The sequence below is a fragment of the Scyliorhinus torazame genome, chromosome 4 (assembly GCF_047496885.1).
Source record: "Scyliorhinus torazame isolate Kashiwa2021f chromosome 4, sScyTor2.1, whole genome shotgun sequence".
NCBI lineage: Eukaryota > Metazoa > Chordata > Chondrichthyes > Carcharhiniformes > Scyliorhinidae > Scyliorhinus > Scyliorhinus torazame.
Genome location: NC_092710.1, coordinates 314,414,938 through 314,703,295, shown reverse-complemented (window position 1 = coordinate 314,703,295; position 288,358 = coordinate 314,414,938). Strand labels below are relative to the sequence as shown.

At 46.9% G+C, this 288,358-nt stretch overlaps 3 protein-coding genes across 12 annotated transcripts; 1 reads left to right on the top strand and 2 right to left on the bottom strand.

Moving 5' to 3' along the window:
• Positions 1-10,815: 10,815 nt before the first annotated feature.
• On the bottom strand, positions 10,816-72,434 carry ttl (tubulin tyrosine ligase). The gene is made up of 7 exons (XM_072500112.1): positions 72,118-72,434; positions 66,276-66,354; positions 62,189-62,421; positions 58,727-58,862; positions 39,241-39,510; positions 23,644-23,787; positions 10,816-11,610 (listed from the first exon to the last, which is right to left on the bottom strand). Exons 1-7 carry the CDS (start codon positions 72,272-72,274, stop codon positions 11,490-11,492), a joined length of 1,140 nt encoding a protein of 379 aa, XP_072356213.1. The 5' UTR covers positions 72,275-72,434; the 3' UTR covers positions 10,816-11,489.
• A 23,311-nt stretch (positions 72,435-95,745) lies between these two features.
• Positions 95,746-203,567, bottom strand: zc3h6 (zinc finger CCCH-type containing 6). Of its 3 annotated transcripts, none has more exons than XM_072500100.1 (12): positions 203,086-203,567; positions 159,154-159,343; positions 158,875-158,991; positions 149,557-149,815; positions 147,692-147,822; positions 142,553-142,684; positions 141,468-141,579; positions 129,353-129,462; positions 128,206-128,546; positions 125,516-126,081; positions 124,227-124,469; positions 95,746-98,374 (listed from the first exon to the last, which is right to left on the bottom strand). In XM_072500100.1, exons 1-12 carry the CDS (start codon positions 203,178-203,180, stop codon positions 96,876-96,878), a joined length of 3,795 nt encoding a protein of 1,264 aa, XP_072356201.1. In that variant the 5' UTR covers positions 203,181-203,567; the 3' UTR covers positions 95,746-96,875. The 3 variants fall into 3 exon arrangements, with proteins under 3 accessions (XP_072356201.1, XP_072356202.1, XP_072356203.1); XM_072500101.1 differs by having other exon boundaries at positions 142,553-142,681; XM_072500102.1 differs by lacking the exon at positions 203,086-203,567 and adding an exon at positions 175,437-175,495.
• On the top strand, positions 199,200-238,954 carry LOC140411085 (ADP-ribose glycohydrolase OARD1-like). 8 transcript variants are annotated; one of them, XM_072500105.1, is made up of 6 exons: positions 199,200-199,244; positions 230,215-230,289; positions 231,384-231,537; positions 235,354-235,412; positions 236,086-236,198; positions 238,276-238,954. In XM_072500105.1, the coding sequence occupies exons 1-6, from the start codon at positions 199,215-199,217 to the stop codon at positions 238,376-238,378; spliced, it is 534 nt and encodes a 177-aa protein (XP_072356206.1). In that variant the 5' UTR covers positions 199,200-199,214; the 3' UTR covers positions 238,379-238,954. The 8 variants fall into 8 exon arrangements, with proteins under 8 accessions (XP_072356206.1, XP_072356205.1, XP_072356210.1 ...); XM_072500104.1 differs by having other exon boundaries at positions 231,381-231,537; XM_072500109.1 differs by lacking the exon at positions 199,200-199,244 and adding an exon at positions 203,744-203,910.
• Positions 238,955-288,358: the final 49,404 nt, after the last annotated feature.

The following is a 288,358-nucleotide window of genomic DNA, read 5'->3' as shown; positions in this document are numbered from 1 at the left end:
GGGTTTCCTCCAGGTGCCGGACTCCGGTTTCCTCCCAAAAATCCCGAAAAACATGCTGTTAGGTGAATTGGACATTCTGAATTCTCCCTCCGTGTACCCGAACAGGTGCCGGAATGTGGTGACTAGGGGCTTTTCACAGTAACTAAATTATGGTGTTAATGTAAGCCTACTTGTGACACTAATAATGATTATTATTATATGGGCGGCACGGTTAGGATTATTATTATGATTATTAATTCGAATTCATCTCTAATGCATCTCAATCTGCGAAGATCTCTCAGTCAGTGACTTTCACTCGTTGGTTTTCTGGCAATGTTAGTAACATTTGTATAAATTTCACAGTACAGACAAATTGTATTACTACGATTCAATTATATAATGCAACAAATCCTCATTTCTTCTATTATCATGGTGCATCTGACAGCTCCCTCTCCCATTTGGAAAACTGTTCATTTTTGACCATCATGTTACTAAGATTATTTACACACATTAGAAATGACACATAAAAGAGCAACAAGACTGTCTACCAGCCTAAAAGGGTTAAGCTATGAAGCTACATTAGACAAGTTTAAACTTTATATTTTAAAAGAAGGCAGCTAAGAGCAATTATCATCAAATGTGGAAAACACATTAAATTATGCCAAGTGGGTACAAAGACATAAGCGGGTTCTATTCCCATACCATTTTACCCAAAAGGCGCCAGAATGTGGTGACTAGGGGCTTTTCACAGTATTTTCATACTTGACAATAAAAATTTATTATAATTAAATCGGGGTTACTTTAGTACAGGTTTCAGGGAAAACCTTCTTACTCAATGGAAAAATTGTAAATAATCTATCAAAGTAAAAGAGACAAAACATTGGTGTTATTTAAAACACAATTAAATATCATGTTGGGAAATTTACACTAGAAGTGCAGACAAAATGACTGTTTCCTATTTTATTGTAAAAGTCATAAAGTTTAAGATATAAACAGATTGTACACTATCACCTGATCCCACATTACAGCAAAATATTTGCTTTATGCCCTCACCAGAGGTCCACTCACCATTGAGTCTCTGTCAATTAGAACCACAAACTCTGGCCATCAAAAAAGCCTGAGGGCCGACGTAGTCTTTCTTCAAGAAACCAACTTAAGACAGAGGGACCAACTGAGGGTAAGGAAAGGCTGGGTGAGATAGGCATACCAATCATGCTTCGACCCAAGGGCGAGGGGGGTTGCCATACTGTTATAACCTGCCTGCGTACCACTGGCTGGGGACTAATAGCAATCCCACAATCCTTAGGGAGTATGAAGTTCCCCAATGAGGGGACGGAGAAATAATGTGCAGGTCCCTGCATAAATGACATTGGCCAGTGTGGGCCCAGCTAGGGAGTGGAGTGAGCAGCTCGGGAGTGGAGTGAGCAGCAAGGGAGTAACTGTGAGTGTGTCATCGTCGTTCTATTCTACAACTCATGCTGGATTCATCATGGCCCTCACAAAACATACTATTTAACATAAGGATAGCCTTCACAGCGCCGAACGTGGTGATGACCCGAAAGAGAATGGCCTAGCACGACAAAACCTTCTATTCTACTACTGAGGGTGCTGGGGTGGCTGGGAGAGCCATAGGCGGAATGGGTATAGATGGAGGAGACCTCCTGTATTGGAATGTCGCTGCTGGGAACTGACCACTGGCACCACACCACTCCCATTCCCATTCCCCCAGCCAAGTATCTGGTGAGCCCTGTGGTGGTAGCTATATTAAGCACCTGGAGCCAGCTCAGACACCACTTAAAACTCAGAGACATGTCTGTTGCAGCCCCCATCTGCAGAAACAATAGGTTCATCCCCACAAAAATAGACCCCACTTACAAAACCTGGAGAAAGAGCGAAGGGGTGCTGACAGGAAGGAACCTTTACAGAGATGGTAGAGTAGCAGCCCCAGGGAGCTATCAGAGAAGCTCCAGCTCCTCAATTAAAAATGAGCTGCAGTACCTGCAACTACAAGGCTCCTCCGCAAGGAGGCCGCAACGTATACCCAGCTACCCAGAGACGTCTTACTGGACAGACTGTTAGCGGAGGACGAATTAGGTGACGATAAATGCGCAGACATATATGGACAGCTGTTAGAGAAGGTAAGGACCCCACTAGAGGAGAGAAGAGATAGGCTTCTCGACAATAAAAATTTATTATAATTAAATCGGGGTTACTTTAGTACAGGTTTCAGGGAAAACCTTCTTACTCAATGCAAAAAACGGCGCAAATCCCACTTGCGTCACGTCATAAAAATGGGCCGATAGTCTGCGGCCCGAAATGGGCTAGCAGCGACGTAACGGGATTCGCGCTTGCGCAGTGGTTCACGCCGTGCAGCGTCATACGCGCTGCACGGCGTGACGGCTCATAAGGCCGCGCAGCTCCCCCCCACCCGACCGGAACAGCCGACCGCAACACCCGACTTGATGGCTGGCCGTCGCTCAGCCCCGAGGTTCGAGTCACGCGATGTGGAGGCGTTCCTGGACGCGGTGGAGCAGAGGAGGGACGCCATGTATCCCGGGCACGGCCGCAGAGTTGCCCCACGCCACAGCCGGCGTCTGTGGAGGGAGGTGGCAGAGGCCGTCACTGCTGTGGCCCTAACACCACGGACAGGCACCCAGTGCCACAAGAAGGTGAACGACCTCGTCAGAGCAGGCAGGGTGAGCCTCCCCCATATCCCCCCTCCCCATATCCCCCATATCCCCCCTCCCCCATATCCCCCCTCCCCCCATCTCCCCCCTCCCCCATCCCCCATATCCCCCCTCCCCCATATCCCCCCCTCCCCCATATCCCCCCTCCCCCATATCCCCCCCTCCCCCATATCCCCCCCTCCCCCATATCCCCCCCACCCCCATATCCCCCATCCCCCATATCCCCCCCTCCCCCATATCCACCCTCCCCCATATCCCCCATATCCCCCCTCCCCCATATCCCCCCTCCCCCATATCCCCCCTCCCCCATATCCCCCCTCCCCCATATCCCCCCTCATCCCCCCTCCCCCATATCCCCCCTCCCCAATATACCCCCTCCCCCATATCCCCCCTCCCCATATCCACCCTCCCCCATATCCCCCATATCCCCCCTCCCCCATATCCCCCTCCCCCATATCCCCCCTCCCCCATATCCCCCCTCCCCCATATCCCCCCTCATCCCCCCTCCCCCATATCCCCCCTCCCCCATATCCCCCCTCCCCCATATACCCCCTCCCCCATATACCCCCTCCCCCATATCCCCCCTCCCCATATCCACCCTCCCCATATCCACCCTCCCCCATATCCCCCCTCCTCCATATCCCCCCTCCCCCATATCCCCCCTCCCCCATATCCCCCCCTCCCCCATATCCCCCCCTCCCCCATATCCCCCCCTCCCCCATATCCCCCCTCCCCATATCCCCCTCCCCCATACCCCCCTCCCCCATATCCCCCTCCCCATATCCCCCCTCCCCCATATCCCCCCTCCCCCATATCCCCCCCTCCCCCATATCCCCCATATCCCCCCTCCCCCATATCCCCCCTCCCCCATATCCCCAAGTGAATCCAGCCCTAACCTTAACCTCTGCAATGCACGCGCAACCGATGGCGTGCATTCATATACCTGCCTAACACTGTTGCCTTTTACCCCTGCCACCACCCCCCCCCCCCCCCCCCCCACTGGAGAAGCGCGCACACAACAATAGGGAGCATGTGAGGACTGGAGGAGGGCCCGCTGATGAGAGGCCACTGACCGTACACGAGGAAAGGGCCCTGGAACTGGCTGGCGGACCCGAGGACCGGGAGGTTGCTGATGCAGTGGTCGGGGCCCCACGAGCAAGTGAGCCACCAACAGCCCGTCCCCATATCCCCCCTCCCCTATATCCCCCTCCCCCGTATCACCTGATCACTGCCTGATGTCTAACCATGCATGCTTCATTGTGTATCGCAGGACCAAACGTCCAGGCACCCATCCCCGCAGATGCAGACCGCCCGCAGGATGCCCCTCGGAGACCACAGGAGACGGAGAGACCCGCACCCTCCAGCATGCGACGCCCGCAGGATGCCCCTCGGAGACCACAGGAGACGGAGAGACCCGCACCCTCCAGCATGCGACGCCCGCAGGATGCCCCTCGGAGACCACGGGAGACGGAGAGACCCGCACCCTCCAGCATGCGACGCCCGCAGGATGCCCCTCGGAGACCACGGGAGACGGAGAGACCCGGACCCTCCAGCATGCGACGCCCGCAGGATGCCCCTCGCACACCACGGGAGACGGAGAGACCCGGACCCTCCAGCATGCGACGCCCGCAGGATGCCCCTCGCACACCACGGGAGACGGAGAGACCTGGAGCAACAGGGAGACGACACCCCCATCACGTGCGGGAGCGACCACCCAGCGATGAGGGGGGCAGCCACAGGCCCCAGTCACATCCGAGCCAGGACACCCCTACCCGGGACACCACTACCCAGGACACCCCTACCCGGGACAGCACTACCCGGGACAGCACTACCCGGGACAGCACTACCCGGGACAGCACTACCCGGGACAGCACTACCCGGGACAGCACTACCCAGGACACCCCTACCCAGGAAGACGAAATACCGGACAGTGACTCAGAGTGGATGGGTGGAGACGAACCCCCACCCCAAAGTGCCATGGACTCAGAGTGGGACAAGAGCACGACACAACGCCACTGCTGTCACCAACACCCTCCACCATCGCAGAAACACTCACCACGGTTGGGCACTTTAGTGATGAGGCGTCTGGTACACTCACTGGTGCGCACAACACAGCCGTCCCGGTACAGCAGGTGGAGGTAAGAGCAGCAGAGGGACCGGGCGGTCGGAGGGCAGCCCAGGCCAAGCGAACATCTGCCGCCCAGATGGATCCCGGGTTCCTGCAGTTACCACACCCACACATAGATCCGATGCAACCACCGACACGGAGACGAGCGAATAGGGTGACGGGTGGCTTGCGGCGGCTGCGGTCGCAGGTGGAGGAGTCCACCTGCGTCCAGGAGCTGGGAGTGGTCCCGGTCATGCGTGCCACCCAGGCTGACACCGCACGGGTGGCGTCCGCGGTGGAGGCAATGGGTGCGACGGTGTCAGACATGGGGAACGGTTTGCGAGGCCTGGGGCCTTCCGTGCAGGCGGCGTCTGTGGCCCAGGAAATGGCTGCCCTCTCACAGGAGGCCATGAGCCAGTGCCAGCGCCAGATGGCAGAGGCGCTCAACGCCATAGCCCAGTCTCAGCAGGCCATGGCCCAGTCTCAGCAGGCCATGGCCCAGTCTCAGCAGGCCATAGCCCAGTCTCTGCAGGCCATGGCCCAGTCTCTGCAGGCCATGGCCCAGTCTCAGCAGGCCATCGCTGAGGGCATCGGCGCCAGTGGCCATGTGCGAGCTGGCGTCGCACTGTCGCAGACAGGGTTCGACAACCCCCTGGGCTCCATGGCTGCAAACCTGCAGACCCCTGTCGATACCAGCACGGGCCTCCAGGACTGGCAGCGCCAGATGTCGGGGGCGCGTCGGATGGCCAGTCCGTTCGCATCCCCCACCCATGTAGAGGCCTGGGGGCCATCGGGCACCCCGAGGGAGGAGGAGGTGGTGTGGTCCGTCCCGGCTCCCTCTGTAGGGGAGGTCCCGGTACACCGCGACACCTCGGACTCCCCCCCTTCCGTCCCAGGTGCATCGGGTGGGCAACGGGCAGGACAGGCTGGCAGCTCGCCATCCCAGTCGCCCGGGCCGCAGCCTGTCCCATCTAGGCCAGGACGCCCCAGGAAACGGCCGCCAAAGGGATCCAGTGTCAGAGGGCAGGAATCACAGGAGTCCACCTCCAGTTCTGCTGTACCGTCTGGGGAACCACGTAGACGTAGTCAAAGGGCCCGTAAGGCCAAACAATTAGACACTGAGTAAGTTGGCACGGGTGCAGGGCACAGATGAGTTTTAGGGGCTAGGGCACGTGCATGAACTCCTTTGGTTATTAAAGTCAATGTTACACCTACCAAAGCTGCCTTTGTGCTCTGTCCAAAGTGTGCGGGCGTGTCATGTACGTTGAGCGCAAGTGTGTGTGTGACGGGTGGTCTTACCTCAGCCCCAGGTGAGTCTGCCCCCTTCCCCCTGGGCCGCCATCAACATCCCCCGGGCAGAGGACGGGACCGTGCGCTGCAGTGTCACAGCCGCATGCAGGGATGGTCCGGGTGGATGGTGGTACTGTGGCCATGGGTCAGACATAGTCCAACGATGTAGAGCCAGGAGCTCATCGGTTGTCATCATCCTCCATGGCCTGCGATAGACACGCGTCCACCCGCAACTGGGTGAGCCCGGCCGTTGTGCCGCCGGTGGATCGGCAATTGGGGGTGGGGGGGTGGTGTGCATGCGGGTGGGGTGTGTGGGGTTGGGGAGGGGGGTGAGGGTGCTGGGTGGGTGGATGGGTGGGGGGTGTGGGTGGTCGGCTGTTGTCATGGTGTGCGGTCTGTGGCCATACTACCCGATTCCCACGCCCATCTAGTCAGTGAAGCGGGCGTCTATCAGTCTGTCCCGTGCCCGCTGGGCCAGCCGGTAACGGTGGACAGCCACCCGCCTGTGTCTACCCCGTCTGCCCTGACCATTGCCCCCATCCCCCTCATCTGGGGAGGACTGGGCCTCTTCCTGCTGCTCCTCCACTCCGCCCTCCTCTGCCTGCGGCACATCGCCCCTCTGCTGGGCTATGTTGTGCAGGACGCAGCACACCACAATGATGCGGCCGACCCTATCTGACCGATACTGGAGGGCGCCCCCAGAGAGGTCCAGGCACCTGAAACGCATCTTCAGCACGCCAAAGCACCTCTCGATCACTCCCCTTGTCGCTACATGGGCATCATTGTAGCGGTTCTCCGCCTCATTGCGTGGCCTCCGTATAGGCGTCATCAGCCACGATCGCAATGGGTAGCCCCTGTCGCCCAGCAACCAGCCCCTCAGCCGGGGATGGCGTCCCTCGTACATGCCGGGGATGGATGACCGCGACAACACGAATGAGTCGTGTACACTGCCTGGGTGATGGGCGCAGACGTGCAGGATCATCATGCGGTGGTCGCAGACCACCTGTACGTTCATTGAATAGGTCCCCTTCCTATTAGTGAACACGGCCCTGTTCTCTGCAGGTGGCCGCACGGCGACGTGCATCCCATCGATCGCGCCCTGGACCATGGGCAACCCGGCAACGGCAGAGAAGCCCACGGCCCGGGCATCTTGGCTGGCCCGGTCCACGGGGAAGCGGATGTAGCGGTGCGCCATGGCATAAAGGGCATCTGTCACTGCCCGGATGCACCGATGTCTGCGATATGCCGGACAGGTCCCCACTCGGTGCCTGGAATCACCCCGTTGCATAAAAGTTCAGGGCCACCGTAACCTTGACGGACACGGGGAGAGGGTGTCCCCCGCCAGTGCCACGCGGTGACAGGTGTGCCAGCAGGTGGCAGATGTGTGCCACGGTTTCCCGGCTCATCCGGAGTCTCCTCCTGCATTCCCGGTCCGTGAGGTCCTGGTATGACTGCCGGGGCCGGTACACACGGGGCGCCCTCGGGTGCCTCCGTTGCCGTGGGGCCGCGACGTCCTCCTCCCCCTCCTCGTCCTGTCGGTCAGGTGTCCCTCCAGCCTGGGCGGCTGCCGCCTGCCCCTCTGCGGCAGCCTGCGCCGCCTCTCTGGCACGCTCCTCCTCCTCCTCCTCCTCATCCAGGGCAACATAGACATGAGCGGCTGCCACCACGGCTGGATGGTCTGAAAACATGACGGCCTGGTGGGGGGGAGGGGAACGACGACATGTCATCATTGCCCATATCCCCTCCTCCCCCCAGCCAGGTGGCATGGACCGCATGGGTCCAACTGTTGGAGGCTGGCACCTGGCCAGGTGGACCAACTCATTTGCCCTCCCATCACCCACCCCGGCACGGACGCCCTCCCCAACCTCCACCCCAGCACGGACCCCCCCCCAACCTCCACCCCGGCACGGACCCCCTCCCCAACCTCCACCCCGGCACGGACCCCCCCCCCCCCCCCCAACCTCCACCCCGGCACGGACCCCCCCCCCCCAACCTCCACCCCGGCACGGACCCCCTCCCCAACCTCCACCCCGGCATGGAACCCCCCCCAACCTCCACCCCGGCACGGAACCCCAACCTCCACCCCGGCACGGACCCCCCCCCCAACCTCCACCCCGGCACGGACCCCCCCCAACCCCCAACCTCCACCCCGGCACGGACCCCCTCCCCAACCTCCACCCCGGCACGGACCCCCCCCCAACCTCCAACCCGGCACGGACCCCCTCCCCTCCCCTCCCCAACCTCCACCCCAGCACGGACCCCCCCCCCCCCAACCTCCACCCCGGCACGGACCCCCCCCCCCCCCCAACCTCCACCCCAGCACGGACCCCCTCCCGGCACTCCCCCGGAGCCCAGCCTACTCTAACCACCCCCCCCCCCCCCCCGCCGCGCACACACACACAAGCCGAGACACACCTCTCCTCACGCAATCAGTCTGCGGCCACGCCATTTCCTGCCCAGAGCCAACCCCCCAGGCCGTCACTCACCTCCTCGCTGGTCGGCGTGAGCCTGGCGCACCGGGTCACGCCGATGAAAAGGAGGTTTGATTGACGTCGACGTGAACGGTCATCACGTCGACGGGACTTCGGCCCATCCGGAAGGGAGAATATCGGCAGGCCGAAAATCGGCTGCCTTGCGCAGACCCGTGACATTCTCCGCGGTAGCGGCGCCATTAACGCCCCGCCGACTTTTCTCCCTTCGGAGACTTCGGCGGGGGCGGGGGCGGGATTCACGGTGGCCAACGGCCATTCTCCGACCCGGCGGGGGGGTCGGAGAATGACGCCAATGCTGTTAGGTATTTTCGACATTGTAAATTCTCCCTCCGTGTACACGAACAGGCATCAGAACGTGGCAACTCTGGATTTTTCACATTGCAGTCTTAATATAAGCCTACTTGTGACAATAAAGATTATATTATTAATTGTCTAATTTTGTTTCTCTATTTCATTTTAATGTTGTAACATTTGTCACCTCGTAACCCACAATAAAATCGAGCTCAAGGTTATGAAAGTACACAAGGCCAGGGTGACTAAGCTCTCAAGAGGTTACTTTCCAAGCATAATTAAAAATCGACACAGTAGAGATTCGGAAATGAAAACAAGATGATTGGTAATTCTGTTTATTCCTCATGATATTGTTTTGAAGTTAGATACCAAGAAACATGCACTAATAGCAACATGTTATCACAATAATCTGTCTATGATGAGTGTGACATAGGATAACACTTTACAGTGCATTTCATAGAGAATATTCTCGGGGAAAGATCTCAATTGGAACAGCACTCCAGAACTACCCTGGAGTAACAACCAGGTTGTTCCTGACAGACAGTAACATGCCTTCATCCTCAGTAATGAACCGGATTTTACTCATGAAAAGGAAATAGAACCATAAATACTAGAACAAAAAAAAAATTTGACCTATAAAAATAATCATGGACACAATAAAATAACAACAACCTGGACACAGACAGTCAACTTTGCTGAGAAAAGAGGGCGACAGGGTGGCACAGTGGTTAGCACTGCTGCCTCACGGCACTGTATGGCCTCGGGTTCGATCCCGGCCCTGGGTCACTGTCCGTGTGTAGTTTGCACATTCTCCCTGTGTCTGCGTGGGTCTCAACCCCCAACCCAAATATGGTTTCCGGTTTCCTCCCACAGTCCAAAGATCTGCAGGTTAGGTGGATTGGCCTTAGTGTCCAAAATTGCCCTTAGTGTTGGGTGGGGTTACTGGGTTATGGGGATAGGGTGGAGGTGTTGAGCTTGGGTAGGGTGCTCTTTCCAAGAGCTGGTGCAGACTCAATGGGCCGAATGGCCTCCTTCTGCACTGTAAATTCTATGATAATCTATGATTGATCTAGGACAAAGGTTCGGCACAACATCGTGGGCCGAAGGGCCTGTTCTGTGCTGTATTTTTCTATGTCCTATGTGCAAGTTAGGTGGATTGGCCACGTTAAATTGCGACAAAAAATAATTGGGTACTCCAAACTTATTTATTTTTTAAATTTAGGGTGCCCAATTCATTTTTTTCAGTTAAGGAGTAATTTAGCATGGCCAATCCACCTAACCAGCACATCTTTGGGTTGTGGGTTCGAAACCCACGCAAACAGTGGGTTTGTGGAGAATGTGCAAACTCCACACGGACAGTGACCCAGAGCCGGGATCGAACCCGTGACCTGGGTGCCGTCAGGCAACAGTGCTATTCACTGTGCCACCGTGCTGCCGAGAACTCTAAATTTATGTTAAAAAAACTTTGCAGGGAAAAAATGTTTGAAAACCATACATATGAAATATCAAAATTATTTTCCTAACTTACTGAACAAAAGAACAATTAGTTTCAGAGAAGTGGTCAGTTTCCGTGATGTACTGATATAATCTGTGAATCAGGACAAAATGCATTTAGTGCATGCTACTATTTTCCAATTTATGCCACATCAATCCTCGTCAGCTGTATGCACGCTTTTATAGGATGCAAACAGAATAAACTAAAAGTTAACAGTGCATTTTATTCTGTAGTGATCCCAACACAAATGGCAACCAAAGAAAGGCAGTAAAGGAGAGAAAGGATTCTTCCCCCTTCATAAAAATTTGCATCTTTAAAATATCATTCCTTCCCACCCTTGCCCTGCAATTTCTCTCAGAGGATTGAGTCTTTGCCATATAATAAAAACAATATGCAGAATCCTTTGCTTTCTTCACGTCCACATTAGCCGCATTTCAAAGATCAAAGAGGAGCACTGAATATACAGATGATCTGAATGAAAGCTGTGCATGACAACTTTCGTCCATGGTTTCTGAGCGCTGAGTATTCATGATTGGGAAATGCACTACTGTACTTGTTCTGAGATGTAGATTAAAGAGTTGGTTTGGGCCTTACTGTGTCACAGTGATATCCAACTCTATGCACCATTATGTGTGATATTAGCAGAATGCAGCACATTATGGAAGATGTCAACACATTTTATGTGTAGTAAAATGTCAGCATTCAAGTTGAAGTATTATCGAGTACTTCTAAGAGCTCAGAATAGCACTTCTAAATCGCGTAATCCACAAACAGATTTTGTCAATGCATGACCCCTGCTAATTGTAATAAACAGCACATTTTTGGAGCATTCCTGCAGTTTGAAGCAGCATGTACCAGTTTACAGCAGCTCCCATTGTCATGCTTTGATTGCAATTTTCGAACAAGAATTTCAAAGCTGTACACCTGGTAAATTGCTGATTTATACAAGTGACCAAAGGTATCTAATAATTCCACAACTTTCATAATTATTGTTCATCATGAATGCGACGGTCTCCTTGACGTCTGAGGGCTATGTGTTGAGGTTATATGCATGATTCACAGCGCTCAGTTGATACTGATACATATAACTTGTCAGATTGTGAACTGAAATGGAGATGGGAAGAGGAGGAGGAGAACACAAGACTCCGTTAACTTCCCAATTTGATGAAGACAGACTGTTGGCTCGGTTTCTGTGGTAAGTCACTTAACGGAAAGACGGAGGAAATGGCTACATCCACAATTCCTTGACAAAGTTCAGCGTAGAGCCTCCTGAAAACAGCAAGAAATGTTTTAATGTAAAACCTTTGCGCAACCTCTGTTCAATTCTGGTCGCCACACTACCAGAAGGATGTGGAGGCTTTAGAGAGGGTGCAGAAGAGATTTACCAGAATGTTGCCTGGTATGGAGGGCATAAGCTATGAGGAGCGATTGAATAAACTCGGTTTGTTCTCACTGGAACGAAGGAGGTTGAGGGGCGACCTGATAGAGGTATACAAAATTATGAGGGGCATAGACAGAGTGGATAGTCAGAGGCTTTTCCCCAGGGTAGAGGGGTCAATTACTAGGGGGCATAGGTTTAAGGTGAGAGGGGCAAGGTTTAGAGTAGATGTACGAGGCAAGTTTTTTACGCAGAGGGTAGTGGGTGCCTGGAACTCACTACCGGAGGAGGTAGTGGAAGCAGGGACGATAGGGACATTTAAGGAGCATCTTGACAAATATATGAATAGGATAGGAATAGAAGGATACGGACCCAGGAAGTGTAGAAGATTGTAGTTTAGTCGGGCAGTATGGTCGGCACGGGCTTGGAGGGCCTGTTCCTGTGCTGTACATTTCTTTGTTAACCAAATTCCAGTTACTGAAGCAAAAGCGAAATACTGCAAATGCAGGAAATATGAAATAAACTCAGAAATCGTTGGAAATACTCAACAGGTTAGGCAGCATCTGTGGAGAGGGAAACAGAATCATAAACCTGAAACATTGGGCGGGATTCTCCGGCCGCGTCCGCCCGGCGATTGGAGAATCCCGCCCAAGGTCAATGGAGTTCTAAGTGGCTCGCCTGTGGCGTTCCCGCGGTGGGCGGAGCGGGGGAATCCAGCCCATTAATTCTGTTTCTCACTCCACAGATGCTGCATTACTGAATATTTCCAATATTTTCTCCAGTTACTTAAAAGGTTAATCTATCCAAACGATGCTTGTTGTACTTGAAGTAGTTTAGATCAGATACGTAGTTGCAATTCTTTATAGTTGCTCTTGTAGAATTGCAAAGATTATATAAGCATCAAGAAACGCACACAAACGACCTCCCTCATTAGTGCAGGTGCCATCATACTGCAATGTCGATATGAGACTGTTCTAGATACTGTGATAAAAGGGTGGCAGTATCACTCAGGTTGATCAGATTCACTCAAGCGACAGCTGCAAAACAGCCTATAGCAGGCAATCTCACAATACTTGGCCTTCACAGTGTGTGTACTGGAACTCTAGATCTAATCTGAATTTCCATTTGTAGAAGGTCCACTGGCCTCTTAAGAACTTGTTTGAATATCGTGTGAAAACCATGACTCTCAAGGTGGCTAGATGTAGCTTCGCTCCAAAACCTATCCAGCCAGGAAAGAAAACTTTGTGCGTCTATCCTGTTTCACTATCTTCGTTGGATTCTTACTGGCCACAATACACGGAGAATTGAAGTTAGGGTTGACTTTTTAAGCTACATTACAACAGTGGATACACTTCGAAAAATGCTTTATTGGTTGTAAAGCACTTTGGGCTTCTTGAGAGAATAAAAGGCGCTATGTGGTACAAGTTCTTTCTTTCTACATCAAATAAACTTAACTGTCTGGCTGTATTCAAAACTCAGGATGAGGCAGAGATGAGTAGTTCAGTACATCTATAAACGATGCTGTATATCGGAGGGAGATATTCGCCCATCAGTAGCCTTTCGGAGATCATACATGGTTTGATTTCTGACATCATGCTTGGGTTGGAACCCATCTAACTGATTATTCAGAACATATGGCACAAGTCAATCAGTCAACTTAATTCAGACAATCCATGTAACTGACAATGTGAAAATCTGTCCCTGTAGTTGAGTAAATTATTAGATTTTAAAAAAAATCTCAGTACATCTACAAAAGATTCTAAATAGTACATCTGAGGCTGATTCACTCCAATTAGCAGTCAGTATGGGTGCACAAAGTTAACCGTGGGACTTTATAATATGAGAAGTGTTTCAAGAATCAATTTTTTGTTGGAAGATTCTTGCTGCAGGGACCTGCACTCTGCAGGCAAAACGGATATGTCCAGAAATTGCCCCTTCTTTTGAATAAAGCATGGGCGACAATAACTCCCTGCTGCGTTCGCCATGGCAATGTCTCGACAAATCAGAGCCACTTTGCCAATTAATCAGCACTCCTTTCCTTATGCAGTATAAATTGCTACTCCTATTGAAATTTGGCATTCCTGGGGCTGTTCGGAGGAGTGCGAGATGAAGCTTCAACAGCATATCTCTTTTTCAGCAATAATATATTATATGCCCAGATGACCATAGGCTGCTCTCTCCTTTGAGGGGGGGGGAGCTGACTGGTGGCGATTTAACCCGAGGATCACCACACCTCAGACGAGGGGAAAAGTTGGGAAGATGGGCCTTCATCGGTGGGCGGCACGGTAGCACAGTGGTTAGCACTGTTGCTTCACAGAGGCAGGGATCCGGCTTTAGTTCTCCGTGTCAGCGTGGGTTTCCTCCAGGTGCTCCGGTTTCCTCCCACAATCCCGTAAGACGCGCTTGTCAGGTGAATTGGACATTCTGAATTCTCCCTCAGTTTACACGAACAGGCACCGTGGTGAGTGCGGTGACTGGGGATTTTCACAATAACTTCATTGCAGTGTTAATGTAAACCTACTTGTGTCACTAATAAAGATTTATTATGATTATAAATAAAGATTATTAACCTCAGCCGATATGGTAATTGACCCCGCACTGCTGGCCTCGCTCTGCATCACAAAACCAGAATACACTGACAAAGGGTTTCTGTTTGAATTCCCAGCCTCACTACATTTATCTAGAAATTAGGAAGGTAAAGGTTCACTCCCAATTGTAAGTCCACGTCAATTGTAAGTACCAAATTCATTTTTTCCAATTAAGGGGCAATTTAGTGTGGCCAATCCACCTACCCTGCACATCTTTGGGTTGTGGGGGCGAAACCCATGTAATTACGGGGCGAATGTGCAACTCCACACGGACAGTGACCCAGAGCCGGGATCGAACCTGGGACCTCGGCAGCATGAGGCAGCAAACTTGTTAAGTCCACTTGTGGGAATGGACAATATTGAAATCAGCGACACCACCCAGTGTCATCAACGCACAAATGTTCCCAGTTTCTATTCCTCACCGGCTGAAACTGATGTCCAATTTCAACAACCCTATTGATAAAACTGATGTTTAAATATCAAAGAAAACGGCGATACAAAATTTAGCATCTTTAATGGGATATATTTCGGACACATTAAGAACTCAGTTTTCAACAACCGGTGGCAGCATGTAGGAGGAGGCTGTGCACTAGGTAGCTTCTGTCTTTGATTTTTAACCCTTTTTGCTCGGTTGCCAGCATTTCTTGGTGGATAAATTCTACACATATGAAAGTAGGGGGAGCCTATTGTTGAAGAATATCAAAAGAGGCTGGAACTAAGAAGTCTGCAAGCTTAAATTCTCCAACTGACTCGAAGTTTCACGTGGTCCCTCAGCAGGGACGATGGCGGCGATGGTTCCAGCACCTGCGGCCACCCCGATCACGACAGGCATGCTAACTGGGGTGCCGGCTACTGAATTGACAAGTATTTTGAGGGGCAATGGAGAGTGACGTTAGGGCGGCATGGTGCCATAATGGTTAGCACTGCTGCCTCGCGGTGCCGAGGACCCGGGTTCGATCCCAGCTCTGGGTCATTGTCCGTGTGGAATTTGCACATTCTCCACATGTCTGTGTGGGTGTCATGCGAAAGCGCCTTTAAGAACTGGATGTTTAGGCAATGTGCCTTTAAGAAAACAGTGATGTGATAGAGTGGATGGAGCCCAGTTCAGGTCAGCCATTTTGCAGGTTTTTTGTTGCAGTTTAAAAAGCAGTGTGTGTGGCTGTGTGTTTCCAGAAAGCTGCAAGTTTTGCAGTTTAGTTTTGCATTTGGAGAAAGCAGGTTGTGTGTGTCTGTGTGTGTCCAGAGAACTGCAGGAAAAAAACAAGGTACTGGAGCTAATATATCTCTGCCATTCTACAGAAAGTATATATATCTTTTAACCTGATGTGATTCTGTTTAAAGGTGCTAAGTCTCTTGGAAGTTTGAAGGAACATTTTAAGGAGTTATTTACTGTTGCAATATTTTCTGAGTTATCTTTGAAGTAAGGTGTGTTAAGAGATCCAATGTTTATTTAAGATGTTAAGTTGAGTTCATGGAATAAACAGTGTTTTGTGTTTAAAGCCCACCTGTCCATAATTGTAATCCCACCTGGAGAAAAAGCTGTGTGCTCGGAAAAGCAACAAATACATTAAAGGGAGAGGTTGGTTGAACTCCATGATACATTTTGGGGTTCTGAAAACACCTCGCCCATAACAGTGGGTCTCACCCCCACAACCCAAAAGATATCTAGGGTAGGTGAATTTGGCACGCTAAATTGACCCTTAATTGGAAGGGGTACTGTAAATTTATTTTGAAAAAACTGGAGATTGACGTTTGAAACCCTCCATAAAACGATTTGAGGTGGCGCTAGGCCTGTTCGAGAAAAGTTGGACAGAACTTTGGAAGCTGTGAATGAGCTTGGTGAGGTGTTGAAGGGGGTGGAGACAGTTCTGTTGAGGCACAATGACCAAATTGCCTGGCTGGAGGCCTAGATCCTGTTGGTGGCAGAGAAAATAAGAGTCTGAGGGCAACAGTGAACGACCTGGAGAATCGGTCGATGAGGCAAAACCTCAGAGTCGTGGAGTTTCCAAAGGGGGGACAGAATCCTACTGAATATGTCTCACAAATGTTTGGTAAGATGATGGGGGTGGATAGACTGGCATCCCCTTCAGATCTGGACAGGGCCCATTGAACACTCCAGCAGGAACCTCAAGCGAATGAGCCACCACGAACAGTTATCGTTAGATTCCAGTAGAAGGAATGGGTCCTGAAATGGGCCAAGGAGATCCGTGATTCCAGGTGGGAACCTCGTTAGGATCTGTCAAGATGTTGGAGTGGAGCTTGCGAGAATGCGGGTGGCCTTCAATAAGGCAAAAGGAGCATTGTACAAAAGTGGAGTGCAGTTTGGAGTGGTGTACCCAGCGAGGCTACAAGTTACCTTCGAGCCAAAGGACTACTACTTCGGAGGAGGCGGAGGCCTTTGTTACAAAGCATGGACTGTGATCAAATGAAATGGGCTCTGTGGGGACTTTTATGGTTGTTGAGAGGAAGGGGTTTTGGGGATATTTTGTACATATTTATTACTTCTTTGTTCTTGGGATGGGATAGGAGTGTTTTGCATAAGTTGTATGGTGGGGACTGGGGGAGGGGTTAACTGTTCTGAGGGGTATTGTCTTTGGTAGGATTTTTGGAAATATATGACTCCCGGTGAGATTTAGATCTTTGTCGGGGTGTTAAATTTTGTTTTATGTTTTGCAGTTGAGACGATTAGAGGTATTTCTTATTTTCAGCCCTGGGTGGGGGCTACCTCGCTAGTAGTAAATTCTTAGCAAGCAAACAGGAGCGAGATGGGGAAGGGGGATGGGCTGTGGCCTGTTGGACCGGTTTTTCGTGGTTAAATGAGCCTAGCATTTTTATTTTGTTCGGGGTTGGTTAGGAGGGGGCCTTGTTCTTTGGTTAGTAACCAATATTTACATTTGGGTGGTGGTGGGGGTTAGTTTTCTGAGGTGACGATGGTGGGAGGGTGGGTTTGGCAGCCATTTTTGGTGGGCTTTGGGCCTACATGCTTTGGGTAGGTGATTGATAATCCCTCATGGTGGGAATGCCTGTGAGGGGGTGGGTGTTGGGAGGCCCATGATTCAGTTGGTTACTGGAACGGAAAGGATTGGGGGACCCAGTAAAAAGGTTGAGAGTTTTCCCTCACCTAAAGAATCTGAGGGCTGATGTGGTGTTTTTGCAGGAGACTCATTTGAGGTGAGGAACCAGACCAGACTACGGAAGGGGTGGGTGAGCCAGGTCTTTCACTCGGGCTTCAACAGTAGGGCCCGGGGTGGGGCAATTTTAATCAATAAACAGGATTTTTTTTTCGGCAGACAAGATAGTGGTGGACCCTTATGGTAGGTACATGATGGCCACGAGTCTTTGGCAGGTATGTTGGTGGCACTGATTAATGTATATGCTCTGAATTGGGACGATCCAGCATTTATTAGGGAGCTGTTGACTTCCATTTCGGATTTGTATACACACCAATTGATTTTTGGTGTGATTTAAATTGTGTACTTGATCCAAAGTTTGATCGTTCTTGGCTAAAGTCTATGGCTCTGTCAGGGGTGGTGAAGACCCTGTTACCATTTAAGGGACAGATGGGGGAGGGGGAACAGATCTGTGCCAGTCTATTGACCCGGGGGGAGGGTAAAGAATTCTCGGTCTTTTCCCCAGTCCACTAGGTTTATTCCAGGTCAACATTTTTCTGTGGGTAGGTTTCCTCTTCATTGGGTGACGAGGGCAGAGTAATCAACCATTGTCACCTCGGGCAGAGTATACAGCCATTGTCATTCTGGGCAGAGTATTCAGCCATTGTCACCTTGGGCAGAGTATTCTGCCATTGTCACCTCGGGCAGAGTATTCGGCCATTGTCATCTCGGGCAGAGTATTCGGCCATTGTCACCTCGGACAGAATATTCGGCCATTGTCATCTCGGGCAGAGTATTCAGCCATTGTCATCTCGGGCATAATATTCGGCCATTGTCATCTCGTGCAGAGTATTCGACCATTGTCATCTCGGGCAGGGTATTCGGCCATTGTCATCTCGGGCAGAGTATTCGGCCATTGTCATCTCGGGCAGAGTATTCGGCCATTGTCATCTCGGGCAGAGTATTCGGCCATTGTCATCTCGGGCAGAGTATTCGGCCATTGTCATCTCGGGCAGAGTATTCAGCCATTGTCATCTCGGGCATAATATTCGGCCATTGTCATCTCGGGCAGAGTATTCGACCATTGTCATCTCGGGCAGAGTATTCGGCCATTGTCATCTCGGACAGAACATTCGGCCACTGTCATCTCGGACAGAGTATTCGGTCATTGTCATCTCGGGCAGAGTATTAGGCCATTGTCATCTCAGGCAGCGTATTCGACCATTGTCATCTCAGGCAGAGTATTCGGCCAATGTCATCTTGGATCACGCCCTCGCATCTGGTGGATTTGGTTTTGGAGTCGGGCCCTGTTCAGCGCCAATTGTGGAGGTTAGATGTAGGGTTATTGGCGGATATGGGGTTCTGTGGATGCGTGTCTAAGGCCATTGAGGAATATGTAGAATTTAACAGGAAAGAGTCGGTCTCATCCTCCACGCTTTGGAAAGCCTTGAAAGCGGTTATTAGAGGAGAGATCATTTCACATAAGATGCATAAGGATAAGGAGGCAAGGGTGAAACGGCAGAGATTGGTGGATGGTATTTTGGAGGTGGACTGCAAGTATTCGTGTGTTCCTACCCCAGAGCTCCTGGCGAGCAGAACAAAGCTGCAGACACAGTTCGATCTGTTGTCCTTGGGAAATGAGTGAGCTAGTTGCAGCGGGGACGTGGGGGTCTTTTAGGAGTATGGGGAGAAGGATAACAGTCTGTTAGAGAGGTTGTCTGAGGCGGCAGGCAACCTCCTGGGAGATTATTCAGGTTAGCCACTCGATTAGCAGTTTGGTTAACGCTGCATTTGAGGCTTTTTACAATAATCTTTACAGGTTGGAGCCCTCGTTGGGGGACTTGAACATGTCGATATTTTTAGACAGATTGGAGTTTATGGTGGTGGGGAACGAGAGATGGGAGGTCCCGTTAGGCCCTGATGAGATTTTGATAGGTATTGGGCGGATACAAACAGCTAATGCTCCTGGGCCTGATGGTTTCCTGTGGAATTCTATAAGATGCTTGCGGATCAGTTGGTCCCGTTGCTGGTAGATATGTTTAATGATTCTTCGTCCTGGGATCCCTGCCTGCTACACTCTCGTAGGCTTGTATTTCACTTCTGTTGAAGAAGGATAAGTATCCCACGAAGTGTGGGTCATACCGGCCTGTTTCACTATTAAATGTGGATGCCAAGTGTTGGCGGTAAGGTTGGAGCCCTGGGGTGATTGTGGAGGATCAGACAGGTTTGGTTAAGGCCTGGCAATACCGGTGAATATACAGAGCCTGTTGAATGTTGTTCTTTCCCCGTCTGTTGGGCCCGAGCCAGAGGGGATTGTATCTTTGGATGCCAAGGAAGCAATTGATAGGGTGGAGTGGAGATATCCTTTTGGGCAGCACGGTAGCACAGTGTTTGCACTGTGGCTTCACAGCGCCAGACACAGGATTGATTCCTAGCTTGGGTCACTGTATGTGCGGAGTCTGCACGTTCTCCCTGTGTCTGCGTGGGTTTCCTCCGGGTGCTCCGGTTTCCTCCCACAAGTCCCGAAAGTTTTGCTGTTAGGTGAATTGGACATTCTAAATTCTCCCTCTGTGTACCCGAACAGGCGCCAGAATGTGGCGACTAGGGGATTTTCACAGTGACTTCATTGCAGTGTTAATATAAGCCTACTTGAGACAATAAAGATTATTATTGAAGTTCTAGAGAGGTTCGGTCGAGGGCCAAAATTGATTTTGTGGGACGGCACGGTGGTGCAGCGGTTAGTATTGCTGCCTCACGGCGCTGAGGACCCGGGTTTGATCCCGGCTCTGGGTTACTGTCAGTGTGGAGTTTGCACATTCTCCCCATGTCTGCGTGGGTTTCCCCCACAACCCAAAGATGCGCAGGGTAGGTGGTTTGGCCTCGCTAACATTAATTGGAAAAAAAATGAATTGGGAACTGTAGATTTTTTTATTTTTTTTTATTGATTTTGTGGGTACCGTTATTGTACAGGGCCCCTTCAGCTAGTGTTCGCACCAACGCCTTTAGCTTGGGGTACTTTCATTCAAATATGAGGACAAGACATGGGTGTCCAATGTCCCCCCTCCTATTTGTGTTAGCGATTAAATGCTTAGCTACTGCTTTGAGGGCTTTGGTAAGCAGAGAAACACAGCGTGTCCCTATATGCTAATGATTTACTGTCCTATGTTATGGACCTGGTCCTCACTATAGGTGAAATAATGGAGCTTTGGTTCTTTTCCGTGATAGAAATTAATATAAAAGAGAGTACTTTCAGGTTAATCTCCCAGAGCCAACTTGAGGATGCTGCCTTTTCTCCTGGCCAGCTCTAGCTTCAGGTATTTGGGTATCCAGATGGCCCACAATTGGGCCTGGCTCCATAAATTGAATTACACAAATCTGGTTTAGCACAGTGAGCTAAACAGCTGGCTTGTAATGCAGAACAATGCCAGCAGCGCGGGTTCAATCCCAGACCAGCCTCCCCGAATAGGCGCCAGAATGTGGCGACTAGGGGCTTTTAACAGTAACTTCATTGAAGCCTACTTGTGACAATAGCGATTATTATTATATTATGGTATTATGGTGAGCAAGGTTAAATCCAATTTGCAAAACTGGGATAACCTTCTCCCATCCTTGGTGGGTAGAGTCCAGTCTATTAAAATGAATATTCTCCCACGGTTTTTGCTTCTTTTTCAATATCTTCCTGTTTTTATTCCAAACTCTTTTTTTTTTTTTAAAAAGAAGGTTAATAGGGTGATCCCATCCTTTATATGGGCAAACAAGACCAGTGGATTCACAAGGCAGTTCTTCAAAGGGAGACGGTCGGGGAGCATAGCATTGCCGAACTTGCTTTTTCATTATTGCGCGGCCAATGCTGAGACGGTACTGGGGTGGTGTAGAGACCCGGGTTCCATATGGGAACAGATGGAGGTGAGGTCATGTAGGGAATCTAGTCGTAGTTCACTGGTGATGATCTTGCTTTCTCCGGCTAGGTAGACCTCCAACCCGTTGGTCGTGTCCATTTTAAAGATATGGGGCGAGATTCTCTGACCCCCCGCCGGGTCGGAGAATCGCCGGGGGCTGGCGTGAATCCCGCCCCCGCTGGTTGCCGAATTCTCCGGCACCGGATGTTCGGCGGGGACGGGAATCGCGCCGCGCCGGTTGGCGGGCCCCCCCCCCCCCCCGCCCCGCGATTCTCCGGCCCGGATGGGCCGAAGTCCCGCCGCTAAAATGCCTGTCCCGCCGGCGTAGATTAAACCACCTACCTTACCGGCGGGACAAGGCGGCGCGGGCGGGCTCCAGGGTCCTGGAGGGGGGGCGTGGGGCGATCTGGCCCCGGGGGGGTGCCCCCACGGTGGCCTGGCCCGCGATCGGGGCCCACCGATCCGCGGGCGGGCCTGTGCCATGGGGGCACTCTTTCCCTTCCACCTTCGCCACAGTCTCCACCATGGCGGAGGCGGAAGAGACTCCCTCCACTGCGCATGTGCGGGAATGCTGTCAGCGGCCGCTAACGCTCCCGTGCATGCGCCGCCCGGAGATGTCATTTCCGTGCCAGCTGGCGGGGCACCAAAGGCCTTTTCCGCCAGCTGGCGGGGCGGAAATTCGTCCGGCGCGGGCCTAGCCCTTTAAGGTTGGGGCTCGGCCCCCCAAGATGCAGAGCAGTCCGCACCTTTGGGGCGACGCGATGCCTGACTGATTTGCGCCGTTTTGGGCGCCAGTCGGCGGACATCGCGCCGATACCGGAGAATTTCGCCCCTGGAGACAATTCAGGCAGCACTTTAAGCTTGGATTTGTATCGAGGATGGCACCTATTTGTGCCAATCATCTATTTGAGCCATCAAGACTGGATGCTACGTTTGGGGTGTGGGGAGGGAAAGGGTTTGCGAGATTTGGGGATTTGTTTGTGGAGTGACTGTTTGCCAGTTTGGAGGAATTGTCGGTGAAAGTTGGGATTTCGGGGCTGAACTCCTTCAGGTACCTCCAGAAAAGGAATGTTGTACAAGGGGCCTTCCTGACATTTCACGAGGCACTGCAGACATCCCTGATGGAGAGCATCCTTTCCCTAGCGGGGTCGGAGGAGGTTTCCACGTCGGGTATTTATGGGCGGATTCTGTCGGAGGATTTGGACTTGGTGGACAAGGTGGAGGCGAACTGGGAGAGGCCGTTGGGACCTATAGTGGATGATGAGATGTGGAGTGAGTCCCTTCATAAGGTGAACTCCCATTTCTTCATGTGCGTGGCTGGGTCTTGTCCAGTTTAAGGTGGTGCCTGACCAAAGTTAAGATCAGTGACTTCTTTCCGGAGTGTCCCGGAGGGGCTGGCCAACCCCACGCACATGTTCTGGACATATCTCAAACTGGTAAGCTTTTGGGTCTCCTTGTTTAGCTCCCTGTCAGTGATTCTGAATATTGATCTGGAACCTTGTCCTCGGTGGCCATATTTGGGATATCAGACTTGCGGGGCTGCAAGCAGGGATGAAGGCAGATGTCCTCACTGTCACCTCGTTGATTGCCCAGAGGCGAGTTCTGCTGGGGTGGAGGCCCTCTACTCCACCCAGCGCCTCAATATGGTTAGGTGACTAAATTAATTCTTGTACCGGGAGAAAGTCAAGTACACTGTTAGGAAGTCGGTTGAGAGATTCTCGCAGAGATGGCAGCCATTCATTGCCCGCTTTAAGGAATTGGTCACGGTCAGTTGCTGGGGCATGGGGGTCAGTTTTGGATTTGCTTTTTTTCCCTCTCTCTTTGTTTTGTGGATGAGGTGTGTACGGTTGGTTGGGTTTTTGTTATGTTAGTTTTGTGTAACATCTGCTGTGGGGAATGTGGGTTTGGTTATAAAATTTATGGTAAATGGAAAATCTTTAATAAAAATATATATTTTTAAAAAGAACTCATTTTCCAAAACACACTTAGCCAAAGATTACACAGGGTCCACAGCACGAAAACAGACCAGGAGGTCCCAACTTGTCCATGATTTGCACACCAAGCTTCCTCCTCCCCTTATTAGCATAATCTTTAATTGGTCGGAATTACAGCATGTCATCTATCTTGCGAAATGTTCTATAAAGTGAATCCACATTTATAAGACTATTCAGAGTAATCTAGAAAATCTAAATTATTCAAACGCTTGATGCTGAAACACTTAGAAAGACAATAAACCAGGCCAAGGTATTTAATAAAAGGTTGCATAAAACACCATTCAAGCAGCGAAGTGACTATGGGAAAGCTTACTTAGCAAATCTATAACTTACTGAGCACAGGCTGGAGCTCCATTCACTTCAATTAGCCAGACTTTGAGATCTTCATCAACCATAAAGTCAAACCCAAACAGTTGAAAGCTATGGTATGGGAGCAGCTTAGTGCCAATTGCAGGCTCTATGCACATAAGGCAGCTTCTAAAGACAAATAAAGACAAGAATGATAGGAATTAACAAGATTTACCAAGACCAAGAGAAAATGGAAACCAGAAAACAGGCACAAGTTTTTAAAACACACACACATTTCGCATTTAAGTTTCCCAGGGGATCATGGGCGGCACTGCTGTCTCTCAGTGGCAGGGACCCGATTCAATTCTGACCTCAGGTGACTGTGTGGAGTTTGCACATTCTCCCGGTGTCTCTCCTCCGGATGCTCCGCTTTCCTCCCACAAACCAAATTGTGCAGATTAGATGAATTGGCCATGCTACGTTGCTCCTTAGTGTCCAACGGTTAGGTTGGGTTACAGGGATCGGGTATGGATTGGGTCCGGGTAGGGTGCTCTTTCGGAGGGTCAGTGCAGATCCTATGGGCCGAAAGGCCTCTTTCTCCACTGTAGGGATGCAATGATAATTTCATCATGGTGTTAGGCAAGTTCTCATCAACAACCAGGGTTTCCAATCCTCCAGATTGACCCGAAATTGAAAATTGATCTCCTGCTGCAAGCAACCCTGGAGAAACATCACAGCGGCAGTAAAATGACATTTTTATTCATTTCTTTGAACACTTGAATTTATCAGATGTAAAAATATTGGAAATGGAGGAAAAAAAGTTTGACGAACTGCCAAGACTAATTCAGCTGAATAATAAAGTTTGTTCCTCTTCCAATTGGCATGGGAAGACAGTGCCTCTAGGGACTGGAACATTAGCAGAAGCTTGAGGAGGGGGTCGTTCACACCAGGGACATGTGATGAAACATCAAAGAGTACCACAAACTGGAGTTGGCAAACCTACCCAGGCCACTGGTGGAGGAAGTTACCAAGCACATTAGTGGTAAGTTGTTCATAACAGGGAGAGTAGACAAACAGTAACATAGTCAATGTAATTTATCTTGATTTTCAAAAGGTCTTGAATAAGGTGTCCCATAATAGACTATTGAATAAGGTAACATAAGAACATAAGAACTAGGAACAGGAGTAGGCCATCTGGCCCCTCGAGCCTGCTCCGCCATTCAATGAGATCATGGCTGATCTTTGTGGACGCAGCTCCACTCTCCAGCCCGTACACCATATCCCCGAATCCCTTTATTCTTTAGAAAGGTATCTATCTTTTTCTTTAAAATGTTTAAAGAAGGAGCCTCAACTGCTTCACTGGGCAAGGAATTCCAGAGATTCACAACCCTTTGGGTGAAGAAGTTCCTCCTAAACTCGGTCCTAAATCTACTTCCCCTTATTTTGAGGTTATGCCCCCTAGTTCTGCTTTCCCCGACCAGTGGAAACAACCTGCCCGCATCTATCCTATCTATTCCCTTCATAATTTTATATGTTTCAATAAGATCCCCCCCGCATCCTTCTAAACTCCAATGAGTACAGTCCCAGTCTACTCAACCTCTCGTCATAATCTAATCCCCTCAACTCTGGGATCAACCTAGTGAATCTCCTCTGCACTCCCTCCAGTGCCAATATGTCCTTTCTCAGGTAAGGAGACCAAAACTGAACACAATTCTCCAGATGTGGCCTCACCAACACCTTATACAATTGGAGCATAACCTCACTAGTCTTGAACTCCATCCCTCGATTAGCTTTCTTAATCACCTGTTGCACCTGCACACCAACTTTTTGCGATTCGTGCACCAGCACACCCAGGTCCCTCTGCACAGCAGCATGTTTTAACATCTTACCGTTTAAATAATAATCCATTCTGCTGTTATTCCTCCCAAAATGGATAGCCTCACACTTGGCAACAAAGGTCAGACAATATGGAATCAGGGGACAAGTAGAATGGTTTGCTGATTTCAAGGCAGAAAGCAGAGAGTGGGAATAAAGGGTAGTTATTCAGAGTGGCAGAAGGTGGGAAATGGTGCTCCATGTGGATCAGTGCTGTCCAAAATTTACATCAATGATTTGGATGCGAATCAAAAACACAATGACCAGAACTTCCCGCTGTTCACGATGGCGGGATCTTCCAGTCCTTCTAGCGGCACATCTCCGCCACGGGTGCCCCAATTGCGAAGGGGTGCACTGAATGAAAAACCCCATTGACTAACGGTGGGCCCAGAACCTCCTGCTGGCAGTCAATGGCAGGCTGCCTCACGCTGTCATGAAACACAGGGCGGGTTGCCCAAATCCTGCCTAATTTCTCAGTTTGCAGATGACACCAAATTGGGAGGGATAGTCAATACTGAGGAGGACTGCAACAAATGACAAGAGGACTTGCAGAATGAGCAAATAATTGGCAGATCAAGGGTAACAGATGAGTGTGAGGTTGTGCATTTTAATTGAAAGAATAGAGAGATGACTTTAACTTGGAAGGTGCAAGTCAAGTGGGGTAGAGAGGAACAAAAGGATTTCAGAGTACATATCACTCAAAGTTGTGTCACAGGTTAGCAAGGTCATGAAAAAGCAGACCAACTACTCGATTTTACAACTGCAGGAATAGAATTTCAAAGTATAAAAAGTAGAATTGAAAAGAAAAACTCACATTGAACCTTGGTTAGGCCAGATTCTAGTCACCATATTATAAAAAAATAGAGGCACTGGAGAGGATGTGGAGAAGATTTACAAGGAAGGTACCAGAAAGGTGTAGATACACATCAGGAATGGATTGACAGGCTGGATCATTTTTCTCTTGAATAAAAGTGGCTGATTGGTGACCTGATATAACTCTTCAAAATTATGAATGGTTTTAACAGATTGGACAGGAAGAGAATGTTTCCTCTTGAGGGAAAGGATATAACTAGCGTCCAAAGACATGCAGGTTAGGTGGATTGGCCATGATAAATTGCCCTTAGTGACCAAAAAGGTTAGGATGGGTTAGGGTGGAAGTGAGGGCTTAAGTGGGTCGGTGCAGACTCGATGGGCCGAATGGCCTCCTTCTGCACTGTATGTTCTATGAGCTGTTCTATGAGGCCATGAAAATAGGACAGGGAACGCAGAAGAGGCTTTAAATAGAGCGTTAAGAATGTGGAACTTGCCACCATAGGGAGTGTTTGATGGGAACAGTACAGATTCATTTAAGAGAAAACTAGACAAGCAAATGAGGAAGAAGGGAACGGGTAGTTACAATGGTAAATTTAGATGAGAAAAGATGTGAGGAGGATAAAGTGGAGCATAAATACCAACTTAGGTTGGGTGGGTAATGTGGCCTATTTCTGTGCTGTATATCCTCTGTAATAAAATGGCTCATACCACATGAATTTAATCTCTTGCAAATCTCATGGAAACCCTCTCCTCCATCAAATACACAGGACAAAAGGCTTGGGGAATAAAACAAAAACCTACAATTAGCAAGTGCGATGAAAATCAAAGCGAAATGTATACTAATCAAGCCCTCCCAGAACTCTAGAATCTAAATATTACGAAAATCATGTTATCTGGTCTTGTTTAGACAATACCAATTGAAAACCTACCCTGCACATCTTTGGGTTGTGAGGTTGAGACTCACGCAGACACGGGGAGAAAGTGCAAACTCCACACAGACAGTGACCCGGGACCAGGATCGAACCCGGGTTACAGGCGCCGTAAGCTAGCAGTGCTAACCACTGCGCCACCGTGCTGCCCCCCTGACTGACAATCTGAAACAAAAACAGAAAATACTGGACAATCTCAGCAGGTCTGACAGCATCTGTGGAGACAGAAGGGAACTAGTGTGAGAGTCTGAATGACTCTTTGTCAAAGTTGGAGAGAGCAATCTTAAATTGGTTGTCAGTTGGAGAGAGCAATCTTAAATTGGTTGTCAGTGTAATTTTTAACACACTGAAGATTATTTAGCAAATGTTGTCCAATTGCAGAATGACTTCCAATGTTGGACACTGTGTTTTCAGTTCTGCATGACAAGGCTGGTTGGGTACGGTCTGTACCTTGCCCGTTGCAAACAGCAGAAGGACCATGCTACTTGATACAATCCACCAGTCTTGGGGGTGTATGGCCTACATATCTAGCATCACACTGGCACTGAATTTCAGATCCCACAATACTCATTCGTATGACAGGCAGAACATCTTTCTGGCTTGATGGCAGCATCACGTTAGTGGCAAATACCACTCGTGGTGATACTGCATAGCAGCAGCGTGAACATTTGTGCAAGCTAGCTGTTTGACTGCAGTAGACTGAAAATGGTGGATGGGTGGAAAATATCCCTCTCTCAAAAGATCAACCATGCAAACAGGTGTTAAGATGACCCAACAGTTCTGAGTTAAGATGGCTCCATAATTACAGGAAAGTAACGGTCAAAAAAAACACATTTGTTTTGTTCCACTTCCCTATCTAATTTCCTATTTCTAAGACGTGGAACTATGCTGGAAGTAGATCCATAAGAATCTCTATCCAGTGCCCACGCCAAATGATCTCTCTTCACACCTCACCCTGGACACCCCTGAACACTCCATTCACTCCATTCAGGTAAGGAGACCAAAACTGAACACAATGTAGTTGTGTAGTCAGCTGAATCTGCCTTCACCAAGCAAACACCAGCAAGAGTCAGTGACTAATGACGAGGAACAAAGAACAAAAAAAAGTACAGCACAGGATCAGGCCTTCGGCCTTTCAAGCCCGTGCCGACCATGCTGCCCGTCTAAACTAAAATCTTCGAGACTTCCGGGTGCGGCGATGACCAGCTGAGTCGCACGTTTCAGCAGCTCCCGGTGAAACGGACTTTTGGGCTCTTGATAGGAGCCCCAACGGCAATTGTGACGGCTAAAAACACTGTGCGGTAAACCAGAAGGGAATCCCCCCTGGATACGGATGAAAAAAGGAGAAAGTGGCCGGATTGCAGTGGATCCTTTAGAACAACGGCAAGGAAGGCAAGCAAAAACCAAGATGGCGTCAGAAGGTGGCAGTTTAACATGGGGCCCTGAACAACAAGAGTTCTTGAAATGCTGTGTGGAAGAGCTCAAAAAGGAAATGAAGAAAGAGCTGTTGGCCCCGATACTACAGGCGATCGAAGGGCTAAAGGAGGAACAAAAGACCCAGGAGCGGGAGCTTCGGGTCGTGAAGGCAAAGGCAGCCGAGAATGAGGACGACATACAGGGCCTGGTGGTGAAGACGGAGACGCATGAGGCACATCAGAAACGATGTGTGGAAAGGTTGGAGGCACTGGAGAACAACGCAAGGAGGAACAACCTGAGGATTCTTGGTCTTCCTGAAGGTGCGGAGGGAGCGGACGTCGGGGCATATGTGAGCACGATGCTGCACTCGTTAATGGGAGCGAAGGCCCCGGCGGGTCCATTGGAGGTGGAGGGAGCATACCGAGTGATGGCGCGAGGACCGAGAGCAGGAGAAATTCCCAGAGCCATAGTGGTGAGATTCCTCCGTTTTAAGGATAGAGAAATGGTCTTTAGATGGGCAAAGAAAACTCGGAGCAGTAAATGGGAGAACGCGGTGATCCGCGTTTATCAAGACTGGAGTGTGGAGGTGGCGAGAAGGAGGGCGAGCTTTAATCGGGCCAAGGCGGAGCTTCATAAAAAGAAGATAAAATTTGGAATGCTGCAACCGGCAAGACTGTGGGTCACATATCGAGGGAGGCACCACTACTTTGAGACGGCGGATGAAGCGTGGACTTTTATTGTGGAAGAAAAACTGGAATGGGCGGCTTATTAAAAAGAACGTTTGAACAAAGTGGTGGGGCGAATGTGGGGGACGAAGAGGGGGGTTAAAAAGGGGGGAAAGAGGAGTTTTATGTACTAATCCTGCGATGTGGTAACTTTTCTCTCTTCCACAGGTGGTGATGGGGGGAGGAGGGGAGGTGGAGGAGATGGGGCGTTGGCCATTGGGGGCGGGGCCAAGGGAGAAGCGCGGGCTTGGTTCCCGCGCTATGATAATCATGGCGGGAATAGAGAAGCAGGAAGGAGGGGGCGTCGCACGGTGCGAGCCGAGGTCACGGGGGGAAGCCGAGGTCGGCCAGAGTTTGCTGACTTCTGGGAGCAACATGAGGGGAGTAATTACGCTAGCGGGGGATCTAGCGGGGGGGGGGGGGGGGGTGTGGGAGGGGGGAATTACTGGGTTGCTGCTGCTGGGGAGAGGGGGGAGCTGGTATGGGAGGGGATGGGCGGGGGGGCACCGCCTGGGGGAGATACAGCTGCGTGGGAACCGGTTGAGGAGCTGGAAAAAGGGGATGGCTAATCGACAAGCGGGGGGGGGGGGGGGGGGGTAGGAAGCCCCCCAACCTGGCTGATCACGTGGAACGTGAGAGGGCTGAACGGGCCGATAAAGAGGGCACGGGCACTCGCACACCTTGAGAAACTTAAGGCAGATGTGGTTATGTTACAGGAAACGCACCTGAAACTGATAGACCAGGTTAGGCTACGCAAAGGATGGGTGGGGCAGGTGTTCCATTCGGGGCTAGATGCGAAAAACAGGGGGGTGGCTATATTAGTGGGGAAGCGGGTAATGTTCGAGGCAAAGACTATAGTGGCGGATAACGGGGGCAGATATGTGATGGTGAGTGGCAAACTACAGGGGGAGACGGTGGTTTTGGTAAACGTATATGCCCCGAACTGGGATGATGCCAATTTTATGAGGCGGATGCTAGGACGCATTCCGGACCTAGAGATGGGAAAGCTGATAATGGGGGGAGATTTTAACACGGTGTTGGAACCAGGGCTGGATAGGTCGAAGTCCAGGACTGGAAGGAGGCCGGCAGCAGCCAAGGTACTTAAAGATTTTATGGAGCAGATGGGAGGTGTAGATCCGTGGAGATTTTGCAGACCTAGGAGTAAGGAGTTCTCGTTTTTCTCCTATGTCCATAAAGTCTACTCGCGAATAGACTTTTTTGTGCTGGGAAGGGCGTTGATCCCGAAGGTGAGGGGAACGGAGTATACAGCTATAGCCATTTCGGATCACGCTCCACACTGTGTAGACTTGGAGATAGGGGAGGAAACAGGAGGGCGCCCACCCTGGAGAATGGACATGGGACTAATGGCAGATGAGGGGGTGTGTCGAAGGGTGAGGGGGGGGCATTGAAAAGTACTTGGAACTCAATGATAATGGGGAGGTCCAGGTGGGAGTGGTCTGGTAGGTGTAGAAGGCGGTGATTAGAGGGGAGCTGATATCAATAAGGGCACATAAAGGGAAGCAGGAGAGTAAGGAACGGGAGCGGTTGCTGCAAGAACATTTGAGGGTGGACAGACAATATGCGGAAGCACCGGAGGAGGGACTGTACAGGGAAAGGCAAAGGCTACATGTAGAATTTGACTTGCTGACTACGGGCACTGCAGAGGCACAATGGAGGAAGGCACAGGGTGTACAGTACGAATATGGGGAGAAGGCGAGCAGGTTGCTGGCACACCAACTGAGGAAAAGGGGAGCAGCGAGGGAAATAGGGGGAGTGAGGGATGAGGAAGGAGAGATGGAGTGGGGAGTGGAGAGAGTGAATGGAGTGTTCAAGACATTTTATAAAAAATTATATGAAGCTCAACCCCCGGATGGGAGGGAGAGAATGATGGGCTTCTTGGATCGGCTGGAATTTCCCAAGGTGGAAGAGCAGGAAAGGGTGGGACTGGGAGCACAGATCGAGGTAGAAGAAGTGGTGAAAGGAATTAGGAGCATGCAGGCGGGAAAGGCCCCGGGACCGGATGGATTCCCAGTCGTATTCTATAGAAAATATGTGGACTTGCTCGCCCCGGTATTGACGAGGACCTTTAATGAGGCAAAGGAAAGGGGACAACTGTCTGAAGCAGACTATGTCTGAAGCAACGATATCGCTTCTCTTAAAGAAGGAAAAGGACCCGCTACAATGCGGGTCCTATAGACCTATTTCCCTCCTAAATGTAGATGCCAAGATCCTGGCCAAGGTAATGGCAATGAGAATAGAGGAATATGTCCCGGGGGTGGTCCACGAGGACCAAACTGGGTTTGTGAAGGGGAGACAGCTGAACACGAATATACACAGGCTGTTAGGGGTAATGATGATGGCCCCACCAGAGGGGGAAACGGAGATAGTAGTGGCGATGGATGCCGAGAAAGCATTTGATAGAGTGGAGTGGGATTATTTGTGGGAGGTGTTGAGGAGATTTGGTTTTGGAGAGGGGTATGTTAGATGGGTGCAGCTGTTGTATAGGGCCCCGATGGCGAGCGTGGTCACGAATGGACGGGGATCTGCATATTTTCGGCTCCATAGAGGGATAAGGCAGGGATGCCCTCTGTCCCCATTATTGTTTGCACTGGCGATTGAGCCCCTGGCGATAGCGTTGAGGGGTTCCAAGAAGTGGAGGGGAGTACTTAGAGGAGGAGAAGAACACCGGGTATCTTTGTATGCAGATGATTTGCTACTATACGTGGCAGACCCGGCGGAGGGGATGCCAGAAATAATGCGGATACTTGGGGAGTTTGGGGATTTTTCAGGGTATAAATTGAACATGGGGAAAAGTGAGTTGTTTGTGGTGCATCCAGGGGAGCAGAGTAGAGAAATAGAGGACCTACCGTTGAGGAAGGTAACAAGGGACTTTCGTTACCTGGGGATCCAGATAGCCAAGAATTGGGGCACATTGCATAGGTTAAATTTAACGCGGTTGGTGGAACAAATGGAGGAGGATTTCAAGAGATGGGATATGGTATCCCTGTCACTGGCAGGGAGGGTGCAGGCGGTTAAGATGGTGGTCCTCCCGAGATTCCTCTTTGTGTTTCAGTGCCTCCCAGTGGTGATCACGAAGGCTTTTTTAAAAAAGGATTGAAAAGAGCATCATGGGTTTTGTGTGGGCCGGGAAGACCCCGAGAGTGAGGAAGGGATTCTTACAGCGTAGCAGGGATAGGGGGGGGGCTGGCACTACCGAGCCTAAGTGAGTATTATTGGGCCGCTAATATTTCAATGGTGAGTAAGTGGATGGGAGAGGAGGAGGGAGCGGCGTGGAAGAGATTAGAGAGGGCGTCCTGTCGGGGGACTAGCCTACAGGCTATGGTGACAGCCCCATTGCCGTTCTCACCGAGGAACTACACCACAAGCCCGGTGGTGGTGGCTACACTGAAGATTTGGGGACAGTGGAGATGGCATAGGGGAAAGACTGGAGCCTTGGGGGGGGTCCCCGATAAGAAACAACCATAGGTTTGCCCCGGGGGGAATGGATGGGGGATATGGAATGTGGCAAAGAGCAGGAATAACGCAACTGAAAGATCTGTTTGTGGATGGGAAGTTCGCGAGTCTGGGAGCGCTGACCGAGAAATATGGGTTGCCCCAAGGGAATGCATTCAGGTATATGCAACTGAGGGCTTTTGCGAGGCAACAGGTGAGGCAATTCCCGCAGCTCCCGACACAAGAGGTGCAGGACAGAGTGATCTCAAAGACATGGGTGGGGGATGGTAAGGTGTCAGATATAACAAAGAACAAAGAACAAAGAAATGTACAGCACAGGAACAGGCCCTTCGGCCCTCCAAGCCCGTGCCGACCATACTGCCCGACTAAACTACAATCTTCTACACTTCCTGGGTCCGTATCCTTCTATTCCCATCCTATTCATATATTTGTCAAGATGCCCCTTAAATGTCCCTATCGTCCCTGCCTCCACTACCTCCTCCGGTAGTGAGTTCCAGGCACCCACTACCCTCTGCGTAAAAAACTTGCCTCGTACATCTACTCTAAACTTTGCCCCTCTCACCTTAAACCTATGCCCCCTAGTAATTGACCCCTCTACCCTGGGGAAAAGCCTCTGACTATCCACTCTGTCTATGCCCCTCATAATTTTGTATACCTCTATCAGGTCGCCCCTCAACCTCCTTCGTTCCAGTGAGAACAAACCGAGTTTATTCAATCGCTCCTCATAGCTTATGCCCTCCATACCAGGCAACATTCTGGTAAATCTCTTCTGCACCCTCTCTAAAGCCTCCACATCCTTCTGGTAGTGTGGCGACCAGAATTGAACACTATACTCCAAGTGTGGCCTAACTAAGGTTCTATACAGCTGCAACATGACTTGCCAATTCTTATACTCAATGCCCCGGCCAATGAAGGCAAGCATGCCGTATGCCTTCTTGACTACCTTCTCCACCTGTGTAGCCCCTTTCAGTGATCTGTGGACCTGTACTCCTAGATCTCTTTGACTTTCAATACTCTTGAGGGTTCTACCATTCACTGTATATTCCCTACCTGCATTAGCCCTTCCAAAATGCATTACCTCACATTTGTCCAGGTTAAACTCCATCTGCCATCTCTCCGCCCAAGTCTCCAGACAATCTAAATCCTGCTGTATCCTCAGACAGTCCTCATCGCTATCCGCAATTCCACCAACCTTTGTGTCGTCTGCAAACTTACTAATCAGACCAGTTACATTTTCCTCCAAATCATTTATATATACTACAAAGAGCAAAGGTCCCAGCACTGATCCCTGTGGAACACCACTGGTCACAGCCCTCCAATTAGAAAAGCATCCCTCCATTGCTACCCTCTGCCTTCTATGGCCTAGCCAGTTCTGTATCCACCTTGCCAGTTCACCCCTGATCCCGTGTGACTTCACCTTTTGTACTAGTCTACCATGAGGGACCTTGTCAAAGGCCTTACTGAAGTCCATATAGACAACATCTACTGCCCTACCTGCATCAATCATCTTAGTGACCTCCTCGAAAAACTCGATCAAGTTAGTGAGACACGACCTCCCCTTCACAAAACCGTGCTGCCTCTCACTAATACGTCCATTTGCTTCCAAATGGGAGTAGATCCTGTCTCGAAGAATTCTCTCCAGTAATTTCCCTACCACTGAAGTAAGGCTCACCGGCCTGTAGTTCCCGGGATTATCCCTGCCACCCTTCTTAAACAGAGGAACAACATTGGCTATTCTCCAGTCCTCCGGGACATCCCCTGAAGACAGCGAGGATCCAAAGATTTCTGTCAAGGCCTCAGCAATTTCCTCTCCAGCCTCCTTCAGTATTCTGGGGTAGATCCCATCCGGCCCTGGGGACTTATCTACCTTAATATTTTTTAAGACACCCAACACCTCGTCTTTTTGGATCACAATGTGACCCAGGCTATCTACACCCCCTTCTCCAGACTCAACATCTACCAATTCCTTCTCTTTGGTGAATACTGATGCAAAGTATTCATTTAGTACCTCGCCCATTTCCTCTGGCTCCACACATAGATTCCCTTGCCTATCCTTCAGTGGGCCAACCCTTTCCCTGGCTACCCTCTTGCTTTTTATGTAAGTGTAAAAAGCCTTGGGATTTTCCTTAACCCTATTTGCCAATGACTTTTCATGACCCCTTCTAGCCCTCCTGACTCCCTGCTTAAGTTCCTTCCTACTTTCCTTATATGCCACACAGGCTTCGTCTGTTCCCAGCCTTTTAGCCCTGACAAATGCCTCCTTTTTCTTTTTGACGAGGCCTACAATATCATTCGTCATCCAAGGTTCCCGAAAATTGCCGTATTTGTCTTTCTTCCTCACAGGAACATGCCTGTCCTGTATTCCTATCAACTGACACTTGAAAGCCTCCCACATGTCAGATGTTGATTTGCCCTCAAATATAGGGAAATGAGGGACGAAGGGGAGACTATGGTAGATGAACTAAAAGGGAAATGGGAAGAAGAGCTGGGGGAGGAGATCGAGGAGCGGCTGTGGGCAGATGCCCTAAGCAGGGTAAACTCGTCGTCCTCGTATGCCAGGCTAAGCCTGATTCAGTTTAAGGTATTACACAGGGCGCATATGACTGGAGCACGGCTCAGTAAATTTTTTGGGGTGGAGGATAGGTGTGCGAGGTGCTCGAGAAGCTCAGCGAATCATACCCATATGTTTTGGTCATGCCCGGCACTACAGGGGTTTTGGATGGGGGTGACAAAGGTGCTTTCAAAAGTAGTGGGGGTCCGGGTCGAACCAAGCTGGGGGTTGACTATATTTGGGGTTGCACAAGAGCCGGGAGTGCAGGAGGCGAGAGAGGCCGATGTTTTGGCCTTTGCGTCCCTAGTAGCCCAGCGCAGGATATTGTTAATGTGGAAAGAAGCCAAGCCCCCGGGGGTGGAGACCTGGATAAATGACATGGCAGGGTTTATAAAGCTAGAGCAGATTAAGTTCGTTCTAAGGGGGTCGGCTCAAGGGTTCACCAGGCGGTGGCAACCGTTCGTCGAATACCTCGCAGAAAGATAGATGGAATGGGAAAAAGGCAGCAGCAGCAGCCCAGGATAGGTCATTGTTATTTGTGTTGTTATAATATTGTGTAAAGGATGCAGAATGTACTGTGTTGGTTGACCAAAAACTTTCAATAAAATATTTATTAAAAAAATAAAATAAACTAAAATCTTCTACACTTTCTGGGTCCGTATCCCTCTATTCCCATCCTATTCATGTATTTGTCAAGATGTCCCTTAAATGTCACTATCGTCCCTGCTTCCACCACCTCCTCCGGCAGTGCGTTCCAGACACCCACTACCCTCTGTGTAAAAAAACTTGCCTCGTACATCTCCTCTAAACCTTGCCCCTCGCACCTTAAACCTATGCCCCCTAGTAATTGACCCCTCTACCCTGGGGAAAAGCCTCTGACTATCCACTCTGTCTATGCCCCTCATAATTTTGTAGACCTCTATCAGGTCACCCCTCAACCTCCGTCATTCCAGTGAGAACAAACCGAGTTTATTCAACCGCTCCTCATAGCTAATGCCCTCCATGCCAGGCAACATCCTGGTAAATCTCTTCTGCACCCTCTCTAAAGCCTCCACATCCTTCTGGTAGTGTGGCGACCAGAATTGAACACTATACTCCAAGTGTGGCCTAACTAAGGTTCTATACAGCTGCAACATGACTTGCCAATTCTTATACTCAATGCCCCGGCCAACGAAGGCAAGCATGCCGTATGCCTTCTTTACTACCTTCTCCACCTGTGTTGCCCCTTTCAGTGACCTGTGGACCTGTACTCCTAGATCTCTTTAACTTTCAATACTCTTGAGGGTTCTACCATTCACTGTATATTCCCTACCTGCATTAGACCTTCCAAAATGCATTACCTCACATTTGTCCGGATTAAACTCCATCTGCCATCTTTCCGCCCAAGTCTCCAATCTAAATCCTGCTGTATCCTCTGACAGTCCTCATCACTATCCGCAATTCCACCAACCTTTGTGTCGTCTGCAAACTTACTAATCAGACCAGTTACATTTTCCTCCAAATCATTCATATAGACTATGAACAGCAAAGGTCCCAGCACTGATCCCTGCGGAACACCACTGGTCACAGCCCTACAATTAGAAAAGCACCCTTCCATTGCTACTCTCTGCCTTCTATGACCTAGCCAGTTCTGTATCTACCTTACCAGCTCACCCCTGATCCCGTGTGACTTCACCTTTTGTACCAGTCTACCATGCGGGACCTTGTCAAAGGCCTTACTGAAGTCCATATAAACAACATCCACTGCCCTACCTGCATCAATCATCTTTGTGACCTCTTCGAAAAACTCTATCAAGTTAGTGAGACATGACCTCCCCTTCACAAAACCATGCTGCCTCTCACTAATACATCCATTTGCTTCCAAATGGGAGTAGATCCTGTCTCGAAGAATTCTCTCCAGTAATCACACCCATTTCTCCCCTTCCAAGTCCAGATTACATCTGGCATGCTGCAGGGAATTGACGGTACAGTACAAGAGCGAAAGAGAAAATGCTGGAAAATCTCAGCAGGTCTGGCAGCATCTGTAGGGAGAGAAAAGAGCTAATGTTTTGGGTTATCGGACTCGAAACGTTAGCTCTTTTCTCCCCCTACAGGTGTTGCCAGGCCTGCTGAGACTTTCCAGCATTTTCTCTTTCGTTTCAGATTCCAGCATCTGCAGTAACTTGCTTTTGTACAGTACAAGAGTTCCTTCTTTGAGATTTACAAAAATGTGACAGTTTTCAAAGCAATAATGTATTACATTTATTTATTGGAAACGGTTTTCTAACAAAATTGAACTTGATCAGCCATGATCAAAATGAATGGCGGAGCAGGCTCAAAGGGCAGAATGGCCTCCTCCTGCTTCTATTCTATTTTCTATGTAAAATAAATTGACTGCTATTTCCAATAGATAGGAAATAAATTGATATTATTTAGTGAGTTATTAGCTAGTAAGTCAAATGATTGACAAATTCTTGGGAAGTGCTGTATATGATGAAAGATCTATCATGTCCAAAATTCATCAATGGCTGAGTAACAAACTCACCAAGATTCCTTAGACAGCACCTTCCAAACCCACAACCTCTACCATCTAGAAGGACAAGAGCAGCAGATACCTGGGAACCCCACCACCTGAAGATTCCCCTCCAAGCCACTCACCACCCTGCGTTGGAAATATATCGCTGTTCCTTCACTGTTGCTGGGACAAAATCCTGGAACTCCCTCCTTAAAGCACGGTGGGTGTACCTACACCTGAAGGACTGCAGCGGTTCAAGAAGGCAACTCACCACCACCTTCTGAAGGGCAACTAGGAATGGGCAATAAAGGCTGGCCTTAGGCAGGATGGTGGCGTAGTGAGTAGCACCACTGCCTCACGGCACCGAGGTCCCAGGTTCGATCCCGGCTCTGGGTCACTATCCGTGTGGAGTTTGCCTATTTTTTTTTTTTTTTTACATAGAATTTACAGAGCAGAAGGAGGCCATTCGGCCCATCGAGTCTGCACCAGCTCTTGGAAAGAGCACCCTACCCAAGTCCACACCTCCACCCTATCCCCATAACCCAGTAACCCCACCCAGCACGAAGGGCAATTTTGGACACTAAGGGCAATTTAACACGGCCAATCCACCTAACCTGCACATCTTTGGACTGTGGGAGGAAACCGGAGCACCCGGAGGAAACCCACGCAGACACGGGGAGAACATGCAAACACCGCACAGACAGTGACCCAGCGGAGAATCAAACCTGGGACCCTGGAGCTGTGAAGCAATTGTGCTAACCACCATGCTACCGTGCCGCCCCGTGTTTGTGTGGGTTTCGCTCCCACAACCCAAAGATGTGCAGGGTAGGTGAATTGGCCACGCTAAATTGCCCCTTAATTGGAAAAATGAATTGGGTACTCTAAATTTACTTTAAAAAATAAATAAATGCTGGCCATTGTAGAGCTACTCACTGCATTCAATACTGGGGGCCAGCAGCCATTGGCATGGTTTAAAATGAATGAATGAAGCTCCGCTTATAAACATTTACAAACTTCTCCAGTATATCAGTGCCTGGTGTGATGGGGGTGTACTCACAGGAACCTGCAAATATGCAACCAGTTGCAAAACAGAAAAAGCAACTCCCCCCTCACAACATCCTCCGAGTTCTGGAACTCATGGCAAGACAAATTGCAAATCTGTGAACAGTTAACAACCCAACACTCTCAATATCATCCAGCAGCCGCAAGCAGCCTTACCCTCAGCAGACATGGGCCTCGGTCTCCAGACCTACTGCCAGGGGCATGTATTGGTCATTAATTTAAATGAAAAGATTGCCAATGAAACAATAACGAGCCCAAATAAGGTCTGATTAATGCTGAAAGTCAGCAAGGTTCAAACTGCACCTTATGATTTGCTTGATTTGTGGCAAAACACTGTTTTCCAAGTTAACACTGTGAGTGTTCATTAAATACTGATTGAATTCTTCAAAGAACATTTCGTTGCCTTCTTCATATTTCCCATAATTCTTGGAGTATTCTTTCTGAATGCAATGATTTGTCAGGTGACTGGTTTTGTCTTGAAAATCAGTGCTATCGTATGGATCGGAGGAAGTTCGCAACACACCTTCCTTGTAGAGGTAGATGTTATACTGATGGTCAAGAAGTACCCAGCTTCTGGAAGTACAAGGGAAAAAAACACACTGTAAGGATTTGTTATATCAGAACAGAGGCATGTAACGACATATGAACCACTTCCAGTCTATGGTAGTAATTTCAATCTGTTGCCAATTTACCATCTCTCCAGTAAGAAGGCATTTATGTAGTACTTTTCATGAACTAATCACAAAAGCAGCCAATTAAATACTTAAAAGTGTCATAATGCAGCAACCAATTTTTATACACAGCAAGGTCCCAATGAGATAATGGGCGGGGTGAATCCCGGGAGAACCCCAAATTGGGCTCCGTGCCTCTCGGATCACGAGTCACCCAACTCACTCCGCCTTACACCATCTTACTCTCGCCCAATGAGCCACTAGACTTATTTAAATACCCGGGCGCCACAGAGTCAATGGCCGCGCCTGCGAGACCTTGCAAGGGGCAGCACGGTAGCATAGTGGTTAGCACTGTTGCTTCACAGAGCCAGGGTCCCAGGTTCGATTCCCAGCTTGGGTCACTGCCTGTGTGGAGTCTGCACGTTCTCCTTGTGTCTGCAACAAACCGGGTGCTCTGGTTTCCTCCCAGAGGAACAGGGCCTGGCAGATGGAATTCAATGTTGCCAAGTGTGAGGCTATCCATTTTGGGAGGAATAACAGCAGAATGGATTATTATTTAAACTGTAAGATGTTAAAACATGCTGCTGTGCAGAGGGACCTGGGTGTGCTGGTGCACGAGTCGCAAAAAGTTGGTGTGCAGGTGCAACAGGTGATTAAGAAGGCTAATCGAGTTTTGTCTTTCATTGCTAGAGGGATGGAGTTCAAGACTAGGGAGGTTATGCTGCAATTCTATAAGGTGTTGGTGAGGCCACATCTGGAGTATTGTGTTCAGTTTTGGTCTCCTTACCTGAGAAAGGACATATTGGCACTGGAGGGAGTGCAGAGGAGATTCACTAGGTTTGATCCCAGAGTTGAGGGGATTAGATTATGACGAGAGGTTGAGTAGACTGGGACTGTACTCATTGGAGTTTAGAAGGATGTGGGGGGATCTTATTGAAACATATAAAATTATGAAGGGAATAGATAGGATTAATGCGGGCAGGTTGTTTCCACTGGTCGGGGAAAGCAGAACTAGGGGGCATAGCCTCAAAATAAGGGGAAGTAGATTTAGGACCGAGTTTAGGAGGAACCTGTTCACCCAAAGGGTTGTGAATCTCTGGAATTCCTTGCCCAGTGAAGCAGTTGAGGCTCCTTCTTTAAACGTTTTTAAGAAAAAGACAGATACCTTTCTAAAGAATAAAGGGATTCGGGGATATGGTGTACGGGCCGGAGAGTGGAGCAGAGTCCACAAAGATCAGCCATGATCTCATTGAATGGCGGAGCAGGCTCGAGGGGCCAGATGGCCTACTCCTGTTCCTAGTTCTTATGTAATTCTCCAAAGACGTGCTGTTAGGTAATTTGGACATTCTGAATTCTCCCTCTGTGTACCCGAACAGGCGCCGGAATGTGGCGACTCGGGGCTTTTCACAGTAACTTCATTGCAGTGTTAATGTAAGCCTACTTGTGACAATAAAGATTATAAAACCCATCTAATTAAGGGCGCCATTTAGTACTGGTCGATACAAATGTGGACCAGGCGTATCAGCCAATTGGAGGGGGGAGGGAGGTGGGATTCCGAGGAGCCTTGACAAGTGCCGTTGAATAGCGAGGTGATTCTCGGCTCTGCAGCCGCCGAGAATCACTCTGCCAAATGCACCCAAAAATGGCCTTAAACTTTTGTCCGCTGAATCAGATAATCTGTTTTAGTGATGTTGGTTGAGGATAGATATTAGCCAGGACACCGTAGAGAACTCAACTGCTCGTCTCAGAATAGTGTCATTGGATGATGTGATGTCCACCTGAGGGGGCAAATGGGGCTAAGGGATTGCTGCACTATCAGGATGCTTTCTCATTCGAAAGACAGCCCCTCTAAGACAGTGCAGCACTCAGTACTGCACTGAAGTGCCAGTCTAGATTATCCAAGCTCAAGTTTCTAGAGTGGGACGTCAACCGACAAATGGAGAGAGCGCTCCAACTGAACCATGAATGAGGGAAGGCCATAACTTCCACTAAAGTACAGGTCAACAGGTACCAACAGCCTCTAGCAGCCAATCTCCACACGCAAGTTTTTCAACTGCAGGCAAAATGCAGGTTGTGCCAAAGACCAATCACCATCTCACGTGATGCACACTTTTCCAATGTCACTTCACTGTAAGCCTGGCCAATATTTCTCCTTCGTGATCTGAATTACTGAAGTTCATTAGATAACATTGGACAGGATTAGTTTATTCTGTTTAGGCTAGGTATCAAACATTACCACGCCTATTACTGATGTCCAAGATCAGTTAACTAAGAGCAGAGCAGTGCAGCCCGGGGCGCAGTGGTTAGCACTGCTGGCTCACGGCGCCGAGGTCCCAGGTTCGATCCCGGCTCTGGGTCACTTTCCGTGTGGAGTTTGCACATTCTCCCAGTGTTTCCACCCAAAAGATGTGCAGGGTAGGTGGATTGGCTATGCTAAATTGTCCCTTAATTGGAAAAAATGAATTGGGTACTAATTTTTATTTTATTTCAAACTAAGAGCAGCAAGCGGGCCTGGGACTTCCCTGGGCTGTGTGTGGTAGGAATTCACATCAGGTGAATATCTAAAAGATAGATTTAGTTTAGCCCTTTGTCAGCTTTTAAATGAAAAGACTGCACAAGCCGATATTCCGTTAATCATGCAATCACAGAAATAAATAAATGTGTGCACGCTTTAAAATAAATATTCAATAATTGAACTAGCAACCATAATAAACATGTAATTTGATGTGGAGCCTAATCGTTCATTTGAATCATTTAAAATATTTTAATTTTATATATATATACTCTGTTCTCTATCTATAGAATCCATACAGTGCAGAAAGAGGCCATTCGGCCCATCAAGACAGCACCGACCACTCAAAAGGGCACCCTACCTAAGCCCATTCCTCCCCACCCTACCTCTATAACCCCACCAAATTACATGTTTGAACATTAATGGGTAATTTAGCATGGCCAAACCACCTAACCTGCACATTTCCCAACTCTGGGAGGACACTAGAGCACCTGGAGGAAACCCATGCAGTCACAGGGGCAACGTGCAAACTCCACACCGACAGTCACCCAAGGCCGGAGTCAAACCGGGCCGGGCGGGGCGAGGCCGCAGTGCCGGGCGGGGCGAGGCCGCAGTGCCGGGCGGGGCGAGGCCGCAGTGCCGGGCGGGGCGAGGCCGCAGTGCCGGGCGGGGCGAGGCCGCAGTGCCGGGCGGGGCGAGGCCGAAGTGCCGGGCGGGGCGAGGCCGCAGTGCCGGGCGGGGCGAGGCCGCAGTGCCGGGCGGGGCGAGGCCGCAGTGCCGGGCGGGGCGAGGCCGCAGTGCCGGGCGGGGCGAGGCCGCAGTGCCGGGCGGGGCGAGGCCGCAGTGCCGGGCGGGGCGAGGCCGCAGTGCCGGGCGGGGCGAGGCCGCAGTGCCGGGCGGGGCGAGGCCGCAGTGCCGGGCGGGGCGAGGCCGCAGTGCCGGGCGGGGCGAGGCCGCAGTGCCGGGCGGGGCGAGGCCGCAGTGCCGGGCGGGGCGAGGCCGCAGTGCCGGGCGGGGCGAGGCCGCAGTGCCGGGCGGGGCGAGGCCGCAGTGCCGGGCGGGGCGAGGCCGCAGTGCCGGGCGGGGCGAGGCCGCAGTGCCGGGCGGGGCGAGGCCGCAGTGCCGGGCGGGGCGAGGCCGCAGTGCCGGGCGGGGCGAGGCCGCAGTGCCGGGCGGGGCGAGGCCGCAGTGCCGGGCGGGGTGAGGCAGCGGTGCTGGGCGGGGTGAGGCAGCGGTGCTGGGCGGGGTGAGGCAGCGGTGCTGGGCGGGGTGAGGCAGCGGTGCTGGGCGTGGAGGCAGCGGTGCCGGGCGGGGTGAGGCAGCGGTGCCGGGCGGGGTGAGGCAGCGGTGCTGGGCGGGGTGAGGCAGCAGTGCTGGGCGGGGTGAGGCAGCAGTGCCGGGCGGGGCGAGGCCGCAGTGCCGGGCGGGGCGAGGCCGCAGTGCCGGGCGGGGCGAGGCCGCAGTGCCGGGCGGGGCGAGGACGCAGTGCCGGGCGGGGCGAGGCCGCAGTGCCGGGCGGGGCGAGGCCGCAGTGCCGGGCGGGGCGAGGCAGCAGTGCCGGGCGGGGCGAGGCAGCAGTGCCGGGCGGGGTGAGGCAGCAGTGCCGGGCGGGGTGAGGCAGCAGTGCCGGGCGGGGTGAGGCAGCAGTGCCGGGCGGGGTGAGGCAGCAGTGCCGGGCGGGGTGAGGCAGCAGTGCCGGGCGGGGTGAGGCAGCAGTGCTGGGCGGGGTGAGGCAGCAGTGCTGAGCGGGGTGAGGCAGCGGTGCTGGGCGTGGAGGCAGCGGTGCTGGGCGGGGTGAGGCAGCAGTGCTGGGCGTGGAGGCAGCAGTGCTGGGCGGGGTGAGGCAGCAGTGCCGGGCGGGGCGAGGCCGCAGTGCCGGGCGGGGCGAGGCCGCAGTGCCGGGCGGGGCGAGGCCGCAGTGCCGGGCGGGGCGAGGCCGCAGTGCCGGGCGGGGTGAGGCAGCGGTGCCGGGCGGGGTGAGGCAGCGGTGCTGGGCGGGGTGAGGCAGCGGTGCTGGGCGGGGTGAGGCAGCGGTGCTGGGCGTGGAGGCAGCGGTGCCGGGCGGGGTGAGGCAGCGGTGCTGGGCGGGGTGAGGCAGCGGTGCCGGGCGGGGTGAGGCAGCAGTGCCGGGCGGGGTGAGGCAGCAGTGCTGGGCGGGGTGAGGCCGCAGTGCCGGGCGGGGCGAGGCCGCAGTGCCGGGCGGGGCGAGGCCGCAGTGCCGGGCGGGGCGAGGACGCAGTGCCGGGCGGGGCGAGGACGCAGTGCCGGGCGGGGCGAGGACGCAGTGCCGGGCGGGGCGAGGACGCAGTGCCGGGCGGGGCGAGGACGCAGTGCCGGGCGGGGCGAGGCCGCAGTGCCGGGCGGGGCGAGGCCGCAGTGCCGGGCGGGGCGAGGCCGCAGTGCCGGGCGGGGCGAGGCAGCAGTGCCGGGCGGGGCGAGGCAGCAGTGCCGGGCGGGGTGAGGCAGCAGTGCCGGGCGGGGTGAGGCAGCAGTGCCGGGCGGGGTGAGGCAGCAGTGCCGGGCGGGGTGAGGCAGCAGTGCCGGGCGGGGTGAGGCAGCAGTGCTGGGCGGGGTGAGGCAGCAGTGCTGAGCGGGGTGAGGCAGCGGTGCTGGGCGTGGAGGCAGCGGTGCTGGGCGGGGTGAGGCAGCAGTGCTGGGCGTGGAGGCAGCAGTGCTGGGCGGGGTGAGGCAGCAGTGCCGGGCGGGGCGAGGCCGCAGTGCCGGGCGGGGTGAGGCAGCAGTGCTGGACGTGGTGAGGCAGCGGTGCCGGGTGGGGTGAGGCAGCAGTGCTGGGCGGGGTGAGGCAGCAGTGCTGGGCGGGGTGAGGCAGCAGTGCTGGGCGGGGTGAGGCAGCAGTGCTGGGCGGGGTGAGGCAGCAGTGCTGGGCGGGGTGAGGCAGCAGTGCTGGGCGGGGTGAGGCAGCAGTGCTGGGCGGGGTGAGGCAGCAGTGCTGGGCGGGGTGAGGCAGCAGTGCTGGGCGGGGTGAGGCAGCAGTGCTGGGCGGGGTGAGGCAGCAGTGCTGGGCGGGGTGAGGCAGCAGTGCTGGGCGGGGTGAGGCAGCAGTGCTGGGCGGGGTGAGGCAGCAGTGCTGGGCGGGGTGAGGCAGCAGTGCTGGGCGGGGTGAGGCAGCAGTGCTGGGCGGGGTGAGGCAGCAGTGCTGGGCGGGGTGAGGCAGCAGTGCTGGGCGGGGTGAGGCAGCAGTGCTGGGCGGGGTGAGGCAGCAGTGCCGGGCGGGGTGAGGCAGCAGTGCTGGGCGGGGTGAGGCAGCAGTGCTGAGCGGGGTGAGGCAGCGGTGCTGGGCGTGGAGGCAGCGGTGCTGGGCGGGGTGAGGCAGCAGTGCTGGGCGTGGAGGCAGCAGTGCTGGGCGGGGTGAGGCAGCAGTGCCGGGCGGGGCGAGGCCGCAGTGCCGGGCGGGGTGAGGCAGCAGTGCTGGACGTGGTGAGGCAGCGGTGCCGGGTGGGGTGAGGCAGCAGTGCTGGGCGGGGTGAGGCAGCAGTGCTGGGCGGGGTGAGGCAGCAGTGCTGGGCGGGGTGAGGCAGCAGTGCTGGGCGGGGTGAGGCAGCAGTGCTGGGCGGGGTGAGGCAGCAGTGCTGGGCGGGGTGAGGCAGCAGTGCTGGGCGGGGTGAGGCAGCAGTGCTGGGCGGGGTGAGGCAGCAGTGCTGGGCGGGGTGAGGCAGCAGTGCTGGGCGGGGTGAGGCAGCAGTGCTGGGCGGGGTGAGGCAGCAGTGCTGGGCGGGGTGAGGCAGCAGTGCTGGGCGGGGTGAGGCAGCAGTGCTGGGCGGGGTGAGGCAGCAGTGCTGGGCGGGGTGAGGCAGCAGTGCTGGGCGGGGTGAGGCAGCAGTGCTGAATCATAGAATCATAGAAGTTTACAGCATGGAAACAGGCCCTTCGGCCCAACCAGTCCATGCCGCCCAGTTTTTTACCATTAAGCTAGTCCCAGTTGCCCGCACTTGGCCCATAACCCTCTATACCCATCTTACCCATGTAACCATCTAAATGCTTTTTGAAAGACACAATTGTACCCGCTTCTACTACTACCTCTGGCAGCCCATTCCAGACACTCACTACCCTCTGAGTGAAGAAATTGCCCCTCTGGGCCCTTCTGAATCTCTCCCCTCTCACCTTAAACCTATGCCCTCTAGTTTTAGACTCCCCTACCTTTGGGAAAAGATGTTGACTATCTACCTTATCTATGCCCCTCATTATTTTATAGACCTCTATAAGATCACCCCTAAGCCTCCTACGCTCCAAGGAAAAAAGTCCCAGTCTATCCAGCCTCTCCTTATAACTCAAACCATCAAGTCCCGGCAACATCCTAGTAAATCTTTTCTGCACTCTTTCTAGTTTAATAATATCCTTTCTATAATAGGGTGACCAGAACTGCACACAGTATTCCAAGTGTGGCCGTACCAATGTCTTGTACAACTTCAACAAGACGTCCCAACTCCTATATTCAATGTTCTGACCAATGAAACCAAGCATGCCGAATGCCTTCTTCACCACCCTGTCCACCTGCGACTCCACCTTCAAGGAGCTATGAACCTGTACTCCTAGATCTCTTTGTTCTATAACTCTCCCCAACGCCATACCATTAACTGAGTAGGTCCTGGCCTAATTCGATCTGCCAAAATGCATCACCTCACATTTATCTAAATTAAACTCCATCTGCCATTCGTCGGCCCACTGGCCTAATTGATCAAGATCCCGTTGCAATCCTAGATAACCTTCTTCACTATCCACTGTGCCACCAATCTTGGTGTCATCTGCAAACTTACTAACCATGCCTCCTAAATTCTCATCCAAATCATTAATATAAATCACAAATAACAGTGGACCCAGCACCGATCCCTGAGGCACACCACTGGTCACAGGCCTCCAGTTTGAAAAACAACCCTCTACAACCACCCTCTGCCTTCTGTCGTCCAGCCAATTTTGAATCCAATTGGCAACCTCACCCTGGATCCCGTGAGCTTTAACCTTCTGTAACAACCTACCATGCGGTACCTTGTCAAAGGCTTTGCTAAAGTCCATGTAGACAACGTCTACTGCACTACCCTCATCTACCTTCTTGGTCACTCCCTCAAAAAACTCAATCAAATTTGTGAGACATGATTTTCCACGCACAAAGCCATGCTGACTGCCCCGAATCAGTCCTTGCCTCTCTAAATGCTTGTAGATCCTGTCTCTCAGAATACCTTCTAGCAACTTACCTACTACAGACGTTAGGCTCACCGGTCTGTAGTTCCCAGGCTTTTCCCTGCTGCCCTTCTTAAACAAGGGCACAACATTCGCCACTCTCCAATCTTCAGGCACCTCACCTGTGGCTGCCGATGATTCAAATATCTCGGTTAGGGGACCCGCAATTTCCTCCCTAGCCTCCCACAACATCCTGGGATACATTTCATCAGGTCCCGGGGATTTATCGACCTTGATGCGCTTTAAGACTTCCAGCACCTCCTCCTCTGTAATATGCACACTTCTCAAGACATCACTATTTATTTCCCTTAGTTTCCTAACATCCATGCCTTTCTCCACCGTGAATACCGATGAGAAATATTCATTCAGGATCTCACCCAACTCTTGTGGCTCTGCACATAGATGCCCTTGTTGATCCTTAAGAGGCCCTACTCTGTCCCTAGTTACTCTTTTCCCCTTTATGTATCTGTAGAATCTCTTTGGATTCTCCCTTGCATTATTTGCCAAAGCAATTTCATGTCCCCTTTTTGCCCTCCTGATTTCCCTCTTAACTCTATTTCGACAATCTCTATACTCTTCAAGGGATCTACTTGATCCCAGTTGCTTATGTACGTCATATGCCTCCTTCTTCTTTTTGACCAGAGTCTCAATATCTCGAGTCATCCAGGGTTCCCTACTTCTACCAGCCTTGCCCTTCACTCTAAAGGGAATGTGCTTACCCTGCACCCTGGTTAACACATTTTTAAAAGCCTCCCATTTACCAGCCGTCCCTTTGTCTGCCAATAGTCTCCCCCAATCTACCTCTGCAAGTTCCTGTCTGATACCATCAAAATTGGCCTTGCCCCAATTAAGAATTTTAACTCTTGGGCCAGACCTATCATTCTCCATAGCTATCTTAAAACTAATGGAATTATGGTCACTTGTCCCAAAGTGATCCCTCACTAGCACTTCTATCACTTGCCCTTCCTTATTTCCCAAGACGAGGTCAAGTTTTGCCCCCTCTCTAGTCGGTCCATCCACATACTGAATGAGAAATTCCTCCTGAATACACTCAACGAATTGCCCTCCATCCAAGCCCCTAATGCTATGGCTGTCCCAGTCAATGTTGGGAAAGTTAAAGTCCCCTACTACTACCACCCTATTATTCTTGCAGCTATCTGTAATCTCCTTACATATTTGCTCCTCAATTTCCCGCTGACTATTTGGGGGCCTGTAGTACAGTCCTACCAAGGTGATCTCTCCCTTCTTATTTTTCAGTTCCACCCATATAGACTCAGTGGGCGAACCCTCGGATATATCCCCTCTAAGTACTGCCGTGATGTTCTCCCTAATCAAAAACGCCACTCCCCCTCCTCTCTTACCTCCTGTTCTATCCTTTCTATAGCATCTGTACCCCGGAACATTGAGCTGCCAGTCCTGCCCCTCCCTTAGCCATGTTTCAGTCATAGCTATAATATCCCAGTCCCATGTGCCCGTCCATGCCCTGAGTTCATCCGCTTTGCCCGTCAGGCCCCTTGCATTGAAATAAATGCAGTTTAATGTAGACCTTCCTTGCTCTCTGCCCTGCTTTCTCTGGTCATGCTTTACACACTCTCCCTTCCTGCCTTTTGTTTCTGTCCCCACTGACTTCCTACATCGGTTCCCATCCCCCTGGCACATTAGTTTAAACCCTCCCCAACTGCACTAGCAAACACCCCCCCCCCGAGAACATTGGTTCCGGTCCCACCCAGATGCAGACCGTCCGATTTGTACAGGTCCCACCTCCCCCAGAATCGGTCCCAATGTCCCAGGAATTTGAAACCCTCCCTCTTGCACCATCTCTCAAGCCACGTATTCATCCTAGCTATCCTGTCATTCCTACTCTGACTATCACGTGGCACTGGTAGCAATCCTGAGATTACTACCTTTGAGGTCCTACTTTTTAGTTTAACTCCTAACTCCCTAAATTCAGCTTGTAGGACCTCATCCCGTTTTTTACCTATATCGTTGGTGCCTATATGCACCACGACAGCTGGCTGTTCACCCTCCCCCTCCAGAATGCCCTGTAGCCGCTCCGAGACATCCTTGACCCTTGCACCAGGGAGGCAACATACCAACCTGGATTCTCGTTTGCGTCCGCAGAAACGCCTGTCTATTCCCCTTACAATTGAATCCCCTATCACTATAGCTCTGCCACTCTTTTTCCCGCCCTTCTGTGCAGCAGAGCCAGCCACGGTGCCATGAACCTGGCTGCTGCCACCTTCCCCTGGTGAGCCATCTCCCCCAACAGTTTCCAAAACGGTAAATCTGTTTTGGAGGGAGATGACCGCAGGGGATCCCTGCACTGCCTTCCTACTCTTCCTCTGTCTGTTGGTCAGCAGCGGTGCTGGGCGGGGTGAGGCAGCGGTGCTGGGCGGGGTGAGGCAGCGGTGCTGGGCGGGGTGAGGCAGCGGTGCTGGGCGGGGTGAGGCAGCGGTGCTGGGCGGGGTGAGGCAGCGGTGCTGGGCGGGGTGAGGCAGCGGTGCTGGGCGGGGTGAGGCAGCGGTGCTGGGCGGGGTGAGGCAGCGGTGCTGGGCGGGGTGAGGCAGCGGTGCTGGGCGGGGTGAGGCAGCGGTGCTGGGCGGGGTGAGGCAGCGGTGCTGGGCGGGGTGAGGCAGCGGTGCTGGGCGGGGTGAGGCAGCGGTGCTGGGCGGGGTGAGGCAGCGGTGCTGGGCGGGGTGAGGCAGCGGTGCTGGGCGGGGTGAGGCAGCGGTGCTGGGCGGGGTGAGGCAGCGGTGCTGGGCGGGGTGAGGCAGCGGTGCTGGGCGGGGTGAGGCAGCGGTGCTGGGCGGGGTGAGGCAGCGGTGCTGGGCGGGGTGAGGCAGCGGTGCTGGGCGGGGTGAGGCAGCGGTGCTGGGCGGGGTGAGGCAGCGGTGCTGGGCGGGGTGAGGCAGCGGTGCTGGGCGGGGTGAGGCAGCGGTGCTGGGCGGGGTGAGGCAGCGGTGCTGGGCGGGGTGAGGCAGCGGTGCTGGGCGGGGTGAGGCAGCGGTGCTGGGCGGGGTGAGGCAGCGGTGCTGGGCGGGGTGAGGCAGCGGTGCTGGGCGGGGTGAGGCAGCGGTGCTGGGCGGGGTGAGGCAGCGGTGCTGGGCGGGGTGAGGCAGCGGTGCTGGGCGGGGTGAGGCAGCGGTGCTGGGCGGGGTGAGGCAGCGGTGCTGGGCGGGGTGAGGCAGCAGTGCTGGGCGGGGTGAGGCAGCAGTGCTGGGCGGGGTGAGGCAGCAGTGCTGGGCGGGGTGAGGCAGCAGTGCTGGGCGGGGTGAGGCAGCAGTGCTGGGCGGGGTGAGGCAGCAGTGCTGGGCGGGGTGAGGCAGCAGTGCTGGGCGGGGTGAGGCAGCAGTGCTGGGCGGGGTGAGGCAGCAGTGCTGGGCGGGGTGAGGCAGCAGTGCTGGGCGGGGTGAGGCAGCAGTGCTGGGCGGGGTGAGGCAGCAGTGCTGGGCTGGGTGAGGCAGCAGTGCTGGGCGGGGTGAGGCAGCAGTGCTGGGCGGGGTGAGGCAGCAGTGCTGGGCGGGGTGAGGCAGCAGTGCTGGGCGGTGTGAGGCAGCAGTGCTGGGCGGTGTGAGGCAGCAGTGCTGGGCGGGGTGAGGCAGCAGTGCTGGGCGGGGTGAGGCAGCAGTGCTGGGCGGGGTGAGGCAGCAGTGCTGGGCGGGGTGAGGCAGCAGTGCTGGGCGGGGTGAGGCAGCAGTGCTGGGCGGGGTGAGGCAGCAGTGCTGGGCGGGGTGAGGCAGCAGTGCTGGGCGGGGTGAGGCAGCAGTGCTGGGCGGGGTGAGGCAGCAGTGCTGGGCGGGGTGAGGCAGCAGTGCTAGGCGGGGTGAGGCAGCAGTGCTAGGCGGGGTGAGGCAGCAGTGCTGGGCGGGGTGAGGCAGCGGTGCTGGGCGGGGTGAGAAAGAGGTGCTAGGTGCAATGCCACCATGCCGCCCATCCTTCTTTAAGATCTTTCCTAATACCCATCTCTTTGGCCAAACTTTGAGTCACTCCTCCTTATCTCTCCTTTGCATTTGCATCAATGTTTGTCTGACAACATGGAAAAAAATTCAAAATGCAAGAGGCATTGCCTGAAGGACTCATCCACTTCAGTAGTGTTAATTTGAAAGCCTCTACATATTCTGCATTTGTATTCTTTCTTTTTGGCTACTGGCTCGGGCCCCAAACCGCTAATAATGTCATTCAAATCTTAGAATATCAATATTTAAATAACAGTAAATGCTATAAAAACTCAGCAGGTCTGGCAGCATCTGTGGAGAGAGAAACAGAGTTAACATTTCAAGTCCAATATGACTTCTTCTGAAGTCATACGGACTTGAAACATTAATTCTGCTTCTGTTTCCACAGATGCTGCCAGACCAGTTTTTAAAGCATTTTCTAGTTTTTATTTCAGATTTCTAGCACCTGCAGTATTTTGCTTTAATACCATGACCGCATATTGTTTTGCTCTGCAGATTTTTGTGTAGCTATACCTACAAGCACATCAACCATGCCCTTCATCCAACTGCTTTCCATTTAGAGATGGAGGTTAACCTCCAATTCCTCCCACCTCGGTCATGTTCATCTACTTCCTGATCACTCGAGATAATCTTCCACCTTTACTCTTTCCACATGCCAGACTATCGCATGTTATGCCATTTAGCTGCTGTTGTATAAAGAGTCAAAAGTTCTGCTCCTTCTCACAAAGAGCTTTATTTTCCTTTAACACAACTCTGTACTAAACTCCATCGTCACATCACATGCCCCAAAAGCCACCTGAAGCTTCTTTACATATCAGTGTCAATTATTGGATACTTAACATAAATGAGACATTTAATTGGAATGTCTCTTAACCCATTCCTTAACAGTCTCCCCTTCCTTGGAGAAAAAAAATAATTTGGTGAAAACAAAATTACAAGAAACTCAAAAACGCACAAACTTCCCCCTTCCTTTTTTTTCAGTTTTGGAAGGAAAAAAAAACAATGTCACAGAAACATTAACAATATCTAAAAGTTTCTGTGAACTAGCCCCTCTCTTCGTAAAACAGTTGGACAATTGACAGCTCCTGTCAACCCATTTAATTTTTGCTACCTCCCCTCTGTCCAACATCTGCTTCAAACTTGCGATGTCCATCCTTAGCCTTTTCTCATTGATACTTTTTGTAGAGTGCACATTTTCCCACAGCGATGTACTGTCAATGTGACACTCAATGGGTATGTTACCCAAATCCCCTAATCCCAAAATTTCTGTCAATATCGGAGATATATAAAATACCATATCCACCACCTCTACAAGGCTTAATGTCTCAGCAGCCAAAGTGCTTTTGACCACTCTCCTTATTTTCTTTGTTTTCCACAGAAGAAGGCAACATTTACCATTGTTTCCCAAAAGGAAAATTATAAAACCTCCTGCGCTTGAAACCCCATCACATAAATTTGCATAGGACGCATCACTATTAACTATGAGTTTCATTTGCCTCAGGTCACCTAAAACCGGGAACCTCAAAACACACTCCTGCATTTTTAGTTTGACCAACGCTTTATTTGCTCTTAGTATTTTTTCCACTTTGGGGTCATTCATTTTTGTACTCAACTCTAAGACATCAAAACTAACATCCGGTCTAGTCTGTCTACCTAACCAATGCAGTTGCCCAATTAAACTTCGCAGTTGCTCTTTTTCCATCTTTGAAACCACTGCGTCTTTTTCTGAAACCCGACCATGACTAATTGCTATTGGACTGATGCTCTCCAAATACGATTGCTGACATAAAGCTGCCCTAACAGTCTGTCCAATTTCCAGTCCAATATATTTAAATACACCGGAAGCCTGACTTTCAACCCTGAATTCTTTCCTCAAACCAGAGATTACAATAACTTTGAAATCACTAGTCCCACCCCACAAAACATCATCGACATGCATCATAAAGATGCCAGAAAGATTTCCTTTGTAGTGCTAGTAAAACATTGTCGGATCTGCTTTCAACTTGCAACAGCCCAACTTTAACAAAACTGACCTTACCGAAAAAAAACAGACTCTAGACGCATCATTTAACCCATATGCACATTTTTTCAACTTCCAGAGTGCCCCTTCTGTGTTAGCTGCCTCTTTAGGAGGACGGAGAAAAATGTCTCTCTGAAGCTGATGCCCCTGCAAAAAGGCAGCTTTTATATCTATAGATTTGCATTCCCATGCCTTTGTGGCTAATAGAACCAAGAAGATTTTTAAAACAACCTTTCCTGCCGTATGTAAATCTACCCTTAAATCCTGACTTCTAAGTTTTCTTCAAATCCCCTTGCCACAAGCCTGGCCTTTGCCTTATAACTTCCATCCGGAAGAACCTTTTCCGTGCAAATCCGTCTGTGGGATAGAGCTCTTTGTCCCCTATCCGGTACTTCTGTGTATACCCCAAATTCACTCCAACTATGCAGTTCTTGCTGTTTGGCACCTTTGATAACTTTTTCATCTAATTTATTGGAAGCCACCAAAATCTCACGTGCATGTGGGCATCTACTCCAAGTAGTATTTATAGTCTTATTCATGTTCCGAGACCTTGATAAACTACGTCCCCTATCTCGCTTGGTATCTCGTTCTTTACTGCTACTGCTTGATCTTTCCCTTCTACTGTGGGATGTCCTTTCAATAGATCTCGACCTTTTACTGTGAACCTGTTCACTATGCGATGTATTATCTGAACTGGCACTGTGTTTCTGTGCCCTCCATTTTTGAACGTCATGTTCCCAATCCATTGTCTTGACACCCTCCCCTGAATGCTGTACATTCAACCAACGTTTATACTTTCCAGTGGCCTTCCCTGCTCTACTAATAACAGTTGCATCCTTCCATTGGATAGACCCTTCAGGCAGGTATGTTACTTTTGTACCAACTTTTGGCAGTTGTCCTTTTGGAAAAATGGCCTGTTCTAATTCATCTGAAGTATTGTGTTCCTCTACAGAAACCCTGTCTATATCAGTTAACTGGTCCTCATAGTTCTGTAACACGTGCGTACCAGATGACTCTGGTTCCTCGTCATGTCTGTCTGCTCGGTCTAAATTTGAAAATCTGTACCCATTATCCTTCATGAATGTACCCCAACAGTTTGATTGTCATGTTGCAAAATAATTGTTTTGCCATCTATACCTATGATCTTCCCTGGGTCTTTCCATTCATTAAAATTGTCTCTTATAGTATACTATGTCTCCTTGCTGAAAAACGGTATTTGATGGCCGTACATTATGCCTTAAAGCTCTGTGAATTCTTTCAGAGACTTCTGCTTCCAAAAAAGCTTTTCTACTGCTATGTAATGCATTTAAATGCTCAGCAAAGGCAGAGCTAATTGTAGTCCCTTCCCAAGCTGGAGGTTGGTCATCCAAAATGCACAGAATTTTAGGATTTCTACCAAACACTAATTGATAGGGACTATAGCCCCCAACCATCTGCAATGAATTCTTTGCATGTACCGCCCACGCTAAAGATGAATTTAACTTGCAGTTTGGTCTATCTACCAAAATTTTCCAGAGCATGTCATCTTTTACAGCATGGTTTCTTTCACAGACACCATTACTAAATGGGCTTTCCACAGCCGTATTCGTAACTGTGATATTCGCATTTTCACACATATCCCTAAACTCATCATTAGCAAATTCTCCCCCATTGTCCGTAAGGAATTTTGCCGGTGGGTCCATTCCTGTCTCTATCCATTTTTCCATGATTTGATCCAGAATTACTCTCTTTCCTTTACTTCGTACAATAGTAGATGACTAAATCTGGTTGCTAAATCTACAAAATGCAAAATAAATATATTGTTAGCTTTAGCCCAGATCTTAAGGTCCATGGCCACAATGTCATTAAAATCCCTGGCCAAAGGTAGGGTTACTATCGGTCGTGATGGCGTCCTTCTGTACTTCCTACAAACTTCACAGCGGTCACTAACCTGTTCTATTAGTTTAGTATAGTCGTCATCCCTTACCCCTGCATCCTTTAATAAATTTTTCAGCCTCCGAGGAGACGGATGCGCAAATTGCCTATGCAGTTTTAATACAACAAGCTTTTTAATCAGCAAAAGTCCCATTTCCAACTGCCATTAACACATCCTTACCGACTACAGCTGAAATATTATTTGTCAGTAATAGAATACAATAGTGTCCCGACTGTGTAAATTGTAAGTCCACCGTCTTTCCAAAAACTGTTGCCTTATCCTGTCAGTAGTGTATCTTCCATAGTCTGCTTTATTGCTGACTGACCCATTTGGATCATCAGAGCCATAGGAATCGAATGTTTCTCCAGACACTTTTTTTAAGGCTTCGGTCATCTGATCGAATAAGGTATCCTTATCCGCAAACTTAACTCCTGTCAAAACCAGGAGCCTATCCATGTTGCTCAATCTAGCACAGTCCAGTAATTTAAATGCCAACAGACTGTGGAAATTCCAGGATTATATAGTCTTCAATGGAGATATCCTCTGTTTTCCAGAATCTATCAAAATCTGACCCGCCTTCATACGCACTTAACAAGTCATCTTTCTTGTAAATCTTATCCATATATTGTAATAGAGTCTCCAGACCTTCTTCTGAGTCTAACTCTTCAATTCCAGCTCAGAAAACACTTTGCTTCGGATTTTACTCTCATAAGGTAGAGAAAGAGCCAATGCCATACCTTGTTTCCTCTTTCCCAAGGCAGTTACCTTAATCCACATAACAACTGCACTTCTCCATTGGTCGTACGATCCCCTTTCAGAAAATAAGGGAGCATGGTCATATCCGGTCATCTTTATCCTAGGTTCAACCATATTTATACTTTTTGTTCTCTCTCACTCCTTGGTTGGGTCTGGAAAAGTTGTATCTTTCAACCCTTCACATTTGCACAGCAACGTCCTCTGCTACCACTGTTATGCCGTTTATTGCTGTTGTATAAAGAGTCAAAAGTTGTGCTCCTTCTCACAAACACCTTTATTTTCCTTTAACACAACTCTGTACAAAACTCTATCATCGCAGCACATGCCCTTAAGGCCACCTGGAGCTTCTTTACATATCTGTGTCAATTATTGGATACTTAACATAAATGAGACATTTAATTGGAATGTCTCTTAACCCATTCCTTAACGTCGCAGGACCAAAGTCTTGGGGAGCCCAGTTGTCCAGACTGCTGGAAGGTGCAAGGATTCCTCTTCCTCCAGAGGATGGCAGACAGGGAACAGCCATATGTGATACATAGAATATAGAACATACACAGCAGAAGGAGGCCGTTTGGCCCATCGAGTCTGCACCGACCCACTTAAGCCCTCACTCCCACCCCATCCCCCTAACCCAATAACTCCTCCTAACCTTTTTTTTGGTCACCAAGGGCAATTTATCATGGCTAATCCACCCAACCTGCACGTCTTTGGACTGTGGGAGGAAACCGGAGCACCCGGAGGAAACCCACGCAGACACGGGGAGAACGTGCAGACTCCGCACAGACAGTGACTTAATCGAACCTGGGACCCTGGCACTGTGAAGCCACAATGCTATCCACTTGTGCTACCGTGCTGCCCGATGTAGCTCTAATCCTGTCTTTCACAAATCCATAAATGATGTAGCTCTAATCTTGTCTTTCCATAAATCAGTCATCACATGAACATACAGCTCTAGTAGCTTCTCAGAAATACTTGGCTACAAATATTACTCATCGCCCCTTTGAAAATGTAATCGCAACTTCAAAAAGACTCACTGCCAATTTACATTTCTAGGTTTTTGTTATTCAAATGACTCACGTCAATTGAAGGAATAGCTTAAAAGTGTCTGTGTATATGGAGAGCATAAACTTGGGAGACTCACGCTCTCTCTTTGAAGTCAAGGTTCATGTTGGGAGTTCATGAATATCAAACACACATCACTTGGTATGACGGTGTTGCAGCACTGTTATACTGTTTGATGAGGATGCTACATAAAATTAAACAATGCCTTGTTATGGTTGTGTATGTCTTTCGTAAATTCACTTTAACCAGAGTGAACACACGATCAGTACCGTCTCTTTAAAACTCAAACAATTTGCTTGCAACCCAGCAGAATCATAATGAGACTGAGCTTTGATCCTGTATCTGGTTGAGGCCTTTCGACTGATATGCTAAGTGTTGAACCCAGCTGCTGGCAGTTGTGTTCCAGAAATAAAGTTTTTTTTTTCTTGATGGCAGTACGTTAAACAGCATTGCTTGTTACCATAATGCACACAAATACCACATGTCAAAATAATCAGTTACATCGGGTGCCATGATGAATGCACTGATCAAAGGAAAATGTACAATTTACAAATGGGAAGGTGTCTGCTGTTAGAGAGAGATCCCAGTGCAGGATCATGGGAGGCTGACCGTTAAAAGAATCGGAAAAGCTGTACTAGAGGGATTCTTAAAATAAGCAAAATACTGCGGATGCTGGAGTCTGAAACAAACAGAGAATTCTGGCAAAACTCAGCAGGTTCTGGCAGCATCTGTATTTACAGAATTTGCAGTGCATTCGGCCCATCGAGTCTGCACCAGCCCTTGGAAAGGGCACCCCACCTACGCCCATACCTCCACCTTATCCCCATAACCCTGTAACCCCAACTGACCTTTTTGGACAGTGATAAGTCTTACAACACCAGGTTAAAGTCCAACAGGTTTGTTTGAAGTCACTAGCTTTCTGAGCGCAGCTCCTTCCTCAGGTGAAACAAAGGAGCTGTGCTCCGAAAACTTGTGACTCCAAACAAACCTGTTGGGCTTTAACCTGGTGCTGCAAGACTTCTTACTGTGCCCACCCCAGTCCAACACCGGCATCTCCACATCATGACAACCGTTTTAGACACTAAGGAAAATTTAGCATGGCCAATCCACTTAACCTGCATATCTTTGGACTGTGGGAGGAAACCGGAGCATCCAGAGGAAATCGGGAGACTGTGTTCTCTCTCTCAAGAGGAATCCTTGATGGACGGCATGTGGCTTAACCAAACAGTTTTTCAAGTTTGAGAGAGCGGGACTCTTAAAAGGATTCCTTGATCCCTCATGTACTTTGCCGTAAAGAAAAAATTAGGACTGAATATTGCACAATCCAAAATTGTCTAATCGTCGTCTTGTTTTATACAATTTACCATATGTGGTGGAATTCCATTTAAAAAGGTGGCTGAAAATTCTGTAAGTATTTTACTGTAAGTAGGATAACAACAAACTCTGGAGCATGTTACATATCACAGGACAAGGTCTGTCCATGAGAACTGTTACAAAACATTGAAAAGAGAAAAAGGTGCTGGAAAACATCACATATTAGGATTGAAGGAGGATAACTTTCACAATAGTGTGACTTCTGATCACAATCTATTATGATACAGGAAGGTCGTCCCTCCCCTCTTATTTCAACATGCAGAGTCACAGCAATGGGAAGGAAGACATGAACAAAAGAATTCAGGAACCAGAGACTGACCCCTTTACCTGATGTCAAATTTGCGATGTCCTGGCTCTAACAGTAAAGGTCTCTCGAGGTATTTCTGAATCACATGAACTTGACCTTGATTATCTATGTAATCCATCAATTCATTGGCATCAGAGGAAATAAAAATTCCAGTACCTGAAAAGACACAGCAATGTATAACTTCAAGTACAAACACATACTGGGTGCAGAGTTAGAATTTCTACCAGGTAACCAAAGAAATTATAGTTATTTAGGCCCTTTATTATGCCCTTGGGAACTTCCGAAACACTTCAAATCCGAAATAACTAAGAATATAGTTACCGATGACATGACATGAGACTTGTGCACACAGTCACAAGAGTTTTGCAGTTTAATGTCTCATCTGGTGGTGCTTCTAACAATGAAGCACTCCATCAGTAATGCACACTGTGGTATCAGTCTAGATTATATATATTGAAATCTGAGATGGTCCATAACTACATTGAGTATACGAGTGTAAGCAAACAGCAGGGTGCATTACATCCCTTTTAAAGACAGCCAGAAACGGGGCAAGAACAAATCTTCTACTACTTTACATGCATCTTCTCAAAAGGCCAAAGATGAAGAGCAAGATAGTTCAATGGAACACCCCTAAAATTGAAACAACACAGCACCAAATCATTCAACGATAGCCCAACTCAAAAATCCTGCAGTTAAAATAGAAAACAAAGCCCCAATGGCTCAACAGGTAACCACAGCATCAGTATTAGCACTGAGCTGTACAAGGCAGAAGGTTTCAGTCTGATGCAATTAGCTGATTTCACCTACATTTAGTCTTGCTGCCACATGGAAATATAGGCCAGGTTCTTATTCATGAACACTAATAAGGGACTTCTACTCATTAGTGCGCTGGTATGAATGTTCAACAACATTTATAAAACATCTCTCATAGAAATTCCAAAGCAGTTGGAGGTCAGACATAAAGAGGACGATGTGGAAATGATGAAGGATATTGGGCAAGTTAGATTTTACAAAGTTTTGTATAGACAAAGACATGATGAGGGGTGCGATTCCAGACATTGAGGGTAATTGACCACTAATAAAATAGAGCAGGGAGAGGAGAATGGAGAGTAGACATTGATTGGGAGGCTAGAGCATTCAAACAGACTGGCATGGTGGCTAGCACTGCTGCCTCACAGCACCAGGGACCTCGGTTTGATTCCGACCTCGGGTGACTGACTGTATGGAGTTTGCTCGTTTTCCGTGTGTCTGCGTGGGTTTCATCTGGGTGCTCCGGTTTCCGCACATAGTCCAAAGATGTGCAGGTTAGGTGGATTCGCCATTCTAAATTGTCTCATTGTGTCCAAAGATTAAGTGGGATTACAGGGATATGGAAGGGGATTGGGTCCAGGTACGGTGCTCTTCCAATAGGTCAGATCAGACTCGATGGGCCGAATGGCCACATTCTGCACTGTAGGGATTCTGTGATACCACCTGCTGGCCAGCCCCTCTCTTTCAGGATGCTTCTCCCATAGTCCTTTAAATGCAGAGTAAACCTCTCACTGCTTTTGCCAAAACCATTTGCCTTGTCCCCCTCAAACAGCAATTTTTCAACTATCCTTACGCCTTCACCACTTGTTTGCCAAATTATAGATGTTAGCCATGAGCTTACATCTACCAGGAACTGAATGGAGATTGCTCAAAACCACATTATGGTTTGAACGTCTCACAGGTGGCACAGTGGTTAGCACTGCTGCCTCACGGCGCCGAGGATCCAGGTTCGATCCCGGACCCAGGTCACTGTCCGTGTGGAGTTTGCACATTCTCCCCGTGGCTGCGTGGGTCTTACCCCCATAATTCAAAGATGTGCAGTGTAGGTGGATTGGCTACGCTGAATTGCCCCTTAAAATTGGAAAATAAATAATTGGGTACTTTAAATTTTAATAAAATGGTTTGAACGTCTTACAGTCTGCCAACGGTAATGTGGATTTCATCTTATTGGCTCAACTGATTTAAGACTCTGCATAGTCTCGGGGCAGCACGGTAGCATAGTGGTTAGCACAATTGCTTCACAGCTCCAGGGTCCCAGGTTCTATTCCGGCTTAGGTCACTGTCCGTGCGGAGTCTGCACATCCTCCCCGTGTGTGCGTGGGTTTCCTCCGGGTGCTCCGGTTTCCACAGCCCAAAGATGTGCAGGTTAGGTGGATTGGCCATGATAAATTGCCCTTAGTGTCCAAAATTGTCCTTAGTGTTGGGTGGGGTTACTGGGTTATGGGGATAGGGTGGAGGTGTTGACCTTGGGTAGGGTGCTCTTTCCAAGAGCCGGTGCAGACTCGATGGGCTGAATGGCCTCCTTCTGCACTTTAAATTCTATGATTCTATGATAGTCACCAAGCTCTGGCGATTAAAAATCCATGATTATTATTCCAAGCTAGATCATTTCTATGGTTTTACTAATGAATGCACCAGAATTAATTTAAATAGCTAATGATTCAAATGAATAGATAAATAAGCCATTCTCTTGTGGAGCACTAGCGTAAACACGATGGTCACAGCATTCAAGGAGAGGCAGAGAAGGGAATGAGGCTATATTTGAAAGTCAGGGAGAATCCAAAAATGCTGGGAATGTGACAGGTCATATTATCAATCTTTTCACCCCTTTTCCTGGCTGGCAGCTGGCCACATTGAACAGTTCCCTGGAGGCCAGAATGGAAAGCCACCGCAAGGGGTTAATGAGCTCCCCCAAAAAAGAAAACATCACAAGTTGCCGAGTAGCGAGCCTGACCGGTAATCAAGACTAAGGAATATTGAGGTTGTGGGGGTGAGGGCTCTCTTTTGTGGGTGAGGTTGATTATGGCAGGAGATTTCTTGAGGGAACACAGAAAGCACATGCTCCTCCAGAACCACAAGCAATGCTATCAGAAGCACTTACCTGTGGTGGGTTTGGAATATTTGTAGGTATAACACACAAGTATCAAACATACTGGGGCGGCATGGTGGCACAGCGGTTAGCATTGCTGCCTCATAGCACCAGGCACCTGGGTTCAATTCCAGCCTTGGGTGGCTGTCTGTGCGGAGTTTGCACTTTCTCCCCATGTCCGCTTGGGTTCTCTCTGGGTGCTCCGGTTTCCTTCCACAGTTTAAAGATGTGCAGGTTAGGTGGATTGGCCTTGCTAAATTGCTGCTTAGTGACCAAAGTCCCGAAAGACGTTCTTGTCAGGTCAACTGAATATTCTGAATTCTCCCTCTGTGTACGCGAACAGGCGCCGGAGTGTGGTGACTAGGGGATTTTCACAGTGACTTCATTGCAGTGTTAATGCAAGCCTGCTTGTGACACTAATAAAGATTATTAATATTACAGATGTGCAGGCTTAGTAGGGTTATGAGGTTACGGGGACCGGGCGAGGGGGTGGTCTGGATAGGGTGTGTTTTCAGAGGGTAGGTGCAGGCTCGATGGGCTGAATGGCCTCCTGCTGCACTGTAAGCGTTCTATGGTCCTATACCTTTGGCACCTGCGGAGGATTTGGCTATCCACACGTTGCTTTCTCCATTTCCTTGTCTCTTGTGGTAGGATGCCAGGAATGCTTCCCGATCATCTGTCCTCACATTATTTCTTTGTGCTTTGATGCCATTCTTCACAGGTATCACCGTGGTTTGGAGACCGATGGGATAGATCACATACGATTCTGGAAACCAGGTGCATGATTCCATCAGTTCTGGGATTGTCTTGATGAGTCTAATTTAGAAAAAGTAAGTTGTTTCATTGAAAAAGTGAACCATGAAAATACACAAACTTCACTTTAGACAGATTTTCAATAAATCCTAATGTAGTACTAAAGCAATATTCACTGAATATCAATCAGAGCAGGAATATAGTCTTCCCTCACCTACTGACATGCTGAGCAACTGTAGCACTCTTATAGTTGTTCCAGCAACTCAGGAGAAATCAGCATCCTTTACTATCTATATGGTCGAGGTAACATTTGATAGTCCACGGAAGAATATCATGTGAGGGTGGTCAAAGAGTAAAAAATTATTTCAGCAAGAACAGTGAAGGCTCGATGTTTCTTAATCCTTACAATCAGTTTCCGCCCAGCACAGAACTGAAATGACTCCTACCATAGTCACAAATGGCATGCTATGTGGACAGCACGGTGGCGCAGTGGTTAGCACTGCTGCCTCACAGCACCAAGGTCCCAGGTTCGATCGCGACTCTGGGTCACTGTCCATGTGGAGTTTGTACATTCTCCCCGTGGGTTTCACCCCCACAACCCAAAGATGCGCAGAATAAGTGGATTGGCCACTCTAAATTGCCCCTTAATTGGAAAAAATGAATTGGGCACTCTAAATTTAAAAAAAAACAAATGGCATGCTATGTGACTGCGGCAATAGCAAAATATCCCCCCTTGTCCTTCTCAACCGGCTTGCAGCATTTGACGCTATTGACACCATTCTCCACTGTCATCCAGCTAGGTAGGGCTCATTCACCTGGTTCCATTCCTACCCAATCGGAGACAGAGAATCGCCTGCAATGATTTCTCTTCCTGCTCCTCTGCCATCTCCCAAGGATCTATCCTGGCTTCCTATTTCTCATCTACATCCTCCTCTTTGGCAACATCAGCTAAAAGCACAATTTCAGTTTTCACATAAATGCCAAAACACCCAGCTCAACCTCAGCACCACCTCTCTCGACACCTCCACTGTTGCTAAATTATCAGATGCTTGTATGGCATCCAGTATTGGCTGAGCAGGAATTTCCTCCAATCAAATATTGGGAATGCTGAAGCCATTGTCTTTAACCCCCTGCTCCAAACCTATTTCCCAGCTAGTGACTCCATCCCTTACACTGACAATAATCGGAGATTGTTTGCAACCTTGGGAACACATCGGATCCGGAGGTGAACGTCCAAACACTGATCCACACCATCTCTATTACTGCCCATCTCCTGCTCAGTAATATCGCCTGGCTACACCCATGCCTCAGCTTTATTTGTTGCCAAAATCTTACCTTTCTTTTCCTTAGACTTGACTATTCTGATGCACTCCAGGCTGGTCTCATAATTCCTAATTCCATAAACTTAAGCTCATCCAAAACTTTGCTTCCTGTGTTCTTACTCACATCAAGTCTCGTTCCCTTCACCGGGTCGGCTCACGTACGATGGAGCAACACCTTTATTTTAAAAGAATTCTTATCCATCGTTTTCAAAACTCTCCATGACCTGGCCTCTCCCTTTACATAGAACATAGAACATAGAACAATACAGCGCAGTACAGGCCCTTCGGCCCACGATGTTGCACCGAAACAAAAGCCACCTAACCTACACTATGCCATTATCATCCATATGTTTATCCAATAAACTTTTAAATGCCCCCAATGTTGGCGAGTTCACTACTGTAGCAGGTAGGGCATTCCACGGCCTCACTACTCTTTGCGTAAAGAACCTACCTCTGACCTCTGTCCTATATCTATTACCCCTCAGTTTAAAGTTATGTCCCCTCGTGCCAGCCATATCCATCCGCGGGAGAAGGCTCTCACTGTCCACCCTATCCAACCCCCTGATCATTTTGTATGCCTCTATTAAGTCTCCTCTTAACCTTCTTCTCTCCAACGAAAACAACCTCAAGTCCGTCAGCCTTTCCTCATAAGATTTTCCCTCCATACCAGGCAACATCCTGGTAAATCTCCTCTGCACCCGCTCCAAAGCCTCCACGTCCTTCCTATAATGCGGTGACCAGAACTGTACGCAATACTCCAAATGCGGCCGGACCAGAGTTCTGTACAGCTGCAACATGACTTCCCGACTCCGGAACTCAATCCCTCTACCAATAAAGGCCAACACTCCATAGGCCTTCTTCACAACCCTATCAACCTGGGTGGCAACTTTCAGGGATCTATGTACATGGACACCTAGATCCCTCTGCTCATCCACACTTTCAAGAACTTTACCATTAGCCAAATATTCCGCATTCCTGTTATTCCTTCCAAAGTGAATCACCTCACACTTCTCTACATTAAACTCCATTTGCCACCTCTCAGCCCAGCTCTGCAGCTTATCTATATCCCTCTGTAACCTGCTACATCCTTCCACACTATCGACAACACCACCGACTTTAGTATCGTCTGCAAATTTACTCACCCACCCTTCTGCGCCTTCCTCTAGGTCATTGATAAAAATGACAAACAGCAACGGCCCCAGAACAGATCCTTGTGGTACTCCACTTGTGACTTCTCTGTCTTCTCCTCCAGCCCCACAACACACCATGATATTGGCGCTCATCTAATTATGGTCTCTTTCTTGAGCATCCTTCATTTTAACTGCTCCACCATCAGCCTTCAGCTACCAAGGCGTCAAAAGCACAGAAATTCCTTTGTTGAACCTTTCCTGAGGCACGGTGGCACAGTAGTTGGCACTGCTGCCTCACAGCCTCAGGGACATGGGTTCAATTCTGGCCGAGTGGCTGTCTATGTGGAGTTTGCACTTTCTCTCCGTGCCTGCGTGGGTTTCCTCCAGGTGCTCTGGCTTTCCCCCACAGTCCAAACATGTGCAGGTTAGGTGGATTGGTCATGCTAAATTGCACATTGTGTCCAAGGATGTGTGTGTAGGTTAGGTGTGGTTACGGGGATAGGGGTGGGGAGTGGGCTTAGATGGGGTTCTCTTTCTGACTCGATGGCTGAATGGTCTCCTTCTGCACTGTCAGAATTGTACTCTTCACTTACTTTTTCTCTTTAAACACTGTTTATAACCTTCCTCTTTGACCTAGGTTGTGGTCACCTGTTCTAATGATCTCCATTGGTCAGTCTTTAACTTTGATCTTAAAGTTCCTGTTAAGCCGCTTGAGACGTTTTATTACACTAAGGGCACTACATAAATAAGTTGTTGTTAAATTACTGGCCAGATTTCATCCTGCACAAGATCACATTGCAGACGGTTTGCAAGAGCTGAACAAGGCAAAGGAACCACAGTCAGCTCATTACAGACTTTCAAATACCTTTTGCTGACAACTACAGTCGCATTCGTAATCAGTCCAACAACCTCTCTGGCTGGTGAAAAGCTTTGTAAACAGCAAAAGATGTTCCTCTTGTTCAGACCACTTTCTGTACAATGCAACTCGTGTTGTACAATGTGCAACATCAACTTAGTAAAACGAATGCTTCTAGGTCAGCCACATGCATCAAATTACATCTGTGTTAGAGCCAGACTGGAGTTACAAAATCACTCATTGTGAAGATGAGTAACTTGCAAACCTCAATATTGGAGCAAATATAAGAAATCTTTTAAATTGATGATAAGCGTTTCTAAAATACTATACACACTGGGGTGGTCACCATTAGCTGCTGTTACTACCCCTTCATAGTGCTTACTAACTTTGAGGCTGTACACAACACAATCAAAGAGTTTAAGGGGAAACGAGAATTAACAATGTGGACAAACTATTTCCCTAGTGTGCTCATCCCTCAGCTCTTGGAATGAAAAGTTTAAAAATGTGCGCTTTTTATTTAAGAAAATGAAAATGTTTCCCAAGCCTCCTCTAATTTTGCCCACAGTGCAGTAGGCTGGGCCTGTAAATTTAAATAAGTAATGTACTTACTTGACTAATGAAGCCTTGCGGCACAGTTTGTCAGCACCCCTATAATAGTTCACAAGCTGTGCAAGTCCTGGTTCATGACCTGTAAACAACCAGAAGTGCTATTATTAGAATGTGCATTGTTGAACTTGGCACTGTACAAAATTTATAACTCACAATTATTTAAAGGGAGCACTTTGTACCTATATGCTGTTCAGTGTAGAGCACATGTCTTGGTGTGGTATTAAACCATTAAAGCTAGGTAGATTATCTTCAGATTTTCAGAAGACACCAAGTTGGGTGGGAGGGTGAGCTGAGGAGGGTGCAGAGATTCTTCAGCGTGATTTGGATAAGTTGAGTGAGTGGGCAAATGAATGGCAGGTGCAATAATAATCTTTATTATTGTCATAAGTAGGCTTACATTAACACTGCAATGAAGTTACTGTGAAAAGCCCCTCGTCACCACATTCCGCCGTCTGTTCGGGTAAACTGTGGGAGAATTCAGAATGTCCAATTCGCCTAACAAGGACGTCTTTCGCGACTTGTGGGAGGAAACTGGAGCATCCGAAGGAAACCCACACAGACGGGGGAAGGACGTGCAGACTCCGCACAGACAGTGTCCCAAGCCGGGAATCGAACTTGGGACTCTGGCGCTGTGAAGCAACAGTTCTAACCACTGCGCTTTCGTGCAGCCCATATAATTTGTATAAATGAGAGGTTATCCATTTCGGTAGCAAAAATGGAGAGGCAGACCAAATGGCCATAAATTAGGAGAGTGCAACAAGACCTGGGTGTCCTCGTACACCAGTCACTAAAGGTAAGCATGCAGATACAGCAGGTGGTAAAGAAGGCAAATGGTATGTTAACCTTCATAGCCATCAAGAGGATTCGAGTAGTGGTATAATCCCGACAGTGCAGAAGGCCATTCGGCCCATCAAGTCTGTACCGACCTTCCGAAGGAGCACGCCACTGCCGTAATCCCAATTAACCGTTGGACACTAAAGGTCAATTTAGCGTGGCAAATCCACCTAACCTGCAAGCCTTTAGACTGTGGGAGGAAACCGGAGCACCCGGAGGAAACCCACGCAGACATGGGGAGAATATGCAAACTCCACACAGTCATCCAAGCTCGGAATCAAATCCGGGTCCCAGGCACTGTGAGGCAACAGTGCTATCCCCTGTACTACCATGCCACCCATATAGGAGCAGGGATGTCTTGCTGCAATTTTACAGGGTCTTGAGGAGGCCACACCTGGAATATTGTGTGCAGTTTTGGTCTCCTTCTTTGTGGGGGAGGGGGGGATCTCATAGGAACCTATAAAATTCTAACAGAATTAGACAGGGTAGATGCAAGAAGGTTGTTCCCAATGGCGGGGGTGTCCAGAACCAGGGGCCACACTCGAGGATACGGGGTAAACCATTTAGGACAGAGGTCGGGCAGCACAGTGGCACAGCAGTTGGCACTGCTGCCTCACGGCAATGACGTCCCGGATTCGATCATGGCTCTGGGTCACTGTCGGTGTGGAGTTTGCACATTCTCCCCATGTTTTGCGTGGGTTTTGCCCCCACAACCTAGGGTTCGTGGATAGGCCACACTAAATTGTCCCTTAATTGGAAAAAATGAAGAGGGTACTCTAAATTTATTTTTTAAAAAGGAGATGAGGAGAAATTTCTTCACCCAGAGTGGTGAGCTATGGAATTTGTGACCACAGGAAGCAGCGGAGGCTAAAACATTGTATGTTTTCAAGAAGCAGTTAGATTTTTTTCACTTTTTTAATAATAATCATTATTGTCGCAAGTAGGCTTACATTAACACTGCAATGAAGTTACTGTGAAAATCACCTAGTCACAAAAGGGATCAAAGGATATAGAGGGAAAGGTGGGATTCGGCTACTGAGTTGGATGATCAGCCATGATCATAATGAATGCAGAACATGCTCGAAGGGCCGAGTGGCCTTCTCCTGCTCCTATTTTCTATTACAAGTTCCAAATCGCTTCCCGGTCTTCTGACTAGATCAAGTGAGAGATCAGGTGTAATCCTGCTCTTGTCAGCTTGGATCTTGTATGTCTCTCTTGAAGGGACCATGAATTGGATTCAATTTGAATTGCTTTTTGGAGCAAGCAAGGTTGATTAAGGGCTTGCCCCTTCCACTATGTGCATTGGTCGGGTAACTGAGAAAAATAATAATTTATCCTAAAAAGTTCCATTCCAGTTCTCAGCTGAGTTTCCTAAATTCAGCCCGAGCACCAATGGAAGTACTATAAATACAAGTGGTGGTGGTGTTTTGAGGGGGGGGGGGGTGTTGTGTAGACGAGGGCAGACACGTAAACCTTTTAGCTACACTGCTAGTACTGAAAACTGAGAAAGTTAATGGAATGAGAGTTCTTAAAAGAAAATTGTACAGTGAAATAAATATCTCTGTAAATAAAAAATCTCTGTAAATATCGTGCTTTTCACAACCTGAGGTCGTCTCAAAGTGCTTCACAGCCAATGAAGCATTTTTGGCAATACTGTCACTGATGCAATGTAGGAAGCTCAATAACCACATTGTATACAGCAAGGTTTCATGAACAGTAACGTGATATGACCCAATGATTTTTTTATTCTTTCACACGGTATGGGCGTTCCTGGTTCAGCCAGCATTTAGCTATGCGGAGAGGCTGAATAGACTCAGACTTTTTTCATTTGAGGGGAGACAGTTTATATAGTTTATATGGTGCATGGAGTGAATGGACAGACACTCTTTCCCAAGGTGGAGGGGTCAGTCACCAGGGGGCATAGGTTTAAGATCCGTGGGGCAAAGTTTAGAGGAGATGCGCGAGGCACGTTTTTTTTTTTTTTTTACACAGAGAAATGGGAGTGCCTAGAATGCGTTGCCAGGGGAAGTCGTGGAAGCAGATACATTAACGGCGTTCAAAAGGCATCTCGACAAATACATGGATAGGATGGGTATGGAGGGATATGGCACTAGGAAGTGCTGAGGGTTTTGGCCAAGAGTAGTACCATGGCCTGTATACTTGGAGGGCCGAAGGGCCTGTTCTTGTGCTGTATTGTTCTTGGTTGGTTCTTTCTTGTCCACCTCTAATTGCCCTTGAGAAGGTGGTGATGAGCCACCTTGAACTGCTACAGTCCATGTGGTGTAGGTACACCCACAGTGCTGTTAGGGAGGGAGTTCCAAGGTTTTGACTCTGACAGCAAATGAAGTGTTGTTAGTAATGTCGGTACAGGGATAAATATTGGTCTGGAGACAGGGGAGAACTCCCTCCTCCTTCGTGCCCTCAGATTTCTACATCTCGCTGGACATGCAGACAGAGCCTCGATTTAACATCCTCCTTATCTGTGTTATATTTTATGAACTCATTCACACATATATAATGTGATTGTACTTCGGAATTTCGAAAATCAGTGTACTTTACTGACTTTAATAACAAGTTATTATTAATCAAATGGCTAGAAACACATTGCACTGATTTCTAAATATCCCAGGTAAGCATATAATTATTGAAACTAACATTCACATGAATACTAGATTCTACAGAGGGTTACTGTGTGTGCACGAAGTTTCAGGAGAGATGATCAAGAAAAGGCCAGCAAGCTTGGAATCCTTATGCTTATGTGCCATACCTTACATACATACAAAAACGATGGTAATTGCGAAGACATCTTTAGTAAAAGGTGCAACTGTCCCACGTGATTTTATTTTTGCACAAGAGAGAATATTTGAAGCAAGTAATTCCAGTTTACATGTGCAGGATCCATCAAGTTGACAATACGGTGGCACAGAGGTTAACACTGCTGCCTCACAGTGCCAATTCCTGTCTTGGGTGGAGTTTGCAGGGTTGCCCCGTGTCTGTGTGGGCTTTCTCCGGGTGGTCCATTTTCCTCCCAGTCCAAAAACGATAAATTGCCCCTTAGTACCCAGGAATATGCAGGTTGCTGAAATGGGGCATAAATTGCCCCTTAGTACCCAGGGATATGCAGGTTGCGGGAATGGGGCAGGGAATTAGACCTAGGTATGGTCCTTTTCAAAGGGTTGGTGCAGACTCGATGGGCCAAATGGCCTCCTTCTGCACTGTAAGGATTCTATGGAAGCTGGTATTGTTTTAAGTTCCTATTAAAATGATCACGTACATGTCAACTGCTCCTTTCTAAACCTCCAGGAAATTCAGTAATAGCTCGAGCAGCTGATCCATTCCTAGATTTCTGTCAGTGCTGCATGAGTCAACTGTTAGGAAGGGCAGTCAATGTAACCTCATCCTTCCAGTTCATTTTTCTTTCTCTGGATAAGCAATATTCTTCTCTCCGTCCCTCACCCACCTCCCTTCAACAACAGTCAGGATCAGAAATTTTCTATGAGAGTACTCAGCGGATGAAAATCCAAATTCCAACATTCCTCTTGGAGTGTAATGCAACATCAGCTTGCTGCCCCACCTAGTAGAGTAAAATGGGACTCTTCCAGCATTATGCCTTACAACTCACTAATCACAAACAGAGGGTCTGATGTCATCAAGTCTGTGAAATGCAACGGCACTAAAATAACATATTCATGGTAAAATGCGAGCCAGTCCTGACCCAGCACCTTGACATACTGCAATGCACACAATGCAATATTCAAACATCTGCAACCATCAATTTACATTCAACAGGGTAAGTAAGAGGTTATTGAAGCTCCCTACAACAACAAAATTCAAATAACTTTCACAAATAGACCCCTCCCAATGTTTCAGCACTTCCTATATGAAAGTGTATGGTCTGCATCTTGTACCTGCTGGTACTGTCTGTGTTTAATTTTACAGTGCAAGTACTAATTTTCATTGTGATGGGCGCACGTTCACCTGTCCTTTCCTTCAGATGTAAACTGACATTCCCAGCTTTAACTTGTCATTCTTCACAACCACGTTAACAATACTTACTTGACTGCACAATCCATAATCAGAATCCAACAGCTTGTGAAGCTGAACCTCTTAAACCCATTGGTAAGCCTAGGAGAGAGATCTGGTTGATGTATAGGGAGGGGGAAGCAAAACTAAGCAGCACTCCTATCTTCTATCAAATACTAATAGTAACGTTGCTTACAGTGATCTGAAGATACAACATATGGACCTGGAAGAGGATGATGCTACCAATTGCACCCGTCATTTAGTTTGCAGACATTCACTGAAGATCTTGCATGTGGAGATGGCACTGGAGTGTAACTGTCACTTGTTCAACTCTAGCCCCAGTGAAAAGGTGCAAAAATGGCAACAAAAAAAAGGCAAATAGCATACAAGCAATATTAGAAGTGTTTTTACATAAACATTGAAGGAAAAATGTTGCTTGAAATCAGTGTGTTTCTGGGTAGTCACGGTGAAGAAGCAAAAGTTCAGAGACATCACTGCATAACTTGCAACAGGGATGGAGAGTGAAGAAAAATCATGAAACTTTAAAATTGCTTCAAGTTATTTAAAGCCGTGACAAGAAATCTGACTATTCCATTTTCCTCCAAGTTAAAATTAATAAAATATTTTACCAGAGGATTTCGAAAAAAATATTCTCGAGTCAAATAATTGAATAGGCGAAAGTGCTTGGCCGAGTCCAACCGATTTGGTGCATTGAAGGTTTAAACCCCCCGAGTTATGTTTAATGCATCAGGAGAGGCTGGGTAAACATTAAAGGCCATCTCCCGGAGATGCGCTGGAGATGATAGCAGGACACCGCCCAGATCTGCAGTGCAAACCTGCAATGGGTCTGTGGAGATGACAGATCACAACTCTCTCCCCAGGGGGAAAAAAAGGCACGCTCAGTTTTTCTTATTTAAAAAAAAGAGCAAATCATCTCCAAACGTGCAGATTCCCCCCACCCCCCACCCCAGCGAGCAGGTCTTACCGAGGGTGCCGAAAGGCAGCTTGTTCCTCTCCCCCAGCATCAGGTTGAACCTGGGGTTGTCCCGCTTGAGTCTTCGCCATTGTCCCGTGGAGATCAGCACTTTGCCCACTTCGGCGTAGATGGAGCTGTTCCGATCCCGCACCACGAACGTGTACATAATGGAACCGGGAAGGGAGCCGGCACCACCCAGCCAGCACCACCCAGCCAGCCGCACCCACTCTCTCACTGGGCACTAACCCCACTCACCACCAACGACCTAGCCTCCCACATGGAGCCTTACCCACCCACTCCCCGGTGGCAGCGGCTGGCTCTCCCAGTCCCACGCACTCCCTTTGCCACCATTCCCCCCCTCCGCGACACTGATGGCCCGAGCTGTGTGTGCGGGGGGAGAGCGCAGAGGACCGGCTCCGGCGGAGCGGCTCACACACGGGCTGGTTTGGCTGGAGCGGTGGGAGGAGCAGCGCGACTCCTCCCGGCTCTCCGGGGGCGGGTCTTCTCTTTGCTCTGTTGACTCCTCTTTGTTTGCTGAGCCGCGGCCTCCTGTCAGCGGCAGCGGGCCGACCTTCACGTTTCGCTGCCTATGACTGAGCCCATTTCTTGAACGCGGCAGTGGCCTAGCTTGACCTGACCACACTTCGTTCAGGTCAATGCTGTTGCTTCTTCTCCGCCTCCAAACTTCAACTTCATGCTCCTCGCAACAGCTGACGCTTCCGATCTAAATAAGTGGAAGAGCGACGACGGGACAACAGTGCGCATGCGTCGCCCACCTAGGGCCTTCTGGGAACTGTAGTGAATGGGGGATGGAGTGGAGGGGAGGGGGGATGGAGGGGAGGGGGGATGGAGGGGGGATGGAGGGGAGGGGGGATGGAGTGGAGGGGAGGGGGGATGGAGGGGAGGGGGGATGGAGGGGAGGGGGGATGGAGGGGAGGGGGGATGGAGTGGAGGGGGGATGGAGTGGAGGGGAGGGGGGATGGAGGGGAGGGGGAATGGGGGATGGAGTGGAGGGGAGGGGGAATGGGGGATGGAGTGGAATGGGGGAGGGGGGATGGAGTGGAATGGGGGAGGGGGGATTGGGGGATGGAGTGGAATGGGGAATGGGGGATGGGGGGATATGGGGATGATATGGGGATGGGATGGGGGATATGGGGATGGGGGGGGATGGGGGATATGGGGATGGGGGGGATATGGGGATGGGGGGGGGATATGGGGATGGGGGGGGGATATGGGGATGGGGGGGGGATATGGGGATGGGGGGGGCATGTTCTCCACTTCCTGAAGTCGATGACAATCTCCTTTGTTTTGTTGACATTGAGGGAGAGATTATTGTCATCGCACCAGTTCACCAGATTCTCCATCTCATTCCTGTACTCTGTCTCATCATTGTTTGAAATCCGACCCACTACGGTGGTGTTATCAGCAAATTTGAAAATCGAGTTGGAGGGGAATTTGGCCACACAAGCATAGGTGTGCAAGGAGTATAGTGGAATGGAGCGAGGGGCTGAGGACACAGCCTTGTGGGGCACCGGTGTTGAGGATGATCGTGGAGGAGGTGTTGCTGCCTATCCTTACTGATTGTGGCCTGTGGGTTAGAAAGTTCAGGATCCAGTCGCAGAGGGAGGAGCTGAGGACAAGGCCACGGAGTTTTGAGATGGGTTTCGTAGGAATGATGGTGTTGAAGGCTGAGCTGTAGTCGATAAATAGAAGTCTGACATAGGTGTCTTTGTTATCTAGAAACAGGGCCATGGACACGGCGTCTGCTGTGGACCTGTTGCGGCAGTAGGCGAACTGTAGTGGATCAAGGCAATCCAGGAGGCCGGAGTTGATTCATCCCATGACTAACCTTTCGAAGCACTTCATGATGATGGATGCCAGAGGCACCGGACGATAGTCATTAAGGCCCGCTGCTTGGCTTTTTTTTGGTACAGGGATGATGGTCGTCTTCTTGAAGCAGATAGGGACCTCAGATTATTGTAAAGAGAAGTTGAAGATGTCTGCGAATACCCCCGCCAGCTGATCCGCACAAGACCTGAGTGCTCCGTCCAGGTACCCCATCCAGACCCGTGGCTTTCCGTGGGTTGACCTTCGAGAAGGCTGCTCTGACGCCTGCAATGGTGATCTCCGATACAAGTTCATCTGGGTGGAGGGCTTGCTCTTGCTGACCTCTTGTTCAAAGCGTGTATAGAATGCGTTGAGCTCATCAGGGAGGGGTGCATTGGAGCCGGTGATTTTACATGCCTTCATCTTGTAGCCCGTTATGTCTTGCAGACCTTGCCATAGTCAGCAGGGGTCCGTGTGGCTAGCCTGGGACTCGCGCTTTGTCCGGTACTGTCTTTTGGCATCTTTGCTGTATCTCCTTAGATCATATCTGGCTTTCTTGTATTGGTCAGGGTCGCCTGACTTGAACGCCTCAGACTAGACTTCAGCAAGCAGTGGATATCCCTGTTCATCCAGGGTTTCCGGTTGGGAAACACGCGGATTTGCTTCTTTGGTACACCTATGGAGGGAGGGGAGTGGGAGGGAAGGGAGTGGAATGGAGGGAGGGGAGTGGAATGGAGGGAGGGAGGGAGGGGGTGGAATGGAGGGAGGGAGGGAGGGGGTGGAATGGAGGGAGGGAGGGGGTGGAATGGAGGGAGGGAGGGGGTGGAATGGAGGGAGGGAAGGGAGAGAAATGGAGGGAGGGAAGAGGTGGAATGGAGGGAGGGAAGGGAGTGTGGTGGAATGGAGGGAGGGAGGTGGGTGGGAGGGGAGTGGAATGGAGGGAGTGAGGGTGAAATGGAGGGAGGGATTGAATGGAGGGAGGGAGGGGGTGGAATGGAGGGAGGGGGTTGAATGGAGGGAGGGAGGGGGTGGAATGGAGGGAGGGGAGTGGAATGGAGGGAGGGGATGGAATGGAGGGAGGGAAGGGGTGGAATGGAGGGAGGGAAGGGGTGGAATGGAGGGAGGGAAGGGGTGGAATGGAGAGAGGGAAGGGGTGGAATGGAGGGAGGGAAGGGAGTGGGGTGGAATGGAGGGAGGGAGTAGGCTGGAATGGAGGGAGGGGGTGGGAGGGAAGGGAGTGGAATGGACGGAGGGGAGTGGAATGGAGGGAGGGAGGGGGTGGAATGGAGGGAGGGAGGGGTTGGAATGGAGGGAGGGGGTGGAATGGAGGGACTGGAATGGAGGGAGGGTAGTGGGAGTGAGGGTGGGTGGAATGGAAGGAGGGAGGCGGTTGGGAGGAAGGGAGGGGGCTGGAATGGAGGGAGGCAGAAATTTAAACATCGGTGGATTGAGAACAAAGTTAATGATTCAGGTCTGTGACCTTTTTCACCATGAACCATGCTTTTGCCAAGCTTCAGAGAAATTGGAATTGTGGCAGATGCTTATTTCATGCCCCAGAGGAAATTATATAGGATTTCCAGCTGGTGCAATATAAATGCAAATTGTGGTTTAATGAAAATACTGCAGAAATTGGTTCTGGAAACATTGGTAAAGTTGTCAATCCCCCAAGAGTGTCCTAAAGTCTTCTGGCAGTAAAGGTTTACCTCTAAGAGCTGCCACCATTGCTGTGTAGTAGTCCGGCAGAAAAGTCACAACGACATTAAACAGTTTGTGTGTTTTAGTGAAGATTGTAACAAGGACCTCTTACTCTCCAATAACACAGAAGCAACATTCTCTGGATGCCAGAAATCTGAAATAAGTATCAGGAAATGCTGGAAATACCCAGCAGGTCAGTATCAGCTGGAAATACTCATCATCTGTGCTGGGAGAAAGATAATTAATATGTGGACTTTAGCGGAGTCATGGAGGCTCTGTGGGCCTTGAAAAATAACAGACTGGAGTCAAAGGTACTTGCCTAATTTCTGACAAATTCCACTTTTACCAGTAGAGGGTGGCGCATGACTCACGCAGGAGGGAAACCCAAACTCAAAAGGACCATTTGAATTCAGTGCTAAGTTCAACTGTACCCCATTTTCACTGTAGCAAGGGCCTTAACCCGCTTAACCTGGGGTTTGTAAATTCACAGTTTGGTTGACAGCTCCAACAGGTTATTTTAAAAAATATATATTTTATTAAATTTTTCAAACACAATTTTTCCGTTTTTACAAATCAACATAAAAATAATACAATAACTAGTAAATAACATTATTTAAATTATATAGTGAACTAACAAAATGACAAAAAAAGAAAATAGTGCTCCCCCCCCCCCCCCCCTCCCCCCGGGTTGCTGCTGCTGTCACTTTAGGGCAGCACGGTAGCATTGTGGATAGCACAATTGCTTCACAGCTCCAGGGTCCCAGGTTCGATTCCGGCTTGGGTCACTGTCTGTGCGGAGTCTGCACATCCTCCCCGTGTGTGCGTGGGTTTCCTCCGAGTGCTCCGGTTTCCTCCCACAGTCCAAAGATGTGCAGGTTAGGTGGATTGGCCATGATAAATTGTCCTTAGTGTCCAAAATTGCCCTTAGTGTTGGGTAGGGTTACTGGGTTATGGGGATAGGGTGGAGGTGTTGAACTTGGGTAGGGTGCTCTTTCAAAGAGCCGGTGCAGACTCGATGGGCCGAATGGCCTCCTTCTGCACTGTAAATTCTATGATCTATCTACCCTTAATGTTCCGCGAGATAGTCAAGGAACGGTTGCCACCGCCTGGAGAACCCCGAGCCGATCCTCTCAACGCAAATTTTATTCGTTCCAGTTTTATGAACCCTGCCATGTCGTTTATCCAGGCCTCCACGCCGGGGGGTTTCGCTTCCTTCCACATGAGTAAACTCCTACGCCGGGCTACTAGGGACACAAAGGCCAGAATGTTGGCCTCTTTCGCCTCCTGCACTCCCGGCTCTTCCGCTACCCCAAATATCGCTAACCCCCAGCCTGGCTTGACCCGGACCTTCACCGCCTTTGAAATCACCCTTGCCACTCCCCTCCAGTACTCATCCAATGCCGGACACGACCAGAGCATGTGTGTGTGGTTCGCTGGGCTTCCCGAGCACCTCCCACACCTGTCCTCCATTCCGAAGAACCTGCTCAGTCTTGCTCCCGTCATATGTGCTCTGTGTAGAACCTTAAATTGAATCAGGCTAAGCCTGGCACACGAAGACGAGGAATTCACCCTGCTTAGGGCATCAGCCCATAGCCCCTCCTCAATCTCCTCCCCCAGCTCTTCTTCCCATTTTCCCTTCAGCTTCTCTATCATCGCCTCCCCCTCGTCTCTCATCTCCTGATATATTTTGGACACTTTGCCCTCCCCAACCCATACCCCGGAAATCACTCTATCTTGGATCCCCTGTGTCGGGAGCAGCGGAAATTCCCTCATCTGTTGCCTCGTAAACGCCCTCACTTGCGTATATCTGAAGATATTCCCCGGGGGCAACTCATATTTTTCCTCCAGCGCTCCCAGACTTGCAAACGTCCCGTCTATAAACAGGTCCCTCAGTTTCCTAATTCCTACTCGTTGCCAACTCTGGAACCCCCCCCGTCCATCCTTCCTGGGACAAACCGGTGGTTATTCCTAATCGGGGACCACACCGAGGCACCCGTCACCCCCCCGAGTCGCCTCCACTGCCCCCAGATCCTCAAGGTTGCCACCGCCACTGGGTTTGTGGTATACCTTTTCGGGGAGAACGGCAGCGGCGCCATCATCAGCGTCTTTAGGCTCGTTCCTTTACAGGACGCCATCTCCAGCCCCTTCCACGCCGCCCCCTCTCCCTCCCTCATCCACTTACAAACCATCGCCACATTGGCGGCCCAGTAGTAGTCGTTCACGCTCGGCAGCGCCAGTCCCCCTCTATCCCTACTGCGCTGCAGGAACCCCCACTTTACCCTCGGGGTCTTCCCTGCCCACACAAAGCTCATAATACTCCTGTCTATTTTTTTGAAAAAGGCCTTTGTGATCAGAATGGGGAGACACTGAAATACGAAAAGAAACCTCGGGAGGACCATCATTTTTACCGCCTGCACTCTGCCCGCCAATGTGAGTGGCAACATATCCCACCTCTTGAAGTCCTCTTCCATCTGCTCCAGCAGTCGCGTCAGATTAAGTCTGTAGAGTTCCCCAGTTCCTGGCTACCTGGATCCCCAGATATCAGAAGCTCCTTTCCACTCTCCTTAACGGCAGAGCGTCTATTCCTCTTCCCTGGTCCCCGGGGTGTATTACAAAAAGCTCGCTCTTCCCCATATTTAGCCTGTATCCCGAGAAATCTCCAAACTCCCTCAGTATCTGCATAACCTCTGGCATCCCCTCTACCGGGTCTGCAACATATAGCAGTAAGTCATCAGAGTAGAGCGACACTCGATGCTCCTCTCCCCCTCTAACCACCCCCCTCCACTTCTTAGAGTCCCTCAACGCTATGGCCAGTGGTTCAATTGCCAACGCGAACAGTAACGGGGACAGGGGACACCCCTGTCTTGTTCCCCTGTGTAGCCGAAAATATCCCGATCTTTGCCGGTTTGTGACTACACTTGCCACTGGGGCCCCATATAGGAGTCTGACCCATCTAACAAACCCCTCCCTGAACCCAAACCTCCTCAGCACCTCCCACAAATAGTCCCACTCCACCCTATCGAATGTCTTCTCCGCATCCATCGCCGCCACTATCTCTGTCTCCCCCTCCGGTGGGGGTGTCATCATCTCCCCCAGCAGCCGTCGAATATTAACATTCAGTTGTCTCCCCTTTACAAACCCTGTCTGGTCTTCATGCACCACCCCCGGGACGCAATCCTCTATCCTTGTTGCCAGCAGTTTGGCGTCTACATTTAGGAGTGAGATAGGCCTGTATGGCCCGCATTGCAGCGGATCTTTATCCCGCTTCAGAATTAATGATATCGTCGCCTCCGACATTGTCGGGGGTAGTATTCCCTGGCCTCGTTAAAGGTTCTCGCCAGCAGCGGGGCCAACAGGTCCACATATTTCCTGTAGAATTCCACCGGAAACCCATCTGGTCCCGGGGCCTTCCCTGCCTGCATGTTCCCCAGTCCCTTAGTCACCTCATCCACCTTGATTGGCGCCCCCAGACCTGCCACCTCCTGCTCCTCCACCCTCGGGAACCTTAGTTGGTCCAGAAAATGTAGCATTCCCTCTTTTCCCCCGGGGGGTTGGGACTGATATAGCCTCTCATAAAAGGCCTTGAACACCTCATTTACCTTCCCTGCTCTCTGCTCCATAGTTCCCGTTTCGTCCCTAACTCCCCCAATCTCTCTCGCCGCTATCCTCTTACGAAGTTGGTGGGCCAGCAGCCGGCTCGCCTTTTCCCCATACTCATATCTCATCCCCTGTGCCTTCCTCCACTGTGCCTCTGCCTTTCCTGTGGTCAGCAGGTCAAACTCCGTCTGAAGTCTTCGCCTTTCTCTATATAGTCCTTCGTCTGGGGCCTCCGCATATCTTTTATCCACCCTCAAAATCTCCCCCACTAATCTCTCCCTTTCTTTGCCCTCTTGTTTCTCCTTGTGGGCTCTAATGGATATCAGCTCTCCTCTAACCACCGCCTTCAGCGCTTCCCATACTACCCCCACCTGAACCTCACCATCGTCATTGACCTCCAGGTATCTCTCAATGCACCCCCGCACCCTTCCACAGACCCCCTCATCCGCCAGTAGTCCCACATCCAGTCGCCAGAGTGGGCGCTGCTCCCTCTCCTAGTTCCAGATCTACCCAATGCGGGGCGTGGTCTGAAACGGCTATGGCCGAATACTCCGTTCCTGCCACCTTCGAGATCAGTGCCCTACTCATAACAAAGAAGTATATTCGGGAATATACCTTGTGGACGTGGGAGAAAAAGGAGAACTCTTTAGCCAAAGGCCTGTCAAATCTCCACGGATCCACTCCCCCCATTTGTTCCATAAATCCCCTAAGCACCTTAGCCGCTGCCGGCCTTCTCCTGGTCCTGGATCTAGACCGGTCTAGCCCTGGATCCAGCACAGTGTTGTAGTCCCCCACCCATTACCAAGCTTCCCACCTCCAGGTCAGGGATACGGCCCAGCATCCGCTTCATGAATCCCGCGTCATCCCAGTTCGGGGCATATACATTCACCAGCACGACCGCCTCTCCCTGCAATCTACCACTCACCATCACATATCTGCCCCCGTTATCCACCACTATGTTCTTAGCCTCGAACAATACCCGTTTCCCCACGAGTATCGCCATCCCCCTGTTTTTCGCGTCCAACCCTGAGTGGAACACCTGTCCCACCCATCCTTTTCTTAACCTAACCTGATCCGCCATCTTCAGGTGCGTCTCCTGGAGCATGACTATGTCCGCCTTCAGTCTCTTTAAGTGCGCGAACACCCGGGCCCTCTTAATCGGCACATTTAGACCTCTCACATTCCACGTGATCAGTCGGATTGGGGGGCCGCTCGCCCCCCCCCCCCCCTCCAACTAGCCATCCCCTTTTCTGGGCCATCTCCCCGTCCAGGTCCCGCGCACCCATCTGTCCCCCAGGCGGCGCCTTCCCGTCCCGACCACCTCTTCTCTTGCCAGCTCCACCTTGCACTCAGCAGCAGCAACCCAGTTAGTCGTCCGTCCATCCCCCCACTAGATCACCCTCTAGCATGGTTACTCCCCTCATAATGCTTCCAAAAGTCAGCTAACTCTAGCTGACCCCGGCTTCCCCCGTTCTCTCTTTGACCTCCCTGCGTGTGGGGCTCTCTTCCTTCCTGCGCCTATCTTCCCGCCATCATCTCCATAGCGCGGGGGGAAAAAAAACGTGCTTTCCTATTGGCCCCACCCCCTGTGGCACAGCTCCCTCATTCCCCCTCTCTGTCCCTTTTTCCCCACCGGCGCCCACATTTCTTCGTGTCCCCCCATCAGGGGGAGAAAAATTCCCCATCCAACATTGCTGTATAATAAACCTTCCCTTTCCCCACTTTACATTCTGTACCACCACCTCGTTACTTCCCCCCCAACATCAAACTCTCAGATCTAGTCCAGTTTCTCTTCTTGAATGAAGGTCCATGCCTCATCTGCTGTTTCGAAGTAGTAGTGCTTGCCCTGATGCGTGACCCACAATCGCGCCGGCTGCAGCATCCCAAATTTTATTTTCTTTCTGTGAAGCACCGCCTTGGCCCGATTAAAGCTCGCCCTCCTTCTCGTCACCTCCGCACTCCAGTCCTGATACACTCGTATCATCGCATTCTCCCACTTGCTACTCCGTACCTTCTTGGCCCAGCTCAGGACCGCCTCTCTGTCCATGAAGCGGTGGAATCTCACCACTATCGCCCTTGGTATTTCACCCGCCTTTGGTCTTCTCACAAGGAACCGGTGCGCTCCTTCCACCTCCAGGGGGCCCATTTGGGGCCTCAGCTCCCATTAGCGTATGGAGCATCGTGCTCACATAAGCCCCAACATCAGCTCCCTCTGCTCCTTCGGGGAGACCTAAAATCCGTAGGTTCTTCCTCCTCGAGCTGTTCTCCAGGGCTTCCAGCCTTTCTATGCACCTCTTATGTAACGCCTCATGCGTCTCCGTTTTTACCACCAGGCCCTGCATCTCATCCTCATTCTCGGCAGCCTTTGCCTTCACTCCACGGAGCTCTATCGCCTGGACCTTTTGTGTTTCCTTCAGTCCCTCGATTGCCAATAGCATCGGCGCCAGCACCTCTTTCTTTAGTTCCTCCACACATCGTCGGAGGAATTCCTGCTGATCCAGGCCCCATGCAGTCTGGGCTCCATCCGCCGCCATCTTGCTTCTCCCTTCTCTTCTCTGCCGCTGCTCCAAAGGATCCTTCGCAATCTGGCCACTACCACTGGTCCTTTCCCTACACACGCGGGGGGGATCTTCCTTCGTCACCCCACACTGGGCTTGATCTAAAAAAAATTCCGTTGGGGCTCTCGAAAAGAGCCCAAAAGTCCGTTAGAACGGGAGCTGCTGAAACGTGCGGCTCAGCAGTGCATCGCCGCAACCGGAAGCCACTCCAACAGTTTATTAATTGGCTTAGCTGTCTTTGATGTGACGTTATGAAGGCAAATTGTTTTGATATATGATTAAGTACTTGAGGGTTTTTTACATGTTTTAAATGGGCTCTCATGAATGGGTTTGTTTTTCTAACATGAAGAAAGTTGTAGATATTTAGAACTTTACATTTTATCGCAACATAGAACATTACAGCGCAGTACAGGCCCTTCGGCCCTCGATGTTGCGCCGACCTGTGAAACCACTCTAAAGCCCATCTACACTATTCCCTTATCGTCCATATGTCTATCCAATGACCATTTGAATGCCCTTAGTGTTGGCGAGTCCACTACTGTTGCAGGCAGGGCATTCCACGCCCTTAGTACTCTCTGAGTAAAGAACCTACCTCTGACATCTGTCCTATATCTATCTCCCCTCAATTTTAAGCTATGTCCCCTCGTGCTAGACATCACCATCCGAGGAAAAAGGCTCTAACTGTCCACCCTATCCAATCCTCTGATCATCTTGTATGCCTCAATTAAGTCACCTCTTAACTTTCTTCTCTCTAACGAAAACAGCCTCAAGTCCCTCAGCCTTTCCTCATAAGATCTTCCCTCCATACCAGGCAACATTCTGGTAAATCTCCTCTGCACCCTTTCCAATGCTTCCACATCCTTCCTATAATGCGGAGACCAGAATTGCACGCAATACTCCAAATGTGGCCGCACCGGAGTTTTGTACAGCTGCAACATGACCTCATGGCTCCGAAACTCAATCCCTCTACCAATAAAAGCTAACACACCGTACGCCTTCTTAACAACCCTCTCAACCTAGGTGGCAACTTTCAGGGATCTATGTACATGGACACCGAGATCTCTCTGCTCATCCACACTGCCAAGAATCTTACCATTAGCCCAGTACTCTGTCTTCCTGTTATTCCTTCCAAAATGAATCACCTCACACTTTTCTGCATTAAACTCCATTTGCCACTTCTCAGCCCAGCGCTGCAGATTATCTATGTCCCTCTGTAACTTGTAACATCCTTCCGCACTGTCCACAACTCCACCGACTGTAGTGTCATCTGCAAATTTACTCACCCATCCTATGCCCTCCTCCAGGTCATTTATAAAAATGACAAACAGCAGTGGCCCCAAAACAGATCCTTGTGGTACACCACTAGTAACTGGACTCCAGTCTGAACATTTCCCATCAACCACCGCCCTTTGTCTTCCAGCTAGCCAATTTCTGATCGAAACTGCTAAATCGCCCTGAATCCCATGCCTCCGTATTTTCTGCAGTCACCTACCGTGGGGAAACTTATCAAACACTTTACTGAAATCTACATGGTTCCTGAGATCTGCCTATAGTGGATACTGGCTGAGCTGGTATGAAATGTGCAAGGGAAACGGGTGATGGATGGGGGAGCATGAGGTGTCATGGATAGGGTGTGAGATTGAGGGCTTAATATTGACCAAAACAACTGGGATGATGACCCAGAGAACCATGGTGAGCCTTTTAAACCTTCAGCACTCAGCGGCCCCCTTGGCCGTCTCCAATCTATGTCTGTCAGAAGGCTGGTGCGCCAAGGTGGGAAATTTCTTGACCCCAGCCACAGGGGGGGGGGGGGGGGGCAACAGAGAATCCTGTGACAGACAGGGTGGAAGATACAAGAGATGACATAAGAGAACCTATGGTGGAGGGAATGCATATTTCAACAGTGAATGGGGAGATCAAGCTGACTGCTTTGTCCTAAACAGGATACAAACTCATTTTCTATATGGTAAAAGTTAAAAAGAACTGATTGTGACCTCTGAACTTGAAGGTCAGAGAGTACAAAAATGTCCCATGACAGCAGAAACACTGTTGAGTAATTTATATAAAAACTGATAGATATGTAATACAAAGATCAACTGGATACAGAATAAACACCAAAAGAATATAAGACTGATCCTGTATGGAAACAGATTGAGCTATGAATAAATATATTGTCCATAAAAGTCAGTCAAGTGCACCTCACAGATGTATGATATATTAAATACTAACTGGTATGATACAGTACAAAAACAGAAAATACTGGACAAGCACAGCAGGTCTGACAGCATCTGTGAAGAGAGAAGTGAACCAATGTTTCAAGTCTGGATGACTCTTTGTCAAGGCTGGCGTGAACTGGAAATGGGGTCAGTTTTATACTGTTGCGGGGGGGGGGGGGGGGGGGGGGAACGTGCACCGGTGGGGCTGGATAGGGGACCAGCCTGCACTGAGGACCCGGTTCCATCCCGGAACCCGGGTCACTGTGGGGATTTGCACATTCTTCCCGTGTCTGCTTGGGTTTCACCCCCACAACCCAAGATGTGCAGGTTAGGTGGACTGGCTACACTAAATTGCACCTTAATTGGAAAAAAATAATTGGATGCTCTTTAAAAAAAAAAGTTCTAAATGGCTAGGGGGCCAGTGACAGGTGGAGATTGGCCTCAATGCCAGCAAAATGAAAGAACTGGTCCGAGGTTTCAATTCCCGGCTTGGGTCACTGTCTGTGCAGAGTCTACGTGGGTTTCCTCCGGGTGCTCCAGTTTCCTCCCACAAGTCCCGAAAGACGTGCTGTTAGATGAATTGGAAATTCTGAATTCTCCTTCAGTGTACCCGAACAGGCACCATAGTGTGGCGACTAGGGGATTTTTTCACAGTAACTTCATTGCAGTGTTAATGTAAGCCTACTTGTGACAATAATAAAGATTATTATTATTGACTTCATAAAGCAATGTACTGTACACACCCCTGTCTGCATCAACGGGGCTGAGGTGGAGATTGTTGACAGCTTCAAATTCCTAGGTGTGCACATCACCAACAATCTGTCCTGGTCCACCCACGTCGATGCTATGACCAAAAAAGCACAACAGCGCCTATATTTCCTCAGGAGATACAAAAGTCTGAGAACACACACAATCACATTCAAAAACAGCTTCTTCCCTGCTGTTACTAAACTCCTAAACGTCCCTCTTATGGACTGATCTGATTAATACTACAATCCTGTGTGCTTCACCCGATGCCGATCTATGTATTTTACATTATGTAACTTGTGGTGCCCAATTACGTATTTTCGCTTCATGTACTAAATGATCTGTTTGAGCTGCACACAGAGAAATACTTTTCACTGTACCTCGGTACACATGACACGAAACAAATCCAATCTAAATCCAAAGATGACATGGACAGAAAGTAACCATGATGTGGAGACACTCCCGGAGGTGGGCACAGTAAGACGTCTCACAATACCAGGTTAAAGTCCAACAGATTTATTTGAAATCACAAGCTTTCGGAGTGCTGCTCCTTCATCAGGTGAAGTGGAGGCAGGTTCACAATCACAGCATATATTAGAGACATGATTGCAAGAAAATTTACAGATTGGAATGTGAAGAATGGTTGGATTGTGGGTCTTTACAGGTAAACAATTTTTTACAGGAACAGACAGTGAGTGAAGTTAGTGATAATCGCAGGTAATCGAGGTGTGAAATGTCTCAAGCCAGTACAGTTAGTAGGATTCTGCAAACCCGGGCAGTATGGTGGGGGTTACATGTAACGTGACATGAACCCGAGAACCTGGTTGAGGCTGGCCTCATGCGTGAGGAACTTGGTTTCTACTCGGCGGTTCTGTGTTGTCAACTGTCTTAAAAGCTGCCTTGGAGAATGTTTACCTGAAGATCGGAGGCTGAATGTCCTTGACTGCTGAAGTGATTCCCCCACTGGAAGGGAACTTTCCTGCCTGGCAATTGTCGTGTGGTGTCTGTTCATTCATTGTCGTAGCATCTACATGGCCTCGCCGATGTACCATGCCTCGGGCCATCCTTTCCTGCAGCGTATGAGGTAGACAACGTTGGCCGAGTCGTATGAATATGTACCGTATACCTGGTGGGTGATGTTCTCACCTGTGATCCGGCATGTCTTGGAGAGGACAGTTAGTAGGATTCTGCAAACCCGGGCAGGGTTGTGTGGTGTAGTGGTCGCTGTTCTCCTGAAGGCTAGGAAGTTTGCTGTGAACAATGGTCTGTTTGAGGTCAGGTGGTTGTTTGAGGCAAGTATTGGAGGTGTGGGGATGGTCATGGTGAGATGTTATTCGTCATCGATGACATGTTGAAGGCTTAGAAGAAAATGTCATAGTTGCTCTGCTCCGTGGAAGTACTGGACAACGAAGGGTACTATGTCGGTCGTGTCCCGTGTTCATCTTCTGAGGAAATCGGTGTTTTTTGCTGTGGCGCGTCAGAACTGTTGATCGGTGAGTCGAGGGTCATATCCCGTTCTTACAAGCTGTCTTTCAGTGTCTGTCATGGTCCTCCTCATCCGAGCAGATCCTGTGGAAATAGAGGGCTTGTCCGTAAGGGATGACTTGTTTAATGTCTTTGGGGTGTAATCTCATAGCCCGGTATATCCCTCACACCACCATTTTCACCAAGCCAGGGGATCAACCCATTTCAATACACTGTGCAGGAGAGCATGCCAAGAGCAGCACCAGGCCTACCTGAACATTACATGTCAACCTGGTGAAGCTACAACATAGGACTACTTGCATGCCAAATGGCATTAGCAGCAAGTGATAGACAGAGCTAAACAATTCCACAACCAATGGATCAGATCTAAGCTCTGTAGTCTTGCCACATCCAGACGTGAAAGGTGGTGGACAATTAAACAACTCACTGGTGGAGGAGGCTCCACAGTTATCCCCAACCTCAATGATGGAGAAGCCCAGCACATATGAGCAAAAGACATGGCTAAGGCATTCGCAACAATCTTCAGCCAGAAGTGCCGCATGGTTAATCCATCCCGGCCTCAAGATGTCCCCAACATCACAAGTCTTCAGCCAATTTAAATCACTCCACGCGATATCAAGAAACAACTGAAGGCACTGGATACTGCAAAGGCTCTGGGCCCTGACAATATTCCAGCAATAGACCTAAAGATTTGTGCTCCAGAACTTGCTGCACCCCTGGCCAAGCTTTTCCAGTACAGCTACAACACTGTCATCTACCCAGCAATGTGGAAAATTGCCTATGGATGTCCTGTACTCAAAAGGCAGGACAAATCCAACCCAAATTTTGCCCCATCAGTCTACAATAAAGTGATGGAAAAGGTCATCTACATGCTATCAAGTGGCACTTACTCAGCAAAAACCTTCTCAAGGACGCTCAGTTTTGGGTTCCGTCAGGGTCACTCAACTCCTGACCTCATTACAGCCTTGGTTCAAATATGGGCAAAAGAGCTGTACTCCAGAAGTGAGGCGAGAGTGACTGCCCTTGACACCAATGCATAATTTGACTGACTAGAATCAAGGAGCCCTAGCTAAACTGGAGTCAATGGGAATCAAAGGGAATATTCTCCGGCAGTTGGAGTCATACCTGGCACAAAGGAAGATGGTTGGAGGTCCATCATTTCAATTCCAGGACATCACTGCAGGAGTTCCTCAGGGTAATTTCCAAGAAGCAACCATCTTCAGCGGCTTCATCAATTATCTTTCTTCCATCATAAAGTAGGAGTGGGGATGTTCGCTGATATTTGCACAATGTTCAGCACCATTCACGCCTCAGATAATGAAGCAGTCCACGTCCAAATGCAGCAAGACCGGACTGCAGTTACCACAGTGCATCTTGTAGATGGTACAGATGGCTGCCACTCTTCATTGCTGGAGGATTTGAATGTTTGTGGAAAGGGGAGCAATCAATTGGGCTGATTTTTCCTGGGTGACGTGGAGCTTCTTGAGTGTTGTTGGAGCTGCACTCATCCAGGCAAGTAGAGAGTATTCCATTACATTCCTGACTTGTGCCTTGTAGATGGTGGACAGCCTTTGGGGGGGGGGGGGGGGGTCGTCAGGAGTTGAGTTACTCACCGTAGGATTCCTAGTCTGTGATCTGCCCTGGTAGCCACAGTATTAATATGGCTAGTCCAGTTCAGTTTTTGATCAATGGTAATCCCCAGAATTGGGGGAGATTCAGTGATGGTAATGCCATTGAATGTCAAGAGACGGTGGTTAGATCCTCTCTTGTAGTAGATGGTTATTGCCTGGCACTTGTGTGGCGCAAATGCAACTTGCTACTTTTTTGAGCTGAAGAGGATGAATTCAAGAAATGCTGTACTTGATATGGAATTATAGCTTGGACCACTAAACAGATCATCACAAATTGCATGATGATTCAAATCCAACTATACAATATGTAAGAGCCCGTCTTGTTTATCTCCTTTTTTCCCCATTTCTTTAATTATTTTGGCTTGTGGACCCAGAATTGTGACGTGCCCTTAACCAGAAGACTCAAAGTTGAAACAACCTGCTTGCCAGGACACTGTGTTCCCAGGTTTTGTGTTTGAGAGAGAAGCCAGATTCTTTGGCACTGGGTGGATCTTAGGAACCGGTTCAATTGGTAAACTGGCAGCCGGTAGTTGACCAGGGATAGTGACAATGGTCAGTGATTGATTCCTGTGTGATGCTTTCTGAGAGAACTTAGCAGAGGTGTTTAGGTCTTGGAAGTGAAAGGATATCTCTCTCCTGCTTGAAGTGAAAGAGCTGCTCTATTGTTCTGAAAGCAGCGAGTTGCCTGGCACATCCTTTGTTGTGAATCTGAAATGATCCTGAGTCTGCAGAGAAGGCAGACAACCTTGCCAGAGGAAACCATCTTGAGCCTAGAAGGTAGAAGTTGGATTGGATTGGATTTGATTTGTTTATTGCCACGTGTACCGAGGTACAGTGAAAAGTATTTTCTGCGAGCAGCTCAACAGATCATTAAGTACATGAGAAGAAAAGGGAATAAAAGAAAATACATAATAGGGCAACACAACATGTACAATGTAACTACAAAAGCACTGGCATCGGATGAAGCATACAGGGTGTAGTGTTAATGAAATCAGTCCATAAGAGGGTCATTTAGGAGTCTGGTGACAGTGGGGAAGAAGCTATTTTTGAGTCTGTTCGTGCGTGTTCTCAGACTTCTGTATCTCCTGCCCGATGGAAGAAGTTGGAAGAGTAAGCCGGGTGGGAGGGATCTTTGATTATACTGCCCGCTTTCCCCAGGCAGCGGGAGGTGTAGATGGAGTCAATGGATGGGAGGCAGGTTTGTGTGATGGACTGGGCGGTGTCCACGACTCTCTGAAGTTTCTTGCGGTCCTGGGCCGAGCAGTTGCCATACCAGGCTGTGATGCAGCCCGATAGGATGCTTTCTATGGTGCATCTGTAAAAGTTGGTAAGATTCAATGTGGACATGCCCCATTTCCTTAGTTTCCTGAGGAAGTATAGGCGCTCTTGTGCTTTCTTGGTGGTAGCATCGACGTGGGTGGACCAGGACAAATTTTTGGAGATGTGCACCCCTAGGAATTTGAAACTAGTACCAAAGTACCCAACCGAAAGCCTGAACTTCAGAAAGAAATTAACTGGAAGTCATCCCAGTGCATCAAAGATCCTTATCGTTTTATTTTTATTAATATTTTCTTCCCCTTTCCTCTCTGTGTTGTTTATCCAGAGAGTAGGGCAATTTAGGAGGGGGGGGGGGGGGGGGGTGTTGGGAAAGGGGTAGTATTCAGTTACATTTTCTGTCTGTTTAATTATAATACTGCACACAATAAAAGGTTACTTGTGTTAAAATTACAAATCTGGTAATTAGTTTATTGGGCACAACCAAGGACATCAGCACAGTGGCATCGTGGTTAGCACTGCTGCCTCATGGCACCGAGAACCCGGGTTCGATCCTGGCCCCGGGTCAATGTCCGTGTGGAGTTTGCACATTCTCTCCATGTCTGCATGGGTCTCACCCCCACAACCCAAAGATGTGCAGAGTAGGCGGATTGGCTATGCTAAATTGCCCCTTAATTAAAAAACAAATTGGGTACTCTAAATGTATAAAACAAAAGAAGGACCTCAGGTATTTTAAATAAAATCTAATTTCACCTGTGTTGCGACTCCGGGTCAAGTGGGGCTGGAATTGACCGTGTTCTAGCCCAGGGTGTTGTGACTAATATGACAGAAATAATGCAATAAATTGACAGCAACTGTCTGCTCTTTTGCAAACATTAACTTGTTTGTGATTTTTTAAAAATTTTAAACATTTACCAACACTGAACTACATCTGCCAGACCCTTGCCCACTCACTTAAACTATCTATATCCCTCTGCAGATTTTCAGTGTCCTCTGCACACTTTACTCTGCCACTCATCTTAGTGTCATCTGCGAATTGTGCCACATTACACTTGGTCCCCAACTCCAAATCATCTTTATAAATTGTAAACAATTACGGCCCAGCACTAGCCAGCGATCGCCAACCAGAAAAACACCTATACTAATACATTATCCAAAACGGCACACACCTTGACCTTATGCAGCAGCCTTTTGTGCAGCACCTTGTTAAATGCATTCTGGAAATTCAGATATACCACATCCACTGGTTCCCCATTGTCCACCACGCTCATAATGTCCTCAAAAAATTCCAGTAAATTAGTTAAACATTTATTTTGGGTTTTTTAAAATTTAGAGTACCCAACTCATTTTTTCCAAATTAGTTAAACATGACCTGCCTTTCATGAACCTATGCTTTGTCTGCCCAATGGGACAATTCCTATCCAGATATCTTGCTATTTCTTCCTTTATGATAGATTCAATCATTTTCCCCACTACAGAAGTTAAGCGAACTGGCCTATAGCCTTTTGTCTATCCCCTTTTTTAAACAGTAGCGTCACAATTGCTGTTTACCAATCTGCTGGAACCACCCCCGAGTCCAGCGAATTTTGGTAAATTACCACAAGCGCATTTGCTCTGTCCTCCACCATCTCTTTTAGTACTCTGGGATGCATTCCATCAGGGACAGGGGACTTTAGCCCCATTAGCTTGCCCAACACTACCTCCTTAGTGATAATGATCGTTTCCAGGTCCTCACCTGCCATAGCCTCCTTACTGTCAATTATTGGCATGTTATTTGTGTCTTCCACTCTGAAGACACAAAATACCTGTTCAATGCCTCGGCCATTTCCTCATTTCCCATTATTAAATCCCCTCTTCGCACCCTCTAAAGGACCTATGTTTACCGTAGCCACTTATTTTCATTTTATATATTTGTAGAAATTTTTCCAATTCGCCTACCCTGCACATCTTTTTGGTTGTGTGGGTGAGATCCAAGCGGACACGGGGAGAATGTGCAAACTCCACGTGAACAGTGACCAAGGGTCAGGATCGAACCCGGTCCTCAGCGGTGTGAGGCAATAGTGCTAACCACTGCACCACCGATCACTTCATGGGATGAAATGAAGAATTAAATGTAACTAGGGACTAGGACAGCTTTGAGAGAGGATGAGTTGGTACTGCTGGGCAGGCAAATGCAATGTTAGCATTCATTTTATATGGATATACTTCTGAGGTTGTACAAGGCCCTGGTCAGACTCCATTTGGAGCATTGTGTGCAGTTTTGGGCCATGTATGACCGTCACAAATATCTTCGCTACTGAGTGACAATTAAACAAATCCACATCTCCTTATTAATCAAGATCCTATCTATCTTAAAGACACTCAGTGACTGGCCTTAGAAAGGGTCCAGAGGAGGTTTACAAGAATGATCCATGGAATGAAGAGCTCGTCATAGGAGGGGTGGTTGAGGATTCTGGGTCTGTGCTCGGAGTTGAGAAGAATGAGGGGGTATCTTATTGGAACTTGCAGGAAACGGAGAGGCCTAGATAGAGTGGATGTGGAGAGGATGTTTCCACTAGTAGGAAACTAGAACCAGAGGCCACAGCCTCAGACTAAAGGAACAACCCTTTAAAACTGAGATGAGGAGGAATTTTTTCATCCAGAGGGTGGTGAATTTGTGGAACTCATTGTCACAGAAGGCTGTGGAAGCCAAGTCACTGAGTGTCTTTAAAACAGAGATAGATAGGTTCTTGATTAATAAGGAGATTTGGATTTGTTTTATTGTCACAAGTACTGAAGTACAGTAAAAAGTATTGTTCTGCGTACAGTCAAGACAGATTATTCCATACATGAAAAAACATAGGGCATACATAGCATGGGCATCGAGTGTAGCATACAGGAGTGCAGTACTACTCAGTAGCAAAGATGTTTACGGGGATCCTTCAGGTGTCTGGTAACAGTGGGGAAGAAGCTGTTTTTGAACTTGTTAGTGTGTTCTCAAGACTTTTCTATCACCTGCCCGATGGAAGAAGTTGGAAGAGTGAATACCCAGGGCAAGAGAGGTCTTTGATTATGCTGCCCGCTTTCCCAAGGCAGTGGGAGGTGTAAACAGAGTCAATGGATGGGAGGCAGGTTCATGTGATGGACTGGGCTGTGCTCACAACTCTCTGTAGTTTCTTACTGTCTTGGGGTGAGCAGTTGCCTTACCAGACTGTGATGCAGCCAGATAGGATGCTTTCTATGGTGCATCTGTATAAATTGGTAAGAGTCAATGTGCATCAGGGGTTATGGGGAGAAGGCAGGAGAATGGGGATGAGAAACATATCAGCCATGATTTCCGGGTTTGATCCCGGCTCTGGGTCACTGTCTGTGTGCATTTTGCACATTCTCCCAGTGTTTGAGTGGGTATCACCCACAACCTAAAAAGATGTGCAAGGTAGGTGAATTGGCCATGCTAAAGTGCCCCTTAATTGGGAAAAAAATAAGTACTAAACATTTATTTTAAAATTGCCATGATTAAATGGAAGAGTAGACTCAATGGGCCAAATAGCTTTATTCTGCTATGTCTTAGGTTAGCAAGAATGGGAAAGCATATTTTTAAAAAGATTAGCAAATGTTGGCAATTCTTGAGGCTTTTGGGGGTCCTTTACCAGGTACATAAAGTTAACATGTAGATAAAGCGATTAGACATGACATGCAAAAATAAGTTATGCAATTATATAGGGCTTTGATATGGCAACATGTTAAGGACTGTGCATAGTTTTAGTCTACTTACCCAAGGAAAGATACAATTCCCTCAGAACATAGCGTCACAATATTAAGCATTTAAATGAGCACTAGAAACACCATAGCAGACAAGGCTACGGACCAAGTGCTGGTAAATTGGATTTGAATATAGGTGCTTCATGGCTGGCACGGACATGCCAGGCCCAATGGCATCTTTTTCTGCTGTAGAGGGTGCAAAAAGGTTTAGTCTGTTTCCTGAGAGAAAATGGTTTATGTTCTCAGAAGTGATTTCAACAGAAATTTTTGGAGGGGTTAACAGGACAGATGCTGAAAGGTTGTTTCGCTTGGTTGTGGCATCCAGAACTAAAGTCATAGGAAAACAGTCTGAAGATACTTTAAGACTGAAATGAAAAGAAACTTCACTAAGATTGTGAATCTTTGGAATTCTGAATCCTAGAGGGTTGTGCATGCTCAAAGACTACATTCAAGACCGTGATTGATTTTTTGGCGGTTTGAGGGAATCAATGACTTTTCACCAATTCACTCTTGGGTCAGGAGTGTCGTTGGTAAGACTAGTAATTATTGCCTATCCCTAACTGTCCTTAACAAGGTGGCAGTGAGCTACCTTCTCAAAGCACTGCAGTCCATGCAGTCTTGGTATAATCTGTGTTTTTATCTGTAGCAATTCTCTACAATGGAGTAGCTTGCTCACCCAATTCAGCAGACAGTTAAGAGTCAACCACATTCTGTGGATCTGGAGTCGTGTGTAGGCCAGATTGAATCAAGTTGGCAGGTTTTCTCATTAGTGGAAAATTAAGGCGTTAGTGAAGCAGATAGGTTTTTACAGCAATCAAGATCATTTCCACGATTATTACTGAGACTAGATTTCCTTTTAAAGTTCCAGATTTAATTATTTGAATTTAAATGTCTTCAGTGCTGTAGTGGGATTCGAACACATGGTGGCAGCTGAATTATTAGTTATTGTTCCCTGATGAGGAAAGTGCAGTGTCTTTAGTTTAGCTATGATCGAATTGAATTGCATAACAGGTTGAAATTGAAATTCAGGTCGGCACAGTGACGCAGTGGTTAGCGCTGCTGCCTCACAGCACCGAGGTCCCAGGTTCCATCCCAGCCCTGGGTCACTGTCAGTGTGGAGTTTGCACATTCTCCCCGTGTTTGCGTGGGTTTCGCCCACACAACCCAAAGATGTGCAGGTAGGTGGATTAGCTACGGTAAATTGCCCCTTAATTGGGAAAAAAATAATTGGGTACTCAAAATTTATTTTTTTTAAAAGAAATTGAAATTATTAGCATGCAGGTCAGTGACTAGATATATGGTTGTTCAGATCATTAAACGGTATTTTAAAGCAAATTCTAGAGAAACTTGTGGAGAATTTAGGCAGCCCTTCATCTTTTATCCCCAGATCTAAAGGCAGGAACTTGAATGGTTTCTTCACTGTATCTCTATGGGAACCCTGCTCCCACCTGAAAAATATTCCTCACGCACAATTGATTCTTTTCTCTATCAGATTTGTCCCAACCCTATTTTCCTGAATGAATCAATGCACTCATGCAAATCTAGCAGGAATCAATTAACAACAATCAAGAACTTCCACAGCCAACTTCCTGCATTTCTAGGCCATCAGTGATGCTTCTGCCATACCAGAAGATACTGTCTCAGCAAAAACTGATGGTTAGGTAGAAGTTCTTAAAATGTTTGTCTCTTCTATTGGACTGAACCTGTAACTAGCTGTCATTCACGGTGTTCAGGACATAAAATATCTGATACAAAAACAAAACACTGTGGATGTGGGAAATCTTAAATGCAAATAGAAAATGCTGGAAAAATTCAAAACTATTACTCTCATAGAATTTAGTGCAAAAGTAGGCCATTGGGCCCATCGAGTCTGCACCGGCCCATGGAAAGATCACCCTATCTAAGCCCACATATCCACCCTATCCCCGTAACCCAGTAACCCCATCTAATCTTTTTAGACACCAAGGGCAATTTATCATGGCCAATCCACCTAACCTGCACATCTTTGGACTGTGGGAGGAAACCAGAGCACCCGGAGGAAGCCTACGCAGACACAGGGAAAACGTGCAGACTCCGCACAGACAGTGACCCAAGCCGGGAATCGAACCTGGAACCTTAGAGCTGTGAAGCAACTGTGCTAGCCACTGTGCTACAGTGCCACCCATACAGAAAATAAATACAAAATAGAAAATATCCAAACCGGTCTGATTTTCCAGATGAACAGTTTACATACTTAATACAAGATGCACATACAATTGTGTATACATTTTAATCAAAGTAATTTAAAACACATTTAGAGTGCAATACCTAAATTCAGTTAATCTGCAAAACAAACCCAACTGAACCCAACTTTTCTCCTGTGAGCTTAACCTCTGCATGGAGGGGTGAATATAGAATTACCACTGTGCATCAGTGTTCACAAGAATTAGATCAGCTCTTGCAATGATGCCAAAATGTTTTAAAGTTTTTAGGCATTAGGTAAATATAAACAAGTGTTTCATTCACACAACTATAAGCAAATTCTGCCCAAAACTGCAAAAGGTGTTAAAAACTAAATGCAATGCTAAAATGATCTGTGCTTGCTGGATTCTAAATCTAAAGTAGTTCAATTTGCATTTTAGTTGTTAAATGTTTCATCATTGCAGAATGTCACAAATGCGTGATTAGTTGGTTTGTGTAAGCCTGTATTTGACTTTGTTTACAGAAGCATAATGCAATCTTTATTACTCAATTCAGTGTCACAATCAGTTTCCTGAAGATGATTAATCTAATTTTCTTTGCATATCATATACTTTTCCATTCTAATGAAGTATTTTAATCTTAATGTTCATGTAGAAACCCCACGTTAAAATGACTGCAGTCAAGTTGAAGTTTTAAATGCAGGATTTTACAAGTAACTAAAAATTACAGCATACATATAAAATATACATTAAAAGAGTTTAATACATTTGTACAAAAAGCTTTTACATTAGGTCTTCTTTATAAAGCTAACTCTCAGTAGCTCACTATGAAAATACGGTGTCGTACGTAAAGAACAAGTTCAGAAACTTTTATTAATGCACAATAATCCACCACTAGCTCCTTGTATTAAATGGATAAGCAGTTGTTCACTAGATTTTAGACTTATTCTAGACTAAACAGAAAGGTTTTCACAATAAATGCTTTATACATTGTGTACATTGATCTTCAGTAAGTCATGTCATGATTCTGGTTGATTTGCCAATTCAAAAATAGATAATCAGCTGTTACATTTGCTAAACAAAAAAAACATAATTTTTGAAGTACATTAATGAATTGTACAGTGCAATATCTATGGACAGTGTCTAACTGCAAATGGTTCCACACTTGATTACAACAAAATATTAAAGGAACTAATTTAAAACAAAACTGCAGTGCATGCATGACAGGATCTATTAACAAGAAACTCAAAAACTGGTTAGGACCATGACTTTAAGTATACATTGGAGTGATATTATTGAAACTGTACAATATAAAAGTGGCAGTCATTTTTCTTTTTAAGATTAGCTCTCACAACAAAAAGTAGTTACTTGAAAGTACTAAAAACAATATACAGTTTTTCAGTGTACTACTTCAATAATACATAATCACACAATACCCAAGCAGGAAATAACTTAGAATGCGATTCAGCAATTTCAGTACACGGAAAAACAATTACTTCACCGGGAAGAAAGTTTAAATGTGGTCACAGGTATATTCTCTCTATACATATATATATATATATATATATATATTTATATATATATATATTCTATTACCATAAAAAAATTGTCATTCAAAATGTAGTTCTTACATACTCAGACCAAAAGAAAATTAGTCATACAGTCCGCATGTGCCACTGCATGCATTTCTTTGAACAGTTAAACAGACTGTACACAGTAAAAATAAATAAACCACTGCCAACAAGCCAAATAAGTTAAAGAACCAGGACAAGCTACAATATACAGACCGAATACCAGTCTTTCAATGAGTGGATGCTAACAGAAAGGTGATGCTGTTGGATCAAAAGTCTTGAACATTTCTTTCAGTGGTTTTTTATCCTTTTTACTGTTTAAATCTTCTTCGTCCACTTGACTAGGAGGTCCAGAATGTTTAGTTTGTCTCGGGTCACTGTACTGTGGTCTGATTAGTCCAGCTAAAGCCTGAATAGGTAGATTATGTACTGCAGGTGCAGAAGTAGCAGCTGCCTGGGATGCTTCAGGCTTTAACTGTGGTCTGTAACTGTCTGACTTTTCTGCACCAAGGTCAATTGTATTCTCTGTACTACTATCTTCTTGCACCAATGAAGATTTATATGTTAGTGATGAGTCACTTAGAACATTTTCTGACTTTGTGGGATTTTTTGGTACAAGAAGTTTCTTTACTTGCTCTCCTTCCCGAGAGGAATCTGCTTGCGTAGTTAATACAGACGTCACTAAGCTTTGTGAAGTCTGGGTCCGTGGGTCATAGAGACTGATGCCACTGAGCAATGTGCTGGGGGATCCAAGTCCAATGCCACTTGCAGACAGTTTGGGAGCATATGGGGGGAGTGTCTGATCCATCTTAACAGTCACTCCTGACACTGGTGTAGAACCACTACTGACTTTTGCTAAGCGAGGATCTGCTCGTGTAATGTGGGACTCTCTTAAAGTGGTATCTGTGCTGCTGCTTTTCTGCAATCTAGGATTTGATGACTTTTGCAATCGTGGGTCTATAGGTCGGTCAGAAGAAACTCTTGAATCTACATTCTTTTCTGTTTTTACTGCGCTATTCTCCTTAGATCGCAAAGATAACCGTGGATCAATCTGACGAGGGTCACTTATAATACTCAGGGCTCTATTCAGGCGTTGATTAGCTATTAATGGAGGAAGAGGCAAATTTATTGAAGAAACTGGGTCTGGCTTTGGCAATGGCAGTGGAAGGAGGTCCTCAGGGGTCCAAACAACAAGTTTTGCAAAGTGTGGTTTAGAGAGGGTGATGTCCATCTTGATGTGGCTGAACTGCTTAAGCTGACAGCGTGGATCCCGTAAGGTCACACCAGGTATTGTATCTAAAGGTATTATGGCTGGTTTCTCCCTCAGTTCTCTTTCTGTCTCTTCATCATCATCCAATCCTTGTTGCTTATTGTTTGGGATAGGATGAGGATCATGTTTAGGGCTTTCACTAACAGAAAGGCCTACACTGGCATTCTCATGTACCTTCATCTTTCTGGGATCTCTTGCTAATCTTGGATCAGCAGAGACTATTTCTGAAGGTTTTTTGACATCTCCAGCTGTACCTTGTCGTAAGTCAGTTCTTAATCGAAGATCTGAAGGTTTGTTTTCAGGGGGTTTTTCTTTCACAAGTCTGGGGTCCATGTATGAATAAGATGTCTGTTCGGTTATCGGAGGCTGCTGGTTCTTCATGGTTTCACTTTGTTTCTTAAGAGTTTTCAGTATTGATTTTACACTGCTCCCATCTTCCTCTTCATCACTTGAATACCAATTTACAGTCTCATCTGAAAATATTAACAGAAGAGTTAAATTTAAATACTGATTTTAAGCAGCATCACCACAATGTAAATAACGTTTTCCCTTCCAGTACTATATATCAGACACTGGAGGACAACTTATGCCCAAGGACTTCACCAATGCTGCTTTAAATAAATTTAGTAAGAGTAACACCAGCATGATACTAGCAGTATTAAATTCTCAAATTTAGTCACAAATGCTGTTGCCATGCTAGTGGAATCAAAATGAAGGATTCTAGTAAAGTTAAGGCAGCATTAATCCAGTTACTACTGTGTTGAACTGCATAATAAAGTAGTCACATCACTCAGCATTGAGAAAATTATTAGCACAAACGGTGGTCAAAATTGAGGGTGACCTGAATAGTGCTTCTTAATAGTTTATAAATAATGAAGAAAAATATTCCTTATGGATTCAAACTTTGCCACTAAAGGCAAAGAATAAGTATAAAACTTTGGTGCACAGAAGACATACATACTGATTGTGCTGAGCACTTCTATGCGCAGTTCTAAATGACCGCACAGATTATTACAAACACCCCATTGCACAAAATGAGATCAAGTTCACCTTTTAACTAAAATTGTAGTTTAAGGGCAGCACGGTGGCAGAGTGGTTAGCACTGCTGCCTCACGGGCACCGAAGTCCCAGGTTCGATCCTGGCTCTGGGTCACTGTCCGTGTGGAGTTTGCACCTTCTCTCTGTGTTTGTGTGGGTTCCGCCCCTACAACCAAAGATGTGCAGGGTAGGTGGATTGGCCATGCTAAATTGGCCCTTAATTGGAAAAAAAAAGAATTGGGCACTCTAAATTTTTTTTTTCAAATTGTAGTTTAAAATGAATTGAAAGGGTAAAAGGTTAGATGTGGGTGGCATGGAGGTATAGTGGTTAGCACTGCTGCCTCTTAGTGCCAGGGACCCTGGTTCAATTCCAGCCTCGGGTGACTGTCTGTGTGGATTTGCACGTTCGCTCTGTGGGTTTCCTCCAGGTGCTCCAGTTCCCTCCCACAGTCCAAAGATGTGCAGGTTAGGTGGATTGGCTATGCTAAAATTGTCCCTTGGTGTCCAAATATGTACACATTAGGTGGACTGGCCATGATCAATTTGCAGGGTTACAGGGGAGTTGGCCTAGGTAGATTTCTCTTTTGGAAAGTCGGTGCAGACCCGATGGGCTGAATGGCCTCCTTCTGCACAGCAGAAATTCGATGGATTCTATTATATCAAGTTAGTGTTAACAGATCATAACCATTACATTACTACATTATTAAATCCTACACCGGGCAGTTTCCATTGTCCCAATTTTACTCATTACTTTGTATCAATATGCGCCATTCAATTTTGCTCTTCAACTAGTGCAGTTTCAAGCTCTGGCCACTATGTGGCACCATGAAGCAAGCTGTTGTAGTCTCATCCAAATCTTGTAAGAATTCACTGAATTAGAGAATTCACAACCTAGAAACAGACCATTTGGGTCCTCTGCATGCTCTTCCATTCCTTCTTTAACTCCCCCATAAAAGCAATTTGTTGCCACTCCTCTAAAATGATAGCATGTTCCTCATTCTAACCACTCCCCCTTAATTAATCATTGCACTTATGAGCAATAGATTCATGGTCCTCAGCTTTGTCCCCCCCACCTCAGTGAGAGCATCTTTTCTATGTCTAAATAGAACAATACAGGAGGATGCCCGGTGGTGATATGTAGGTGGAGGTTGCACGTTGGTTAGCTCCCGTAAGAGTTCTCGTTTTAAAAAAAATCCTTCTCACTCAGTTTTGGGGGGAATTTTTAAGTGAGCCGTCTTCAATAAAGTTGTAGGTATTGAAGGATGTTAACCCCGCCCTCTAGTAAAATGCGGAGTTCGGTGGGAGGAAGGATGGTGGGAGCAAGCTCGCTGGACAGAGCTGTACCCATTACGGTGGATACGCTGGCCGAGGTGATGACGGTGGAGTTAGAACCACAGTTCGCTAAGCATGGGAAGGAGATGATGGGAATGCTCAAACAGCCGGTGGAAGATACACTGGCTCTAAGGAGGCGCTTGAAAAGACGTCGGAGACGGTGCGGGAGCATGGTGAGGTGTTGGAAGGGGGTGGAGGAGGCATTGTCGCTGCACAACAACCAGCTCTTCTCATTGAAGAGGAGCTGCTGAAGGTGGCTGACAGCCACAGGTCACAGCAGCAGAAACTTCAGATCGTGGGCCTGCCTAAGGGGCTGGAAGGCCCAAGGTCGACGGTGTACTTTAGGGATGCTCGCCAAGTGGCTGGGGGAGGAGAACGCTTCCCTCATTGAGCTGGATAGGTCCAGCAGTCGCTCTGGCCAAAGTCAAAAGCGAATGATCTATCAAGAGCTGTGATAGTCTGTTTTTACAGCTATCAGATGAAGGGAAGTTCCTGAAATGGCCAAGCAGAATCGGGAGGCAAGGTGGGAATATACCCGGTATATACCTGGACGTCATGGTGGAGCTGGCAAGACAACGGGCAGCCTTTGGCAGGGCGAAGGCGGCGCTTTATAAGAGTAATGTGCGGTTCGGGGTGGTCTACACGGCGAAGTTGAGTCATGCATAACTCTAGGGACTAATACTTTGAGACGACGGAGGAGGTGGAGGCGTTTGTGAGGGTGGAAGGATTGGGACTGAAATGAGTTTGGATTTTGTTTTCTTATGTTGCAGTTGAGAGGGGTTGGTTTGTAGAGAGTGGGATGTGTTGTTTTTGAGGGGGAGGGGAAGTTTCTTTCCCCTTTTCCTTGGGGTTTATCATATTTGGCTGGTTTAGAAGGGCTGCGCGTGGAGGGTTTTGTTTTGGTTTTTGTACTAGGCATGTGGGGGAGGGGGCTCTGGCGGGGGCCACCTCGCTAGAAAACGTAAATCGGCTGGTGAATCGGTATGAGGTGGGGGTGGGGCCGTGGCTGTCTGAGTCAATGTGGGCAGGATTTGACGGGCCTGGGAGGTGTGAATGGGGAGGGGCGTTGGGGAGTGTGCAAAGAGGAGCGGTTGGAGGATTTCTGGGAAGGGGTAACCAGCTGATGGCGAGTAGGGGTAGGGCTTGGTCCCACTTGTGGTGCGGGGCCGGGTCACATTGTCATGGGCGATGGGGGAAAGAGACCCCCAGTCCGATTGGTAAGATGGAACGCGTGGGGGTTGGGTGAAGTCTTTTCGCATTTAAAGAGCTTGATAACCACCAATGTGGTGCTGTTGCAGGAGACCCATCTGAGGGTTAAGGATCAGGTAAAGCTTCGGATGAGCCAGGTGTTTCACTCGGGCTTTGATAGCAGGACCAGGGAAGTGGTGATACTGATGGATAGGAGAGTTAGGCTTCAGATGGAGAAGGTAGTGGCAGATACGTTATAGTAATGGGTGCTTTGGGGGGAGGGGGGGGGGGGGGGGGGAAGAGGTTGGTGGTGTTGGTTAGCGTATGTGCCCCGAAGTGGGATGATGTAGGGTTTATGAATAGGATGTTGGCGGCCACACATCAGTTAATTTTAGATGGGGATTTAAATATAGTGTTGCATCCAAAAATGGATAGATCTAAGCTGACTTGGGGGAGCAAAAGTGTTGGAAGCATTCATGAAGGAGATGGTGGAGTGGATCTGTGACAGTTCTGCCATCTAGACGGCAGAGTGTATTCCTTTTTTTTGCCAGTGCATTAGAGGATTGATTTCTTTATTAAGGGATTGTTGTCGGGGTGACGGAAGCAGAGTACTCGACGATCATTATTTCAGATCACGCTCCGCACCTGGTGGATGTGGTCTTGGAGAAGGGCCTGTACAGAGGTCAGCGAGGAGGATGGATATGGGCTGCATGTGAATCCAGGTTTTTGGGTGAGGATGGCAAAGGTGATTGATGATTATGTAGTGTTTAATAAAAATGGGGAGGTCTTGTCAATGGTGGTATGGGAGGTGTTGAAGGTGGTGTTAAGGGGTGAGATCATCTCATAATGTGCAGGTCAATAGGTAGACAACATTTCGGAAGTTGATGGGAAGTATGTGGAAGATCCCACTCTGGAATTTTTGGCCAGTAGAAAGGAACTGCAGATGCAGTTTGACCTTTTGTCCACAGGGAAAGTGGTACGCCAGTTGAGGCAGGCAAATGGTGTGGTGTATGGGTGCAGGGAGGAGGGCAGTCACCTGCTGGTGGGACAGTTCCGCCGGTAGGCAGCCTCCCGGGAGATTGTTCAGATCCAGGTTAGATAGATAGAAAAATACAGCACAGAACAGGCCCTTCGGCCCACGATGTTGTGCCGAACCTTTGTCCTAGATTAATCATAGATTATCATTGAATTTACAGTGCAGGAGGCCATTCGGCCGATTGAGTCTGCACCGGCTCTTGGAAAGAGCACCCTACCCATAGTCAACACCTCCACCCAACACTAAGGGCAATTTTGGACACCAAGGGCAATTTATCATGGCCAATCCACCTAACCTGCACATCTTTGGACTGTGGGAAGAAACCGGAGCACCCGGAGGAAACCCACGCAGACACAGGGAGGATGTGCAGACTCCACACAGACAGTGACCCAAGCCGGAATCGAACCTGGGACCCTGGAGCTGTGAAGCAATTGTGCTATCCACAATGCTACCGTGCTGCCCTTAAGAACAAATAAATCTACACTATATCATTTTACCATAATCCATCTACCTATCCAATAGCTGCTTGAAGGTCCCTAATGTTTCCGACTCAACTACTTCCACAGGCAGTGCATTCCATGCCCCCACTACTCTCTGGGTAAAGAACCTACCTCTGACATCCCCCTATATCTTCCACCATTCACCTTAAATTTATGTCTCCTTGTAATGGTTTGTTCCACCCGGGGAAAAAGTCTCTGACTGTCGACTCTATCTATTCCCCTGATCATCTTATAAACCTCTATCAAGTCGCCCCTCATCCTTCTCCGTTCTAATAAGAAAAGGCCTAGCACCCTCAACCTTTCCTCGTAAGACCTACTCTCCATTCCAGGCAACATCCTGGTAAATCTCCTTTGCACCTTTTCCAAAGCTTCCACATCCTTCCGAAAATGAGGCGACCAGAACTGTACACAGTACTCCAAATGTGGCCTGACCAAAGTTTTGTACAGCTGCATCATCACCTCTCGGCTCTTAAATTCAATCCCTCTGTTAATGAACGCTAGCACACCATAGGCCTTCTTTACAGCTCTATCCACTTGAGTGGCAACTTTCAAAGATGTATGAACATAGACCCCAAGATCTCTCTGTTCCTCTACATTGCCAAGAACTCTACCGTTAACCCTGTATTCCGCATTCATATTTGTCCTTCCAAAATGGACAACCTCACACTTTTCAGGGTTAAACTCCATCTGCCACTTCTCAGCCCAGCTCTGCATCCTATCTATGTCTCTTTGCAGCCGACAACAGCCCTCCTCACTACCCACAACTCCACCAATCTGCGTATCATCTGCAAATTTACTGACCCACCCTTCAACTCTCTCATCCAAGTCATTAATGAAAATCACAAACAGCAGAGGAGCCAGAACTGATCCCTGCGGTACGCCACTGGTAACTGGGATCCAGGCTGAATATTTGCCATCTACCACCACTCTCTGACTTCTATCGGTTAGCCAGTTCGTTATCCAACTGGCCAAATTTCCCACTATCCCATGCCTCCTTACTTTCTGCAGAAGTCTACCATGGGGAACCTTATCAAATACCTTACTAAAATCTATGTACACTACATCCACTGCTTTACCTTCATCCACATGCTTGGTCACCTCCTCAGAGAATTCAATAAGACTTGTAAGGCAAGACCTACCCCTCACAAATCCGTGCTGACTATCCCCAATCAAGCAGTGTCTTTCCAGATGCTCAGAAATCCTATCCTTCAGTACCCTTTCCATTACTTTGCCTACCATCGAAGTAAGACTAACTGGCCTGTAATTCCCAGGGTTATCCCTAGTCCCTTTTTTGAACAGGGGCACGACATTCGCCACTCTCCAATCCCCTGGTACCACCCCTGTTGACAGTGAGAACGAAAAGATCATTGCCAACGGCTCTGCAATTTCATCTCTTGCTTCCCATAGAATCCTTGGATATATCCCGTCAGGCCCGGGGTACTTGTCTATCCTCAAGTTTTTCAAAATGCCCAACAAATCTTCCTTCCTAACAAGTATTTCCTCGAGCTTACCAGTCTGTTTCACACTGTCCTCTCCAACAATATGGCCCCTCTCATTTGTAAATACAGAAGAAAAGTACTCGTTCAAGACCTCTCCTATCTCTTCAGACTCCATACACAATCTCCCGTTACTGTCCTTGATCGGACCTACCCTCGCTCTAGTCATTCTCATATTTCTCACATATGTGTAAAAGGCCTTGGGGTTTTCCTTGATCCTACCCGCCAAAGATTGTTCATGCCCTCTCTTAGCTCTCCTAATCCCTTTCTTCAGTTCCCTCCTGGCTATCTTGTATCCCTCCAACGCCCTGTCTGAACCTTGTTTCCTCAGCCTTACACAAGTCTCCTTTTTCCTCTTAACAAGGCATTCAACCTCTCTTGTCAACCATGGTTCCCTCGCTCGACCATCTCTTCCCTGCCTGACAAGGACATACATATCAAGGACACGTAGTCCTTGTTCCTTGAACAAGTTCCACATTTCACTTGTGTCCTTCCCTGACAGCCTATGTTCCCAACTTATGCACTTCAATTCTTGTCTGACATCGTATTTACCCTTCCCCCAATTGTAAACCTTGCCCTGTTGCACGCACCTATCCCTCTCCATTTCACTTACTAAAGTGAAAGTCACAGAATTGTGGTAACTATCTCCAAAATGCTCCCCCACTAACAATTCTATCACTTGCCCTGGTTCATTACCAAGTACTAAATCCAATATTGGGGTGATGAGGCTCGTGACGGCACCAGAGCAGGTGAATAGGGTATGTGAGGAATTTTATAAGAGGTTGTATCGGAGCCCCGGGAGACAAATCGGATATGAGGGAGTTTTTGGAGGGGCTGGAGGAGCCTGTGGGGATCGAGGAGGTTCGGACAGTGATAGGGAAAATGCAAATGGGTGGAATTTTATAAGACGTTTTCGGACAGTCTGGTACCACTGATGGAGATGGTAGAGGACGTGGTAGCTTTCAGAGAGGCATCTATTTTGCTTTTGTTAAAAATAGATAAGAATCCAGTGACGTGTGGGTCTTATTAGTCAACATCCCTGTTAATAATCCTAATACAAACAAAGAACAAAGAAAAGTACAGCACAGGAACAGGCCCTTCGGCCCTCCAAGCCAGTGTCGACCATGTTGCCCGACTAAACTACAATCTTCTACACTTCCTGGGTTCGTATCCCTCTATTCCCATCCTATTCATGTATTTGTCAAGATGCCCCTTAAATGTCACTATCGTCCCTGCTTCCACCACCTCCTCCGGTAGCGGGTTCCAGGCACCCACTACCCTCTGCGTAAAAAACTTGCCTCGTACATCTACTCTAAACCTTGCCCCTCGCACCTTAAACCTATGCCCCCTAGTAATTGACCCCTCTACCCTGGGGAAAAGCCTCTGACTATCCACTCTGTCTATGCCCCTCATAATTTTGTAGACCTCTATCAGGTCGCCCCTCAACCTCCATCATTCCAATGAGAACAAACCAAGTTTATTCAACCTCTCCTCATAGCTAATGCCTTCCATGCCAGGCAACATTCTGTTAAATCTCTTCTACACCCTCTCTAAAGCCTCCACATCCTTCTGGTAGTGTGGCGACCAGAATTGAACACTATACTCCAAATGTGGCCTAACTAAGGTTCTATACAGCTGCAACATGACTTGCCAATTCTTATACTCAATGCCCCAGCCAATGAAGGCAAGCATGCCATATGCCTTCTTGACTACCTTCTCCACCTGTGTTGCCCCTTTCAGTGACCTGTGGACCTGTACACCAAGATCTCTCTGACTTTCAATACTCTTGAGGGTTCTACCATTCACTGTATATTCCCAACCTGCATTAGACCTTCCAAAATGCATTACCTCACATTTGTCCGGATTAAACTCCATCTGCCATCTCTCCGCCCAAGTCTCCAAACAATCTAAATCCTGCTGTATCCTCTGACAGTCCTCATCGCTATCCGCAATTCCACCAACCTTTGTGTCGTCTGCAAACTTACTAATCAGACCAGTTACATTTTGCTCCAAATAATTTAGATATACTACAAACAGCAAAGGTCCCAGCACTGATCCCTGCGGAACACCACTAGTCACAGCTCTCCAATTAGAAAAGCATCCTTCCATTGCTACTCTCTGCCTTCTATGACCTAGCCAGTTCTGATTCCACCTTGCCAGCTCACCCCTGATCCCGTGTGACTTCACCTTTTGTACTAGTCTACCATGAGGGACCTTGTCAAAGGCCTTACTGAAGTCCATATAGACAACATCCACTGACCTACCTGCATCAATCATCTTTGTGACCTCTTCGAAAAACTCTATCAAGTTACATAGAACATAGAACAATACAGCGCAGTACAGGCCCTTCGGCCCACGATGTTGCATCGAAACAAAAGCCATCTAACCTACACTATGCCATTATCATCCATATGTTTATCCAATAAACTTTTAAATGCCCTCAATGTTGGCGAGTTCACTACTGTAGCAGGTAGGGCATTCCACGGCCTCACTACTCTTTGCGTAAAGAACCTACCTCTGACCTATATCTATTACCCCTCAGTTTAAAGTTATGTCCCCTCGTGCCAGCCATATCCATCCGCGGGAGAAGGCTCTCACTGTCCACCCTATCCAACCCCCTGATCATTTTGTATGCCTCTATTAAGTCTCCTCTTAACCTTCTTCTCTCCAACGAAAACAACCTCAAGTCCATCAGCCTTTCCTCATAAGATTTTCCCTCCATACCAGGCAACATCCTGGTAAATCTCCTCTGCACCCGCTCCAAAGCCTCCACGTCCTTCCTATAAATGCGGTGACCAGAACTGTATGCAATACTCCAAATGCGGCCGTACCAGAGTTCTGTACAGCTGCAACATGACCTCCCGACTCCGGAACTCAATCCCTCTACCAATAAAGGCCAACACTCCATAGGCCTTCTTCACAACCCTATCAACCTGGGTGGAAACTTTCAGGGATCTATGTACATGGACACCTAGATCCCTCTGCTCATCCACACTTTCAAGAACTTTACCATTAGCCAAATATTCCGCATTCCTGTTATTCCTTCCAAAGTGAATCACCTCACACTTCTCTACATTAAACTCCATTTGCCACCTCTCAGCCCAGCTCTGCAGCTTATCTATATCCCTCTGTAACCTGCTACATCCTTCCACACTATCGACAACACCACCGACTTTAGTATCGTCTGCAAATTTACTCACCCACCCTTCTGCGCCTTCCTCTAGGTCATTGATAAAAATGACAAACAGCAACGGCCCCAGAACAGATCCTTGTGGTACTCCACTTGTGACTGTACTCCATTCTGAACATTTCCCATCAACCACCACCCTCTGTCTTCTTTCAGCTAGCCAATTTCTGATCCACATCTCTAAATCACCCTCAATCCCCAGCCTCCGTATTTTTTGCAATAGCCTACCGTGGGGAACCTTATCAAACGCTTTGCTGAAATCCATATACACCACATCAACTGCTCTACCCTCGTCTACCTGTTCAGTCACCTTCTCAAAGAACTCAATAAGGTTTGTGAGGCATGACCTACCCTTCACAAAGCCATGCTGACTATCCCTGATCATATTATTCCTATCTAGATGATTATAAATCTTGTCTCTTATAATCCCCTCCAAGACTTTACCCACTACAGACGGGAGGCTCACCGGTCTATAGTTGCCGGGGTTGTCTCTGCTCCCCTTTTTGAACAAAGGGACCACATTTGCTGTCCTCCAGTCCTCTGGCACTATTCCTGTAGCCAATGATGACATAAAAATCAAAGCCAAAGGTCCAGCAATCTCTTCCCTGGCCTCCCAGAGAATCCTAGGATAAATCCCATCAGGTCCCGGGGACTTATCTATTTTCAGCCTGTCCAGAATTGCCAACACCTCTTCCCTACGTACCTCAATGCCATCTATTCTATTAGCCTGGGGCTCAGCATTCTCCTCCACAACATTATCTTTTTCCTGAGTGAATACTGACGAAAAATATTCATTTAGTATCTCGCCTATGACCAAGACAGGCCAGCAGTTAGTGAGATACGACCTCCCCTTCACAAAACCATGCCGCCTCTCAGTAATACATCCATTTTCTTCCAAATGGGAGTAGATCCTGTCTCGAAGAATTCTCTCCAGTAATTTCCTTACCACTGGCGTAAGGCTCACCGGCCTGTAGTTCCCTGGATTATCCTTGCTACCCTTCTTAAACAGAGGAACAACATTGGCTATTCCCCAGTCCTCCGGGACATCACCTGAAGACAGTGAGGATCCAAAGATTTCTGTCAAGGCCTCAGCAAATTCCTCTCTAGCCTCCTTCAGTATCTGGGGTAGATCCCATCAGGCCATGGGGACTTATCTACCGCAATATATTTCAAGAAGCCCAACACCTCGTCTTTTTGGATCTCAATGTGATCCACGCTATCTACACACCCTTCTCCAGACTCAACATCCACCAATTCCTTTCTCTTTGGTGAATACTGATGCAAAGTATTCATTTAGTACCTCGCCCATTTCCTCTGGCTCCACACAAAGATTCCCTTGCCTGTCCTTCAGTGGGCCAACCCTTTCCCTGGCTCCCTCTTGCTTTTTATGTACGTGTAAAAAGCCTTGGGATTTTCCTTAACCCTATTTGCCAATGACTTTTCGTGACCCCTTCTAGCCCTCCTGACTCCTTGCTTAAGTTCCTTCCTACTTTCCTTATATCCCACACAGGGTTCGTCTGTTCCCATCCTTTTAGCCCTGACAAATGCCTCCTTTTTCTTTTTGACGAGGCCTACAATATCTCTCGTTATCCAAGGTTCCCGAAAATTGCCCTATTTATCCTTCTCCCTCACAGGAACATGCCGGTCCTGAATTCCTTTCAACGGACACTTGAAAGCCTCCCACATGGGGCTGTTTAGCATAGGGTTAAATTGCTGGCTTGAAAGCAGACCAAGGCAGGCCAGCAGCACGGTTCAATTCCTGTAACAGCCTCCCCGAACAGGCGCCGGAATGTGGCGACTAGGGACATTTCACAGTAACTTCATTTGAAGCCTACTTGTGACAATAAGCGATTTTCATTCATTTTCATTTCATTTCACATGTCAGATGTTGATTTACCCTCAAACACCCACCCCCAATCTAGGTTCTTCAGTTCCCGCCTAATATAGTTATAATTAGCCTTCCCCCAATTTAGCACATTCACCCTAGGACCACTCCTATCCTTGTCTACCACTAATAATCTTTATTAGTGTCACAAACAGGCTTACATTAACACTGCAATGAAGTTACTGCGAAAATCCCCTCGTCGCCACACTCTGGCACCTGTTCGGGTACACTGAGGGAGAATTCAGAATGTCCAATTCATCTAACAAGCACAACTTTCGGAACTTGTGGGAGGAAACTAGAGCATCCGGAGGAAACCCACGCAGACACGGGGCGAACGTGCAGACTCTGCACAGACAGTATCCCAAGCCGGGTCTCTGGTGCTGTGAAGCAACAGTGCTAACCATTTGCTACTGTGCCGCCTTAAATGTTAAATATGGATGCCAAGATTCTTGCCAAAGTTTTGCCGCTTAGGTTGGAGGAGTGCCGTACCTAGGCAGTTGGGGAGGATCAGACGGGGTTTGTAAAGGGTAGACAGTTGTCCTCGAATGTGCAGCAGCTGTTGAATGTGGTGCTCTCCATATCGGGGGGGGGGGGGGGGGCTGGATGTGGCGCTGGATGCGGAGAAGGCGTCTGATCCGGAAGAGTGGAGTTATTTGTTTGCAGTGTTGGAACGGTTTGGAATTGGGCCTAAGTTTGTGGCATGGGCCAAATTGTTATGTAAGGATCCGAAGGTGAGCATTCCTACGAATGAGATGACCTCGGGATATTTTCAGCTGCATAGGGAATGAGTGAGGGGTGTTCTATGTCTCTACTTCCCCCCCACCTCTTGTATTTGTGCTAGCGGTAGATTTTGCGCTGACAAGCTTGGATAAGTGGAAGGGCAGGGGGCAGGTGTGTGGAGCATAGGGTGTCCCCTATGCTGATGACTTTTTGTTGTATATTTGTAACTGGAGTCCCACAGTCCCACATAATGGGGCTGCTCAGGCGATTTGGGACTTTATCAGGATATAAATTGAATTTGGAGAAGGACGAGTGCTTTTTGGTTTCTTCTCTAAAGGCGGGAGCTGGCTGGAGGGATTTGCTGTTTCTTGTGGCAACTACTTACTTAAGATACCTGGGGGTGCAGGTGGCTCGGGACTGGACCCAGCTCTGCAAATTGAATTTTATGAGCCTGGTGGGTATGTTAACGGCAGATTTGATGAGGTTGGACAGCCTCCCCCGGTCATCAGCAGGCCGGGTGCAGGCTGAAAAGATGAATATCTTGCAACAATTAAAATGTTTATTCCAATGCTTGCCGGTCTTTGGCAGGAGGCACTTAGGGGTGGAACAGTTGCTTTTGTCGATCGTATGGATGGGTACGGTGGCGAGGATTCGAAAGACAGTGCTTCAGAGAGGGCGACAGTCAGGAGGTTTGGCACTTCTGAATCTGATGTATTACTATTGAGCGGTGAACCGAGAGAGGTTGCGGGGCTGGGGTGGGGTGCCGGAGGTAACGTGGATAAGGATAGAGGCAGGCTCTTGTAGGAGGTTGGGGATGTGGGCGCCATACTGAAGATATGAAGATACTTTCGGCACTATTTTAATGGTCGAAGTTGATGCCGATCCGAGGGAATCATTTGTTTGACGCGGCAAGATTGGATGCCCAGTTTCAGGGCTGGGAGGAGCGAGTGGTGGAGGAAATTAAGGACTTGTTTCTGGAAATTCTCAAGATTGGAGGAGTTGGCAGAGAAGTGTGGGATTCCAGGGAGAGAAGCCTTTTGGTACATGCAAGTGTGGGACTTTCCAAAGAAGGTTTTCCCGATGTTTCCGGTAACTCCACCCTCCTCGTTGTGGGTGGGGGGGTCCTCACCGTGGCGATTTATGGGAGTCTCACCGTGGCGATTTATGGGAGAATTCTGGAGGATATGGCATCGTTGGAGGGGCTTAAGGCCAAGTGGGAGGAGGTGCTGGAGATAGTGCTGGAGGAGGGGCTGTGGTGTGAGGTATTGTGGAGGGTGAATGTCTGAACCTAATGTGCAAGACAAGGACTAATACAATTAAAGGTGGTGCACAGGGCTCATGTGACTAGGTCAAGGATGAGCTGGTTGTTTGAGGGGGTGGAGGACATTTGCGAGCGATGTGGGAGGGGTCTGGCCAACCATGTACATATGTACATATGCCCAGGTCCTGTTTGAAGTTGGAGAATGTTTGGGGTTCTTTCTTCAGTACGAAACATGTTGCCGATATTGCACTTGGAGTCCAGTCCCTGGAGGCCATATTTGGGGTGTTGGACTTGCCGATGGGGGAGGATGTTTCAGCCTTCATCTTGCTGATTGTTTGCAGGTTGGTCTTGCTGGGGTGGGTGTCAGCTTCTCTGCCCTGTGCCTGTGTGGCTGGGCGACCTGATTTGAGTTTCCGTATTTTGAGGAGGTTAAGTTCACGTTGTGTGGGTGGCTGAGGGGTTCCTTAAGAGATGAAGTCTGTTTATTCTTCACTTTAAAGAGTTGCTCACCGTCAGCTGCTTAAGGGAGGGAAGATATTTTATGAGTCATTTATGTATGGGCTGGTCGAGTGGGGGGGGGGGGGGGGGGGGGGGGGTCTTTTGTTGTTCTCTGCTTTGTGTTGCTTTATGCATAAAATGTCAAAAACCTTCAGTGTGCATTATCAATTCATTTACTTTCAGGAGAGTGAGGACCACCTTGGGACAAGCAATGAGCAGAATCTAGAGGAGCACACGGATTTTTAAAAAGCTACACGAGGGGACTGATTTTCGAAAACATCCAAGAGTGACATCACAGGGAAAATATAAATTCATTGGGTGGGATCAGGAACCAGTAAGAGAGGAGCAGCAGCCTTGGTGAGTCGGACCAGGTGAGAATTTCTACTGTACTGTCTTTAAAAGTAAAAATTGGCCTTTAGTTTAGATTAAGCAGTGTTTGAAGTCTAAGTAGTCAGGCAAGGTCTCTAGGATATTTAATATTCTTTAAACTAGAAGTAGAGTAGTAAATGTAACGGGAAGTCATGGCAGGGCAGCTCGGCCACATGGAATACTCCTCCTGCGCAATCTGGGAAGTAAAGGATTCTTCCAATGTCCAGGGAATCAATCTAGTGAACCTCCTCTGAACTGCCTCCAATGCGACTACATCCTTCTTCACGGGGACCAAAACGACACACAATATGCCATGTGCGGTATCACTAATACCTTGTATAGTTGCAGCAGCACAGTGCACTTTTATACTCTATTCCTTTAGCAATAAATGCCAAAATTGCATTTGCCTTCCTTATTACCTGCTGCACCTGCATACTAGTTTTCTGAGATTCATGCAGGCGAGGCGGTGACAGTGTTATTGTCGCTTGGCTAGTAATCCAGAGACCCAGGATAATCATCTGGGGACCCAAGTTCGAATCCCACCATGGCAGGTGACGGTATTTAAACTTAATAAAATATATGGAATTAAAAAGTCTAACGATGACCATGAAATCAGTATCGATTGTCGGAAAAAAACAATCTGGTTCATTAATGTGACTCCAGACCGACAGCAATGTGGTTGACTCTTAACCGCTCCCTCAAGGGCAATTAGGGATGGGCAATAAATTCTGGCACTGCCTGCGACACCCACGTCCCATGAACAAATTTTTAAAAAATGCACGAGGACATTCAAATCCAACTGCACGGAAGCATTTTGAATTTTCTCTCTATTTAGATAATAAGTTGCTTATTGGGACTTCCGGGTGCGGCGATGACCAGCTGAGTCGCACGTTTTGGCAGCTCCCGGTGGAACGGACTTTTGGGCTCTTAATAAGAGCTCCAACGGCAATTTTAACGGCTAAAAGTACTGTGCGGTGAACCAGAAAGGAATCCCCCCTGGATACGGATGAAAAAAGGAGAGGAAGGTGGCCGGATTGCGGTGGATCCTTTAGAGCAGCGGCAAGGAAGGCAAGCAAAAACCAAGATGGCGTCGGAAGGTGGCAGTTTAATATGGGGCGCTGAACAACGAGAGTTTTTGAAACGCTGCATGGAAGAACTCAAAAAGGAAATGAAGAAGGAGCTGTTGGCCCCAATATTACAGGCGATCGAAGGGCTAAAGGAGGAGCAAAAGACCCAGGAGCGGGAGCTTCGGGTCGTGAAGGCAAAGGCTGCCGAGAATGAGGATGACATACAGGGCCTGGTGGTGAAGACGGAGATGCACGAGGCACACCATAAACGATGTGTGGAAAGGCTGGAGGCGCTGGAGAACAACGCGAGGAGGAACAACCTAAGGATTCTTGGTCTTCCTGAAGGTGCGGAGGGAGCGGACGTCGGGGCATATGTGAGCACGATGCTGCACTCGTTAATGGGAGCGGAGGCCCCGGCGGGTCCGCTGGAGGTGGAGGGAGCATACCGAGTGATGGCACGAGGACCGAGAGCAGGAGAAATTCCTAGAGCCATAGTGGTGAGATTCCTCCATTTTAAGGATAGAGAGATGGTCCTTAGATGGGCAAAGAAAACTCGGAGCAGTAAGTGGGAGAACGCGGTGATCCGCGTATACCAAGACTGGAGTGCGGAGGTGGCGAGAAGGAGTGCGAGCTTTAATCGGGCCAAGGCGGTGCTTCACAAAAAGATGATAAAATTCGGAATGCTGCAACCGGCAAGACTGTGGGTCACATATCAAGGGAGGCACCACTACTTTGAGACGGCGGATGAGGCGTGGACTTTTATCGTGGAAGAAAAATTGGAATGAGCGGGTTATTAAAAAAAAGAACGTTTGAAACAAAGTGGTGGGGCGAGTATGGGGGGGCGAAGAGGGGGGTAAAAAGGGGGGAAAGAGGAGTTTTATGTTATTAATCCTGCGACGTGGTAACTTTTCTCTCTTCCACAGGAGGTGGTGGGGTAGGAAAGGAGGTGGAGGAGATGGGGCGTTGGCCATTGGGGGCGGGGCCAAGGGGGAAGCGCGGGCTCGGTTCCCGCGCTATGATAATCATGGCGGGAATAGGGAAGCAGGAAGGAGGGGGCGTCGCACGGTGAGAGCCGAGGTCACGGGGGGGGAAGCCTAGGTCGGCCAGAGTTTGCTGACTTCCGGGAGCAACATGGGGGGTGTAACTACGCTAGTGGGGGATCTAGCGCGGGGGGGGGGGGCGGATTATTGGGCTGCTGCTGCTGGGGAGAGGGGGGAGCTGGTATGGGGTGGGATGGGCGGGGGGGCACCGTCTGGGGGAGACACAGCTGCGTGGGAACCGGGTGAGGAGCTGGAAAACGGGGATGGCTAATCGACAAGGGGGGGGGGGGGTAAAAAGCCCCCCAACCCGGCTGATCACGTGGAACGTGAGAGGGCTGAACGGGCCGATAAAGAGGGCACGGGTACTCGCACACCTTAAGAAACTTAAGGCAGACGTGGTTATGTTACAGGAAACGCACCTGAAACTGATAGACCAGGTGAGACTACGCAAAGGTTGGGTGGGGCAGGTGTTCCATTCGGGGCTAGATGCGAAAAACAGGGGGGTGGCTATATTAGTGGGGAAGCGGGTAAATGTTTGAGGCAAAGACTATAGTGGCGGATAGCGGGGGCAGATACGTGATGGTGAGTGGCAAACTACAGGGGGAGACGGTGGTTTTGGTAAACGTATATGCCCCGAACTGGGATGATGCCAATTTTATGAGGCGTATGCTAGGACGCATCCCGGACCTAGATGTGGGAAAGTTGGTAATGGGGGAGATTTCAATACGGTGTTGGAACCAGGGCTGGACAGGTCAAGGTCCAGGACTGGAAGGAGGCCGGCAGCAGCCAAGGTGCTTAAAGATTTTATGGAGCAGATGGGAGGAGTAGACCCGTGGAGATTTAGCAGACCTAGAAGTAAGGAGTTTTCGTTTTTCTCCTATGTCCACAAAGTCTATTCGCGAATAGACTTTTTTGTTTCGGGAAGGGCGTTGATCCCGAAGGTGAGGGGAACGGAGTATACGGCTATAGCCATTTCGGATCACGCTCCACATTGGGTGGACTTGGAGATAGGGGAGGAAACAGGAGGGCGCCCACCCTGGAGAATGGACATGGGACTAATGGCAGATGAGGGTGTGTGTCTAAGGGTGAGGGGGTGCATTGAAAAGTACTTGGAACTCAATGATAATGGGGAGGTCCAGGTGGGAGTGGTCTGGGAGGCGCTGAAGGCAGTGGTTAGAGGGGAGCTGATATCAATAAGGGCACATAAAGGAAAGCAGGAGAGTAGGGAACGGGAGCGGTTGCTGCAAGAACTTCTGAGGGTGGGCAGGCAATATGCGGAGGCACCGGAGGAGGGACTGTACAGGGAAAGGCAAAGGCTACACGTAGAATTTGACTTGCTGACAACGGGTACTGCAGAGCCACAGTGGAGGAGAGGAAGGCACAGGGTGTACAGTACGAATATGGGGAGAAGGCGAGCAGGTTGCTGGCCCACCAATTGAGGAAAAGGGGAGCAGCGAGGGAAATAGGGGGAGTGAGGGATGAGGAAGGAGAGATGGAGCGGGGAGCGGAGAGAGTGAATGGAGTGTTCAAGGCATTTTATAAAAAATTATACGAAGCTCAACCCCCGGATGGGAGGGAGAGAATGATGGGCTTTCTGGACCGGCTGGAATTTCCCAAGGTGGAGGAGCAGGAAAGGGGGGGACTGGGAGCACAGATTGAAATAGAGGAATTAGGAGCATGCAGGCGGGGAAGGCTCCGGGACCAGATGGATTCCCAGTTGAATTTTACAGGAAATATGTGGACTTGCTCGCCCCGCTACTGATGAGGCAAAGGAATGGGGACAGCTGCCCCCGACTATGTCTGAGGCAACAATATCGCTTCTCCTAAAGAAGGAAAAGGACCCGCATAGACCTATTTCCCTCCTAAACGTAGACGCTAAGATTCTGGCCAAGGTAATGGCAATGAGGATAGAGGATTGTGTCCCGAGGGTGGTCCATGAGGACCAAACTGGGTTTGTGAAGGGGAGACAGCTGAATACGAATATACGGAGGCTGCTAGGGGTAATGATGATGCCCCCACCAGAGGGGGAAGCTGAGATAGCGGTGGCGATGGATGCCGAGAAAGCATTTGATAGAGTGGAGTGGGATTATCTGTGGGAGGTGCTGAGGAGATTTGGTTTTGGAGATGAATATGTTGGATGGGTGCAGCTGTTGTATAGGGCCCCAGTGGAGAGTGTGGTCACGAATGGACGGGGAGCTGCATACTTTCGGCTCCATAGAGGGACAAGGCAGGGATGCCCTCTGTCCCCATTATTGTTTGCACTGGCCATTGAGCCCCCTGGGTGGGGGCATTGAGGGGTTCCAAGAAGTGGAGGGGAGTACTTAGAGGAGGAGAAGAACACCGGGTACCTCTGTATGCGGATGATTTGTTGTTATATGTAGCGGACCCGGCGGAGGGGATGCCAGAGATAATGCGGACACTTCGGGAGTTTGGAGAATTCTCAGGATATAAACTGAACATGGGGAAAAGTGAGTTGTTTGTGGTGCATCCAGGGGAGCAGAGCAGAGAAATAGAGGACTTTCCGCTGAGGAAGGTAACGAGGGACTTTCGTTACTTGGGGATCCAGATAGCCAAGAATTGGGGTACATTGCATAGGTTAAATTTAACACGATTGGTGGAACAAATGGAGGAGGACTTCAAGAGATGGGACATGGTATCCCTGTCACTGGCAGGGAGGGTGCAGGCGGTTAAAATGGTAGTCCTCCCGAGATTTCTCTTTGTGTTTCAGTGCCTCCCGGTGGTGATCACGAAGGCTTTTTTTCAAAAGGATCGAAAAGAGTATCATGAGTTTTGTGTGGGCCGGGAAGACCCCGAGAGTGAGGAAGGGATTCTTACAGCGTAGTAGGGAGAGGGGGGGGCTGGCACTACCGAGCCTAAGTGAGTACTACTGGGCCGCCAATATTTCAATAATGAGTAAGTGGATGGGAGAAGAGGAGGGAGCGGCGTGGAAGAGATTGGAGAGGGCGTCCTGTAGGGGGACTAGCCTACAAGCTATGTTGACGGCCCCATTGCCGTTCTCACCGAAGAAATACACCACAAGCCCGGTGGTGGTGGTGGCGACTTTGAAAATTTGGGGACAGCGGAGTCGGCCTAGGGGAAAGACGGGAGCCTTAGTGGGGTCCCCGATAAGAAATAACCATAGGTTTGCCCCGGGGAGAATGGATGGGGGATTTGGAATATGGCAAAGAGCAGGAGTAACGCAACTGAAAGATCTGTTTGTGGATGGTAAGTTCGCAAGTCTGGGAGCGCTGACCGAGAAATATGGGTTGCCCCAAGGGAATGCATTCCGGTATATGCAACTGAGGGCTTTTGCGAGGCAACAGATGAGGGAATTCCCGCAGCTCCCGACGCACGAGGTGCAGGACAGAGTGATCTCAAAGACATGGGTGGGGGACGGTAAGGTGTCAGATATACATAGGGAAATGAGGGACGAGGGGGAGATTATGGTAGATGAGCTGAAAGGGAAATGGGAAGAAGAGCTGGGGGAGGAGATTGAGGAGGGGCTGTGGGCGGATGCCCTAAGTAGGGTAAACTCATCGTCCTCGTGTGCCAGGCTAAGCCTGATTCAATTTAAGGTGTTACACAGGGCGCATATGACTGGAGCACTGCTCAGTAAATTTTTTGGGGTAGAGGTTAGGTGTGCGAGATGCTCGAGAAGCCCAGCGAATCACACCCACATGTTCTGGTCATGTCCTGCACTACAGGGGTTCTGGGTGGGGGTGACAAAGGTGCTTTCGAAAGTAGTGGGGGTCCAGGTCGAACCAAGCTGGGGGTTGGCTATATTTGGGGTTGCACAAGAGCCGGGAGTACAGGAGGCGAGAGAGGCCGATGTTTTGGCCTTTGCGTCCCTAGTAGCCCGGCGCAGGATACTGTTGATGTGGAAGGAAGCCAAGCCCCCGGGGGTGGAGACCTGGATAAATGACATGGCAGGGTTTATAAAGCTGGAACGGATTAAGTTCGTCCTAAGGGGATCGGCTCAAGGGTTCACCAGGCGGTGGCAACCGTTCGGCGAATACCTCACAGAAAGATAGAGGGAATGGAAAAGAAGAAGGCAGCAGCAGCAGCCGGGGGGGGGGGGGGGGGGGGAGGGGGGGAGAGAGAGAGGAACCAGAAGGACTCTCAGGGTTGTTAATATATATGTATAATATGTATAGGTCGTTGCTATAAATAATTGTATATTGGACTGTTAAATCATATTTTTGGAGTGTTTATCTGAGACAAGGCAGTTGCCATTTAGTTTTAGTTTTCATTTTTGTTATATATTATTTATTCTTTGTTTATAAAACAGGTCATTGTTATTTATACTGTTATATTATTGTGTAAAGGATACACAATGTACTGTGATGGTTGACCAAAAATTTTCAATAAAATATTTTTTAAAAAGTTGCTTATTTTTTCGACCAATGTGGATAACCTCACGCTTATTCATATTAAAGTCCATCTGCCAAATTTTGCCCCACTCACCTAACCTATCCATATGTCAAGTTCTTATTTCTTCATTGCAACTTATTGTCCTACTTATTTTGGTGTCATCTGCAAATTTGCCCGTCATTAACATAGATTGTAAATAGTTGGGGCCCCGAGGACTGAACCCTTGGCACCTCACTAGTTACATCTTGCCAACCAGAAAAAGATACATTTATCCTGACTCTGCTTTCTGTTGGTTAACCAGTCCTCGATCCAAAGTAATAAACGCCTAACCCCATGTGATCTTACCTTGTGTAATAATCTGTCGTGCGGCACTCTATCAAATGCCTTCTGGAAGTACAGATATACTACAGCCACAGGATCTGCATTTTGCACTTTGCTTGTTGCATCTTCAAAGAACTCTAACAGATTAGTCAAACACTATTTACCCTTCATGGGGTACTCTGCTGACTGATGGATTGCATTTTGACTTTCCAAATGTTGTTCTTAATTCCTTAATAATGGATTCTAACAATTTCCCAACAACATATGTGGTCTATAACAACTAACTGGTCTATAATTTCCTACTTTATGCCTCCCTTCCTTTTTATTAGCATTTTTCCCACCCACTGGAACATCTCCTACATCCAAGGAATTTTGGAATATTATAACCAATAGATCCACTATCCCCACTCCACTTCCTTCAAGGCCCTAAGATATAGGCCATCAGGTCCTGTTTGCTCAGTACTTTTTCCCCTGCTAATGATGATTGTTTAACGTTCCTCCCTTTCTACTACTTCTACATTACCTGGGACTATTGGGATGATACTAGTACCTTCCACCAAGAGACGAACATTCACTTTAGCTAATATATTTATAAAAGCTTTTGCTGGGACTTTTGCTGGAGGCCATGGTCTGAGTGGTCACACATTTGGCAGCTCCCGCTTGAGGCGGTTTTTTGGGTCCTTTTCCCCAATTAACGGGCAGATGTTCGTTTTTAAACCTAGAGTACCCAATTAATTTTTTCCAATTAAGGGGCAATTTAGCATGGCCAATCCACCTACCATGCACATCTTTGGATTGTGGGGGCGAAACCCACGCAAGCGTCGGGAGAATGTGCAAACTCCACACGGACAGTGACCCAGAGCCGGGATCGACAACGTGAGGCAGCAGTGAAGGATCAACGGCCACTGCGCCACCATGCCGCCCAAGCATTTACCTATTTAATCTTATTTGTCCTATGCCAATTTGCATGTGGCTCAGGCAATAAATCAGAGATTAGTTTCTGCTTCTTACTTTAATATTTAGGCCAAACCTCTTTCCTTGTAGGTAGGTCCTGCCCACGTCATTGGTACCTACATGGACCATGATGACGGAATCCTCCCCACCCAATGCAAATTCCTCAAGCCCTGAGCAGATGCCCTGAACCCTGGCACCAGGCAGGCAACGGAACCTTCTGGGATCTCGCTCTTTGCTGCCGAGAACCCCTGTCTATTCCTTTCACTATACTGCCCCTACTTCCAGCACCATTCCTGTTTGGCCCTCACATTCAAATGGCTTCCTGTGCCATGGGTAGCGTGCTCTAGCACCTTGCAGACCTCACCTTTGTCCACACAGGCTGTGAATACCTCAAACCTGTTTGACAATTACAAAGTCTGCAGCTCCTCTACTACGCTCTCCTTGGTTCCTTTACTTGCCTTAGTCACGGTCACATCCTCCTTTACCTCACTGCTGACCAAAACAGACAACCCTATTCTGAAAATCATGAACGATATCTAGACCAAAGCGTGCCAAGTTTTTCTCCTCTTATCGTTGCGCAGTGCCTGCTTCTAGATAATAATCCTGATCCAAAAATCCTCCAGCTGCTTATACGGTCACGGTAGCACAGTGGTTAGCACTGTTGCTTCACAGCTCCAGGGTCCCAGGTTCGATTCCTGGCGGCATGTTCTCTCCGTGTCTGCGAGGGTTTCCTCCGGGTGCTCCGGTTTCCTCCCATAGTCCAAAGATGTGCAGGTTAGGTGGATTGGCTATGCTAAATTGCCCTTATTGTCCAAAAAGGTCAGGTGGGGTTACTGGGATAGGGTGGAGGTGTGGACTTAAGTAGGGTGCTCTTTCCAAAGGCTGGGTCAGACTCGATAAGCCGAATGGCTTCCTTCTGCACTGCAAATTCTATGATTGTTGCCCATTTTCCTTCCCCAAACTCTATTCTCAACCCTTCACAATCAGCTCTACTTCAATCTGTCAACCTGGTTTGCGTCATTCTCATTCTCTTCTGGTTTAGCACAGGGGCTGGTTTAGCACAGTGGGCTAAACAGCTGGCTTGTAATGCAGAAGACCAGCAGCGCGGGTTCAATTCCCATACCGGCCTCTTCGAACAGGCACCGGAATGTGGCGACTAGGGGCTTTTCACAGCAACTTCATTGGAGCCTACTTGTGACAATAACTGATTATTATTCTCTATCATCATCTTAAAGCTTAGTATATTGTGGTCACTATTGCCCAATGTTCCCTTACTTTTGTTACTCTTACCTGCTGTAGTTCATTGCTAATTGCTACATTTAATAGCACATCTTCCCTTGTTGGACTTTTTACATTTTGGGTTAGAAAGTAGTCCTGTACACATTGTGGGAACTCTATTTCGTTATCCCCATTACATACCTTTGCTGTCCAATCAACAGAATGTACTTTTACAAAATTTTCCCAATTAAGGGGCAATTTAGCATGGCCAATCCACCTACCCTGCACATCTTTGGGCTGTGAGGGTGAGACACGTGGAAAATGTGCAAACTCCACACAGACCGTGACCCAGGACAGGTCCTCAGTGCCGTGAGGCAGTGTTCTCCAATCAACAGAGCAGCTGAAAACCCCATGACTGTTATTCAATGCTTTTTACTCAATTCTCTCATTCGTATGCATATTCTTCCTCCAACGCCCTTCCAATATTAGATGATCTGTAAACTACACACAATAGTGTGATTGATCCTTATGGATTCTCTTTTTACGTTGCTGTTAGCTGCATTCACGCAGTACTTTCTGCTGCATTACTCCATCTATTATTTCTTCAAAAAAATTAAGATCGGTAAAGTATGAACTTCCTTCTTATAATCCATGCTATTAATTATGTTTTCAGACTGATATTTTGCAATTACACCTCTATGAGTCCCATTATCTTTCCTACCATTGACAATAAACTAACTGTTCTATCTCCCATTTTAAATACAGGAATATAGTCTATATATTTATATATAGTCCTTCAATCCTCAGTTTCTAATGAAACTCGCCAAATCCACTATCTCTGCATAAGCATCTTTTTGTACTGTATGTGTGAATGCAACTTCTTTAAAAAATAAATTTAGAATGCCCAATTAATTTTTTCCAATAAAGGGGCAATTTAGCATGGCCAATCCACTAATCCTGCACATCTTTGGGTTGTGGGGGCGAAATCCACGCAAACACGGGGAGAATGTGCAAACTCCACACGGACAGTGACCCAGAGCCGGGATCGAACCTGGGACCTCAGCGCCGCAAGGAAGCAACGCTATCCACTGCGCCACCGTGTTGCCCTTTGTGTGAATGCAACTTGATACAATACTGATAAATGCCTGGGACACCGTTTCTTTTATGCCTCATTCGGGGGCCCCTCCTCTAACTTTCTGCAAAGCCTTGTTAAGGATTAATGTGTTCAGAAATGGAGCTAAGTAATAACAAATGTAAGCAACAAAACCAAGTACTGCAAGTTTGTTAAGTAGTTAAGTAGTTCCATGCCAGATCAGAAAGCAAATTAAGTAATAGGCAGGAAGGGAACACTGGGTATTGGGACCGAAACCCTTTCAAAGGAAAAAGAGGGGCATGGATAGAGTGGATGGGCAGGCACTCTTTCACAGGGTGGAGGGGTCAGTCACTAGGGGGCATAGGTTTAAGGTCCATGGGGGAAAGTTTAGAGGAGATGTGAGAGGCAAGATTTTTTACGCAGAGGGTGGCGAGTGCCTGGAACGCGATGTCAGGGGAGGTTGTGGAAGCAGATACATTAACGGCGTTCAAAAGGCACATTGATGGGTATAGAGGGATACGGCACGAGGAAGTGCTGAGAATTTTGGCAAAGGTTGGTATCAGGACCAATACAGGCTTGGAGGGCAGAAGGGCCTGTTCCTGTGCTGTATTGTTCTTTGATCGCACACATGAAAGTCATTAACATTTTTCACATTCATTCAACATCGCCATTTAATGATAAGTATACGAAGCAGTACAGAAAATTGGTAAAGAGATTCTATTCTGGAAGACCTAGAACTTCAGGATGGTTTGATACACAGATCCATTTATCTGCCTGAGCGGTTATTAGTCAAGAGAGACCTTTTGAATATTGGATCAAAAAACAACCATGAAAAAGTGTTACTTAGGAACATCATACAATGAAGAAATAACCTGTAAACAACTGTTGTGGTTATTTATCACTAAAAGGGCGAATCTTAAAATCTAATTGGGCTGCTACAAGATAATAGTATTAACTGTCAGTGGCTAAAAATGAATAAATATTGGTGAGGCCAAGTAGTGGCCATTTACAGTAGTGGTCAGTGCTTGTCCAAAATGCAAATCTAACAAAACAAAAGTAAAATGCTCCAAAGTTCTAAAATCTCTTTCTTGCAGAATAATTAAAAGTCAACTGCTCATTCGTACCACACCTTCTCTAACGGAGGAGATGTAATACCCATCCACAGTCCGCACCCTGTGCATACAAAAATATGATGGTGCCATTCTCTAACTCCTATCGCCATCCCAATGCCTGAAAACTTGGAAGCTTCAGTTGGTTAAAATTCCTGGGCCTGGAGGGTTAGAAAAGGCTGCTTCCCAATTGGTGGATTTTCACAGCCTTTTCCAATCCTTTAAAGAGCTGCCCAACTCTGGATGTGCACAAGCACAAAGATGAGAGCAACCAGCAGGAAGGTCACAAGCTAGATTCACTTGAAGCAAAGACCAGTGCTGCTTATATTCCACCCCATTGCTGGGATGGAGTCAACTGCAACCATTTCTATGCAATGACTGAATAAATGAGGAAGTAAGGATTAGCTGCATTGACTTTAGTCTGCTGATACTGAGTGTCCAGATAGACACAAGAGGATTGATTACTTAGGAATCTGGTGGCTGTCAAGTACCCAAATTTCAACAACAGGTGGCAGCTTCAGGATAGAATGGGAAACATTGGTGCAGCAAATAAAAATAAATACATCTTAGGTAGGAAATACAAGAAAGTAACCACCATTTAATGACAGAGCCAATTAAATTAACAGCAATTTTTAGACCAACCTTCATCTCTGTTCTGCGGCAACTGTGACTGGTTGTTGTCTGATCCCCCCTCTTCCTGTTGTTTCTGCTTTATTCTCAGAAACAGAGCTTTTTGTTTGGCTGGAAGGAAGTCTGGAACAGTGACAGTAGGCTTACGACTTGCCGAACTGCTGGCATCCGATTCGGTGTCACTATCTCTAGAATCGTCTGTACCCAAGTAAGATTGATGATCTCTCTGGTCAGGTGCCAAATTTGAAATGCCATCTAGATATTAAAAAAGAACATACAAACAAATTTGCTCATTAAATTTATAAGATACTTTCCAATGTGTCATTAAAAAGGCACTTCACGGAAACTAGCTATCTGTCTTATTTGTACTTTTTTGAAATAAATATATCTTTTGCCATTCAATTTTATTGCAATATGATGTTCAGATGAACTTCTACTTTGTGTTGTCTTGCCCCATGGCAAATAAATAATTTCCAGGTATTTATCATGACATATTATGGTGTTAGGCAATGTATGAGACTTGTCAGTTAAAATACTTTGCCTACATATCTGGTTGGGATGCAAAAGCCCAGTAAAGGCTCATGATTTACCAAGGGAGAATTAAAAGCAAGAAGCCTTTCTTGTATGGTTCCACAATGCACAATTCTCAAACAAATAACTAAAACAAAATCAGTTTAAAATACCTTATCGCAATGCTGTAGGAGCTTTGCATATATAACAAATGAGGCTTTAAAAAAAATAAAAATTTAGAGTACCCAATTCATTTTTTCCAATTAAGGGGCAATTTAGCATGGCCAATCCACCTACCCTGCACATCTTTGGGTTGTGGGGGCGAAACCCACGCAAACACGGGGAGAATGTGCAAACTCCACACGGACAAGTGACTCAGAGCCGGGGTCAAACCTGGGACCTTGATGCCGTGAGACCGCAGTGACCCACTGCGCCAACGTGCTGCCCTCCAAATTAGGCATTTTTAACAGCAAGATAAAATTCTGTGTAAAATTGGCTCAACTGGTCCATGCTGGTCTTTATGCTCCGTACTAAACCGATCAGCATTACCTTTTATTCCTTTCCCTTGTTCCATAAAGTATGGTTCAACAACGTGAACCATTAACTCCTGATCACTTGAAACTGTTTATTATACCAAAGGATAGTAGGAATGTTTGGTCCAACTGCAGTTTTAGTTGAAGACCAGGTTAAAAATGTGAATACAAATCTTGTTGTCAATTCTGCATCTGAACAATTGTTATTTTAAACATTATATGTTTCACACGGTATCTTTGAACAAATTCATGCCGTACCTCCCATGTGGTTCTCTTGCTCCAAACCATGCACTACTTTCTGTGAATAGTAAGAATTATAGAAGTCCACTGGATTTTGGATTTGTGGGTATGCGATGTCTTGCTGGTATGCAAAGTCTTGCTGCATTTGTTGAGATGCATCAACTGTAAATTGTGGATGAGTCTGTGATGGTGGTAGTATCTGATGCTCCATGGGCATGTTCATCATAGCTCCCTGAAATCCCATCTGACTTGGAGCTTCATTTGGTCCTGCATTTATTGGTGGACCTGGAAATCCTGGTGGAAGAGGTAAACCAGGGTGTCCTGGAGGAATTGGTGGGCCTTGTAACACTGGCTGCCCAGGTAAGCCTGGAGGCATGACTGGTCCAGGCAGACCTTGTGGAACTGGCAGATGTGGAGGACAAGGAGGACCAAAACCACCTGGAGTCTCTGGAGGTCCATTGGGCCCTGGAGGCATCATGTTTTGTTCCGGACCTGGGCCTGCTCCAAACATCTGAGGGGGAGGAGGTAGTTGATCTTCTTCAAATGGAGGATGTGGGGGTGAAGGGGAGTCAGAAAACTGTGGCCTACAAAAAAGCAAATTATTAATGAAAAACAGGTTGAAAGTCATCTATTCATCTGAACCAATTTAAAAGGAATTTAAATTACCATTTAATAGTCACATCCTCGAAGCCAGACTCAATTATTTTTTAAAAACACCACCCTCAGAAGTAAACAACAATCACATTGTTGTGTAAACACCAATCACATAAATCGCTGGCTTTGAAAGCAGACCAAGGCAGGCCAGCAGCACGGTTCAATTCCCGTAATAGCCTCCCCGAACAGGCGCCGGAATGTGGCGACTAGGGGCTTTTCACAGTAACTTCATTTGAAGCCTACTTGTGACAATAAGAGATTTTCATTTCATTTATAATGAATGCCTCACAATATCTGTTTAATAGAAGTTACTGCTTTCTCTCATTCCCTTCATCATCTCGAGCTGAAAAGAGCCTGCCTTTCCGACCAGCTAATGCTGTGTCCTGTACAAGTTCAGCATAATCTCCTTGCTCTTCTACTCTATGCCTCTATTAATAAAGCCCACAATACTGTATGCTTTATCAACTGCTGTCTCCACCTGCCCTGCCACCTACAATTATCTATGCACATATACACCCAGGTACCTCTGCTCCTGCACCGCCTTAGGATTTGTACCCCTCATGTTATATTATCGCTCCATGTTCTTCCTATCAAAATGCATCACCTCACATATCTTCCCACTCCACCAACTTGTCCGTGTCCATTTAAAGTTCTACATAATGTCCTCTGTGATATTGTGAAATGTTCAGAATACAAAGGGCTAATGTCATATCATACATTAACCACTAGATGGAGCTAGATGCAGAACTCTAAAGCACTGACACACAGGCTTCTGCGAGAAGGCTGGAGAGGAGAGCATAGGAGTAGTGTGAGAGATAGGAGTACAGTTATAGATAGAGCGTAGAGACGAGTATTAGTTGAGTCGACATTCTTGACCCTGGTATCAGCGACACAACATCTCATTCTGGAGTCACATCTGGCTGCAGAAACACCTGTCTGTTCTCCCAACTAAGGAATCCCATATCACTATTATTCTTCCTCCTCTCCTGTATAGCAGTGGGGCCACAAGCTTGGCTCGGATTGTGCATCTCAGAGGAACCAGCACCCTGACCTGTTTGGCGAAGTGGACTGAGACTCACAGCTCCAGAGCTTCACTCGATTTTGCTCCCCAGTTAGGATGGGCTTAAATTCAGACCAAATATTCCCACACCTAGCCCAACATCAGTATGAACCAAATTTTCTTTTCACTGAAACTAACTGTAGCGAAAAGGCATGCATATCAAGTCTTGGAGCCAAGTTAGCTATTGCACAAATGTTGATCATTGGGAGGAGGCAACAAAGCCCTCAAAATATGGAAACAATTGCCGATAAATGACAAAGTGCAGTTTTATGTATGTCGGCCACCATCGATCAGGCACATTATACTATGTTTTAAACTCCGTTTGCTTTGAATGGAGCTTGTAACCTATTTTATAGAATAAATAAATAATCTTTATTGTCACAAGTAGGCTTACATTAACACTGCAATGAAGTTACTGTGAAAAGCCCCTAGTTGCCACATTCCGGCGACTGTTCGGGTACACAGAGGGAGAATTCAGAATTCTCAGCTGGTATGGGAATTGAACCTGCGCTGTTGGCCTTGTTCTGCATCACAAACCAGCTGTCTAGCCCACTGAGCTAAACCAGCCCCTATATGATTCAATTAATTAGATAATCATAGAATCATAGAATTTACAGTGCAGAAGGAGGCCATTCGGCCCATTGAGTCTGCACCGGGTCTTGGAAAGAGCACCCTATCCAAGGTGAACACCGCCACCCTAGCCCCATAACTCCACCCAACACTAAGGGCAATTTTGGACACCAAGGGCAATTTATCATGGCCAATCCACCCAACCTGCACATCTTTGGACTGTAGGAGGAAACCGGAGAACCCGGAGGAAACCCACGCACACACGGGGAGGATGTGCAGACTCCGCACAGACAGTGACCCAAGCTGGAATCGAACCTGGGACCCTGGAGCTGTGAAGCAATTGTGCTATCCACAATGCTACCGTGCTGCCCAATGTTTGATCACTGGCTGTTAGTCCAATCGATACATATTAAAATTAACATACCTCCGTCCCATCTTGTGAACAAAGACACTTGTTGGCTGTACAACAATATCAAAGATAGAGGGAATCCTCGACCCTGGTGAAGTTGCTTGTGGCTGGTTGCCAGGTGGACCCATCGGCATTGGACCAGGATAGTTTGGTGGTTGTGGAGGAGTTGGCAATAATCCAACTCCTGGTGGTGGCTTTGGAAGAGGAGCTATACCTTGTTTCCTAAGTTCTTCCAATTCAAGTTTATCATCATCTTCGTGATAGACATACTCATAATCATATTCATAATGATCAAAATCATTGGTATGGCTGTGGTCATGGTTGTTGTCATAATTCATACTTTCATTGTTCAATACCTGATAAAATATAATATTAATTTGTCAAGCAGATTTAGGTTTAATAAAACATTTTGCAAAATTTATGAAATCAAGCAACTCATTACATCTAAAGGAACATTTCCCTTAATAAAATGTAAAAACAAAATTTTAATACTCATCAATTAAATAATGTTATGATCTCTGTAGAGGCCATTAATGTTTTTTTCTATAAATTTAGAGTACCCAATTTTTTTTTCCCAATTAAGGGGCAATTTAGCGTGGCCACTCCACCTAGCCCATATCTTTGGGTTGTGGGGGCGAGACCCACGCAGACACGGGAAGAATGTGCAAACTCTGCATGGGCAATGACCAGGGACCAGAATTGAACCCGGGTCCTCGGCACAGTGGGCAGCAATGCTATCCATTAGGCCACCGTGCTGCCCTTGAGACCATTAATGTTTAAAGAGAAATTCAACGGGCGATTAATTGGCACTAGGCCAAAATGTTTCACTATTTTTAAGAAAAACACACATTACTGTAGAAAAACACATTTAATAAAGCAAGCACTATTAATTTAACACGGAGGCGGGTATGTAAAGACGCAAGATTATAAATCCAGTTTTATTTCTTTCAGTCCAGTATCTGGCTTAAATGACGATTCTTCATGAATCTTAAAATAAGCTTTAAACAACTCAATCATAGGTAACACACCTGGCTCTATACTATCCCAGACGTGCGCACACACACACAAACACACCACAGAAGCTGGATGGACAGCCAGTGAAATGGAACTGAAGTTAAGTGATACATTTCATGTTCTAAATCGCATATATTTATTGACAAACCTTGTCCAACAGCTCCCTTGTTTCTTCAGTAAGTGGGGCATGAGAGAATTTGCAGTTGTCTCCTTGATAGCACTTTGCTCCTGTGTGGTAGAACTTACATGGATATTCACGTAAAAATACATTAAGGAATGTAACTAATCAGAATACTTAAAAACAAGGAGAACTCAGAAAAGCAGTGAGAGTTCAGTGAGCAAAGGGGCCACAAATGTGATGGGAGTTCAGCGAGCAGAGGGGTCATAAAGGCAGCGGGAGTTCAATGGGCAGAGGGCTAATTTGTACATGCTTGTTCACAAAATTAATAGTCATGCAGACAAATGCAAATTAATTAAAGAAAGCCAGCATGAATTTCTTAAGGAAAAAACCATGTTTAACTAACTTGGGAGTTTTGGAAAAGGTAACAGAGGGTTGCTGAGGACAGTGCGGTGATGTGGTGAACATGGACTTCCCAAAATTGTGGTGGTTTTCCCCCATATTGACTGGGACTCCCTTAGTGCCAGACATTCGGATAAACAGAACATACAGTGCAGAAGGAGGCCATTCGGCCCATTGAGTCTGCACCGACCCACTTAAGCCCTCACTTCCACCCTATCCCCAGAACCCAATAACCCCTCCTAACCTTTTTGGTCACGAAGGGCAATTTATCATGGTCAATCCACCTAACCCGCATGTCTTTGGACTGTGGGAGGAAACTGGAGCACCTGGAGGAAACCCACGCAGACACGAGGAGAACGTGCTGTAGCCACCTTAAATGGCTGATTCCTGATTAATTTGGCCAAAACCCGATGTAAAATGGCTAACCGAAAAGGCTGATGGGAAAAGCAGCCAACAGGGCACAAACAGACAGCTGCAGACAGAACAGCGTATTCGGCTCTGGGGAAGTCGGCCCAGATCGATACCTGCAACCATTAGCAGCACCATCAACCCAGACATCTGCAGTTTAATCGGCTATCCCCGGGAACAATTGCAACAAATTAGTAATTGAATGCCAATCCAGACCTCTCGGCGCCAGCAGTGGCCGAGACAAAGAAAGGTGAACGACCACCCCCCGATCAAGGAATCGGCCCATTATTGGAGCATATCGAACCCAGTGATTGGGAACAAGTCCAATCACTTGGGACCAGGGTCAAGGTCCGCCCCGAGAGGCGGGAAGCCCCTGGGAACTATAAAAATAGGGGCCAAGTTCATATCAACCCATCTCTCCCTTCTTCGCCTGCTCGCAACCTTCGCATGAACCATCGACAAGAAACCGTAAGTTTGACTCCAGCGATCGCTACCCGATAGAGACTCCTAGCCATCGACCTGTATCAGCCTTTGAATCCCGCAGGCCAGACCCAATTCGATAAGCCATTCGTTTCCCTGACCTGGTGGGCCATTCCCAAAAGTTAAGTATTGGCCAGTAGTGGTAGGTAGTAGTCTAGAAAGTAGCATTATTGTATAAGTATTTATTGCTGTATATAATAAATGACCATTGATTTTACTCTTACTAAGCGGTGTGCTGTCTTATTAATCATAACTAGAGCTTGAACCACGTGGCAGAAAGATACCTGGCGACTCGTGAGCAAAGGTGACAGAATTAGAGCTAATAAAACTAAGGCTAATAAGAGCAACAGTGCAGACTCTGCACAGGCAGTGACCCAGCGGGGAATCGAACCTGGGACCCTGGCGCTGTGAAGCCACAGTGCTATCCACTTGTGCTACCGTGCTGCCCTTCGATGGATGGAGAACAATTTGTTAGGTGTGTCCAAGAGGGTTTTTTGAAATAGAATGTCGATAGTCCAACCAGGGAGGGGGCCTTACTGGACCGAATATTGGGGAATGAACCCGGCCAGACAAAGTTTCAGTCGGGGAACATTTTGGGAATAATCATAATAATTCCGTAAGGTTTTCAATGGAGAAGGACAAGAGTGGTCCTCAAGTGAGGATGCTAAATTGGGGGAAAACTAACTACAACAGAATTTGGCAAGAACTGGATATTATGGATTGGGAGTGGCTGTTTGAGGGCAAATCCACATTTGATATGTGCCCGTCTTTTAGAGACCAGATGATTAAAGTGCAGGGCAGGCACTTTCCTGCAAAATGAAGGACAGAAATGGCAAGATTAGGGAACCATGGATGACAGAAGAAATTGGGAGACTAATAAAAAAGAAAAAGGAAGCATACAGAAGGTCTAGACAACTAAAAACAGATAAAACGTTTGAAGAATATAGGGGAAATAGGAACAAACTCAAACGGGGAGTTAGGAGGGCTAAAAGGGGACATGAAGTGTATTTGGCAAGGGAAATCCTAAGGCCTTTTATACATATATAAGGAGCAAGAGGTAGTTTGGGAAAGAGTAGGCAAAAGTGGGAAGTTATGTGTGGAGTCAGAGGAAGTGGGTGAGATCCTTAATGAGTACTTTGCATCGGTATTCACCAAGGCGAGTGACATGGAGGAACATGGGGGGGGGGGGGGGGGGTGAATACTCCAGGACATGTCAGCATAATGAAGGACGAAGTGTTGGATATCTTAAAATGCATTCAGGTAGACAAGTACCCTGGGCTGGATGGGATATATCTCAGGTTACTGTGGGAGGCAAGAGAAATAACTGGTGCCTTAACAGATATCTTTGCATCATCTTTGACCACAGGTGAGGTTCCAGAGAACTGGAGAATAGCCAATGTTGTCCCTTTGTTTAAGGGAAGCAGGGATAATCCAAGTAATTATAGGCCGGTGAGCCTGAAATCAGTGGTGGGCAAATTGTTGGAGAAGATACTGAGGGACAGGATTTATTCAGATTTGGAAACGAATGGACTTATTAGTGATAGGCAACATGGTTTTGTGTGGGGAAGGTCACGTCTTACCAACTTGATAGTTTTTTGGGGAGGTGACAAAATTAATTGATGAAGGAAAGGCTCATGGACGTCACCTACATGGACTTTAGTAAGGCGTTTGACAAGGTCCCTCATGACAGGCTGGTACAAAAGGTTAAGTTGCATGGGATTTGGGGTGTGCTGGCTAGATGGATAAAGAACTGGCTTGGCAACAGGAGACAGAGAGCAACAGTGGAAGTGAGCTTTTCAGAATGGAGATCTTTAACTGGTGGCATTCCACAGGATTCAGTGATGGGATCACTGTTGGATAGAGACAAATAAAATGATCTGGAGGAAAATGTAGATGGTCTGATTAGCAAGTTTACAGATTACATTAAGATAGGTGGAGTTACAGATAGTGAAGGGAACTGTCAGAGAATACAGCAGAATACAGATAGATTGGACAGTTGGGCAGAGAAATGGCAGATGGAGCAATCCGGACAAATGAGAGGTGATGCATTTATGAAGATCAAATTCAGCTGCGAATTGTACAGTAAATGTCAAAACCCTGAGGAGTTCAAATCCATAGTTCCATGAAAGTGGCAATACAGGTGGATAAGGTGGTCAAGAAGGCATAAGGCATGCTTGCCTTCATCGGTCAGGGCATTGAATACAAGAGTCATATTACAGTTGCATAAAACTTTAGTTAGGCCACATTTGCAATTCTCGTCTCCACACTACCAGAAGGACATGGATGCTTTGGAGAGAGTGCTAAGAAGGTTTACCAGGTGTTGCCTGGTCTGGAGGGTGGTAGCTATGAGGAGAGATTGAATAAACTCGGATTGTTTTCATTGGAAAGATGGAGGCCGAGGGGAGTCTGGATCGCGGTCTACTAAATTATGAGAGGTATAGACAGGATCAATAGTCAGAAGCTTTTTCCCAGGGTGGAAGATTCAATTACAAGGGGCACAGGTTTAAGTGGGAGGGGCAAAGTTTAGGGAAGGGGTTAGGGAAAAGTTGGAGAGGGTGGTGGGTGCCTGGAACGTGTTACCAGTGGAGGAGGAAGACATGATAGCAATGTTTAAGATATATTTTGATAGACACGTGAATGGATGGGGAATGGAGAGATACAGATCGTTTGGGTAATAAGTAGGAGGTCTAAATAAGGAATTTGGATCAGTGAAGACTTGGTGGGGCAAAGGGCCTGTTCCTGTGCTGTAATGTTCTTTGTTAATGTGAACGGATTGAGAGTAAGGGGGCACACATTTAAATTAATTGGCAAAAGACACAAAAGTAACTGGAGGGGAAACCTTTTTACGCAGTAAGTGGTTAAGTTCTGGAATGCACAGTACGAGACTGTGGTGGAGTCAGGTTCAATTGAAGCACTCAAAAGAGAATTAATACTTTTATGTGCAGAGGAAGAATGTGCAGGTTATGAGTAGAAGGGGGGGAAATGGCACGAAGTGAATTTCTCAGAAAGCCCTCCAACTTTCTTTTGAGACTTCATGACTGGACTCCTCAGCTCAAGCATAGGCTTCACTGCCTTCTTGCTTCGCGAGTTTAAAAAAAAATGAACATCCTCGATTTCCAATGACCTTAATGCTTATAATTCCTGGTTCACTTGTCTGTCTGTTCCAAACTGACTGCTTCCAAGTTCACCGAAGATGGTCTGTTTTTTGTGAGAAACACACAGATCAATTAAACAAAGGAACCTCCCTAACTGCCACAGCAACATGGCATGTTACAGGATGCTCCAAACAGAAATAGAAACAAATAATCTTTTACTTCAAGACAGCTCTAATTCTGTAACTCACATGAAGAATTTATATTTCTTAAAAAAACAAATTCTCCAATTACGGGGCAATTTAGCGTGGCCAATCCACCTACCAGCACATTTTTGGGTTGTGGGGGTGAGACCCATACAGACACGGGGAAAATGTGCAAACTCCACACGGACAGTGACCCAGGGCCTCGGCGCCATGAGGCAGAAATGCTAACCACTGCGCCATCATTCCGCCCTAGAATTTATATTTCTAATGGAGTTAACAGCCCTCTCTCCAGACTTGTTAGTTCTAACAAGACAATCCCATATTTACAAAGCTGCCTTTGGCTTCTATTGATCTGTGACAACATGAATAAGTTAAATCCCTTATTGAAATAATTACAGACATCACGATTCAAAGTTCAACGGTGGGTCCATCCATTGTTTTTTCACACCATCAACTTTGGCCTTCTTGAATGAACAGGTTATCTTTCCAGTTTCTCAATCAAGTTTCTATTTATCCACATTTAAAAATAAATCGCCAAACCAAAAGGTATTTTCAAAAACATGAGCTTTGAAAGATGTTCACAACAGTAGCTTTACAAATCAGATTTACATGCTTATTATTTCAGAAAGAAAAGTCATTTTGTCAAAGCTTTTCGTCTTGTACCCATCAGAGGACATCCGCAAAAAATACTAATTCAGTGGAAATAAAAAAATTTGAGCCTCAGGCTGTTTCACACTGCCGCTATGCAGCAGCAACACAAAGCGGTATTTGTCACTAGCAGGATGCTGCCGGCAAGCCAAAAGGTCGCTCTGCCTATAAAACAATGGGCAATGTGGTATATAAATTTCACTGCCAGTGTGATGCTAGGTATGTAGGACGTATGTCCCAAGACTGGCAGATCGTAACAAACAGCATGGCACTTCCGCTATTTGCAACAGGAAAGATACAGACCATATGTACCTAACCAGCCCATGCTCGCAAAACTCAAAAGTGTCCAATATTAAGACGTGATTCCGCGATTAGACAACATTCGCTAAATAATCTTCAAATTAAGCTAAGAACTACACTGACAAACAACCTATGATCATCAGTCGGGCTCGCAGTGTGGCGCATTTAAATTTACTGGAAAGCTACATATATTAATACACAAGGCCCTGTTCTTTGCAGACAAAAATAACGTACACAATTGTCCCTGGTCCTTCTTTAAATACATAAAGAGGAAGAATGGGCTAAAGTGAACATAGAATGCTCTCTTCGAGAATGAGACTTTGGAAATAATAATAGGGAACGAGGAAATGGCAGAGGAGTTATACAAATACTTTGCATCAGTTTTCACGTAGAAGACACTAATCGCATTCCAAAAATATGAAATAATCAAGGACCAAAAAGGGGAGGAGCTGGGAGGAAATAAATACAGTAACTATAACTACAGAAAATATCAGTGAAACTAGTGGGGCTAAAGGCTGTTAAGTCTCCTGGACCAGATGGGTTACATTAAAGGAAGTAGCTAGATAGTGGATGCACTGGTAGTAATCCTGCAAATAAATTTTGAATAAGTCCGAGGGTTGGAAAATGTCCACTGTAATACCTTATTCAGAAAGGGAGGGAGACAAAAAACAACTATAGGCCAGTTAGTTTGACATCTGTCATTGCGAAAATATTAAGAGCTCATTATAAAAGAACATAATAGCAGAGCATGTAGAAATACATAATGTAGTCAAGTAGAGTCAGCATGGCTCCATGAAGGGGAAATTATGCCTGACAAATTTAGAATTCTTTGAGATGGTAATGAGCAATATAGTTAAAGTGGAACCAGCACTTGGGTTTCCAAAAAGCGTTTGATAAGGTACTATGCAAAAGGTTACTTAAGCTAAGAGCTCATCGTGTTGGGGGTAGTATATTCGCATGGACAGAGGATTAGCTAACAGAAGATAAAGAGATGGGATAAGAGGAAAATTTTCACGATGACAACCTGTGACTAGGGGAATGCTACAAGTATCAATGCTGGGGCCACAATTATTTACAAAATATAATTAATGACTTGGACAAGGTCAGTCAATGTACTCTTGCCAAGTTTCCAGATGGCACAAAAATAGAATCATAGAATTCCTACACTGCAGAAGGCCATTCAATCCATTGATTCTACACCGACCCTCTGAAAGAGAACTCTATCCTAGCCCATTCCCGTAACCCCACCGAACCTGCACGTCTTTCTGACACTAAGGGGCTACTTAGCATGGCCAACCCACCCAACCTGCACATCTCTGGACTGTGGGAGGAAACTGGAGCAATCGTAGGAAACCCACGAGGAAACAGAAGGAAGTGCAAACTCCAAACAGTCACCCAAGGCCAGAATTAAACCTGGATCCCTTGTGCTGTGAGGCAGCAGTGCTAACCACTGTGCCATACATAATGACGGTCATTAAGTATGCTCAAGGCTGAGATAGGTGGGAAGGCAATTGGTGAGGATGACACAGAGTCTACAAAGGGTTATAGACAGTTATGTGATTGGGAAAAAACTTGGAAATGAAATATAATGTAGGAAAATGTGAAGTTATGCACTTTGGTAGGAAACATAAAGGAGTTGAATATTGCTTAAATTGAGAAAGAATGCAGAGAGCTACAACACAGAGGGATTGTAGGTCTCCGTGTATCAATTACAGAGGGTGAGCATGCAAGTTCAACAGGTAATAGGGAAGGCAAATGGAATGTTGCCCTTTATTTCAAAGTGAATGGAGTGTAAGCAGCCTTGCTAAAAATATAAAAGGCACTAGTTCGACCACACCTGGAATACTGTGAACAGTTTTGGTCCCCTTATCTAAGATATACGTGCATTGGAGGCAGTCGAGAGAAGGTTCACGAGGTTGATCCTGGGTATGGAGGGATTTTAGTTTGGGTCGGTACTCACTGGAGCTTTGAAGAATGAGAGGCATTGAGACATGTAGGATTCTCAGGGGGCTTGATAGGGTAGATAATGAGAGGTTGCTTCCCCTTGTGGGAGAATTAAGGACAAGAGGGCATAATTTCAGAGTAAGGGCAGCACGGTGGCACAGTGGCTAGCATTGCTGCCTCATGGCACCGAGGTCCCAGGTTCGATCCCGGCTCTGGGTCACTGTCCGTGTGGAGTTTGCACACTCTCCCCATGTTTGAGTGGGTTTCGATGCCACAGCCCAAAGTATATGCTAGGTAGATGGATTGATCATGCTAAATTTTTTTAAATAAAATAAATAATCTCAGAGTAAGTGGTCACCATTTAAGACAGGGATGAGGAGGAATTGCTTCTCTTAAAGGGTAGTGAATCTGTGGAATTCTTTACTGCAGAGAACTGTAGAGCTGGGTCGTTAATCATAAAATCTCTACAGTGCAGGAGGCCATTTGGCCGATTGGATCTGCACCAAACCTCCGAAATAGCACCCTGCCATGGCTCAATCCCCCACCCTATACCCAAAACCCCATCTCGGGGCAATATAGCATAGCCAATCCACCTAACCTGCACATCTTTTTAGACTGTGGGAGGAAACCGGAGCACCCAGAGGAAAACTCTCACAGGCACGGGAAGAACGTCCAAGCAGTCACCCGAGTTCAGAATCGAACCTGGGTCTCTGGCGCTGAGGCAGCAGTGCTAACCACTGTGCCACCGTGCCGCCCACCCCTGGTGAAATATGTTAAAGTCTGAGATAAACAGATTTTTTTAATCAGTAAGGGAATAAAGGGTTATGGGGATAGGTGACAAAATAAAGTTGAGGATTATCAAATCAGGCACGATCTCATTGAATGGTGGAGCAGATTTGATGGGGCCAAATGATCTACTTTTGTTCCTACGACTTATGGTTCCAGCTAAACAAAATAAGTGAATTGCTGGTTTATTCCTCAGGGCAATGTCTCGACCAGAGTTGAGCAACCTGGTTTAAAGAGTTTTTTTAAACTGTCAAGTCATCATTAACTGGTGCATCAGCAATGCCAACGCCGTTTCCATCAGGGTCCACTTACCAACCAATCAGTACTCTCTCCTATGCAGTACAAACTATCGTTTTGTGATATTGATATTCTTGCATTTGTTCTGATGAATGCAAGACGGAAAGAACAAAGAACAATACAGCACAGAACAGGCCCTTCGGCCCTCCAAGCCTGCGCTGATCACAAGTCCTATCTAGACCAACCGCCTTTACCCTTCTATATCCAGTCTGTTCATGTGCCTACCCAGATAAGTCTTAACTGTCGCTAACGTATCTGCCTCAACCACCTCACTTGGCAGTGCATTCCAGGCCACCACTATCATCTGTGTAAAAAAAACTTCCCCCACACATCTCCACTGAACCCATCCCCTCACCTTGAACTTGTGCCCCCTTGTAATTGTCATTTCAACCCTGGGAAAAAGCCTCCAACTGTTCACCCTATCTATACCCCTAATAATTTTATAAACTTCTATCAGATCGCCCCTCAGCCTCAGTCTCTCTAGGGAGAATAATCCCAGTTTATTCAATCTCTCCTCATAGCTAATACACGCCATACCAGGCAACATCCTGGTAAACCTTTTCTGTACTCTCTCCAAAGTCTCCACATCCTTCTGGTAATGCAGTGACCAGAATTGGACACAGTATTCCAAATGTGGCCTAACCAACGTTCTATATTACTGTAACATAATATTCAAGCTTTTATACTCGATACCCAGTCATATGAAGGCAAGCATGCCATATGCTTTCTTTATCACCATTTCTACCTGTGCTGCCACTTTTAAGGATCTGTGGACCTGTATGCCCAGATCTCTGTGTCTCTATGCTCCTGATGGTTCTGCCGTTTGTTTTATAGCTCCCACCTGAATTGGATCTACCAAAATGCATCACCTCGCATTTGTCCGGGTTAAATTCCATCGGCCATTTCTCTGCCCAATTTTGCAGCATATTATATCCTGTTGTATTCTCTTGACAATCTTCACCACTCTCCGCAACTCCCGCAATCTTAGTATAATCCGGAAACTTGCTAATCAGACCCGCTACGTTTTCTTCCAAGTCATTTATATATTTAAAAAGAGCAGAGGTCCCAGTACTGATCCTTGCGGAAAACCATTAGTTATAGACCTCCATTGGAAAAATATCCTTCCACTGCTACTATCTGTCTTCTATGGCCAAGCCAGTTCTTAATCCATCCAGCTACTTCACTCCTGCCCCCATGATTTAATCTTTTGCACCAGTCTGCCATGAGGGACCTTATCAAATGCTTTGCTAAAGTCCATGTAGACAACATCCATAGCCCTTCCCTCGTCAATCATTTTTGTCACTTCCTCAAAAAGTCAATTAAATTAGTGAGACATGACCTCCCTCGTACAAAACCATGCTGCCTGTCGCTAATAAGACCATTCACTTCCAAATGTGCATAGATCCTTTCGCTGAGAATCTTTTCCAACAATTTCACTTTCACGGACGTCAAGCTCACTGGTCTATAATTACCCGGATTATCCTTGTAACCCTTCTTAAATAACGGTACAACATGGGCTATCCTCCAATCCTCTGGGATCTCACCTGTGGCCAACAAGGAAACAAAGATTTCTGTTAGAGGCCCAGCGATTTCATCTCTTGTCTCCCTCAGTAATCTGTGTTAGATACCATCTGGCCCTGGGGTCTTGTCTACCTTAATACTTTTTAACACTCCTAACACTTCCCCGCTTATAATAACGATCTGTTCTAAATGTTTACACATCCCTCTGAGACACCACCAATCAACGTGTCCTCTCCTCTGTGAATACCGATGCAAAATACTCATTAAGGACCTCACCTACTTCCTCTGCTTCTACACATAATTTCCCTCCTTTGTCCTTGAGTGGACCAACTCTCTCTAGCTACCCTCTTGTTCCTAATAAAATGCCTTGGGCTTCTCCTTAATCCTATCTGCCAAGGACATTTGGTGACCCCTTTTTGCCCTCCTAACTCCCCGCTTGAGCTCTATTCTACTTTCCTTGTTTTTTTCAAGTGTTTCATCTGTTTTTAGTTGCCTGTACCTCATGTATGCATCTTTTTTCTTTTTGACAAGATTCTCAATTTCCCTGGTCATCCATGGGTCCAGAATCCTGCCTTTCCTGTTCTTCCTTTTTATCAGCACATGCCTATCCTGCACTCCCATCAACTGCTCCTTAAAAGACTCCCACATGGCAAATGTGGATTTACCCTCAAACAGCCTCTCCCAAACAACAGCCTCCAAATCCTGCCTAATCTGGCTGGATTTGGCCTTCCCCCAATTTAGCACCTTAACCATAGGACAACACTCGTCTTTTTCCATGAGTATCCGAAAGCTTACGCAATTGTTGTCACTGTTCGCCGCATGTTCTCCCACTGCAACTTTGATAACCTTGCCGGGCTTGATCCCTAGTATTAGGTCCAATATAGCCCCCTCTCCAGTCAGACTATCCACATATTGTTCCAAAAAAACCTTCTTAAACACACTTAACAAATTCCTTACCATCCAGACTCCGAGCCCCAAGGAATTTCCAGTCAATGAGGAAAATTAAAGTCTCCCACTACAACAACCCTTTGACATTTCGGCAATATCCAAGTTCTGTGCTATTAAATGACTATTTACATGCTAATTCATATCCTGTAACAGAGCACCTTTAAAATACACCATTCAAAAATCTAATTTGTGTAGATGATTTAAACGGCGTTTGCATTATCTGAAGACCAAGCTGGGGGAGAACAAAAAAAGTGATCAAAATGCACAACAAATGAAGCCCAAGAATATTGTGTGGCAATATAATTTGGGTAGCATATTAAAACAGATCCAGATGCAGAAACAAATGTGAAAGTAGAAACATGTTTTTGTTTAAGTCCATGATTACCACAGTAATAAAGTCATTCCCAACAGAAATCATTTTTATGACAATATTATTGGTTATTTCAGGATAATTTTTGAATTAAAATGAAATGAAGCCATAGAGTTTAATTTGCGAGCAATTTCTTCAGACCTGTAATTCTGAGTATTAATATTTCTGCATTGAAGGATTATATGGCATATTTACAATTAATTCCCAAAGCGCAATAATCAAAAATCACTGACTTCATTAATTTTCAATCCAGAATTCCAACTACCGTTTCTCTGTGGCTTACAATTTAAATAATGCTTGTACCTTTATTCAGAAACTGGATAAATATCAAAGAATAAATAATAAATATCTTTGTTAGTGTCACAAGTAGGCTTACATTAACACTGCAATGAAGTTTCTGTGAAAATCCCCTAGTCGTCACACTCTGGCGCCTGTTCGGGTACACTGAGGGAGAATTCAAAATGTCCAAATTACCTAACTGCACTTCTTTTGGGACACGTGGGAGGAAACCGGAGCACCCGGAGGAAACCCACGCAGACACGGGGGGAACATGCAGACTCCGCACAGACAGTGACCCAAGCTGGGAATCGAACCACGGTCCCTGGCGCTGTGAAGCTACAGTACTAACCACTGTGCTACCGTGCCGCACAAGTAGATCAATGAATGAACGCAAAATCTAATGAAGGCCAAAGTTTGAGCAGAAATGTTTACATGTGTATGTAACAAGTTTAAAAAAAGGATATCATGCATGAAAATGCAGTTATCTCCTTTGGTGCAAAACCCATTTAGGTAGAATTTGCAGATGTCCTTCTTCTTCTGTATGACTACATCATGACTATATCTGCATTGGTCCCCCTGTTTAAATATGAAAAATACATGCATTATAATAGCTTGTCAAAGTACAAAGAAAGCAAATTTGATGGTGTTAGAAAATAAAATACTCTTGAAACCTTTGAGAAAGTTGCAATTTCTTGAAGCTTAAGATTTCCTGGGCTATAAAAACAACCGCGTTTGTGCATCTTGAATGCATTTGTTAGTGGTATTCTCAGAGCTGTTAACCAGTTCTCAACTATAGTATTACCGTGTGTGTGTGGGGACATCTGGTGTGAGCAGGCGTGTCTATGTATGTGTACTTCTCTCAAATTTCTGTGTAGACGTCGTATTTATATATTTTTAGTACAAAGTTCCATCTGTATTGTATAAAATGATCATTCAATTTACTTCATACAAATTAAATAAGCTGTTTAGCCTCAACGATGAAGATTACAAGGTTTGTTTTTTCAAGGGCCTCTGGTGGACATCCTACATGATTTCAGTTTTCAACAAAGGTATGTTACTTACTGTGTCGTAAATAATTCTCGTTCAATACACAAGTAATGAAATGAAAATGAAAAATGAAAATCTTATTGTCACAAATAGGCTTCAAATGAAGTTACTGTGAAAAGCCCCTAGTCGCCACATTCCGGTGCCTGTTCGGGAAGGCTGATACGGGAATTAAACCCGCGCTGCTGGCCTGCCTGGGTCTGCTTTAAAAGCCAGTTATTTAGCCCACTGTGCTAAATCTGCCCCCAATGTGGAAATATAATCTGTTATGAACTAGACAGTATGAAAAGGGCCTGAATGTAAAAACCATGAATGGGAACTATCCACAATTTATAATCACAACTGGGGACGGAGTGAGGTGTGGGGAGCGGTGTGATGGGAGAGGAAGGAGGGAATGATGTTCCACAGTACATTTAATCTACAGCTCGAGCTGATGAATACCAGCAGCTCACTTTAGATGATTACGAGAACATGATATACATAAATTTTACAACGAAAAACATACCCTCGTACAGCGTCCCTCCAGAAAATACTTGCATATGCCTCCTTTCCTAAACCTTTCACCTGGACCGTGGTATGGAAAATCTTGATTTTTCTTCTTCTTCCGGCAAAAATTTGAATTTCCGTAACCATCCTGCTAAATACAGTAGTTAGATCAGTAATGTTGCTTAAAACAAAACAAAAGCTCACGTTTTCTCAGTTTGCATAACTGGCAGTTCAAAGCTATCAAATCGGGGATAATTAGTACAGCTTTCTAAAATTCTATTCCTGACATATTAGTTTCCAGCCACCTTCCTAATCATCACAGAGTTGCCCCAACCCAAAATGTCTAATGTAAGAAAATTTATTGTGAATAAATACTATTTTTCTACAGCAGTGCAATTAAAACAATGTATTGAACTTACTTATACCTTTGGCATGCAGGAGAAAATAAATCTGTTCAGAGACGAGGATGCTGGCAGTGTAGCAGTAAGGAGGAGACAGTAGCGATGTTGATGGGATGAAAATAAAGAGGCACATAAAAAAAATTGGCATTCTGCAATGCAGAGAAGGCATCGGTCCCAGGTGGGATGCACCCAAGGTTAGAGAGGAAAGCAAGGGTGAAAATTGTGGCACAACTCTGGCGGCAATCTTGCAATCATCCTTGATATGGTGGAGGATTGCAAATGTTATACCCATTTAAAAAAAAAAAGAGGGGGCTAAACTGGCAATTACAGATCAGTCAACCTAACAATGTTGATGATGGGGAGGCTGACAAAACAACCTGGGATAAAATTAATTAAAATTTTAAGTAGTATATTTTAATAAATGAAAATCAGCAGGGATGTTGAAACAAATCATCTTCTTTAGTGATACGGTGACGCAGTGCCTCACGGCGCAGAGGACCCGGGTTTGATCCCTGCCCCAGGTCACTGTCCGTGTGGAGTTTGCACATTTTCCCCGTGTCTCCGTGGGTCTCACCCCCACAACCCAAAGATGTGCAGGGTAGGTGGATTGGCCACGCTAAATTGCCCCGTAAGTGAAAAAAAAAATGAAATGGGTACTCTAATTTACTAAACGAACAAGTCATCTTTGAATATGTTGAATTTTTCGTCGATGAAAAGTGAGGATTGATTAACGTGTTACAGTTGTGCACATGGACATAGATATTGAATAGACTGGCGTTTGATGAAGACACGATGGGCCAAAGGGCCTCTTTCTGTACTGTAAAACTGTATGACTTTCAAAAGGCATGTAACAGAGAACCACATAGTAGATTTGTTATTTAATTAAAGCCTATTGGATTAAAGGGACAATGGCAGCAAGGAATAGAAAACAAAGTAGCGGTGAATAGTTTGCTTTTCAGACTGAACAGAAGTAGTGGTCTTACACAGGGACAGTCTTATGATGATCACTCTATTTGATATATTAATGAATTGAATATTATACCAGGCCTAATCATGAAGTCTATCAATGAAATGAAACTCGGCTGCATTATGAAAAATATGTATTTACCCATGTAAAGTGTGTCTTTTACAATTGTGCAATGCCCCAAAGCACAAGTCAATGTTTTAAATACTTTTTCACGGGAAAGAATTGGTCACCCCAGATTTACCCTTGAAGATGGTGGTGACACTTTCTTTTTAAAAAAAAATATATATATTTAGAGTACCCAATTCATTTTTTCCAATTAAGGGGCAATTTTGCGTGGTCAATCCACCTACATTGAACATCTTTGGGTTGTGGGGGCGAAACCCACGCAAACACGGGGGGAATGTGCAACGAGTCACTTTCTTGAATATCTGCAGTCCATTTGGCATGGGTGCACTCAAATACCATAAAGAAGGGAGTCCCAGGATTTTGACCCAGTGACGGTGAAGGAATGCCGATATAGTTCCAAGTCTGGATGACTTAGAGGGGAATTTGAAGGCGGCATTGCTACTCGTGTCTAGATGGCAAAGTTCATGGGTTTGAAAGGCGCTGTCAAAGGTGAGTTGCTGCAATGCATCTTCTGGATGGTACACATTGTTGCCACCGTGCGTTGGTGGTGGAAGCGAGTGAACATTTAATTTGGAGCATTAAGTACCAATCAAATAGGACTGTGTCAAGCTTCTGGAGTGTTGTTGGGAGTTGTGCTCACCCAGGCAAGCAGAAAATATTCCATCAAACACCTGACCCGTACCTTGTAGATGGTGGTCAGGGTTTTGCATTCAGGAAGAGAATTATTTGCCACAGAATTCCTGGCCTCTGATCGGCTCTCGTAGATGCCATATCTGTATGGCTGGTGCAGTTCAATATCTGGTCAATGGTAAACCCCTAAATTTTGATAGTGGGCAATTCAGTGATGGTTATTACCATTGAATGTCAAGTGGCGATGGTTAAATTCTCTCTTGTTGGAGATGGTCATTGCCTGGCACTTGGGCAGCACAAATGTTACTTATCATTTATTAGCCCAAGCTTGTTAGTTGTCCGGTCTTGCTGTTTTTATGTTAGGGCTTCTTGATACCACACTCAGTCAAATGCTGCCTTGATGTCAAGAGCAGTCACTCTCCCCTCACCTCAGGTTCAGCAATTTTGTCCATGTTTGGACCAAGGATGTAATGAGGTCAGAAGCCAAGCGGATATGGAAGAAGCCGGAGTAAGTGTCAACGAGCAGAGTATCGCTTTATAAGTTCCAGTTGGTTGCACTGTCAAAGACACCTCCCATCGGTTTGCTTTTGATCAAGAGTAGACTGATGGGGAAGTATTCGACCTTCTGGATTTGTCCTGCTTGGGCTGGGCATGCAGTTTTTCACATTGTAGGGTAGATGCATTGTAGCTGTACAATGTCTGGAACAGATAATTGGTTAGTATTTTTTATTCATTCATGGGATGGAGGCATTGTTGGCTAGGCAAGTATTTATTGCCCAACCCTAGTTACCCTGGAGAATGTAGTGCTGAGTGGCCTTCCTTAATTGCTGCTGTCCATGTATTGCAGGAACACCCAGAGTGCTGTTAGGGAGATGCAGGATTTTGACCCAGCAACAGTGAAGGAACAGCAATATAGTTCAAAGTCAGGATGGTGAGTGACTTGGGAGGGGAACTTGCAACTCAAATCTTCAGTGAAGTTGTCAGGGGCCATAGCCTTTGGAGTATCCAGTGCTTTCAGCAGTTTCCTGGATCACGTAGAGTGTATCAAATTGGCTGAAGACTGGTATCTGTAATGCTGGGAGACTCAGGAAGAGGCGGAGCTGGATTATCACTCAGACCTTTGGCTGAAGATGGTTGCTTACACGGTTGGCATGCAAATAGTTTAGTGTTGCATCTTCACCAGGTTGACATCTCATTTTCAGGTATGCCTGGTGCTGCTCCTGGCCTACCTCTCCTCTCTCTTCATTCAACCAGGGTTGATCCCCCAGTTTGATGGTTAAGATTAAGTGGAGGATATGCTGGGCTATGAGGTTAGATTGCGATTGAATACAATCCTGCTCCTGATGGCCTAGTGTCTCTTGATGCATAGTTTGCCAGAGTTGCTAGATTTGTTAAAATCTATTCCATATAGCATGGCAGAGTGTCAGAAAACATAATGGAAGATATCCTCAATATGAAGACAGGCCTTCATCTCCACAAGGATGATCCAATTATCACTCTGACTAATATGGTCATGGACAGATGAATCTTCAACTGATAGTTTGGTGAATATGTGGTCAAGTAGCTTTTTCCGTCATTGGATCCTTCACCATCATCGGCAGGTCCAGTTTCGCAGCCATGTCCTTCATCAGTCGGCCACTCCAGTAAGTAATGCGAACATGCAATTTAGGAGTAGGCCTTCAGCCTCTCAAGCCTGCTCTGTCATTAAATATCATGGTGGTACTGAGCCACTCTTGGTAATGGACATTGAAGTCCCCCAACCCAGAGTACATTATGTGCCTTTGTCACCCTTGTTGTTTCTTCCAATTGGTGTTCAATGTGGAGGGGTACTGATTCATCAGCTGATACCAGGGCAGGAGGTTTCCTTGCCCATGTTTGACCTGATGCTATGAGACTTCAATGGGATCCCAAGTCAACGTTGTGGACTCCCAGGGTAATTCATTCCTGACTGTATACACCTCTGGTGTGTCTGTTCTGCAGGTAGGACAGGAGAATCTAGGGATGTTCATGGTTGGGACATTGTACGGTATGAATCGGTGAGGATGATTATGGAGGCTGTTGCCTTGGCTGGTCTGTGGGACAGTTCTCCCAATTTTGGCACAAGGCCCCAGATGTTACAAAAAAGGACTTTGTAGTTCAGAAGGGTTGGGAATCTAGCTGTCATTTCCAGTGCCTAGGTCAATGCCAATTGGTCCATCCAGTTTCATTCTTTTTCATTAAATCTCAAGTACCCAATTAGTTTTTTCCGCAATTAAGGGGCAATTTAGATCAGCCAATGCACCTACCCTGCACATCTTTGGGTTGTGGGGGTGAGACCCACACAGACACAGGGAGAATGTGCAGGAAGAATGGGCACCATGCCGCCCATTAGTGGAACCATTAAACCATTAATCTACAATCACACCAAATATTTATGGCAATGGGCAGACTGAGACTGGTGTGTTTATGAAACTGAACTGCACCAGGTTTAGACAGTGCAATTAATGCACAATACAAAGACGTTTAATGCAAGATCTATTGTTTACAGAACATATTTACAAATAATAATATTGGTTAGTTATTCTATGATGGTGGTATAATATGCTCATCATTTAAATACAATAGCTGTGGCCACTTAACATTTTGAACTTTCAATTGTCTTTATCATCATTTCACACTTGAAAATCATGTCACTTTTGAGCTCCTTTTGTTTGGTCGACTCCAGCTCCTAATTCACATGTTCACATGTTGAGAAATATTCAATCATTCATTAACCCCTCAAATACTAATTCCAGAAATGAAGAATCTAAATTTAAAAATGCAATACAAGATAAATCTATTTTTATTAATCAGAGCAGCATATTGCAAATAGCAGCTGAGCTTTCAAACTACATGGTTTTAGCTGATTGTTATTGGATACTGTTCCATTTCATTTTGCAGAACAGCATATCTTGCATCAAGTTCAAGTTCCAGTGACAGAACTTAAATGTCTTCATTTAATTTGTTCCAGTAAAGGGTGCCAAAACAGTAAATTAATTGCTAATATGTTCTTTACCTCATCAGAAGCATCCATCATACCACCATCCGCTCCTCTTCCTGGTCCCCAGACCTTGCGTTTTTGTTTCAGTTGTCCTCGCATCCCACGGCCCCGGCCAATTCCTCGACCTCTACCCTTCTGCATAACACCTAGAAAAATTTCAACTCACATTAAATTTCTACGTTTATTTTGGACAAATCACACTGCCTTTCTCAGCAAAGATCTACATTTGTCATGTAAGCTGCATACAATAAATCTCAAGCCACCAGCCTAGGGTTTTCCTTCTAATGGAAAGTGGATTTTAGATGAAATTTTTCATGGCAGAGAGCAGAGAAACTGAAGTAAGGAATCATAGATCTGATGTAGCATTTTTCAGTTCCAATACATCACTGTAAATCATTTAAAGGCAATCATAAGGTACTGATGTCTGGACTAGCATAAACTTGTATTTTACTTGGGTTAAATAGCAGATTTCTGGGATGAAAACTTGTTTTGTCTACTGGGCTACAGAGTTCTACATAAAACGTGCCTAGTCATTCTCTGCCAATTATTCGTGAAGATGGGCTTCACAGACCAAAACATCTCCAAATTCATCATCAAGTTGCCAACAGAGAAACCAGAGGATGATTGGTGCATTGAAGAAGAAATACTCAACATTCTTCTAAACTTAGGGCTTGGATACATTAGTGGATTAGCTTTACTTTGCATGAATCAATGTCGTAGCTGACATTTTGAAGTGAATGCTTGGTTGCCTGCTATTGGAAGGTGCTAATTTCAAATGGAAATATTTTATCATCTTGATGAACACAATTCTTGATGACTTTAATTTGGACAAGCTGTGAATGTAAGAATATCAAGAAAATTAAGAAGCTAGCAAATAAATATACTAAATTATATCAGCATTCTGCATCAATGACTGAAAGGAAATATATTCATGCCACACAATTCCATACATAGTAAAGTGCCAATCTCAACTGGACTGTCAAGGGAGTGTAGTGAGACTTCCAACAGGTTGGGAAGAGGTGAAATGTCTGGCTCTTATATCCTTAAGCCTCAAAGTAGCACTTGGGATAGGCTACATGCTCACATATCCCAACCACCATCCTTATACCACAATTTAGTATGAGAAAGATCATCGATAAGTGTTTAGATCCGATTTGATTTCATCAAATGATACAGGAGGCATTTCTGCCCATTGTGTCCGTGCTAGCTCTTTGAGATTAGGTCTACTCCCTGCACCTCAGCGCATCATGTTCACACTGACCCTCTGAAAGAGTACCCTACCTAGGCCACTCCCCACCCTATCCCTGTAACCCCATAACTCCATTTAACGTTTGGACAAGAAGGGGAAATTTAGCACAGCCAATCTACCCAACCTGCACATATTTGGACGGTGGGAGGAAACCGGAGCACCCGGAGGAAACCCATGCAGACACGGAGTGTGCAAAATTCATAGCCTTGCAATATTTCCTTTACAAGTATATATCCAATTCCCTATTGGAAGATATTATTTCATCTTCATCCACCATCTTTCAGGCAGTGAATTCCAGATCATTGTATACAAAAAAACCTCACATTTCTTTTGCCAACGACCTTAAATCCCATGTTCTTTATTTACTGACCCTGCTGCCAGTTGAAACAGTTGCTCTTTATTTTCTTCAACCAAAACTCTTCATAATTTTGAACACCTGCATCAAATCCTCCCATGACTCGTGTCAAGAATAGCTTAAAATGTTCTTGCAACATTTTACTACATTAAATTGCAAAATAAATACAAACTCTTCAACTTTAAATGCAATAATGTACCATTCTTGGAAGCCACAATATGCATTTTGGTTCCAAAGTACATACTTTCTAAAGATACAGATAACCGTTCCAGATACCTTTCATTCCAGGCTTTCGCATTTGTCCAATAGGTGGCCCTTTAGGAGACATAACTGTCGATGCTTCCTTTGCCTGTTTATACTGTTTTAATTCATGAGCAAAATCATCACACTCCTCGTCTTCATAGGCATCATACTTCTCCTCACTGTAGTCGCTGTATTCAGCATAATCACGGTCATCAGCCTTATTGTTATTGTAACATTTCTGTGCAGGTAATGGTGGAGGAGATTTCATGTAATTTCCAGGTCCTTGTGAATGCTGAAAAAAGGTAGCTGATTTAGATCCAAATATGCAGACGTTATTCATCAACTTCACCTTAACATTGTTAATATATTTTATTAAGATCCTGAACAAAAGTAAGTAAATCCAGACTAAAAAGGTTTTCCCTCAAAAATGTTCTTTTTAACAAGTTCCAAACATTATGACCATCAGGTAGTGGGACTGATGGACAAGGGGAATTCAATACCAATCATAACTTAAATTAACCACCTTAACCTTATAGTTTAACAGAATACACAAAACGGAATACGAAAAACATAAGAGATATTCTGTAAATATTATTGACCAACATTGGCAAAGCAATCTGGTTGAGCACTTAGTATCATGCAGCACTAAGATGGTATATCAATAATAGTAAAGTGGAAAAAAAAACTTCCTTTCACAGGGCTGAAACCTTCAAAGATTTGTTTGTATATAAAAACCATTAACCTTCATCTGTATTTATGGGAAATCCTTAAGAATGGTGCTAAGACTTGGAGAAAAAGGCAGCACTGAATAATGCCAAGTACAACATGAGGAAACAAGGAAGAGGGGAAGTTTTCATCAAAGCGACCGTGCAAGGCATTTCTTTAAGAGTATAACAAAGGAACAGGAGTAGGTCATTCAGCCCCTCGAGCTTGTCCTGCCATTCAATGAGATCACGGCTGATCTATGATCAAACTCCATATACCTGCCGTTTGCTTACAAATCTATCTATGGGGACTTCCGGGTGCGGCGATGACCAGCTGAGTCGCACGTTTCGGCAGCTCCCTGTGAAACGGACTTTTGGGCTCTTGATAGGAGCCCCAACGGCAATTTTGACGGCTAAAAACACTGTGCGGTAAACCAGAAGGGAATCCCCCCTGGATACGGATGGAAAAAGGAGGAGAGAGTGGCCAGATTGCAGTGGATCCTTTAGAACAGCGGCAAGGAAGGCAAGCAAAAACCAAGATGATGTCGGAAGGTGGCAGTTTAACATGGGGCCCTGAACAACAAGAGTTCTTGAAATGCTGTGTGGAAGAGATCAAAAAGGAAATGAAGAAAGAGCTGTTGGCCCCGATACTACAGGCGATCGAAGGGCTAAAGGAGGAACAAAAGACCCAGGAGCGGGAGCTTCGGGTCGTGAAGGCAAAGGCAGCCGAGAATGAGGACGATATACAGGGCCTGGTGGTGAAGACGGAGACGCAGGAGGCACATCAGAAACGATGTGTGGAAAGGTTGGAGGCACTGGAAAACAACGCAAGGAGGAACAACCTGAGGATTCTTGGTCTTCCTGAAGGTGTGGAGGGAGCGGACGTCGGGGCATATGTGAGCACGATGCTGCACTCGTTAATGGGAGCGGAGGCCCCGGCGGGTCCGTTGGAGGTGGAGGGAGCATACCGAGTGATGGCGCGAGGACCGAGAGCAGGAGAAATTCCCAGAGCCATAGTGGTGAGATTCCTCCGTTTTAAGGATAGAGAAATGGTCCTTAGATGGGCGAAGAAAACTCGGAGCAGTAAATGGGAGAACGCGGTGATCCGCGTTTATCAAGACTGGAGTGCGGAGGTGGCGAGAAGGAGGGCGAGCTTTAATCGGGCCAAGGCGGTGCTTCATAAAAAGATAAAATTTGGAATGCTGCAACCGGCAAGACTGTGGGTCACATATCGAGGGAGGCACCACTACTTTGAGACGGCGGATGAAGCGTGGACTTTTACGTGGAAGAAAAACTGGAATGAGCGGGTTTTTAAAAAGAACGTTCGAACAAAGTGGTGGGGCGAATGTGGGGGGCAAAGAGGGGTTTTATGTACTAATCCTGCGATGTGGTAACTTTTCTCTCTCCCACAGGTGGTGATGGGGGGAGGAGGGGAGGTGGAGGAGATGGGGCGTTGGCCATTGGGGGCGGGGCCAAGGGAGAAGCGCGGGCTTGGTTCCCGCGCTATGATAATCATGGCGGGAATAGAGAAGCAGGAAGGAGGGGGCGTCGCACGGTGCGAGCCGAGGTCACGGGGGGAAGCCGAGGTCGGCCAGAGTTTGCTGACTTCTGGGAGCAACATGGGGGGAGTAATTACGCTAGCGGGGGATCTAGCGGGGGTGGGGTGGGAGGGGGGAATTACTGGGTTGCTGCTGCTGGGGAGAGGGGGGAGCTGGTATGGGAGAGGATGGGCGGGGGGGCACCGCCTGGGGGAGATACAGCTGCGTGGGAACCGGGTGAGGAGCTGGAAAAAGGTGATGGCTAATCGACAAGGGGGGGGGGAGGAGGCCCCCCAACTCGGCTGATCACGTGGAACGTGAGAGGGCTGAACGGGCCGATAAAGAGGGCACGGGTACTCGCACACCTTAAGAAACTTAAGGCAGATGTGGTTATGTTACAGGAAACGCACCTGAAACTGATAGACCAGGTTAGGCTACGCAAAGGATGGGTGGGGCAGGTGTTCCATTCGGGGCTAGATGCGAAAAACAGGGGGGTGGCTATATTAGTGGGGAAGCGGGTAATGTTCGAGGCAAAGACTATAGTGGCGGATAACGGGGGCAGATACGTGATGGCGAGTGGCAAACTACAGGGGGAGACTGTGGTTTTGGTAAACGTATATGCCCCGAACGGGGATGATGCCAATTTTATGAGGCGGATGCTAGGACGCATTCCGGACCTAGAGATGGGAAAGCTGATAATGGGGGGAGATTTTAATACGGTGTTGGAACCAGGGCTGGATAGGTCGAAGTCCAGGACTGGAAGGAGGCCGGCAGCAGCCAAGGTACTTAAAGATTTTATGGAGCAGATGGGAGGTGTAGACCCGTGGAGATTTAGCAGACCGAGGAGTAAGGAGTTCTCGTTTTTCTCCTATGTCCATAAAGTCTACTCGCGAATAGACTTTTTTGTGCTGGGTAGGGCATTGATCCCGAAGGTGAGGGGAGCGGAGTATACGGCTATAGCCATTTCGGATCACGCTCCACACTGGGTGGACTTGGAGATAGGGGAGGAAACAGGAGGGCGCCCACCCTGGAGAATGGACATGGGACTAATGGCAGATGAGGGTGTGTGTCTAAGGGTGAGGGGGTGCATTGAAAAGTACTTGGAACTCAATGATAATGGGGAGGTCCAGGTGGGAGTGGTCTGGGAGGCGTTGAAGGCGGTGGTTAGAGGGGAGCTGATATCAATAAGGGCACATAAAGGGAAGCAGGAGAGTAAGGAACGGGAGCGGTTGCTGCAAGAACTTTTGAGGGTGGACAGACAATATGCGGAAGCACCGGAGGAGGGACTGTACAGGGAAAGGCAAAGGCTACATGTAGAATTTGACTTGCTGACTACAGGCACTGCAGAGGCACAATGGAGGAAGGCACAGGGTGTACAGTACGAATATGGGGAGAAGGCGAGCAGGTTGCTGGCACACCAATTGAGGAAAAGGGGAGCAGCGAGGGAAATAGGGGGAGTGAGGGATGAGGAAGGAGAGATGGAGCGGAGAGAGTGAATGGAGTGTTCAAGACATTTTATAAAAAATTATATGAAGCTCAACCCCCGGATGGGAGGGAGAGAATGATGGGCTTCTTGGATCGGCTGGAATTTCCCAAGGTGGAAGAGCAGGAAAGGGTGGGACTGGGAGCACAGATCGAGGTAGAAGAAGTGGTGAAAGGAATTAGGAGCATGCAGGCGGCAAAGGCCCCGGGACCAGATGGATTCCCAGTCGAATTCTATAGAAAATATGTGGACTTGCTCGCCCCGGTACTGACGAGGACCTTTAATGAGGCAAAGGAAAGGGGACAACTGCCCCCGACTATGTCTGAAGCAACGATATCGCTTCTCTTAAAGAAGGAAAAGGACCCGCTACAATGCGGGTCCTATAGACCTATTTCCCTCCTAAATGTAGATGCCAAGGTCCTGGCCAAGGTAATGGCAATGAGAATAGAGGAATGTGTCCCGGGGGTGGTCCACGAGGACCAAACTGGGTTTGTGAAGGGGAGACAGCTGAACACGAATATACGGAGGTTGTTAGGGGTAATGATGATGGCTCCACCAGAGGGAGAAACGGAGATAGTAGTGGCGATGGATGCCGAGAAAGCATTTGATAGAGTGGAGTGGGATTATTTGTGGGAGGTGTTGAGGAGATTTGGTTTTGGAGAGGGGTATGTTAGATGGGTGCAGCTGTTGTATAGGGCCCCAGTGGCGAGCGTGGTCACGAATGGACAGGGATCTGCATATTTTCGGCTCCATAGAGGGACAAGGCAGGGATGCCCTCTGTCCCCATTATTGTTTGCACTGGCGATTGAGCCCCTGGCGATAGCGTTGAGGGGTTCCAAGAAGTGGAGGGGAGTACTTAGGGGAGGAGAAAGAGCACCGGGTATCTTTGTATGCGGACGATTTGCTACTATACGTGGCGGACCCGGCGGAGGGGATGCCAGAAATAATGCGGATACTTGGGGAGTTTGGGGATTTTTCAGGGTATAAATTGAACATGGGGAAAAGTGAGTTGTTTGTGGTGCATCCAGGGGAGCAGAGTAGAGAAATAGAGGACCTACCGTTGAGGAAGGTAACAAGGGACTTTCGTTACCTGGGGATCCAGATAGCTAAGAATTGGGGCACATTGCATAGGTTAAATTTAACGCGGTTGGTGGAACAGATGGAGGAGGATTTCAAGAGATGGGATATGGTATCCCTGTCAATGGCAGGGAGGGTGCAGGCGGTTAAGATGGTGGTCCTCCCGAGATTCCTCTTTGTGTTTCAGTGCCTCCCGGTGGTGATCACGAAGGCTTTTTTTAAAAGGATTGAAAAGAGCATCATGGGTTTTGTGTGGGCCGGGAAGACCCAGAGAGTGAGGAAGGGATTCTTACAGCGTAGCAGGGATAGGGGGGGGCTGGCACTACCGAGCCTAAGTGAGTATTATTGGGCCGCTAATATTTCAATGGTGAGTAAGTGGATGGGAGAGGAGGAGGGAGCGGCGTGGAAGAGATTAGAGAGGGCGTCCTGTAGGGGGACTAGTCTACAGGCTATGGTGACAGCCCCATTGCCGTTCTCACCGAGGAACTACACCACAAGCCCGGTGGTGGTGGCTACACTGAAGATTTGGGGACAGTGGAGACGGCATAGGGGAAAGACTGGAGCCTTGGGGGGGTCCCCGATAAGAAACAACCATAGGTTTGCCCCGGGGGGAATGGATGGGGGATATGGAATGTGGCAAAGAGCAGGAATAACGCAACTGAAAGATCTGTTTGTGGATGGGAAGTTCGCGAGTCTGGGAGCGCTGACCGAGAAATATGGGTTGCCCCAAGGGAATGCATTCAGGTATATGCAACTGAGGGCTTTTGCGAGGCAACAGGTGAGGGAATTCCCGCAGCTCCCGACACAAGAGGTGCAGGACAGAGTGATCTCAAAGACATGGGTGGGGGATGGTAAGGTGTCAGATATATATAGGGAAATGAGGGACGAAGGGGAGACTATGGTAGATGAACTAAAAGGGAAATGGGAAGAAGAGCTGGGGGAGGAGATCGAGGAGGGGCTGTGGGCAGATGCCCTAAGCAGGGTAAACTCGTCGTCCTCGTGTGCCAGGCTAAGCCTGATTCAGTTTAAGGTATTACACAGGGCACATATGACTGGAGCACGGCTCAGTATATTTTTTGGGGTGGAGGATAGGTGTGCGAGGTGCTCGAGAAGCCCAGCGAATCATACCCATATGTTTTGGTCATGCCCGGCACTACAGAGGTTTTGGATGGGGGTGACAAAGGTGCTTTCAAAAGTAGTAGGAGTCCGGGTCGAACCAAGCTGGGGGTTGGCTATATTTGGGGTTGCACAAGAGCCGGGAGTGCAGGAGGCGAGAGAGGCCGATGTTTTGGCCTTTGCGTCCCTAGTAGCCCAGCGCAGGATATTGCTAATGTGGAAAGAAGCCAAGCCCCCGGGGGTGGAGACCTGGATAAATGACATGGCGGGGTTTATAAAGCTAGAGCGGATTAAGTTCGTCCTAAGGGGGTCGGCTCAAGGGTTCACCAGGCGGTGGCAACCGTTCGTCGAATACCTCGCAGATAGACGGAATGGGAAAAAGAAGGCAGCAGCAGCAGCCCAGGATCCGGGGGGGGTGGGGGGGGGAGAGAGAGAGAGAGAGAGAGAGAGAGAGAGAGAGAGAGAGAGAGGAGGAACCAGAAGGACTCTCAGGGTTGTTAATATATACTGTATAGTATGTATAGGTCGTTGCTACAGATAATTATATATTGGACTGTTAAATTATATTTTTCGAGAGTGTTACTTGTGACAAGGCAGTTGCCAATTAGGGCTAGTTTTCATTTTTGTTATTTATTATTTATTCATTTTTTGTTTATAAAATAGGTCATTGTTATTTGTGTTGTTATAATATTGTGTAAAGGATGCACAATGTACTGTGTTGGTTGATCAAAAATTTTCAATAAAATATTTAATAAAAAAAAACCTATCTATCTCAGATTTAAAATTAACAGCTGTATTGTGAGGTGGGGAAACAGGACCATTGCTGCCACCTTTATGCTGTGATGTACATGCTTGTTTGCCGTCAGCATTATGCTGTGACGTACAGGCATCTAGTGTGCATAGCCATGCCTAAGCACCAACTCTCAAAATATGTACATTTTAGGACTAGAATGCATTGTTTGCGGATAAGGCCTAATAGCATACATTTGAGCAAGAGTTACAAAGGTGTAATCCATTCCTTAAAAAGATAATAGCTTGCTTAATTCATGCTGTTAGAAATTAACTCCTGCCTTACTTTTATACACCCAGTGTAATATCACATGGACTGGCTTTTGCTTCCTCCTTCACCATACTAAGCTGTGGATTTCAGTATCCATGGTGGAGATTTAATCAACAAAAATATCACTAATTTTCATAATTCTTTGCCATTTTAAAGATTAGATGTAATTGTTTTGTTATATTAGTGTATTCTAATAGAGAACTGACCAGTTGAAATAAGTAATTGTATGACTTCACTGTTTAATCAGCTGACTGTCATCTCTTTCCTATAGTACATGTTTGACTGAATCAGAAAATCTGTTTCCTAGATTTTAAAACGACAGTGAAATGAGAAAGAAGCTTATTTTCCAAATCATGTAGTTCTGATTTGAAAGTGAGTTTCCAGAAGAGAAATTTCTTGAATAAAATGATCCAATTCTGTTTTGATGTTAGAAGAAATTATCCTATTAAACCTATAAATTAATAAATTACTGATAATGTTTAGTTTATAATGCTTGACAAAATACAAAGTTGCAGTGCAATAGATTCAACGTTCTTAATGTTTTGACTGTTGACAATTTGAAATTTGTAGCTAGAACTCATTTTTTTTTTGTTTAAATTAGAGTACCCAATCATTTTTTCCAATTAAGGGGCAATTTAGCATGGCCAATTTAGCTTGCACATTTTTGGGTTGTGGGGGCGAAACCCATGCAAACACAGGGAGAATGTGCAAACTCCACACGGACAGTGACCCAGAGCCAGGATCGAACCTGGGACCTCGGTGCCCTGAGGCCGCAGTGCTAACCCACTGCGCCACCGTGCTGCCCCTTCTAGAACTGATTTTATGTATCTAATAATAATAATAATAATAATAATAATAATAATAATAATAGCTTATTGTCACAAGTAGGCTTCAATGAAGTTACTGTGAAAAGCCCCTAAAATATGATGTTGAGAATTCACACTGAATCATTGAATTACACCCTTATATGAATTGGGCCATTACACCTGCTGTTTGGTGTGAAAGTTGCACCATTGATGCTTTAACTTCTTTCTTAATATAATAATTGACTTAGATTTTGAGAGCATTGCACTGAAGTGCTGGCTTGAAAGCAGGATACCTGAAGGGGTTTATCTTTGCTTAGCACCTGCAAAAACAGGTTAGAAGAGTGGGCCAAAATGTGGCAGATGGAGTTTAACATGGATAGGTGGGGGGGGTCATGTATTTTGGTTGTAAAAATGGGAAGGCAACTTAGAATAATCTTTATTAGTGTCACAAGTAGGCTTACATTAACACTGCAATGAAGTTATTGTGAAAATCCCCTGGTTGCCAAACTACAGCACCTGAAGGGTCTGAGGAGAATTCAGAATGTCTAATTCATCTAACAAGCACGTCTTTTGTGGAGAAACTTTGGGGTGCTCCGGTGCAGAGGGAACTGGGGCCCTCGTGCACGAGTCACAGAAAACTAACATGTAACAGCAGGTAACAAAGAAAGCGAATGGAATGTTGGCATTTATAGCTAAAGGAATAGATTATAAAGGCAAGGAAGTGGTGCTGTAACAACACAAGGCATTGGTGAGACGGCACCTGAAGGTTTGGTCACCTTATTTGAGGAAATATATAATGGCATTGGAGGAGTTCAGAGGCTGTTCACTAGATTGATTCCAGAGATGAGGGATTGTCGTATGAAAAGAAATAGCAGTTTAGGCCTATACTCTCTAAAATTTAGGTAAACAGGATGATAAATGGTAGAAATAAAGAAGACATGGAGCGGATGCTTCCTCTTGTGGGGTACTCCAGAACGAGAGAGCACAATCTTAGGATAAAAGGTAGCAAATCTAAAACAGAGTTGAGGAGAAACTCCTTCTCCCAAAGGGTTGTGAATCTGTGCAATTCGCTACCCCACACAGTGGTGGATGCTGGGACATTGAGTAAATTTAAGGAGGAGTTAGACAGATTTTTAAATTGGTAATGGGTTCAAGGGTTATAGAGTGCAGGCAGGACATGGAGTTTAGGCTATAATGAGAACAGTCATGATCATATTGAACGTGCAGGCGCGTGATGCTAAATTGCCTACATTAGCATGTTTTTAGGTTACATTTGTACTTTGAAATAGAGAAGAAGGATTGTACATTCATTTTTGCATTATTCAAGAATATTTCTTCAGCTGATTAAAAAGAGAAACATGCTATAAGTTTATTTTAGGACATGACTCCAAGCTCATCCTCCAGTTTTATCTGCTTCCCAAGATTGCTTTTAGCAGCAGAAAGGTTATGAAACACAAATTGAGAGAATTAGTCCACATATTGCATTGAAGTACATGTTACTAGATTAATGCAAAAAAAAAAAAACAGCTTATTTGGAAGCCACATCACAACTGTTTTAGTTACTTACTGGAGAGAAAGGAGCATCATATTCTCTGTAGGGCACAGGACCTTTCTTGTACGACCGTTCAGCATCAATATCAGAGTCATAACTGAAGTCTGAATCACCACTGGAAGGAGAATGTCGCTGCAAAATAATTTACGCTCACTCAGTATAATAAAAAGGGCTTATGCGCTCTCAATGTGAACACCGAGGAGCTGCATTCTTTTCTACAATAACCAAATTAGTTCTGTAGAAACCAGATAAATAAAAACACGAGTTGAACACGAGTTTACGAGTTCACGTTACCTTGTGCTTCTCTTTCTTCCTCCTCTTTGTTTTTTTCTTTTCCCTTTCTTTTTCACGCTTTCTCTTCTTCTTTGATCTTCTATGGGATGATTTATCCTCTTTTTCACTTTCTTTTAATTCTTTTTTCACTTCAAGATTTCCTTCAAGTCCATCATCATCTATTTCTCCATCTTCAAGTTCTCCATCTTCCCTGTAATTGCAAATATCACCATTATGATTCAGGGCTTCCACACTTTTAATGCCGGAGCTGGGTAAAGCTTTTTATTTAAAAAAAAGGTTGGCTTTTTAAAAAAAAAATCTCATTTATCAATCTTTCTCTTCCAAATGACATGAAACTGCTCATCCCATAGAAACAAGAATAGGCCAATCAGCCCATTGAACCCACTCCATCATTCAAATAGATCAGGGCTTATCATCCATCTCAGCGCTATTCTTCTGCATTATCCCCATATTCCTTGATGTCATTAGCACACAGAATCTGTCTTCAGCATGTTCAATGATGATTGAGCTTCCACAGCCCTTTGGAGTAGAGAATTCCAAAGATTCACCACCCTCTAAATGAAGAAATTCTTCCCTCATCTCAGTCCAAAATGGTCGGCTCCTGATTGTGAGACAGTGTCCTCTGATTCTAAACTCATCAGCCAGTGGAAACATCCCATCTCCATCTACCTGGTCACACTCTTAAAATAATTTTGTAGGTTTCAATTCGATCACCTCGTTCTTCAAAACTCATTAGAATATAGGCCCAGTTTCAGTCTCTCCTCTTAAGACATCTCAGGGATGATCCTGGTGAACTTCTGTTACACATCCTCCATGACAAGTATATGGAGATCAAAGCTGTACAAAGTAGGATGCAGTCTCTCCAAGGCTCTATACAATTGCAGCAAGATATCCTGGACTCAAATCCCCTGGTGAAGGCAAATATGCCATTTGTCTACCTTAGGTTGCATGCCAGCTCTTAGTGACTCATGAACAAGAATATCCAAGACCCTTTTAGTCATCAATACTGCCTAACACCTCAAAGAAATATTCCGCCTTTGTTTTTGTATCAAAGTGGATAACTTCACACTTTAAGCCATTTTCCACGTTCTTGCCCATTCACTTAGCCTGTCCAAGCCCCCTTGAAGCCACATTGCATTCTCCTCACAACTTACATTTCCACCTAGTTTTGTGTTTTCAGATAATTTGGAAATATTACATTTGGTCTCCACATTAAAATTACGGATATAGATTGCGAGGCGCTGTGGCCCCAGAACAGATCCTTGCTGTACCTCACTAGTAACAGCCTGTCATCCTGAGAATGACCCATTATTCCCACTACTAATTCTCAATCCATATCAGTGTTAACTCCAATCCCATGTACTCTAATTTTGTTAATTAATTGCCTGTTGGGCCTTTATCAAAACCCTTCTGAAAATCCAATTACACCATATCCACTAGTTCTCTTAATCTATGCTCCAGGTAGCATCCTCAAAACAAAGGCCAACAGGTTTTTCCTGCAGGATTTCCCTTTCATAAATTCATTATGACTCTCCCAATCATTATTATATCCAGTTATCACATATTTTATAATAGATTCTAACATTTTCTCTACTACTGACATTCAACTAACAGATGTTTTTCTCTCTCTCCCCCTTAAATAATGGGGTTACATTTGCTACTTTCCAGCCTACAGGAACCTTTCCAGAATCTACAGAACTTTGAAAGCCAACCATCAATGCATCCATTATTTATATAACCCACCTCCTGCAACACTGGGATTTAGCTCATAAGGTCCAGGGGATTTATCAATCTTCAACCCAATTAATTATGCAAGGACTATCTCTCATTTCTTTCGGTTCTTTATTTCCCCAAGTCCTTTGGTTCCCTAGGATTTGGTAGATTTTCTGCGTTTTCCTCAATGAAAAGAGACACAAAAGTAATTGTTTAATTTTTCTTGATTAATAAGAGGATCAGGGTTATGGGGAGAAGACAGGAGAATGGGGATGAGAAAATATCAGCCATGATTGAATGGCGGAGTACTCGATGGGCCGCGTGGCCTAATTCTGCCCCATATCTTATGGTCTTTTCAATTTCTTGGATCGCCTTTGCTGGATTTTCAATCATCCCAATCTTCAGCTTTACCATTTTTCCTGGCAACCTTATAAGCCACTTCCTTTGATATAATAAAATTTCTTTTGTTAACCCTGGTTGATTCACCGTCAGTTTCCTTTGTTCAGGTTTAAGACCCGAGATTCAGAATGAACCAAATCACTTTCAAATCAAATGTAAAAATCTATAAATTATGGTCACTATTTGCTAAAGGCTTCTTTACAGCAAGGTTAGTAATTCACCCTTTCCCATTACATAATACTAAATCTAAAATAGCCCAATCCCTAGTTGGTTCTTTAATGTATTGCTCCAGAAACTCACCTCATACATGCTCCAGGAATTCATCCTTCACAGAATTAATGTTATTTAGGTTTATCAAATCAATCTGCAAATTGAAGTCATCCATTGTTATTGTATTTCCCATGTTAACATGCAGCTCTAATTTCCAGATCTACACTGTCTAATGCTACTGCTACAGTTTGGTAGTCTATAAACAACTACCACCAATGTTTCCTTTCCCTTGTTATTTTTTAGCTTCGCTCAAACTGTTTCTACATCTTGATTTCATAGATTATTATTTTTTTTTTCCATAGAATTCCTATGGCGAGTAGTGAACTCGCCAACATTGAGGGCATTTAAAAGTTTATTGGATAAACATATGGATGATAATGGCATAGTGTAGGTTAGATGGCTTTTGTTTCGGTGCAACATCGTGGGCCGAAGGGCCTGTACTGCGCTGTATTGTTCTATGTTCTATAATTTACAGTGCAGGAGGCCATTCGGCCCATCGAGCCTGCACCGGCTCTCGGAAAGAGCACCCTACCCAAGGTCCACACCTCCATCCTATCCCCCTAACCCAGTAACCCCACCCAACACGAAGTGCAATTTTGGACACGATGGGCAGTTTAGCATGGCCAATCCATCTAACCCGCACATCTTTGGACTGTGGGAGGAAACCGGAGCACCCGGAGGAAGCCCACGCACACACGGGGAGGATGTGCAGACTCCGCACAGACAGTGACCCAAGCCGGGAATCGAACCTGGGACCCTGGAGCTGTGAAGCAATTGTGCTATCCACAATGCTACCGTGCCGCCCTTTGATCTTTTGATCCAAGATCCCCTCTCATTAATACACTGAATTAAGAGTGCTACCCCACCTACTTTTCCTTTTGGCCTATTCTTCCAAAATGACGAATATCCCTGAATATTCAGTCCCCAGTCTTGGGCCATCCTGCAACCACATCTCCGCAATGGCAATTAAATCATACAAATTTAGTTGCTGGACCCCATATCCAGACATGTACTGGATTTGGGGATTTTAGAGTCTTTGGATCTTAGACTTAGCGTGTACAAAAAGTATGAAAAATAAATAAAAGGGTTTTATTCAAATTGTTAACCTTGGCGTCAGCATTGAATGTAGCCGATTTGGGTCCTTCCGGATTTTGAGATGCCAGATAAGCAGCTTGGTACCTGTACCTCCATTTGTGACTTCAAATCACCTACCTTCAGGCAAATGCTTTGTGAATTCAGAGTATCCATAACATTTTAACATTATACATTCTGGCACTATTTGATGCTTGGCTTCGCTTCACCTGCCTTCTAATTTTGCTTACTACTTTTGCTTCCCAATCCGAACGCTCTCTCAGGTTCCGATCACCCTGCCAATCTAGTTTGAATCTTCCCCAACAGCACATGCAAATCTCCCTGCATAGATGCTCCTCACAACCCTGCTAAGGTGTAACTTGTCCATTATGTACAGGTCCCACTTTCTCCAGAACTGTTGCCGCAGCCTCTGTTGCCCTCCCTCCTACACCAATTTTCCAGCCACATGTTCAATTGCTAACTAGCACATGTCACTCGAAGTAATCCCAAGATTACTGCCTTTTAATTTATTTCCCAACTCCCCAAATTCTGCTTTCAGGAACTCATCCCCTTTCCTATCTATGTTGGTATAAATGTGAACCATGATCTCTGGCTGTTCACCCTACCCCCAGAAGATTGTCCTTGAGCCACTCTTGTGACATCCTTGACCCAAGCACAGTCACATCGAGAGTGGCAGAAATGCCGTTGGTTCCTCCAATGAATGTCCCATCACAACTGCTCCTCCACTTTTCTTTCTCACTTCCTGTGGTGTCACAGGCTTGGCTCTTGCTGCATTCCTCTCAGGAACCATTACCCTCACCAATATTCAAAATGGAAAAACAGTTAGTGAGCAACATCAACACAGAAAACACCTGCATCTACCTGGTGGTCACCTATTCTCTCTCTGCCTGCACATTCATAGAACATAGAAAATACAACACAGAACAGACCCTTCGGCCCACGATGTTGTGCCGAACCTTTGTCCTAGATTAATCATAGATCATCATTGAATTTACAGTGCAGAAGGAGGCCATTCGGCCCTTTGAGTCTGCACCGGCTCTTGGAAAGAGCACCCTACCCAAACTCAACACCTCCACCCAACACCAAGGGCAATTTCGGACACTAAGGGCAATTTATCATGGCCAATCCACCTAACCTGCACATCTTTGGACTGTGGGAGGAACCCGGAGCACCCGGAGGAAACCCACGCAGACACGGGGAGGATGTGCAGACTCCGCACAGACAGTGATCCAAGCCGGAATCGAACCTGGGACCCTGGAGCTGTGAAGCAATTGTGCTATCCACAATGCTATCGTGCTGCCCTCAAGAACAAATAAATCTACACAATATCATTTTACCATAATCCATGGACCTATCCAATAGCTGCTTGAAGGTCCCTAATGTTTCCGACTCAAACTACTTCCACAGGCAGTGCATTCCAAGCCCCCACTACTCTCTGGGTAAAGAACCTACCTCTGATATCCCTCCTATATCTTCCACCTTTCACCTTAAATTTATGTCCCCTTGTAATGGTTTGTTCCACCCGGGGGAAAAGTCTCTGACTGTCTACTCTATCTATTCCCCTGATCATCTTATAAACCTCTATCAAGTCGCCCCTCATCCTTCTCCGTTCTAATGAGAAAAGGCCTAGCACCCTCAACCTTTCCTCGTAAGACCTACTCTCCATTCCAGGCAACATCCTGGTAAATCTCCTTTGCACCTTTTCCAAAGCTTCCACATCCTTCCTAAAATGAGGAGACCAGAACTGTACACAGTACTCCAAATGTGGCCTTACCAAAGTTTTGTACAGCTTTTTGTACATCACCTCACGGCTCTTAAATTCAATCCCTCTGTTAATGAACGCGAGCACACCATCGGCCTTCTTCACAACTCTATCCACTTGAGTGGCAACTTTCAAAGATGTATGAACATAGACCCCAAGATCTCTCTGCTCCTCCACATTGCCAAGAACTCTACCGTTAACCCTGTATTCCGCATTCATATTTGTCCTTCCAAAATGGACAACCTCACACTTTTCAGGGTTAAACTCCATCTGCAACTTCTCAGCCCAGCTCTGCATCCTATCTATGTCTCTTTGCAGCCGACAACAGCCCTCCTTACTATCCACAACTCCGCCAATCTTCGTATCGTCTGCAAATTTACTGACCCACCCTTCAACTCCCTCATCCAAGTCATTAATGAAAATCACAAACAGCAGAGGACCCAGAACTGATCCCTGCGGTACGCCACTGGTAACTGGGATCCAGGCTGAATGTTTGCCATCCACCACCACTGACTTCTATCGGTTAGCCAGTTCGTTATCCAACTGGCCAAATTTCCCGCTATCCAATGCCTCCTTACTTTCTGCAGAAGCCTACCATGGGGATCCTTATCAAATACCTTACTAAAATCCATGTACACTACATCCACTGCTTTACCTTCATCCACATGCTTGGTCACCTCCCCAAAGAATTCAATAAGACTTGTAAGGCAAGACCTACCCCTCACAAATCCGTGCTGACTATCCCTAATCAAGCAGTGTCTTCCCAGATGCTCAGACATCCTATCCTTCAGTACCCTTTCCATTACTTTGCCTACCACCGAAGTAAGACTAACTGGCCTGTAATTCCCAGGGTTATCCCTAATCCCTTTTTTGAACAGGGGCATGACATTCGCCACTCTCCAATCCCCTGGTACCACCCCTGTTGACAGTGAGGACGAAAAGATCATTGCCAACGGCTCTGCAATTTCATCTCTTGCTTCCCATAGAATCCTTGGATGTATCCCGTCAGGCCCGGGGGACTTGTCTATCCTCAAGTTTTTCAAAATGCCCAACACATCTTCCTTCCTAACAAGTATTTCCTCGAGCTTACCAATCTGTTTCACACTGTCCTCTCCAACAATATCGCCCCTCTCATTTGTAAATACAGAAGAAAAGTACTCGTTCAAGACCTCTCCTATCTCTTCAGACTCCATACACAATCTCCCGTTACTGTCCTTGATCGGACCTACCCTCGCTCTAGTCATTCTCATATTTATCACATATGTGTAAAAGGCCTTAGGGTTTTCCTTGATCCTACCCGCCAAAGATTGTTCATGCCCTCTCTTAGCTCTCCTAATCCCTTTCTTCAGTTCCCTCCTGGCTATCTTGTATCCCTCCAACGCCCTGTCTGAACCTTGTTTCCTCAGCCTTACATAAGTCTCCTTTTTCCTCTTAACAAGACATTCAACCTCTCTTGTCAACCATGGTTCCCGCACTCGACCATCTCTTCCCTGCCTGACAGGGACATACATATCAAGGACACGTAGTACCAGTTCCTTGAACAAGTTTCACATTTCACTTGTGTCCTTCCCTGACAGCCTATGTTCCCAACTTATGCACTTCAATTCTTGTCTGACAACATCGTATTTACCCTTCCCCCAATTGTAAACCTTGCCCTGTTGCACGCACCTATCCCTCTCCATTACTAAAGTGAAAGTCACAGAATTGTGGTCACTATCTCCAAAATGCTCCCCCACTAACAAATCTATCACTTGCCCTGGTTCATTACCAAGTACTAAATCCAATATTGCCCCTCCTCTGGTCGGACAATCTACATACTGTGTTAGAAAAGCTTCCTGGACACACTGCACAAACACCACCCCATCCAAGCTATTTGATCTAAAGAGTTTCCACTCAATATTTGGGAAGTTAAAGTCACCCATGACTGCTACCCTGTGACTTCTGCACCTTTCCAAAATCTGTTTCCCAATCTGTTCCTCCACATCTCTGCTACTATTGGGGGGCCTATAGAAAACTCCTAGAAGGTGACTGCTCCTTTCCTATTTCTGACTTCAACCCATACTACCTCAGTAGGGTGATACTCCTCGAACTGCCTTTCTGCAGCTGTTATACTATCTCTAATTAACAATGCCACCCCCCCACCTCTTTTACCACCCTCCCATATCTTATTGAAACATCTATAACCAGGGGCCTCAAACAACCATTTCTGCCACTCTTCTATCCAAGTTTCCGTGATGGCCACCACATCGTAGTCCCAAGTACCGATCCATGCCTTAAGTTCACCCACCTTATTCCTGATGCTTCTTGCGTTGAAGTATACACACTTCAACCCATCTCTGTGCCTGTAAGTACTCTCCTTTGTCAGTGTTCCCTTCCCCACTGCCTCATTACATGCTTTGGCGTCCTGAATATCGGCTACCTTAGTTGCTGGACTACAAATCCGGTTCCCATTCCCCTGCCAAATTAGTTTAAACCCTCCCGAAGAGTACTAGAAAACCTCCCTCCCAGGATATTGGTGCCCCTGGTTCAGATGCAACCCGTCCTGCTTGTACAGGTCCCACCTTCCCCAGAATGCGCTACAATTATCCTAATACCTGAAGCCCTCCCTCCTACACCATTCCTGCGGCCACGTGTTCAGCTGCACTCTCTCCCTATTCCTAGCCTCGCTATCATGTGGCACCGGCAACAAACCAGAGATGACACCTCTGTCTGTCCTGGCTTTTAACTTACAGCCTAACTCCCTAAACTGGTTTATTACCTCCGCACCCCTTTTCCTACCTATGTTGTTGGTACAAATGTGCACCACGACTTCTGGCTGCTCCCCCTCCCCCTTAAGGATCCTGAAGACACGATCCGAGACATCCCTGGCACCCGGGAGGCAACATACCTTCCGGGAGTCTCGCTCGCGACCACAGAATCTCCTATCTATTCCCCTAACCATTGAATCTGATACAACTATTGCTTTTCTATTCTCCCCATTCCCTTCTGAGCCCCAGAGCCAGACTCAGTGCCAGAGGCCTGGCCACTGGGGCCTTCCCCCGGTAGGTCATCCCCCCTAACAGCATCCAAAACGGTATACTTGTTTTGAAGGGGAATGGCCACGAGGGATCCCTGCACTGTCTGCCTGTTTGTTTTTTTCCCCCTGACTGTAACCCAGCTATTCTTGTCCTGTACCTTGGGTGTGGTTACCTCCCTGTAACTCTTCTCAATCACCCCCTCTGCCTCCAGGATGATCCGAAGTTCATCCAGCTTCAGCTCCAGTTCCCTAACACGGTCTTTGAGGAGCTGAAGTTGGGTGCACTGCCCGCAGGTATAGTCAGCGGGGACATCGGTGGTATCCCTCACCACCCACATCCTACAGGAGGAGCATGCAACTGGCCTAGCCTCCATCCCCTCTTACCTGACAGAATATAGCTGCCGTGTGGACTAACTAGATCTCCGCCCTCCGACTCTGCTCCCAGTCAGCTACATTTTCTGTAAACTCCTGGCTCTCTTCTCACTCTTTGCGGAAATGTTGGAAACAAAATGAAAGGAGCACCTTACTCCCCTCCTCACCTAACTCCCTCGGTCACCAAACTCTCACTATAGCACTCAAATGCACCAAATTCAGCACTCCCTCGGTCACCAAACTCTTACTATAGCACTCAAATGCACCAAATTCAGCACTCCCTCGGTCACCAAACTCTTTCTATAGCACTCAAATGCACCAAATTCAGCACTCAGTGCAAACAAAGTCTGCACTGTAGGGGATCACTTTTATACTGTGAATCTAGCCTCTGAAAACTGGCCTAATCCAATTAACTAATTAACAAGCTCCAGCTGCAAGTGCCTACAAGTAGAAGCTGGTTTAAAGCTGATTGTAAATTCACCTTCTTCTAAACCAAACAGCAACTTTTAAGTTAATTAACTAAACAAAAGAAAGACTTTAGATAAACTTTAGATAAAAATGAAGCCCTATACTCCCTCGGTCACCAAACTCTAACCATAGCACTCAAATGCACCAAATTCAGCACTCAGTGCAATGTGACCAACTTCCTAAACATGCTATACACACAGTTCCCTGCTTTGCAAATCCAGAATTTAGTTCTGAAACCTCAGCAGCTCCCACTTCCTGCAGATGTGTTTGTCTAGGATACATGCTGCATCTATGACTTGCCACATTCCACTCAGTGAGGACTCCCCGGTCATATTTTAATTTTAATGAACTATCTATTGTAATTAGAATGACTTTCCAGTTACTCACCAATCAGCTTCTTCCTCTAAACTGAAGTAAGAGCCAAATACTGGAGGCACAAAGTATCAGAAAAAGGGTACCTCCTTGCCCTCTTCATTCCTGCACTCACCAAACTCCCAGCTGTTCACTCTGTAAAGTTACACGCCATTCAGTAATATCAAAACGAATCACCTGCATCATGCGGACCACTTGTAATGGTGAGAAATGCAATAAGTTGGGCATGTTAACTGTTAATTGTAAAAGGTTCATGCTTCAAACAGGGAGAGCAAAAATAATTCTTCCAGTTTATCCAATACTATTCTATAAATTTAAATGCAATCCAAAATTCTACACACAAAAGAAAATTAAATCACTCAAGAGCTAACAGTGCCTACTTAAGCAAAACTAACACTGCAATATTGTGCTTTATACATCTGGTACGGGAATACCACAACAAGTAGACAATGTGCCGGCCTAGAGAACAATGGCTGGGAGTTACAAGAAAGGACACATACTTAAAGAGGAATGGTTACAGTACAGGAGGCAGCAATTTGGCCCTGGTGTCCATGCTGACGTTCTCTAAGAACTCAGCTAGTCCCACTCATAGAAACCCTACAGTGCAGAAGGAGGCCATTCGGCCCATCAAGTCTGCACCAACCCTCTGAAAGAGCGCCATACCCAATTTGAGGCGGCAATGAGCAAAATAGACAAAGGGAAACCAGTAAATGTACTATATTTGAGTTTCCAAAAAGCATTTGATGACGTACTGTGTAAAAGGCTACTTAAGGTAAGAGCCCATGGTGTTGGGTGTTGTAAATTCACATGGGCAGGGCATTAGCGAACTAACAGAAGACAAAGATGGCAGAAGAGGAACATTTTCAGAATGACAACCGGTAACTAGGGGAATGCACAGGTCGGTGTTGGGGGTCACAATTATTTACAATATCATAGGATTTACAGTGCAGGAGGAGGCCATTTGGCCCATCCAGTCTGCACCGGCCTTTGAATAGAGCGCCCTACTTAAGCCCATAGCTTCACCCTATCCCCGTAACCCCATCTAATCTTTTTAGACGCTATGGGGCAATTTAGCATGGCCAATCCACCTAACCTCCACATCTTTGGACTGTGGGAGGAAACCGGAGCACTCGGAGGAAACCCATGCAGACACAGTGAGAATGTGCAAACTCCACACAGTCACCCGAGGCCGGAATTGAACCCGGGACCCTGGAGCTATGAGGCATCAATGGTAATCACTGTGCCGCACCTTAATGACTTATACGAGGTCAGTGAATGTACTCTTGCCAATTTTCCAGATGGCACAAAAATAGAACTATAGAATTCCTACAATGCAGTAGGCCCATTCAATCTGCGCCAACCCTCTGAAAGAGCACCTTGACCCCCCCACCCCCCCGTCCTATCCCTGTAACCCCACCTAAGCATAAGACCAGAAAATATAGGAGCATAATTAGGCCATTCAGTCCACCGAGTCTGCTCTGTCATTGCATCATGGCAGCACAGTTGTTAGCACTGCTGCCTCAGTGCCAGGGAATTGGGGTCAATTCCGGCCTTGGGTGACTGTATGGAGTTTGTACGTTCTCCCTGGGTCTGCATGGGTTTCCTCCAGGTGCTCCACTTTCCTCCCACAGTCCAAAGATGTACATGTTAGGTGGATTGGCTATTCTAAATTGTCCCTTAAGCGTGCAGGTTAGGTTACAGCAGGGTAGTGGACATGGATACGGTGTTCTTTCAAGCTTGATGGACCAAACGGCCTCCTTCTGCACTGTAGGGATTCTATGAACCTTCAATTCTCTGGCTGACGTTCCTCATCCCCATTCTCCTGCCTTCTCCCCACAACCGCTGAGAAATCCCTCATTGATCAAGAACACCCGATGTGTGCTGGGAGGTGCTTTTCCCTACAGAGCTTGAGACCAAGAGCTGGAATTAGACAGAATAATTTTCTTGGAACGTAAGAACTAGGAACAGGAGTAGGCAATTTAGCCTCTCGAGCCTGCTCCATCGTTCAATATTATCATGGCTAATCTCATCATGACCTCAACTCCACTGTCATGCCAGTTCTCTGGAACCCTTCAAGCCCATTACCAATTAAATATGTCTAACTCACCCCTAAATTTACTCACTGTCCCAGCATCCGCTACACTCTGGGGTAGCAAATTCCATAGATTGAAGACCCTTTGGTGAAGTAGTTTCTTCTCACCTGTTTTAAATATTCTACCCCTTATCCTGAGACTATGACTGTTCATTCTAGAATGCCCCACAAGAGGAAGCATCCGCTCCCATCTCTACTTTATCCATTCCGTTTATGACAATTTAATCTCCCCTCATGCTTCTAAATTCAAATACCACTTTGGACACCAAGGGGAATTGGTTTAAGCATGGCCAATCCACACATCTTTTCCTTGTAGTCCCATGATGTTTTTCTCTTTAGATAACTATCCACTTATCTTTTGGAAGACAACTGAATTTGCCTTAGTGACACCTTCAGGCACTGCATTTCAGCTAACCACAGGTGGTGTAAAAAAATGTCAAATCACCTTTGGTTCTTTCACCAATCACCTTACTCACTGTCCTTTGATTCGCGACCATTTCCAGGGTTTCAAAAAGGAAAATCATGCTTGACAAATCTACTGGAATTCTCCGAGGATGCAACTAGTAGAGTTGATGGGGGGAGCCAGTGGATGCAGTTTATTTGGACTTTCAGAAGACTTTCAACAAAGTCTCACATAAGAGATTAGTATATAAAACTATAAGTGCATGGGATTGGTGGTAGTGTATGGAGATGGATAGAAAACTAGTTGGCAGACAGGAAACAAAGAGTAGGAATAAACGTGTTTTTTTCTGAATGGCAGGCAGTGACTAGTTCGATACTGCAGGATCGGTGCTAGGACCACAGCTATTCACAATCTATATCAATGATTTAGATGAGGGATCTAACTGTAATATCTCCAAATTTGCAGATGACATAAAGCTGGGTGGGAAGACAAGTTGTTTGCAGAGTGACTCAGTGTGATTTGGATACGGTGAGTGAGTGGGTAAATGCAATTTAATGTGGATAAATGTGAAGTTATCCACTTTGGTAGCAAAAATAGTACGACAGATTATCTAAATAGCTGTAAATCGAGAGAGGAATGTGCAATGAGAACGGTGTGTCCTCATACATCAGTCACTGAAGGTGAGCATGCAGGTGCAGGAAGTAAAGACGGCAAATGATATGTTGGCCTTCATAGAGAGAGGATTAGAGTACAGAAGCAGGAATCTGCAATTATACAGGGCCTTGATGAGGCCACACCTGGAATAGTATATGCAGTTTTAGGCTCCTTAACTGAGGAAGGATCATAGAATTTACAGTGCAGAAGGAGGCCATTCGGCCCATCGAGTCTGCACTGGCTCTTGGAAAGAGCACCCTACTTAAGCCCACGCCTCCACCCTATCCCTGTAACCCAATAAACCCACCTAACCTTTTTGGACACCAAGGGCAATTTATCATGGCCAATCCACCTAACCTGCACATCTTTCGACTGTAGGAGGAAATCGGGAGCACCCGGAGGAAACAGACGCAGACACGGGGAAAACGTGCAGACTCTGCACAGACAGTGACCCAAGCCGGGAATCGAACCTGGGACCTTGGAGCTGTGAAGCAACTGTGCTACCGTGCTGCCTCTAATGTTTTTGCTATTGGGAGAGCGCAAAGGTGTACCAGACTGATTCCTGGGATGGCAGGACTGATGTACGAGGAAAGATTGAGTCAGTTTAGACAATATCCGCTAGAGTTCAGAAGAATTATGGGGGGTCTCATAGAAACCTATAAAATTCTAATAGGACTAGATAGGGCAGATGCAAGATAGATGTTTATAATAATAATAATTTTTTTTATTGTCACAAGTAGGCTTACATTAACACTGCAATGAAGTTACTGTGAAAAGCCCCTAGTCGCCACATACCGGTGCCAGTTAGGGTACACAGAGGGAGAATTCAGAATGTCCAATTCACCTAACAGCACGTCTTTCAGGACTTGTGGGAGGAAACCGGAGCACCCAGAGGAAACCCACGCAGAGAGAACGTGCTGACTCCACACAGACAGTGACCCAAGCCGGGAATCGAACCTGTGGCCCTGGAGCTGTGAAGCAACAGTGCTACCCACTGTGCAACTGTACCACCCATTCCTGGTGGTGCAAATGTCAGAACCAGGAGTCATGGTCTAAACCTTCAGGACCGTGATGAGGAGAAATATCTTCACCCAGAGTGGTAAGCCTGGGGAATCGCAACCACAGGAAGCAATTGAGGCCAAAAACATTGTATGTTTTCAATGAGTTAGATATCGCTCTTTGTAAAGGGATGTGGGGGAAAAGCAGGAACAGGTTAAGGAGTTGGATATCAGCCAAGATCATATTGAATGGCGGAGCAGGCTCAAAGGGCTGAACGGCCTACTCCTGCTCCTATTTTCTATAGGGTTGGTGGGAGACAGAACAGGGAAAACGTTTTCACTCCTGAATATCCAGTCACCCCTCTCAAAAGAACATTTCAAAATATTCCTCCCTCAAAAAAAGAAAAATATAACTTGAATCTGTGTAAAAATACTGAAATCTTTGCTACAATTGTAAAATTATTTTTTAAAAACTCCGTTCATTTATATAGCACCTTTCATGTTTTTGAATTGTAATCACTGTTGTAATGTATGAAATGCATCAGTCAATTTGTGCATGGAAAGCTCCCACAAACAGTAGTATCTCCACTGTAGGAATTCTATGGTGATAATGATCAGATAATCTGTTTTATCTCCTGTTGGTTGGTTGTGATATTGGCCAAGACACCAGGGACAACTCCTCTGCTTTTTTACAATAATGACATGGGATCCTTTATGTCCACCTGAGTCGCAGACAGGGCATTATTTTTTTGTCTCATCCAAAAGACAACACTTCCAAAAGTGCAGTCTTTTTTGTGCTCAAGTCCTGGGTTCTGACGAGATAGAGTGCAACCAACTAAGCCACAGCTGGTTACTTTGAAGTTTTACTAAGATTCTACAGTTTTATTAATTAGCCAGTCTTTGTTGACAGGGTTAACATCAAGAATTTTTGATTTCAGACTTGGCTAGATCAAGAATTTACCTTAGATTCGGAGGTTTACAGCAAGAAAACAGGCCCTTCGGTCCAACTTGTCCATACCGCCCAGTTTTTAACCACTAAGCGAGTCCCAATTGCCCACATCCTTCCATACCCAGCTTTCCCATATAACTGTCTAAATATTTTTTAAAAGACAAAACTGTACCCGCTTCTACTACTGCATATGACAGCTCGTTCCAGACACTCATCCTCGGTGTGTGAAAGAATTGCCTCTCTGGACTCTTTTGTATCTCTCCCCTTAAACTTATGCCCTCTAGTTTTAGACTTCCCTACCTTTGGGAAAATATATTGACTATCTACCTTATCTATGTCCCACATTATTTTATAGACCTCTAAAAGGTCTCCTAAGCCTCCTACTCTCCAGGGAAAAAAGTTCCAATCTATCCAGCCTCTCCTTATAACTCAAACCATCAAGTCCCGGTAGCATCCTACTAAATCTTTTCTGCATCCTTAAAAAATCAAACAACGTGGTTTTGTGCAAGAGATAATATATCCTGCAAAGAAATAAAACTTGCATTTCCTCAGCACTTATGGACTTCAGGAATGATGTCATCAATATACACATATGGTCGTCATCTGCACACACCATGATTCCGCAAACAGTACAGATTTTTTATTACCAATTAATCTGTTCAGCAGTTTTAGTTGGAACAAGTCTATTGACTGAAACAGAACTCCTTTGGTCATTTTTGAATACTGCTAAGGAATCTTTTATGCAAAACAGAAGATTCACATCTCAGTCACAACAATTTACTATTTCTTCAACACTGCCAACAGGTTACTCCATATTATGTGATCAAATCCATAAAGAAGCTGGAATTCACCTTTTAGTTCAGAAGTGTATCTTACCATCTGAGCCAGTGGTGCTAAAGCGGGAGAATCCTACTGAAATCAGAATTCTGCCCCACTGCCCCACATATAAATTGGAGCATTTGGTCAATTTGTATATCCAGAGTGAGTTTGCCAAATAAAATCATGTATTCTATTTAAAATTTCAAAAACAATATGGAAAAGAAAGCGGCTTTCCCCATTTTTTGAATTGCCATGTCGTACTGTATCGTCTCATGCTGGAATTGGGACCATTTCACATATTAAAACACAACTACATGGAGTGCAGCGGCAACAATCAAGAAGCTCAAATCAATTCAGGCCAAACAATCCACATGATTGGCAGCCCATCCGCTACTTCAGTCCTCCACGCCCAGTGCACAGTAGGCATGTATGTAACTACAGCTCCACGGGAACTATTGAATTGGGTTCTTCAATATAAATTAGAGGGAAAAGGGCTACAGATGCACAGAACAGCATCACGTCCAAGTTCTGCTTTTAAGTCACACACTTAGACATATACCACCATTTCCTCATTGTCACTGGGCCTAAAAACACTGTCCTCATGGAATGCAGCAGAAGTCAGCTCATCAATACTTTCTCTGGCAGGGCAGCACGGTGGCGCAGTGGTTAATGCTGCTGCCTCACACCACTAAGGACCCAGGTTCGATCCCAGCCCGGGTCACTGTCCACGTGAAGTTTGCACATTCTCCCCATGTCTCACACCCACAACCCAAAGATGTGCAGGGTAGGTGGACTGGCCATGCTAAATTGCCCTTTAATTGGTAAAACAAAAAAAAAAATGGATACTCTAAATTTTTTTTAATTTTTTAAAAATCAATACTTTCATCGGCACAGTGGCTAGTACCTCTGTTCGATTCGGATCTCGGGTGATTTGAGGAGTTTGTACATTCTCCCAGTGTCTGTATGGATTTCCTCCGGGTGCTCCGGTTTCCTTCCGCAGAACAAAGATGTGCAGCTTAGGTAGATTGGCCATGTTAAATTGCTCTTTAATGTCCAACGGGTGGGATTGCAGGGATAGGGTGTAGTGTGCTCTTTCGAAGCGTAGGTGCAGACTCAATGGACTGCCTGGCCTCCTTCTGTGCAGTAGGGATTCTATGATATAGTGCTGGCTTTGCCAGAGATGCCAATATCCCAAGAATCCATTGTAGTTAAATAGTCAATCTACTTGGGTGAAATGGAGGGTGTCGATTTAAAACTATATAGGTGCTGTAGCACTACTTCACTGAAATTGTACAATCTGCAAAAAATAAAATAGATGGAAAAAAAATGTAGCTTACAGTAAATGATTTACCAAGACCCCATACTTAAATTTGACATTACAGACAGTATCAGTTCAATATTACCACATTCATATGCATGATTAGCAGGCAACCTGGTTACCATATCATTGAATTTCTTCCAGAAGAGGTAGTAGTCTGTATTGGACTTCACTTTTATTTTGCAGTAAAAGTCTCACTTTGAGAGTAGCTGGTGACAGTGCCAGTAATCACAATTCTATCAATACGATCAAAATGAAGGCGAGCAAGAGTTTGGTGGATTTGAGTTAATTCAGATTTTGCATTTGCTGATCTGATTTTTAAAAGTTTTGAATACAATAAAATTCCATTCACTTATTTATAGGTCATTATGCAGGATTGCACAAACTCGGTAGGTAAAACAAAAAAATCTTAACAGTTGTGACTACCTAGGTATTTGAAGTATGCGATGCAAAGGATTTACAGGAGAGCTAGCAACTCCCACAGGCAAGCACAACATACTTATTGGAGTGGTTCATCCTGTGTTGGTCCTCGCCTTCACCCAGCTCTCACCTGTGAATTCCAAGTAGTTCTTAGCATTTCTAGGCCATACTCTGGTACACCTCTTCATTAGACAGGCCAAACCAGGTGAGAGTAGTTGACGGATATACTACCCTCAGCAATTTAGGGGTTTGTCTCCACCAAGGTGCAAAGGCCAATTGTCAGATTAGGCGTGTACAAGATCAATCAATGGTCCAACAGTCCAGAACCGCATTGTGCCATGTCCTGGGCATCCAGATTTTTCTCCAGCCATCTAGGTTGGTCTTGCTACTAGACCAAAACAGGTCAGAATGAGAGAGCGAGTCTGATGATGCGTGCCTCTCCCTCACAATAATCAAGCAACTCAGGCTATAGGGTCACTTTTTACTTGGAAGGAATCAGAAGTGGAACTCAACAACCCCTGGTGTAACTGAGCAGCCCTTATTGGGACCACAATGATTTCCTCCCTGTGGAGAAAGGAACTTGAAAAGGTGCTGTTTGGGTCTGTTTCACCTCCTTAGCCAGTAGGCCACAGTTCACAGGTAATACAGTCGTAAGTCAATCACCAGTCACTGTTGGAGCATGGAATATGTGCAGCCTAATGGACAATGCCACAGCCGTCAGAACGACTCTCTTGTTGGTGGAGTGCTGGCTATATGCAACATCCAGATCATCGCACTCAGTCAGTTTCACAACCGGAGGGTCAGCTCTGGGAAAATGGCGCAATACAGATTATTTTGGAGCAGCTGTGCAAAAGAAGAACAACATAGAACATAGAAAATACAGCACAGAACAGGCCCTTCGGCCCACGATGTTGTGCCGAACCTTTGTCCTAGATTAATCATATATTATCATTGAATTTACAGTGCAGAAGGAGGCCATTCGGCCCTTTGAGTCTGCACCGGCTCTTGGAAAGAGCACCCTACCCAAACTCAACACCTCCACCCAACACCAAGGGCAATTTGGACATTAAGGGCAATTTATCAATGGCCAATTCACCTAACCCGCACATCTTTGGACTGTGGGAGGAAACCGGAGCACCCGGAGGAAACCCACGCAGACACGGGGAGGACGTGCAGACTCCGCACAGACAGTGACCCAAGCCGGAACCGAACCTGGGACCCTGGAGCTGTGAAGCAAATTGTGCTATCCACAATGCTACCGTGCTGCCCTGAAGAACAAATAAACCTACACTATATAATTTTACCGTAATCCATGTACCTATCCATTTGCTGCTTGATGGTCCCTAATGTTTCCGACTCAACTACTTCCACAGGCAGTGCATTCCATGCCCCCACTACTCTCTGGGTAAAGAACCTACCTCTGATAACACTCCTATATCTTCCACCGTTCACCTTAAATTTATGTCCCCTTGTAATGGTTTGTTCCACCCAGGGAAAAAGTCTCTGACTGTCTACTCTATCTATTCCCCTGATCATCTTATAAACCTCTATCAAGTCGCCCCTCATCCTTCTCCGTTCTAATGAGAAAAGGCCTAGCACCTTCAACCTTTCCTCGTAAGACCTACTCTCCATTCCAGGCAACATCCTGGTAAATCTTCTTTGCACCTTTTCCAAAGCTTCCACATCCTTCCTAAAATGAGGCGACCAGAACTGTACACAGTACTCCAAATGTGGCCTTACCAAAGCTTTGTACAGCTGCATCATCACCTCACGGCTCTTAAATTCAATCCCTCTGCTAATGAACGCAAGCACATCATAGGCCTTCTTCACAACTCTATCCACTTGAGTGGCAACTTTCAAAGATGTATGAACATAGACCCCAAGATCTCTCTGCTCCTCCACATTGCCAAGAACTCTACCGTTAACCCTGTATTCCGCATTCATATTTGTCCTTCCAAAATGGACAACCTCACACTTTTCAGGGCTAAACTCCATCTGCAACTTCTCAGCCTGGCTCTGCATCCTATCTATGTCTCTTTGCAGTCGACAACAGCCCTCCTTACTATCCACAACTCCACCAATCTTTGTATCGTCTGCAAATTTACTGACCCACCCTTCAACTCCCTCATCCAAGTCATTAATGAAAATAACAAACAGCAGAGGAGCCAGAACTGATCCCTGCGGTACGCCACTGGTAACTGGGATCCAGGCTGAATATTTGCCATCCACCACCACTCTCTGACTTCTATCGGTTAGACAGTTCGTTATCCAACTGGTTAAATTTCCCACTATCCCATGCCTCCTTACTTTCTGCATAAGCCTACCATGGGGAACTTTATCAAATGCCTTACTAAAATCCACTGCTTTACCTTCATCCACATGCTTGGTCACCTCCTCAAAGAATTCAATAAGACTTGTAAGGCAAGACCTACCCCTCACAAATCCATGCTGACTATCCCTAATCAAGCAGTGTCTTCCCAGATGCTCAGAAATCCTATCCTTCAGTACCCTTTCCATTACTTTGCCTACCACCGAAGTAAGACTAACTGGCCTGTAATTCCCAGGGTTATCCCTAGTTCCTTTTTTGAACAGGGGCACGACATTCGCCACTCTCCAATCCCCTGGTACCACCCCTGTTGACAGTGAGGACGAAAAGATCATTGCCAACAGCTCTGCAATTTCATCTCTTGCTTCCCATAGAATCCTTGGATATATCCCGTCAGGCCCGGGGGACTTGTCTATCCTCAAGTTTTTCAAAATGCCCAACACATCTTCCTTCCTAACAAGTATTTCCTCGAGCTTACCAATCTGTTTCACACTGTCCTCTCCAACAATATCGCCCCTCTCATTTGTAAATACAGAAGAAAAGTACTCGTTCAAGACCTCTCCTATCTCTTCAGACTCAATACACAATCTCCCGCTACTGTCCTTGATCGGACCTACCCTCGCTCTAGTCATTCTCATATTTCTCACATATGTGTAAAAGGCCTTGGGGTTTTCCTTGATCCTACCCGCCAAAGATTGTTCGTGCCCTCTCTTAGCTCTCCTAATCCCTTTCTTCAGTTCCCTCCTGGCTATCTTGTATCCCTCCAATGCCCTGTCTGAACCTTGTTTCCTCAGCCTTACATAAGTCATCTTTTTCCTCTTAACAAGACATTCAACCTCTCGTCAACCATGGTTCCCTCACTCGACCATCTCTTCCCTGCCTGACAGGGACATACATATCAAGGACACGTAGCACCTGTTCCTTGAACAAGTTCCACATTTCACTTGTGTCCTTCCCTGACAGCCTATGTTCCCAACTTATGCACTTCAATTCTTGTCTGACAACATCGTATTTACCCTTCCCCCAATTGTAAACCTTGCTCTGTTGCACGTACCTATCCCTCTCCATTACTAAAGTGAAAGTCACAGAATTGTGGTCACTATCTCCAAAATGCTCCCCCACTAACAAAGCTATCACTTGCCCTGGTTCATTACCCAGTACTAAATCCAATATTGCCCCTCCTCTGGTCGGACAATCTACATACCGTGTTAGAAAAGCTTCCTGGACACACTGCACAAACACCACCCCATCCAAACTATTTGATCTAAAGAGTTTCCACTCAATATTTGGGAAGTTAAAGTCGCCCACGACTACTACCCTATGACTTCTGCACCTTTCCAAAATCTGTTTCCCAATCTGTTCCTCCACATCTCTGTTACTATTCGGGGGCCTATAGAAAACTCCTAACAAGGTGACTGCTCCTTTCCTATTTCTGACTTCAACCCATACTACCTCAATAGGGTGATACTCCTCGAACTGCCTTTCTGCAGCTTGTACAGGTCCCACCTTCCCCAGAATGCGCTCCAATTATCCAAATACCTGAAGCCCTCCCTCCTACACCATTCCTGCAGCCACGTGTCCAACTGCACTCTCTCCCTATTCCTAGCCTCGCTATCACGTGGCACCGGCAACAAACCAGAGATGACAACTCTGTCTGTCCTGGCTTTTAACTTCCAGCCTAACTCCCTAAACTTGTTTATTACCTCCACACCCCTTTTCCTACCTATGTCGTTTGTACCAATGTGCACCACGACTTCTGGCTGCTCCCCCTCCCCCTTAAGGATCCTGAAGACACGATCCGAGACATCCCTGGCCCTGGCACCCGGGAGGCAACATTACTTCCGGGAGTCTCGCTCGCGACCACAGAATCTCCTATCTATTCCCCTAACCATTGAATCTCCGACAGCTTTTCTATTCTCCCCCCTTCCCTTCTGAGCCCCAGAGCCAGACTCAGTGCCAGAGACCTGGCCGCTAGGGCCTTCCCCCGGTAGGTCATCCCCCCCCAACAGCATCCAAAACGGTATACTTGTTTTGAAGGGGAACGGCCACGAGGGATCCCTGCACTGTCTGCCTGTTTGTTTTTTTCCCCCTGACTGTAACCCAGCTATTCTTGTCCTGTGCCTTGGGTGTGGTTACCTCCCTGTAACTCTTCTCAATCACCCCCTCTGCCTCCCGGATGATCCGAAGTTCATCCAGCTTCAGCTCCAGTTCCCTAACACGGACTTTGGGGAGCTGAAGTTGGGTGCACTTCCCGCAGGTATAGTCAGTGGGGACACCGGTGGTATCCCTCACCACCCACATCCTACAGGAGGAGCATGTAACTGGCCTAGCCTCCATCCCCTCTTACCTTACAGAATATAGCTGCCGTGGACTAACTAGATCTCCGCCCTCCGACTCTGCTCCCAGTCAGCTACACTTTCTGTAAACTCCTGGCTCTCTTCTCACTCTTTGTGGAAATGTCGGAAACAAAATGAAAGGAGCACCTTACTCCCTCCTCACCTAACTCCCTCGGTCACCAGACTCTCACTATCGCACTCAAAAAGCACCAAATTCAGCACTCAGTGCAAACAAAGTCTGCACTGTAGGGGATCACTTTTATACTGTGAATCTAGCCTCTGAAAAACTGGCCTAATCCAATTAACTAATTAACAAGCTCCAGCCGCAAGTGCCTACAAGTAGAAGCCTGTTTAAAGCTGATTGAAAATTCACCTTCTTCTAAACCAAACAGCAACTTTTAAGTTAATTAACTAAATAAAAGAAAGACTAAACTTTAGATAAAAATGATGCCTTATACTCCCTCGGTCACCAAACTCTCACTATCGCACTCAAATGCACCAAATTCAGCACTCAGTGCAAAAAGAACAGTGTGAAGCTGGTGTAGACTTTGCTCTCTTGAACTTTCCTTGTGTAAGTTCACTTGTGTGTTAAGCTGACAAGTGTGTTAATGTATGTTCATAGCCATCCCCACCACCTCAACACAATCCTGAAGGTCATTTTGATAGCCAAGAACCAATACAGCCGCCAGCACAGACAAAATATTAAATACAGTGGAGAAATACTTGACACAAATAAATTACCTCATTTGAAAAGAGGAGAGGATGCCATCTCGGAGATGCCGCAATTGCAACCATCTACAAAAAAAGGAGTCAAGACCGACTACGGTAACTATACACCGCTATCTCTGCTGTCCAAGAGTCCTTCTCAAATGTCTTCTCCGCATGGATGAAATATCCTACCAGTCACAATTCGGATTCTCTTCATCAAAAGGCACAGTGGACATGATCTTCATAGCAAAACAAGTCCAAGAAAAATGCAGACAGCAGCTGCAACCTCTATTCGTAGTCCTCTTTGACCTCACAAAGGCCTTCGTCTCAATCAGACAGGACTGTGGAGCATCCTCCTCAAATTTGGCTGCCTGTAGAAATTTGTCACTATCCTCCGCCTGCTGCCAAATGACATCCAAGCTGTAATCCATCTGCCACAGTTTCAATACAAGTGCAAACTGGGGTCAAGTAAGGCAGTATCATCGCACCAACATGCTTTTCCATCTTCTTCGCCACACCACTCCATTCCATTCCATCTCCCAAGGTGGTCTCCTCTACAGGACATATTCACATTTTCACAGTAACTTCATTGCAGTGTTAATGTAAGCCAACTTGTGACACTAATAAAGATTTGTATTATATGGAAAACGAATTAACCTACAATGCCTCCAATCCAGAACCAGAATCAACCCAACCTCCATCATCGAACTGCAGTACTCGAACAACCCTTGTGCATCCAGGGGCCAAGCTCCAAACTATCGTCGACGCATTCTCAGGAGTAAGAAAGAACAGGCCGTAGGCTAACTAACCGGAAGACAAGGGTCCTCTCCAGCTTGCTCTCACTGCACACCACTGACCATCAAGGTCCAAATTTAAGGTGAATGGTGGATGATATAGGGGGGGATGTCAGAGGTAGGTTCTTTACCCAGAGTAGTGGGGGCATGGAATGCCTGTGGAAGTAGTTGAGTCGGAAACATTAGGGACCTTCAAACGGCTATTGGATTGGTACATGGATTACGGTAGAATGATGGGGTGTAGATTAATTTGTTCTTAATCTAGGACAAAAGTTTGGCACAACACCGTGGGCCGAAGGGCCTGTTCTGTGCTGTATTTTTCTATGGTGAACTATTGGACAATGTTCATAATTTCTCATACCTTGGGAGCGTCCTCTCGGAGGGGAACTCAACATCACCTCCTTTGGTCATCTGACAAAGAGTGTTTGATGCCCAAGACCTCAAACCCAGCACCAAGCTCATGGTCTACAGTGCTACCTGACCTTTATGTGGCAGAGTTGAGGACAATGTACAGCAGATGCCATAAAACCTTAGAGAAATATCACCAGCGGTGCCCTGTAAATTCAAGAAAGGATAAGCGCTCCAATATTAATGACCTCTCTCAGGCCACCATTCCCAACAAAGAGGCACTGGTTATGGTTAATTAGCTACAATGGACGGACCACATCCATATTGCTTGACACAAGACTCCCAGAACCATCTCTCTACTGCAAGCTTCGCATGCCAAGCAGTTACTAGGAGGGCAGAGGAAATGTTTCAGAGACATCCGCAAAGCCTCCCTGAAAAAATACAATATCCCCACCAATTTGTGGGAATCTCCTGCGTGGGACCATCCCAACTGAAATATCCACAGAGGTGCCAACCATTTTGAACGTCTCGAAAGGCCCTGGTGGAGGTCATGCGCAAACAGTAGAAGTAACCTACCAAAATCAGAGCATCCCACCCAACTGCCTCATCAAACACGACCTGACCCACTTGTGGCAGAGTCTGTGGATCCAGCACTGGGACTTTTAGTCAAATTAGGACTCCCAACACCGGAGTGGAAGAAAGTCATCCTCGATCACGAGAGACTCCCCCTGCATGGCAACAGGCAAGCAAATCTCAGTGTATACCATGGCCAACCTTGCTGAAAGTTAATGACCTTCACTAGAATACTATTGTGCCAAAGCTGATCATTCTTGGTGACTTCAATGCAAGAGGTGGTGCATATTACAAGGTGCGGAGCAGGGTTATCAGAAAAAAAACAGGGTTAGCAGTTGTAACAGCAATGGTCTGTCACCTCTTGCTGAAAATGTGTGCTGACCTCTTAATCGCCAACAGTTTTCAACCTCCCTAATCACAACACATCCTGGATGCACCCCGCTCTCCTTCTCTCTCCGCAACACCCCCACCATTCCCAACCTTTCTATGCATTGCCATCTATGTCAAGAGGCCCCCCGCCCCCATATACAAAACAAACACCGTTCTCTAGCAATGAGTGCTGTAGATTACAAAATCATATAAAATCCAATGACTTCTTAAGCAACGCAAGTCTTTTAATTCAAACTGGAGCAAACTTCCAGGTTGTTTTGCTGTTAAAAATATGAACTTAAAAGACTGAATTAACACCTTTAATATTGCCAATCCTCAAATTAATTTGGAACTGGCCTTCAACACCATAATCCCAGCCAAGCTCATATCAAAGCTCCAAAACCTAGGACTTGGCTCCCCACTCTGCAACTGGATCATCGATTTTCTGACCAACAGACCACAATCAGTAAGAATGAACAACAACACCTCCTCCACAATAGTCCTCAACACCGGTGCCCCGCAAGGCTGCGTACTTAGCCCCCTACTCTACTCCCTGTACACACACGACTGCGTGGAAAAACTTGGTTCCAACTCCATCTACAAGTTTGCTGACGATATGACCATAGTGGGCCGGATCTCGAATAACGATGAGTCCGAATACAGGAGGGAGATAGAGAACCTAGTGGAGTGGTGTAGCGACAACAATCTCTCCCTCAATGCCAGCAAAACTAAAGAGCTGGTAATTGACTTCAGGAAGCAAAGTACTGTACACACCCGTCAGCATCAACGGAGCCGAGGTGGAGATGGTTAGCAGTTTCAAATTCCTAGGGGTGCACATCTCCAAAAATCTGTCCTGGTCCACCCACGTCGACGCTACCACCAAGAAAGCACAACAGCGCCTATACTTCCTCAGGAAACTAAGGAAATTCGGCATGTCCACATTGACTCTTACCAACTTTTACAGATGCACCATAGAAAGCATCCTATCAGGCTGCATCACAGCCTGGTATGGCAACTGCTCGGCCCAGGACCGCAAGAAACTTCAGAGTCGTGAACATCGCCCAGTCCATCACACAAACCTGCCTCTCATCCATTGACTCCATCTACATCTCCCGCTGCCTGGGGAAAGCGGGCAGTATAATCAAAGATCCCTCCCACCCGGCTTACTCACTCTTCCAACTTCTTCCATCGGGCAGGAGATACAGAAGTCTGAGAACACGCACAGACTCAAAAACAGCTTCTTCCCCACTGTCACCAGACTCCTAAATGACCCTCTTATGGACTGATTTCATTAACACTACACCCTGTATGCTTCATCCGATGCCAGTGCTTTTGTAGTTACATTGTATATGTTGTGTTGCCCTATTATGTATTTTCTTTTATTCCCTTTTCTTCTCATGTACTTAATGATCTGTTGAGCTGCTCGCAGAAAAATACTTTTCACTGTACCTCGGTACACGTGACAATAAACAAATCCAATCCAATTTCTCACTTTTTCCTCACCTTCCCCCTCACAGTTATCAACTAATTGTAACTTATAGATTTCGATGCTTGCTACCATCCAGTACTGTGCCCAAGTAGCCATCCTTTCTCGAAGCCTCATCTACAAGTACAATTTAGATGGTTATAACTACGCAAAGGAGGGAAGAGTAATGGGGCATGCTTTTGTTCAGGTTTAGCAATCAGTAGCAGGAACCATGGCTTATTATCCCAACTGCCCAGAGTTCGAGATATTCGTAGCATTCCACTGCTTTGTCAGTTTCAATCAGCACAGCCCAAGAGATCAAACTCATTGACACAACAATAGTGCATGGATTCAATGAGCCACTTCGAGAACCCTTTTTGGCAATTTCCTAAACAGAAGCAATACTCAAAATAACATGTTTGATTCAATTTATTCTATTTAATACATTGGTCCATCTAGCCTATCCTCTCCAACATCCTATCAGCATGCTTGTGATTTTGGAACTAACATACTGTTTGTATGTAGACTGGACAAGAACAGGAACAAGATGACTCCAATGCCTCCAGTCAGTAACCTACACAATAATTATTATTTGCCAAATTACTAGCACTTGTGGAATTGCACTGCAGCATTTAATTTACATATGAATGACAGGACAAAATAGGCAGGGATTTTAAAAATGTTGATTTTTAATGTTTCAAATTCAAATTAGTTTTTGCTTCGGTTGCTAGGATGCTTTCTGGAAGAGAAAGTAAATTGTGCTTCCCTCCAGCTGACAAAATATTCAAGCCATAACAAGCTACTTAGGAAATCTAGTTGATGGGATATGTTCAGACTGGAGTCCAGTTACTAGTGGTGTACCACAAGGATCTGTTTTGGGGCCACTGCTGTTTGTCATTTTTATAAATGACCTGGAGGAGGGCGTAGAAGGATGGGTGAGTAAATTTGCAGATGACACTAAAGTTGTGCACAGTGCGGAAGGATGTTACAAGTTACAGAGGGACATAGATAAGCTGCAGTGCTGCGCTGAGAGGTGGCAAATGGAGTTTAATGCAGAAAAGTGTGAGGTGATTCATCTTGGAAGGAATAACAGGAAGACAGAATACTGGACTAATGGTAAGATTCTTGGTAGTGTGGATGAGCAGAGAGATCTCGGTGTCCATGTACATAGATCCCTGAAAGTTGCCACCAGGTTGAGAGGGTTGTTAAGAAGGCGTATGGTGTGTCAGCTTTTATTGGTAGAGGGATTGTACAAAACTCTGGTGTACAATGGGGGTGTTGTGGAGAGAGGAGAGCGAGGTGCATCCAGGATGTGTTGTGATTAGGGAGCTGTACAAAACTCTGGTGCGGCCGCATTTGGAGTATTGCGTGCGTTTCTGGTCGCCGCATTATAGGAAGGATGTGGAAGCATTGGAAAGGGTGCAGATTTACCAGAATGTTGCCTGGTATGGAGGGAAGATCTTATGAGGGAAGGCTGAGGGACTTGAGGCTGTTTTCATTAGAGAGAAGGTTAAGATGTGACTTAATTGAGGCATACAAGATGATCAGAGGATTAGATAGGGTGGACAGTGAGAGCCGTTTTCCTTGGATGGTGATGTCTAGCACGAGGGGACATAGCTTTAAATTGAGGGGAGATAGATATAGGACAGATGTCAGAGGTAGGTCCTTTACTCAGAGAGTAGCAAGGGCGTGGAATGCCCTGCCTGCAACAGTAGTGGACTCGCCAACACTAAGGGCATTCAAATGGTCATTGGATAGACATATGGACGATAAGGGAATAGTGTAGATGGGCTTTAGAGTGGTTTCACAGGTTGGCACAACATCGAGGGCCAAAGGGCCTGTACTGCGCTGTAATGTTCTATGTACGCTGCAATTTAACCAACAGACCCAGACATTGCCATAACGTTGAATGACAAAGCATTATTATTAAGCGCAAAAGCTGAATCCTTATTTCCACAACCATTACTCACTCGTTACCATCCATTTCTTAATTGAATACAAAAAAATAAGGAAAATGGGGTTAGAATGATCAAAAACTGTAAGATAGTACAGAAGGGACCGCTGGGATAAACTTAGGTGGAATATAATAAGCATAGCATCTTACAGCAGGAAAATGATATGCCTATGATCCTAAAACATCAAATTAGGTGTTCTAATTTCTGGAATTAGAAACACAGTTAAACACAACCACAGTGAAGTGTACTGCATGTGACTTCAAGAGCACAGTGAAATTAGTAGCTTGGGAATAAAGACATTAGATTAAATTTACGTGGATAAATAATAAAGAGATGCATATGAAATATAATGTTAAAAGTAAGAGGCTCAAAGTTTATGGGTTCAAAGAAATAAATGCCAAAATTGAAGGCCTGCCTACTCCTGGATAAAACTAAATAATAGGATTTAGTTTCGGAGATTTATACACAGAGCATAGCATATAAAATTGAAGTGGTGCTACTTAAACGTATACTGTTATGGCCACAGCAGAAAGTTTATCAATGCTATAAAGAGGATGCAAATAGAGCTACTTGCATTATAACAAAAGCAAAAATATAAAATGCTAGAAAGGCTCAAATTGGTCTGACAGCATCTGTGGTGAGAGAAACAGAGTTAACATTTTATACCGCTGATCTTCCATCAAATCTGATGAAAGATCATTGGCTTGAAACTAAAATCTATTACCCTTGCTACAAATGCTACCTATAATATACGCAGGATGAGCTGTTTGAATGATGAGAAATTGAGCTGTCTTCATTGGAGCAAAGAACATTTTAAAGGTTTTATACAGATCATGAAGAAAACCTCATGGATTGATTGGAGAGCATAGATTTATGGTCACCAAAAGATCCATGGATCTTAGAAAACATTTTCTTAGTAGATCAATTGAACATAAAAGGCCCTATTAAAAACTTGTGAAACCTGGAATTCTCAAGTTTTTCAAGAGAACTGCATAAATATTTTAAAGAACATTTAAACAACTGGAAAAACTAACATGACGGGACTGTATGTGTTAATGGTGACTATGGGTGATTCCTGATTCCTTTTTGTTATTTGTTTATGTTAACATGCGAGCTAATGTTTGGGGGTTTGGTGGGAGGATGGGATTGTTGTTATTGATATGGAGATTGACATTGCATTCGTTACTGATTAGTGTTTATTGTTGGTGGGTGTAAATTTGGGAAAATGTGAAAATGGAGAATAAAAATGTTTTTTAAAAAACTAACATGATAGTTCAAAGTAGGCACAGACCAATTGTGCTTTAAAATCATATGATTCTATTTATTCCCTCACCTATATAGTTTTCTGTACTATTGTTTGTGGTGTCCATTTACAAGCAAATCATTATATGCAAAATAGTGGTAGGCACTCCACTAACAGGTAACATTAAATGTTCTATTCACCATTAATACATTCATATGTCAATTCTTTTCAGTTGCCTTCCCACTTCTCCATCCTTCCTTGCTTAAGCTTCCCCACCCCCCGTTTAGTTTATAAATTTATTTTCCTGTTTCTGTTCAAAACTCTCAGTCAGCAGAACTTGATGAAACAGACAAGCCACGATGAAAATGAAAATATCAAATTATTTTGGATGATCAACCCATTTGACCTCATTCGTACATAATTAACAGCTCTATCATCTGCCAATCAATCACAGCATCTTAAATGAGTCTAATATCTATCCTCAACCATTCTTCTTGGAAATCTTTGCATCCATTGTGTAAAGAAATATTTTCTAACATCTGCTAAAATCATTCCGAATATCCTTTACTCAGTGTTATTGTCCTGTGACTCTGGTGTATATGCTTGGTTCATTTTTCCTAACTACAAAAGATCAAGATGAGGGAAAAAACTGTCAAAGCTATGCCCAGGCCAACCGACAGTAATAATAATAGCAGCTGTGGATACCCGATTACATAACTAAATAATTCCTAAAAATCAGTTTCCATCACATTTCGGAAAGTGTCAGCCACTTTTGTTCCCCAAAGGATACAAGCTCATGAGTACAGTCTTGCTGGCTCCGAAATCGGCATGGTCGCACAGTGGTTAGCACTGTTGCTTCCCAGCGCCAGGATCCCAGGTTCAATTCCAGGCTTGGGTCACTGTCTGTGCGGAGTCTGCACATTCTCCCCATGTCTGTGGGTTTCCTCAAGTAATTTGGACATTCTGAATTCCCCCAGAGTGTATCCGAATAGGCAACTAGGTGTTTCACAGTTAATGTAAGCCTACTTGTGACAATAATAGATTATAAAAATGGAAAAACACTAGTAATCTTAGTTGTCCAACCATAAGGAGATGGGCAGATGCTTGTTAGCCAAGTGTTTAGGGCAGACGTATGAAGCAAACTTAGGGAATTGGCGTTGGGGGGACAAATGAGACATACTACAGCTGAATGTACGGCAGACTTTATCAAAAAAGAAAAGTTAGTAAAAGAGAATCCACTGTACTCGAGGGCAATTAGGGATGAGCAATAAATATTGGCCTAGCTAGCGACGCCCACATCCCAAGAATGAATCAAGAAAGATTTATGAGCACCCCATGAAAGTCTAGGAAATATCTGATCACCTGTTTAGCCAGGATGGTACGTGGCACAGGAAGGGTGAAAAAAGAGGAATTGCAACTTCAAAAGTCAGGATCATTTTTGGTGTAAATAGAAGCATTCTAAAAGGTAATCCGAGAGGTTACTGTGCTCACCAGCACAACTGACTAAACATTTATTGTATTATTAAATGAAACTCACTCGTCAGAAATCTCTACTGGAAGTGCATGCATAAACAGGCCCGGGGAGGTTCAGATTTGATTGATGCCCATGGCTAGACAGCCTATCAGTATTCACAAGAATACAGGACCAGGGATGTACTTCTGAGGCTGTATAAGGCTCTGGTTAGACCCCATTTGGAGTATTATGAGCAGTTTTGGGCCCCGTATTTAAGGAAGGATGTGCTGGCCTTGGAAAGGGTCCAGAGGATTTTCACAAGAATGATCCCTGGATTGAAGAACTTGTCATATGAGGAATGGTTGAGGACTCTGAGTCTGTACTCGTTAGAGTTTAGAAGGATGAGGGGGGGGATCTTATTGAAACTTACAGGAAACTGTGAGGACTGGATAGAGTGGACGTGGAGAGGATGTTTCCACTTGTTGGAAAAACTAGAACCAGAGGACACCATCTCAGATTAAAGGAATGATTCTTTAAAACGGAGATGAGGAGGAATTTCTTCCGCCAGAGGGTGGTGAATCTGTGGAACTCTACCGCAGAAGGCTGTGGAGGCCAAATCATTGAGTGTCTTTAAGAAAGAGGTAGATAGGTTCTTGATTAATAAGAGGATCAGGGGTTATGGGGAGAAGGCAGGAGAACGGGGGATGAGAAAATATCAGCCATGATTGAATGGCGGAGCAAATTCGATGGGCCGAGTGGCCTAATTCTGCTCCTATGCCTTATGGTCTTACCATCAAGACTTACTCAAAAAGTAGCCACATGGGCAAGATATGTACCTGAACAACCAGGAAAGGAAAACAACATTTGGCATAAAGAAACAATATATGTATAATGTATGAACATTATGCAAGAGTTGCCATCCAAGACTACAGCTGTGTTAGCTGCAAACAGAAAACTGTTGAACTACATGGCACAACTATCCACTAAATATATTTTAACTGTGGCTAAAGTCCCACATTGAAACAGGGCTCATATGGGTTTCAGATTAACTGCATGCAACAACATTCTGAAAGATAACCAGAAAAATGACTGGCCACCAGCGTATTTATTCCATGCTACGAGAGGTTTGATCAATTAAGAAACTCCCAAGTGGTAAATCTCATTCGTTTTCCTAAAATCTATGTATACTTATTCACTATACCAGTTTTGTTGTACATCGTGCACACTAAACCACTTCTTTGTGATGTTTTCTATTCAAAGATAAAATTAAATATCTAATATCATCTAAACCATTGATAGGTTGTACATAACCTTTGCAGAATGAAATTTCAACCTTATTCACTTTTTTTTAGTACTTTTAGTACTATAACACTTGCACTATATCTATCAATCTCAGATCGTGCAACTAAAGCCTCCACAGGCAGTATTTTTACATTGCTATCTGTAATGTAAAGATGCGGTTCCATCAGTAAAGCCAGGGCAACTGCACTCTATACATTTATAAACTTGCCTAGCACTTATTTAAAGAGTCCAAAGGGATCAACAAACTCCTGAACACTGCAAACCTAATTTGACACTGCAATTCTCCTCCATGCAGTGTCAATCCCCAAGGATGCAACTGTTGTACTAAATCTGTAGCACAAACACAGCCTTAAGAGTCCAATGGGAATGTTAAAAATATCCTACTGCTTTTGCCACATAGCAAAAACAATTCAATTTCATAAACACCAAATAAAAATAATTAATGGAATGAATCATGATCATTCTTATAAGGAAAAATACCAACAAAACATAATGTTTTGGGTTAATAGATAGAATGGCCAAATGAGAAACGTGTAATTGTTGAAGTAGAGTTTCTAAAACTGCTCCCACAATTTTACTCCATTGACCCCCGGAACTATTTGAACTACATACCTAATAACGGTCACATGGGATGTAAATTTAAAAGAAATGAACAAACAATCTGCTGATAATACATTTCAAGGACAATTGTGGGGGCTCAAAGGGAGTTTGCTTAGCTGTTGCAATACCCATTTGTTGCTATCAAAGCCAGGCAAGCTATCTTGAAGCCTGGAATGCCACGCTCCTAAAAATAGAACAAGCTTCAGTTCGGAATCTGAGAAAAGAACAGCTGATGTACAGAGAAAAAGCAAACAGAAAAAGGAGAAGGAACAGGTTGCAAGTGTCTGAGAAACACAGAGGAATAAGACAGTTTCCTAAATGAACAATAGCTCGGAACAGAATCAAAAATTAGATGATTAAAATGTTTAAAAGATTAAACATTAGGGCTGAAGGACTTGTAACAAAAAAAAGGTTGCACACTAGGAGACAGTGAGAGCAGCACGAGTAGTGCTACACTCCTGTATGCTTCACCTGATGCCTGTGTCTTTGTATTTACATTGTGTATTTTATGTTTGCCTTTTTTTCTTTTCATGTACGGAATGATCTGTCTGAGCTGTACGCAGAACAATACTTTTCACTGTACCACAGTACACGTGACAATAAACAAATCCAATCCAAAATAACAGAAAACTTTGAGATCAATGTAGCTATTGCAAAGAGACCAGTACCAATTGCATTGTGTTGAAACAAATCACTAACTTGGATTCAGAGACTATAGAGTTAACAGCATAGGAACAGGCCGTTCCGCACAAACTTTCTGTGCTGGTGTTCATGCTGCACACAAGCCTCCTTCCACCTTACTTCATCTCACCCTCTCAACATATCCTTTTCTCCTTCCTGTTCATGTACGTTTTACCTTCACTTTCCATCTATGCTATTCACCTCAGCTACTTCACGAGGTAGCACTTGCTAATCACTCTCGAATAATAAATCTTAATAATCTTTATTATTGTCACAAGTAGGCTTACATTAACACTAGTTGCGACTATAAGTCCCAATCCAGAACACAAATTAAAGCTGACACTGGAGCAGTATGGAGGGGTTGCTGCACTTTGAGGTCCATCTGCTCTATTAGGTGGATGTATTAGATTCTATGACAATATTTTTTTAAAAATAACAGTGAAATTCTCCCAACTAGCCAAGCCTATGTTTTTATTCCTCAATCAATATCACCGAAACATGGGCAGCACGGTGGCACAGTGGTTGGCACAGCAGTCTCAAGGCGCTGAGGTCCCAGGTTCGATCCTGGCTCTGGGTCACTGTGGAGTTTGCACATTCTCCCTGTGTTTGCGTGGATTTCGCCCAGACAATCCAAAAGATGTGCAGGGTAGGTGGATTGGCCACGTCATAATTGCCCCTTAATTGGAAAAAATGAATTGGGTACTCTTAATTTTTTTTAAAAATATAACCGAAACAGATGATCTGATTGTTACATTGCTGTTTGCCACATTCCCGGCATTACAACAGCGAATGTACTTCACAAAGTACTTCAGCGATTATGCTTCGAGACATCTCAAGGTCATGAAAGGTGCTAAATAAATGTAAGCCTTTCGCTGGAATTTCTTATTAGATGTATTTTTTTGTTAAGTTTAGAGTACCCAATTAATTTTAGTGTGGCAATTTAGTGTATCTAATCCACCAACCCTGCACATCTTTGGGTTGTGGGGGCGAAACCCACGCAAACATGGGGAGAATGTGTAAACTCCACACGGACAATGACCCAGAGCCGGGATCGAACCTGTGAACTCTGCGTTGTGAGGCAGCAGCACTAACAAGTGTACCACCATGCACTGACCCTTATTTATTGAGGAACATGCAAGTGTACAGTGGATACTAAATTAAAAGACAGTCAAATTTGGTGAGCTATCCAATGACCTACAAAATGAGATATTTGAGTTCGTGAAACATAACAGCATAATTGCAATGCAAGGGAGCAATGGATATCAAACCAAATGAGGTACCAAGAGTAGCCAAAAACGTGCTCAAAATGGAGGGTTTTAAGGAGAGCCAAGTGGAAAAGCAGAGGACGTTGGATAAAACAATGACCAAGCAGCTGAAGTAGAATTTGGACTTTGGAGTGGTGTGTGTGTACCTATGTGGGTGGGGCATGAGGGACTGTGGATGCAAAAAACCAAGATTACAGATAAGGATGGTCAAGGTTAGGATGGGATTTAAAGGGGCGGCATGTGGTGCAGTGGTTAGCACTGGGACTGCGGCGCTGAGGACCCGGGTTCAAATCCCGGCCCTGTGTCACTGTCCTTGTGGAGTTTGCACATTCTCCCGTGTCTGCATGGGTTTCACCCCCACAACCCAAAGATGTGCAGGTTAGGTGGATTGGCCACGCTAAATTGCCCCTTAACTGGAAAAGAAAATAATTGGATACTCTAAATTTATTTTAAAAAAGGATGGGATTTAAATATACGGTGATAATTTTAAATGAAAGCAGCATGGTGGCGCAGTGGTCAGCACTGTTGCCTCATGGCGCCGAGGACCCGGATTCGAACCCTGCCCCGGGACACTGTCTGTCTGGAGTTTGCACATTCTCCCCATGTTTCCATGGGTCTCACCCACAACCCAAAGATGTGCAGTGCAGGTGGATTGGACACGCTAAATTGCCCTTTAGTTGGAATTTTTTTTTTTTTAAATAAATGTAAACGAGACATTGGGGATCCAATAAGAATCAGCAAAGATAGATAGGATGTGATGCAGGTTGGACACATGCAGTAACACTGCTCATCTGAAATTTAGAAAGTGTAAAATGAAAAAAGTCAGGAACAATGGACTTCCAAACAGGCCAAAAATTTATAACAGCCAGATTATCAAATGTATTTTGCTGATCAAGCAGCGAGATTACTGAACTGGAATGGTCTTCCTCTGTCCTACTTATCTTTAACAAGAGGAAGGAAAATCCAAAAATGTGAGGAAATTAAAAACAAAAACGAGCCTGAATAATAATAATGGAGTTTTTAATCTATATAGTGTCTTTAATATAATAAAACATCCAAGATACTTCACAGGAGTGTTAGAAAGTAAAATTTAACACACAGGACAGATGCCAAAAGCTTGGTCAAACAGATAGGTTTTAAGGAACGTCTTAGAGAAAGGAAAGGCAAAGTGGTTTAGGGAGGGACTCCAGAGCTTCAGGCTGAGGCAACTGATGGTACAGCTGCCATTGGTGGAGTAATTAAAATAGGGAATGCACAAGAGGCCAAAATTAAAGGAGTGCAAATTTTTCAGAGCATTCTAGAGCTGGAGAAGTACAGAAATAGGGAGAAGCAATGGAGAGATTTGAATACAATAAGAATGGTAAAATCAAGGTGTTGCTTATATTGGGAACCAAAGCTACTCAGCAAGCACAGGTGTTATGGATGAATGGCATATGCAAAGACAGGCAAAAAAGCAAACCAGTAAAGAACTATACAAAGAATAGATAAGGCCACAAGGGGAAAGGTTCTTAAAGCGTTTATCTGTCCCAATGCATCTGTAAAGTCCAAACTTGTGACATTTTGAGTGATTCCACAAAGCAAATGTCCAAAAAACACTTACTGGGGCTGCTTCAGTAGGTATTTTGATTGCTTATAACAGTGGAAATTTATATTATATTTATTGCAACATGGTTATTTGTAATTATGTAGTGCAATTTGGGGGAACACTAAATAGTTTGTTTAAATTGTTACAATACTACACAAAAAGTGCACTCCAATATTGTATCAGTTGAAATTAAAAAGTGACTTAAACTAAAATGAAAAATAACCCAATACAGAAAACATGTAGAGTTAGTGTGGAAATATAGCTGACGGTAGATGAAAGAACTGCTTGAGAAGATGATCTATCATACTCTTGTGGGTCAGAATGGCTAATCAAGTTAAATACTTCTTGTGGCCAGACACAACTAACTATAAAGAAATTGAAGGATTTAAAGTCAAAATTGAAATAACTCACTGTGAACTCACAAATTAGTGAAGTATTCCAAAAAAAAAAAAAAAAAAATTGGATTTTATACATAATCCAAACAATCAAAAAAGTCTTTCAACAAATTACAAAGTTCAAGATTTGGACTTAATTTTCCTCCAAATAATGAAAAAAGCTTTACTAAACCAACAGCATGATTACAACAATTTATAAAAAAATACTGAAAAAAATGGTTGGTATACTGCACACGAGCTCAATTGCATAAATATACTTAAAAGTGAATCATGCTGAGCAGCTATCACTATTTGAAACTTCCTAGTACTAACACCAAGAATGCAAGTTACCATTAAACTACCAGGGTGCACAAACTGCATTATCACTTGCATCACAGTTCAATCAACGTGCAGATCAATAGGACAATTGCGACAAAAAAAAACTATTGTTTTGAAACTGCTGAATTTATAAATCAAAGTAAAATTGTTAGTTATATATTCATGTAACTACTTAAATATTTATTAGGTTAAAGACTTCAACTATAGTGCTCCCTATCCTGTGAAACTTAAATATTTAACGTGTGAATGGCTCAGTGCAAAGTACCAGGTTGAACCAGTATATTTTGTGCTTACAATCCTTTCATTTCTTTCATTTTGCACTGCAGTTAAGATCCAGTTCTCAAGTTCCTCTATGATAAAAGTAGATTCATGAGGGGTACAGTTCCAGACATGTTGGCTAATCTCCACTCTCTTTTCAAGTGACCTCTCTTCAAATAAGCCGTAACAGAAATATTTGGCAGGTCAGTCATCATTGAGGCCAGAGGGCTGGGGAGACATTAGGTTCAACCAATCCTGTTCAGTTCAGTCCAAAGATGCCAATTACCAAAAGGGAAACTAGCATTAGGGATCAAAAGTAGAACATTGTTTCTTTATTCCTTATGTAGATTAAGTGTAGCTCCTTCAAAAACCATCCAGCTCAGCTTCACCAACAAACCAGATACAATAGATAGGGCTTTCCAATCTCCATAACTTAGTTTCATACGGAGTGCAATGATTTTTCAAATGAGTCATGTTGCTTTTTTCATTCAATTTATGATATCTGCATTTTAAATCAACATTTTCAACTCATCAGTGTGATGAAGTAAGAATACTTTAGGTATTTTTGCAAAAAGAAAGCAGGTCAAAATGTTTGTGACCTTACTGCTTTGTTGAAAAATTAAAATGCTAGCACACTTGTGATCAGCTATTTTCCTTATGGGATGCCAAAGGACTGTAGTTAAGAGCTCCTGGGAACTTGCACTCTTATCTACTCCCCTGAGTATACAAAGGCAGGTGGAACAAGCTCATCACTTGCATTTATTACTATACTCAACCTGATGACAGCAACAAAGCGCACAGAGATTTGGGTAGGTTGATAATTTAAGAAAAACTGAAGGTTCATCAAGCACTGCTAGACTTTCCCGTCTTGTATGCAAAATGAGCAATCTCGAGCTGAGTACATCATGGGACAGATAAAAATAAAGCTGCAAAGTGCAAGTACACTGTACCTAAACGGTAGGTTTAAATTGACATCCTGCTCTGGACAAAGATGATTGCTCACTTAGTAAATTATTTAACCGTACAGTCTGAATTTGCTCACTTATGCAGAATCCTGGATGATTAGCTCAACACGAGCTCTGAAACTGAAGGTAAAACTTTTAACATTTAAAAAAACTTACAATAAGTGGAAATTGTGAGTTTGAACTGATGCAGTCAGGGCTTCCTTAGAAATAAATGAAATAATTCAAAAGCAAAGGGAAGCTACTAAACAAAAGACTGAATAGAACCTCTCAGCAGCAGCAGGCCTTGCTCGTTATTAGCATGCATGAACAGGTTGCATGAACAGAACGCTATGCTTGGTTGACCAGTATTAATGCATGTAACCGTACAAAATAGTTAAAAATGTGTCTAAACTGGTGGAACAAAATTAAAGTGTACCCATACCGATAACTGGTGGGGGCCCATTTCTGCCAACATACAAGTATTGAGCCACTCATATTTTTTTATTATCCAAAAATCTTTTAAGAGCCATGAATTACAGCCCTAGCCCCAAATTAAGAAAAGGTTTGTAAATAGATCATGATGCAAAACTTTAAAAAATTATTTTACTGCACATTAGGATCTCCAATTGTCACAACACTATTTATTTTGATAATAAAACTTAATTTAAGTGCTGGTATAATGTTTGTATTAGCTTGGAGGTATTATTGAAATCTACAATGTGAGAAAGGTTCATGTTGGTCGTTATTGCCATTAAATCATGAATTTCAATATAAATTTAAAGTCTTGTACAAATAGATACAGCAAATTTTCCAAGCCAGATCCAATTGGAGCAGTACATCCTATTAAAGAGATTTGACGAGGGAATGTGGACTACAAGTTTTTGAAGATCTATGTTTTTTTAAAAAGGTATATTATTCATGCACGGCCTTCTTTGTTGGAAATGTTAAAAGTTATACTACAAAAGTGTTTTATCAGAAGGGCAATCATAATTTATTTCTAGATCTCCAGGCTAACTAAAGGTTTACAAGCACACCTCAGTGACTTTTCTCCTCCCTTTCTTGATAACTAGCCTACACTTGTTGCTCATCTCCCACCAAAGGAGAATTCAGGAAAAGAAACCACATCCTGTCACTCAATACTACAACAATCCCCAAATTCAGGGGGCTCCACTATAACTTCACTCCGAAAAACAGTACAGATATGCCAGTGAAGACCTACTGATAAGTCCATGACATTGCAATTACAAATTAAAAGGCTAAGCATTTCCCTGACATCCATTTGGTAGATATGTATTCAAATCACAATGCTTCCAAAGCACTTTTGACATGTGGCACATCTACTTTTATATTGCACAGGAATTTCCAGCTATTTTTAGACTACCTATTGGGAGTGGATTAGCTCAGTTGGCTCATGATGCAGAGCGAAGCCCAAGTGCATGGGTTCAATTCCTGAACCAGCTGTGGTTATCCATGAAGGCCCTCACCTGAGATGTGGTGGCCCTTAGGTTAAATCACCACCAGTCCCGCTCTCTCTCAAAGAGGATAACATAGAATTTACAGTGCAGAAGGAATGCAGAAGAGCAGCCTATGGTAACTTTAATTTAATTTTACCTATGATATGATGGGATGACCAGAGAAAAGAGAAAGATAACTTCTTGAAATGTCACTCGGCTCAATTGATCAAATGATCTTCTGCACTATAATTTCCAAGATTCCAATTCAACTGTCAATGGCTTCCTACCACAAGTCTACCAATACTTTAGCTACAAATATGAGGAGGAACTATGGCGAGAGAGAATATGATCTCCCAAATTATTTATTCCTCTTAAAAGTGAGCCAGAATGACAGACCAGGGATGCCTCCCCTTTACAAGCGAAATATTTGAAAAATTAATTCTGAACATGTGTTATATTGACTACTGATGGCAATTACAAACTAAAAAAGATGGGCTTTTCCTTTGACTCGAGGTGTTGGGAGATCTTGACAAAGGGACCTGCTGTGCCATATCAGAAGGCATTAAGATTAAATGCAAGGTGCAGGACTGGAATCAAGCCAGGCAAGTATCGTATGTCCTTTCTCAACAGACATCAATGAGTCAGTGGGGTTTTAATAATGATCTGGTGGTTTTCCCAGTCATTACTGTTGATGTTAGAAATTGCAAAATTTATCAAACCCAAGGGCTCCAAATTCTTCCGGCTGAAAGTTCAAATCCCACAATAGCAAGTTCGTAAGATCTATAGTCAGCAATTCAGCTCAAAGAACAGTACAGCACAGGAACAGGCCCTTCGGCCCTCCAAGCCCGTGCCGACCATGCTGCCCGACTATACTACAATCTTCTACACTTCCTGGGTCCGCATCCCTCTATTCCCATCCTATTCATGTATTTGTCAAGATGCCCCTTAAATGTCACTATCGTCCCTGCTTCTACCACCTCCTCCGGCAGCGAGTTCCAGGCACCCACTACCCTCTATGTAAAAAAACTTGCCTCGTACATCTATTCTAAACCTTGCCCCTCGCACCTTAAACCTATGCCCCCTAGTAATTGACCCCTCTACCCTGGGGAAAAGCCTCTGACTATCCACTCTGTCTATGTCCCTCATAATTTTGTAGACCTCTATCAGGTCGCCCCTCAACCTCCATCATTCCAGTGAGAACAAACCGAGTTTATTCAACCGCTCGTCATAGCTAATGCCCACCATACCAGGCAACATCCTGGTAAATCTCTTCTGCACCCTCTCTAAAGCCTCCAAATCCTTCTGGTAGTGTGGCGACCAGAATTGAACACTATACTCCAAGTGTGGCCTAACTAAGGTTCTATACAGCTGCAACATGACTTGCCAATTCTTATACTCAATGTCCTGGCCAATGAAGGCAAGCATGCCCGTATGCCTTCTTGACTACCTTCTCCACCTGTGTTGCCCCTTTCAGTGACCTGTGGACCTGTCCTCCTAAAGTCAGCTCTGCTGATGGCTGATCTGATTGTGGCCTCAACTCTTTCGTGCCCCAAATTAAAAGGCTAAGCATTTCTCAGATTAAAAGTCGAACTCAGCCTTAAATATATTCACTGACACAGACTCCACTCCTCTCTATACAAGGAGCTCATAGATCATAGAATTTACAGTACAGAAGGAGGCCATTCGGCCCATCGGGTCTGCACCGGCTCTTGGAAAGAGCACCCTACCCAAGGTCCATACCTCCACCCTATCCCCATAACCAAGTAACCCCACCTAACACTTGAGGGCAATTTTGGACACTAAGGGCAATTTTTAGCATGGCCAATTCACCAAACCTGCACATCTTTGGACTGTGGGAGGAAACCGGAGCACCCGGAGGAAACCCACGCACATGTGCAGACTCCGCACAGACAGTGACCCATGCCAGAATCGAACCTGGGACCCTGGAGCTGTGAAGCAATTGTACTATCCACAGTGCTACCGAAAGCTAACAACTCTCAGAAGAAATTCCTCATCTCCATCTTATGTTTAAACTGGATTCCCTCACAAGTGGAAACATCCTCTCAATTTCAGCCATGCTAAGTCCCCTCAGAATCTTATGTTTCAAAAAGATCACCATTCATTCTTCTAAACTCCAATGAGTACAAGCCTAACCTGCTCAATCTTTCCTTACAATCAATCCCTTCATTCCAGGAATCAACCGAGTGAATTGTCTCTGAACTCTGTTCAATGCAACTATAAGTCTCCTTAAATAAGGAGACCAAAACTGCACACCGGATGTGGTCTCACCAATGCCCTGTAGTTGTAGAATGACATCCCTACTTTTATACTCCACCCTGCCTTCCCTCCTCACTATAAGGGCCAATATTCCAATTACTTGCTCTCCCTGCATGCTAGCCGTGATTCGTGTGCGAAGACATCCAGATCCATCTGTACCACAGCATTTCCCCCCCCCCCCCCCCCCCCCCCCAAGTCATAGAATCATAGAATTTACAGTGCAGGAGGCCATTTGGCCCATCAAGTCTACACCAGCCCCTGAAAGAGTACCCTACCAGAGCCCAAACCTCCACCCTATCCCATAACCAAGCAATCCAACCTAATTTTTAAAGCAAATAATCTTTATTGTCACAAGTAGGTTTAAATTAACACTGCAATGAAGTTATTGTGAAAAACCCCTAGTCGCCACATTCCGGCACCTGTTCCGAGTACAGAGGGAGAATACGGAGCACCCGGAGGAACCCACGCAGTCATAGGGAGAACGTGCAGACTTCACACAGAGTGACCCAAGCCGGGAATCGAATCTGGGACCCTGGCGCTGTGACAGTGCTTATCCACTGCTGCCCACTTTGGACATTACGGGGCAATTCAGCGTGACCAATCCACCTAACCCGCACATCTTTGCACTGTCATGACCTTGAATTGCTGAACGCAACTGCCGGGATGCTAACTTATCACTGGATGATCAAGATTCAAAAAGTACATTAATCTGCAATACAGAATCTTATTCAGCGCCTCACCCCCTGTTCATTATTCAGTTACCCTTTCAAACTAGTGACCCAAAATGCAGGTGAGGCACAAATTAAAATCAGATTTTGAAAGCATAACTAAATGGGGACAATGGGTGACATTTTTTTTCGACTGAATGTGCAGTTGGCAAATCTAAGTAAAAATCATCAACTACCCTTATACAAAACAACTGGCCCATGATCAAATGGTACGCAAAACTATTTACTGGTTGCTTCATGATTTACAGTGAAGCTGCACTATTCCAACTCTAATCCATTGGGATAAGACTCAGTATTCCAAACCGTTAAATATACTCACTCAACCTCATATGTCTTCAAATATGAGGCAAGGCGAGAAGGGAGATAAAACGTTTTGCGACTGCACTTGCGTATTAATCAAAGACAAAAAGTGTACAAACAGTATCTGTGTCAAACAGATGCAGAGGGCAGGGAAGGTTGAAAAGGAAAAGTCCACCCGCAAATATATTTTAGACAAGTAAAACGCATTATTTGAAAAGACTTTCTAAAGTTACATCTTCAGCAACTCATTAGTCGTCCGTTGAGTTGCATGTCCCTGTACTTTAAAACAACGAACGTTAAGAAATGGTTCTTCGGGGTTTTACAGAGCTTTGCTATAAATATTCCTGTGGCAAGTTTATGTAACAAGTCTCGGTGCAAACATTGTATTCATCATTTAAGAATGTTCGAATCGTTTTAGTTTTCCGATCTCGGTTTGTTTTTAAAAATCCACGTGACGGTGCTTGTTTTTTTGGCAATTAAGTTTTTTTTTGGAAAAGGGACTTCTTTGTTCTGTGCTCATGGGTATTTCAGTGGTGGCAACAAACTGAACGTTAACATGTCGGTCACGCCATTGATTTACATAGCGATTCACTGCCAAAATGGAGGATCTAATCCGATGAGACGACATGAAACCGAATCCAGCCCGACTTCAAGGAGGCGGCTTCACGAACTCGAAAATTAAAAACAAAACATTCAAACCTCGTTACTACTTCTACTTATAAATCAAATGGTTCCCTAAGTTATTATTATTTTTTTAATGGCCTCCTCCCTATTTTGAGATATAAAACTTACCACTTTGAGCAGTGTTCTTTTTAAAATTCCTCCCCCCCCTCCCTTTTTTTTTTAAAAAGCCAAGCATGCACAAGTTTCAACTGTTGATTTTGTTTTTTTTTGTAAAGGGCAGGTGAAAGCGTTACCCAGCAAAACATTTACTGTACAGACGAGAGAGAGAGAAATACAAATTGTATAGTATTCACCTCCCATAATTTTTTTTTCCGGGAAGAAAAAAGTTAAAAATTAATACAGGTAGAGAGAAGGAAGGAAAGAGAGAGAGATAGGAAAAGAGAGAGAATGGCAATGTTAACTTATTTTTTAAAAATAATTTTAGAATGGTTGATATATAAGAATGTTACTCGACCTTTCGTCCCCTGCAAGCTCAGACTCTGTCATGTTTAGAACATCATTTTTGTCAACTGGGGTTGGGGGGTTGGAGAAAAGGCTTTCAAAAGCCATTTTTTTTCCCCACACACAACAGTACAAGACTGAGAGAGTGTCTCACTGAGACGTTGCTGGGGTGACTTGATAAAATAAATAAATAAATAAAAATCTCACGGTAAATTTGATGAGAACAGTATTTTTTCTCTTTTTTTAAGAAAAAAACACAAGAGCGTTCAATCTTACGCGAGTTCTTATTTGGTTAAACTGTTTGCGTATTGGTTCTAAAGAGTTTGATACCCCTCTTTTTCCGCCGGTTTTGTTCTTGGTGATTTTGGTTGGCGAGAGCAAAAAAAAAAGGCAAATTTTCACACGCTGTGGTTATTCCTCACAAACATGGCGCTCGATGCTTTCTAGTGCAGCGATGGTGACAGGGTTCTCTACCGATTTTACACAGAGGAAACGAATGAGCCCTCGCAACCCGCCTCAACCAAACCTGATCATCTCATAATACCGCCCCCCACCCTCTCCCATTGGCTGCCCACCTTTGACAGGCGGCAGCCTCGCCTATGGCACATAGAGCGGTCGCCCGCTCCTGATTGGCGGGCCGGCACGTCCATCCATCGCAGGCAGGGCCGCTCAGATCCGGCAAGCAAGTTCGGTTGATGTCGAAATCGGAGACGTTTCTGGAAGGCGAGAGCGGAGGAGGGGGGTGGGTAAAAAAAAAAAAAAGAAAAGAGTGCGCGCGGGCGCAGAGAGGAGGGATTCGGCGCGGATTGATATTGTGTGAGTGCTGAGGTAATTTTAGGTACGTACGTGGGTGGGGTGTACTAAACTTAAATCGTCATTTGGTGCATTCCTGCAAGCAAATTTGTTTTTTGTAACTTACAAAAGGGGGGAAAAAAGCCCTATCAGCGATTACGGGGTTTTCGCTTTTTGAGATGAGTTGAGCGAGGTCAATTTATCTCGGAAGAACAATCGAGACGCCCTGACAAAATGGCGCCTGCAGGAAATGGCTTGAGAGAGAAAAGGAGGACATTTAATTCGCACCATTTTGTTGTTCATTTTTACTGAGCAAGATTGAACCAAGTGTTTTACTGTTTACCGAGGCATAGTGAAAACCCATATAGCCTCCCAAAATACTGTCGATATAAGTTATTCTGCAAGTTAAATTTGCAATAAAAGACTAAAACGTCAGGCAAAATTGGCTGCAAGCTAAACCGTGACCGATGCATGTGATTCAAAGAATAAACACCGAGATAATGTAGCACTCCCAAAAATATTTTCTCCTTGAGGACACTGACCGTGCTGCGTATGCAAAATTAAACTACACCCTGATTTAATCTGGTTTTCAGCTGGTTTGTACCCTGTTAGCAACGGAATGATTCGGTGTGCTCATTTGTCTATCCAGGATAAACTATTAACAGAAGTTGGAGGTGTGATGCAGACATTTGAAGGATAGAGATAGCCAGAAGTAATTTTGAGAAATGAAAGTTGTGTTAACAAGAAAATTCAAGCTTGCAACAAACTCAGAATGCTACATTCTATCTACTTTCCTGCATCAAAAGCTAGGACAATAAGTAAAGATCCGTGGAAGAAAATGGAGGCCTTTGAAATGTGGATACTAACATATGCTAAAAATTCAATATGCAGACTAAGACAAATTAAGAGGTACTTAATTGCAAGAGTAGAAAGACATTCAGAAAATAAAATATTTAGTATTTCAGCCATTTGATCGTAGGTGAAAAGCTACAGAGCTCTTGTCCAGACTAGAGGGCAACAAAGAAGGGTCGACCAAGGCAGAGTTGGATGCCAGATATCAAGGTTGTTGCAGATGAGCTGTAGTGAGGATGGCACAAGACCGATGAGCATAGTAAACAATGTCAGCAGATTTCCGGGCAGGGATAGTTACATGCAGCACTGACAAAGCAAAAGATTAACGCTCTTCCCTCATGCATGTGCCTAATTCAGTGTTTCTTAAATTTAATTTTCTTGTTTCTCAAGACACATTGTGCCAATCTTGCAACATTTTCCCTTGTGTCTATACTGTGTAAAAATATTTATCGCAATATATTCTGCTCTAATGCATTCTTTTTGAGATCCTTACCTAGGTAGAAGGAGGGATGAGGTCTTGCAGCAAGAATTTAGGTAGCAGAAAAGCAGGACCTCAAAAGGTAGCACGATAGTACAGTAGTTAGCACAGTTGCTTCACAGCTCCAGGGTCCCAGGTTCCATTTCCGGCTTAGGTCACTATCTGTCTGCGTGTTCTCCCCGTGTCTGCATGGGTTTCCGCCGGGTACTCCGGTTTCCACCCACAGTTCAAAGATGTGCAGGTTAGGTGGATTGGCCATGATAAATTGCCCTTCGTGTCCAAAAAGGTTAGGTGGGGATACGGGGATAGTGTGGAGGTATGTGCTTAAGTGGGGTGCTCTTTCCAAAGGCCGGTGCAGACTTGATGGGCCAAATGGCCTTCTTACACTAAATTCTATGATAATCTCTGGATTACTCCCGGTGCTATGTGAAAGTGAGTTTAGCAATATGAGGATAGAGCAGATTAATGTGATGTGAATCAAACCTGGGACCCTGGCCATGTGAAGCCACAGTGCTAATCACTTGTGCTACCGTGCTGCCTGATAAGTGGCTGAAGAGATGGTGCAGGAGGGTGGGTTTTAGTTTCCTGGATCACTGGGTTTGTTTCTGTGGAAGGTGGTACAAGTCGACCAGGTTGCACCTGGATCGGAACGGGACCAACATCCTTGCGGGAAGGTTTGCTAGTGCTGGGGTGGGGCAAATTAATTTGGCAGGAGGATGGGTTACGGAGGAACAGTAGGTGGTGATGCACAGCCAAATATAGAAGCAAAATCAAGTCTGTCTGGAAGACAGAGCAAAAATAAACGTTATAGTACAAAGGAATATGGCAAGGGAGGGTGGCATTTATTTTAATGCAAGGAGTTTTATAGGTAAGGCAGATGAACTGAGAGCATTGATTAACATTGCTATCACACAGACATGGTTCAGGAAGGGGCAGGGCCTCAATATTCCAGGGGAGGAGGAGGAGGAGGAGGAGGGGGGGGGGGGGGGGGGGGAAGAGTTGCAAAGGGGGAGAGTGTGTTGCAATATTGATCAAGGAGTCAATTACTTCAGTGAGAAAGGATGATATTCTAGCAGGCTGCTTAATTGAGGCCGCATGGGTAAAATGGGCCAATTACGTTGCTGGGAGTGTACTATAAGCCCCCAAATAGTCAGACAGAGTTAGAATATCTTATGTAGGCAAATCTCAGGGAAGTGTAAAAATATCGGTAAATTTTTTAAAAATAAATTTAGAGTACCCAATTAATTTTTTCTAATTAAGGGGCAAATTAGCATGGCCTATCCACCTACCCTGCACATCTTTGGGTTGTGGGGGCGAAACCCACACAAACACGGGGCGAATGTGCAAACTCCACAAGGCAGTGGCCCAGAGCTGGGATCGAACCTGGGACCTCGGCGCCGTGAGGCAGCAATGCTAACCACTGTGCCACCGTGCTGCCCATAACAGGGTAATAATAGTAGGGGATTTCAACTTTCCCAACATTAATTTGGAAAGGCAAAGTGTGAAAAGACTGAGGGAGCAAAGGAAGATGGTTGTGGTGGTTGGATGTCAACTCCAGGACATCACCGTAGGAGTTCCTCAGGGTAGTGTCCTCGGCCCAACCATCTTCAACTGCTTCATCAATGACCTCCCTTTCATTATAAGGTCAGAAGTGGGGATGGTTGCGGATGACTGCACAAATGTTCAGCACCATTCGTGACTCCTCAGATAAGGCAGAGGGTAATAATAATAATCGCTTATTGTCACAAGTAGGCTTCAAATGAAGTTACTGTGAAAAGCCCCTAGTCGCCACATTCTGGCGCCTGTTCTGGGAGGCCGGTATAACCCGCGCTGCTGGCCTTGTTCTGCATTACAAGCCAGCTGTTTAGTCTACTATGCTAAACCAGCCCAGTGAAGGTTGTTTTAGTGAGTGGTAACCTGTGTCCAGTGTCCTGCAGGGATATGGGTACCTTGCTGTTGCAGTGTACATTAATGTTCTGGTTGCCACACTACAGAAAGGATGTGATTGCACTAGAAAGAGTGTAGAGGAGATTCACCAGGATGTTTCCTGGGCTGGAGCATATCAGCTCTAAAAAGAGGCTGGTATGGCTGTGCTTGAGCAGACATGGCTGAGGGAGGACCTGATTAAGGTGTACAAAATTGTGAGATATACGGATGGGAAGAAACACTCCCCCTTAGTGGCGGGGTCAATATCCAGGAGGCATACATTTAAAGTAAGGAGCAGGAGGTTTGGAGGGATTTTGAGAAAATGAAATTTCACCCGGAGGGTGGTGGGAATCTGGAACTCTCTGCCTAAAAGGGGCAGAGGCAGGAACCCTAACAACATTTAAGAGTGAGTGCTTGAAACGGAATAGCATGCAAGGCCACAGACCAGGTGATGGAAAATTGTATTAGAATAGATAGGTGTGTTTGATGGCTGACATAGTAATTTTTTATTTAATAAATTTAGAGTACCCAATTATTTATTTTTTTCCAATTAAGGGACAATTTAACGTGGCCAATCCACCTACCCTGCACATCTTTGGGTTGTGGGGGTGAAACCCACGCAGACACGGGGAGAGTGTGCAAACTCCACACGGACAGTGATCCAGGGCCGGGTTTCGAACCCGGGTCCTCAGCGCCGTAGGCAGTAAAGCTAACCACTGTGCCAAGTGCTGCCCTCGGCTGACATAAATATGATAGGCCGAAGGGCCTCTTGCTGTGTTGTAAAACACTAGGACTCTAGAGCTTCTTATCTCTTTAAATCTTTCTTTAGCCAATTTTATGTTTTTAAAATTAAATCTGGCATAAATCAACCATGTCTTCTCAGCCTTGTTGAAGTTTTACATTACAAGCTTTGGTAATTCACATAAGTTTGAAAGATAATCTTTTATTAACTATGTCATGCAATACAGTAGAATTATGGGATAATTCAATCAATTGCAGGATTGCTGCACATTGAGGCTTGAAACTACGCACCTCTAATACTAAAATACTATATTTTACAACTATACAAAGAGGAATTACAAACATATGAATTTGGAGCAGGAGTAGGCGATTCAGCACCTCGAGGAATTCCCCCATTTGATAAGATCATGACTGAAATGATTGCGGCCTTTACTTTCCTGTCTCCCCCATACCCTTTGCCTTGTCGGCCAAGACAGGATATTCAGTGACCATGTCTCCATTGCCCTCTCAGGGAAGAGAAAAAAAATGCTCCTCTCTGTCTTAAATGGGAGACTCCTTACTTTTAAACTTTCTCCCCAGTTCTAGTTTCTCTGCTAAGAGGAAACATTTTTTCAGTATCTGCCCTGTCAGGTCCGCTCAGGATCTTATATATTTCAAAAGATCACCTCTTATTCTTCTAAACTCTTAAGGATACAGGCCCAACCTATCTAACATTCCCACCTGAGACAACCCCTTCAACCCAGATATAATCTCAGCACTGCTTCTCATGCAATTTTAACCTTTCTGAAATAAGGAGGCTAGAACTGTACGCAGTATTCCAAATGTGGCCGCACCAACATCCTGTATAGCTGCAGCAAAATATCTCAACTTTTATATTCCATTCTGCTTGCCATACACATCAATTTTCCATTTGTCTTCCGAATCACTTAACTGTACCTGCATACTAACTTCACCAGGACATGCGCAACTCTTTGTACCACAGAGTTCTGTAATCTCCAGTTACATAACATGCATCTTTTCAATTCTTCCTGCCAAAGTGGCCATTTTCCCACATTATACTCCTGTTTGCCAAATCTTTGCCCATTCATTTCTATCCCTTTGTGGACTTCCTATCTCCTCTTCACAACTTACCCTCCTACCTATCTTTTTGTCATTGGCAAATTTAGCAACCATACATTTGGTCTTTCAAACACTTTGTTGATATAGATTTTAAATAGCTGATGCCCCAGCATTGAACCCATTGGCACTCCACTCGTTACATATTACTAACCTGAAAAAGACTCATTTATCCCTGCTTCCTGAAGTGAAGGAATCCTCTCCGGGGCTGGTTTAGCACAGGGCTAAATAGATGGCTTTGAAGGCAGGCCAGCAGTGCGGGTTCAATTCCCGTACCAGCCTCCCCGAACAGGCGCCAGAATGTGGCGACTAGGGGCTTTTCACAGTAACTTCATTTGAAGCCTACTTGTGACAAGCGATTTTCACTTTTTTTTTCATTTCATTTCTCCATGATAATATGTTACTCTTTGCACCATGAGCTCTTGCATAGTAACCTTTGGTGTGGCAGTTCTCCCAGTGTCTCGACTCGCATTTTTACCCCTCATCTAAGCAAAAATAAGTTATCTGATAATTTACCTTATTGCAGTTCGTTGAGCTTGCTATGCTCAAATTGGCTGCTACATTTCCCTATATTGGAACAGTGATTATGATTGAAGTAAAAGTGTGACATTCCTGTGACGTGAAAAGTGTGAATATAAAAAACTGGTTATTTTAATGGATGGGCTGTATAATTACCATGTGCAAAAGTTATCTACCAACCATCAAATTATGTTGAGATCAGATCTGCACAAGCAAGTATCAACTTGGTTCAGTTGTTACCACTTACATTTGAGTCATGTGGTTTACAGCCTGTTGCTGTAGTAATGTGGGTGTGATAGCATCGGAGCAGCTGTCATTTGGACAACAAGGCCCCATCTGGTTGTTATGTGGATGTTTGATTCCATGGTACCGACTACTACTCACAACAGTGTCCTAGCTACAAGATACTATATTTGAAGGTAATTATAGGTTTTCCAAACATATTAATTGTGAACAAGCGGAAGCATTATAGCAATAATTTATCTCTCTTTAAAAAAAATCTCCAGCCTGCCAGAACTGACACATCCACAAGAGCACAGTCAGGATTTTTCACAAAACCAGTTATCTCTACCAAGGATGTAATTTTTAACACAGGCCTTTGAGCATGCATTCTGAGCCATAATAATGTGGGATCTCATACCATACATCTAAAAAAACTCTGAATTAAAATTTAAATTATTTGTCCTTAAAAAAGATAAGCAGAGGGAGATGTGGGCTTGGGACTGGAGTAGGAGGGATCCACCTTGGGAACCTGTCCTCAGCCAATTGACAGTCATATGAGAAAATGAAATTGAACAAGTGATTAGCATGAAATATCCGCTAACTCCTGGAGATAACGTATATAAATGGATACCCTGAAAGGAAACAATGCAATGGATGGAGGAGGCTGTTGCTCAGACCACTGGGACTGAGCTATTCCAGTGGTCAGTTTGACTGGTCTGGGACCAGCAAAACATCCTCGCCTGTTATGGATATACATATTCTGGTCATATGTGTGAACTAGTGTTGTGCCCTGTGGTAGTATGCATTAGGGGTCATGTGGGACTGTGAAGCCATGATGTAATTGGCTGACAGATCCCGGGTCCTGGTTGGACGTTGACCTCTAGCTCCACCCTGAAGGCGGAGTATAAGTACCTGGAGTCCTCCCCCGCAGGCAGTCTACTACTGAACTGCGGGGGAAACAGTCACGCTTAATAAAGCCTCATCGACTTCACTCTATTCGTCTCTCGGAGTCTTTGTGCGCTACAATTTATTAAGCGTGACTAAAGGGCTATGGAGCTCAGGATCATCCCGGAATGCCTGAGGATCAGCCCCCACGCAGTGAACGCGGCAGCAGCTTTCAAGCACTGGCAGACTTGTTTTGAGGCCTACCTCAGAACGGCCACCGGCCGGGTCACAGAAGACCAAAAACTACAGGTCCTGCACTCGAGGTTAAGCACGGAGATTTTCTCTCTCATCGAAGACGCAGAGGATTTCCAGACGGCGTTCGCAGCACTAAAAAGTCTCTATGTCCGCCCAGTAAACCAGATCTACGCTCGCTATCAACTCGCAACGAGACGGCAAAGTCCCGGAGAATCGATTAGATGAATTCTACGCCGCGCTACTAATTTTGGGACGAACCTGCAGCTGCCTGTCGGTGAACGCAAATGAACACACGGACATGTTAATGCGCGATGCTTTTGTGGCAGGTATGAACTCCTCCCAAATCCGCCAAAGACTTCTAGAAAAAGAGTCGCTAGGACTCTCAGAGGCACGGGCCCTAGCAGCCTCCCTAGATGTGGCCGCGCAAAATACCCGCGCCTACGGCCCGACCGCGCGGCAGCCCGTTCGGCTCCGTACGTACCCGTCGCGACAAACCCCCCCCCCCCCCCCCCCCGGGACACCCCACAGGCTTGCGCGGTCCAAACGCCAAGTCGCACCGGGGGCGCCCGCTGCTATTTCTGCGTCCAGGCGAAACACCCCCGGCAGCGCTGCCCGGCCCGTGCAGCGATCTGCAAGAGCTGCGGGAAAAAGGGCCATTTCGCGCTGTGTGCCGGTCCCGCGAGGTCGCCGCTGTCCCGGGAGAACAGGGAGCCCTGCACGCCTTTACGCTCCCCAACCCCCCCAGCGCCCCATGTATGACCCGCAGGCGCAGCCACTCTGGGTCCCGACCACCGCGGTCCCGGGAGAACAGGGAGCCCTGCACGCCGCTTACGCTCACCAACCACCCCCCCCCCCCCCCCGCGCGCCATGTATGACCCGCCGACGCTACCACTTTGGGTCCCGACCACCGCTCTCCCCGGAGAAGAGGGAGTTCTGCGCGTCTCTAACGCCCCCCAAACCCCCCCCACGCCCCACGTATGACCCGCCGGCGCTACCAATTTGGGTCCCGACCACCGCTGTCCCCAGAGATGAGGGAGCCCCGCGCGTTCCTAACGCGCCCCAACCCCCCCAGCGCCCCATGTGCGACCTGCAGACGCCGCCATTTTGGGTCCCGGCCACCACGAGGGGAGGAAGGGCGCCGCCATCTTGTGACCCCCCAGCCATGTGCGATGCATGGGGCAGCCATTTTGTTCACCCCCGACGCCATCTTGGACGGCAACAACGGACCCCAGTATCGACGGCTCCACGGGGTTCGAAGAAGACGCTCAACTACTACAACCACGTCTTGCTTCAATGACGCTGGACCAAGCTCGGCCCCGGACACTCCAGACGACGACGACAACGGTGCTGATAAACGGGCACGAGACACCATGCCTAGTCGACTCCGGGAGCACGGAGAGCTTTATCCACCCCGACACGGTAAGACGCTGTTCTTTGACCACCCATCCCGGCGCACAAAAGATTTCCCTAGCTGCAGGATCCCACTCCGTACAGATCAAAGGCTTCTGCATAGTTACCCGAACGGTGCAAGGGAGGGAGTTCAAAAACTACAGGCTCTACGTCCTTCCCCAACTCTGCGCCCCCACATTACTGGGATTAGACTTCCAGTGCAATCTACAGAGCCTAACCTTCAAATTTGGCGGCCCAATACACCCACTCACTATCTGCGGCCTCGCAACCCTCAAGGTGCAACCCCCGTCCTTGTTTGCAAACCTCACCCCGGATTGCAAACCCGTCGCCACTAGGAGCAGACGGTACAGCGCCCAGGACCGGACCTTCATTCGGTCCGAAGTCCAGCGGCTACTAAAGGAAGGCATAATCCAGGCCAGCAATAGTCCCTGGAGAGCACAGGTGGCAGTAGTAAAGACAGGGGAGAAGCAAAGGATGGTCATAGACTATAGCCAGACCATCAACAGGTACACACAACTAGACGCGTACCCTCTCCCCCGCATATCCGACATGGTCAATCGGATTGCCCAATATACAGTCTTCTCCACCGTGGACCTCAAGTCCGCCTACCATCAGCTCCCCATCCGCCCAAATGACCGCAAGTACACAGCCTTCGAGGCAGACGGGTGATTATACCATTTCCTAAGGGTCCCATTTGGCGTCACAAACGGGGTCTCGGTCTTCCAACGAGAGATAGACCGAATGGTTGATCAACACGGATGGCGGGCCACGTTCCCGTATCTCGACAATGTAACCATCTGCGGCCACGATCAGCAGGACCACGACGCCAACCTCCAAAAATTCCTCCAGACCGCTAAAGCCTTGAACCTCATGTACAACGAGGTCAAGTGCGTTTTCAGCACAAACCGGCTGGCCATCCTGGGCTACGTAGTGCGCAATGGGATAATAGGCCCCGACCCCGAACGTATGCGCGCCCTCATGGAATTTCCCCTCCCGCACTGCTCAAAAGCCCTGAAACGCTGCCTGGGGTTCTTTTCATACTACACCCAGTGGGTCCCCCAGTACGCAGACAAGGCCCGCACCCTAATACAGACCACTACCTTCCCCCTGTCGACAGAGGCTCGCCAGGCCTTCAGCCGCATCAAAGCGGATATCGCAAAGGCCACGATGCGCGCCATCGACGAGTCCCTCCCCTTCCAGGTCGAGAGCAACGCCTCCGACGTAGCTCTAGCGGCCACCCTTAACCAAGCGGGCAGACCCGTGGCCTTTTTCTCCCGAACCCTCCACGCTTCAGAAATCCGCTACTCCTCAGTGGAAAAGGAAGCCCAAGCCATAGTGGAAGCTGTGCGACATTGGAGGCATTACCTGGCCGGCAGGAGATTCACTCTCCTCTCGGACCAACGGTCGGTAGCCTTCATGTTCGATAATGCACAGCGGGGCAAAATCAAAAACGACAAGATCTTAAGGTGAAGGATCGAGCTCTCCACCTTCAACTACGAGATCTTGTATCGTCCCGGAAAGCTGAACGAGCCGTCCGATGCCCTATCGCGCGGCACATGTGCCAACGCACAAATTAACCGCCTCCAAACCCTCCACGAGGACCTCTGCCACCCGGGGGTCACTCGGCTTTACCACTTTATCAAGTCCCGCAACCTCCCATACTCCTTAGAGGAGGTCCGTACAGTCACAAGGAACTGCCACATCTGCGCAGAGTGCAAACCGCATTTTTTCAGGCCGGATGGTGCACACCTGATTAAGGCTTCCCGCCCCTTTGAACGCCTTAGTCTGGATTTCAAAGGACCCCTCCCCTCCACCGACCGCAACATATACTTCCTTCATGTGGTGGACGAGTACTCCCGCTTCCCATTCGCCATCCCCTGTTCTGACATGACCGCGGCCACAGTCATTAAAGCCCTGAACACCATATTCACACTGTTCGGTTGCCCCGCATACGTCCACAGCGACAGGGGGTCCTCCTTCATGAGTGACGAGCTGTGCCAGTTCCTGCTCAGCAACGGGATAGCCTCGAGCAGGACGACCAGCTACAACCCCTGGGGGAACGGGCAAGTAGAGAGGGAGAACGGCACGGTCTGGAAGACCGTCCTACTGGCCCTACGGTCCAGGGACCTCCCAGTTTCACGGTGGCAGGAGGTCCTTCCGGACGCCCTCCACTCCATCCGGTCACTACTGTGTACTAGCACTAACCAAACGCCTCATGAGCGCCTCCTTGTCTTCCCCAGGAAGTCCTCCTCTGGAACATCGCTGCCGACCTGGCTGGCGGCCCCAGGACCCATCTTGCTCCGAAAGCACGTGGGGGCGCACAAGTCGGACCCGTTGGTCGAAAGGGTTCACCTCCTCCACGCGAACCCGCAGTACGCGTACGTGGAGTACCCCGACGGCCGACAGGACACGGTCTCGCTGCGAGATCTGGCGCCCGCCGGCAACACACACACCCCCCCGACACCAATCACCCAACCCCCCCCCCCTTCCTGCCACCGCCGCACCCCGCGACCGCCCCCTTCCCAGGAGGATCAGTCCTCCTCCCAGGCCCGACCAGGAATGAAGCCCAAGCTGAAACCGTAAGGCTCCCGGAGACGGCAACACCGGAACAAGCACCACCACCGGGGCCGAGGCGATCGACACAGACGACCAGACCGCCCGACCGACTCGTGGCGTCGATCGAACAGTACAATATATGGACTTTTAACGAGAACATTTTGTCTTTTCCTGACGATTACTGTAAATAGTTTGAGAAAAAAAACCTTGTACATACTGTAATAACATGCAAAAGTTTTCCTCCCAGGACCAGCTTTGTAAACCCTTACCACCGTGCGAAGCATCACCCCGCCGGGTTCATTTTTAACAAGTGGTGAATGTGGTAGTATGCATTAGGGGTCATGTGGGACTGTGAAGCCATGATGTCATTGGCTGACAGATCCCGGGTCCTGGTTGGACGTTGACCTCTAGCTCCGCCCTGAAGGCGGAGTATAAGTACTTGGAGTCCTCCCCCGCAGGCAGTCTACTACTGAACTGCGGGGGAAACAGTCACGCTTAATAAAGCCTCATCGACTTCACTCTATTCGTCTCTCGGAGTCTTTGTGCGCTACATGCCATCTCTCAATCAAGAGGCCCCAAAACCAATCTTAGTGATGTCAAAATTAAGATTACAGCCTGAGGGCTCCACAAGCCATGACCTGTGAAAATCCAGAAGATGTTTCAAGAATACATGACATTGATATTTTGCAGGGAACAGATGGTGGATAGCTTGACAGAAAGCAGGCATGTCTGGAAAAAATCATCCAAAACGTTTTAGGAGAATGCAATGGAGATTATGATTGAAATGAAATGAATGAAAATCGCTTATATTGTCACAAGTAGGCTTCAAATGAAGTTACTGTGAAAAGCCCCTAGTCACCACATTCTGGCACCTGTTCGGGAGGCTGGTACGGGAATTGAACTGTGCTACTGGCCTGCCTTGGTCTGCTTTAAAAGCCAGCTCTTTAGCCCTGTGCTAAACTAGCCCCAGGCTCGAAGAGCGGCACAGTGGTTAGCACTGGAACTTCGGCTCTTGAGGACCTGGGTTCGAATCCCGGCCCTGGGTCACTGTCCCTGTGGAGTTTGCACATTCTCCCCGTGTCTGCATGGTTTTCACCTCCACAACCCAAAGATGGAGGTGGATTGGCCACGCGAAATTGCCCCTTAATTGGGGGAAAAAAATAATTGGGTACTCTAAATTTATAATTTAAAAAAATGATTGCACACTCTGTAAGCTGTTCTGAAGCTTGAAAGATTGCCCACAGGCCACCTGTGTGCCTGGTAGTTAAAACAAATTGAATTAGTAGATAAGTTATGAAAGGAGAGCGTCAGTTGGCAGGCGAGCATGGTCATCCTGCCAAATCAGCTAAGCTGGGAGCATGAAGTACTGAAAGGGCACCCGTACCTGGAAGACGCGAGAGAAAATACTGGAACAGAAGGTCAATATTAATAACTAATATTACTCACCAAAAAGCAAATTAGTTGATCGTTCATCTGATGCCGGTTACTTGATCATGAAGTTGATTGTAGAGTTTATCCACAACAGTAATCACACTTCTAAGCTATCTGTTGATTATGAAGTGCATCCTTTTGAACAAAAAAAAACAAAGTAGGTAGCTGTCTCACTGATTTATTTAAGTTACAAAATTATTCAATTCTAATCAGTCTTGTGATTTTCCACTATTGGCATTTAGGTACGTGAATGGGAGCTTATTTGTGTATTGAAATGAAATGAAAATCGCTTATTGTCACAAGTAGGCTTCAAATGAAGTTACTGTGAAAAGCCCCTAGTCGCCACATTCCGGCGCCTGTTTGGGGAGGCTGTTCCAGGAATTGAACCGTGCTGCTGGCCTGCCTTGGTCTGCTTTCAAAGCCAGCGATTTAGCCCCTATGCTCAACAGCCCCTGTTGTAGCTAATTTCTGAAAATTAATCGTAACTTTTAAGCGAGCTTGGCATTGCCATATTCAGCTGTTTTATTCTATTTGTTTCAAGTTGGGACCGCTAATTCACACATGCATGGACCTTTTGGATCAATGTATAATGTCTTAAAAACAATTTTATTGCCCTGGTTCCTGACCTTTACTGCCCTATGAAATCATTCACAATGTTCTTGGCAACTGAACTAGTTATTTAATGCTACTAATTTTGTGAATTCTGATAATTGGTTAAAACACGGTAACAAATATAACAAAGCACTGTAGAGGGAGGCACCAAATTCATTAATTATTAATGGCACGAAAGTAAACCACATTTATTCTCTTCCTTGATGGACTTTGGTTTTCAAGTCAACCAGGGTGACTTCTACATATAATGAGGAAGATAATACAACAGTTCTGAGTCAGAAACCTGTGGAAAAAGTATAATGAGATATTCATTAAGCTTAAACCAGTCACCAATGAATTGAATTTTATTTATTGTCACATGTACCGAGATACAGTGAAAAGTATTGTTCTGCGTACAGTCCAGACAGATCGTTCCATACATGAAAAAACATGGAGCATGCATAAATACACAATGTAAATACATAGGCACAGGCATCGGGTGAAGCATACGGAGTGTAGTACTACTCCGTAGCGAATATGTGTGAAGCGATCAGTTCAATCCATAAGAGGGTCATTCAGGAGTCTGGTAACAGCGGGAAAGAAGCTGTTTTTGTACCTATTGGTGCGTGTTCTCAGACTTTTATATCTCCTGCCCGATGGAAGATGTTGGGAGAGAAAATAATTGGGGTGGGAGGGGTCTTTGATTGTGCTGTCCGCTTTCTCAAGACAGCGGGCGATGTAGACAGTCAATGGATGGGAGGTGGGTTCGCGTGATGGACTGGGCTGTGTTCACGACTCTGTAGTTTCTTATGGTCTTGGGCTGAGCAGTTGCCATACCAGGCTGTGATGCAGCCAGATAGGATGCTGTCTATGGTTCATCTGTAAAAATTGTTAAGACTCGATGTGGACATACCAAATTTCCTTAGTTTCTTGAGGAAGTATAGACGCTATTGTACTTTCTTGGTTGTAGCGTCTACTTGGTTCGACCAGGACAGATTGTTAGTGATGTATACACATAGGAATTTGAAGCTGTCAACCATCTCAGCCTCAGGGTGTGTACGACACTCCTTCCTGAAGTGAATGACCAACTTTTTAGTTTTACTGACATTGAGAGAGAGTTTGTTGTCGTTACACCATGCCACTGGGTTCTCTATCTCCCTCCTGCACTCTGACTCATTGTTTGAAATCCGACCCACTAAGGTTGTGTCACCAGCAAGCATGTAGATAGAGTTGGAGCCAAATTTTCCGACACAGTCGTGGGTGTACAGGGGGTATAGTTACTATTAGCCATTGTTTTCCTTCTGCAGAATATCACAACATGATAGGATGGTACTGATTCAGGGAATTGTACAGTAGATTTAGTTAAGAGAACACTTCATCATGTTTTTTATTTGTGCTTGTGCGTCATGGTTACCTTAATAGTGTCCAGTGCTTACAACCAGATTTAATTGTGCAGACTGACAGCATTACCATGATTGGGTCTACTCCGCACTGATTCGTTAGAAACACCAGTGTTACGTACAAACATACAAATTGAGAGTATTGGTAGGCCCCTTGAGCCTGTTTTGTCATTGTCTGAGATCATGGCTGACCTGATTGTAACTTCAACTCCATGTTCCCATCTACCCCAGGTAGCCCTTATCATGAATTTATCCATCTCTGCCTTAAAAAAAATTCAAAGACACTGCTTCTACCACATTTTTAGGAACAGAGTTCCAAAAACCACCTTTACCTCATCTTTGTCTGAAATGGGCAACTCCTAGTTTTTAAATAGTGATCCCTAGTTCTAGATTCTCCCACAACGGGAAATATCCATTTCACCTTGACCCTGTCAAAACCCCTCAGCATCTTTTATGTTTCAATCAAGTCACCTCTTGCTCTTCTGAACTCCAGTGAATTCAAGCCTAGCCTGCCCAATCTTGCCTCATAAGACAACCCAGATTTGAATCTTGCAAGTCATTTACATCCTTCCTTAAATAAGGACAGCAATAATGTACACACTACTCCAGATGTGATCTCACCAATGCTCTGTATGACTGAAGCATAACCTCCCTACTTTTGTATTCAATTCCCTTTGCAATATACAATAACATTCTATTATCTTTCCCAATTACTTGCTGTACCTGCATATTAACCTTTTGCGATTCATGCACTAGGACACCCAGATGCCTCTGCATTTCAGCTCTGCAATCTCTCACCATTTCTTCCTGCCAAAATGGACCATTTCACAATTTTCCATATTGTACTCCATTTGCCAGAAAATTACCCATTCACTTATCTATATTTGTCACCGCCTTCTGTCCTCTTCACATCTTACTTTCCTCCCTATTTAGCAAATTTAGCAAACATACCTTCAATCCTGTGGTAATCTGGCAGTGATAAGGGGGAGGCTCTTCATGTGAACAGAGTTTATTGATAATGAGGAATAATGGTACAGAGGCCACTGGCCTCACTGCCCTGGAGCAACAGGCAGCTAAGTGACCCTCCTCTGCTGCTGCCTTGCACTCGATCCACTATAGGTCCCATCATCCAAATCATTTATATAAATTGTAAAATGTTATGACCCCCAGCACTGACCCTGTGGCACACCACTCATTACACCGTACCAACCTGAAAATTACCCATTTATGCCTTTTTCTGTTTCCTGTTAGCTAGCCAATCTTGTGTTGCCCCCTAGGTTATTTTATGCAATAACCTTTCATTGGCACCTTATCAAATGCTTTCTGGAAATCCAAGTCTGCTGCATCTCAGTTGATTTATCCCGCCACCTAATTTGCAAGTTCACTTTAGCTAACTCTACTTTTATGCCTTCATAATTACTCTTTTAAGTTTTTACGTCTTTAATGCACTTTTCTCTCCCTTTAAACTGAATGTAAAACTCAATCATGTTATATTATGATGTAGAGATGCTGGCATTGGACTAGGGTGGGCACAGTAAGAAATCTTACAACAGGTCAAAGTCAACAGATTTGTTTCGAATCACTAGCTTTCGGAGCGCAGCTCCTTCATCAGGTTCTGATAAAGGAGCTGCACTCCAAAAGTTAGTGTTTCGAAACAAATCTGTTGACTTTAACCTGGTGTTGTAAGACTTCATATTATATTGTATAATCGTATTATGATCACTGCTACCTGGAGAGCAGTCTGGGAAAGTGAATGATATAAAAACCGTACCTCGGGGATTTGCGGCATTCATATCGGAAGCGGAGTGGGAGAAAATCGGAGAACAGCCTGGTAAGATGAGTGATACACTTAGTGTTCCAATTGTGCAGAAAAAACTGAAAAGTGACTTGATTGGCTAATGGAGAATCTATGCTAAATTTGAAAATCCATTTTAAATTACTGATTATAAGTTGCTTTCAGATCAAGATAATGAGAGATATAATAAACAGTTGAGAATTAAAAACTTATTAAATAAAATGAGGATGGAGTGCCAGGTGATGTGTTGTACCTGTATGATGTGGGAGATGGTGAACCCCATTGTGATTCCTAGTGACCACATCTATAGTCCGTGCTGGTTGCTCGAGGAACTCGGCTCAGAATTGATGAGCTGGAGTCTGAGCTTCGGGATGGTGGAGAGGTAACTAACATCAGGGAGTGGGAAAGGTGAACTAACAGTGACCAGTGGCTGTTCCTTGTCTCAGCCTTGGGGTGGGGCTGCTGGCCATCTTAGATGCGCTGGGGACCCAGGATTTGGGGCAGGAATGTTACTTTACGGTGCAACTGGCTGACTCTGGAGGGGAAGAGGGGGGGGGAGGAGGTGAGAGGCCCCCAACGATGTTGATCACCTGGAACGTGTGGGGTTTGGGGGCCTGTGAAGAGAGCAAAAGTTTTTTTTTTCCAATTTAAAGGGTTAGCATGACAAAGTGGTGTTCCTCCAAGAAACTCAGCTGCGGATGTCGGACCAGTTCTGCTTACGAAAGGCCTAGGTGATCCAGGTTGTTAACTCCGGGTTCAACAACGGGGTGCGGGGTGGTGGCGATCCTGATTCGTAAGTGGGTGCGTTTTCAGGCGGGGGTTGTTGATCCATGCCGGGGCGGGGTGGTACGTGACAGTCACAGGTATGTTGGAGGGGAGGGCTGTAGTGAAGGTGAATGTGTATGCCCCGAATTGGGCAATGTTAAGTTTATGAGACAGTTGTTGCGGCCATTCCAGAGTTGTATACACACAAGCTGATTTTAGGGGGAGATTTTAATTGGATTTTGGATCCAAAGTTGGATCACTCCAACCCCAGGTCGATGGTCCGTTTGGGGATGGCAAAGATGTTCACAGCATTCATGGAAGAGACGGGTGAGTAGATCCGTGGTGAGTTATTCACCCAGGGGGCAAGGAGTCTTCATTTTTCTCGCCAGTGTATACGGCATATTCGTAGATTGATTTTTTTCGTTAGGGTAGGACCCACCCTGTTCCCTGGGGTAAAGAGTACAGACTATTTGGCAATGGTTATCTCCGATCACACGCTACATCTGAAGTTGGAGAGGGCCGGGTGCAGAGCGTGGGCTGGAGACTGGACATGAACCTGATGTCGGATCTTGGGTTTTTGTGCTAAGATTTCAGGGGCCATAAAGAACAATGTTGAATGGAATGAGAAAGGGATGGTCTCTCTATCTTCAATTTGGGAGGCATTAAAGGCAGTGATTAGGGGAGAGATCATCTCGTACAAGTCATATATGGATAGGGAGAACAGGCAGGAGTGTCAGGAGGTGGACGAGATTCTCGGTGAAGACAGAGAATATGCGAGTGACCTAATGCCAGAGCTCTTGACATGCAGGAAGATACTGCAAATGCAGTTTGACCTGTCCACAGACCAGGTGGTTTGTCGGCTGCGGCACTTAAAGGGGATGTTATATGAGTGTAGAGAGAAGGCTAGCCGCCTGTTCGCTCATCAGTTAAGGTGGCAGGAGGCTGCCAAAGAGCCTGTGCATGTGCGGGAGTCGGGGGATGGTAAGGTCTCTGCCCCTGAGAAAGTTAACAAGGTGTTTCATTCTTTCTATGAGGGGCTTTACAGATCAGAGCCGCCAGAGGATGAGCAGGGGATGGTTGAGTTCTTGGAGGGTTTGTGGAGTTTCTTCAGGTAGGGCGGGCAATGTCACAGTGGTATTGATACAAGACTAGTAATCCAAAGACCCAGGGTAAGGCTCTGGGCACTCGGGTTCGAATCCCATCATGGCAGATGGTGAAATTTGAATTTATTGAAAATCTGGATTTAAAAGTCGAATGATGACCATGAAACCATGTTGATTGTCATAAAAAGCACCTGGTTCACTAATGTCCTTTAGGGAAGGAAATCTGCCATCCTTACCTGGTCTCGCCTACATATGATTCCAGACACACAGCAATTTGGTTGACTCTTAAATGCCTTCTGAAATGGCCTAGCAAACCACTCAGTTCAAGGGCAATTAGGGGATGGGCAACAAATGCTGGCCAAGTCAGCGACCCCGCCCCCGCCATGAATTAATAATTTTTTTAAAGTTGCGGGATGGGGTTGGAAGAGGATTGCAGGGCTTTAAGCAAGATGCAGACGGGTAAGGCGCCGGGGCCTGATGGGTTCCAGGTACAATTTCATAAGACATTCGTGGACCAACTGGCCCCATTGGTGCTGGAGATGTTTAATGATTCATGGCCGTATAGTTCACTTCCAGAGACACTAGGGCTGATATCCCGTCCCCCTCCTGAAGAAGGGTTGGGCTGAGGGGTTTGCCATTCCATTGGGCGGAGACCAGGTTTTGCTACTTGGGGATCCAGATAGCACAGGATTGGGTGTGACTTCACAAACTGAACTTTTGCAAACTTGTCGAGCAGGGTTACAGCGGACTTGCAGAGGTGGGGCAACCTTCCACTTTCATTGGCGGGCCGAGTACAATCTATTAAGATGAATGTTTTGCCATGATTTTTGTTCCTGTTTTAATTCCTCGCAGCCTTTCTAACAAAGGCTTTTTTTCAGGAGTTGGAATAATGGGCTTTATATGGCTGGGAGAGCACCTCTGATTCGGAGAGGTGTCCTACAGGGGGGAAGACAGGTTAGGAGGTTTAATGCTGCCAAACCTGATGTATTATTATTGGGCTGCCAATTCAGAGAACGTGTTGGGGTGGTTTGGGGATCAGGAAGTTAGTTGGGTACGGATGAAGTCTGGGTATTGTAAAGGACAGGTCTGGTAGCACTGGTGATGGCGTCTCTGCCGTTTGCTCCAGTGAAATACTCTGTGAATCCAGTGGTAGTTTCTACATTAAAGATATGGTGGCAATTCCACTTGCATTTTAAGCTGAGGGCAGTGTCAAGATGGGCCCCTACCCATGGGAACCATTTGTTTGAGTCGGTGAAATTGGATGCTACATTCTGGGGTGTGGAAGCAAAGGGCTGGGGAGGGTGAAAGACTTTTTCCTGGAGGGACTGTTCGCAAATTGGAACGAGTTGAAGGAGAAGGTAGGGCTTGGGGGATTGGATATATTCATGTACTTTCAGGTTCGGACTTTGTCCAGAAGGCATTACCGACATTCCCTGAGGCGCCACCATCTGCCCTGTTGGAAAGGATACTCTCGTGCGTGGGGTCTGAGGAGGGCAGCACGTCTGAGATAGATGGGCAAATCGAGGGAGAAGAGCAGGTTTTGGTAGAAGTGAAGACAGGTGGGACGAGGAGCTGGGGTTATAAAAGTCTGTGAACATGCACTAACAGATTCAAAAACAGCTTCTTCCCCACTGTTACCAGACTCCTGAATGACCCTCTTATGGACTGAACTGATCTCTCCATGCATCTTCTCTACTGAGTATCATAGAATTTACAGTGCAGAAGGAGGCCATCGGCCAATCGAGTCTGCACCGGCCCTCACCTCCACCCTACCCCAGTAACCCCACCTAGCCTTTTTGGACACGAAGAGCAATTTAGCATTGCCAATCCACCTGACCTATATATCTTTGTACTATGGGAGGAAACTGGAGCGCCCGAAGGAAACCCATACAGACACTGGGAGAATGTGCAGGCTCAGCACGTGAAGCTCCCCCTCGCCGGAAGGCAGATGGAAGACGTTCCTCACCAGGGAGCTCAAAGAGGACATCAAGGCCGACATAAAGGTGCGGTCAGGGTAGCGGTCGCGGAGACTCTGGTCGCCATGCAGGTGGCCCTGGACAAGGCAGAGAGGCAACCAGAGGCCATGGGGAACATTATCAAAGAGCTGGAAAAGGCCTCAACAGACAAGAGCGACTGGATGGTTTCCCTGGAGTTGGAGGTGGCAAGATTGGGGGTAACACTGGGGAACCGAAAGGGGAAGATAAAAGACCAGGAGAACCTGTCGCGGCGCCAAACTCTGAGGTTAGTGGACCTGCCGGAAGGAACCGAAGGCAGGAACCCCATAGACTGCGTGGCCCAGATGCTGGTAAACCTGGTTTGAAGACACGATCTGGGAAGACACAGTAGCATAGTGGTTAGCACTGTTGCCTCACAGCTCCAGGGTCCCAGGTTCGATTCCCGGTTTGGGTCACTGTGCGGAGTCTGCATGTTCTCCCCATGTCCGCCTGCGTTTCCTCCAGGTGCTCTGGTTTCCTCCCACAGTCCAAAGATGTGCAGATTAGGTGGATTGGCCACGCCGACACGGTGAGAATATGCAGACTTTGCAGACAGTGACCCAAGCGGGAATCGAACCCGGGGCCATGGAGCTGTGAAGCAAAAGTGCTAACCACTGTGTTACCGTGCTGCCTCCGTATACTACACTCTGCATGCGTCACCTGATGTCTGTATATGTATTTACATTGTGTACCTATCATACGTCCTTTTTTCCCCCCTAAGTATGGAACGATCTGGACTGTATGCAGAACAATACTTTCACTGTACCTCGGTACACGTGACAATAAACCCAAATCCAAATGCGACTAGGCATTCAGACGGGTAAAAATACCAGGGGCATAGGAATGTGCAAAAATAGTCCACAGCAACCAAAATTCTGAGTACAAAAGAGTGGCAGAATCCACAAAATCATGGGGAGGAAGTAAAAGATGCAGTCACCTTTTAACTGCTTATGCACTTCCTTGTGGCTAGTTTCAGTGCACTGTTTGAAGAGACCAATAGGTTTCTGCTTGCAGTTGAGGTGGAGTGCGGCACAAGAAGATCAAAGAATGCATATTCATAATGTCCTTCTGCAATTAAACATTTGTGAAATTCAAGTTTTTGTGATCATGCTAAGAGAGGAAGAAGTAACTTGCATTTATATAATGCCAATCACAACTCCAGGCTATCCCAAAGTGCTTCACAGCCCCGGATATTTTTGAGGCATAGTCACTATTGTTTATGTGCAGAAACTAAATACAATGTTTTGGCTTCTGTTAATTCCTACATAGTGCCATCATTCTAATCACTCATATTTCCTATGCTGTACCGGTTTCCAAAGATGTAGTTATGGTTTTGCTTCAGACAGCAGAATGTGGAATTGTTCCCACACTCTTGGGCAAAGAGCTCATTGTGTTTCTTTTTATACATTGATATTGATGTGTTCTTTCTTGCTGTCTGCCTTTTTTTCCTGAGCAAGTGGTATTTATAACAAAAAAAAAAAGCTAACCAGTCTCATGTGGTGCTGTGAATGACAACTGACTTTCCATTAATGCTGCTCCGTTTAAGGGGTGGTTTAAAGCTCTCTCTGATTGCTACAGCTGTCCACCAAGCTTTATATGTTTTGCAGTTTTCCCGGCGCTTTGTGTGACATCGCCCAGCATCACTCATACTCTCTCTAAGCAGCTCCCTGACAACTACAGCAATTGATTCAAGGCTTTCTGTAATTCTGGAGTGAATGTTTTAGTTTCAACCATATTTTTATGATAAAATATTCACACTGTGAAAGGTATGCTAGCTGCAAGGCTGCTAATTTTGGAGACTTCTCGCAAGAATTATCTTGTGCCTTGTGGGGCTTCCCAGTAATTCAGTTACCACAGACAGGTATCTGGAGAATTAACAGAAAATGTTCCTCAACCTGGGCTATTTCAACACCAAACTTGTTTGAAGCAAAAGAGATATAAGCAAAGTAGACAAAAAAGTTGTTCCCATTAGCTGGTCATACAAGGACGAGTGGACATAGATTTACGAATTTGGGCAAGGGATGCAAGAGTAGATGTGAGAAAAAATGTTTTCCTCTGTGCTTGGTATGACCTGGAACACACTACCTGTGAGTGGGGGGGGGGGGGGGGGGGGGCGGGTGGAAGAAGAGATGATCCATTTATTTCAAAAGGAAATTGGTTGGACACCTGACGACAAATAAACTTCCCAGGCTACAAGGATAGAGTGCAGGAACCAGACTGACTGACTTTACAGAGAGTTGTCATGAAATTGATGGGCTGAAGGGCCTCCTTTTGTGCTGTTATGAATCTGGATTTCAGGACCAAGGTACACCTGAGTTTGAAAAAGTGGGATTTGATTTGATATATTGTCGCATTGTCGTGGAAATTATAATAAAGACAAATTCTTTGAAGTTCAATTTACACAAATATTTGCGGAGGGGGGAGTGGTCTGGCTGCATAGCCATTCCACAGCACTCTGAATTATACAGTTAAAAACCATCATAATTATAGTGTGAAATAAACAACTTTAAAAGAGATAAAACCTTGGAACATACGCAAGAGGAAATACGAATGTTTTGCCCTTGGTTTAAAAACAACTTGAGTACGCATTTTGTTGTCCTTCGGAAGAACAACTTATAATAAGGCCGAGTCCAAAATAATAAGCAGTATTTTGTTCACATTTTCTGACCTACTTATTTTCGTTAAAAAGTAGTGTTAAAATATAGACAATATTCCCAGCATGCTTCTAAGTTGGCAACTCATTAATTTCCCTTCCACATACATGTACTGAAGTACAGTGAAAAGTATTTTTCTGCGGCTGAGGGAATGTACCACAGTACGTACATAGTAGACAAAAAGAATAATCAACAGAGTACATTGACAAAAGTCATCATGGCATGTCTGAGTTGAATGCTGAGTACTGCTGCTGTGTTTCCCTTTGGAAATTGCCTAAGCAGCTAGGAAATTTTCTTTTTTTTTAAGGGGCAATTTAGCGTGGCCAATCCACCTAGCCTGCACATCTTTGGATTGTGGGGGTGAGACCCACGAAGATACGGGAAGAATGTGCAAACTCCACAAGGACAGTGACCCGGGGCCAGGTTTGAACTCGGGTCCTCAGCGGCGTGAGGCAGCAGTGCTAACCGCTGCGCCAACATGCCGTCCTTACCATTCTTTATCCATGCCTACAATATAATTTGAAATTATTTTACGTTTGAACCAACCCTTCAGAAACTATTTTAAATGATTTTCCCTCGGCGAATTTAGGCTTCAGGGAAAAAATATACATGTTGATATTGAATTTTCAGATCACTATTATTGATTGGCACACAGGTACAAAAGTGGGAAAAGTTTGGATGCCTTTCAGGACTTTTTTTTTTAATAAGTTTTATTGAAATTTTTTTCCCAAACAACAATTTTCCCCCTCTTACAAAGCAAACGCAACAATAACAATACAGAAATTTTTAACAAAACCCCATTATCTTTGACCTAAACTAAACTAAACCCCCCCCCCCTTCCCCCTGGGTTGCTGCTGCTGGTCATCTGTCTTCCCTCTAACGTTCCCCTAGGTAGTCGAGAAATGGCTGCCACCGCTTGGTGAACCCTTGAGCCGATCCTCTCAGGGCAAACTTTATCTGCTCCAGTTTAATGAACTCCGCCATATCATTTACCCAGGCCTCCAGTCCGGGGGGTTTCGCCTCCTTCCACATGAGTAGGATCCTGCGCCGGGCTACTAGGGACGCAAAGGCCACAACGTCGGCCTCTTTCGCCTCCTGCACTCCCGGCTCTTCCGCAACTCCAAATAGAGTTAACCCCCAGCCTGGTTTGACCCGAGCCTTCACCACCCGCGAAATCACTCCCGTCACTCCCTTCCAATACCCTTCCAGTGCCGGGCACGCCCAAAACATGTGTGCGTGGTTTGCCGGGCTCCCGCCACACCTCCCACGTTTGTCCTCCACTCCAAAGAACCTGCTCAATCTTGCTCCCGTTATGTGTGCTCTATGTAGCACCTTAAATTGAATCAGGCTAAGCCTGGCGCATGAGGAAGAGGAATTTACCCTGCTTAGGGCATCAGCCCACATACCCTCCTCTATCTCCTCCCCTAGTTCTTCTTCCCACTTTCCTTTTAGTTCGCCCACCGACTCCTCCCCCTCTTCCCTCATCTCTCGGTAAATCTCTGACACCTTGCCCTCTCCGACCCACACCCCTGAAAGCACCCTGTCCTGTATCCCCTGTGCCGGGAGCAGCGGAAATTCCCTCACCTGTTGTCTTGTGAACGCCCTCACCTGCATATATCTAAGGAAGTTTCCCCGGGGCAACTTATACTTTTCCTCCAATGCTCCCAAGCTCGCAAAAGTCCCATCTATAAATAAATCTCCCACCCTCCTAATTCCCAACTGGTACCAGCTCTGAAATCCTCCATCCATTCTTCCTGGGGCAAACCTATGGTTGTTCCTGATTGGGGACCCCACCAGGGCTCCCCGCACCCCTCTCTGTCGCCTCCACTGTCCCCAGATATTCAATGTTGCCGCCACCACCGGGTTCGTGGTAAACTTTTTAGGTGAGATCGGTAGCGGCGCCGTCACCAGCGCCTCTAAACTCGTCCCTTTACAGGACTTTCTCTCCAGTCTTTTCCACGCCGCTCCCTCACCCTCCATCATCCATTTACGTATCATTGCCACGTTGGCGGCCCAATAGTAATCGCCCAAGTTCGGTAGTGCCAATCCTCCTCTGTCCCTACTACGCTGAAGGAACCCCCTCCTTACTCTCGGAACTTTCCCTGCCCACACGAAGCTCGTGAGCTCCTGTCTATTTTATAAAAAAAGGTCTTGGTGATTAGTATAGGGAGACATTGAAATACAAATAAGAACCTCGGGAGGACCATCATCTTAATGGCTTGCACCCTGCCCGCCAGCGATAGAGGCTGCATGTCCCACCTCTTGAAGTCCTCCTCCATTTGTTCTACCAACTGTGTCAGATTAAGTCTGTGCAAGGTTCCCCAGCTCCTAGCGATCTGAATCCCCAGGTATCGGAAGTTTCTTTCCACTTTCCTTAGAGGCAAGCCTTCTATCTCTCTACTCTGGTCCCCTGGATGTATCACAAATAATTCACTCTTCCCCATGTTTAGCCTATACCCCGAGAAATCCCCGAACCCCCTCAAAATTCACATAACCTCTATCATCCCCCCCACTGGGTCCGACACGTATAACAATAGGTCATCCGCATATAACGAGACTCGGTGTTCTTCTCCCCCTCTAATCATCCCTCTCCATTTCCTGGAGTCTCTCAACGCCATGGCCAGAGGTTCAATTGCCAATGCGAACAACAATGGAGACAGCGGGCATCCCTGTCTTGTTCCCCTATATAGTCGGAAATTCTCCGATCTATGTCGACCTGTAACTACGCTTGCCGTTGGAGCCCCATAAAGAAGTCTAACCCAGCTAATAAACCCGTTCCCAAACCCAAACCTCCTTAACACTTCCCATAAATACTCCCACTCCACCCTATCAAATGCCTTCTCTGCGTCCATTGCCGCCACTATCTCTGCCTCCCCCTCCACTGGGGGCATCATTATCACCCCTAATAGTCGTCGCACGTTAGCCTTTCAGGACTTTTAAGAGGTTGTAGACACATTAGTGCAAAAGTATGGAAGTATACAGTCAATAGAAACATATTGAAGGGTGTGGGTGAGCAGAGACCTCAGGATTCAAATCCATATTTGCTTGCAAGGTGTGGATTGCTGCTGCCAATGGCTGGCACTGCTCCATGCAAGAGATTCCAATGCCAATTTGTTTTCTTCAAAGATGGCTCAACTGGATTTAATTTCCTTATCAGGGAGAAAGTGAAAATTGGAGATCTGGTCAATAAAGCATCCTTAATGTCTGTTGAGCAGGTAATTTGGAATAATTTTGATGCAGAATGAAAACGGGAGCCATAAGAAAGAGTACATTGTATAATGCCTTTCAGGGCATGAAAAATTTCTCGACAGTCAATGAAGTACTTTTGATGTGTCGTCTAATGTTGAAGAAAAAGAAACAGGAATGATATTGATTGAGGGGTAAATTGGGCAAGACGAAGCAGAACTCCTTGCTCTTCAACATTGTGCCATGGCATCTTTTACATGTACCCAAGAAGTTTAGTGGGGTCCCGATGAGCAGTTTCAACTGAAAGACAGCACTCTCAACGGTGAAGATCTCCCTCACTACTGCTGTAAAGTGCCAGTGTAGATTTTCAGCAGAGGTCTTTGGAGTGAGACTTTAATTATTTGAGAATGTAGACACTGAGCCATAATTAAATGAATATTACAGTTAACAGATTTTATTTTGCTCTGTTAGGAGGAGGAAACACAAAGTAAATTGAAGAAAAGGAGAAAAATGACAAGTTCCTCAGAGAAGCCACCAGAGGGCAATGTAAGTATGGGCCACGCTGAGTTTTTAACATAATTTCTCCTTTTTTCTCCACTGTTTTCTCTGCTAAAGCCAGAAACCGTCTACTCCGAATCATTCAAATCCTTTTTGGAGCTTAAATGAACTATCTAATGTTTTGAATTAATAAACCTAAATAACAGTAAATTATCACAGAATTACAGTGCAGAAGGAGTCAATTCAGCTCATCATGTCTACCCTGACTCTCTTCAAATGAGCATTAGGGCATATTGCCATTCTCCTGCCTTTCCCCGTACCTTTGCTTCTATTCAGATAATCAGGTAAAGCAGCATACTATTTAAATGGAGGGAGATTGCAGAACTCAGTGGCACAGAAGAATCTGGGTGCTTTGGTACGTGAATCACAGGGCATGATCGACCGGCCACGTTGCACTGTCGCTCGAGCGCAGTGCGGTTGGTGAATCCCGGGCAAGGCCTCTCGTGGGCTTCCTGGCAGCCTTCGCACCTCGTGGGATCCACCCAAGTCCCACGAGACATTTAAAATCCACTTCGAAGAATTTGCCTGATTTTCCCCCCCCAGCGAGGCTGTAACCGGCCGCTGTCTAACACTGGTCCACCCAAGCACGGATCAGGCGGAATGGCGCTGGGGGTCTCCCGGGCCATTGGAGGCCCCCAGGTGCTAAGGATCAGTACAGGGTGGGCCCCTAGCTCTTCCCTGTAATGTGGGCACCTTAATACTGCCCAGCTAGCATCCTGGCACTACCAATGTGCCTGGGTAGCACTGCCAGGCTGGCAGGAGCACTGCCCGGGTGGCAGTGCCAGGCTGGCAGGAGCACTGCCCGTGTTTGCCTTATCTGACTGGCCATATAAGAATGTCTAGTCCCATCATTAATAAGTGTGATCAAAATAACATAGAAGGTATAAATGAATGAGCAAGCTCCAAGATCTGAAGGTCCATTTCTAATTTCTTGCCAATTTTGTCCTTTTTAAAAAAAACAATTGTGAACTGTATGGATGCTTTCAACTGAAAAATACTCAACTGTTACAAAGACTTGTGGGAATAGCAAATCTTTCATGTACTGCTAACCTCTAACAATGTCTTTTCATTGGGAACAGCAGAGTTTTGAGATCAGTTACTTGAAAGGTGATCTGTTCTCCTGCCCAGAGAAGGACGCACTGGCACATTGCATCAGTGAAGATTGTGAAATGGAGGCAGGAATAGCTGTCTTGTTCAAGAAGAAATATGGATGCGTTGAGGAGCTGCAGAATCAGAGTAAGAGAGTAAAATTACAGAAGTAATTTTAGATCTGTAAACCAACAGCATATCATTTTCTCTGGTAAAACACAACATTTTTCAGATGCACCAAATTCGTAACCCCTTGTAAAGCAAATCAAGCAGCGAGTTCTTTTAGAAGAAATAAGGTGGCTCGTTCTCTAATGAACCCATGTTGTTCATCCTCTTTTGTCTAGCCACCTATCTAATCTGTTCTTTAAATATTTGGATAAAACGTGTGTAAAAAATCCTAAACCTTGTGTTTAATCCTTGGGGCTGGTTTAGCACAGGACTAAATCGCTGGCTTTGAAAGCAGACCAAGGCAGGCCAGCAGCATGGTTCAATTCCCGTACCAGCCTCCCCGAACAGGCGCCGGAGTGTGGCAACTAGGGGCTTATTGCAGTAACTTCATTTGAAGCCTACTTGTGACAATAAGTGATTTTCATTTCATTTCATACCAGTGCTTGCTCTTTCGCCCCACTGTAGTCATCTAAGATGGCCACCTGCAAAGGACGACGGGAATTATGGCCAACCCAGGACTCCGACAGATACAGAGCTTGTGTATTTGAAACACCGGTAACTAGACCTGATCGAAACCCCCTGCTCGTTTGCATTTTAATGGCCCATTTTCCCAGGACTATAGAACTCCAATCAAGAAACCAGTACAGCCACAGACTAATCGGCGCCACTCCCTTTACTCAGAAAGCACAACTGCCAAGGTCAATGACCGCTAAGGATCCGCCCAGCTACCAAGGCACCCGCCCCTTTATTGGCCGAAATCGAAGACAGTGATCAGAGCCCTGTTGAACTATTGGGTCCAAGGTTAAAGACCGCTCCAAAGAGCGCGAAATCCCAGAGGGATAAAAGAGAGCACAGCCATGTGTTCTGTCTCTTTTGGATCCAGCCTGTGCCAGCCCAACTGTATCAGGAACAGCCAGCCAAGTTCAAGACCAACAATCGCCACCTGACGGATGAGCCCAGCAGAGACAGAGCCACTTTCTTCGAACCAGCCAAGTGAAATTCAGATAAAGGCCTTATCCATTTGCACAGTGCCGGTCGCCCTGAAGTTAAGTATAGGTTATTGTAGCTGATGGGTGTAGTTTAACCCGTAGTAGATATTGTGTTTGCATGTCGAGGAAACTCTTGTGTATGTAAATAAACCATCTTTTGAATTAACTAACTGGTTGTATGGTCATTTGATCGATATAAGGGAAGGCTTGTGGTTCACCAACATTATCATTAATATTAGCAACAGTATTGGCGACACTGTTGGGATTGAAAACGAGCAACACCACTTTTCATTCCAAATCATAGCAGAATGATTAGTACTACAGCTCGTCCCCAAACATTTGCAAACATGATTTGAGTTTTCCAGAATCGTCATAAAAATGAATGCCAGATTAGAGTTAGGGAAGTTCTTTGCTCAGAAGTTACAAAGAGAACTTTCAGAGATGAACTGAAATTCTAAATACTGGAAACAGGAATAAAAATTACCAATGCTGTAACTGGAAAGCAAGTCAGTCAGAAGCTGTGTTACTGCTTCTGGCGTGACCTCAACACAACGTTGCTGGGGTTCTGATAAAGGGTAGCAGGGAATATGGTCGTAACATGGAGAATTCACAAGTTAAGCATAAATTCATTAACCGAAATCTTACAGCTCATGGCATAATTAAGTGGCATTGCAGCTAGTAATGTCAATTTTATGGCTGAAGTACTCTGAGAAGTTAGGCTCATTCAGGTTCAGCAGGCAGTGGCTTTGTAGGTTTGCCATCAAGACAGGAGGGAAGCTAAAATTATGTGTATAGATTACAAATGAGAGGGTGAGTTAGTCTTGTGGGCCTTTCTCTATGCTCACAGCATGGTATTGATGCTTATCTCAGAAAAATCCACCACTCCATACTTTTTCTCCTGGCTAGTGGGGTGCATGCTGGTAAAATATCTACAGAAGAAACCGGTAGGGTGGAGTGAAAGATAGAGTATAAGGCAGTATTCTTTCCTTTTTAGAACACCATCCATGTTATACCAATCATTCTAAGCTCACCAGACCTTAAGAAACTGTTTCCTTCATAACTTAGTCGAGGAGCCAGTGTATAAATGGGTAATTTGTATTATTTGACACAAAAGAACTGTTTATGGGGAATGATAGAATCTCCACATTAATGATGGAAGCACGGTAAACTTGCAGGTAGGTTGAACACCTATTTTGTTGCAAGAATCTTGCAATGTAACAAGTAAAATATTCTACCTCATTGGATTGTTTTGTTCTTCCTGGGTGAGTTCAACTGTGGCCTGCCAGAGGGCAGCATGGTGGCGCAGTGGTTAGCATTGCTGCCTCACGGCACCGAGGTCCCAGGTTCGATCCCGGCTCTGGGTCACTGTCCCTGTCAGTGTGGAGTTTGTACATTCTCCCCGTGTTTGCGTAGGTTTCACCCCCACAACCCAAAGATATGCAGGGTAGGTGGATTGGCCATGCTAAATTGCCCCTTAATTGGAGAAAAATGAATTGGGTACTCTAAATTTATTTTTAAAAACTTGTCGCCTGCCATGTCTGAACTGGGTCAGGTGGCATCACGGTTCACTGAAGTGTGGGAAATGTCATACTCGTGAAGCCAATCAGAGCTCGGCAACTTCACAGACTTTTCTGAGCTGGGTCGGGTAGCGTCGCGGTTTGCTGGAGAGTAGGGAGGAAAATATCCTATTTTCAGGTAGTCAAATTAGAGGTGCTCTACCTGTAGTAACTCTCGTTGCTTAATGCTGTCTTGTTATGGTTCTTCCAGTATTTGGTTACAAACACTCAAACATCATCTGTCCATTGCCAATTTTGGGCACTTGATTCACTTAAGTATTGGATTAAAACCTTCCATCAGCGGTATCCTAGGAAAACCCTCAATTGCTCACTATGAAAAATAGAACTCTGGTGGAGACTACACCATGCATGAAAATAAATCACCTTCATAAAAAACCTAACATTGATTCAGGCTCCGGATAGTCAGATACAGATGTATGACTCAAGAGTCATACAGAACTCGGTGGAAGTTGCAAGATGCTGACTCCATGGGAATTGCCTGGAAAGTTTGAACAATTCCCTGCTCTCCAGGATCCTCCAAAAAAGAAAAATCTCCAACTCTCGAGTTACAATAGGAGACTTTGGACCAGGAAACGTTGGAAAGAAAAGTCCTAGTCCAACTTGTGGATAATTATACAACTGAATCCCAATCACTCGCTCATCTTCCTTCCATTCACCCTGCCCCCAACCATCCTGCCAACCTACGAATCTTCACCCAAGGAAGTGAGTCTTCTGTGCTGATTCTCTTTGCTGCTCTGTGTGGATTCCTGCACAGAGCGACGACTTCTGGCTGCTGCAACAAAGTCAGAGCCTTTTAAACATGGGGTAAGTGCCTAGTTTCTGCCTGATCAGTATCGACTGCAGCAGTTCAAAGCTGAGCAGAAGATTTGTGTCAATGTGTCAGCTGCACAGCAAATACCCTGTCCATATTTCACACGGTGCCTACATTACCTCAATTTGAATTGCATCTGTTTGTTGTTTTAGTGTCATTGTTGCATTAAAGCTGTGGGCTAAGCCATGACCCATTAGAATGTGTCAAATTGATAATACAACAAATGGAAAGTTTGCTATGCCTATAACAAGACTGAAAATTATTAATTTACAAGTCATTAGTTCTTATTTGTTCCCTTTACATAAAAATAGGCTTTCAAAGTTTTCGAATAGTTAATTTGTTTGGCTTCTTCATCAGGTTTTTGTACCTTTTATTTCAGATAATATGTAAAATGCACTTTGGTGATTTTTCTTTACAGAAAAGAAGACCGGGGAGGCGGCTGTGCTACAGAAAGATCAAAGATACATTTACTATTTGGTAATCGATCCAGCCATATTTTAAATTGAGTAATGGGATCACTATTTGTCTTTCAAATTATCTAAACGTCATGGCAGGGTACAGGATCAATTGGAAAAATCTATTTTCACTTTTGAAATCTTTATTAAATTTTAATTTTTCAAAATACACTACACACTGTTTTAGCAAGAATTGGATATACTCTCAAGAAGTTCATGAAGTAACTGCTATTCAATTTTTTCATTTTGTTAATCAGAAGATAAACTCAATACAATTCCAGCACTCCATCTCTATTGAAGACTTATGGACTAAGCTTAATAGGGGGGGTTCCATGTTTCAGACTTGATTATAAACTCATCGCATCAACCTTATCTTCCACTAATGACAGATCTGCAAGAGACTGTGTAACGTTCTGCTGTCATCGGTGTTAAAAAACTGAGGCTTTCATTCTCACTTTTTGGTGGTTTTAGTTATTGATCTAATTCAAGGATTCTAATTGTTGCTGAATAATAAATATGACATAAAATTCTTTAAAGTTGTAATATTTTTCTTATCTACCTGATTTTTCTGACATTCAGTTAAACTAAGTGATCCGGTGTATTTGAGGACCAGCCTGAGAAAATTGCCACTTTTAATACCTCCTGGTCATTGTTGCCTACCTTGTTGCCTGACAAGTGATTTATTTTTTCTACAGATCACTAAAAAGATGGCATCAGATAAGCCAACTTATGACGATCTGCAGAGCAGTCTCAGGGTCATGAAGGACCACTGCCTAAGTAGTGGAGTCTCGAGCATCTCGATGCCTAAGTAATAATGATGAAGACGTTGAATTTATTGCTTTTACTACCGTTCTATCACAATTGTATCCTTGATTATGCCAATATCCTGCTTTGCGCTCTTTATCATCCTCAGCTCTCCATACTTCCAATTTTTCAAGACTTGAGGTTCCAGTACCCTGTCCCATGCTTAGTCTTGCAAGTATTCTTGCTTTATGTTCTCCGGTGCACTAAATTGAATGCCTCATCCCAGTCGCATTTCTCAGCAATTTTGCACATTCGATTTGTCCAAATTCCTCCAGCCTTTATCTCCTTCCATTCCCCACATCCCCTTCAACACACACAATTTCTATCTTCTGACTGTCGTTTGTACATTTCCATCACTTTATTATGCCTCGTCTTAATAGCAGAGCCTCCATCTGCTTTTCCTCTACTCTCTGGTGCCACTTTGTACAATTTCTATTTCCTCAAAACATTTTTGTAAAATTTATCTTTCTAACGAATCTCTCCCTCAATACTTTGGCACTCACTTCCCTGTCAGTTTCTATGTGAAGCATTTTGAGAAGGTGGGAATCATTAGAACGACGACTTGGAAGGAGTACAGATCTCTTGAGGATTGTAGAAGGTTATAGAGATAGAGAGGGACAGGACCACAAGAGAATTGGGCAACGTGATGTGAATATTAGAGGCATCAATGGTATGAATTACTACCAAGCTCGGAAGGAAACTCTCAATATTGTTTGAATTTCTGTATTAAATATGTAAAAGGTAAAGTCGCTACAGTCCCAAATGACCATAGGCTTCTTTTCGCCTTTGAGGGGGAGAGCTGACTGGTGGTGATTTAACCTGATAATCACCACACCCTCAGGCGAGGGGCAAGGTTGAGAAGGCAGGGCTTTCATGAATAACCGGCTACAGTTATTATACATGTATATAGTGGAGAAAGACCATTCTCACCCCTTCAAACCATTTGTTGACTGTGCATAATGCATTCATGGCAACCATCGAGAAGTCTTCAGAACCAGCAAATCCGTCATGGTCGCTGGAGGATGATAGGGTCAACAGTAAGGGAAAAATATTTATTTTTTAAAAAGTGGGAAAATAGAAATCTGTACTGTCTGTGAGCAGATGTAATCCAATGAAAAATCACTCTGGATATGAAATAGACACTGCTCAGACTGTTTTTAAATAAATTTAGAGTGCCCAATTCATTTTTTCCAATTAAGGGGCAATTTAGCGTGGCCAATCCACCTACCCTGCACATCTTTGGGTTGTGGGGGTGAAACCCACTGGGAGAATGTGCAAACTCCACACTGACATGTGACCCGGAGCCTGGGACCACAGTGCCGTGAGGCAGCAGTGCTAGCCACTGCGCCGCCGTGCTGGCCCCTCAGACTGTCTTTTAGCTGGTATGTGATCCACTAGTTTAACGAGAGGAGATAAAATTTGGTTTAAAATGAACGAGTCATCTTTGGTTCTGTTAATTCTTTGCTAAAGTTGTAACTGCACTTACAAAGGAGTTGGTGCCATACAGAAAACCCAATAAAATGTTTGCCACAGCCGTAACTAGTTTTGAGGATTGTTATGTATTACTGTAATTAGAGCAAAGTGCTGACTTTTAATAGATCAGCCTAAAACATGTTACAAGTCAAATCATTCTAAAGGACAGGACTATTAGTGTAATTGCATGTATATCATGGATGCTTTTGGATCCATAAAAGTGTAGTCGGGTGGGTTTCCTTTTGAGTTCCACTCAATTTGGTTTAATTTCTGCCTTGGGCTGCTGGTAGGCTCAGGGTAACTCCTGAGTTTACAAAACCATTTGCTTATCCCTTGTTCGCTGATTCCCAGTCTGTGTGACGTGCATTACTAAAAGCTGCCTTTGTTTTCAGCTCATTGAGACTCAACCCTGAAGACTAGCCTAGTTGTCTCAACTGTCGCTAATCCATTTGCAAATAAATCAAATAATTTATGCACGGCATAACAAGTGTGAAATCCTCACTATCCTGTATAATGGGATTTAGCAACGTTTCATTCTAATTATGCTTATTAACTCAAGATCTAGTTATACTTCCACCGTTGTGAACAGTACTGTTTTTTTTTTTCAGGATCGGATGTGGCCTGGACAACCTGGAGTGGGATAAAGTTTCTGCAATAATTCAAGAGGTTTTTAAGGACACAAATACCACAGTCACTGTGTACTCTTTGTGAGGATGCTTATTATGACTATGTATACTTTAAAAAAATACAAATGGGAGACAGATGAAGACTTGGGTACTTTTTGTTGGTTATCTGTTTGATTCTGGTGAAATCGCCAGACTTGTGAATGTCAGATTTTCAACTTTGTGCATTCCACAATCTCGTTAATAGATTGTAATTTTCGGGCTAAAACAAGTGCTCCTATTTTGTTAAAAGAATTTCTCCTCCATGATTTGGGATAATTCAAGAATTGTTTTTGAGGGCAGCACGGTGGCGCACTGTGACTGCGGTGCTGAGGACCCGGGTTCAAATTCCGGCCCTGGGTCACTGTCCATGTGGAGTTTGCACATTCTCCCCGTGTCTGCGTCAGTTTCAACCCCACAACCCAAAAGATGTGCAGGTTAGGTGGATTGGCCACACTTAATTGGAAAAAGAAAATTGGGTACTCTTAAAAACATTTTTAAAGAATTGTTTTTGGTCTGTGATTTGCCAAGGTATCAAGTTTGTAATTTGCCAAGATATCGAGCTTACTATTTGAGTCAGCCTGTTCACATGTCCTTATTGAATAAATTATTTCTGTTAGTCTGAGTTCAAGTCTGTACGAGACACTACTGCTGCCATAGAATTATTGTACTGATAATTTGATCTGTTATAATTCGATCTGTTATTTGCATAGAATTTCACAAAGCTAAGGTTTATGCTCCACACGTGACTCCTCCCACCTTAATTTATCTCTAAATCCAAACACCTATGGCTCACTCCAGGACTTGAACACAACAATCTAGGCTGACACTCCAGTGCTGTACTGTCAGAATTGTTGTCTCTCAGATGAGACATCAAATCGAGGTCTTACGTGCCATGCTGAGTGGAATATCTGTTATATTTCCAAGCTTTATCTTGGAATTTGTTAGCTTTTTATAAATCTTAAATAAGACTAAGACATAACTGGAGCTACGCTCCTGAGATGATTCATACTCTCTGAAAAAGTAACATCACTATGACGTTATTCCTTATGCACATGTTCAGTAATTTTCGGTTAATCCTTTACTCTACGTCTCTCCTGAGTCTTCAATCCCGTACTGTTATAAGCACGTTCTCCTATACTTTGCCCCTAAGTCTCTTCTCTTAAAGAGCAATTCTCTTCGGTGAGTTTCACCAGGCTTTCTGAATTAATGGGGAGCTCCTTCTGAGGTCAATGAGAATCCTGTTGCTCTGAGGTCAGTTTGTGGGGTTTTGTCACTCCTGGTTTCCCTCGTTTGTGGTTCTGGGGTAGGTGTGACATTCTCTTGAGGTTCAGTGTACTCTGCCTACCCTGTTAATGGTTTTCTGTTCATTGAAATGAGGGCAGATCCATTTCTTCGATTGATACCTGACATGTGTCTTGACAAGATATAATCTCAATTGCCGTACCAGCAGGGGTCTGCTCTCTCTGATCCATACCCTTTGTCTTCTTTCAAGAATCGGAAGATCTTGTAACCGTGCCTCTGGTTGACGTACAAGCTTGAACTTTTAGTTCATTTTTGGATGTGAGTGTTGCTGGCTATGGCAGCATTTATTGCCAATCCCTAGTTTCCTTTGAGAAGGTGGTGTTGAGCTGCTTTCTTGAAACATTTTGGTGTAGGTACACCAAGAGTTCTGTTAGGGAGGGAGGTACAGTATTTTGATCCAGCGACAGTGAAGGAACAGTGATATATTCCAGGTTGGGGTGGTAAGTGGTTTGGAGGGGAATTTTGTGGTGCTGTTGACTTTGTCCTTGTAAGCGGTTTTGGGTTTGGAAGGTGCTGGTGAGTTCCGACAGAACGTCCTGTAGATGGTATACATTGCCGGCACAGTTCATCAGTGGTGGAGGGAGTGAATGTTTGTGGAACGGGTACCAATCAAGCGGGCTGCTTTGTCCTGTATGATGTTGAGGTCTTGTGTTGTTGGAACTGCACTCATCCAGGGAAGTGGAGAGTATTCCATCAGACTCCTGACTTGTGCCTTGTACATGGTGGACAGGCTTTGGGGAGTCAGGATGTGAGCTATTCGCAGGTTTCCTAGCCTTTGATATGCTCTTGCAGCCACAGTATTTACATGACCAGTCCAGTTCTGTTTCTGGTCAATGGTGATGTCCAGGATGTTGCTAGGGAGGGATTTAGTGATGGTAATGCCATTGAATGTCACGGGACGTTGGTTAGATTCTCTCTTGTTGGAGATGGTCATTGCCTGGCGCTTGTCTGGGGCGAAGGTTACTGGCTATTTGTCAGTTCAAGCCTGGATGTTATATGGTCTGCTTCATTATCTAAGGAGTCATGAGGGGCACCACTGTGGCCTCACGACGCATTGGATCTGGGTTCGATCCCAGCCCTGGGTCATTGTCCGTGTGGAGTTTACACATTCTCCCCGTGTCTGTGTGGGTCTCGCCCCCGCAACCCAAAAAGATGTGCAGTGTAGTGAATTGGCTACACTAAATTGTCCCTTAATTGGGGAAAAAAAGTCTAAGGAGCCGTGAATGGTGTTGAACATTGCACAATCATCAGCCAACATCCCCATGGACTTTATAATGTAAGGGAAGGTCATTGATGAAGCAGATGAAGATGGTTAGGCCAAGCACATTACCCTGAGGAACTCCTGCAGTGATGTCCTGGAACTGAGATGATTGACCTCCAACTTCCACAACCATCTTTGACCCAAATCAGTGAGGGTTTACCCCCTCAATTCCCATTGACTTCAGTTTTGCTAGATCTCCTTGGTGCCATACTTGGTCAGATGTGCCTTGATGTCAAAGGCAGCCCTCTGGAATTCAGCTCTTTTGCCCACGTCTGAACCAATGAGTCAGGAGCCGAGTGATCCTGGTGGAACTCAAACTGAGCATCAGTGAGCAGGTTATTGCAAAGTAACAACCGCATGATAGCACAGTTGATGACCCCTTCTGTCACTGTACTGATGATCCAGGGTAGACTGGGCGGTAATTGGCAGGATTGGATTTGTCCTGCGTTTTATGTATGGACACACCATGGCAACTTTCCACATTGCCGAGTAGATGCCTATGTTGTACCTACACTGGAACAGCTTGGCTTGGGACCAAAAGGCTTGGGACCTCTGTAACCATGCGTGAGATTCTCTGGCCTCCCTGCGGCATGTTCCTCCTCAGTGGGGGGGTAGCCCGCCTTTGGCCAGCAGCAGGATCCTCTGGTCCTACTGCTGTCAATGGGATTTCCCCATTAGATTCACCGCACGCCACCAGGAAACTCATGGCTGGGGTGCGCCGTTGTCAGGACGGGAAGATCCTGCCAGTGTGAACAGCAGAAGATCTCACTCCATTGGCGACATTCTCCGACCCCCCCGCCGGGCCGGAGAATCGCCGGGGGCTGGCGTGAATCCCGCCCCCGCCGGTTGCCGAAGTCTCCGGCACCGGATATTCGGCGGGGGCGGAAATCGCGCCGCGCCGGTTGGCGGGCTCCCCCGCTCGATTCTCCGGCCCGAATGGGCCGAAGTCCCGCTGATAAATTGCCTGTCCCGCCGGCGTAAATTAAATCACCTACCTTACCGGCGGGACAAGGCGGCGCGGACGGGCTCCGGGGTCCTGGGGCGGGCTCCACCATGGCGGAGGTGGAAGAGACTCCCTCCACTGCGCATGCGTGGGAAACTGTCAGCTGACGCTCCCGCGCATGCGCCGCCCGAAGATGTCATTTCTGCGCCAACTGGCGGGGCAACAAAGGCCGTTTCCGCCAGCTGGCGGGGCGGAAATTCCTCCGGCGTCGGCCTAGCCCCTCAATGTTGGGGCTCGGCCCCCAAAGATGCGGAGCATTCCGCACCTTTGGGGTGGCGCGATGCCCCGTCTGATTGGCGCCGTTTTGGGCGGCAGTCGGCGGACATCGCGCCGTTTCCGGAGAATTTCGCCCCATATCTTTGTAATGGAAATTGGATCCGGTCCATTTATCTCTATTTATTCCACTAGTTCATCTAATTAAAAATACTTATAGACATTCAGATAAAGAACCTTTAATTCAGTTTTATACTTTGTTTATATTCACAAATGCACTATTACTGTTAAACTCTCAGTTCCTTACTGGCCCTCTCGGCCTGTCTTTATCCAAATCATTGCACTTTACCATTGTCTTGGCTTTTCTTGCAAATATGAGGCACAAAAACATTGATATATACACTGCAAGTTGGAAAGTAACATTTTTGCAGAGTGAAATCTTCAACATGTTGTAAAGCAGATTAAGCATTGTTTTCTTATTCAGGGTGAGACTTCTACAGTGGAATGTTTTGATTTGGCTGGTAAAATTGGCAGAGACATCAAGCAATTCTTCAACTTCATAGAAATTTTCCTGTTACTTAACTGTAATGGAAAATTGGTTCTTCAGGCTTACGCAGTGAACCAAATGAAAATAGGCCATGGGTTTTGGGCTTGCTATCACAGGAGCGTCTGTTTCGGTAATTAAGTTCAGAAAGAAAAGAAAGACTTGTATTTTATGCCTTTCACAACCACCGGCCTTCTCCAAGCACTTTACAGCCAAAAACAGCCAATTTTGAAGTGTAGTCACTCTTATGGCAGCCAATTTGTGCACCGAGCTCATACAAGTAGCACTTTCGTAATGACTAGGTAATCTGCTTTTGTGATGATTGATTGAGAGATAAATATGAGCATCAAAGACAACCCCTGCTCTTATTGGAGATAGTGCCATTGGAAAGTTCCATCGAGCGGAGCTCTCCATTGTAAAAAACGGGGCTATGTGCAGCCTCAGCCGCCCGTTCCCCGTTTAGGACCCTTATTCAAACCGAGTTGCGTTGAATAGCCATGTATTTCTCGACACGTGGCTAACGCGCATACTTGGGAACTTTGTTCCCTTTTGGGAAGATCGCACCTAAAATATACTTCTCATATTTTGAATTATTTTTCTAGAATGACACCGTGCATATGACCAAAGTGAATACTGACTGGATAATTTTTTTTTTTAATGGTGTTGATTGAGGGATATAAGTTGTCCAGAGCACAGGGGAGAATTCCCCTGTCTTTTTGAATAGAATTGGATCTTCAACTGAGAAACCAGTTGAGGCATCAGTTTAAAGTCTCACGTTGAATCCCTATATTATTTTAAGCATCTGTTGTACCCTCCATCATTGTTTCCTGGGACCCACTTTTGCCAACTGATCGGGACCCATGTACGTTTGCCTACCCTACTTTTATTTTTTTATTTTTTTTGTAATTCATGTTTGCCCTTTTATGTATTTTCTTCTCATGTACAGAATGATCTGTCCGAGCTGCACCCAGAACAATACTTTTCACTGTACCTCAGTACACGTGACAAACCAATCCTATTCAATCCAATACAGTGCATGAGAGGCCATTCGGCCCATTGAGTCTGCACTGACCCTTTGAAAGTGCACTCTACCTAGGCCCACTCCCTGACCTATCCCCGTAATCCCACCTAACCTGGCAAATTAACATAGCCAATGCACCTAACCTGCACAGCCCATTGACTATGGGAGTGAACCGGAGCACCCGGAGGAAACCCACGCAGTCAGGAGAAGAACGCACAAAACACCACATAGGCCGGAATCGAACCAAGGTCGGAATCGAACCACTCTGTGGCAGCAGTGCCAACTACCGTGCCACCTGAAATTAAATTCTACGCTGCCCGAAATTAAATTCTACTGGTTGCCACTGTGGGATTTGAACATGTGCCAGGCCTCTAGTTTGCTAGTCCAGTAACATTACAACTACGCCGCAGTCTCCCAATTTCTTTTCCGTTTTCCCGAGTGATGACATGGCACACTCATAACCTCGCCCTTTCCACACAAAAATTATGATTTAACCTTTAATATTTTACTGATGTTCTGTTCAGTCTATCAAATTTCCAGACAAGTTGAGAGGTTGTTCAGTTTTACCAAGTAAATGCAGCAATTCACTTCAAATATTTTCCATGTCCATTATTGTAACTGGTGAATCAGTAAGTAGATGCCTGTTTAATGTCCAATATAATTTTCTCCTTCTGTGAAAATGTGACCCGTTGTGAGAGTTAGAAAATAGCCCTTGTGCGTCTCATCATTTGTTGTGGAATAACTGCAGCACTCGATATGAACAGACATTTGGGAGCCGCTACCCAATTCTCAGCTTAAACTTGCAATGGGCATTAAATAGTCACTTACTCTGATATTTCCGCCGAGTGGAGAATTCTGGAGTTAATTGATGGCTCCTTATTTATTTTTTGCTGCCATTATTATCCTCAAAATTGCCTTCCATGACTGGTTTTCCTTTGTCTTATCAATTCTGCTCCTTCGTAGTAGTGTATTCAAAACAAGAAATAGTTTGACTGTCACCGTACCGATGTCAGGGGAGTGCTGCTCTATTCAGTGCACCATATTTTTGTGGAGACAAGAAACCAATGTTTCTGTCAGCCCTGTGAGGAGGACGCAAATGATCGCACAGCAATGCTTACAAGTATACAAAGACACTTTAATTCTACCCTCAGTTCCGCGACCCTTCTGACACCTGTCCGTGACCCGCACTTTGAAAAACCCATTTGCCAGCAAATTATACTGTGAAACAAAAGAACATCCCTGGTGTCAGGGTCCAGGATGTCACAGAAGCTGCAGGATATTCCTTTGGGAGGATGAAGAGCCAGAGGTCATGACCAATGACCATGACTGGGACCAATGATAAAGGTAGGAAAAACGGATGAAATCCGGAAAGCAGATTTTAGGGAGTTAAGAAGAAAATTTAAAAAGTAGGACTTCAAGTGCAGTAATCTCAAGATTATACCCAGTACCATGTGCTGATCGTAAGAAGAGGAAGATTGGGAAGTCTTGCTGCAATTGTACAAGGTACAGTGTATTTGCGGTCACTAGTACGGATGGGGAGCTGGTGGTAGGCGGACTTGAGATCCCCTGTGGAGAAGATCTTATAATGCGCGATACTGTTTACCAGGTTGGATATGCGGGGGAGAGGGTACGCGTCCAGCTGCGTAAACCTGTTGATGGTCTGACTGTAGTCGATGACCATCCTATGCTTCTTCCCGGTCTTTACCACCACTACTTTAGCTCTCCAGGGGATGTTACTGGCTTCAATGACCCCTCACCTCAGTAGCCTTTGGACCACTGACCTAATAAAGATCCAGTCCTGGGCACAGTAGCGCCTGTTCCTGGTGGCGACGGGTTTGCAATCCGGGGTGAGGTTCGCAAACAGGGAAGGTGGGTCGACCTTAAGGGTCGCGATACCGCAGACAGTAAAGGGTATAGAGCCGCCGAATTTGAAGGTCAGACTTTGGAGGTTACACTGGAAGTCTAAACCCAGGAGTGTAGCCGCGCAGAGGTGGGGAAGGACGTAGAGACGGAAATTTTTGAACTCCCTTCCCTGGACTGTGAGGTTTGCTACACAAAACCCCTTTATCTCCACTGAGTGTGAACCGGAAGCCAGGGAGATTTTTTGATTAATGGGGTGAATGAGGAGAGAACAGCGCCTTACCGTGTCAAGGTGTATGAAGCTCTCAGTGCTCCCAGAGTCGATTAGGCAGGACGTCTCGTGCCCGTTGATGAATACGGTCGTGGTAGCACTTGAGAGTGTTCGCGGCCGAGACTGATCCAGAGTCACCGAGGCTAATCGCAGCAGTTGAGTGTTCTCTTCGGGCAGTGCGTGGTCAGCTGAGCTGGGGTCCTGGGGGTTCATCCAAGATGGCGGCTCCCATTGGTCGCACATGGCTGGGGGTGCACAAAATGGTAGCACCCATCCCTCCAACGTGGCATCCACGGAACAAGATGGCGGCACCCGGGGTCCGCACGTGGCCTTGGAATATGAAGATGGCGGTGACCGCTGGCCGCACAGGGCCCGTGGAGAAGTTTGTGGTTGCGGTCCGCATTTGTCGCCGGAGACCGCGGCCACTGCACGGGCCTGGCATACCCCCACGAAATGGCCCTTTTTGCCGCATCCCTTGCAGGTGGATGCGCGGACCAGGCAGCGCTGGCGGGGGTGCTTGGCCTGTCCGCAAAAGTAGCAGCGGGGCCCCTCGGGGTTGCCAGGCTGCCTTGCAGCGCAGGCCTGTGGGGGAATGGGGGAAGTCTCGGTGTCAGCCGCGGAGGGGTTCCATGCTGCCCAGGGGGCTGCCGCGTGGTCAGGAAAACGTAAGCGTGGGCGTTCCTGGAGGCCACGTCCAGGGAGCCTGCAAGGGCCCGTGCCTCCCTGAGACCCAGGGTGTTCTTTTCTAACAGACACTGGCGGATTTGTGAAGATAGCATACCTGCCACGAAAGCGTCCCGGACTAAGAGTTCCGTGTGTTGGCTCGCCAAAACCTGTGGGCAGCTGCAGCTTCTTCCCAACACCAGGAGTGCACGGTAGAATTCCTCCAGCAATTCCCCAGGGGTTTGTCGCCTTGTTGCAAGCAGGTGCCGGGCGTAGATCTGGTTTACCGGGTGAATATAGTGTCCTTTTAGCAGCTCTATTGCTGCATCGAAGTCTTCCGCTTCCTCAATGAGGGTGTAAATCTCCGGGCTCACCCATGAGTGCAGGACGTGCAGTTTCTGCTCTCCCGTGGGTGCGTTTTCGGCCGTCCTGAGATACCCTTTAAAGCACGCCAGCCAGTGCTTAAAGATTGCCGCCTAGTTCGCCGCGTGAGGGCTAAGTTGCAGACACTCCGGCTTGATTCGGTGCTCCATCCTTCTTAAAAAAACTAGCTTATTAAATTGATGCACGATCGATGACCACTAAAGCGAGGTTGTCGTCCAACTGAAGGCTTTAATAAGCTAGATGTTTCCCCCAGCAGCTCAGGTACAGAATGAAGGCTGCTGGGGCAGCACGGGTTCTTGTACCCCGCCTAGCGGGGCGGAGCTATCATAGATTCTGACCAATAGAAAACATACAGTTTCCACCAATGGTGCTTTAGCCTATCGGGTACCGTAATACCTAGAATACCACACAAGGTCTTCTACCAAGGGCTGTACACCTCAGAGCCCCCAATGGGGGAGTCTGGGATGAAACGGTTCCTTGATGGACTGGACATGCCAGTCATGGGGGAGGGCAGAAAATGGGGCCTGGAAGCACCACTAGCACTGGGAGAGATCATGGACAGCATTAGCTCCATGCAAGTGGAGAAGGCGCCGGGACCAGACGGGTTCCCAGCGGACTTCTACAAAAGATTTGCGACTGCACTGGCCCCGTACCTGCGGGCAGTGTTCACAGACTCGCTAGCGAGGGGCACACTGCCACCTACGCTAGCACAGGCCTCAATCTTGCTGATACCCAAGAAAGATAAAGACTCAACGGAATGTGGGTCATGAACGCAGATGCCAAAATCCTAGCCAAAAGGCTAGAAGACTGCATACCAGAGGTGGTCGCAGAGGACCAGACGGGTTTTGTCAAAGGTAGGCAGCTAACCTCGAACATCAGGCACCTGCTAAACGTGATAATGACCCCATCCGGGGAGAGAGCACCAGAGGTGATCGTCTCCCTAGATGTAGAAAAGGCCTTCGACAGGGTTGAATGTAAATACCTCATAGAGTTACTGGAGCGGTTCGGGCTTGGAACAGGGTTCACCTCCTGGGTAAAACTCCTATAGAACGCTCCCATGGCGAGCGTACGGACCAACAACACCAACTCCCGATACTTCCAGCTGCAGAGGGACAGACAAGGATGCCCACTGTCCCCGCTGCTGTTCCCTCTAGTGATCGAACCATTAGCAATTGCTCTCAGAGCAGCAAAAAGCTGGAGGTGGATCCAAAGGGGTGGCAGAGAGCACAGGGTCTCACTCTATGCAGATGATCTGCTCCTCTACATTTCGGACCCACAAAGCAGCATGGACGGAATCATCGCGCTCCTGAAAGAGTTTGGCGCCTTCTCGGGCTACAAACTCAACATCAGCAAAAGCGAGATCTTCCCGGTAAACCCACAAGGAGGGGAGGGCAGCACTAACGGGACAGCCGTTTAAACAAGCCCGATACAAATTCCGCTACCTGGGGATCCAAATAGCCCATGACTGGAAAGAGTTGCACAAATGGAACCTCACCAGTCTGACAGAGGAAGTAAAAAAGGACCTGCAAAGATGGAACTCACTCCCACTCTCCCTCGCGGGGAGAGTCCAGACAATCAAAATGAACGTACTGCCGAGGTACCTCTTCCTACTTCGATCCATCCCGATCTACATCCCCAAGGCCTTTTTCAAAGCACTAGACAAACTAATCATGGTGTTCGTATCGGGGGAGGGGGGGGAAGAATGCTAGGATCCCAAAGAAGGTCCTATAAAAAACAAAATCCGGGGGGGGGCTAGCCCTCCCAAACCTACAATTCTACCACTGGGCAGCGATGGCCGAGCGAATAAGGGGATGGATTAAGGAGCCAGAAGCCGAGTGGGTGCGCGCGGAAGAGGCCTCCTGCAAGGAGACCTCCCTCCGGGCCCTCGCCATGGCGGAACTCCCATCCCCACCCAAAAAACACTCCAGCAGCCCAGTGGTGATAGCCACCCTCCAGTCCTGGAATCAACTACGGCAGCAATTTGGCCTGACCAAAATGTCTGACAAAGCTCCCATCTGCAACAATCATAGGTTTACACCAGCGCTGACTGACGCCACCTTTAAGAAGTGGGGGCAGGACGGAGGGACACTGACAGTCAGGGACCTATACACTGACGGCAGGATCGCAACAATGGATGAACTGGCAGAGAAATTCCAGCTAGCCAGGGGGATCAAGCTAAGGTACCTGCAACTCCAAAACTTCCTACGAAAGGAGACAAGGACGTATCCACAACCGCCACGACAGACATTACTGGAAGAGTTACTGGACGCAAGCATCCTAGATAAAGGGAACTGTAGCGACATGTATGACCGACTGGTAGAAAGGGCCAACACCGTACTGGATGCAACAAGAATGAAATGGGAGGAAGACCTGGGGATTGAAATAGGGTGGGGACTCTGGAGCGAAGCACTGCATAGGGTCAACTCCACCTCCAAGTGCGCAAGGCTCAGCCTGACGCAACTAAAAGTGGTACATGGAGCCCATTTAACAAGAACTCGTATGAGTAGGTTCTTCCCGAAGGTGGAGGATAGATGTGAACGGTGCCAAGGAGGCCCGGCCAACCACGCCCACATGTTCTTGTCTTGCCTCAGACTTGCGGGGTACTGGACAGCCTTCTTCGAGGCAATGTCCAAAGTGGTGGGGATGAGGGTGGCGCCATGCCCGAAAATGGTGGTCTTCGGGTATCAGACCAGTCAGATCTATTCCTGGGGAGGAGGGCAGACGCCCTTGCCTTTGCCTCCCTGATCGTCCGCCGTAGAATCCTGTTCGGCTGGTGGTCAGCAGCACCACCCAAAGCTGCAGACTGGCTGTCCGACCTCTCAGAATCTCTCCAAATGGAGAAAATCAAATTCAGACGACGGCTTCCACAGAACGTGGGAGCCATTCACCCAATTGTTCCAGGACCTGTTTGTGGGCAACGAACAAACAGAAGAACAGCCAGGTAGCCAAGAATCAGGGGAAATTAGTTTGTGGGGGGGGGGAGGGGTGGTACATATACATTTGGGCACCGGGGAAACAATTATATACATAGAAGAGAAGGGAACACGCACAAAAAAAAAACAACAAAAAAAAAGGTAGAATAAAATAACTGGTAGGGTATTATGTGCTAGCTCAAAAACAGCAGCACTACAATTACAGAGGGCAATACGCGAAATGGATCTGGTGTTGGCGTTGTCGCTTGCTTCTCCCAGACGGTTTTCGCTGCCGTTGCCGTCTCGCGATCACCTCTTTCGCCCGGATTTTCCTTGTTTTCTGCTCCTGTAGATGCCAAGTTTGTTATTGTTTTCTGTGCCCTACTTCCGGCTGCCATTCCCTTGCCTCTTTCCCCCCCCCCCCCCCCCCCATCTCACTGGTTCCCCTCTATTGTTCCCTGTCTCCTCCCTCTTCTCCCCCCCCCCCCCTCCTTCTGCACCCTTCCCCCCCACCTCCTGCCCTTCTGTGGTTCGCCTTTCTTTTCTCTTAGGTTTAGCTGCTATCCCCCTCTCTCTCTCTCTCTCTCTCTCTCTCTACCTCCCCCCCCCCGGTCTATCCCACCCTCCCCTGCCTGCTTATGTGCTAAAAACAATATTGCCAATTGTACAGAGCTGCTGTTGTTGAGCTAGCACATAATACCGTACCAGTTATTTTATTCAAACTTTTTTTTGTTGTTTGTTTTCTTTTGGGCGTGTTCCCTTTTCTTCTATGTGTGTGTATATATATATATATATGTGTATTCTATTTTGTGTACATAACGGTAAATATACTTTGTTCAAAACCCCAATAAAAAACATTTATAAAAATAAATTGATAGCTCTGGCACTCTAATCTCTGCTGTCAATTTCACAATGTTTATTTAAATGTGTCAAGGGTTTGCTGTTTTAGCCATTGAAACTTCAAGTGGTCAATCTGTAGTGAAATTATTATTATTTTTTAAAAATATATTTTATTAAAGTTTTCAAACAGAATTTTTCCACTTTACAAATCAACATAAAAATAACACAATAGCTGATAAATAACATCATTTAAATAAAATAGTGAACTAACAAAGTGACAAAAAAAAAGAAAAGTATTTTAGTGCTCCCCCCCCGGGCTGCTGCTGCTGACGATCTATTTTCCCTTAACGTTCCGCGAGATAGTCAAGGAACGGTTGCCACCTCCTGGAGAACCCCTGAGCCGATCCTCTCAGCGCAAATTTCATTCGTTCCAGTTTTATGAACCCTGCCATATCGTTTATCCAGGCCTCCATGCCGGGGGGGTATCGGTTCTTTCCACATAAGTAGGATCCTTCGCCGGGCTATCAGGGACACAAAGGCCAGAATATCGGCCTCTTTCGCCTCCTGCACTCCCGGCTCTTCCGCTACCCCAAATATAGCTAACCCCCAGCCTGGCTTGACTCCGACCTTTGCCACTCCCCTCCAGTACTCATCCAGTGCCGGACACGACCAGAACATGTGTGTGTGGTTCGCCGGGCTTCCCAAGCACCTCCCGCACCTGTCCTCCATTCCGAAGAACCTGCTCAGTCTTGCTCCCGTCATATGTGCTCTGTGTAGAACCTTGAATTGTATCAGGCTAAGCCTGGCACACGAGGACGAGGAATTTACCCTACTTAGGGCATCAGCCCACAGCCCCTCCTCAATCTCCTCCCCCAGCTCATCTTCCCATTTTCCCTTCAGCTCCTCTACCAGCGCCTCCCCCTCGTCTCTTATCTCCTGATATATTTCGGACACTTTGCCCTCCCCGACCCATACCCCGGAAATCACTCTATCCTGGATCCCCTGTGTCGGGAGCAGCGGAAATTCACTCTGCCCGCCACCTCTTGAAATCCTCCTCCATCTGCTCCACCAGCCGCGTCAGATTGAGTTTGTGTAGAGTTCCCCAGCTCCTGGCTATCTGAATCCCCAAATATCGGAAGCTCCTTTCCACTCTCCTTTTTAAAAAATATATATTTTATTCAAGTTTTTTGGCCAAACATAACAATACGTGGTGTTTCTTTTACACAACAATAAAGCAATATAAATAACCGTGGCCAGTTTTAAACAAATAAATAAATAATATATAAACTGCCTTGTCCAAAATAAATACTCTCCAAAAATACAATCCAACAATCCAATATACAATTACATATACCAAATACCTATACATATACAATAACATCCCTGAGAGTCCATCCGATTCCTCTCCCCCCTGGGTTGCTGCTGTTATCTACTTCTTTTCCATTCCCTCTATATTTCTGTGAGGTAGTCGACGAACGGTTGCCACCGCCTGGTGAACCCCTGAGCCGAACCCCTTAACACGAACGTAATCCGTTCTAACTTTATGAACCCTGCCATATCGTTTACCCAGGTCTCCACCCCCGGGGGTTTGGCTTCCTTCCACATTAACAATATCCTGCGCCGGGCTACAAGGGACGCAAAGGCCAACACGTCAGCCTCTCTCACCTCCTGCACTCCCGGCTCTTCTGCAACCCCAAATATAGCCAACCCCCAGCTTGGTTCGACCCGGACCCCCACCACCTTCGAAAGCACCTTTGCCACCCCCACCCAGAACCCCTGTAGTGCCGGGCATGACCAGAACATGTGGGTGTGATTCGCTGGGCCTCTCGAGCATCTCGCACACCTATCCTCTACCCCCAAAAATTTACTAAGCCGTGCTCCAGTCATATGCGCCCTGTGTAGCACCTTAAATTGTATCAGGCTTAGCCTGGCACACGAGGACTATGAGTTTACCCTACGTAGGGCATCAGCCCACAGCCACATCTCAATCTCCTCCCCCAGTTCTTCTTCCCATTACCCTTTCAGCTCATCTACCATGATCTCCCCCTCGTCCCTCATCTCCCTGTATATGTCCGCCACCTTACAGTCGTCCACCCATGTCTCTGAGATCACTCTATCCTGCACTTCCTGCGTCGGGAGCTGCGGGAATTCCCTCACCTGTTGCCTTGCAAAAGCCCTCAATTGCATATACCGAAATGCATTCCCTTGGGGCAACCCATATTTCTCCGTCAGCGCTCCCAGACTCGCAAACGTCCCATCTACAAATAGATCTCTTAATTGTACTACCCCAGCTCTTTGCCATGCTCCAAATCCCCCATCCATTCTCCCCGGAACGAACCTATGATTGTTTCTTATCGGGGACCGCACCGAAGCTTCCATCCCTCCCCTATGACGTCTCCACTGCCCCCAAATTTTCAATGTAGCCACCACCACCGGGCTTGTGGTGTATTTCTTTGGTGAGAACGGCAACGGCGCCGTCACCATTGCTTGCAGGCTAGTCCCCCTGCAGGACGCCCTCTCCAATCTCTTCCACGCTGCTCCCTCCCCTTCTCCCATCCACTTACACACCATTGAAACATTGGCGGCCTAGTAGTACTCACTTAGGCTCGGTAGTGCCAGCCGCCCCCTGTCCCTACTACGCTGCAAGAATCCCCGCCACACTCTCGGGGTCTTCCCAGCCCACACAAAACTCATAATGCTCTTCTCAATTCTTTTGAAAAAAGCCTTCGTGATCACCACCGGGAGGCACTGGAACACAAAGAGGAATCTCGGGACTTACGGGTGCGGCGATGACCAGCTGAGTCGCACGTTTCGGCAGCTCCCGGTGAAACGGACTTTTGGGCTCTTGATAGGAGCCCCAACGGCAATTTTGACGGCTAAAAACACTGTGCGGTAAACCAGAAGGGAATCCCCCCTGGATACGGATGAAAAAATGAGGAGAAAGTGGCCGGATTGCAGTGGATCCTTTAGAACAGCGGCAAGGAAGGCAAGCAAAAACCAAGATGGTGTCGGAAGGTGGCAGTTTAACATGGGGCCCTGAACAACAAGAGTTCTTGAAATGCTGTGTGGAAGAGATCAAAAAGGAAATGAAGAAGAGCTGTTGGCCCCGATACTACAGGCGATCGAAGGGCTAAAGGAGGAACAAAAGACCCAGGAGCGGGAGCTTCGGGTCGTGAAGGCAAAGGCAGCCGAGAATGAGGACGACATACAGGGCTGGTGGTGAAGACGGAGATGCATGAGGCACATCAGAAACGATGTGTGGAAAGGTTGGAGGCACTGGAGAACAACGCAAGGAGGAACAACTTGAGGATTCTTGGTCTTCCTGAAGGTGCGGAGGGAGCGGACGTCGGGGCATATGAGAGCACGATGCTGCACTCGTTAAATGGGAGCGGAGGCTCCGGCGGGTCCGTTGGAGGTGGAGGGAGCATACCGAGTGATGGCGCGAGGACCGAGAGCAGGAGAAATTTCCAGAGCCACAGTGGTGAGATTCCTCCGTTTTAAGGATAGAGAAATGGTCCTTAGATGGGCAAAGAAAACTCGGAGCAGTAAATGGGAGAACGCGGTGATCCGCGTTTATCAAGACCTGGAGTGCGGAGGTGGCGAGAAGGAGGACGAGCTTTAATCGAGCCAAGGCGGTGTTGCATAAAGGAAGGTCAAATTCGGAATGTTGCAACCGGCAAGACTGTGGGTCACACATCTAGGGAAACACCACTATTTCGAAACGGCAGACGAGGCGTGGACATTTATTGTCGAGGAGAAGCTGGAGTGAGCGGGCCAGAAAAAGAACATTTGGGACAAAAGTGGGGGGGTGAATTTGTGGGATGAAGGGGGGGAAAGGGGGAAGAGAAGACTTCCAGTTTGTTAAACCTGCGACCCTGTAACTTCTCTCTCTTCCCCATGTCGTGGGGGAGGGAGTGAGGGAGGATGAGGAGCTGTGGGTGCCGGCCATTGGGGGCGGGGCCAAAAGGGGGAAGCACGGGCTTTGTTCCCGCGCTATGGTAATCGTGGCGGGAACAGGGAAGCAGGAAGGAGGGGGGCCTCGCACAGTGTGAGCCGAGGTCACGGGGGGAAGCCGAGGTCGGCCAGAGTTTGCTGACTTCTGGGAGCAACATGGGGGGTGCAATTACGCTAGCTTGGGATGTAGCGGGGGGGGGGGGAATTACTGGTTGCTGCTGCTGGGGAGAGGGGGGAGCTGGTATGGGAGGGGATGGGCGGGGGGGCACCGCCTGGGGGAGATACAGCTGCGTGGAACTGGGTGAGGAGCTGGAAAAAGGGGATGGCTAATCGACAAGGGGGGGGGGGGTAGGAAGCCCCCCAACCCAGCTGATCACGTGGAACGTGAGGGGGCTGAACGGGCCGATAAAGAGGGCACGGTATTCGCACATCTAAAGAAACTTAAGGCAGATGTGGTTATGTTACAGGAAACGCACCTGAAACTGATAGACCAGGCTAAGCTACGCAAAGGATGGGTGGGGCAGGTGTTCCATTCGGGGCTAGATGCGAAAAACAGGGGGGGTGGCTATATTAGTGGGGAAGCAGGTAATGTTCGAGGCAAAGACTATAGTGGCGGATAACGGGGGCAGATACGCGATGGTGAGTGGCAAACTACAGGGGGAGATGGTGGTTTTGGGTAAACGTATATGCCCCAAACTGGGATGATGCCAATTTTATGAGGCGGATGCTAGACGCATTCCGGACCTAGAGATGGGAAAGCTGATAATGGGGGGAGACTTTAAACACGGTGTTGGAACCAGGGCTGGATAGGTCGAAGTCCAGGACTGGAAGGAGGCCGGCAGCAGCCAAGGTACTTAAAGATTTTATGGAGCAGATGGGAGTGTAGACCCGTGGAGATTTAGCAGACCTAGGAGTAAGGAGTTCTCGTTTTTCTCCTATGTCCATAAAGTCTACTCGCGAATAGACTTTTTTGTGCTGGGAAGGGTGTTGATCCCGAAGGTGAGGGGAACGGAGTATACGGCTATAGCCATTTCGGATCACGCTCCACACTGGGTAGACTTGGAGATAGGGGAGGAAACAGGAGGGCGCCCACCCTGGAGAATGGACATGGAACTAATGGCAGATGAGGGGGGGTGTCTAAGGGTGAGGGGTGCATTGAAAAGTACTTGGAACTCAATGATAATGGGGAGGTCCAGGTGGGAGTGGTCTGGGAGGCGCTGAAGGCGGTGGTTAGAGGGGAGCTGATATCAATAAGGGCACATAAAAGGGAAGCAGGAGAGTAAGGAACGGGAAGCGGTTGCTGCAAGAACTTTTGAGGGTGGACAGACAATATGCGGAAGCACCGGAGGAGGGACTGTACAGGGAAAGGCAAAGGCTACATGTAGAATTTGACTTGCTGACTACGGGCACCGCAGAGACACAATGGAGGAAGGCACAGGGTGTACAGTACGAATATGGGGAGAAGGCGAGCAGGTTGCTGGCACACCAATTGAGGAAAAGGGGAGCAGCGAGGGAAATAGGGGGAGTGAGATGAGGAAGGAGAGATGGAGCGGAGAGAGTGAATGGAGTGTTCAAGACATTTTATAAAAAATTATATGAAGCTCAACCCCCGGATGGGAGGGAGAGAATGATGGGCTTTTTGGATCGGCTGGAATTTCCCAAGGTGGAAGAGCAGGAAAGGGTGGGACTGGGAGCACAGATCGAGGTAGAAGAAGTGGTGAAAGGAATTAGGAGCATGCAGGCGGGAAAGGCCCCGGGACCGGATGGATTCCCAGTCGAATTCTATAGAAAATATGTGGACTTGCTCGCCCCGGTATTGACGAGGACCTTTAATGAGGCAAAGGAAAGGGGACAACTGCCCCCGACTATGTCTGAAGCAACGATATCGCTTCTCTTAAAGAAGGAAAAGGACCCGCTACAATGCGGGTCCTATAGACCTATTTCCCTCCTAAATGTAGATGCCAAGATCCTGGCCAAGGTAATGGCAATGAGAATAGAGGAATGTGTCCCGGGGGTGGTCCACGAGGACCAAACTGGGTTCGTGAAGGGGAGACAGCTGGACACGAATATACGGAGGCTGTTAGGGGTAACGATGATGCCCCACCAGAGGGGGAAACGGAGATAGTAGTGGCGATGGATGCCGAGAAAGCATTTGATAGAGTGGAGTGGGATTATTTGTGGGAGGTGTTGAGGAAATTTGGTTTTGGAGAGGGGTATGTTAGATGGGTGCAGCTGTTGTATAGGGCCCCGATGGCGAGCGTGGTCACGAATGGACGGGGGATCTGCATATTTTCGGCTCCATAGAGGGACAAGGCAGGGATGCCCTCTGTCCCCATTATTGTTTGCACTGGCGATTGAGCCCCTGGCGATAGCGTTGAGGGGTTCCAAGAAGTGGAGGGGAGTACTTAGAGGAGGAGAAGAACACCGGGTATCTTTGTATGCGGACGATTTGTTACTATATGTGGCAGACCTGGCGGAGGGGATGCCAGAAATAATGCGGATACTTGGGGAGTTTGGGGATTTTTCAGGGTATAAATTGAACATGGGGAAAAGTGAGTTGTTTGTGGTGCATCCAGGGGAGCAGAGTAGAGAAATAGAGGACCTACCGTTGAGGAAGGTAACAAGGGACTTTCGTTACCTGGGGATCCAGATAGCCAAGAATTGGGACACATTGCATAGGTTAAATTTAACGCGGTTGGTGGAACAAATGGAGGAGGATTTCAAGAGATGGGATATGGTATCCCTGTCACTGGCAGGTAGGGTGCAGGCGGTTAAGATGGTGGTCCTCCCGAGATTCCACTTTGTGTTCAGTGCCTCCCGGTGGTGATCACGAAGGCTTTTTAAAAAAGGATTGAAAAGAGCATCATGGGTTTTGTGTTGGCCGGGAAGCCCCCGAGAGTGAGGAAGGGATTCTTACAGCGTAGCAGGGATAGGGGGGGGGCTGGCACTACCGAGCCTAAGTGAGTATTATTGAGCCGCTAATATTTCAATGGTGAGTAAATGGATGGGAGAGGAGGAGGGAGCGGCGTGGAAGAGATTAGAGAGGGCGTCCTGTAGGGGGACTAGCCTACAGGCTATGGTGACAGCCCCATTGCCGTTCTCACCGGGGAACTACACCACAAGTCCGGTGGTGGTGGCTACACTGAAGATTTGGGGACAGTGGAGACGGCATAGGGGAAAGACTGGAGCCCTGGGGGGGTCCCCGATAAGAAACAACCATAGGTTTGCCCCGGGGGGAATGGATGGGGGCTATGGAATGTGGCAAAGAGCAGGAATAACGCAACTGAAAGATCTGTTTGTGGATGGGAAGTTCGCGAGTCTGGGAGCGCTGACCGAGAAATATGGGTTGCCCCAAGGGAATGCATTCAGGTATATGCAACTGAGGGCTTTTGCGAGGCAACAGGTGAGGGAATTCCCGCAGCTCCCGACACAAGAGGTGCAGGACAGAGTGATCTCAAAGACATGGGTGGGGGATGGTAAGGTGTCAGATATATATATAGGGAAATGAGGGACGAAGGGGAGACTATGGTAGATGAAATGGGAAGAAGAGCTGGGGGAGGAGATCGAGGAGGGGCTTTGGGCAGATGCCCTAAGCAGGGTAAACTCGTCCTCCTCGTATGCCAGGCTAAGCCTGATTCAGTTTAAGGTATTACACAGGGCGCATATGACTGGAGCACGGCTCCGTAAATTTTTTGGGGTGGAGGATAGGTGTGCGAGGTGCTCGAGAAGCCCAGCGAATCATACCCATATGTTTTGGTCATGCCCGGCACTACAGGGGTTTTGGATGGGGGTGACAAAGGTGCTTTCAAAAGTAGTGGGGGTCCGGGTCGAACCAAGCTGGGGGTTGGCTATATTTGGGGTTGCACAAGAGCCGGGAATGCAGGAGGCGAGAGAGGCCGATGTTTTGGCCTTTGCGTCCCTAGTAGCCCGGCGCAGGATATTGTTAATGTGGACAGAAGCCAAGCCCCCGGGGGTGGAGACCTGAATAAATGACATGGCAGGGCTTATAAAGCTAGAGCGGATTAAGTTCGTTCTAAGGGGGTCGGCTCAAGGGTTCACCAGGCGGTGGTAACTGTTCGTCGAATACCTCGCAGAAAGATAGATGGAATGGAAAAAAGAAGGCAGCAGCAGCAGCCCAGGATGGGGAGGGGGGGGGGGAAGGAGGAACCAGAAGGACTCTCAGGGTTGTTTAATATATACTGTATAATATGTATAGGTCGTTGCTACAGATAATTATATATTGGACTGTTAAATTATATTTTTGGAGAGTGTTATTTGTGATAAGGCAGTTGCCAATTAGGGTTAGTTTTCATTTTTGTTATTTATTATTTATTCATTTTCTGTTTTTAAAATAGGTCATTGTTATTTGTGTTGTTATAATATTGTGTAAAGGATGCACAATGTACTGTGTTGGTTGACCAAAAATTTTCAATAAAATATTTTATAAAAAAAAAAAAGGAATCTCGGGAGGACCACCATTTTAACCGCCTGCACCCTACCTGCCAATGACCGGGACACCATATCCCATTTCTTGAAATCCTCCTCCATCTGTTCCACCAACCGTGTTAAATTAAGCCTATGTAATGTACCCCAATCCTTGGCTATCTGGATCCCCAGGTAACCGGAAGTCCCTTGTTACCTTCCTCAACGGTAAATCCTCTATCTCTCTTGCTCTGCTCCCCCGGATGCACCACAAATAGCTCACTTTTCCCCATGTTCAGTTTATACCCTGAAAAATCCCCAAACTCCCCAAGTATCCGCATTATCTCTGGCATCCCCTCCGCCGGGTCCGCCACATATAGCAACAAATCATCGCATACAGAGATACCTGGTGTTCTTCTCCCCCCCCCCCCCCCCCCCCCCCCCCCCGCCCTAAGTACTCCCCTCCACTTCCTGGAGCCCTTCAGTGCCATGGCCAGGGGTTCAATCGCCAGTGCAAACAATAACGGGGTCAGAGGACATCCCTGCCTCGTCCCTCTATGGAGCCGAAAATAGTCCGACCCCCGTCCATTCGTGACCACGCTCGCCATCGGGGCCCTATACAGCAACTGTACCCACCTGATATCCCCGTCCCCAAAGCCAAATCTCCTCAACACCTCCCACAAATAATCCCACTTCCACTCTATCAAATGCTTTCTCGGGCATCCATCGCCACCACTATCTCCGCTTCCCCCTCTGGTGGGGGCATCATCATTACCCCTAGCAGCCCTCCGTATATTTGTATTCAGCTGTCTCCCCTTCACAAACCCAGTTTGGTCCTCATGGACCACCCCCGGGACACAATCCTCTATCCTCATTGCCATTACCTTGGCCAGAATCTTAGCATCCACATTCAGGAGGGAAATGGGCCTGTATGACCCGATGGCGAGCGGTGGTCACGAATGGACGGGGGTCGGACTATTTTCGGCTCCATAGAGGGACGAGGCAGGGGATGTCCTCTGACCCCGTTATTGTTTGCACTGGCGATTGAACCCCTGGCCATGGCACTGAAGGGCTCCAGGAAGTGGAGGGGAGTACTTAGGGCGGGGGGGGGGGGGGGGGAGAAGAACACCAGGTATCTCTGTATGCTATTTTCCTTCTTTTGGAGGAGCGATATCGTTGCCTCTGACATAGTCGGGGGCAGCTGCCCCCTTTCCCTCGCCTCATTAAAGGTTCTCATCAGTAGCGGGGCCAGCAAGTCCAAATATTTCTTATAGAATTCAACTGGGAATCCGTCTGGTCCCGGGGCCTTCCCCACCTGCATGCTTCCAATCCCTTTCACTACTTCCTCCGTCTCAATCTGTGCTCCCAGCCCCACTCTCTCCTGTTCCCTCCACCTTAAGAAATTCCAGCTGATCCAGGAAAGCACATCATTCTCTCCTTCCGTCCGGGGGCTGCGCTTCATATAATCTTTCATAAAATGCCTTGAACACTCCATTCACTCTCTCCGCTCCCCGCTCCATTCTCTCCCTCCTCATCTCTCACCCCCCCCCCCCTATCTCCCTCGCTGTTCCCCTTTTCCTCAGTTGGTGGGCCAACAACCTACTCGCCTTCTCCCCATATTCGTACTGTACACCCTGTGCCTTCCTCCATTGTGCCTCTGCCTTACCCGTAGTCAACAAGTCAAATTCTATATGTAGCCTTTGCCTTTCCTTGTATAGTCCCTCCTCCGGTGCCTTCCGCGTATTGTCTGCCCACCCTCAGCAGTTCTTTCAACAACCGCTCCCTTTCCCTACCCTCCTGCTTTCCTTTATGTGCCCTAATAGATATCAGCTCCCCTCTAACCACTGCCTTCAGTGCCTCCCCAGACCACTCCCACCTGTACCTCCCCATTATCATTAATTTCCAAGTACCTTTCAATACACCCCCTCACCCTTAAACACACCCCCTCATCTGCCAATAATCCCATGTCCATTCTCCAGGGTGGAAGCTGTTGTTTTTCTTCCCCTATCTCCAGGTCCACCCAGTGTGGAGCATGATCCGAGATGGCTATAGCCGTGTACTCCGTCCCCGTCACCTTTGGGATCAGTGCCCTTCCCAAAACAAAAAAATCTATTTGTGAAAATACTTTATGTACATAGGAGAAAAACGAAAACTCCTTGGTTCTACTAAATCTCCAGGGATCTACTCCCTCCCATCTGCACCATAAAATCCTTAAGCACCCTAGCTGCAGCCGCCTCCTTCCGGTCCTGGACCTCGATCTGTACAGCCCTGGGTCCAGCACCGTATTAAAGTCTCCACCCATTACCAAGTTCCCCACTTCTAGGTCCGGGATTCGTCCTAACATACGCCTCATAAAATTGGCATCATCCCAGTTCGGGGCATACACATTCACTAATACCACCGCCTCCCCTTGCAGTTTGCCACTCACCATCACGTATCTGCCCCCACTATCCACCACTATAGTCCTTTGCCTCAAACATTACCCACTTCCCCACTAGTATGGCCACCCCCCTGTTTTTTGCATCTAGCCCCGAATGAAACACCTGCCCCACCCCATCCTTTGCAAAGTCTAAACTGGTCTGTCAGCTTCAGATGCGTCTTCTGAAGCATAACCACATCTGCCTTAAGTTTCTTTAGGTGTGCGAATACCCGTGCCCTCTTAATCGGCCCATTCAGCCCTCTCCACATTCCACGTGATCAACCGGGTTGGGGGGCTCTTTACCCCCCCCTTGACGACTAGCCATTTCCTTTTTTCAATACCAGCTCCTCACCCGGTTCCCACGTAGCTGTGTCCCCCCCAGGCGGCGCCTCCCCGCCCCGACCCCCCCCCCCCTCCCATACCAGCTCCCCCTTCTCCCCAACAGCAGCAACCCAGTTCTAACCCCCCCCCCCCCCGCTACATCCCAAGCTAGCGTAATTGCACCCCCCATGTTGCTCCCAGAAGTCAGCAAACTCTGGCCGACCTCGGCTTCCCCCCCCGTGACCTCGGCTCACACTGTGCGAGGCCCCCTCCTTCCTGCTTCCTTGTTCCCCGCCACGATTACCATAGCGCGGGAACAAAGCCCGCGCTTCCCCTTTTGGCCCCGCCCCCAATGGCCGGCGCCCACAGCTCCTCATCCTCCCTCACCCCCTCCCCCACGACATGGGGAAGAGAGAGAAGTTACAGGGTCGCAGGTTTAACAAACTGGGAAGTCTTCTCTTCCCCCTTTCCCCCCCCTTCATCCCACAAATTCACCCCCCCACTTTTGTCCCAAACGTTCTTTTTCTGGCCCGCTCACTCCAGCTACTCCTCGACAATAAATGTCCACGCCTCGTCTGCCGTTTCGAAATAGTGGTGTTTCCCTAGATGTGTGACCCACAGTCTTGCCGGTTGCAACATTCCGAATTTGACCTTCCTTTTATGCAACACCGCCTTGGCCCGATTAAAGCTTGCCCTCCTTCCCGCCACCGTCCGCACTCCAATCTTGATACACGAGGATCACCGCATTCTCCCACCTACTGTTCCGAGTTTTCTTGGCCCATCTGAGGACCATCTCTCTGTCCTTGTATCGGAGAAATCTCACAACTATTGCTTGAGGAATTTCTCCAGCCCTCGGTCTTTCGCGCCATAACTCGATAGGCCCCCCTCCACCTCCAGCGGACCCGTCGGGGCCTCCGATCCCATTAACGAATGCAGCATCGTGCTCACATATGCCCCGACGTCCGCCCCCTTCTGCACCTTCGTGAAGACCAAGAATCCTTAAGTTCTTCCTCCTCGCATTGTTCTCCAGCACCTCCAGCCTTTCCACACATCTTTTGTGTTGTGCCTCGTGGATCTCCGTTTTCACCACCAGGCCCTGTATGTCGTCCTCATTCTCAGCAGCCTTTGCCTTCACGACCCGAAGCTCCTGTACCTGGGTCTTTTGCTCCTCCTTTAGCCCCTCAATCACTTGTAATATCGGGGCCAACAGCTCCATCTCCTTTTTTGAGTTCATCTACGCAACGCCGCAGGAACTCTTGTTGGTCAGGGGCCCATATTAAACTGCCTCCTTCCGACGCCATCTTGCTTTGTGCCTGCCTTCCCTGGCCGCTGCTCTTGAGGATCCACCGCAATCCGGCTACTTTCCTCTCTTTTTTCCATCCGTGTCCAGGGGGGATTCCCTTCTGGATTACCCGCACCGTGTTATTTGCCGTTAAAATTGCCGATGGGGCTCCTATTAAGAGCGTTCCACCGGGAGCTGCCGAAACGTGCGACTTAGCTGGTCATCGCCGCACCCGGAAACCCCCTTTCCACTCTCCTTAACGGCAGGGCGTCTATTCCTCTTCCTGATCCCCAGGGTGTATTACGAAAAGCTCACTCTTCCCCATATTTAGCCTATATCCCGAAAAATCTCCAAAATCCCTCAATATCTGCATAACCTCTGTCATCCCCTCTACAGGATCCGCCACATATAGCAGTAGGTCATCTGCGTAGAGTGACACTCTATGTTCCTCTCCCCCTCTAACCACCCCCCCTCCATTTCTTAGAGTCTCTCAACGCTATGGCCAGTGGTTCAATTGCCAACGCGAACAGTAATGGGGACAGGGGGCACCCCTGCCTTGTTCCCCGATGTAACCGAAAATACTCCGATCTTTGCCGGTTTGTGACTACACTTGCCACTGGGGGCCCATATAGGAGTCTGACCCAACTGACAAACCCCTCCCCGAACCCAAACCTCCTCAACACCTCCCATAGATACTCCCACTCTACCCGATCGAATGCCTTCTCTGCATCCATCGCCGCCACTATCTCTGCCTCCCCCTCCGCTGGGGGCATCTATCACCCCCAACAGCCGTCGCACGTTGACATTCAGTTGCTCCCCTTTACAAACCCTGTCTGGTCTTCATGCACCATCCCCGGGACACAATCCTTGATCCTCGTTGCCAGCACTTTTGCCAGCAGCTTGGCGTCTACGTTCAGGAGTGAGATAGGCCTATATGACCCGCATTGCAGCGGATCGTCGCCTCGGACAATTGTCGGCGGTAGTGGCCTCGTTAAAGGTTCTCGCCAGCAGCGGGGCCAACAAGTCCCACATATTTCCTATAAAATTCCACCGCGAACCCATCTGGTCCCAGGTCCTTCCCTGCCTGCATGTTCCCCAGCCGTTTAGTCACCTCATCCACCTCAATTGGCGCCCCCAGACCTGCCACCTCCTGCTCCTCCTTAGTTGGTCCAGAAACTGTTGCTTTCCCTCCGGGGGTTGGGACCTATATAGCCTCTCATAAAAGGTCTTAAACACCTCAATTACCTTCCCTGCTCTCCGCTCCGTAGTTCCCGTTTCATCCCTGACTCCCCCAATTTTCATCACAGCTATCCTCTTGCGAAGTTGGTGGGCCAGCAGCCGGCTCGCCTTTTCCCCATATTCGTATCTCATCCCCTGTGCCTTCCTCCACTGTGCCTCTGCCTTTCCTGTGGTCAGCAGGTCAAACTCCGTCTGAAGTCTTCGCCTCTCTCTATATAGTCCTTCGTCCGGGGCCTCCACATACCTTTTATCCACCCTCAATCTCCCCCACTAATCTCTCCCTTTCTTTGCCCTCTTTTTTCTCCTTGTAAGCCCTAATGGAGATCAACTCTCCCCTAACCACCGCCTTCAGCGCTTCCCATACTACCCCCACCTGGATCTCACCATAATCATTGGCCTCCAGGTACCTCTTAATACATCCCCGCACCCTTCCACAGACCCCCTCATCCGCCAATAATCCCACATCCAGTCGCCAGAGTGGGCGCTGCTCCCTCTCCTCTCCTAATTCCAGATCCACCCAGTGCGGGGCATGGTCTGAAACGGCTATGGCCGAATACTCCGTTCCTGCCACCTTCGAGATCAGTGCCCTGCTCAAAACGAAGAAATCTATTCGGGAGTATACCTTGTGGACATGGGAGAAAAAAGAGAACTCTTTGGCCAACGGCCTAGCAAATTTCCATGGATCCATTCCCCCCCCATTTGCTCCATGAATCCCCTAAGCACCTTGGCCGCTGCCGGCCTTCCGGTCCTGGATCTAGACCGATCTAGCCCTGGATCCAGCACAGTGTTGAAGTCCCCCCCCCCCTTACCAGGCTTCCCACCTCCAGGTCCGGGATACGTCCCAGCATCCGCTTCATAAATCCCGCGTCATCCCAGTTCGGGGCATATGCATTTACCAGCATGACCTCCTTTCCCTGCAATCTACCACTCACCATCACATATCTACCCCCGTTGTCCACCTCTATATTCCTAGACTCGAACGACACCTGTTTCCCCACCAATATCGCCATCCCCTATTTCTGCGTCCAACCCTGAGTGGAACACCTGTCTCACCCATCCTTTCCTTAACCTAACCTGATCCGCCACCTTCAGATGCGTCTCCTGAAGCATGACCACATCTGCCTTCAGTCTTTTTAAGTGCGCGAACACTCGGGCCCTCTTAATCGGCCCATTTAGACCTCTCACATTCCACGTGATCAGACGGATTGGGGGGCCACCCGCCCTGCCCCCCGCCGACTAGCCATCCCCTGTTCTGGGCCAGCCCCCCATCCGGGTCCCGTGCACCCACCCATCCCCCAGGCGGCGCCCTCCCATCCCGACCACCTCTTCTCTTGCCAGCTCCCACTCGCTCCCAGCAGCAGCAACCCAGTTGATCTCTCTCTCCCCGTTCCCCCCCCCCCCCCCCCCCCCCCCCCCGCTAGATCCCCATCTAGCATGGTTACTCCCCCCATGATGCTTCCGAAAGTCAGCTAACTCTAACTGACCCCGGCTACCCCCTTTCTCTCCTTGACCCTCCCCTGTGAGTGGGACTCTCTTCCTTCCTGCGCCTATCTTCCCATGATCATCACCTTAGCGCGGGAAAAACCCCGCGCTTTCCTGCATCGGCCCTGCCCCCCATGGCGCAGCTCCCCCATTCCCCATCCCCCCTCTCAGTCCCTTTTTCCCACCGGCGCCCACATTTCACAATGTCCCCCCCCCCCCCCCCCCCCCATCAAGAGGAGAAAAAATCCCCGTCTATCGTCTCGATACTATGAACCTCCCATTCCCCAATTTACATTTCTGTACATCAACCTTGTTGTCATCATCAGCCCCCCCAACATCAGTCCCTCAGTTCTGGTCCAGTTTCTCTTCTTGGATGAAGGTCCATGCCTCATCCGATGTTTCAAAGTAGTAGTGCTTGCCCTGGTGCGTGACCCACAGTCGTGCCGGCTGCAGCATCCCAAATTTTATTTTCTTCCTGTGAAGCACCGCCTTGGCCCGATTAAAGCTCGCCCTCCTTCTCGCCACCTCTGCGCTCCAGTCCTGATACACTCGTATCACCGCATTCTCCCACCTGCTACTCCGTACCTTATTGGCCCAGCTCAAGACAGCCTCTCTGTCAGTGAAGCGGTGAAATCTCACCACTATTGCCCTTGGTAGTTCTCCAGCCTTTGGTCTTCTCACAAGGACCCGGTGAGCCCCTTCCACCTCCAGGGGGCCCGAGGGGGCCTCAGCTCCCATTACCGTGTGGAGCATCATGCTCACATAAACCCCAACGTCAGCTCCCTCCATTCCTTCGGGGAGACCCAGAATCCGGAGGTTCTTCCTCCTCGAGCTGTTCTCCAGGACTTTGAGCCTTTCAATACACCTCTTATGTAGCGCCTCGTGCGTCTCCGTTTTTACCACTAGGCCCTGTATCTCATCCTCGTTTTCGGCTGCCTTTGCCTTCACCCCACGGAGCTCTATCGCCTGGGCCTTTTGTGTTTCTTTTAGCCCATCGATTGCCAATAACATCGGCTCCAGCACCTCCTTCTTTAGTTCCTCCACACACTGTCGGAGGAATTCCTGCTGGTCCAGGCCCCATGTCGTCTGGGATCCATCCACTGCCATCTTGCTTCTTCCTTCTCTTCTCTGCCGCTGCTCCAGAGGATCCTTCGCAATCTGGCCACTACCACCGGTCCTTTCCATACACACCCGGGGAGGACACCTTCCTTCGTCACCCCACACTGGGTTTGGTCCGAAAAAATTTCCGTTGGGGCTCCCGAAAAGAGCCCAAAAGTCCGTTAGAACGGGAGCTGCCGAAACGTGCGGCTTAGCAGTGCATCACCGCAACCGGAAGTCGTGAAATTATTTTTTTAATAGTGATGGAAAGTGATGAACGAATGGAAGTGCTTTTTTATTTATTACTTTATCTGAGTTACAAAGCCAGAGCTCAGATTGTGGACAGGGGGCAAACCCCGAATCCAGCTCCTTGCCTGCTCTAAAAACCATTTCAAATTGAATCCAATTAATGGTCCCCTCAAGAGAGACATATTAGATCCAGGCATTACACCTGATCTCACGCTCATCTTAGCCAAAAGGTTGAGAAGCGATATGAAAGTGCTTTTTAAACACATCAGATTGTCACTATAGTGTTAGTTGGTTTTACGCAGTGTATCGTGAGCCATTGATTTGATTTTGATTTATTGTCACGTGTACGGAAGTACAGTGAAAAGTTTTGTTCTGCGTACAGTCCAGACAGATCACTCCATCCATGAAAAGCATGTGGCATATGACAAATAAACAAACAATGTAAATACATGGACATAGAAATTAGGTGAAGCATACGGAGTGTAGTGCTACACTGTAGAGAAGAGACGTAGCGAGATCAGTTCAGTTCATAAGAGGGTCATTCAGGAGTCTGGTAACAGCCGGGAAGAAGCTGCTGTTTTTGAATCAGACTTTTTTATCTTCTGCCCGATGGAAGAGCTGGGAGGGGTCTTTGATTATGCTGCCCGCTTTCCCAAGGCAGCGGGAGGTGTAGACAGAGTCAATGGGTGGGAGGCGGGTTCAAGTGATGGACTGGGCTGTGTATTCGACTCTCTGTAGTTTCTTACGGTCTTGGGCCGAGCAGTTGCCATACCAAGCTGTGATGCAGCCAGATAGGATGCTTTCTGTGGTGCATCTGTAAAAATTGATGAGTCAATGTGGACATGCCGAATTTCCTTAGTTTCCTGAGGAAGTACAGGCGCTGTTGTGCTTTCTTGGTCGTAGCATCAAGGTGGGTGGACCAGGACAAATTGTTTTTTTGATTTTTAAAAATAAATTTAGAGTACCCAATTATTTTTTTCCAATAAGGGGCAATTTAGCATAGCCAATCCACCTAATCTTTGGGTTGTGGGGGTGAAACCCACGCAGACACAGGGAGAATGTGCAAACTCCACACAGACAGTGACCCAGGGCTGGGCTTCGAACCCGGGTCCTCAGCGCCGCCGTCCCAATGCACCACGTGCTGCCCCACCCCCCCCAACCAGGACAGATTGTTGATGTTCACACCTAGGAATTTGAAGCTGGCAACCATCTCCACCTCAGCACCATTAATGCAGGGAGGGGCAAGTACGACACTTCACTTATTGAAGTCGATAACCAGCTCCTTAGTTTTGCTGACATTGAGGAAGAGATCCTTGCTATTGCATCATGCCACTAGGTTCTCTATCTCCCTCCTGTACTCTGACGCATTGTTGTTTGAGACCCGACCCACTACAGTCATGTCATCAGCAAACATGGAGTTGGAGCCAAATTTTGCCACACTGTCGTGTGTGAATAGGGAGTATAGCAGAGGGCTAAGTATGTAGCCTTGCTGGGCCCCGGTATTGTGGTCTATTAAGGAGATTTTTTGTTTATCCTTAATGATTGTGGTCTATGGGTCAGGAAGCCGTGGATCCAGTTGCAGAGGGAGGAGTGGAGTCCTAGGTTTTGGTGTTTGGATATGAGCTTAGCTGGTATTATGGTGTAGAAGGCGGAGCTGTAGTCAATTAATTGGATTCTGACGTAGGAGTCCTTGTTGTCGAGATGCTCCAGGGATGAGTGTAGGGCCTGGGAGATGGTGTCTACTGTCGACCGGTAAGAGAGGGACAAAAATAGACATTGGACCACTGAAAATGTGGCTGGAGAAGTAATAATAAGAAACAAAGAAATAGCAGACGAACTGAATAGTTACTTTACATCAGTCTTCATGGTGGAAGACACCAGTGGGATTCCAGAGCTTCAGGAGAATCACCAAGGAGAAGGTTCTGGGGAAACTGAAAGACCTGAAGGAGGATAAATCACCTGGACCGGATGGACTACATTCTAAAAAAGGTAGCTGAGGAGATTGTGGAGGCATTGGTGGTGATCTTTCAGGAATCACTGGAGGCAGGAAGGGTCCCAGACATCTGGAAAGTGGCTAATGTAACACCATTGTTTAAGAAGGGAAGGAGGCGGGGTGGCACATGGTGCAGTGGTTAGCACTGGTACTGCAGTGCTGAGGACCTGGGTTCAAATTCCCCCCCTGGGTCATTGTCCGTGTGGAGTTTACACATTCTCCCCGTGTCTACATGGGTTTCACCCTCCACAACCCAAAGATGTGCAGGTTAGGTGGATTGGCCACTCTAAATTGTCCCTTAATTGGAAAAAAAATAATAATTGAGTACTCTAAATTTAAAAAAAATAATAAGGGAGGGATGCAAAAGACGGGAAATTATAGGCCGGTTAGCCTGACCTCAGTCATTGGTAAGAGTTTAGAGTCCATTATTAAAGATGAGATCGCGGAGTACTTGGGTGTATGATAAAATAGGACTGAGGCAGCACGGCTTCGTCAAGGGCAGGTCATGTCTGACATCTGTGAAGAGTTCTTTGAGGAGGTATCGACTATTTTCTAAATGGGGAAATGCTGAGGAAAGCAGAAGCACAAAGGGACTTGGGAGTCCTTATTCACGATTCTCTTAAGGTTAATGTGCCGGTTCAGTCGGCAGTTCGGAAGGCAAATGCAATGTTAGCATTCATGTTGAGAGGGCTATAATACAAGAGCAGGGCTGTACTTCTGAGGCTGTATAAGGCTCTGGTCAGACCCCATTTGGAGTATTGTGAGCAGTTTTGGGCCCTGTACCTAAGGAAGAATCTGCTGGCCTTGGAAAGGGTCTAAAGGAGGTTCACAAGAATGATCCCTGGAATGAAGAGCTGGTCGAATGAGGAATGGTTGAGGACTCTGGGTCTGTACTCATTGGAGTTTAGAAGGATGAAGGGGGATCTTATTGAAACTTACAGGATACTGCGAGGCCTGGATAGAGTGGACGTGGAGAGGATGTTTCCACTTGTAGGAAAAACTAGAAGCAGAGGACACCATCTCAGACTAAAAGGATGATCCTTTAAAACAGAGATGAAGAGGAATTTCTTCAGCCAGAGGGTGGTGAATCTGTGGAACTCTTTGCCGCAGAAGACTGTGGAGGCCAAATCACTTGAGTGTCTTTAAAACAGAGATAGATATGTTGTGATTAATAAGGGGATCAGGGGTTATGGGTAGAAGGCAGGAGAATGGGGATGAGAAAATATCAGCCATGGTTGAATGGCGGAGCAGACTCGATGGGCCGAGTGGCCTCATTCTGCTCCTATGTCTTATGGTTTTACGGTTGTGGGGGTATGCGAATTGTAGTGGATCATGGCAGTCTGGAGTAGGGAGTTGATGTGTCTCTTGACCAACCTCTCGAAGCACTTCATGATGATCGATGTTAAGGTCACTGGACAATAGTTGTTGAGGCACGTTGCCTGATTCATCATCGATCAGCCTGGCATAAACTCGCCAACACTAAGGGCATTCAAATGGTCATTGGATAGACACATGGATGAATAGTGTTGATGGGCTTTAGAGTGGTTTCACAGGTCGGCGCAACATCGAGGGCCGAAGGTCCTGTACTGCGCTTCTATGTTCTATTTCAAAAAGCAAAGTGACTCAGAATTCCCATAGGAACCCATAAGACCATAAGACATAGGAGTGGAAGTAAGGCTATTCGGCCAATCGAGTCCACTCCACCATTCAATCATGGCTGAATTCAACTCCATTTACCCGCTCTCTCTCCATAGCCCTTAATTCCTTGAGAAATCAAGAATTTATCAACTTCTGTCTTAAAGACACTCAACGTCCCAGCCTCCACCGCCCTCTGTGGCAATGAATTACACAGACCCACCACTCTCTGGCTGAAGAAATTTCTCCTCATCTCTGTGCTAAAGTGACTCCCTTTTATTCTAAGGCTGTGCCCCCCGGGTCCTAGTCTCCCCTGCTAATGGAAACAACTTCCCTACGTCCACCCTATCTAAGCCATTCATTATCTTGTAAGTTTCTATTAGATCTCCCCTCAACCTCCTAAACTCCAATGAATATAATCCCAGGATCCTCAGACGTTCATCGTATGTTAGGCCTACTGTTCCTGGGATCATCCGTGTGAATCTCTACTGGACCCGCTCCAGTGCCAGTATGTCCTTCCTTAGGTGTGGGGCCCCAAATTGCTCACAGTATTCTAAATGGGGCCTAACTAGTGCTTTATAAAGCTTCAGAAGTACATCCCTGCTTTTATATTCCAAGCCTCTTGAGATAAATGACAACATTGCATTTGCTTTCTTAATTACGGACTCAACCTGCAGGTTTACCTTTAGAGAATCCTGGACTAGGACTCCCAAGTCCCTTTGCACTTCCTCTTTATGAATTTTGTCACCGTTTAGAAAATAGTCCATGCCTCTATTCTTTTTTCCAAAGTGCAAGACCTCGCACTTGCCCACGTTGAATTTCATCAACCATTTCTTGGACCACTCCCCTAAACTGTCTAAATCTTTCTGCAGCCTCCCCACCTCCTCAATACTACCTGCCCCTCCACCTATCTTTGTATCATTGGCAAACTTAGCCAGAATGCCCAAGTCCCGTCATCTAGATCGTTAATATATAAAGAGAAAAACTGTGGCCCCAACACTGAACCCTGCGGGACACCACTCATCACCAGTTGCCATTCCGAAAAAGAACCTTTTATCCCAACTCTCTGCTTTCTGCCTGACAGCCAATCGTCAATCCATGTTAGTACCTTGCCTCGAATACCATGGGCCCTTATTTTACTCAGCAGTGTCCCGTGAGGCACCTTATCAAAGGCCTTTTGGAAGTCAAGATAGATAACATCCATTGGCTCTCCTTGGTCTAACCAAGCCAATGGTGCATTATGCTGACTTGGAAGATGGCAAATGGTACCCCCAGAACAAAGAGCATAAACGTACAGATATAATTTCAGTTTATTAGCCTAGATTGTCTAATTTCAGAGACTTCAACCTACAAACCTTCATCCCACAGAATAGTGATTGTGGACTATTTATCTCTATTTAGCAGGTTTCTCTGGGTGAAAAAGAAAGTTCCAAGATCCTGTCAGTAAAGATTGTAAAAACAAAATGAACAACCATTTGGTTTGCTAATCTGGTATGTGATACTATTATATGGTGATTGCAACATTGAATCTTAGGATCATTTGTCTCCCTTGTGAACTGCAAATGTTCCTTCCCAGCAGGATGCACGGCACTATTTTAGTAACTATATTTTTGATGGTTGTTTTTCGAAATTGTTTTTTTGATATGTTGCAGCACTGTTTCCACATGTGCAACAGATCTCTCTGGAAGCTTCTGCATAGCTAGGGGTTTGTGATCCTTATGAAAGTTGGTTTACCAAACCTCAGAAGTATGTGAAAAGTCTTTGTTTAAACTAGAAACCTTGAAAAACAAGTTTTGGGGGGGAAAAAACATATGTAGCATGCAAATATCTGGCTCACTTTCCAAAACTCAGGGCAACAAGACACCTTCAGCTGATGTAATTTCCCTTTGCAAATAAAAATACCACGATGAATTTGGCAGATGCAAACGCTTGGCTTGCTACAGGATTAGCCACGGTCTCTTTGTCCAGTCATTGGACCAAAAGCATAATTCCACTTTTTTAGTTCATAGAATCAGAGAATGTACAGTGCAGAAGGAGGCCATTCGGCCCATCGAGTCTGCACCGGCCCTTGGAAAGAGCACCCTACCCAAGCCCACACTTCCACCCTATCCCCGTAACCCAGTAAACCCACTCTACCGTTTTGGACACTAAGAGCAATTTAGCATAGCCAATCCACCTAACCGGCACATCTTTGTGTGAGGAAACCGGAGCACCCGCAGGAAACCCACGCAGTTGATGTTGTAAAGTGGAAACAGGCTGGAAAGTGGAAACAGGCTGGAAAGTAATAACTTCGACATTTCAATAGGAGTTAAACATATTTGGAATGATCTGCACTTACAGCAGCAGACCTGAAGAGATTATGGCTCCAAATCTATAATAGTCTGCTTCCTCCCATTCTCTAACTCAATTTTATGGTGCTCTTTTCTGTCCTTCTCCCTCTCATTATATCTTTGTTTTTTCACTCTGGTATCATCAATATAATGTCTGAGGCCAAACCCTGATCTTTGCAGTACTCCACCAGTCACAGCGTGCTAACTTGAAAATGACCCAATTGTTCCTTCGAATCCCTTCAGGGCAGAAGGAGGCCATTTCGCACATTGAGTGCACCACTCTTCGAAAGACCACATTATCGAGGCCTACAACTGTAACCCTGTGCATTGGTCATGGCCAATCCACCTAACCTGCACATCTTTGGACTGCGGGAGGAAACTGGAGCAAGCAGAGGAAACCCACGCAGACACGGGAATAACAGCTGCGCTTTGTGTGCCTGCTTGGCTGAATGAGAGTGCTTTTGGAGTTGGGTGAAAAACAGGGGGTGGCTGGGTTCATGCCAAATTGCAATTCTCGACAGCGGTGCCAATGCATCCGCTCTGCATGTACAGTAAACGCCGTTCACATGTCATTAGCGGGCTTGACCCGGTTTTCTCTGTGGCCTGCGCAATCCTCCGCCTCTGCTTGGGGGGGGGCTTCCCGACAGCAAAATTCGCTTGTGCCTTTAAAAATTGGGAAAAAGGCGCCGTGGCTGATAAGGGAGCGAGCAGAGGTAGGACATGCAGAGGCGTGACCGTGGGGATGCCAGTCCTGACTGGCCAGGCTGGCTGGGGGGGGTGGCGGTGGGCTGCATGGGGATCCCACCATCCCCCATGCAGTCCCTGGCTCTGTGACTGCATCTCCACAGTCGATGGGACCATCCATTCCAGAAACCTGTCTGGATGGCAGTCAGTTCCTGGGGTCGGCCCGCCCTCCGATTGTCCGCACCCTCGGAGGTTCCTATCTCCACCATGTGTGTGGGGCATACCAGATAGTGTCCCAGGAGCCTCTTCATTAAAGTGCCCAACCAAGGTGAGTGTCTCCGAGGTGGTAAAGAGTGTTGGAGACACAGACCTCCTGTTGCGGCTATGTGGAGCTAAGCCGCACATTCAGCGGCTCCTGCTAAAACGGACTTTTGGGCTCTCCAGAGGAGCCCCAACGGAAATTTCTAGATGGCTTCCAGTGTGGGAAGGTGATAGCAAGGTCCACCCCCCATGGATTGGACCAGGAGCGGAGCGGTCAAAAAAGTGTTTTTGGAGCAGCGAAAAGTGCGAGGGAGAAAAAACAAGATGGTGGCGGGCGGAGATCAAGCGGCATGGGGGCCGGAGCAGCAGGAGTTTCTCAGGCGCTACTTGTGAGGAGCTGAAGAAAGAGGTGCTGGCGCCAATGCTGACGGCGATCGAGGGGTTAGTGGAGACCCAGAAGGCCCAAGGAGCGGCAATCCGGGAGGTGCGGGAAAAAACCATGGAGAACAAGGATGAGATCTTGGGCCTGGCGGTGAAAATGGAGACACACGAGGCGCTGCACAAGAGGTAGGTGGAAAGATTCGAAGACCTGGAGAACAGGTCGAGGAGGAAGAATCTTCGGATTCTGGGTCTCCCTGAAGGAGTGGAGGGGACCGATGCTGGGGCATATGTGAGCACGATGCTCAACTCGCTGCTGGGTGCGGGGGCCTTTCCGAGTCCCCTGGAGCTAGAAGGGGCTCATCGGGTCCTGGCGAGGAGACCCAAGGCCACCCTCCAGGTGGGGTTACGGGAGTATGGGCCGGGGATTGGTGCTGGGGGCACAGTTCTGCCTACTCACCCCGGTCGCCTGAGGAGGTCGCGCAGTTTTTTTGGGCACTGCTGGCCGGTCCTCGCGGTGTTGCCCACGACGCTCATGACCTCTGCCACCTGCGTCCAGGTACGATGAACGGCAGCGGCTGGCAGCCTCTTCCCACCCCAGGGGTACAGTGTCGCCCACCACTCCCCACGGCATCCAGCAGGGTCTCTAGTTCGGAGTCCATGAAACACGTTGCCGCTCTCCTCGCTGCCATCTTGTTGGCTATGATGGTGTGTGTGGGGAGTGCAGTGTGTATATGCGGCTGCAGCTTGTCAGCCTCCTGAGTGTCAATCGCGAAACCAGCGAATCCCACATTGTTTCTCATTGAAATATATCGTGTTCCACATGGTGTCGGTGCTAGCCGCTTAACAGTCACTGTATTGGTCCAGGTGCGGCACCAATTTTGCTCTTGTAGAAGTCCACTAATCCTGCCCTGGCGTCAACACTTAGTCTCAGGAACGGAGAATCCAGCCCAGGGAGTTGGGTGAAACCGGGAGAAAGTGAAGATAAGTACAGGTCTCAGTCCCGGCAAGAGCAAAACGCAGCAGAGTTTCATAAACGCCAAGGTCGGATTCCTGTTCTCATTGACTTTGTAGTCCACGCCACAGGGAAGCAAGGGATTAAATGAGAAACAACACAAATAAGTGAAAGTCAGGATCATTGTAATAAAGTAATATAAGTAAACAAAGCAAGGTAAGGGAAGTGAAGTTAGCAGAAGGGAGGTAAGTTAAGAGTATATAATCAGGAGAGCTCTCATCGTATCTGACTGCATCACAGTCTGGAATGTGAACTGCTTAGCCCAAGACCATAAGAAACTACAGAGAGTCGTGAACACCGCCCAATCCATCTCGCGAACCCACCTCCCATCCATTGACTCCGTCTACACCTCCTGCTGCCTTGGAAAAGCATGGCAGCATATTCAAAGATCCCTCCCATCCGGGTTATTCTCTCTTCCAACCTCTTCCATCGGGCAGGAGATACAAAAGTCTGAGAACACACTAGCAGGTTCAAAAACAGCTGTTGCCAGACTCCTGAATGACCCTCTTATGGACTGAACTGATCTCTTCACACATCTTCTCTACTGAGTAGTACTGCACTCCATATGCTTACCCAATGCCTGTGCCCATGTATTTATATTGTGTGTTTATGTTTGTCCAATGTTTTTTTTTCCATGTATGGAACGATCTGTATTGACTGCATACAGAACAATACTTTTCACTTGCTACATGTTTCAATCAATTAATCACCTGTGATATGCTCCTCCTGTGCTATGTAGCAAATCATCGAAGCTTCAGTTGTCCCTGGCGATCTCTTGTGCAGGAAGTGTGTCCAACTACACCAACTGATTTTGGAGCTGGAGCGGAGGGTGGATTCACTGTGGAGCATCCGCGATGCTGAGCAGGTCATGAATAGTACATTCAGTGAGGTGGTCACTCCACAGGTGAGGATTGAACAGGCAGAAAGGGCATGGGTGACCACCAGGCAGAGTAGAGGAACGTGCAGACTCCGCACAGACAGTGGCTGACCCAAGCCGGGAATCGTACTCCGGTCCCTGTTGCTGTGAAGCAACAGTGCTAACCACTATAAAACGTGCTCCAGGTGAGGCTCGAACTCTCAACCTCGGCATTACTCACTCTTATGCTGTCATATAAATACCGCGCATTAACCGATTGCACCACTGGAGCTTTTTGCTCAAATGATTTTTGCAAATCCAAACGCACTATATTCACAGTTTCTTCCTTGCTAGGTACAACCTCAAAATCTCTACCAGATTTGTTTAACATCATTCCCATTTCTTAAGTATGTGTCGAATCGGCCCAAATATATATTATGATTTTTTTTTAAGTTCCCTGTTATCACATCTAACAGTGGAGTCCAGCATTTTCCCTCCTGCTGATGTCCGGCAAACTGGCCTCTTGATCCCTGTTTTTCCCTCCATTCCTTTCTTGAATAGCGGGGTTCAATTTGCTACCTTTCAATCCAGGGGTGCTGTTCTAAAACCTAAAGAATTTAATAAAGGTAATGTGATTGATCATAGCCGAATGATAGTTAGTGATGACGAAGTTGGGGAAGTGGCACAAGATTCTGTAGAAAAGGCACAGCTGAATAGACAAAGTTATTTTTAGATAGATGCCAGATTGGGGCAAAAATAAGGCACCCTGTCATTTAGAAGAGGGTCCAGCGTGATAATGATAAACTATAGTTTGAACAAAATATTGATGCTCTGGTGCAAAATGTTTTTTTAAGTAAATTTAGAGTAACCAATTCATTTTTTTTTCCAATTAAGAGGCAATTCAGCATGGCCAATTCAACTACCCTTGCACATCTTTGGGTTGCGAGGGTGAGACCCATGCAGATACTGGGAAAATGTGCAAACTCCACACAGGCAGTGACCCGTGGCTGGGATCGAACGCGGGCCCTCGTCGCCGTGAGGCAGCAGTACCAACACTGCGCCACCATGCTGCCCTGGCTGAATGTTTTAGTGTCCAAACTGCAGAGCTGTTCGAGTCGATTCTTGACACACTTAAACAGGGATCTGACTGTATGCCTGTTGGTTTTCAGCCACAGGCCCCTGTCTGGTCTTGTGGGGATAGTGATTTCTGATGGAGCCCGCAAGATCAGCACAAGGGGGGGCTTTGTCAGTCTGAAGTTCTCAGCCTTTCATCAGGATCCACTGTCAAATCCACACAAATATACCTGGTCCACAGATATACTTGTCAAAAGGGTAGATGAGACTCCAGGCAGAATCGAGGGCTGAACATCGAAATGGGAGCTAAATTTGATTTGCAAATGGCTTCCATACACTGTGCAGGGATTTTGAGACTGAATAGTACAAATGTAAATAGATCATTTTTTTTAGTGCTGTTATAGTGATACAAAGCAGACTGAACATGGCTTTGTCTGTTCACTCGGAAGAAGTGAAGAGAAAGGAATGGAATTTGATTAAATTGGATTGCTTTATGAAAGGCTTACTGTCTAGGCTGGGCTTTTGAAAGGGAAGGTCATCTGCCGCCAATGGGCCAAAATCTCCTAATTGCAAATTTTTGAACTGCAATCAGTCCTGATGCCCATTTTGTATCTGAACCATCAACTCACCAAGGTTTCTTGACAGCACATTCCAAGCCTGCAACCTCTATCACCTCGAAGAACAAGGGCAGCAGGTGCGTTAGAACACCACTACCTGCAAATTTCCCCTCAACACACCACCCTGATTGAAAAGACATTACTGTTCCTTCACAGTGGTTAGATCAAAATCCTGGCAATCCCTCCCCAACAGCACTGTGGGCATACCTAGTGGAGTACAGGGCTGCAATAATTTAAAAATGTGGTTTACCACCACCTTATGGGCAATCGGGAATGGACAACAAATGCTAGCCTTACCACCAACTCACACATCCCATGAATGGATCAAAAGTAAGCTATTGCATAGATAACTAAACAGACACAGGCCATTCGATCCAACTGGTCCATTCGTGTTAATGCTCTTTACAAACCTCCTGCCCTACTTCATCTAACCCTATCTGCATAACCTTACCTTTCTGCCTCTTATTTCTCTATATCTCCTTAAAAGGTATCGCAGTTACTCACCTTAATTACTCCATGTGATAGCAAGGTCAACATTCTAACCACTTTTGCAAGTATTGATTGAAGCTACTATTTTTGTCAGTGTAATTGTAAGGGGTCTTTAGACTTTTTTTTCTCTTCTGCCTGAGGCACAAGTATGATAGTCATCAGTATTTCTTGTGGAAGGGGTAGCTTAGTGTGAGCTCCCCCCTCCCCCCGCCCCCATTACCCACAACCACAAAGTAGAACATCTCCATGTAAAGTCTGTATCGAGCATCCGATACAAACAAGATCATACATCCCTGGAATTACACCAGCAAATGTTTCAAATATAATGCCCAACTTGTGGGCACCTTATTAGCAGTTTCTTCAGGTGGGGGGGGGGGGGGGGGGAGGAAACCATTGCATTACAATAGTTTCTTGTGAAGAAGGATTTTGTTTCCCTGTCTGGAATTTCAACCTTTTCAATAACAGCACAAATTAATTGGATTCTGAGCTAGAGACTACAATAAGTGCCCAAAATGAGCCTGCTTTCTGAGCTTTGAGCTAAGAATATAAAACCTTACTGTGTAGTGCTGGATATGTGCATGATTCCAGGGTTACGGAATTAATACACTATTCACCGATAAACATCCTAGGAATGACAACTATTTGAACAGCATGCATGATGATTTTGTGAGAAAGGTTTGTGAGGGAAGAGGGTATTCCAAGTATGGTGTTTCTTGTGGATAGAGTCAACATTACACATCCTCCTACCTCGGTGTTTTCTTTCCCCCAAACATTCTGTAGAATTTCCCCAAACTTGAAAGTGGGAATGGACAGGCCATGTATGTGTGTTTATGGCACTACTGCTCAATCCAACCACAAGGAGGCCCGTGTTCAATGTTGGATGATCCAAGTTTTTCTGTCTTTTTATCATAAAAACTCTTTTTGTCTAACTAGGCAAGAATGGGCATCACGGGCGGGATTCTCTGATATCGGCGCAATGTCCGCCAACCGGTACCAAAAACGGCGCGAATCAGTCCGGCATCGCGCCGCCCCAAAGGTGCGGAATTCTCCGCATCTTGAGGGGCCGAGCCCTCACCTTGAGGGGCTAGGCCCACGCCGGACTGATTTCTGCCCCGCCAGCTGGCGGGAAAGGCCTTTGGTGCCCTGCCAGCTGGCGCGGAAATTACTTTGCCGGGCGGCGCATGCGCGGGAGCCTCAGCGGCCGCTCACGGCATCCCCGCGCATGCGTAGTGGAGGGGGTCTCTTCCGCCTCCGCCATGGTGGAGACCATGGCAAAGGCAGAAGGAAAAGAGTGCCCCCACGGCACAGGCCCGCCCGCGGATCGGTGGGCCCCGATCGCGGGCCAGGCCACCGTGGGTGCACCCCGCGGGGCCAGATTGCCCCACGTCCCCCCCCCACCCCCCCACGGGAGCCCGCCGTGTCCCGCCGTCCCAAAGGTGGTTCAATCCACGCCGGCTGGCGCGGGTTGACAGCGGCGGGACTTCGGCCCATCGCGGACCGGAGAATCGCCGGGGGATTCCCGCCGATCGGCGCGGCGCGATTCCCGCCCCCGCCGAATCTCCGGTGGCTGAGAATTCTCGACACGGCGGGGGTGGGATTCACGCCGGCCCCCGCCGATTCTCCGACCCGGTGGGGGGTCGGAGAATCGCGCCCCATGTATGAAGAGTATACTTGTATGTTTGAGAATATACTTAGAACATAGAACATAGAACAATACAGCGCAGTACAGGCCCTTCGGCCCACGATGTTGCACCGAAACAAAAGCCATCTAACCTACACTATGCCATTATCATCCATATGTTTATCCAATAAACTTTTAAATGCCCTCAATGTTGGCGAGTTCACTACTGTAGCAGGTAGGGCATTCCACGGCCTCACTACTCTTTGCGTAAAGAACCTACCTCTGACCTCTGTCCTATATCTATTACCCCTCAGTTTAAAGTTATGTCCCCTCGTGCCAGCCATATCCATCCGCGGGAGAAGGCTCTCACTGTCCACCCTATCCAACCCCCTGATCATTTTGTATGCCTCTATTAAGTCTCCTCTTAACCTTCTTCTCTCCAACGAAAACAACCTCAAGTCCGTCAGCCTTTCCTCATAAGATTTTCCCTCCATACCAGGCAACATCCTGGTAAATCTCCTCTGCACCCGCTCCAAAGCCTCCACGTCCTTCCTATAATGCGGTGACCAGAACTGTACGCAATACTCCAAATGCGGCCGGACCAGAGTTCTGTACAGCTGCAACATGACCTCCCGACTCCGGAACTCAATCCCTCTACCAATAAAGGCCAACACTCCATAGGCCTTCTTCACAACCCTATCAACCTGGGTGGCAACTTTCAGGGATCTATGTACATGGACACCTAGATCCCTCTGCTCAGCCACACTTTCAAGAACTTTACCATTAGCCAAATATTCCGCATTCCTGTTATTCCTTCCAAAGTGAATCACCTCACACTTCTCTACATTAAACTCCATTTGCCACCTCTCAGCCCAGCTCTGCAGCTTATCTATATCCCTCTGTAACCTGCTACATCCTTCCACACTATCGACAACACCACCGACTTTAGTATCATCTGCAAATTTACTCACCCACCCTTCTGTGCCTTCCTCTAGGTCATTGATAAAAATGACAAACAGCAACGGCCCCAGAACAGATCCTTGTGGTACTCCACTTGTGACTGTACTCCATTCTGAACATTTCCCATCAACCACCACCCTCTGTCTTCTTTCAGCTAGCCAATTTCTGATCCACATCTCTAAATCACCCTTAATCCCCAGCCTCCGTATTTTTTGCAATAGCCTACCGTGGGGAACCTTATCAAACGCTTTGCTGAAATCCATATACACCACATCAACTGCTCTACCCTCGTCTACCTGTTCAGTCACCTTCTCAAAGAACTCAATAAGGTTTGTGAGGCATGACCTACCCTTCACAAAGCCATGCTGACTATCCCTGATCATATCATTCCTATCTAGATGATTATAAATCTTGTCCCTTATAATCCCCTCCAAGACTTTACCCACTACAGACGTGAGGCTCACCGGTCTATAGTTGCCGGGGTTGTCTCTGCTCCCCTTTTTGAACAAAGGGACCACATTTGCTGTCCTCCAGTCCTCTGGCACAATTCCTGTAGCCAATGATGACATAAAAATCAAAGCCAAAGGTCCAGCAATCTCTTCCCTGGCCTCCCATAGAATCCTAGGATAAATCCCATCAGGTCCCGGGGACTTATCTATTTTCAGCCTGTCCAGAATTGCCAACACCTCTTCCCTACGTACCTCAATGCCATCTATTCTATTAGCCTGGGGCTCAGCATTCTCCTCCACAACATTATCTTTTTCCTGAGTGAATACTGACGAAAAATATTCATTTAGTATCTCGCCTATCTCTTCAGACTCCACACACAATTTCCCATCCCTGTCCTTGACTGGTCCTACTCTTTCCCTAGTCATTCGCTTATTCCTGACATACCTATAGAAAGCTTTTGGGTTTTCCTTGATCCTTCCTGCCAAATACTTCTCATGTCCCCTCCTTGCTCGTCTTAGCTCTCTCTTTAGATCCTTCCTCGCTACCTTGTAACTATCCATCGCCCCAACCGAAACTTCACACTTCATCTTCACATAGGCCTCCTTCTTCCTCTTAACAAGAGATTCCACTTCCCTGGTAAACCACGGTTCCCTCGCTCGACGCCTTCCTCCCTGTCTGACCGGTACATACTTATCAAGAACACGCAGTAGCTGATCCTTGAACAAGCCCCACTTATCCAGTGTGCCTAACACTTGCAGCCTACTTCTCCACCTTATCCCCCCCAAGTCACGTCTAATGGCATCATAATTGCCCTTCCCCCAGCTATAACTCTTGCCCTGCGGTGTATACTTATCCCTTTCCATCATTAACGTAAACGTCACCGAATTGTGGTCACTGTCCCCAAAGTGCTCTCCTACCTCCAAATCCAACACCTGGCCTGGTTCATTACCCAAAACCAAATCCAACGTGGCCTCGCCTCTTGTTGGCCTGTCAACATATTGTTTCAGGAAACCCTCCTGCACACACTGTACAAAAAACGACCCATCTATTGTACTCGAACTATATCTTTTCCAGTCAATATTTGGAAAGTTAAAGTCTCCCATAATAACTACCCTGTTACTTTCGCTCATATCCAGAATCATCTTCGCCATCTTTTCCTCTACATCCCTAGAACTATTAGGAGGCCTATAAAAAACTCCCAACAGGGTGACCTCTCCTTTCCTGTTTCTAACTTCAGCCAATACTACCTCGGAAGAAGAGTCCCCGTCTAGCATCCTCTCCGCCACCGTAATACTGCTCTTGACTAGCAGCGCCACACCTCCCCCTCTTTTGCCTCCTTCTCTGAGCTTACTAAAACACCTAAACCCCGGAACCTGCAACATCCATTCCTGTCCCTGCTCTATCCATGTCTCCGAAATGGCCACAACATCGAAGTCCCAGGTACCAACCCACGCTGCCAGTTCCCCTACCTTGTTTCGTATACTCCTGGCATTGAAGTAGACACACTTCAAACCACCTACCTGAACGCTGGCCCCCTCCTGCGACGTCAAATCTGTGCTCCTGACCTCTATACTCTCATTCTCCCTTACCCTAAAACTACAATCCAGGTTCCCATGCCCCTGCTGCATTAGTTTAAACCCCCCCAAAGAGCACTAACAAATCTCCCCCCCAGGATATTTGTGCCCCTCAGGTTCAGATGTAGACCATCCTGTCTGTAGAGGTCCCACCTTCCCCAGAAAGAGCCCCAGTTATCCAAAAATCTGAAACCCTCCCGCCTGCACCATCCCTGTAGCCACGTGTTTAAATGCTCTCTCTCCCTATTCCTCATCTCACTATCACGTGGCACGGGCAACAACCCAGAGATAACAACTCTGTTTGTTCTAGTTCTGAGCTTCCATCCTAGCTCCCTGAAAGCCTGCCTGACATCATTGTCCCCTTTCCTACCTATGTCGTTGGTGCCAATGTGGACCACGACTTGGGGCTGCTCCCCCTCCCCCCTAAGGACCCGGAAAACACGATCCGAGACATCACGTACCCTTGCACCTGGGAGGCAACATACCAAACGTGAGTCTCTCACGCTCCCACAAAATCTCCTATCTGTGCCCCTGACTATAGAGTCCCCAATTACTAATGCTCTGCTCCTCTCCCCCCTTCCCTTCTGAGCAACAGGGACAGACTCCGTGCCAGAGGCCCGTACCCCATGGCTTACCCCTGGTAAGTCGTCCCCCCCACAAGTATCCAAAGCGGTATACTTGTTTCTCAGGGGAACGACCGCAGGGGATCCCTGCACTGACTGTTTTTTCCCAGTCCCTCTTACAGTTACCCACCTATCTCCAATCTTTGGTGTAACTAATTCCCTGAAGCTGCTATCTATGACCCCTTCTGCCTCCCGAATGATCCGAAGTTCTTCCAACTCCAGCTCCAGTTCCCTAACTCGGTCTTGGAGGAGCTGGAGATGGCAGCACTTCCTGCAGGTAAAATCAGCAGGGACACTAACTGCATCCCTCACCTCAAACATCCTGCAGGAGGAACATTGTACTCCCTTCCCTGCCATTCCTCTAACTTTCTACCAAGATCTGGCTAACAACTAAATTAAATTTTTATAAAAAATAATAATAATATAATAAAAATATGGTACTTACCTCAGACCAATGGGTTTTATTATTAGGTTAGAGGAGGAGGGCGGGTGGGAGACACTACACGTGTAGTGTCTCGGGTTTCCTCTCCACCAGAATTTATTGGTGAGGGTCTTCCCAGACGTCCGCGGGTCGACTTCCTGATCCCGCCTAAAAAACTAATTTAAAGAAAAGAGAAAAAGTCTCAGCTCCTGCTGAAACTGACTCACCACTCACCAGCTGCTCTCACGCCGCCGAAATCGACTGGCCTGCCCCTGCAAAGAGAAGTGCTTTTAAAGGTTGACTTACCTCCCAGCACCCTCCTTCCGCAATGCTCCCGCTGAAACTGACTAACCAGCTGCTCTCACGCCGCCGAAATCGACTGGCCTGCCCCTGCAAAGAGAAGTGCTTTTAAAGGTTGACTTACCTCCCAGCACCCTCCTTCCGCAATGCTCCCGCTGAAACTGACTAACCAGCTGCTCTCACGCCGCCGAAATCGACTGGCCTGCCCCTGCAAAGAGAAGTGCTTTTAAAGGTTGACTTACCTCCCAGCACCCTCCTTCCGCAATGCTCCCGCTGAAACTGACTAACCAGCTGCTCTCACGCCGCCGAAATCGACTGGCCTGCCCCTGCAAAGAGAAGTGCTTTTAAAGGTTGACTTACCTCCCAGCACCCTCCTTCCGCAATGCTCCCGCTGAAACTGACTAACCAGCTGCTCTCACGCCGCCGAAATCGACTCGTGCTACTTGTGTGCATTATGTTACGTTACTGTCCACGCGTGTATTCTGACCAACAGATTCTTTGGTTGTAATCTCATTGCTACTTGTGAGGCCCTGCTGTAACAAATTGGCTCCCGTGGTTCCATAGAAACACAGAATCCCTACAGTGGTGAAGGATGCCACTCGGCCATTGAGTCTGCACTGACCCTCCGAAAGAGCACCTTACTTAGTGTGTTATGCTTCTTCATGTAGCATAAGCTGCTTCCTTGATGTATGCTCTGACAAAGGAAGGTTCAGACTTGGAGATAGGTTTAACACATTTATTGAACAGTTAACAATTCTCCTACTTGAGTTCAACTCTCCTGCTAATCTTGCTATACTAACTCAGTCTAACTAACCAGTCTGCTCTAAGCCATGCGTTGGGTGTGAAGCTTCTGATCTGCCCCTGTCCTTCTCTCTGAGTGTCGCCTGTGGAAAGAGAAAGAGCATGTGTGCCTGTCCTTTTATATGGTTGCCTCCTTGTGGTAGTGTCACCTCTGGGTGTCTTGACTGCCCATTGGTCCTGCCCTATTCTATGTGTTCATTAGCTGTATGTCTGCATGTCATGATGTCTCCGGTGCTCCCTCTAGTGTTTACTTACTCTTAGTGTATTTACATTAACCCTTTATGTATATACGGTGATGCATATCACCACACTTAGATCCACTTCCCTGCCCTATCTCCATAACACCCACCTAACCTACACATCTTTGGACACTAAGGAGCAATTTTAGCATGGTCAATCCACCTAATTTGCACTTCTTTGAACTGTGGGAGGAAACCAAAGTTACCCAAGGCTGGAATTGAACCCGGGTCTCTGGTGCTGTGAGACAGCAGTACTATCGTGCCGTTACTATACAGCAATGACTGCACTACAACAGTACTTCCTTCACTGCAAAGCCCTTTTGATTGGATATCATAAAGGATGCCATTGAAAGGGCAGCACAGTAGCATAGTGGTTAGCACAATTGCTTCACAGCTCCAGGGTCCCAGGTTCGATTCCTGGCTTGGGTCACTGTCTGTGCAGAGTCTGCATGTTCTCCCCATGTCTGCGTGGGTTTCCTCCGGGTGCTCCGTTTCCTCCCACAGTCCAAACATGTGCAGGTTAGGTGGATTGACCATGCTAAATTGCCCTTAGTGTCCAAAATTGCCCTTAGTGTTGGGTGGGGTTACTGGGTTATGGGGATAGGGTGGAAGTGTGAGCTTGGTAGGGTGCTCTTTCAAAGAGCCAGTGCAGACTCAATGGGCCGAATGGCCTCCTTCTGCACTGTAAATTCTATGAAAGGAAAATCTTTCTTCTTCTGGTTGAAAAATTCACTTTACAGGAAAGACAGGTATTCAATAATTCTTCTTCAGGTTTTGTCCCGGGTTGAGAAATTGTTACATTTTATTTGGTTTTTTAAAAATCCATGACCAGAAAAGAGAAATAATTTGAGAGCTGGCAATGAGAGAAGCAATGTGCTTGGCCAAAGGAAAGGATGGAAAAGTCAGACATAAATGGCGTGATCTACTGGTCACGTGGCCGGTAGATCCTGGGTGAAGCCTCCCGCAGTCTTCCCGACAGCCACAACGCATCGTGGGATCTACCTAAGTCCCGCAAATCGATGGTATCAGGAACCCGTCCACAATGAGCAGGACCAAGCCATGCTCGTGAGGATATGCTGAAAATGTACCACCACATTTTGAAGCACCTTGATATAATTGTTGATAACTACATCTGCCTGAACATGAAACCTATAAAATGTACATATCATTAAAATACCTCATCCACGATACACACTTATTCACATTACATGTATAACAAACTTGAGACCGTTGCTAAATGTTTAGACATAACATTATAAGAGAACATTGACAGCAATACAAATATTTTTTCTATAGCATTACCAGCTCAATGATTACATAAAGAAAGGAAGAATTTAATTCATATACTGTCATTCATGATATTCCAGAGCACATTACAGCCAATAAAGTGGACTCTTGTAACGTGGAAAATGTAGCAAGCTAGTTTGTACAAAGCAAGATTCCATAAACAAAGTGAGATAAATGATGATTTACTCTGTTTTATTGCTGCAGGCCGAGGGACATGAAACCGACCAGGGCAGAGGGGAATATTAGTCTGCTATTCTGATTAGTCATGCCCTGGGAACTTTTGCACTTACCTCAGAGGACAGACAGAGCCTTGATTTAATGTCTCATCTTAAAGAGAACAGGCGGGATTCTCCGTCCCGGGAAGCTTGAATTGTGATCGGATGGAGAATCGGGTGTCAGCTGAAAAGCAAGGCAGGTGCTGGCACCCAACGGAGCGCTATGCTCTGGCACCTCTGTGACGGCGTGGGCTTGCAAATCGTATAGTAACACTCGTTAACATATCAGTAACACCGACCTGGTAGTCTCTGGCCTCCCGCGATGCTCCACCTCTGCCAGTTGGACGTGACGCCAGAACGATTAACTTATGGTGTTTAAAAATGGTATCCGGGCACCGTGGCTGCGGAGGGAGAGAGGAGGTAAGAAATGTTTCCAAATAGCACAACTGGGATTCCAGTCATACCGTTGGCTGGAGAGGCATCTGCCAGGGCTGAGGGGAGTAGCACGGGATAACCAGGTGGGCCGTGGGCCCGGTGTGTCCCAACCGGGACCAGGGTGGCCAGGCACGGCCACCATTGCCGGTGTCTGCAGGGCAGCCATTTGGCTGCGCACTCCACTGACTGTCCACTGTGACCGCAAATGTGCAGAGCCCCACCAGCCGTATGGGCGTCCACCTACCCACACCCCCCCCTTCACAACACCCCTCCTAGGAACCCCCAGACCCTTCAACGGAATGTGCATAGTCCAGTGCAACCAGTGGCCCACCAGGTGTTGGCACCCCTCAGTGCACCCGTCTGAGCCATTGCCTCATTGCAGGGGGAGCAGGAGTGGGTGGGTGCTGGTGTATCCAGAACAGCAGACATATGCACCATGGCCCTTGCCACCCACCCTAGCATAGTGTCCTGTAAAGCGGATGCCCCATCAGCCAGCCAGCCCACCCCCGCCTGCCCACTGCGCACCTGCTCCCATCTATCCTGCCCCCTGACAGGTAGGCAGAACCCGTGCGATGCTCAGAGGAACCACAGTACAAAGTCTTGCAACACCAGGTTAAAGTCCAACAGGTTTGTTTCGATGTCACTAGCTTTCGGAGCGCTGCTCCTTCCTCAGGTGAATGAAGAGGTCTGTTCCAGAAACACATATATAGACAAATTCAAAGATGCCAAACAATGCTAGGAATGCAAAGAACCACGCAGAGGAACCACGGCACACTACAGCTACAGTCCCAATGGGTGCCCACCACCATCACCCAGCTCCGTCCATGGGCCTTTCCTGCATGCATACCACCAGGCATGGTGCCAGTTAGTGGCATGCCGTGCCTCCTGCAACCAGCTGCCACCCTGCTGACTTGGTAACGGGCAGCCCCAAGGTGGGCACCCACAGTAGATCCCACAAGAGGACGCGAGGCAGGCGCCACAAAGCGTAATAATGGCAGGGATGGGCGGCGGGGTTAGAGGCCTCCCGA

Bases quoted from the DNA above. Each gene is read 5' to 3' on its own strand.
- ttl (XM_072500112.1), bottom strand. From the start codon at position 72,274: ATGTACACGTTCGTGGTGCGGGATCGGAACAGCTCCATCTACGCCGAA. The intron at 66,355-72,117 runs GTAAGACCTGCT...GGTTGTTTACAG, and splicing joins GCTGCCTTTCGGCACCCTCG to GTCATGAACCAGGACTTGCA. The intron at 23,788-39,240 runs GTGCAGTTTGAA...ATTTGTCTTTAG, and splicing joins CAAATCAAGCAAATCATAAG to AAGCTGCCTTATGTGCATAG.
- LOC140411085 (XM_072500104.1), top strand. From the start codon at position 199,215: ATGCAAGGTGCAGGACTGGAATCAAGCCAG. The intron at 230,290-231,380 runs GTAAGTATGGGC...CATTGGGAACAG, and splicing joins AGAAGCCACCAGAGGGCAAT to CAGAGTTTTGAGATCAGTTA. The intron at 236,199-238,275 runs GTAATAATGATG...TTTTTTTTTCAG, and splicing joins TCGAGCATCTCGATGCCTAA to GATCGGATGTGGCCTGGACA.
- zc3h6 (XM_072500100.1), bottom strand. From the start codon at position 203,180: ATGGCTTTTGAAAGCCTTTTCTCCAACCCCCCAACCCCAGTTGACAAA. The intron at 159,344-203,085 runs GTCGAGTAACAT...TTGCAATTACAG, and splicing joins GAGCTTGCAGGGGACGAAAG to GGAAGATGGAGAACTTGAAG. The intron at 98,375-124,226 runs GTTGGTCTAAAA...TAATATTTTCAG, and splicing joins GCCGCAGAACAGAGATGAAG to ATGAGACTGTAAATTGGTAT.